The 282,378-nt window shown below is 51.4% G+C and overlaps 8 protein-coding genes, 1 long non-coding RNA gene and 5 other non-coding genes across 26 annotated transcripts; 5 read left to right on the plus strand and 9 right to left on the minus strand.

The window, feature by feature from the left end:
• The first annotated feature begins 749 nt into the window (after window positions 1-749).
• On the plus strand, window positions 750-59,752 carry F8 (coagulation factor VIII). 5 transcript variants are annotated; one of them, XM_075007853.1, is made up of 26 exons: window positions 785-1,245; window positions 7,027-7,151; window positions 9,463-9,585; window positions 10,236-10,448; window positions 15,380-15,451; window positions 16,940-17,035; window positions 17,860-18,081; window positions 23,563-23,821; window positions 26,066-26,240; window positions 27,611-27,704; window positions 32,243-32,448; window positions 33,631-33,781; window positions 34,464-34,673; window positions 37,065-40,392; window positions 41,512-41,665; window positions 43,058-43,270; window positions 44,236-44,464; window positions 44,681-44,863; window positions 46,386-46,502; window positions 48,276-48,347; window positions 50,643-50,728; window positions 54,646-54,801; window positions 55,305-55,449; window positions 56,761-56,909; window positions 57,869-58,045; window positions 59,225-59,752. In XM_075007853.1, exons 1-26 carry the CDS (start codon window positions 1,031-1,033, stop codon window positions 59,408-59,410), a joined length of 7,356 nt encoding a protein of 2,451 aa, XP_074863954.1. In that variant the 5' UTR covers window positions 785-1,030; the 3' UTR covers window positions 59,411-59,752. The 5 variants fall into 5 exon arrangements, 4 of the variants coding, with proteins under 4 accessions (XP_074863954.1, XP_074863955.1, XP_074863956.1 ...); XM_075007854.1 differs by having other exon boundaries at window positions 786-1,516; XM_075007855.1 differs by having other exon boundaries at window positions 786-1,480.
• An 8,394-nt stretch (window positions 59,753-68,146) lies between these two features.
• SMIM9 (small integral membrane protein 9) lies at window positions 68,147-73,823 on the plus strand. The gene is made up of 3 exons (XM_075008177.1): window positions 68,147-68,491; window positions 71,462-71,591; window positions 73,609-73,823. The coding sequence occupies exons 1-3, from the start codon at window positions 68,251-68,253 to the stop codon at window positions 73,622-73,624; spliced, it is 387 nt and encodes a 128-aa protein (XP_074864278.1). The 5' UTR covers window positions 68,147-68,250; the 3' UTR covers window positions 73,625-73,823.
• Window positions 73,824-84,015: 10,192 nt separating this feature from the next.
• On the plus strand, window positions 84,016-125,204 carry MPP1 (MAGUK p55 scaffold protein 1). Its single transcript, XM_075008123.1, has 12 exons — window positions 84,016-84,284; window positions 100,015-100,158; window positions 100,587-100,665; window positions 102,714-102,799; window positions 104,670-104,738; window positions 110,807-111,003; window positions 111,665-111,771; window positions 114,005-114,085; window positions 115,345-115,425; window positions 116,833-117,035; window positions 118,177-118,251; window positions 124,103-125,204. Exons 1-12 carry the CDS (start codon window positions 84,183-84,185, stop codon window positions 124,277-124,279), a joined length of 1,401 nt encoding a protein of 466 aa, XP_074864224.1. The 5' UTR covers window positions 84,016-84,182; the 3' UTR covers window positions 124,280-125,204.
• Window positions 125,205-125,904: 700 nt separating this feature from the next.
• Window positions 125,905-144,423, minus strand: DKC1 (dyskerin pseudouridine synthase 1). Its single transcript, XM_075008122.1, has 15 exons — window positions 144,355-144,423; window positions 143,597-143,661; window positions 141,768-141,854; window positions 141,130-141,221; window positions 140,332-140,516; window positions 139,816-139,880; window positions 138,800-138,926; window positions 138,056-138,186; window positions 134,575-134,718; window positions 134,059-134,179; window positions 132,269-132,387; window positions 130,384-130,487; window positions 129,502-129,559; window positions 127,390-127,551; window positions 125,905-126,898 (listed from the first exon to the last, which is right to left on the minus strand). Exons 1-15 carry the CDS (start codon window positions 144,368-144,370, stop codon window positions 126,827-126,829), a joined length of 1,548 nt encoding a protein of 515 aa, XP_074864223.1. The 5' UTR covers window positions 144,371-144,423; the 3' UTR covers window positions 125,905-126,826.
• LOC142020445 (small nucleolar RNA SNORD83) lies at window positions 131,838-131,913 on the minus strand. Its single transcript, XR_012647410.1, has one exon. It is a non-coding gene; the product is annotated as a small nucleolar RNA SNORD83 (small nucleolar RNA).
• Window positions 133,051-133,299, minus strand: LOC142020438 (small nucleolar RNA SNORD17). Its single transcript, XR_012647406.1, has one exon. It is a non-coding gene; the product is annotated as a small nucleolar RNA SNORD17 (small nucleolar RNA).
• Window positions 137,864-138,000, minus strand: LOC142020436 (small nucleolar RNA SNORA36 family). Its single transcript, XR_012647403.1, has one exon. It is a non-coding gene; the product is annotated as a small nucleolar RNA SNORA36 family (small nucleolar RNA).
• Window positions 138,312-138,387, minus strand: LOC142020444 (small nucleolar RNA SNORD83). Its single transcript, XR_012647409.1, has one exon. It is a non-coding gene; the product is annotated as a small nucleolar RNA SNORD83 (small nucleolar RNA).
• LOC142020439 (small nucleolar RNA SNORD17) lies at window positions 139,192-139,435 on the minus strand. Its single transcript, XR_012647407.1, has one exon. It is a non-coding gene; the product is annotated as a small nucleolar RNA SNORD17 (small nucleolar RNA).
• A 1,522-nt stretch (window positions 144,424-145,945) lies between the features above and the next one.
• Window positions 145,946-147,963, minus strand: LOC142020083 (40-kDa huntingtin-associated protein-like). The gene has a single exon (XM_075007684.1). The coding sequence runs from the start codon at window positions 147,937-147,939 to the stop codon at window positions 146,899-146,901; it is 1,041 nt and encodes a 346-aa protein (XP_074863785.1). The 5' UTR covers window positions 147,940-147,963; the 3' UTR covers window positions 145,946-146,898.
• Window positions 147,964-150,232: 2,269 nt separating this feature from the next.
• Window positions 150,233-211,299, minus strand: TMLHE (trimethyllysine hydroxylase, epsilon). Of its 9 annotated transcripts, none has more exons than XR_012647256.1 (10): window positions 210,070-210,342; window positions 208,940-209,094; window positions 189,592-189,773; window positions 187,258-187,434; window positions 182,469-182,748; window positions 180,901-181,020; window positions 179,553-179,789; window positions 177,565-177,703; window positions 171,671-176,374; window positions 150,233-153,061 (listed from the first exon to the last, which is right to left on the minus strand). XR_012647256.1 is itself a non-coding variant. In XM_075007519.1 (10 exons), exons 4-10 carry the CDS (start codon window positions 189,770-189,772, stop codon window positions 176,243-176,245), a joined length of 1,266 nt encoding a protein of 421 aa, XP_074863620.1. In that variant the 5' UTR covers window position 189,773; window positions 191,229-191,294; window positions 208,940-209,094; window positions 210,070-210,342; the 3' UTR covers window positions 170,105-176,242. The 9 variants fall into 9 exon arrangements, 8 of the variants coding, with proteins under 8 accessions (XP_074863620.1, XP_074863621.1, XP_074863619.1 ...); XM_075007519.1 differs by lacking the exon at window positions 150,233-153,061 and adding an exon at window positions 191,229-191,294 and having other exon boundaries at window positions 170,105-176,374; XM_075007520.1 differs by lacking the exons at window positions 150,233-153,061; window positions 210,070-210,342 and adding an exon at window positions 211,216-211,299 and having other exon boundaries at window positions 170,105-176,374.
• On the plus strand, window positions 162,673-163,695 carry LOC142020326 (putative G-protein coupled receptor 34). The gene has a single exon (XM_075008067.1). It carries the CDS (start codon window positions 162,673-162,675, stop codon window positions 163,693-163,695), a length of 1,023 nt encoding a protein of 340 aa, XP_074864168.1.
• Window positions 211,300-233,848: 22,549 nt separating the features above from the next.
• LOC142020276 (uncharacterized) lies at window positions 233,849-237,537 on the minus strand. Its single transcript, XR_012647341.1, has 3 exons — window positions 237,487-237,537; window positions 236,018-236,114; window positions 233,849-234,184 (listed from the first exon to the last, which is right to left on the minus strand). It is a non-coding gene; the product is annotated as an uncharacterized LOC142020276 (long non-coding RNA).
• A 20,471-nt stretch (window positions 237,538-258,008) lies between these two features.
• On the plus strand, window positions 258,009-271,469 carry SPRY3 (sprouty RTK signaling antagonist 3). The gene is made up of 2 exons (XM_075007879.1): window positions 258,009-258,266; window positions 264,032-271,469. The coding sequence occupies exon 2, from the start codon at window positions 264,109-264,111 to the stop codon at window positions 264,979-264,981; it is 873 nt and encodes a 290-aa protein (XP_074863980.1). The 5' UTR covers window positions 258,009-258,266; window positions 264,032-264,108; the 3' UTR covers window positions 264,982-271,469.
• The last annotated feature ends 10,909 nt before the right edge of the window (window positions 271,470-282,378 follow it).

Here is a 282,378-nt window from a genome sequence, read left to right on the forward strand (position 1 = left end):
ACAGGGCGGGAGAGAAGGAAATGTTGAAAGTGGGTAGATGAAGGCTCGTGTACATGCTGGAGACATTCATGTATGGTTGTGTGGCCCTCTGAAGCACTCCAAAAGAGGACTTCCCTGGAGCCTATAACTGAAGCATCTCGAGGCGTGGATGTGACAGGGATTTTTACCCATATCAGTATGCCCACAGCAGTTCAGACCGTGTAGAACAGGCCATAAGCAGTGGAGTGGGTCTCCATGGCCTGTTCGCTGTTTTGCTTCCCTGCTGGTATGGCAGGTGTTGGGACCAGAGAGCTGCCACTGGTCTGTGAGAGCCACTTGTATTGGGTCCACTCTGTGAGCTTGGCATGGGAGCCTATACTGATCACAACCCTGCTAGTCTGCAAGAAGCCATATGTATCAGTATCATGCAGTCTGATGCTGGGAACACATTGTCCCCTGAATCTGCTTGTCTGGAACTTTCAGACACTTGGCTTTGAGTCCACATTTCCTTCTTGGCCCCTGTATGTGTAATGGGTGGACCCAAAACCTGGATCTGAACAGCGTTCATACCCCCATGCAGCTTAGGCCAGTCTGCATCCTGGCTGCGTATGGAGTAAAGCATCTTGCTTTCCCTGAACTGTGGGAAGCTGAACTTGACCCATGCACTGGTCTTTTTCCTTCATGGCTGAGAGACAGAGAGGGAGGGAGTAGGCAGATCCCAGACCTAAATTCCCCTTGTCACAACCTTTCCCTTCTGCAAATCATTCCAAGAGTTTTGACAAATCAGAATACAAACACATGCCCTGGACCTGGAGTGTTGAAGACCGGGAAAAGTTAAAGCTTTTGTGTGGCCTCCCTTTTCCCTTTGTTTTTTCCTCTCTTCCTGTTGATACCAGCCAGGAGCCAGATCCTGTTGCTTACGCATGTTCCTTTGTGCTGCTCTGGTCACACTGATTTCCTCAACTAGTGGCATCAGAAAACTTTCCAGAAGTCGGACCAAGCCTGTGCTTGCCGGCTTCCCCTCTTTTTTTCCTGGGGATTGAAACACTGGATGGAAGATAAACCTTGTTCTTGTTTTAATCAGAATCTCTTCTGCCTCCGAAGCATGAGGGTCACCAGGCTGGAAGGAGCCCTGTGCTGCTTTCTGCTGGGCTGTCTCTTTCAGGAGAGCTTTGGAATCACCAGGAGATACTACCTTGGCACCATGGAGACAGACTGGGACTATGTGCATAGCAGCCTGCTCTCTGTGCTGCAGGCACCAGCTGGGTAACACCATTTGTGCTGTAAATGTGCCATGTGTGATATAATGTCCTTAGGGAGCTCTCCCCTTGGCTTGGAAGAAGGCAGCAGCTTGCATCATGCTGGGGATGGTGGTCCCAAGAGAAATATGGCAGCTGGAAACACAGAGGCATGCACGCGGGTGGACACAGCCAGAGGCACGCATGGAGCCTGTGGATGTGATTGCCCATGTGCATAGCTGCCTCTGTGCATACGTGAGCTGGTGGGCATCCAATGGTGGGAGTATATTTACTTGAAGGTACAGGAGTGCATCTGTGTGTGTGATTTAGTGAGGGTGCGCGTCTGCGTGGGAGGGCGTTTCTGCATGTACGTGTGAACACGCATAATCTGACTCTCTCAGTGCCTTGCACCTGGTGTCATCACGGCTGTTTGTGCAAAGTGCATCTCGAATGCTCCCAGCAGGACGGGTGAAGGGAGAATTTTGATTCACTTGACTCTCACGCACACTTCGCATTCCATTTGCACAGGTGTAAATACTGCACGTGATTCACATGAACCAAGGCACAGAGAATCAGACCCACAAACTCACTCTTGCACACACTCAGACACACACACGTACACACATTCATCCAGGCACACACACGGGGGGTGTAAAAGACACGGGCTAATTCTGAATTTGCATGTGTAGCTAGCAAGACCCTTTGCTGTGATGCTGGGGTTGTAGGCTGAGCTCATGTAGGGTAATTATTATTAATTCTGACTTGTCCTGTGCATTTTCCTAGTTCATGTATATATGGCTGAGAACTTGCTGGATAAATTAAGAATTGTTTCTCCAGCTAGATACCCGCTTTCCTCGCTCTGCTACTTAAGTGGGGTTCTGATTTGCTTTTTCATATGTTAAAATATGCGTTCCCTGTCCCGCAGGCTACAAGGGGTCTGATCATGATGCTGTTACTTAAGACTGGCCGACACTTCCCATGAGAACTGTTTTTAGTTGCTTATAATTTTGCCAAAATGTAACTGTTTGTGCTGAAGTTTTCCATGCTGGGTGTCTGTCTCAAGTGGAATATTTCAAAGGTTTTAGCAGAAGCAGTTTGGCCATTTCCAAGAATGAGAGTAGAAGGGAAACATGCCCTTTGCCCCTGTGAATAAATTGCTTGCAAGAGCTGGTTTGGGAGCTTCTAGAACTGCGGTACTTTGGAGCAGAAACAGAAGATTTGGAAGAGAGGTTGTGCTGGGCTCTGAGAGGTGCCTTTTGCTTTTTCTGGGAAAATCTGTCCCAACTGGCCAAAACCGAGTCTTTGAACGATTACAGCGTGCGTGTGTTCCGTAGAGAGTTGTTAGCCTTGGACCGCTGCATTCTCCAAAGCTGCCGTCTGCGTTGAGCATGCATTAGCCCTTCACAGCTCCTGTGCGTGACTGGACTGCAGATGCACCACCCCATCTGGAGCAAATGAGTGTGCCCTCGGTGGGCTGCAAGAGTCTCTCTGCCATGGCTGTGCCAGGCTGCCCTGGCACCAGCACCACAGCTGTGAGTCAGGAGGCTATTCCTCCCTCGTGCTCGGTGTTCCCCTGCCGTGCCCAGACAGTATCTTGGAGAGAGTGCCCTCAGCTGGCCTGACTGCAAAGAGCTTAGGAATTGGGGAGGGGGGAATTACAGGAACCAGAGAGTGGGGAGAAGCGGTGGGAGACAGGAAAGGTGGCGGGAGGGGTGTGGCAGCAGGGGAATGGGGTTAGCCAGGAGAAGAGGGCAGGGAGGGGGCTGGGATGTCTGCGAGGAAGCCAGGAAGATGGGAAGGTGTGGAGGGTGGGGAGCAGGAGAGCTGTCCTGACAAGTGGCCAAAGCCATTCTGTGAATAACATTGCAGCTTCTGAGAGTGCTGATGGGCACCAGCTGAAGTTACCCCCTGGCGGCAGGATGACTGGGTGCACTCTCCCATTACAAATGTGGGTTCCATGCCCCACTTAGGGCTGAGCGGTGCCTTAAGATGTTTGTGTGCTGTCTTCTCCTGGCGATGTGCCTAGAGGACTTTGATGGGCGAAACAGCTAAGATACGCTCACCTGCTGCTTTCTAAACTAACCTCCTCAGTGCAGACGTGTGGAAATTCTTATCTGTTGCTGGTGTCCCTTGTTTCTAGCTCCCTTCTTGCCTTCCAAGAGACTATCTCCTGATGAGTGACAGGTGTCCCCTTCACTGGGGTGCGTGGGCCAGGGAACGGGTTCTCTGCACATCCTATCAAAGGTGCGAGTCTCTTCTCTGCCTCCTGGTCTTTTGGCCCAGGAGGACTGGACAGTAACTTTGGACAGTGGCATGCCAACAGTGCAGTGTGTTTACCTTGGCTGCCTCAGAGCTCTGAAGAAATTACTAGATAAGGAAGCCTAAAAATGCTGAGGAATTGTTCCAGGCATGACCTGCCTTCACTTAGTCCGACTCCCACTGTGGTCTGATTGGATAAGCTGTCCTGCCAAAAAGCTTGGCCATCCAAACTCTTACTTTGCCCCTGCTCTAGCGCCAGCCTGACTCCGTTCAGTTCCTGGATTTGCTCCTGTTAATGATGCTTGCAGGGAATGCAAAAGCGGCACTGGTGTTTGTGAAGCAGTGGCATCTCCTTGCAGAACTGACTTTCCCTAGTCACAGTGTTTAAGGACCAGATGCCACGTAATACATACTAGCAGTCTCATGTGTACTATAGGTTAAAGCTCACTAGTCTGACACTCTTTGGACATGACCTGTGCTGAAGGAGACAATTTGCTGGCCCACGGGAGGTCAATATTGTCTAGCACATTACCAACACTTCCACTGCTCACCGGGCTCTGAGAAGACTTTCAGGGGTAAATTACAGCTAAATAACAGCACAGAACACAGAGAGCCAGGACTGGTGGCTGGAAACAAACTTTCTGGGACCCCGGAAAAGTTGGCCATGTTCATGATGAGTGGCTGTCTGGCTAACTGAAATCCTGCCAGACCACGGATGTTGCCAGCTGAGAGAGTGCTGGACTAGAAAGGTTCAACCTGTACGGTAAGCCAGCAGTCCCTCCTTTGGCTAGTGGAGTGACCGTTGACTTACACCAGCACACATGAGATCAGGATCAGGCCTTACAGCTCTGAATTGCTTTTACAACTGCCACCAAACCCAGACTTTCCTGGCAAGAGGATTCAAAGGGTCTGACTCATTTCAGTGCAGTGACCAAAGCCTTTCATCTCTGGGCTGCCAGCTCACATCTGGAGCACATCACCCAGGGAGGGCAACCTGCCAGTATTGTGCCTAACCTGAAATGAGTTTGGTGGCCTGAATTGCCAGTGGCAAGGAGCAACAGAAACCACAGTATAACTGAAACTGACTGGCAGGCTCTGTATCAAGGCCAATGACTGAATAAGCTGTGGAGACAAAATTCATCTCATACTCTCTGAGCCATCCAAACCAAGTTGTAGACGTTCTGGCTGGGTGGCATGGAGAGGTTTTCACTGCAGATTTGGGAACCAGTCACTCAGCAGGGTGTGGGGAAGCTTTTCAGATGTATAATTCATCGAATGTAACTGGAACCTTGGCCCTTCCCAGCCTTCTATGTCACTCAGTCCCCTTCCATTTCCCCTGTAGGAAGCATGAAGCCAGCGAATGCTATTACAAATGAAGGATTAGTCATAAGGGGAGAGGAATCTCTTCCAGCTCTTCGGCCGGGAAAGAGCAGCTGGCTTGTGTTCCAAAGAAAACACTCTGCTGCACTCCGTGAGAGCAGTTGTTACTGGAAATGGTGCCTGGGCTCAGACTGATAAGGCAACCTCTGTAACCCCTGGAGATAGCCAGAGCTTTGTTAGTCAGAGAAACTTACAGCATTTCTTCTGGATAATGAGTTTGTTAAGCAGCTTAGAACAATCAGGAGTCGCTCCAGGGAATGCAGTCAGTGTGTTCAATGCATTACAGCTTCCTTATGCCTCACGATGCCACAGCACCTCATTGCTAAGTGACCAGGGTGCACATCGCAACAGTATGAATTTAGTGAGTGTCTGGCCCTCACTCTGATGCTAAGCAGAATTCTGAAAGCTGTCCTGATCTGGCTGCCAGAGAGGACAAGAGTTGGAGTACTGTCTGCCAAGGCCCTGGGCATAGGGCAGGGCTGTCTGGGGGGTGCCAGGCCTGGCCTTAGGGCAAGGTGTACAAGGGTTAGCCTTCAGCCTTGTGCCTTCAGGGTCCTGCACTCCAACTGACTGTAGCGTCCACCAGCCTGACTCCGCGGTCAGCGTGCCACCTTGGGCTCTGCAAACTCTTTGGTCAGGCCAAGGGTGGCTAAGTGTGCTAGCAATGCACTGTCATGACCTGCATTAACAGACCTTCATAGCTGACTGCTCAGCATCTCACCTCCTGCTCCTGAGCAAGCTCATTGGGATGCGCCACCTCGCTTACCTCCCCAGAAAAGGGCTGGACACTTTGCAGCCGGTAGAGGGCAGAGGCCACAGCATGAAAACATTAATGAAAAATTCGGTATCTGAGGGTTTCTGCTTGCAGATCAACCTGTCTGTGCATAGCTTGGCTTCAGGGGCCACAGCTCCATGTCTTAGCATCTGGGTTGGGTAAGGGCTGACTTATCACTGCGAGACGCTGATCTTTCAAAACATAACTTTGATACAGATCATCAATGTTTGTTGTATGCGCTTTTTTCTATGTTTAGCTAGTTCTGTTTTCAAAGTTGTGCAGCATTATGGGTTTTATGTAACTTTCTATTCTGTGTTTAAATGTTCACAGGAAGCTATGGGGGTAGGGCCTGGCACTCATTATTTAGTGATGGTAGATATTGAGATTAAAACCAGTTAAAGCTCTGTAAGTGTCAGAACACAAACTGTGAACCTCACACCACTCAATATGTAAAGTAAATACCCGTAGATGGAATGCTAATACATTCTCCAGCAGTGTTTATCTTTCTTTACTTATCTGTACATTTTCATTATTATCGATGGAAATATTGTCACTTTTGTTTGTATGAGTACATTGAAATTGACATTAACTGACATTTAATGATACAAGTCTAATCCTTCCAATCCTAATTATAACCCAGTGTAAATTCCCAGTGAGACTCATGGCTCCGTTGTCCATGGCACTGCACAAACACAGGAAAATGAGGGCTCTGCTCCTCTGACTCCAAATCCATGATTTCAGCCCACCTGAACCAGTCAGTCTAAGGTTCTTTTGCTTTGGAAGGACAGGGGCCTTATGAACAGCATTCCACAGCTGAGCGGGGCGGAGCGGGGCGGGGGGGCAGAGCTTTCCTTTAAAGCAGGAGAGTTTGGCTCCCACAGAAAGAGGGTGCTAGACTAGATGTGCCAGGTGCTCTGAGCTGGCGTGGTGTATCAGACGTGCCTGCAGCTTACACTACGCAGACAGAAATGTGTGAGAAAATCTGGCACCCATGCGTCCTTGGATAATGGCTTACGTGTAGCTTATCTTTCTCAGTGACCCTTAACACCTCATACAGAGCAATTCCCACAACAGTCAATCGATCAATCGTACTGATTGGGGCTGGATCGAGTCGGCATGCGTGTATTTTATAAAATGGTAAAACATCTCATTATGATGCATCTTAATCTGAAAATGACTCATTGTCACTGTATTACAGCTAATTTAGTAATAACAGTTTAAAAACTCTTGCAGTGGGGATTAGGGAAATGTCCAGGGTGTAGCAGAGCAGGGGCTGACTAGAACTGACACAAGGGTGTGATCTTTTGGGGAAGAGGGAGGAACAGGGTATTTGCAAACCTTTTATAGATGGATTTGTACAACCAGTGCTAGGTTGTTTTTTTTTCTTTGATGCAGAGCCTCAGGGATGGAAGACCAAAAGTCACCTGTGTCCAGCAGTTCCACACGATACAAGAAGGCGGTGTTTGTGGAATATACTGATTCCTCCTTCACGCAAACCAAACCCAAACCAGCCTGGATGGGTAATGAGAATGGCTGATATCCCTAAGCTAGGGATCTATAGCCTTATGTACAAATAATGATCTTTATTTTACTCGATAGTGTGGTGAGGAGAATGGTAAATGAATCTAGGCAGATGTAGTTTTAACTAGAGATATATACTACCATGATGAAAATAGATATTGATAGTTTGCCTTTCATGCCAAATAATCCCAAATTCTACATAGTGATCACTTCGGCCACCCTCAAAGTGCAGCCACCTCTCATGCAAGACGTGGGAATGACTTGCAGTGCACTGCAACATTAGTTTTTGCAATATATGATGTGGCAATGGTGAACCAAGCTACCATCTGAAAAACAAAAACTTGGTACAAGAAGGAGATGCAGCAGTAGCATCTTCCCAACTTAATTTTCCTTGGTTCACATCAACATTTCCACTGTGCTGTTCCTGCACTATAACATTTTTGAACGTTCACAACTTTCAGTGCCTTAAGGAGAAACAATTCGTTGAAACCTTAAGATGTTTATTTCTTAGTGGAAAAATACATTTTCTTCTCTCCACCTGATATGTGTTTTGTTATCCTTAGCATGATGGACAAGCTTGGCAAGAAATTGATACAAACATCATGTCTCGCAGGCTGAAGTGCTGTTGCAGCTGTTTTGGTCACCTGCCTCGCTGGGGTCTTTTTTTAACACAATACAGGCTGATGTCAGTGACATGTAGCCTCTAAGATTATAAAAGTGCTCAATAAATTAAACCTCTTCAAGCAGATTGCTAAATTATATTCGCTTTACAGCCCTATTGGTACTGATATTTTTGAAACATGTTTTTTCTTTAAAGAAACCCTCCCCTTGCTTATTCTCAGATAATTTTTTTCTAGCTCCAGCAGACAGGTGGGATCTTGTTTCCTTTGGAGTTGGACATTATTGTCCAGGGTTAAAATCTGTTTCCTATGGAGATATACTCATCTCATAGAACTGGAAGGGACCTTCAGATGTTATGGAGTCCAATCCCCTGCTCTCTTGGCAGGACCAAGAGCTGTTCCTGACCCCTCCTTTTTTCATAAAAAAAAAAAAAGTTCATTTGTCCCAGACCCCTAAGTGGCCTCCTCAAGGATTAGGCTCACAACCCTGGGTTTAGCAGGCCAATGCTCAAACCACTGAGCGATCCTTCCCGCCACTCTGGGTGTCTTTGGAGTCAAAGGCCCATCTTCAGAGCCGAGTTCAGCACCTAGGAAGGAGTCTCGGGCCGGTGCACACAGAAATTAGATGTGTAAGAGCAGCGCAGGCAGGCACAACCCAGGTTGCTCCAGTCTAGCTCGCTGTTACACCAGCAACAGTGAAGCTGTAGCAACGTGGGCCGTACAAGCCAGCCTGCAACCCCGAGTATGTGTCAGGTGAGGAGCCATTGCTGCTGCAGTGTTAGGCCCATGCTGGCTGGGCTAGGCTTTCGCATGCTGCAATCACATTTCTGACTGCATCGCAGACAGGCCCGAAGTCCGCCGGAAAGTCGGTGGGACTTGGCTTTGGAAAACATCACTCCGTGTCTAAGCTCTAACGCTGTCAGCCCCTTCTCTGAACCACAGGGATCCCTCTCAACCTTCCTGCCATTCCTCCAGTCTCCATAAACCGCTCGGTGCTGTGGCCTGGGCTCTGTCCCTGGGTAGTTGCACATGGCTTCCTGCCAGCTAGGCCAGCATCCTCCCCCTCATGCACCTTCGTAACCATCTGGGGCGGTACGGCTTTGCTCCAACAGCACGTTGCGATGCTGCAGTAGCATCGCAGAGCCCAGGGTCAGAAGAGACCACCAGATCATCTAGTCTGACCTCCCATTGAGCACAGGCCACCAGCACCACCCAACCCCTGCCCCTGCCCCTGTCCCCCGGGCCCATCTTGACACTGTGCAGAACAGGTGGCGGCAGCCGGTGGGTTCCCTCTGGGCCCCCTAGCAGCCTGCTCACTTCTGCCTGGGGACCTCTGCTGGCTCCAGAGGCCTCTGTGGTTGGGCTACGAGGGGTTGCCTGAGACAGCAGGAGGCTGCACTTGATGTTCAGAGAGGTCCTTTCTCCAGCCCTTTGTTCCTAGGCCTGCCAGCAGGACGCCTGAAGATGGTGATGGCAACAGGAACCACAACATAGGGAGCCTCTGAGTGCCTCTGGCAAAAATGTCTCCCAGCCCCACCACGTCTGTGGTGGCTTCTCCAGTTATTGAGCGCCTCATGCTCCTGGGCCGCTGTCGTGCCCTTCAGCATACACGTTACTCCCCTGGTGTTTTTCGTCTGAGCTCAGTCGGTGGCACATGCAGCACCTGCCCTCAGCGCTCTCCCTCTTCCAGGTCTCCTGGGCCCCACCATCCGAGCCGAGGTCTATGACACGCTGGTTGTTACCTTTAAGAATCTGGCTTCCCGCCCATTCAGCCTCCATGCTGTGGGTGTGACCTACTGGAAAGCCTCAGAGGGTAAGTCTGGTGCTGCCCACGCTGTGCTTGTTTGCAGGAGGGTGTGAGATATGAGAGGCGGGAAGCAGAAGAATACTGTGCTGTGTTCAGAGCTAAGTGGAAAAGCAACCCCTTTGCCTGGGCTTTCCCTCGTTCTCGTGGATGCACTGAAACCAAACAACAGCAGCCCTGTGCCTGACCACCCAGCTGGGTCCCTGGGGGGAGGGAACACAGGGAGAGAGAGAACGAGAGCACTTGTGGTGGGTGTGCAGAGACCATGGTGGTTAGGGCCGTCGGGAGGTGAGTGGCCATATGACTGGTTAAGGGAAATCATAACAGGTTCTCTAGTGCACCACTTTGAACTCAGCACATCATATAGAAAACTGGTATCCAGTTAATTAAGCAACAAGTTGCTTTAAACTAGACAAGTATCAGATAATGAGCTCGCCCATTACGTGGCTGTTGAGCACCGATCTACCCATCCGACAGAGGCATCAGATGACAGGCAAGTGAGTCTGGAGGGAGGCACAGAGAAGGAGATGAGCGAAGGGCTGCCCAGCCGGGTTTTAAGGATGATGACAATAAAACAAAGGGCAGCTCTGTGGTGCCAGTTTTGGGGTACAGTGGAGTTGAGGTCATCAGTGATGAGCAGGCATCTCTTTTGGCTCTAGGGGCAGGGTATAATGATGAGACCAGCCAGGCAGAGAAAGAAGATGACAAGGTGGTTCCTGGTAAGACCCACACGTATGTCTGGGAAATCCTAGAAGGCCAAGGACCAACAGAGTCTGACTCGTCATGTCTGACCTACTCCTACTTCTCTTACACTGACAGCGTGAAGGACATCAACTCTGGCTTGATTGGAGCCCTGCTTGTCTGCAGGCCAGGTGAGGGAACCGGGAACTGGAAAAGTGAGTGGGTGGTTGAATCCAAATCAACTGTTCATTATTTGATCGTGACTGAAAGGAAAACTGGAATCTGCCTTAAACTGATCATCAAATAAAGGCAGAACCAGCATTCCCTGTAAGTGGAGCACTTGGGTGGGTGGCTGCCCAGGAGAAATGCAGGTGCTGCCCAGCTGGGTAGCAGAGCGCCCACAGCCCCTCACAGCCAGCAGCCTGTGTTTCTATGGGGAGTGCACATCCACACCTGCCTTGTGCATATAACAAAATTTATTCTGCACATGGATGGAAATAATTAGAGGGAAGTCTGGACAGGATCCATGGAAGGAATAACATCTGTTGTGACTGACATATTTTCTGGTTGATACATTTTCCAAAGGGTGCCTTCATCCATTCCCAGTCCAGAAAGTTAACACCCTTTGGAGTTGGAAATAACTTGGTTATCTTTTTCCTCAAACAATTCGTAATGTTTGTAATAGGATGGGGTTTCTGGGCACAGCTAGAGAAATCAATCCAGGGTCTCTTTGCTTAAAACCAGACCACTTACAGCCCCAGGCGGGGATTTCCTTCTCACCAAGGCAAATCCAATCAGACACAAAGGTACTTCCGCCAGCATCACTGGCCAGCCAGAAGTCACACAAGCAAACCCACAGACTTCCCAGCTGCTCTACTAGCCCAGAGTAACAGCCTCCAACTAAGGTGAGTGGTTTTTAAAACCCCTTTCACCACACTGCACAGATTCTCCCGAGTCCCCAGCCAATCTACACTTGGATCTTACACAAATCACCATGCAAAAGCCAAATCCTTTAAACTCTCAAATCTAAAGGTTTGTTAACAACAACAACAACAACAAAAGAAAGACCAGGGTTAGAGAGAAAAACGGTTCAAGCAATACTTGACATACACCCATTACAGCTATTGATGTAGCCAGCGATGTTATCTGCTGATTGTTGAAAGCCTCTGAAAGTCCACCCCATGAGTGGTAAGATTCCAGGTTACATAGTCTTAGTTACTGGAGAATTATAGATCCAGCCAGCTGGAGTCAGCATGCTGGGACCTGGATCCTTGGAACAGGAACAGGGACAAAAGACAAAAAACTTTCCTCCAAGATGGATGATGCCAGGCCCGTTCCATTTTGTACCTTTTTCTGTGGTGGGGCTGGGGGGAAACCCTCTCTTGTTCCCATCAGGCCCTTAAAGGTCAATGTCATCTGCCCCAGGTGAGCCGCTCTGGCACAATGCCATTGGTGGCTTTTGTTGCCAGCATGCTCCAGTCATTTACATGCCAGGTGGGATGGAGGTCTGGGTATCTGATTTCAATCCCTTTGCTCAGTCCAGAGTCACCTGATTCAGTGGGCTGCATCCCAGTGACCAGTCCCACATTTCTGAGGTGTGGATTTGACATCTGAGCCTTTGTTTCCATCCCATTGTTTAGCCCAATATCCCAACTGGGGCTGAGTTCACACCTCCTGTTGTGAATCTTATCACTGAAGCATTGCTAGTACAGCTACAGAGCTAAAACCCATAACTCTACCTACCAACATGGCACAGACATGTAAGTAGCATACACTGTTTCAGGGCATCATCAGCTTAGACACCTCACAGGCCCCCCGGCATGCAGTCTGGGGCCAAGAGAACAATGGACACATACAATGGCTTCCATATCCAGTATAAAAATCCAGTCACGTAACAGTGTTTCCTAGAGATTCCAAAGCAAGTACAGAGGCAATGGTATCAGGATGTGGATGTTTGTCCACCTTTTTAGATGCTTTTACTCATGCCAAGTAAGTCTAAATGCTTCTACACAGGTAATTTGATTTCCAAGATGGGGGCCAGGCCAGCAAGGTTTTAAAGATCATGCATGGATGATGTAGGACGTGCAGTGCCGAGCCAAATTTAGGATACTCTTGCCTATTCAAAGCACGATCCTTTTGCCAGCTAAAACTTGGTGCCCAGTTTCAACTCACAAGGCCAAGAATGGACAGGATTATGGGATTTGCTTCAACACAGAGCCTGTTAGGGATGCGATACTCTTTTAAGCTTACCTTCTCCAAGCTACTACACATGCTTCACAAGGAACACATTAGCAAGCAAAGCATGACAGGAACGTATATGACTGGATAAGAGGCACTTTGGCACGCTTATGTCCCTTCTGCCATGGGGAGTTTGAGTCCTGAAGGGCCTCACATCGGGGCTGTGGTGGAAAATGATCCAGCTGGGGGAAAAGGCCTAGGCACCCCCTGAGACTGAGAGTCCCTGGTGAAACTCAGCTAGGGGCAGGACCTTACCGTGACTTTATCCCTTAGCTGTTTACTGGGTGTGTGCGTACTGGCTCAAAGCCACCTATAGTGTTCTCACAGGGCTGAAGCCAAGGTTGCCCTGGTTACGGGTTTCTAGATTCCCACGTTCAAAGGCAGGTGTCAGGGCTGATACGGGTGTCTGGTGTTTATGTCTGCGGGGTTTAAGGTTGTAACAGACTGTAACAAAGGGATGGGAACTTGACTGTATTACAGGAATGGAAGTTCCCACTCCTGCTCTCTGAGGCCTGCTGGCGTGTTACATGACTCTCAGCAGCACCTGAGCTGTGAAGGAGCAAAACGTAATGCCAGCTGTGATGAGCTGCAGTCACAGAAGACCCCCTTGGGATGTTCCCCACTGTACCAATGATGCCACTGACACCCATCTCCTTGCTGTCTGGGTCTCCCCACCATCCTATCCTGCTGAGCCAGATCCTCTGGTCTCCTGCAGCCCAGGCACAGAGTTGGGGTAACCACCCCTTCAGAGCAATGCAGGCACTGTTTAACTGAAGCTCTGAGTGAAAGCAGTTCAAGGGCACAGCATCCAGGGAATCAAACCCCAAAATGGATCAAACCCCCAAATAAATCTGTCTCTCTGTGTGCAAATGATTTGCCCAGGGAGGGCTCATTAGGTAAGCCCCTTTAATCAATGCAAGGGAGATGTGCACACTGGGTTAATAACAATTTACACGGGACAGTAACAGAGAGGTAGCTGTGTTAGTCTATATTCTATCAAAACAAAAAAGCAGGCCAGTAGCACTTTAAAGACTAACAAGATAATTTGTTAGGTGGTGAGCTTCCGTGGGACAGACCCACTTTGTCTATCCCATGGAAGCTCACCACCTAATAAATTATCTTGCTAGTCTTTAAAGTGCTGCTGGACTGCTTTTTTGTTTTAATTTACACCGGGTTTGATTAGAAACATAAGAGTTTTTATTCAGCAAAACAGTAGGATTTAAGCGGTTATCAATGAGAACAAGCAGATCAAAATGAGTTAGAGAACTGAACAAAAGAGAAAATGCATAGCTAGTTCTGTTCCCCTAAAAATCTAGTTACTTGTGAGTTCTTACCCTAAGCAACTGCCCTTATGTCAGGTGAAATGTTCAGGTCATAAATGATCTTATCCTGACCTTGGTCTCCCGAAAAGTTCTCGCTCTTCCTTAGGGTGTGTCAGGCAATTTCCAAAGCAGGTTGAAGACCAATAGTGGAGGAAACCCCAGGGCCCTCTTTATACTTTTGCCTTGTGGAGGGCTCCATTGTTCTTACTGAATAGGAGTGCACTCCAAGATGGAGGCTGTCACATGAGCAGGTCACTTGTCAATCATTTTTAGGAAATCAGCTATTACCTGCCTGCTGGATGGCAGGTTGACCGCCAGGATCCTCAGGTGCAGATTGCCGTCCATTAAAGGCCCTTTGTTGGCTAAGTACTGTTGTTCCCGCACAAACTGTATTTTTGCAATAGGGCAGCCACACCTCCTGCTGAGGTCTTCCCAGAGACAAACATTCGAACACAAATATGGAGACAATTCTTGTAACTCTAACTACAAAAATGACACATGGCACAAAACCAGGAGTTACAGATCCACAGGTTGTATCATTGAAAATGACAGGTCACAAGCACAGTCGTCCAAAGCATTCGGGAGTTATGCATATTTACATTCATAACCCAATTCCCCTAAAGCACGGGGTGGGGGTCAGTCACACCAGCACAGCACAGGTATGGATAAAATGGGCTGTTTCAGGTGGTTAATTAAAGCCCTGCATGGCACAAGAGAGAATCAGGACAATATGTCAAGTGAAATCAATAGGTAGCAGGTGTAAAACAAAAAAAAGAACGCATTTTTTCACATAATGCTCAGTCAACCTGAGGAGCTCCTCACCAGAGGATGTTGGGATGGCCAAGATTATTACAGGCTTCAAAAAAGAACTAGATAAATTCCTGGATGATCGGTCCAGCAATGGCTGTTAGCCAGGATAGACAGGTATGGGGTCCCCAAGCCACCGTTTGTCAAAAGCTGGGAATGAGTGAGAGGGACAGATCGCTTCACAGTTACCTGTTCTGTTCATTCGCTGGAGGTACCTGGAATTGGCTTCTGTCAGAAAACAGGACATTGGCCTAGATGGGCCTTTGGTCTCAGCCACTATGGAGATATACTTACCTATCTCACAGAGCTGGAAGGGACCTCGAGAGGTCACCAAGTCCAATCCCGGCTCTCCCAGCAGGACGAAGCACACTCCCTGACAGATTATTTTTTTTTCAATGTAGTTGCCCCAGAGCCCCAAATGGCCTCCTCAATGACTGAGCTCACAACGCTGTTTAGCAGGCCCACGCACTAACCACCGAGCCATCCCTCTGTCTGTTCTTATGTTCCTAATGGTTCTGCGGGTAAGGGGGCTTCCTTATCACTCCATGAGCTAGACAAAGGCCACGATCAGTGGCAGGCAAGAATCAGGCTTCCTCCCGAGCATCCCTTCCAGACCACCCATGACAGCACAAACCCAGGGGTGGCTTTGCTACTGCCAGAAAGCTGAAGGAAATGTGTCCAGGGGAAGGAGTGAGGTTCAATGCCACTTTTGCTGTTTCTTCAACTGTGGGACCATATTTCTCTCTCTGTTGTAGGAGCCCTGACCAAAGATGGAACCCGGGGCACATTGCAAGAATTTGTGTTGCTTTTCTCGGTGTTTGATGAAGGTGCGTACATGGCATGGGGATATTGGTTCCTGTTTGCTGGCTCAGGGTGATCACATTCTGCAGGCTGGGAAGGTTTGTGCCACACCTGGAATATTACAAACAAAGCCAACATGGCTGGATGTTGCTCAGAGCCTCTGGAGTTAACTGTCTGAGAGCTTTCTTCTTCAATGTATTTATTTGCCTTTAGGGCTGGTGGAAGGTGCTGGATGGGCAGCCCTGGATAGCAAAGTCTATTTTCTTGGTTGGCTGTAGAGCTCCTGAGCTGAGCTGAGTCTGAACACACTGGGTATGTCAGAGGTATAACTGCCGCACATGGGACCAACCAGAACTAGCTGTGATCTGATAAGTTACAAATCTGCAGCTGTGCAGGCATGCTGCTCAGGCACGTACACAGTTCCTGAGTGGGGTTGTATAGCCCAAGCTGCTGCCTTGGTCGTTGTGGATTCAGTACTATCATCACCCAAGCTAGCTAGACCAAGCAGGTGTGTCTGTGTCTCCTGTGTGGCAGTCCTACCTCTGATTGCAGCCGAGCACCAATTACCCATACTGCCAGTTAAAGGGATGAGACACCGGGACCACTATTTGAAATGTAGGATTCTTCACTGTGGCTCTGGAGGGTAATCTTCTCCTGACCACGTGGCTCAGTACACAGGACTATTGGTTATATTCTCAGGGCAGGATCCCCATGGCTCTGAAACACCTGACATTGTCTAGGTGCCAAGAATGTTTGCTGGCCCCTGCAGTCCCTCTAGAATATGGAAAAAAGCCTTCAGACCACAGGGCTGTCAAACCTGGAGAGGAAACCTAGATTGAGCTGAGATTTACCAGTGCTGAGCAACCTCAATTCCTATCGACTTCACTGAGAACAGAGCGTACTCAGCACTTTGCAGTGACAACTGAGCACCTCTCAGTATCTGGCCCTTACTACTCTAAGACACCCTATCTATCTATCTCTCTATCTAGCCAGCTCAGGGAAGTGGATAGCACATATTTTTACAGTCCCCATGTGCTAAGGCCCTGAGCCAGCTAAATACTTGGCACATCCTGAATGATAATTTGTCCCACTGACCTCGCACACATGCATGTCCTGGAGTTGGTCTGCTGGAATGAGGCCTCTCTGAGGAGCCCCAGAACGACGGTGCGGAAGAAGTGCTGTGCCAGTCTCTCCGAAATGCACAAGACAGAACTCTGGAAGGGGCCTGTCCCGCACACACCGAGCCCGGTGCACCCAACCATACAGGCTAAATCAATGGAAATAAAAAGTAGTGTTTGACCAGCAGCCTGACTGTGGCCTGGAAAGGCCTCGCAGCAGGGCGTGTCTGCCTAAGCTCAGGAGAATGGACACTTAGGGGGACCAAGCCCACTGCTGCCCACTCCAGGTTGCAGGGCTCCACACACTGACACCTCAGCTCCCCCAGGGGATCGCGCGGCATGAACTGCACTTTGCTAAAAACTCTCCCAATTGAACTTCTGCCTCTCCCTCTGCAGAGAAGAGCTGGTACCCAGCACCCAACCGCACAGGAGCTCTGCGGCCCTCGGCTCAGCTGCACACGATCAACGGCTACATCAATGGCTCTCTGCCCGGTACTGGGGGCTGGGGAGTGGGGACGAGAAAGTGGGGTCTGGGAGCAGTGCAGCGCATGCTGGTGTAGGAGGGTGACTCAAGGAGGAAGGATATTCAGACTAGAGGCCAGGAGCAGCCCGAGGCTGAGATCTGCTAGGCTGTGGATGAGGCTCCCTAGGGACTGCTGCTCCCTTTCCCCCACCCTGTCAGGTTTATTTTGTCTGCGAGCTCTCCCAGGCAGGGACTGTCTCCTGCTCGATGTGTGCCAGAGCGGAGCCAACTGGGCCCTGCATTCTGTCAGCACTGGGGCTCTCGAGCACAAGGGCTGAGGGTTGAAGGAATAGGGCAGGGGACGATCCTGCATGGCCAGGACTGGAGTAGACAACCCGGCTATGTTATATCTGGATTCCAGTCAGGATCCCATGAACGTCCAGGTGCCTTTACTGGACTGTACCTACGTACAGGAAAAGGGGCAGTGGGGAGTGAAGAGAGTTGGCAAGCGTTTCCAGATGGACAACCCTTTTTCCATCTGTAATTCCTACGAGCCAGGACTTGGAGCCCCTTGTCTAGGCCTGCCCCGACCACCATTGAGAAAACTCCCATTCACTCCAGGATCGATCCCTTTTCTTTTGTGCAGTCCTTGCGCCAATGGGCCAGATCCTAAGTGTTGCTGAGCACCTCTAGTTCCCAGCTCATGTCAGAGATCCTGGCATGACAGATCCCCAGAGCTTAGCACCTGTCCTGGGCAGTCCCTTGGGTCTGCGGGCAGACTGGAGGCAAGACCTGCGTGATTCTCTGAGCTATCCTCTCTCTCATTGGTACCTTTCCCCTCGCTTTCTGGAAGATCTCATGCTGTGCTGGAAAAGACCCGTCTATTGGCACATCATTGGCCTGGGCACTGCCCCGGAAGTGCATTCAATTTTCTTTGAGGGCCACACGTTTCTGGTGAGGAGTCACCGGCAGGCTGCCTTAGACATCGCCCCAGCCACCTTCCTCACGGCTCAGACCATGCCCACCGCCAGTGGCCGGTTCCAGATGTTTTGTCAGATCCCAGCCCACCAGCAAGGTACCGTCCACCCCCGTCAGGCTGGTGAGGTCGGGAGAAGGAGGACGGGCTGGAATCAGAGCTGGGTGAGGTGGCACAGGCTCACCTGGGCCCACTTACACTCCTCTGCTGAACTGCCGGGAGGGCGAAGGTTAATACTGTAACTGGCCCGCAGAGGAGCAGAAAGTGGGGGTGGGGCTGTTTGACTTGTGCCTTCTCGTAGGTGCCAACCCCAGGGGGGCTCTGGACCTAGAGCAACCACAGAATAAACTGTGGGTGCTCAGCACCCACAGCAGCCAGCTCCCCCTTTCCTGCCCTGCTCCCCCCGGCAGCCGAGGAGCAGCTGTCTGGCAACGTGGGGGCGGTGAAGAGAGAGGTCAGGAAGTGGTGGGGTGGAACAGGGAGGGAGCAGGTGGAGTGGGGATGGGGGATGGAGGGGTGGAGTCGGGGCTGGGCTTCGCCCGCCCACACCCAGAACAAGGGAGCTCAGCACCTCTGCACTGGCTTGCCCCTGCCTACTGACTGCTCGCTACTGCCTTCGCTGGCAGCTGGTGGCCGCGGGATGGGCTGTCTTGGCCTCCTCCAGGCCCGGTGGGGTTCCCAGCTTGGTAATATTTCAAAACCAAAGCGGCAGGAGTGCAGCGCTTTAAAGAGCTGATGGGTTCGGCGATGAGCGTCCGTGGGGCTGACCCGCTATTTCCAGATCGGAAGAAGTGGGTCTGCCCCACGGAAGCTCACAAACCAAAGTGCTACATCAAAACAGAAAGCAGTCAAGTAGCACTTTAAAGACTAGCAAAATGGTTCATTAGGTGATGAGCTTTCGTGGGACAGACCCACTTCTTCAGGCCAGAGCCAGACCAGAACAGACTCAATATTTAAGGCACAGAGAACCAAAAACAGTAAGCAAGGAGGACGAATCAGAAAAAGATAATCAAGGTGAGCAAATCAGAGAGTGGAGGGGTGGGGGGGAAGATCAAGAATTAGATTGAGCCAAGTATGCAGACAAGCCCCTATAGTGACTCAGAAAGTTCCCATCACGATTTAAACCATGTGTTAATGTGCCGAATTTGAATATAAAAGTCAGCTCGTCCACTTCTCTCTCTAAAACGGTGCGATAATGTCTCTTCAGTAACACACATACCTCTCTCCGCTGATCCCACTTTGGAATTCCAAAGGAAATTACAACAACTACTGAAGGAACTCCCTGCTGCTACTCGGGACCTCATTAACTCAGACACACCATCTGAGCCACAGCCTGGATTATTCTATTTACTTCCCAAAATCCACAAACCTGGAAACCCTGAACGCCCTATCATTTCAGGTATTGGCACCCTTACCACCGGACTATCCAGTTACATGGACTCCCTCCTCAATCCCTATGCCACCAACGCTCCCAGCTATATCCGAGATACCACTGACTTCCTGAGGAAATTACAAAACATCGGAAAACTTCCTGATAACGCCATCCTTGCCACAATGGATGTAGAGGCTCTGTACACTAATATTCCACATAAAGACGGATTACAAGCAATCAGGAACACCATCCCTGATGCCACCACAGCCAATCTGGTGTCTGACCTCTGTAACATTGTTCTCACACACAATCATTTCCGTTTTGGGGACAATTTATACCTCCAGATTAGTGGAACTGCTATGGGCACCCGCATGGCCCCACAATATGCTAATATATTTATGGCTGACCTGGAACAACGATTCCGCAGCTCTCGTCCCCTATTACCACTCCTCTACTTAAGATACATTGATGACATCTTTATGATTTGGACCCATGGTACAGAGGCTCTAGAGGAATTCCACAGAGACTTTAATAATCTACACCCCACCATCAACTTATGCCTCGATTACAACATGCAAGAGATACATTTCCTGGACACTACAGTACTAATCAAGGATGGCCTGATCCGTACCACACTGTACCGAAAACCTACTGATCGCTATACTTATCGACACCCTTCTAGTTTCCATCCTGCACACGTGACTAGAGCCATTGTTTACAGTCAAGCTCTTAGGTACAATCGCATTTGCTCTGATCCAACTGACAGACACCAAAAACTACAAGAACTTTACCAAATATTCATAAACCTGAACTACCCACCAGGAGAAGTAAAAAAACAAATCGACAGGGCCAGACGCACACCCAGAGACCAGCTACTCCAAGATCGGCCCAAAAAAGCCAAGAACAGAACACCACTGGTCATCACCTACAGCCCCCAACTCAGACCACTGCAACAAATTATTAAAGACCTACAACCTATTCTTAATCAGGATGCTACACTCCAGAAGGCCCTGCGTGACATGCCTGTTCTCTCCTACAGACAACCTCCCAACCTCATGAGGATCCTCACTAACAGCCACAGCCTATACCCCAGGAACACCAGTCCTGGAACCTTTCCCTGCAACAAAGCCCGCTGCCAGCTTCATCCACATATCTTCTCTGGAAATACCATCACTGGACCTAACCAGGTTACTCACAGAATCACGGGCACTTTCTCATGCTCCTCTACTAACACCATATATGCCATCATGTGCCAACAATGCCCAGATGCTTTGTATATTGGACAGACTTCTAACTCCCTTAGACAAAGGGTCAACGGGCACAAAACAGACATCAAAACACTCCAGATCCACAAACCAGTTAGTCAACATTTTAATGGAATGGGGCATTCTGTCAATGACCTCAAGGTATGTGTGTTACTGAAGAGACATTATCGCACCATTTTAGAGAGAGAAGTGGACAAGCTGACTTTTATATTCAAATTCAGCACATTAACACATGGTTTAAATCGTGATGGGAACTTTCTGAGTCACTATAGAGGCTCGTCTGCATACTTGGCTCAATCTAATTCTGGATCTTCCCCCCCACCCCTCCACTCTCTGATTTGCTCACCTTGATTATCTTTTCCTGATTTGTCCTCCTTGCTTACTGTTTTTGGTTCTCTGTGCCTTCAATATTGAGTCTGTTCTGGTCTGGTTCTGGTCTGAAGAAGTGGGTCTGTCCCACGAAAGCTCACCTAATAAACTATTTTGCTAGTCTTTAAAGTGCTACTTGACTGCTTTTTGTTTCGATAGTGTATAGACTAGCACGGCTCCCTCTCTGTTACTATTCAAAGTGCTACATGACTGCATTTTTGTTTTAAGACCATACAGGCAGACATGTCCGCCTCTCTGAGACTATTTAAAACCAGGCACTCCAGCAGGAGTGCTGGAAACTGCCCTGCCTCACCTCTTCTCCCTGAGGGTCTGCCCCTGCCTTGCCTATTGCACCAGGCCCTCCCCAACCCCACCTCCTCCCCTGAGGCCTCACCCCTGCCACTCTTTCCCCTCCCGGATACCGGCCTTCTAATGCACAAACCCAAACACTCTTCCCCAGCTCCCTTCTCTGAGGTCTTCCCCCACTCAGTCCATCCTCCCCCGTCACTCGCTCACTTTCCCTGGGCTGGGGCAAGGCTGGGGGTGCAGGAGGGTGTGAGGTCTCGGGGGGACTGTGGGTTGGGGTCAAAAATAAGGAGTTCAGGGTGTGGGAGAGAGCTCTGGGATGGGGCCAGGGATGAGGCATTTGGGGCTCAGAAGGGGACTCTAGGCTGGGGGTAAAGCTGAGGGGTTCAGAGTGTGGGAGAGGGCTCAAGGCTGAGGCAGGGAGTTGGGGTGGGTGGGATACAAGCTCTGGGCTGGGGGGGCAGGTTCCAGGGCGGGGCCAGAAATAAGGGGTTCAGGGGGCAGGAGGTTTGGGGGCATAGGGGTGCAAGCTCTGGGAGAGAGTTTGGGCATAGGAGGAGACTCAGGAAGGGCTGCCAGGTGGCTGGTTTTCCATAGGAATGCCAGGTCAAGAGGGGACCCAGAGAGCTCGGCTCAGCACTGCTGATGGGGCTGTTAAAGTCTGGTCTGGGGGGCAATAAGCTCCTCGTCTGACTCTACTTGGCTCCCAGAAGTGCTGCCGCACTCCTCCAGCTCTGAGGCACTGGGGTGGCAGTGCCCCCATCCCGTGTGCCACCTCCGCAGCTCCAGGGGCTGTAGGGTGACCATCCGTCCCGTATGGGGCGGGATGGTCCCCTATTTGGGATGCCAAAAAGGCACCTGAACTTATTTTTCAAAAGGGACGATTTGTCCTGTATTTGGGCCCTCCGTCCTCCCCACCTTTTCCACCAGCAGCTGCGCTTGCACAGCTGCTGGTGGGAGTCACTTCCCTGAGTCTCTGGGAAGCATGAGCAGCTGCAGCTTCCCCAGGGCTCTGGGGGATTACTGGCAGCTGCTGCCTCCTTCCCAGTTCCCTGGGGCTTAGAGGAGCCACTCCTCCCCGCCATATCTCCCTGTCCCATATTTGGGACAGGGACATAAGGTCGCCCTTATTGGCTGGGAACTGCAGCCAATGGTAGGTGTAGGGGTGGCCGCAGCAAGTGGAAGCAGCGAGGCAATGCATGCCACGCAGAGCCACCTGGTCACTCCTAGATCTAATAGCCAAGGACAATTCCAGGGAGCCCCTGAGATAAGCCCTGTCTGCAGCCCACTCCCCCACTCCCTGTTGTAGCCTGGAGCCCCTGATTTCTGGCCCCACCCCAGAACCTGCACCCCCAACCCAGAGCCCGTATCCTCTCCCACACTCCAATCCCCTAGCTCAGTTCAGAGACGCCTCCCACACTCTGAACTCCACACCATCTGAAGTCCCCTTCTGCCCCCCTGCAACCCTTCATCCCTGGTTCCACACCAGAGCCTGCACCCCAACCTCCTGCCACAGCCCGTTCCCCTCTCCCACACCCAGAACCCCATGTTCTGGTTGACAACCCAACACCGGCAACCCTAGGCCTGAGGAGCATGCGGAACTTCTGCGCTTTGTGAGCGGGAGTGTGAGTCAGGCAACAAGCACATCTTAGAAAGTCTAAAGCAGGCTTGAGTCTCCTTCTCCTTGCACTCGATACCCCAGAGTAACTCCATGAATGCCGGGGTGCTGCACCAGTATAGACAGCTGCAAGACAGAATTTCTGAGGTTGCTCACCTCTGGATTTGGTGCAGAACCTGTCCCAGATTTGGCTTTTCTGTATTATTTCAAGAAGCAAAAAGAACATACATTTATCCAGCAATTAAGGCTGAATCAATTCATTGGAGGATACCGAGCCCTCAGTGTAGAGTCTGTATCACTCCTGCCCCTTAAATGATCATTGGTATCATTAATTCTTCTGTGCTGAATCAGGGAAGGTACATGCCTCTCCCAGCTGGCTGCTCTGGAATCTGTTGGCTGTACAGTCGTCTTTAGTTATCTGTGGAAATGGACATATAGATCCCTACCCTTTTCTACTCACCTAGCTCATTCCTGTCCTAACTACACCTCAGCTAGCTCTTCCCATCACCCTACTTACCAAAACACACACAGTGTGGCTAGATCGCTGCACGGCCCTCTGGTGCAGAGGGAGGGAAACCAGGGTAACCCGGAGCAGTGAGTGGGACGCACAGACAGACACTGTGGTTTCTGCCTGGTCCATTTGAATCTAGCTGGCATGGAAGCATACATCAGTGTGTCAGTCTGCCCAGAGGAGCCGCAGATGAAGATGAGGTGGGCCCTGGATGCACCAGATGAAGACTATTACAGCGACAGCTATGATGTGGTGATTGCGTTTGATGGAAGTGACCTCTCCCCCTCGCTTGAGGCACGCTCTTTCGCCAAGCAGGAGCCTGTGACCTGGACCCACTACATTGCAGCCGAGGAGGTGGTTTGGGACTATGCCCCAGTAATTCCCACCTCTATAGACAGGTGAGAGTACATCAGCATGGCCCGGGCATGGAGCAGGTTGTGGGTGCAGGAGTGGCCAGCTGCTCCCATTACCCCCTTTGTGTTTTCTTCCTCATCCTCAAACCACCACAAAGCCTCAGCCAGACCTGTCCCGTTAGCAGCTCACTGCTTCTGCCTTACACCAAAGAAGCGGGCTCAGCACAACAAGAGAGCAGGCTAAGTTCTGTTGGGCACACGCTCCCAGCCTCAGGGGAGTGAGCGCTGAGCAGGGCCCACAGATTGCAGCCATATCCCTTGCTGCCAGCAGATGCTCAGCTGAGGAGTGCAAGGCACCAAAGCTTCCTGCCTGTGCTCTGGGGGGAAATGTTCTCATTCAGAATCCAACCCAACAGGGATGGACACTACTGTCCACAGCCTGGGGAACAGGACTACCCCAGAATAAAGGCTGGGTGAGCCGCACACGCAGTACCAGAGCATGAGGCGCCATGTGGTCCCTGGCAGCAGCTGGGAAGGCTGTGGAAATGACACAGCTTCTGGGAGAAAGGGAACTGTCTGATCTGCTGCATCAGCAGTCACTAGCCTGGCCTGTGCTATGGGTAGGTTGCTCATGGAAGAGTTCTGAAGGGAGCTGGGCACTAGTCCTTCTCTGCTGTCCATGCTGAAATCCCAGGGCCCATCCTGTCCTATTGACCGGGATGGGCCGTTTTCTCCTGTGCTGCTGCTCTGCTCATTTTGGGAGATACCCACGGATCCCATTGGCCCGGTATTTTTGCAGCTGAGGGATATGATTCCACTTGCCAGAGAGGACAGGTGTGTGCCAGACACAAGACAAGATGAGCCCCTAATGATGCTCCTCTTCCTTCTGGGCAGTGGTAATCTGAGCATTATGTTGTAGCAGCACTGCCTGGCAGTGACAAATCTCGCCAGTCATCCCAGTAGCTCTGCTCACACAGGTCCCTGTGGGTTTTAAGCAGAACTAGACGGGGCAGACTCACTGGCAAGGCCCCAAGCAAGGTTCTGCTTTCCAAGGGGAGTCTCAGCCCAGCCCCTAAAGGACAAGTGTCCATCTCTTCGAACTCACTGTCCTGGTTAGCAGTGACTGAGCCCCTTCTCAGCGGGGCCTCAATGGGCCAATGGAGGGGGTCCTTCCGGATCCGGATGCTGACTTGGCCAAGCAAAGACCCTACTTGGCCATGGGACCCCAGCACAAGTGGGCAAATGCCAAGCGCACTGCTTTGCTACAGCCACTCACTCCCGCCAGGACAGGGTGTGGATAACAAACCTCTTGTGAAACTGTGTAGTCAGGGGTGTAAACACACTGGTAGGGAATAGACACAAGAGCCTGATAGCCAATATCAGTAAATTGCTGAATGCCAATACTAATATAAGGAAAACAGTTCAATACGATACCCATTTCTGGGAAGCCCTATTGTTGGTAAATTCACCTTATGTAGAATGTGAGCTCCCAGTTGCACATCTATAGGATGGTTTTTGGTAACACAGGCCCCTTCACCAAACCCAGCTGTCAGTGTGTCCCCATTCCTTAACGTATCCTGTACTTATCCTTGTTGTGGATACCAGCATGCCCAGAGGCACCTGTACTGGGGCAGACCATGAATGGATTTTTATCTCTGACACTCTCCCTGTTGTCTAACTCCAAAGCAGACTTTAGTTTTTCAGACTGCTGGTGTACTGTGGGTAAGTGAACAGGGTTATAGAAACACATTGTCAGTTTAGACCATGCAACTGCTAGAAATATTTATACATAACATACTGTTAATTGATATTGTGTGGTTAATGCATATAATAGATGTATGGTGACTAACACATATTGATAATAAAAACAAAAAAGCAGTTTAGCTACTGAACTGCTTTTTCGTTTTGATAGAATATAGACCAACACAGCTCTCTCTCTGTTATGTATTGATAACGTGATGTGTTTTACCCCAACGTGTATTGGCCAGCCTTTTCCTGTCTTCTGCAGAAGTGACAGCTGGCAGTTAACTCTGATCTTAGGGTTGTGGCAAAGTTGTATTTTGTTTCACAGATTTTCAGGGCAAGGGCCTTTTTTTCAGTCTGTTTCTCTACACTGCCAGATCCCCAGTTGAGGCTCAGGCACTACCACCATCCACACCAGCTTTATTATTAGACAGATATTATTCATAAGGAGGATGGCAATAACAGTAAGGAATCAGGTTCTTGTGCCTGTCTCTCTTCTGTTCTGCCTGGGCTCCCTCAGCTCTCCTCTCCCTCTCTGGCCTGTAGGAGTTACGCAAGCCGGTTCCTGGAAGCTGGCCCTCAGCGAATTGGTTCCAAGTACAAGAAGGTGATGTTTGTGGAATATACAGACAGGACCTTTCAGAAGCGCAAGGTGTCAGATCAACGTGACACAGGAATTCTGGGGCCTGTCCTTAAAGGAGAAGTTGGGGATCAGTTTGTGGTAAGAGAAAGACAGAGATGGCTTTTGGGTAGGGGGGTGGGAAGGGGAAACTTTGGAGATTGATTACTGTTCTTCTTCTTGGTTTCCTATTCAGGCCTCTCATCTGGCACAGAGTCTGTACTGAGCCCCTGGTAGTGGCTGGTGTTCACCAGAAAGAACCCTTCTTTCAGCTGCTGCTGAAATCTAGAGATAAAAGCCTCAGTGAGTTCAGTGGAAATATATGAGGGATGCACTTGGCTCAACCCTCTGGGCTTGTCTTTAACGCAATCAGTTGTGCTTAGTAATCTACGAACCTGTACACTGTACATGACTTCCAACATGTTCTTCTGAGACAAATCTGTCCACCTCCTTCCTTGAGCCTTCTCCAGCGATGTGCTGATTGAATGGCTAATTTAGGATGTCCAGTACCTGGCTGCTTTACAGGCACAGCTTATCTCACTGCACTGTTCTCTTTTATTAACCGGCTGCTTGTGATTTCTGGTCTGAGAGCAGGTTGTGATTCAGCAGATTCTAGTGCTAGTGTGTTTGATTTGCTGTGTAGCTGAGAGCAAGGAACTGAGACTACAGGCTTCAAACAGAGGTGGCACTTACCTTCATAATTATTTGAATGAGTGGATGTTCAGAAATGCTATGCACCTACAACTGCCTTTGAAGGAGATGGCAGTTGTGTGAGTCAGGCTGCCTAGTCAAGCCTATTATGGATTCAGTGCCCCATTACGGGCACCCATGTTTTAAAACAATCAATCACTCTGGGCCTCGCTTTTCCTGTCTGTAAAATGGGTCTGCATACTATTTCCCCACTCTCTAATAATTCTGCTATTTACATTTTCTTCCATGGATTGACTGAAACTGGGACCTCAGAAAAAGTCAGGGTCACAGAACTTAAGGCCAGGAGAGACGTACTGGATCACCTAGTCTCACCAGTAGCACCACCCAGCACCCCCAAATTAAACCCAACCACTGAAATGAGACCGAAGTATCACAGCCTACAAGGGATTGAGCTGTTAGGTGCCTCAGGCAGGGAAGAGGAGGGAGGGAGTACACTGGTGCCTGAGGCCCCTTGCAGTAGCAAGGCAAAGTGTGCCTAAAGACCCATCCAGATGAGATGGAGACAATACTGACTGGCAGAGGGAATCATCTGCCAGAGTGTGCTTGCTCCTCGACAGCAGAGCAAAACTCTGATAGGTGCCAGAGTTCAGAGGCTCCCCTTGTGACACCTTAATGGGGCTGGATTTGGAGAGGGTGGGTACTCAGTTGGGCTGGGAGAATGAAGACCTGCAAGGAGTGTGAAGATGAGTGACCACAAAGAAAGCTTTGCAAACACAGGGCTATGGAGCGCTCAGTGCAATTGCTGTTTGTTGTCATTTCAGATTGTGTTCAAGAATCTAGCAAGCCGGCCTTATAACATCTACCCTCATGGGCTCACCAACATAAGTTCCTATCACCCAGTAAAGTCTTCTGAAGGTGAGACTGGCTGGGGAAGGGTTACTGTAATTTAGCCGAGCTGTTGGCAAATGTCACATACTTTGGGACTGGGATGTTTTATGAAGCCTCCAGTAAAGGGCTTGTTTCACCTATTCACAGTACTTGGGTACTGATGTCCTCTGAGGCTGTATCAGCTCTTGGGGAGCCCTCTCTTTGAGGCAGGTTTTGGGGACAATCTGACAGAGGGTGGCTACTCAGGAGAGATTCAGGTACTGCCAAGCCGATTAGCAGAGCTCACACAGCCACCCAAAGCCAGCAGCATGTGTTTCTATGGGTGCCTTGGTGCACAAAACAGAATATATTCCACCCTGGATGGAAAAACTAGTGGGAGCGCTGCGCCACACCCACGTATTTTGGGAATGCCTTCCCATCCGATGCAGTGACCAGCATATGACTGGCATCAATTTCATTTCCCTTCTTTCCCTCTTCATTTCATATGGACCAGCCCTTCCAAAGAGCTGCCCGGAACCAGGCCGTTATAAAATGGTTTTGAAATGATAGTGTAAAGCAAAGTTAACTAAATAAACGTTCATAGTTCTAAAAGCATTTTAAATGATCAGTCAGCATTTAATCACAAAATCCTCTCGCGTGAAAACACTGCTCTGTGCTACAGGACTGAAATGGACAGGGCTGCTTCACAGTAAGGTGCTGTGCAATGGGCTGAAATCTTACCTCCTTTCACAGAAGTCAGTGGAATAACATTATTGTGAAACTAGTGTGAGTGTTACCTAAGGATAGGAAGACCATATTTCCCCATCCCAAAAATGGGACAGGGAGTTATTGGGGGGAGAGGGGTGGCTCCTCCCAGCTCCACCAAGCCCTGGGGAGCTGGGAAGGATGCAGCAGCCACCAGTGCTCCCCAGGAAAGCGGCAGCCCCCAGCCCGCCCTGGGACTCCGGGGAAGCAGAGGCCCCAGCGCTCCCTGAACCCCGGGGAAGCAGCAGGGATGTGGCTGCTGCCCACACTTCCCAAAGGCTCGGGGAATGCTCCCCAGCCAGTGGCTGTGCCTGCACAGCTGCTGGCAGAAAAGGCCAGTGGGGGAAGGGCCCAAATATGGGACATTTGGTCCTTTTTAAAAAATAAGTAGGGATGCCTTTTCGGCATCCCAAATACGGGACCATCCCGCCTAACATGGGATGGATGGTCACCCTACCTAAGGACCATAGTGTTCAAAGGTGGCAAAATTGAGCCCTGTTGGGGCTGCCTCCCCACTCTGACACTCCCAGTGCAGAAAGTGGGGTCCTGCAAAACCTTAAAAATACCTTGCCTCTACAGCTTAAAAAACACTTCCCCAAGGTCAGAGATTCCCTGACCCTGGGTTGGTAGACTGCCATCACCCAAGTGAGAAAAACCCCTTTAGCCCAGGAAGACACACTTGGGATGTCTCCCTGTGGGGCACCCCAAATTCTTAACCTTCCCTCCAGAGAGAGTTTAGAAACAAGGAGCTGCAATCTGACAGCTGACCTTTCAGTCTAAGGTGTAAATGTACACAGACTCTTCTCTAGGACCCAGGGATCAAATCATTGCCCTAAAAAAAGGTAATGTATTCACAAAACAAGAGAAAAGTACTCAGAAAGATTCTGGTTGCCGCACAGAGAATTACTTCCCTGGGATTCAGCTTACAAGTTACAGAGTTCAGGGGGAAGAAATCATTAACTAGAGCAATTCCACACCAAGTCTCAAAGTAACAGATAACCTGATTGTGTCTAATTAAACATTTCTCTTCCACTTACATATCTATGGCTTTTTATGGGACAGCCAGGATGTTTACTGGGTTCATTCCAGCTGCTTAGGATCAATCTTTTCTCTCTGTCCCCTCTGCATCAGCCACACAGACAGACCCATCAGACTGCAATTGTTCTCAGTTCAAAAGAGTTTCTCTTCTTCCCACTGGCTTACCTGACCTGCCAGGGTTAGCCCTTTCCCTGCATTCATTCAGGACAGGCCCATTGTGACATCAGTGAAACAGCTCCTCAGCAGAAGTCCTCCCTCCTGATGCTGCCGGATGGGGGAGCGGGCACATGAGCATGCCCCTGCTCTGCTCTGCAGGTTTGGGGGTTCCCTGTGATTCAGCTTCTCCCCGGTACTGCTTCTTGTGCACCTCTGTGCGGTTGCTAGGTTACCGTCGGGCCTCCCAAGCCCTGATGCCACCTGGTGGGAGTCTTTGGAGGATGTTGTCGCTTAAGAGCCAGGCTGACTCCTGGTTGGTGCAGGTGTAATCCCCGTATTTAGTCAGTGTTTGCATTTTCTCTCACTAGCCACCCTTCCTTTCTCACAGTTACTCTGCAGCTGTTTGTCATTCTGCCCTTCTCTGTCTCATTCTGCACCCCAGCTAATTCTTTGCTGTTTCACCTATAATCCCCACGCAGCACCACACAACCCAGACGACTCTCAGTTCAGATCAAACTCAGCCTGTGATACTCGCAAGTGGTTTCAAAATTGGCGCAGACCTTCCCTTCCATCACAGGCTGTTGAGCTCAGACAAGTACTACCACCTCCCTAGGAGTCTCTAGACTTTCCTCCATACCGTACAGGCCTCTTGGGTTTGCAAATGTGACCCTGATTCAGGAAAGGAACTGAGCATGTGCAGAGCTTTAAGCAGATGTATAAGGCCCAGTGCCCTTCCTTTGATGGCTCATGGCCTTGGGCTGGAAGTGTCATGGGATCATCTCTGATCTGGGTTGGGCCAGCAGCCCCCACAAGAAAAGCCCCAGTCATGGTATACATTCTGTAATGTGATGGGGTTTCTGGGCACAGCTAGAGAAATCAATCCAGGGCACCTTTGCTTAAAATCTGGGCCACTTACAGCCCCAGGCTGAGATTTCCTTCTCGCTAAGGCAAATCCAGCCAGCCTCAACAGCATCTCTGCCGGCTCCACTGGCCAGCCAGAAGCCACACAAGCAAACCCACAGACTTCTCAGCTGCTCTACCAGCCCAGATCAACAACAAATCCCAACTTAAGGTGAGAGGCTCTTAAACCTGTGTCACCCAACACCACACAGATTCTTCCAGACCCCAAAGGGCCCACACCCAGACCCCAGTCAAGATATGCTTGAATCTTACTCAAATCGCCACGCAAAAGCCAGATCCTTAGATCTAATATCTAAGGGTTTATTAATAAAAATGAAAGAACGGGGTTAGAGAGAAGAAGTGTTAAAGCAATACTTTAAAATCATCAGTCATAACTAGTGACACAGGCCAGCGATGTTATTTGCTGATTAAAAATAAAAAATACATGGAGATACACATCTCATAGAGCTGGAAGGGTCCTCATGAGGTCATCTAGTCCAGTCCCCTGCTCTCTTGGCAGAACCATCCCTTTTTTTTTTTTTTAAATTAAATCTATTTGCCCTGGATCCCTAAATGGCCCCCTGAAGGGCTGACTTGACAACCTGGGTTTAGCAGGCTAATGCACACACCACTGAGCTATCCCTCCCCTCTTGAAAGTCTCTGAAAGTTCATTTCAGGTTACATAGATTCAGTCATTGGAGCATCGTAGATCCAGCCTGCTGGGGTCCACATGCTGGGACATGGATCCTTGGAAACTACAAGACAATATACCCAAGATGGACAGTGGCAAAACCACACCATCCCCCTGAGGGATGGGCCCCCAGTCCAGGCAGGCTTAACTCATGAGGACTGAAGAACAAAGAAAGTACCTGCCAGGGCCTGTCTTATAGTTTTTCATATGCGGTGGGAAAATTCCATTCTTCTCCATTGGCCGTGGCTCACCACCTGACCCGTAACAGCAACAAAGGGTCCTGTGGCACCTTATAGACTAACAGAAAAGTTTTGAGCATGGACAAAACTTGAGCATGAGCTTTCGTGAGCACAGACTCACTTCATCAGATGCTGGACTTCTGATGAATCTGATGAAGTGAGTCTGTGCTCACGAAAGCTCATGCTCAAAACTTTTCTGTTAGTCTATAAGGTGCCACAGGACCCTTCGTTGCTGTTACAGATCCAGACTAACACGGCTACCCCTCCAATACTTGACACCTGGTCAGCTGGGTCACTGCTGAGTTTCCATTTGTTGCACATCACAAAATGGGTGTTGGCCGTCTGGTCCTTTGCTCAGTTTATTGTCCTGGCTGGGGTGGAGCCCCACCTCCCTTTGTGAACCTCTGCACTGAAACATTTCACACACAGCTGCAGAGCTCAACATCTGTAACTTTACCTACATAGCAGATACAGATACACCGGTAGCAAACATAGATTCAGGGCATCAGCAGCTTTCATTTGACACCTCACTCACCCCACCCCCAGCACAATATTTGGGGTCAATAGCCACACTAGGCATATAAAATGGTTTCCAGACCCAGTACAAAAATTCAGCCACATGTCACAAGCACTGCCCGTTCTGGACCTACAGACTTCTGCAGACTGTATGATCCTGAATCCTCCTTGTCCCTTTGGAGCCCTTCCTTCCTCCAGACCACTTTATCAGTAGGGTTGCCCCACCACTGAGTGCCCAACCCTGTGAACTGCTCTTGGGGCTTGTCTGTGACCACATACAGGTGTGAAGGACATACCCGTTGAGCCTGGCCAGTCATTCTGGTACAGCTGGAAAGTGACAACTGAGGACGGGCCCACGGACTCAGACCCTCGCTGCCTGACCCGTTTCTACTACAGCTCCATCGACCCGGTCCGAGACACGGCCTCAGGGCTGGTTGGCCCCCTCTTGATCTGCTCTAAAGAGTCGATGGATCAGAGAGGGAAACAGGTGAGCGTTTCCCTTTCAATCTCACCCCCTACCCTTGTGCACTGGGGGTGTGCCTGGAGCATGCAGGAGTCTCATTCCTTTCCTGTCGGAGCTGCAGGACAGCGACTGCAGTGTGAAGCTGTGACACTTCACAGTGTTGCAAGAAAGCATCATTGCTTGCTAAGTTTGCATCCTTAGGGACAGATCCCAAATCCCTTGCATGGGCAAATCTCTCCTGGGTTCACATGAGAGGTTTGTTTGACTAAAGAGCTACAGAATTTGCTCTTTCCATGAAATGACACTACACAGACCTTACAACATCCATGTCTGTCCCCTGGATTTCAGGGCAGGCAGCTGGTTGCCCACCCTGGGCAGCTGGGTCTGATGTTGGGTGCATGGCTACATGGCCAAATTAGGGTAGCATGAGTTATTAAGAGGTGGTCTCATATTTGAGATCAGAGCCGAGGTTACAACGAAATATTATATGAAATGATTTGTACCGCTAGTCATGCTTGGGCTCTCCTGTCATTGAGGGATCTCTGGGACTCTGGTGGGGCTGACTCCATCTCCCCCGAAAGAGGCCATGCACCCTGTTCATGAGATAGGGTGTTTGGCTTTGTTCTGATCCTGCCTCTGTGGCCCTGAGTATGGGCCCAATCCTACAGAGGAGGGAACCCTTCAAAGTCCCCTTAGGACGCTGTAATTAAAATGAATGAGCTCTGACAATGAAATCCACTGATGTTTTCTTAAATCCCCAATATGTATCCAGGCCCACTGATGGGGCGGGGGGAAGGGGCCAATTGCCCCAGGACCCGCGACTCTAAAGGGGTCCAGGGCTCCCTGACGCCACCACCGCTAATGTGTCCGCAACAGTGGTCGGATCTGCAGGCCCTGTGAAGTCCTGCTGGAGCACGGGCTGGCACATACCAGAGCCCCACACCACATGCTCTGGGCAGCTCTGAGAGCCATGGGTTGGGGGCATGGCATGGTCCATCCAGTCAGAGACCAGTAGACTTTAGCTGCTGGTCTGGGGCAGGGATTAAGTGCACCTCTGGGGACAGCAGGGAAGGTGGGAGCGAGCCCACTACCTCAGCCCTGCCCAGCCTTAGCTGTTCATTGGTAGGCCTGGTGTGACCTCTGAGTGTCATTTCCACCCTGCCCAGAGCCAGACTGTGAATAACCCCTTTCCACTGTGATTCCCAGATGATGTCAGATGAGACAAGGTTCGTGCTGTTTTCGGTCTTTGATGAAAACCGCAGCTGGTACCTGGCAGAAAATATACAGCGGTTCTGCACAGAGGCAGCCACCGTCAACCCCCAGGATCCAGAATTCTATGACTCAAATGTTATTCACAGTAAGTCTCCCACGGTGGGAGCTTGAAGTGAAGGACCGTGTCACTAGGAGGGTGGTGAGGCACTGGAATGGATTATCCAGGCAGGTGGTGGAATCTCCATCCCTAGAGGTTTTTAAGGCCAGGCTGGACAAAGCCCTGGCTGGGATGATTTAGCTGGGATTGGTCCTGCTTGGAGCTGCGGTTTGGACTAGATGGCCTCCTGAGGTCTCTTCCAATCCTGGTCTTGTCTGATTCTCTTAGTGAAGTTAAAATCAGGATTGTCCATAAAGAAGAACCTGCCTTACTTATTGTCTCAGCACAAATGAGATCGATCTAGGGGTTAGCTGATATTAGCTAGCAATGAATAACCTGGCATGGGGTCCTTTCCTGAGTGTAAGCTGGTTGTGACTGTCCTGATCAGTGCTCCTTCCAGAGGGAGAATGCAATTAACACCTGCTTGTTGTCCTGTCTTCCAGCAGTGGCCCATGCAGGTGCCCCAGAGGGGATGAACAGAACAGGCAATTGAGTGATCCGTCACCCCATTACCCTCTCCTAGCCTCTGGCAGACAGGCCAGGGATACTATCTCTGCCCATCCGGCCACAGATGGACCTTTCTTCCATGAATGTATCCAGTTCTTGTTCCAATACAAAGGTAGCTGCCCAAAGCACTGACAAAACTTCTCACACTCCGTGCCTGTTGCAGGTATTAATGGCTACGTGTACGACAACCTGCACCTGAAGCTCTGCCTGTACCAAGTGGTCTACTGGCACATCTTAAGCGTTGGTGACCAGGCGGACTTCCTGTCCGTGTTCTTCTCTGGAAACGCCTTCAAACGTCACATGGTCTTTGAGGACACACTCACCCTCTTCCCATTGTCTGGAGAAACTGTCTACATGAGCATGGAAAAGCCAGGTTGGGAACCCTAGTGATTTCATAAATTACGGTGTTTGGCTGCTGTGCAGCGTACTGTAACAGAGGCGGGTCAGCACGTTCCATCAGGAGCATTTTAGGGGCATGAACTGTGGGGGTGAGCTTCAATAATTACCAGCTTTCTTAAGAGAAAGGGATTAACCCATCAGAGCTTGGCTGAAACTGCAGGGGTGAATAAATGGTAATTTCCGGTTCTGCTCTCCATGTCAGAGCTCCCCAGCTAGCTATCAAGTTATGTTATCAGAACAAGCTTATAAGGTGCAGCTACCTTGGAATTTTATCATGTTTGACCTCTGTTGTGAAGGATCAGCCTTGCTGGCCTGATGCTGACCAGAACCTGGTGGCCTGTGTATAGAGAAGGAGAGACCATGTTCGGTATTATATCTGTTATCCGTGGTCTCACTCAGTAGATTATCGCTTGAGAGCCAGACGCCAGCCTCTGAAACCTTTCTTGGTTGTCACATGTTCCAGAGAAATGGCAGAGCTGAGACACGCAGGAGACACAGTCATGTTTTGGCCACTAATGAATGACGTGAAGAGTGCCGAGAGGGGTATAGTTGTTGTGAAGTTAGCCCTATAAGAATGCTCATTTTAAAAAATAATTAAACTTTTAAACTTTTTTCTTTCGAGCAAGGAACTTTGGCAATAATTGCCAGAGTGCTTTATTCAGATGCCAGGAGCAGAAACCTCAAAAGACTTTAGAATGCCACAACCGCTCGTTTGACCACCGTGATTCCCCCTGTATGGAATTAAATGAACACCCTTAACTTGCCATCCCTGCTCCTTGAGCTGCAAAGCTAGACTGGTCTGTCCCTACAGAATCCCATGCGGGATGAGCGATGGGAGGCAGAGCCTTCTGCCTTGAGGGGACTGCTTTGGCAAGGGAAATGCTGTTGTCAGATCCGCTGATGGGGGGAGGTGAGAGGCCATGGGGGCAGATGCCCCAGGCCCAGCATTTTGAAGGGACCCAGAGCTCCTGCCACTGCCATTGCTACTTTGGCTGCAGTGGTGGCTGGAGCTTCGGGCCCTTTGAACTGCTGCTCCATGCAGTTCAGGCGAGAGGGGGCAGCGCCACAATCCTAGCAGTGCAAAGGGATGATGCCCTGGGCCCTGCCCCTTCCACCTCTGGCTCTGCCCCGTCCGGGGCCACAGAGCTGGGTCCCCCTCCCACCTTGCCCCAGGGCCTGGAGTGGCTGTCAGCCCCACTGGCTGTTACCATCTACTGCTGATCTGGTGTGGGGTCCTATGTGAAGCTCCCCGATGGCTTGAGTCCCAGTCCTAGTGGCAATAAAAAGCTACCACCAGCACTGGCCTCCATGGTGTCCCTTTGTCCACAGCAGCGACTGACGTGAGCCTTATGGGAGGGGCTCTGTCCGTGCACAGCCTCTGCAAGGGTGTAAGAATCTGCCCTCCTGGAGCATGGGCCTTTGCCCACCCTGGGGCATAATTGTATTTATGTAACTGAATCTAGAGCAGGTGAAAGGCACTAGCTCACTGGGGGATGGGACCGGCACAGCCCCCAAGCAACAGAAGGCTCTGTGTGCTCTAGTGAGGGAGGGCTAAGGGAACCCAGAACTCAGCAGTTCCTGGGGAGAATTCTCTAGGTCTCAAAGACTCGGATTCTAGCCAGGCGTGGCAGGGCTGAGCTGGGCGGGGGGAATGTGATGGAGGGGCTTTCCTTCTGAACAGGAGAGAAATGGGGGCTGGGATGGGGGAGACCTGCATGTGCCGAAGATATTCTGCCCCGTAGAGGTCCCAAGGCCAGACTGAGTCATCTGCCTTCCTGCGGAGCATAGGCCAGAGATCTGCCTTTTAATACCTTTGCTTGATCGAGAGCAGATCTGTTCGAAACACTGCCGGTCTGGATTTGTGAACTCAGATTCAAAGTGCAGAATGCTACCCCTTGCCCCACAGAGCCAGCATTGTGCATCTGACAGGACCAAGCAAGTCCCTGATAGGTTGAGTCTGGAACTCGCTGGCACCTATGGGTACCATGCATTCCTAGTGGCAGACTTTGTTTTAACCACTTCATAGTTCCTATCCGCTGAAGCCATTGTGGGGACATACCGGGCAAAGGCAATGGGACCAGAGCTGCGTTCAATTCCTTCGGTGCATTAGGGAGCATTAAAACAAATAGAAAGCATCCCCAGGGTCATTTCTAAACACTGCCAGCAATGCTGCAGCACTTGGAGCCACGCGTGACAGGTGACTGCAGTACGTGATAGCTTTCTGTGGAAAGAAGAATGTCACTGGCTCCTGTCAGAAGCACTCTTGAAATACAGAGCTTGCTAACGAGAGAGCCCCAGAAGGGCGATCTCTTTAGATTGCCTGGTGTGTTGGACTAATGCTGTTCTATTGTCCTTCCTGAGACAGGTGTATGGATGCTGGCATGCCTGAATCCTGACTTCAGAGACAGAGGGATGCAGGCTAAGTTTACCGTCTCTAAATGCAGCACTGACCCAGAACTGTATTCCTCTGAGGAGGATTATGAGTTGATATCGGACTACTTGACAAATGAGGGTAACAGCCCTCAGCCTAGGGGCTTCCCAACTAAGAAAGGGCACAAGCGCTATCCGAGAAAGCACTGTAATGACACTTCTTCTGAAAAGGAAACCGAGATGCTCAATCCTCAGCTGGCCCCCTGCTTGAGAAAACCCAGTCAGCCCCTCAAATTCAACAAAAGCCTTCAAAACAGCTGGAATAATTCAGCAGATGCCTCTTCCAGTGGCACATCAGTTCCTTCCGATTTGCCTAGTGATCAAACAGAGACTAACTTTGAGCCAGTGTCTTATGACACCTTCTTAGAAGAGGAAGGGCTGTCAGAAAAGGTCAGCCCTGGCCAAGGATTTGGACACCTTTCTCCTGAAGGAAACTTAACAAGCTTAAGTGAGACAGTCCATCATAACACAAGCTCAGCAGCACCTGCAGTAGCTGGCTCGTATCCAAGGGACACTGTCTTCTTTGGAAGGCACAGACCAATTCGAGCTGTAGAGGCGGCTGAAGAGAACTTAGAGCCACACAAGCCAGTAGAGAACGTGATGTTCCCACCATCTGCCCCACTAGCCAACTCAGAAGAATCTCTTAAAGGAAATGTTACTGTGGCACAACTAAAAGAGTCAGCACATGTGAAGGCCCATCAGCAACTTGACTTTAATGCTAAAGAAACTGGCCTTCCAGGGAATGATACTTCACTGCCAGTAAATGATTCAAAACATGATTTTAGGTTTCAAGAAAGCATTGCAGTGACTGGTGAAGAAATGCCTCTAGAATTGAGTATTTCCTCTGTAAAGCCACACAAACCACTGAATGATACAATGACCTTATTAGCTAATGACAGCCCTTTCTTTAACGGGACTAGTGCTTCAACATCATTAGACCAGTCAGTGGATAACAGAACTATACATGCCGTCACCTATGTGAATAGTGGGAAAGCATTCCTTAAAAGCAATGTTGCAGCCAGGCAACTGTACATTAGGTTAGAAAATGACACCAGGCTCCAAGAAGAGACTTCACTGGGACTTCATGAAACTGCTCAAGAGGCACATGGCATGATGCTGCAAGAGAATGCATCGGCTACAAATGGAGAAGTGTTCTTTGAAAAGACTGCAGAGAAGTCTTCATATGAAACAGATATTCAAGGGATCCCTACACCACATCAGGAAGATCTTTTCCTTGGTAGGGCCAACGTTGTAGCCTCAGATATAGCAGATCTGAGGCTTGCAGAAAACCATCCATTGGACCATGAGACCAGGAGTGTTACGTTGCTAGGACTGGGTAAATTGGTTGTTGCTCAAAGTCTTTCAAATGTAGAACATCCCTTGTCTGCAGAACGTAGCATGAGTCTTGCACCAGAGAAACTTACCAATGGTACAAGCCTTCCAGAAGCAACATTTGTGGGCCATAATGACATTTTTGCCCCCAGCTCTGTTACTGCACAAGAAAGCAAAGAATTAATACTCGAGACAAAGCTGCGAGATGCTACAGAAAGGGAGGAAATATCTGACATGGAGAACATTGACTTACTCAAGCTAAATGTGATGGCCAACAAGAAAGAGCTAGAAAAGACCACTTTACCAAGTAGCAAGGAGACGTTTCTGAAACACGGGGCTCGTGTACTGAATTTAGATGGGCCAACAAATGAAAACAACAACTTACTAGATAATGGGGAAGTTTATCTCAATGGAAAAGTGCTTCCAGCAGAGCTAGTGAAACTGATAAATAGTACAGGTCTCCTGGATGCCAATTCATCAGACAAAGAAGGAACCGTCCACAGAGGTAAGAGAATGGAGCTGGACTCAAGCGGCTGGACTCCTGGAAAGCTAGTGCAAAGTTCATCTTTCAAGTCGTGCGATCCCTACTCTCAGGGATGCAGCACTCATGTGAAAAAGAGGTCCCCAGAATCACACGGCACTTTTCTGGCAAAGGCAGACGCACTGCAAGGAAAGGAGGACAAAGTCAGACCAGTGACGGGAAGGCAGAGCTCTGGCAAACAGACGGGAGGAATCAGAGCTGTGCTCAGAGGCACTATCAAACTAGGCTCCAGTGAGAGAACAAGCCCCTTTTCTGCTGGGCCACCCCTGGGCACAGGAGCAAGAGATCAGGGAACAACTGGCACTGACAAACACCCAGGGTACAGCCGGGATGTGCCAGCTTCTCTTCCATCAGGCCCTAACCAGTCAGATGTACTCTCCTTCCAGGCCAGCAGTCCTGAGCTGCCCATAGCAGAGAGAGCCTATTACCACCCAGGTGAACCGGATACAGCTCAGAGAGGAGGCAGCACCCTTCGGAAGGTGGGCGAGTCAGAGGAGGAGAAAACTAGCATTGCCTCTGCTCACTCACGGGAGAAAGAGGAAGCGGAAGTAGGAACTGAGCCTGGCCCAAAGCCCACTACATTGGCTGGAGAGCAAGCAGTGGGAGTAGTCCCCCTCCCAAGCCAGGTTGTGTGGCAAATGAGTGGCAGTGAGACACCCACAATGCAGCACAAAAGGGGAGCTGGTTGGGGGGCTCAGCCGGGCTTGCAGGCCGAGGGAAATGTGGCAGATGGGGACGTCAACACCTTGGCCCAGCTGGAGCAGAAGGAAAGGTGGGTCCTTGGTAAACTGCAGCAGGAGCTTGAATCTAATGCCCTTACGGACCAAGTATTGGGAGCTGAATCTAAGGCCTTTCCCGCAAGAGAAGAGACCTCAGAGACCCTGACCAAACAGGTCTCCAAAGAAAGCAGCCTACCTCCCCAAGAGGGCCTGGCTCTCACCTCGACCCCTGCAGGGGACCAGTGGGAGCTGAGCCCCAGCCAGCAAGAAGACCAAGTGGTGAGAGAGGAGGGTGTTGTTCCCCTCTCGGGCGCTAAGCTAGAGACACCAGAATGGAAGAGCGAGGTGCAGGGGGTAGGTGGGACACAGGGCAGTAGCCAAGCAAAGAAAAGCAGCTCTGCTCCGGGCTCTGAGGTGCATTTTGAGACTCTTGGTGAGGCCAGGGCCCTAAACAACGTGGCCAAGTCCAACATCTCGGTGCGCCAGAAGGGAAGATCAGACTATGACGAGTACAGCAACCCCGAGAGAGACCCAGAGGAGTTTGACATCTACGGGGAGGAGGAGCAAGGTCCACGCACCTTCACGGGGAGGGTCCAGCAGTATTTCATTGCCGCTGTCGAGGTGCTGTGGGAATACGAGAGCCAGAGACCCCAACACTTCCTGAAAGTGCAGTAAGTTTCACTGCGCGCCTTTCCCCATCCGTCAGTCCTCTCTTCTGCCCCACTGATCGCTGTCCCTCCTCCGGCCCAGAGCCAGGCAGAGGGGACAGACCCCGCCACGAGACAGACATGTAGTTCCAGCCCAGCCTGCCCTGCTCCTGGCTCCCACACCAACAGTCTTGTCTTCCTCCCAAGCGGGGTAGCCCCGCTGGCGGCAGTCAACAGAGCTGTGCTCTGCTACCTGGGCTCTGCACCTGCTTTGGTGAGGAGTGCATGGCCCCAAACACTCCGGCTCTCCTGCAGCCTCCCAGGGTCTGGCATTGTCACTTTGCCTGGCCAGGCGAGAGGCAGGAGCTGGGGCTGCAGATGCAGTCACCAGCTTCCTACAGGCCGGGCAGGAGAGGCTGAAGAGGAGCGACCATCACATTGGTCCCAGGTTAGTCCCCCACGTGACAGTTTGTCCACTCTCTGGGGGGCTGCAGAGGCAGCATCCCCCATGAAGCACTGAGTGTGCTACGGCTGCTGAGCTGGCCACGGCCATGAGTCGGGGAGGGGCCAGTGAACCACCTGCAGGATAATAGGTGGGGGCATCCTCAGCCACCTGCTCGGCCTGCGTGGCCCTCTGCTCAGCCGGCTGTCCTGCCTGGCTATGAGCGCAGAGCACGCAGAACCAGGAGAGGGGCAAAGACAGAGGTGGTGGAGTGCCGGTGAGTGTCGGTCTGCGTCTGGCCAGCCACAGAGGAGCTGTGGCCATGAGAATAGGCGTCCCTGTAGAGCCGGGTGCTGTTACAAAACTTGTGCCCATGTCGGAGCCGCAGAGACGGCTCCCAGACATAACTCAGTTAGCTGCAGATTTGCAGGGCTCTGCTGCCAGGTCCTGTGGGCTATATCGAGCGCTGTCCCAGTCAGCTCACGCTTTGCCCCTTGACGGCCAGGCGCAGTCCTTGAGCAGCCCCGGCTTGGCTCTAGGTCAGACTCTCTGCCTGAGCAGGTGTGGAGCTTGAGAGCAAAGTGCCCATGGAGGTGCTTGTAGGAGCATTAGCAGAGCCCAATGTCCATGTGCCCCAAGCCGCCCGTTCAGCACACCTGGCCAGTGCTGCCCCCAGGGTCTGCTGCTCCTTGATCTTGCAGGGCCCCCAAGAGGCGTTGGCAGAAGTATAAGAAAGTGGTTTTCCGAGGGTATCTGGACAAGTCTTTCACCCAGCCGCTGGTGCGTGGGGAACTGGACGAGCACCTGGGCATCCTGGGGCCCTACATCAGGGCAGAAGTGGATGACGTCATCATGGTGAGTCAGGCTGAGGAGGAAAACCCTCCTGTCCTTAGAAGGAGACAGGACGTTCCCAGGGCACAGCTGTCCCTCTGGAGTTGGGGGTGGGTCTTCCTGCTACCTCCTGCGTCACCACGAGGCCTGGCATGCCCCCCGGGGGGGAGCTGGAAAGGGGCCAGTCCAGGGCTGTGGCTGAGACTTCCCTGCTGTTCCTCGGGTGCACTGACCAGGCAAGGGACTTCTGTCGGGCAGGCTGAGCCCCTCAGAGGCATCAGGCCCCTGTCTCCCATTGATCAGCACGAGGGTATCAGTGAGGGACTGGCTGTGGGACCTGGAGCCCCAGCTGAGGTCAGGGCCCCCTAGTGCAGCACAGACCAGCAGCTGGAGATGGCCCCAGCACCGAAGAGCTCACAACCCACAGAGACAAGTAAAAGCTGGGAAGGGAGGCACAGAGCAGGACAGTGGCTCAGCTGGCATCATTTAGCAGATCTGGGTCACAGAGGAGGGTCTCCTGGTCACAAGAGCCGTCTCTGGAGAACCAGCACATGGCGCTTGGGGGAAAGGCGGAAGCAGCGGGAGGGGAAGAAAGCTGGCTGGCATTCAGGTGTGTGAGTCCCCAGGCGCAGCCAGGCATCCTCCCTGGAGAATGGGAGACCAAACTGAGGAGCCCTGGCTGACAGCAGGCCTTGCCTACATGGACAGTTGCGTCAGTTTGGTAGGTTGCTAACCCTGTCTGTTTGGTGCAGACTCCAGTGTGGACACTCACTTGGCTTGAAGGACCTGTTTCAGTTTAGTGCCAATTTGTCCCCTGGGACTCCAGCTACACCCAAGTAACAGCATCCACAAAAGGGTTTGAAACTGGATCAGCTTCAGTTTACTCTTTTGGCCAAACTGCTGCAAATAGCTCCAGCTGAGCTGGGTGACGGCCTGAGTTTGGCTGGGCAGTGCGCACTATGGGGACCCAAGCTGGGGCCCTTTCTAGCTGACTGGCTGACACCAAGTCCAAAGACACCCGCTAGTCCAGTGTGCCAAGGACCCATATTCGTCATGCGTCAAGGAAGACAAAAATTCTCTGTGTGTGAAAGGGATGGCTCAGCCTGACCTGGGGAGAAATTAAACACAGAGTAGTATCTGGGGCTAGGGAAAAAAGCAGTGGCAATGGCTGGCCTGAGCTCGACTGACACAGCCCATGAACCCCCCAGCCTTTCCCAGCAGGAGATGCACAAGCAGAACCAAGGCTTGGCTCTGGCTCACTGAGCTCCACACAGGAACAACAGCTGGAAGGGTCTAGGCCATAGCCAACGTCCCAGCCGGGGTACAGGTGCAGCCAGGGCCCCAGTCAGGGGAGTGGGTAGGCGGAGTTGCAGCTCCAAGGTTTCCCCAAGGAACGTAACCTTTCTCTTTGCGCAGGTGAGCTTCAAGAACCTAGCTTCCCGGCCTTACTCCTTCCATTCCAACCTCCTGCCCTACCAAGGAGGGCTGGGGGACAACAGCTCACCTGCCCAGGAGGCGGTGCAGCCCGGTGAGCTCCGTGAGTATTCCTGGAAGGTGCTGCCCCAGATGGCGCCCACAGACACAGAGTTTGACTGCAAGGCATGGGCTTACTTCTCGAGCGTTAACCTGGTAGGTGAGAGCCACGGCACGAGACATCTGCTGGGCTCTCCGCTGGCCACCTGTCCCCTCAGCTGCCTCTTGGCCCATCCCAGCTCCCCTGCTCCAGGCGGACACCACTGCGCAGGGTATTTCTGTGACACACGGAGGGGCTTTTGGGAAGGTCCCATTGTCCACAGTGTGTCCGGCAAGGCCCAGTGGGGCTCAGCGACTTGCCTGTGCTCCGGCACTGCTGGAAAGGGACCCAGCGAGTCAGAACTGCCCCCAGAATGAGTCCACGTGTGTCTTCCTCCCACTCCGTCTGGGGGCAGAGAGCAGGGTTCTGTCCTCCGCTGAAACCTGGCCTGCTTCCCCCACTCCCAGCACCTGTCTCCTCTCCATTGCCTGGCCCGCCAGCAGCCAACACCCCTTCATCCTAGGATGACCACATCTCCCTGTCCCCAGCACGGGAGAGGGAGATGTGGGGGTGGGGAGGGGCGGCTCCTCCTGGCTCCACCAAGCCCTGGGGAGCTGCCCCGCTCCCCAGCCCTGGGAAAGTGGCAGCTGCAGAAGCTCCCAGCCGGAGCCCTCGAAAAGCAGCAGCTGCAGGCACTCCTGCCCCTGCCCACAATCCCGAGGGCCTAAATGTGGGACAATTCGTACCTTTTAAAGATAAGTCGGGATGCCTTTTTGGTGTCCCAAATACAGGACTGTCCCGCCCAATATGGGGCGGATGGTCACCCTCCTTCACCGGCCTGTCTAGCCTGAGGCGGCGCATGCTGCTGGAGCTGGCACTCGCAGGGCACTGCCCGGGGAAGCCTGCTGCTGGAGTCTGAGCGGCACAGAGGAGGCTGTCCTGGGACAAAGCACAGGTTACCAGTGTCCTGCCTGAGGCTGGTTAACATTGCTCCGAGCAGCCGTCTGCGGGTATTGGGGAGGGGTTGGAAGCTGGGCACGGCTGCCGCTTTCCCGTTACGCTCTGTTACGTTCCCTGCCAGGAGAAGGATCTGCACTCTGGCCTGGTTGGGCCGCTGCTTATCTGCCGCTCCGGCGTGCTGAGCCCAGCCTTCGGGAGGCAGCTGGCGGTGCAGGAGTTCTCTCTGCTCTTCACCACCTTCAATGAAACCAAAAGCTGGTACCTCGCTGAGAACTTGCAGAGGAACTGCCCTCCCCGCTGCCTGGACCAGCCGGATGATCCGGAGTGGAGGAGGAGCAGCTGCTTCCACGGTAAGCGGCCCGGCAGCTGTCCCTTCCCAGCCAGCCCACGGAGGAGGGAAGCTCTGCAGGGCCTGCAGTTAGAGCAGTGGGTGACTAGCAGAGCTCCAGAGCCCACTTTCTTGCCCACCCTCGGGGTGAAAGCCAGAGGGACCTCCGCCTGCTCCAGCTACAGGCTTTGAACCCTGCCCTGCCACAGCACATCCCTCCTGTGCTCTTATCCCCCAGCTATCAATGGCTACGTGCAGGACACGCTGCCTGGGCTGGTGATGGCTCAGCACCAAAGGGTGCGATGGCACCTGCTCAACATGGGCGGCACTGAGGACATCCACTCGGTCTATTTCCATGGGCAGCTGTTTGCGGCCAGGACAACCCATGAGTATCGAATGGGAGTCTACAACCTCTACCCTGGTGAGAGCTGAGCGCGGGCTGGGAGCTGAGCTGTCTCCAGGGCAGGACTCAGCAGGAGGAGCTGGCAGGCCAGCTGCTGGCTCCAAGGAGCGTCCACCTGTCCTAGAGCAGCCGACTCGCTGTCAGGTCAGGTGTGGCACCAGCCTGGCTTCCCAGGCAGCCGAGTAGGCGAATGCTTCTTGGGCAGGAACCAGCTCGCCTGGATGCTGGGGATCCAGGGGTTGTTGGCTAGTGGCACTGCACTGGCTTTGGAGAGCTGGATTCTGCTGGCCCAGCCCTTGGCACAACAAGCTCCTTGTCCAGGATCAGGGCTTCTAGGCAGAAGAGGTGGAAGTTGCCTAGAAGTGCTGGGGGAAGGACAGGCACCCAAACTATGGCCTCACCCCTGTACTGTGCCACTCTGGGGCCCAGCCCCTGAGCCACCTTTTCCCACCAAAGCCCTCTCCTTGTACCCTAACGTCCCTGAGCCCTGCCCTTGTACCCCCTTCTCCTCAAGCCCAGCCCTTGTACCTCCGTGCCCCATCCCTGATATTGCACCACAGTCCCCCCAAGCCCAGCCCTTGCACCCCCGTGCCCCATCCCTGATATTGCACCACAGTCCCCCCAAGCCCTGCCCTTGCACCCCCACTGCCCCATCCCTGCCCTTGCAACCCCACTGCCCCCAAGCCCAGCCCTTGTACCCCAGTGCCCCCATCCCTGCCCTTGCACCCCAGTGCCCCATCCCTGCCCTTGCACCCCAGTGCCCCCAAGCCCAGCCCTTGTACCCCAGTGCCCCCATCCCTGCCCTTGCACCCCCACTGCCCCCAAGCCCAGCCCTTGCACCCCAGTGCCCCATCCCTGCCCTTGCACCCCACTGCCCCCAAGCCCAGCCCTTGTACCCCAGTGCCCCCATCCCTGCCCTTGCACCCCAGTGCCCCATCCCTGCCCTTGCACCCCAGTGCCCCCAAGCCCAGCCCTTGTACCCCAGTGCCCCCATCCCTGCCCTTGCACCCCAGTGCCCCCATCCCTTCCCTTGCACCCTAGTGGCCCCTAGCCCAGCCCTTGCACCCCAGTGCCCCCATCCCTGCCCTTGCACCCCAGTGCCCCTGAAGCCCGGCTGTCACACCATCCCCTCCCCCAAGACCTGACTCCCCACTATCTCCTCTCCACCCCTGCCCCCACCATCGACCTTGACAGCTGATAAAAAGTGATGGGGCCATGGCCGCTGCCCTGCCCCCCGCCCCCGCCCCCGCCCCTGCTCCTGGGGACACGGGCACACGCGGCGTGTGGCTCCCTTAACTAGCTGCACATTCTGGAGCTTGGACTGTGCCAAATGCGCCCTGGCTCACAGGTGCCCGGGGACCCCTGGGAAGCTGCCCTGCCCCCAGACCCTAGGCAGTCCGTCACTGTGGGGCAGCTGGCCTCAGGGCGGCGTCATCTGCCCCCGGCCGGCGGGAAGCCCCAGTGCAGGCAGGAGTGGTGCAGCCGCCACTGCTGCTGGAAACGACCCTTTTCTCTGCCCTCCCGCCGCCCTCGGAGCCAGGTGTCTTTGGGACGGTGGAGATGCGCCCCTCCCACCCGGGGATCTGGCGGGTGGAGAGCCAGGTCGCGGAGCACCAGCAAGCTGGGATGAGCGCCCTCCTCCTCGTCTACGACCGCCGTGAGTAGCTCTTCTCCTCGTCCCCCGTCCCTCACCGGCGCGTCCGGCGCCTCCCCGGGGCAGGGGTGCTGCTGCAGGCGCTGAAATTCCCGCCCGAGGCGCTCCGGGGAGCAGGGCTGCTACACGCACGTGAACATTTACCCTCCCCGCCCTCAGACGGGCTGCCCCGTTTTTCGCCTTCTGTCAGTTGTGGGGAACATGAACATCACAGCCCCTGAGGCTCTAGCCGCCGGACAGAGCCTGCAGGAGGGACGACAGGGCAGCTGCTACCGGCCACCCTTCAGACCCGCAGTGACTAGGGCCCGTGTGTCTCCAGGTGCAAAACTGGAAGCCAGCTTAAACCACCCTTACAAATTTGCCCCCAGCCCTCGTGTTCAAGCCCTAAGAGGTGATGTCCAGAGATGTGGGTACATCCCTCACTGCAGCTGCGTGCATCAATCCAGCCGGCTCACGCAATAGGGAAATACCCATTTATAGATAGGTAAACTGAGGTGCAAAACTTCACCAGCAGTTGCCGGGTCTCCAAGGCTGGCCACAGGTTGTCATTGTCCGCAATCCTATTTGCCAGGTACAGTGTTGCCCTGCGATGCTTTCAGTACCTGGCCGTGCTGTCGGGTGGATAACAGCTACCACGACCTGGTCAGCACTGGAATAGGGGGAACGTGGCCGTTTGAATTCTCCGGGCTGGCACAAGTCGGTGCCAGTCTTGGTTCATGTGGGTCCCCACCTCCTGAGTTTCTGTTTGGAAGCCAAGGTCCAGTGAATCAGAAGCTCAGTGGTGCTCAGTGGAGCTGACGAGTTGGCCTGGCTCCTGCTTGAAGCAACTGGGGGTTCTCTGATTTTCTCTCCAAATCTTGAAGGGCCCAGTCCTGAGGCCCAGCCATGGTGGGAACCGTGGCCCAAGTTCATGACAAGCTCCCCAGAATATGGTGCTCCTTACCGCGAGCCTGGCCCATGCTTGAGGTTTCTAACCAGCTGAGAAAGCGTATTGTACTGGCGCCTCTTGACCAGCCTTGGCGTCTATGGCAGAGAGGGACTGCTTTAAAATCTGTTGGGGGCTCTCTAGCAGCCCAGCTTTCATAGGCTGCTAACCTATAAGGTGATTTAGTACATTATCTTCCACCTACCCAGGCCACTGCCCAGCCAGCGCCATCCTCTCTTCCAGCCCTGCTGGCACCCCTCTCTGCCCCTTGTCCTGGGCTGCGGCTTGTTCTGAAGGCCCAGCATTAACAGAGCACCCTAAGTGCCCGGGCAGCAATTCTGCACCCCCCACCCCCCCCATGAGCTGCGCCCATGGGGACACCATCCGCCAGACATCCACGCAGCACTGTGCCTGTGCTGGTCCTGTCAGTGCAGGCAGAGCTGCCACACCCTGACCTGGCTGCCTTGGCAGCCGTGGGTACCACCCTGTGTGCACCTAGCAGCCCTGTGGCCCACCTGGCAGATTTAAAAGTGCTCCCAGGCCCCTATAGATCACCTGGGCCATTGCCCTTTGCTCCCCTTTTAGTGGGCCTCAGCACCTCCTGGCCGGCGCAGCAGGTGGTGTCACCTGAGCACAGGCTTGGCTCCAAGATGTGACTCAGGTAAACAGATGGTTTAAAAGACCCGCCAGGCGCCGGGCAAGCAGTGCTGAGTGGGCTCCCCGGCTTCTGTGCCAAGCCAAACTTGGGAACCTAGCTCAGCATCCCAGGCTGAAGCTCACCTGGGCCTCCCTTCAAAGGCCGAATGAAATACCAGCCCCATAACTCTTTCCTCTCCCCTCCTTGGTTGCAGAGTGCCAGATCCCCCTGGGCCTTGCTTCCAGGCACATCGCCGACTCTCAGATCACAGCCTCGGGGCAGTACGGTGAGTGCAGGGCCTTGGGCCTTTCTACAACCAGGGAGAAGGTCCAGGTTAGATCAGGTTTAGCCAGCACACGGGAGCCAGGCCTGACCTCCTCTGCTAGCTTTCCTAGTGCTGAAAGACAACCCCTTTGGGGAGCCGTTCCTTCTGCCCTGCCAGGTACTGCCCCAGCGGCTGTGTCGTGAGCAGCCAGCACCTGGCAAAGACCATCCCTGGCTCTGAAGTCCCAGCTCGAGACCACCTCCTCCCTGGCCCCTCACGCGTGGCTTTCTAACATGTTCCTGACTCCTAGAGCCCTCCGCATGCAGCAGCACTGTGCCCTGGTGGTTTTAGCTACACCTTTGAGGTCCCACTACCAGCACCATTAGAGGAGGCATCCTCAGTAGGCAGGTGCTTTAAAACACTTGGGCTGTTTAGTTCATGACTTTATTTCCAGCCCAGCTCACCCTGCCCATAGTGCCCAGCAAACACTTCCCCTGTCAGCCGGGAGTGACTCCCCCAACTCTGAGGCAGAGCCTGGTAGCCATCCATGCAGCAGAAGTGTGGCCGAGGTGCTTGTTTCTCTGCACAGGAAGATTCAGGCCCTTGCAGCCCTGACAGCACTTGAGCCCCCGTCCCTCACAAGGACAGTGGCCCGAGGGCATGGGGGAGCAGGGTTCCAGTGCACAGAGGACGCCTCAGTGGGAGTTACCCAGTCTGCGTATTGCTCTGTCTTTGTCACCTGAGCCCAGATATTGGCAGCACAGAGCTCTCTCATCCCAGCCCTTCCCATGGGACTGGTGTACCAGGTCTGCACAGAGAGGGGCAGGCAGTTCAGTTCGCACTGTGACAGTGCCATAGCCAGCCTGGCGCTGGTCAGCACTAACCACCCCGGATGCCAAGAAACACCAGATTGACCCATTCGTGCAGAGGGACTTCCCGGCCGGATGTAGTCCCTGGTCCGTTTGGTGCAGTGCCCTGCCTTTAGCAGTGGCCAGTACCAGCTCCTTCAGGGGAAGGTGTAAATCCCCACCCGGACACCTAGGGAATAATCTGGCCGTAAGGGAAAAATCTTCCTGACCTTTGTCAGTTAGGTGCTCACTTGTGCCCTGAAGTCTGCAAGTCGATCTCCTTTTACTGTTTTACTCCAGCTATTCTCCGTATCAATCCACTTTTATCAAACCCTTTTATCCGTCCTACGCTCTTGGACTCCTCATGTCATGTGGCAATGAGTTCAGGGATTAATGAGCTACTCTTTTAAAACACAGCCTTCCCTCTTACCAGTGTTAAATTCATCCCTTGTCAGCTGCACCGAATGCCCGCGTCTATGGCGTGAAACCCCACAACAGCCACTGCCATGTTAAGATACTTTGAACAAAGCAGATAACCTGCGAAGTGCCGGCACAATTGTGTGATCCTTCCTGACAATCCTCACTTAGCGCTAAGACTGTGGCAGGGCCAGGGCGAAGGGCCCCTCAGAGGGAGCCCAAAGAAGCAGAAGGGCCGGCGGAGCACCAGGAGGGCAGTCACAGGCAGCTGGGCGGGAGATGGCTCAGCCTATCTGGGGCCAGCTGACTCCATGACTGCGCTGATAAGAGGCATCTGAAAGCCCTTCACAGGGGAGGAGAGAGTGTGAGAGGTGTGAGGAGATGGGAATAGTGGATGAGAGCAGGTGTGAGTGGTGGCTCAGGAACCGCAGAGGGAGAGTGAGGAGCTGCAGCAGATCGAGAGGGGGACTTGTTACAGCTGCAGCCTGGGGAAGGCACCAGAGGGAGTTGACTGGGGAAGTGGCCCAGGGAGAAGAGCTGCTGTGCCAAGGGCGAAGGGAGTCAGCCCTTCCCGCTAGTAGCCAGATAGGGTCCCTGGGCCAGAACCTGGCATGAATGGGTGGGGGCTGGGTTCCCCCAGACTGCCCCTTGCCCCAGTGAGGGTGACTGGGCCCTTAAGTGGGACCAGTGGACCGAGTGGAGGCCAGAAGCCCAGGTACAAGACTGGCTTTGTTGCAACTCATATTGCGTGCTCCATCCAAAGACCTGAGTGCTTCACAAAGTGTCATTCAACCTTCCAGCAACCCCGGGTGTCATCCCTATTGTATGGAGGGGGAAACTGAGGCACGGAGGGCTGATGTGACTTACCTACAGTAACATGCAGGGTTGGCAGAATGTAGCTCTCCTGTTTTTAAACCCCAAGACCATGTCCCCTCCCCGGGATGCTCAGGGATGTGCTCTGGCTCTACTGACCACCATGTTAGTCTCTTCATGTCAGCGAGTGAACTGGTGGCCAATGGCTTCCCTGATCCCCTGTCTTCTTCCCCTGCAGGGCAATGGGCGCCGAAGCTGGCCCGGTTAGATCAGTCGGGGTCTGTGAATGCTTGGAGCGCTGACAGCGGCAACTCCTGGATTCAGGCAGGTGTCACTTCTGGAGGGAGTGAAATTAACAGCCACCTCCGAGCCCTGCAAGGCGGCCGTTTGCTTGGTGGCGGCAGTGAGCAGCTCCAGCTGGGAAAGCCCCTCTGAGGCTGTGTCTACACTAAGAGATAAAAATTGAATTTATTAATAGTGGCTTTGTAATGCTGGACTTGCCCATCTGCACCTTCCCACGTGCTTCTCACAAAGTCGACTTACTGCTGCCACACTCAGCTGGCAAACACTGACTGTTGCAGCAGTGCATAATGGGAACCTATCCCCCAGTTCCCTTATCCCCATAGCAGCCTGGATGTGCTCGCTGGTCTTTGACATCATCTTCCCACATCGCATTTTCCTCATTCCCGCTTGCTTTAAGCAAACGTGCACCCTTCCCATCGGGAGGAACGAGAAGCAGGGCATCCACAGAGATGGCAAAAAAGTTAATGGAAGCGTCTCTCTTCTGTAACTGAATTCTCAACTGGCCACTCACTGAGTGTCCCCCCTCCCGGGATTGCATCCGATCCCTGAAAATAACACGGGACAGACTGTGTGCTCAAAGTTAGAAGAAAGAGGATAGAAAAGTCCAGGAAAAAAGATCTTTGTCTTCCCTCATCCCTACAAAGCCAGTGCCAACACCGGGGATGGCAGTGAAATCTCACACACTGAACTTACAATGGAAACAGGAATCTCAAGTACCCTCCCCTCTGCGTCTTTGGGGGGGTCAAAGCATGAACACAGATAGGAAATATTAGGAAAAAGAGTTTATAACAGAAATAGCAAAGCAGCAGGTATCTGCAATGGGCGGAGGGAGGCAGGGAGGGCTGTTCTCTGGCTTCAGAGCTAGTTGAAATGTTGAAGTAGTCCCTCTACTATCTTAGCTACCAGGAAAGGCTTCCCCCTGGCAGCAGCAAGCTCCACTGGTCCCTTGCTAGGGGCGTGGGTGGGGGGAGTTCAGTGGAGGTCCAGTTGAATTAGTCCCCCCACCACCAAATATCTTAGCCACAAGGGGAGACTTCTCCCCAATGGCAGCAAGGCCCCAAAAATATTTCCTGCCCTTGGAGTCTTAAACATACACCTGCCAGGACATGGTGCTGCTTGGCAGCATGGTCAGCACCAAACAGCAGCCACACCCTTTTATTGGGCTGGGGATAACCACGTAATGTGGCTGAGCAGGGGAAAGACCCTGGCTGCGTGGGAGGGTGGGGGTTTGTGCACAAATGTAAACTGATGAGAAGAAGGTTCTCGGCCTCTCACACAACCACGACCCCTACAACAGCCTTGCTGCCACGGGCAGTGGCTGGCGCCGGGCAGCGCAGAAAAGATAGCAAGTGTAGAGCCAGAACCATGAACTCCGTGCTGGGGCTGTTTGTAATGGGGCGATGCGCTAACAGCAAAGAGAGAAGGATGTTTCGCAGGCTCTCGTATAAACATGACCCCACAGGCTCCCTGGCCCTGGTTTGAAATTCACCATCTTCCTGTTACCTAATTCCTGTGCACCTGGAGAGCAGCGGCCAGAGGGGAGCAGTGCGGGGCGTTGTGGGTTACACATGGGATACCTCTGGGGGCTAATGAATTCCATTTTAAGAGGTGGCACCTCCACACTTGCTTTTAATTGAACTTCTGAACTTGAGCCTGATGCTGCCCCAGCCAGTACCGACGCTACTGTGCTATCGATATCAGCGCTCCCAGAGTCGAGCTAATGGTAGTCACAGTGAAGACAGTCACGTGGGAATATCGAGCTAACTGCCTCAATTCGAATGTACCTCGTAGTGTAGACACAGCCTGTGTCGCCACCACCACATGTCCAGTGCCCTCAAGCTGACCAAGCCACTGCCAGGCTGGGATGTTTCACACCCCCTTGAAACCTCTCGTCCGTCCACCCTCACACACACCCCCGAACACCACACACCTCTCCAGCCCCCGACACAGCCATGCCTCCATCACACACACACACCCACACTTCCCCGGTGGGTTTATATTACCCTTGTCCCCTCTTGCCAGGCTCCGTGCTCCCACCATGACCTCTGTGTCTGGTGCTGCGTGTTCTGCACCCTCTGCAGCTCACCAGAGTATCCCCAGGCGCACCTGCTGCTGGAATGAGAAGTAGCATGCCAGCCCGGTTTGGCAGAAAGGGTCCCTTCTGCGTGCCTGCCTGCACCTTGTGCCTTGGGTTTCACTGCGCGCTGGTGAAGTCACAGGGACCTGGCTCCCTCCAGTGGAGAAAACAAGACTATTTTATGCTCCTCACGGAGAGAGGAGGACTGGCAGAGAGGGTTCCCACTAATGACCAGAAGAGACGAGCTGCTCTCCGGGGTTATTTTTAATGTGGGCTTTTGCGCATTGATGCGACACATGGAACAGTGGCTAAGTGATGCACTGTAATGTTGCGACTGTCAAAGGGGATTCTCAGCTCACACTGCTGTGTGTGAGGCCGCTACCCCTAAGAACCGGAGCACCCCCCGGCCGTAGCAGTTCACACTGTGACAGTGCCATAGCCAGCCTGGCGCTGGTCAGCACTAACCACCCCGGAGTCCAAGAAACACCAGATTGACCCATTCGTGCAGAGGGACTTCCTGGCCGGATGTAGTCCCTGGTCCGTTTGGTGCAGTGCCCTGCCTTTAGCAGTGGCCAGTACCAGCTCCTTCAGGGGAAGGTGTAAATCCCCTCCCGGACACCTAGGGAATAATCTGGCCGTAAGGGAAAAATCTTCCTGACCTCTGTCAGTTAGGTGCTCACTTGTGCCCTGAAGTCTGCAAGTCGATCTCCTTTTACTGTTTTACTCCAGCTATTCTCCGTATCAATCCACTTTTATCAAACTGTTTTATCTGTCCTACGCTCTTGGACTCCTCATATCATGTGGCAAAGTTCAGGGATTAATGAGCTACTCTTTTAAAACACAGCCTTTCTTTTTACCAGTGTTAAATTCATCCCTTGTCAGTTGCACCGAATGCCCGCGTCTATGGCATGAAACCCCCACAACAGCCACTGCCATGTTAAGATACTTTGAACAAAGCAGATAACCTGCAAAGTGCCGGCACAATGTGTGTGATCCTTCCTGACAATCCTCACTTAGCACTAAGACTCTTAGCGCATGTTCCATCCCAAGACCTCCGAGTGCTTCACAAATTGTCATTCAACCTTCCAGCAACCCCCGGCGTTATCCTTATTGTATGGATGGGGAAACTGAGGCATGGAGGGATGACGTGACTTAGCTACAGTAACATGCAGGGTCGGCAGAATGAATCCTTAGTAGCTCCCCTCTGTTTTTAAACCCCTGTACCCTGTCCCAAGGAGGGTAGTAACCTTTGCCCATTCAGCCTGTCATGCCGGTGAGTGGGTGGGTGGGATTTTCTTGATTCTGGCCAATAGCTGTGGGAGCCCAGAGCCACCAAGGCTGCAGAGTGGGTGCGCAGAGGTGCAGCAGCATCTTTCTTAGGGATGCTCACTGCCATCCGGGCCCACCAAGGAGGAGCTGCGGGTGCAGCAAAGGGGACCCGGCGATACAAAAGGGCCTTGAGTTCCTGGCCACTGCCCCAGCCCTGCATCTTCTGTCAGAGCCTCTCTCTTCTGGGTACAAAGCAGATCCCCGCACCTTGCCTGGGGCTCAGGGAGGCTGTCGTCACACTGGCGACCTCACAGATAGGTGCCTGGGTTTGAACAGGAGAGGGGAAGATGATGAGAAGCTGGACTGAGGTTTCCCAGTGGCCTTTGAAGACACCAGCTGGTGGGATTCCCAGCCTGGTCCTGACAGATTATCCTTGCTCAGGGAGCCCGTGTTCTGCAATGCCGGCCCCACAAGGAGCACGAAGGAAGCTTCTCTCCTGGGCGGAGTCAAGCCTGGTGTGCAAGATGCGCTGTCACTGGCAGCAGGTGCCACTTGACTCTACGGGAACTGATTCTCTGCCTTTCCTTGGCAGGTGGATCTGCTGCATCCCATGATCCTTCATGGCATCAAGACCCAGGGGGCCCGGCAAAAGCTCTCTAGCCTCTACATCTCCCAGTTTGTCATCTGGTACGGCCTTGATGGGGTGAGGTGGAAGAGATACAAGGGGAACGCCACCAGCTCCCAGATGGTGAGTGACAGAAGGAGGGCAGATCTGAACAGGGCACCACATCTCACTGGACCAGGCATCCTGCGACTGGAACTCTCCAATTCATATAACCATACAGTGCTGTCCCGCGGTAAATAGCTTCCTAACCCTAAGCCAGGTGGACAGTTTATGCCTTGAAGCAAGAGGATTCACTTCTTCAGTAGGTGTGTCCTAGTTTGTGTCATGGCAGATGTTTTTGTCTGTATAAATGCGTGATCATTTGCGAACCTACCTGTCAGTGACATCATGTAGCAGTGAGTTCCACAGGTTAACTTTGTGTTGGGTATAATAGTACGTCTTTATGGCCATTTGAACTATTTCATATTAATTTCATTGAGCCCTTATCCTCGTGTTACGAAGCTGGTAAGGTTAATAATTGCCAGACTGGAGAGACCTCCATGCCACTGATTGTGTTACATAGACCTCTGTTCTCTTCCTTGTGCATGCACTGGAAAACCAAGGCCCCATCTCTTCCCTTCCTGCAGGTGTTCTTTGGGAATGTGGATGCAACGGGGGTGAAAGTAAATTATTTCAACCCCCCGGTCGTTGCTCGGTACATCCGCCTCCACCCCACGCACTACAGCATCCGGACCACGCTGCGCATGGAGCTCATCGGCTGTGATCTAAACAGTAAGTCCCTCCTGGCTCCTCCTCTAGCATGGGGGCAAGGGCCTGCACTTGTGAGCTGATTTCAGCAAGAGCTGAGGTTGCCCAGGGCCTGGCAGGGTTAGACCACGTTAAGGCTGGCACCAGACACACTAGGATTAGCTGGGGGTGGGAGGCAGGAGCGGGGAGCGACCACCAGCTGGTAAAATCTCCCTGCTTTGCTTGTGGTGTTTAGTCAGCTGTCGGTTTCAGGGTAGGAGAGCAAAGAGAACATGTGAGCAGACTGAGCTCCCCTTCTCACACATGCTGGAGGCCCACCCAGTGGGGAGGAATTTCCTCGCAAGGGACTCAAGGGCTACGTCTACACGTGAAGCCTACATCGAAGTAGCTTATTTTGATGTAGCGACATCGAAATAGTCTATTTTGATGAATAACGTCTACACGTCCTCCAGGGCTGGCAACGTCGACGTTCAACTTCGACGTTGGGCAGCACCACATCGAAATAGGCGCTGCGAGGGAACGTCTACACACCAAAGTAGCACACATCGAAATAAGGGTGCCAGGCACAGCTGCTGACAGGGTCACAGGGTGGACTCAACAGCCAGCCGCTCCCTTAAAGGGCCCCTCCCAGACACAGTTGCACTAAACAACACAAGATCCACAGAGCCGACAACTGGTTGCAGACCCTGTGCCTGCAGCATGGATCCCCAGCTGCTGCAGCAGCAGCCAGAAGCCCTGGGCTAAGGGCTGCTGCACACGATGACCATAGAGCCCCGCAGGGGCTGGAGAGAGAGCATCTCTCAACCCCTCAGCTGATGGCCGCCATGGCGGACCCCGCTATTTCGATGTTGCGGGACGCAGATCGTCTACACGTGCCCTACTTCGACGTACAACTTCGAAGTAGGGCGCTATTCCCATCCCCTCATGGGGTTACCGACTTCGACGTCTCGCCGCCTAACGTCGATTTCAACTTCGAAATAGCGCCCAACACGTGTAGCCGTGACAGGAGCTATTTCGAAGTTGGCGCCGCTACTTCGAACGTGTAGACATGGCCAAGGAGAACAAGGCACCTCAAGGTCCCCTTCGCCAGGGGCAGGATCTTCTCTGAGCATTAGGAGTGTGTCCCATGCAGAGAGTGCGCTGGAGACAGGAGAGCTGGGCTGGCGGGCAGAGGCTGAGATGCAGCCAGATAAGCTAGGTGCACAGTGGGACTGTGACAGCTGGTCTAGATAACATAACAGACGCTGCCTCCTACATGTTGGCCAGAGGGCCATCAGATCGAGTAATGGGCAGCTAGAAGGCCCCGTGATGCTTATTGCTTCACCTCTCTTCCAGGCTGCTCCATGCCCTTAGGAATGGAGAACAAAAGTATCTCCAACCAGCAGATCTCGGCCTCCTCCTACAGTGAGAACATGTTCTCCAGCTGGGCCCCCTCCCAAGCCCGACTTAACCTGCAGGAGAGGACTAATGCCTGGAAGCCAAAGGTAACCCCCACAGGGCATGCCCTACCTGTCAATGTGGGGTTCCCAGCCCACGGGAGCTCTGGCTCCTGCACTGTCCTGGCAGGAGTCCTGAGGAGAGATGGAAGAGGAGCAGGAGCTGTGGTTCAGTCAGAGCTGCTCCAGCCTGAGCAGCAGTTCCTGTGGGGCAGGCAGTGAGGCAGATCACGGGCAGCTCTGGCCTCTCCCGGCAGGAGGTGCTCCAGAGCTGAGAGCAGGAGCAGTGAGTGCATTTGGCGTGAGCTGTGATCCCTGGCCTGATGCTCAGAAGGGTTGAGAACATCACCTTTCCCTCCCCTGACAGCAGTGGGACCTGAGAGGGGGCAGCCACTCTGGGAGTGTGCCCAGTTGAGTTCAAAGTCTCTTTGGATCCAGCTGCTCCTTGTAGCACATCTAGGTCCCATCCACAACACAAGCAAACTGCGACTGCGACACTTGTCTGCCCTGCTTAAAACACACCACAGAGTTGTGTCCACACAATGGCCTTTTTCACAACACACGTGTGTCTCCATTGGGTTTGTACCTCTGTACCGATCACACGCCCTGCCACGTTGGCATCAGGGTATCTATCCCACAATGCCTCAGCAGAAGCAGTGCATTTTGGGATGCCCTATTGAAAAAAGGCTGGGAAGAGAGCTGGCCAACCTGGTGACACAGATGCCGTCAGGAGATCCTACCCACACAAGGAAATAAATGCCCTCACTCGGGTCCAGGAGCATGGCCATGTGCCAGCCCACAAGGGCAATACCCGGTTACCTTTAGTATCCCGTGTCCAGAGAGGGTTACCAACTGGGGTCAAGATTACAGCCTGGAGAGGGCTCTGGCCTGTCTGCCAGCTGGGGCTGAGAATGTTCCGACACGTTGGAGCTGAGGACATCGTTTTCGCTGAGTCTGGTGGGTATTTCCAAAGGGGACCTGAAGGCAGCTGGTGTGTTGTTCCTCAGGTGGACAGCCCCAGTGAGTGGCTGCAGGTGGACTTTGAGAAGATCATGAGAGTCACTGGAATTGTCACCCAGGGCACCAAAGCCATCTTCAGTAACATGTTTGTGAAGGAGTTTGCTATCTCCAGCAGCCAGGACGGCTCGCACTGGACTCCCGTACTCCTGGATGGCAAGGAGAAGGTAAACAAAGCCAGAGAACCCCTCTGCACTGCTGTTGAAACAGCAGCTGCTCCGGTGCTGTTTGTCAGTGGTGTGCTGCCAGAGGTGTGATGGTGTCTCTTTGCACAGAGCGATTAGCCAGTGGTTGTGGCCTTGCAGAGATTTTTCTTTTAGGATGAGAAGTTGGTGCTAGGACAGGGTGTGTGCGTGTGTGTGCGCGCGTGCGAGAACATACCTCCCCATGTCTAGTCTTCCTCCCTGCTGCGCTGTGCAGGGGGCAGCTGCAGGGCATGATGTCTCCCTGGGAATCTGTCCCACTGTCCTACTGCGCTTACAGTTAGGAAGTTTCTCCTCAGATTTAATCTAAATCTGCTGTGCTGTAATTTGAACCTATCACCTCTTGTCCTGCCCTCTGTGGAAGGAGAGAACAACTTTTCTCCGTCTTTTTAAGAGCAGCTTTCAAGTACTTGATGGCCATCACATCCCCCCCAACCTCCTGCCTCCCAAACTAGACATACCCAGTTCCTGCAGCCTGCCCTCATATGCTTCTTGGGGGAAGGGCAGAATGGGGCAGGGCCCGGGACAGAAGTGGAGAGACGTCCCAGGCCACGCTAGGGATGGCCCTGCTCACCCACCAGCTTTCTTGTCATCTGCACATTTGATCAGGACACTCTCTATTTCCTACAGCCAGCTCATCAATGCAGGATATTAACACCCTATTTTGGATATGGGCTATAACTAAACGGTACAGAATTCCTGTTAGACCAGTTAGCTTCTGCATGAGCCCATGGCAGAACTGGTTCCTCTAGTCTATTCTCCAGATCTTTGTCCTGGTTTCAAAGTCCCAAGTGACGAAAGTTTCTCCTCTTTCCCAGGGGAATCTCCAGAGGAATCTGATGACCATGCTGGCTTGGCCCTTCCTCCACCATTCTCTTCCTTTGCTCTCTTTCTTCCTTCTCCTGCTGGGTATGCCTCTGCTTGCAGCTCCCCCAGTCAGGCAGATTGCAGCAACCTCCCATGCCTTTCAGATGCAGGAGTCCCCTTCCCTAGCATTGACCTACCCCCAGCTGAGTTCCAGGTGGTCCTGGCACCCAGGGGCTGGTTCCTGGGATAAATCTCAGTCTCTCCCCGCACTGGGGGAGTGAGCCGGCCTGACAAGGCAGAGCAGAGAACAAGGCCGTGATTTCTTCCTCCTTGCAGATCTTCAAGGGGAACCAGGATCATTTCAGCACCGTGGTGAACTCCCTGGACCCTCCGCTCTTTGCCCAGTTCCTAAGGATCCATCCCCGCCGGTGGAAGAACCACATTGCCCTAAGGACAGAGTTTTTAGGCTGCGATGCCCAGCAAACATACGGCGGGGCCAACGGCTCTGGATTAAAGGACTAGTCTTGGCTGCACGCTGAACCATCGCCGTGCCTGGAGCCACCCAGGAAGGAAGGTCTTCTGAAGCCTGTATGAGGGGCCGCATTCCCTGCAGGTCTCCAACATCTGTGGAGTTTTTTGCTGTTACCCTAGCCCGGAATGTGGCGCAAGCTTCTCTGGGGGTCAGAAGAAAGGGGCCTGGGCAGGTTAGGGGTCTTGTATCTGACACATCGACTGTGTGCCCTGTAGATGGAGCACAGTACTGAATAGTAATAGTAATTTTCCAGCAAACATCTGCCTCCCCCACTTCTTTGCCAGGCTCAGCCAGCCTGCGGCTCAGAGTCAGTACGAATAACAGCTAATAGTTAATTAGCCGCTGAGTCTGCCTCGTTATTTTTCATAAACTTGCAGTGACCCGGCCCCGGCGGGAATGGTGAAGGGTGCGGTCTGGAGGGAGAGATAAGGCCACCATAGCTTAGGTGCCACGTTTTGCAATGAGCTGGGCTCTGTACACCCTGCAGCCTCTGCCAGAGTCCAGGCCGGGCGAACTTGGCAGAGTGCCCGAAGCCAACAGCCATGCAGCCTCCTCAAGGCTGGGGGACTGGCCGCACGCGCCCTTTTTCTTTCCTTCCTTTGCTGCGTCACGAGTGCTGCTGCACCTTCACAGCCCCCCCGCCACCACTCTGCCCTCAGCAGGGCGCTCTGCTGCTGGCACGGTGCCACAGGAGCTACCCCGTCAAGGGCCTGGCCTCCGCTCTGTGCTCCCGGTAGCCTGCCGCCGGGCTTTGGCCCCCCGTGCTGATACCACGAGGCGTGCGGCCCAGGCAGGCTGGCCATGGGAGGGTTCCACTTTACAGCAAGAGCACGTTGCAGTGGTCCCCTTCATGTTAGGGGAGTGTGGAGTGGGAGCTGGATGGGGCTGTTCAGGCTCCTTTTCTGCTTTGGCTGCCCCGGGGGCTGCTTTCCCGTGGGCTTGAGGTTGGCCTAGACCCACACCAAATGACTTTTAATTTAAGAAAGGGGCGGGGGAGTTACACACTCAGGTTTGCTGAAAAGTTTGCAAACCACTGACATAAAACGTCTCGCTCCTCGTAGTTTAGCAGCAGCAGCAGCAAAGTATAGTCACCGTCTGCTGGGAGTGGAGACCCTGAAGCAGAGCTGCACTCTCCTGAGGATGCTGACTCTGAATTTGCTCCATGGTCGTTGAGTGACTTATCCTAGATGATCCTGTTTCGTTCAGAGCAGGGCTGTGCCTGGGGCTGGCCAGGGCACAGCTCTGCTCCACTCCAGGGGCCACGCAAAGTGCTCAGAAAAGAGGTGGGCGGTGTCTGAAATTTTTCTTTGCAATGTTTTAGATTTTTGTTGGGCGAAAGAGAAACCAGAGCGAGGGAAACAAGTTCGCTTGCAGTAAGGAAAGCCCAACCAGTTTGTGCAAAATGGACTTTCATTTCGGGGGGAGATAGTTGTGTCACTGAGCAGCCGGAAAAGACATCCCTCCCCTTTGAAATACCGTTCAGTGGTGAGCCCGGGATCTGCTGCATGGAGGCCAGTCAGAGCGTGCCGTGTTGGAGAGTCGGGCAGAGGCTGCAGGGCAGAGAACTGGGAACCATCCATCAGTGAGAAGTGATGAGCTAATGTTGAGGCCTTGGGGAGGTAAGCGGGTCTGTCTCTCAGAAAGCTGCAAAGCACCCGGCTCCTTTAAACCAAACCCAGTGATTTAGGGGAGACATCCGGCGGTTCATGAGCTGAGCTTTCCTGGGCTCCCTCCTCTTTGGGGATCACGACTGATTCCGTCTAGCTGCCAAGGATCCCAGGGAAGGGGGTGCAGGGCAGTGTCCCCTGTACAGTATGCACTCATGAGGCCATGCAGGACTGATTCAAATGCCGCCCAGCTGATTAGCAGCGCGCCCCCCAGCTAGGTTTTGGGTTTCTGCTGGGGGTGCACATCCGCACGTGCCTCAGTGCATATAGAAGAATTTATTCTGCACGTGGATGGGAAAGATTCATGGGAACATGGGTGCAGGGGTGAGAGTACATGGCAGCAAGATGGCAGCGGCGCTGCCTCCCCTTCCTTGGCTTGGTAAAGCACACAGCCCCCCTGGCTGTCCCCTTCCTCTCCCTGTTGCACTGGGTCTCTAGCCGGCCCTTTGGGTGGGGTGCGCTGGCACCTGGCTCACCTCCCACATTGTTCGCTGGTGTGGTCCTGAGTTGCTGCATTCTGCTGGTGCCAGGTGGCCAGCCCGCCCCACCCTGCCCAGGGATGGCAAGCAGGCCAGACAACAGAAAACAGTTCCGCGGCTGTGCTGCATGCACGGGGAGGGGAGCAGGGTTTCCAGGCTGCAGGCTCTTGCAGCTCCAGCTCTCCTGGGTGTCTGACCAGGTCTCGGGTGCAAGGACAGCTCAGCCCATCTTCAGGCTCCCAGGGCTCGGGTATGCACATGCCACGCACCAGCTCGTAACCCCGCCGTGCGCTGTCATCCTGCCTTTCACGGGCCTGTGCTTGGGTCTCCCAGCCTCAGAGATGCTTGGCTGGGGGCTGGGCCTTAACCCATCTTGCTGGGGGGTTAAATCCCTCCACCACAGCTGGACAGCGAAGTGAGAGGGCCCCCATTAGCTGCAAACTCCGTTCATGGAGGCAGGTGTTGGGAAGGGAATGGGTGATGTCATAAAAGCAGCAGGTTCCACATGGCAGCTTTAGAACCCAGACTGGGAGCCTCTAAGATCAGATCTGTGCCTGCGTGTCTGCACGCTTGTGTGTGTGTGCCTGTGTGTGCCTGTGTGCGCACACACATCCTCTGGGTCTGGCACACTGCAGTTTACTCCTCATCTGGAACAAGCAGCCCAGGTTTGTTCCTCTGGGGCTTGGCTTCCCTGCCCTGGGGCCACCCCGACAGTGAGTACCTGGCCATTTGCTCTGAACAAAATCTCTTTACGAAGCTGATGACCATGGGGGAGGTGAGGGGAGGGGGCTCAGTCCTTGCTTTGTGATGTGGCACCTCGTGTGGCCCTGGTAATAGGATGAGAAACCCAGCATGGCCATTCAGGAGGTCACTGGCGTTGTCTGCATACACACGTGTGCACATGGTGTGGGGGCAGTGCTTTTCCTGGGAACCACAGCCGCTCTTTGGAGACAAGCAGGTCTGTCTCCCTGGAAGAATGGCTCTCCCTGCCACTGGGTGACTTGGGCTGCAACAGACGGTGATAAACGCTTCCCTACAGGAGTGCCAGCTCCGCCACACAAGGCAGCAGGACGGCCTAACAGTATCTCCAGTGGACCTACAGACCCTAGCAAGGACTAGGCCGGCCACCGGGCAGAAGCACACAGGACAGCTGCGCTCGTTACCCTGCCTCTCTACTCTCATGCGTGGTCAGCTGGGGCTGAAGCACCTGGCTCTCCCTGTGCTGCAGGCGCAGGAGTTCTGTGCATTCAATAGGCGTGACGGCTGGGCCACAGCAGCCCATGCTCGCACTCAGCAGCAGTAGCCAATATCTGACACGTGAGCTGAGGGGCGTGAGGGGCACAGACATTGTGCCCCCCAGCAGGTGCTGCATTGGAGCACCCGGGGGGATCCCTGCCTTGCAGGACCCTGCCAGGACCAGTGCCCAGAGCAGGAGATGCCATTACCCAGCTCAGCCTAACGGCATCATCACCATAACAACCTGCTCAAGGGAACAGCGTGACCCGGCACCTGGTGCTTATCAGGGCAAGGAGCTCCTGCCTATGTGGCTGGTGGTGTGAGTCGGAATAGGGTCACTGCCCTTCCTGGGGGCGGAACCGAGCACACTGCCAGCTCAGGGCTGAACAGCTGAGAAGGACTCCTGGGGCTCGTCGCCCAAGGGCTTGCAAGCTGAGCTTATCTTTTATTTTAGGAACAGCTCAAACTTTGTCCCTTTCCAAGGTGATTGTTCCAGAGCGTCTGCAGGATGCAGACAGGCCAGGCGCTCTTCCCCCTCAGTGTCAGACCACAGCTGGCGTGTGGGGTATCAACAGAGGTTCCATCTTCATCTCCTGTAGAGTCCATCCAATCACACCAGCCTCTGCGCTGCTCAGGGGATCGCTCCATGAGGCCCTTCCACGATGGGCCAGCATCTTTGAAGGACCCAGCCACTCATGAGCTAGTACCAAAGAAACTCGGAGGTTGTCTGCTGTGCCCTGGCTGCAGGGATCCTTCTGGCGCTCGCTGAGAGATGGAGCAGGTGGCCAGGGTCCCCTGGGAGGCGTGATCCGCCATAGCGCAGCAGTGCTAAGCCTGCTTTTGCCAGCTGTGTTCTTGTGTGCTTAGCCTGGAGTCTGGGCTCCTGTTCCACACGGTCACTGAAGCTGCCTTGACATCGTACGATCCGCTGGGAAGGGGCCAGGAGGCCCACATGGTTGGGCTGTCCTGGGAAGGTGGGAGTGGCCAGACTCAGCAGGTAGGGTATCAGGAGGGGCTCCGCCTCCTGCAGCATCCCTTCACTCGCACCAGTCTCCGCCTTTCTCCTGGGGGGCCAGACTCTCTTGGGCTGCCAGGCGTGGGAGGGCTCATCCTGCCCAGAGCCACAGTCACGGCCGCCCCGTTCCACAGCGCTGAGAAAGTGATTGTAAAGAACCCATCGGACAGAAGGTCGACCCAGGAAGTGTCCGGTCTGTGGCACTCTCACGGCCAGACTGCCCACGGGCCTGGCAGCCGGGTCTGAATGGAGAAGCTGCATGAGCCCCTAGCAGTACAAAGTGGGTCACGGCATTGCCCTTCTTTATAGAGGAGCACAGCTGAGAAGCTCTACAGAAGAGCTCAGGATTGCTATGGTTACATTTATCGATCCTGACACAGCCCCATCTGAGCCCCTTCCAAGTATTTAATCTCAGAAAACCTCCGTCAGGTGGGGCAGTGCTATTATTTCCACTTGACAGGTGGAGAATTGTGGCAGAGAGAGACAAAGTGACTATCCGAACACAGCACAGTACTTTAACTACACCATCAGCACTGTCCTTGCATGAGCCGAACCGGGGTTATTAATTACACTGAAGAGGCCCTATGCTGTCTGAATGCATTTAATGCCTCTGTGAGTTTCAGATATCTGAGAAGTCATTGTCCGGTGTATCTTCCATGCAGCATCTGCAGTTTGTGGGAGGATAGGGTGAGGAAGATACACTGATCTTGTCTGGCAGCGTGTGTCTCCCAGCAATATTTATAATGCTCAGATACAGTGTCAGATTAATATCAGATGTGGTCTGTGTTGGGGAACTCCATTGGCCTTTGCAAGGGCACAGAATAGCTGATTCCATCGGTTCTTTTCGATCTGGGCTATGACCCTCAACGGTTGGCCTTGTATTTCAGAGTAATTCTGCTCTTCCCTGCTGTTTGTACAGTGGTTAACTGAAGATCTGCAGTTTGCTCTCTGCATTAAGTGGTTCCCACAGCAGCATTTTCATGGTTAGGAGCCTGTCTTGTGCACTCTTAGGCTAAGGGAAGCATGAACCCAAGCAGCCCTGCTTCCCCTAGGGATGAACAAGGGGGTCTTTGTGATAAGTGCTCGGAACAACACAGTTGCTGGTTATCTCTGCATTCAGTGTGATCCCAGGGATCGTTCTGTAAACATCCGACTCCTGGCTGTTGGCTTGTCCAAACAGTGGAGCTGTTGGAACCTCAGCTTTGTAGCTCAGGCCTGCCTCTGGGTTATAACTTCAGGGTCTTTCAATGGCTTTGTCTACACTACGAGATAATAGTGATTTTAAGTCATTTAGCCACATTTTACCAAGTGCCTGTCTTCACGTAAATTCCATTCACTCGATTTATGGAGCGCTAAAATCGACGCAACGTTGGTATCATAATATCGTAGTCACCTGACCGGTGTAGCGTTCAGTTTGAATTTAAAATTCCAAATGCAGGGTAGTGAGGATGCCACATCTCTTTAAATTGAATTAATTAGCCCTCAGAGATGTCTGGTTTGTGCCCCACGATGCCCCACAGTTCTCCGCTCTGGCCTCCTCATCTCCACTTCTCTCAGGTGCAGAGGAATTAGACAACAGGGATCCCATTTCAGTTCGGCACCTGGAAGCCCATGGCTGTAGGGTCATGAGAGGCTGAAAAATCTTCTTTCTTTGCTGTTGCTCAGCTGCGGGGTCTGTGGTTCTGTGTTCTGCCAGCTGTCTTTTTTTCCTGCCTCCCTGTCTTCCGCTGCAGCGCCCCCCCCACCACGTGGCAGCCAGGCTGTGGGTGGCGGTTGCGCTTGTATGATAGGACCAAAAACTTCTTTTCAGCTGTTTACATTTTGTCCTGCCCCCCCACATCCCCTCCCTTCCCTCCCCCAGAAGTGCCACGCAGTCTGGAACTGTCCCGTGCTCAGACACATCATGTGGCTTGACCCTGAACCGATAAAAGAACATGCTTCGGGCAGCTTGCATGCAAAGGGGGTCCTGGAGCTGCCAGGGGGGGAGTCTCCATCGGCAGCTAAAGATACTTGGAGGCTGGCACCTATTTGGGAGCCTTGTGGCCGCCCAGGAGGTGTCTCCCTCAGCGGCTAAGATATTCGGGGGCTGGCAGCCACATGGGGAAAGTCTCCGGAGGCTGTGATATTTGGGGGCCTTGCAGACACCTGCGGGGAAGCCTCCCTTGGCAGCTAATAGTCGGGGGCTGGCTTAAGAGTATCAAGAACCCAAAGGCAGGGGCTGGGACCAGACTTGCCCTCCAATGGCTCATCATTAAAGGATTTAAACTGTACTCAGTCCAGTGTGGCAGCCGTTTCTCGGGCTCCCTCTCCATAATTAACCCCTGGTTCCCCATTACCCGTAGGCACAGGAAGTGCCATCGAAAGTCGATTGGGTGGACATTCAGCGTAACACCCGTGGGTACTTAGATGCACATTTCTAGATTATGGATGGGGTGCAAGGGCAGAAATTATTGCTCTGAGGACCTTTGCCAGGAGGTCTAAATACAGATCCAACACTTTCCTCTGGGCATGGTGGGCACAGGGGCAGGTGGTGGGTCCTGCCACAAGGTTCCATGGGCTCCCAGCGGCTTTCAGAAGGGCCAGAGGCAGGTACTGTACAGCATTGATTACTGTGGCCAGGGAGTGCCCTGGGGCACCAGGAGGCCTTTTTGATCAACAGAAGAAAAAACTTTGTCACTAGAGTGACTGTCCTTTGAGACCAAAATTTTGTATGGGTCTGATCCACAGGCCATTGAAGGCAATCTGGTAGCTCCACAATAACCACATTTCTCCACGTAGGGCTCGCAGCAACCACCCGAGCCACAATTGGCTTTATGCTGCATTGCATTTTCAGACTGGTGCTCGTGTCTACTACTTACACAGGCAGGCCCAGGTTCTGCAGTGGGCGCCAGGATGAAAATTCTTGTTCTGAGGAACTCTTTTGCCAGGAGGTCTAAACCCAGCTGCAAGCCTGGGCCCAGCTGGTAATAGGGGCAGGTGGTGGGTTCTGCCCCAGAGTGTCGGGCAGCATCCTGGGCCCAGGTGTAGCCCTGCTGGGCCTCCTTCAGCTTCGCCTGGACGTCCTCCAGGCTGCGGCAGCGGGTGGCCTTGTTCTGCCAGGGTCGTGGCCATCTGATGTAGGCTTGGGCATTGCGGTGCTTCACCTTGGGGTCTTGGAGTAGATCCTCCTTGTCCCACAGGTCCAGGTAGGTCTGCACCTTTCACCCAGTCCAGGAGGGAACTGCCTTTTGGTGCCCTGGGCTGGTTCTTGGGACCCCTCTGGATGATTCCTTGAGGGCCCAGGGAGTCTTGGCCGCCTGCCTGGTGTGCCGTGTCTAATGCTGGCTGGAAAGGAGGGCACAAGGGTGTTTGCACAGCAGCTTGTAGCTCTGCTCTTCGGGCACACTCAGAAATTTGTCACTAGAGTGGCTGGCATCTGAGACAAAATTATTGAGCTGAGGGTCTTCTTTGCCAGGAGGTCTAAATCCAGATCCAAGCCTCCAAAGAACCAGTGCTTTTGCATCCCATTTTTTCTAACCTTTCCTAAGCACTTTACTACCCCTCCACTCCCCCCAGTTATTAAAAGCACATCTCTTATGCAGGCAAGCCAGCTCCCGTTGGAAAAAGGGACATTTGTTTAACACGGCAGGGGAAAGAAGGGAATGAAATGTGGAAAGATGTCATCAGATACCCACAGCTGCTTGTGGGGCATTTTTTTTCTCATGCTGCACCAGTGGAAATACCCAGAATGCCATGGGGCTCAGGGAACTGTGGGGTAGGTTACCACAACACACTGCTGCAACAGTCGATTTTGGTGACTTGTGTGCGCAGCAAGAAGTTGATTTTTGTGGCGAGCCTGTGGGACCTTGAGGATGCTCAAAACTGAATTGATAAAACCTGGTATTAACAAATCAACTTTAATAAAGGTGATTTTAGCTTGTAGGGTAGATGCAGCCTTAGTGAGATGCTCTTACTGGCGCGAAACACACTTAAAAGCCCATCTGATTGGCTAGCCAGGGACCAGGGAATCAAGGGGCTGCTTTCAGAGGTGGGCTTCAATTTGCTCTGGCATAACCTGCCTGAGCACAGCCGACCAGGTGTCACAGGTGCAGCTGTGCATTATTTGGGCCTGTCCAAAAGCCACTGAAAATGGTGGAAAGGTGTCATGGACATCTCTGGGCTTTGACCCTGTGTGGGTAGTTCCTCACCAGCATGCTGATCTCAGACCAGTTCTGCTGCCATAATACAGGGAACGGGGTTGGGAAAATTTCCCCTTAGTAACTTGGTGAGTCTTTTCTCAGCTTAACAAAACCCAGCCCGTGTCAACGGTTCAGTCTTCTTCTGGTCAAAGATCCCTAAAGCCCAAGATGAGGGTCAGAGCAAGTGTGTGAGGGGCCCACTGAACCAGGGAGGAGACTCCAGCCCTGAGAGAAGTCCCTGGACAGGAAGAAGCCATGCCACTGCTGTTGCACAAGGTTGTGATTCCTCTGCTGCTCTGTCTGATTGCCGCTGCCTCCTGTGACCAGCCCCCCAGCAAGCGTGAGGTCATCTCCCAGCCATCCAGGCACCTCTTCAGCAGCAGGGAGCAGGGGGCCCAGAAGCCGGTCCCAGGGAGACTTCTGGCTTTGCAAGAGAAGGAGAAAGTTCACCCCTTTGCTGTTGGAGGGAGAGGAGACCCAGGCCACCAAAGTCAAGGTAAGTAGCAGCCACAGCAGCTACACCCACATTACGTAAAGCAGCAGTTCTCAAACTGGGGAGGCTCTCCAGTGGGTCTGTGAGTCACGTCCAGGGCTGCCAGTCCTGCCGGTCAACTCCTCCTCCTCCACCCCCACTCTCTGTGCCTCCTGCAAGCCCGCCACGCCCCACCCCGCCCCAGCTGGTCAGCAGCATGCCGCAGGAGTGGGGACAGGTCCCATGGGAGGGGGTAGAGAGGGGCGCAGGGGCGGCAGGGGCAGGGTCTGGGGGCAGAGATGGGGAGGGGCTGCAGCCCAGGGCTGAGCGGGGTTGAGTGCCACCAGGGAAAACTAGAAGCTGACGTGGGGTCCTCAGGCTGCCCAAGTCGGAGACCTGCTGATGCGGAGACAGGGCCCACCCCTCTAGCTCTGTGGGATGGCTGGGTCCCTCGGTAGTGCTCACAGGTGGCACTTTTAACCCCTGAGGTCAGGGCTCAGCAGGCTGAGGCGGTGGATGGGTGTGCGGCTTGTTCCCTTGGAGTCAGTCCAGTGCTGGAGGAAGGGTCAGGGTTGGCAGCTGTGGAGCTGTACGTTCCCAGTGTCTCCATAACAGCGTCTCTGACATTGGCCCCAGGTCTGTACCCCAGCTTGGACCCAGGGGTAGCCAATTCCAGGCACAAGAGAGGAGCTCCGTTCCCTGCTAAAACAGCTGCCAAGGGGGCAGGTTAGTCCCAGCCAGATGGGGGAGTGGTGATGTCATTAACAAACCTGCCAGAGCTAGCTCCTCCCCTGCCTCCCCCACAGCTCAAGGGGGACGGCCCAGGGAGGTTCCAAGGGGCAGCGTGTAACTGGTTTCCCCACCCGCCAGAGGCCCTGCAGTTCCTCTGTAAGAAGGGCTCAGAGTTCAGGACCGGCTCTTTGATAGACCTGCACAGAAGGAAAAGTAATCTGCATCCAGGGCACTAACGTTAGACGTATCTCCCCACCTTGCACTCTTGTTCCCTATAATGGAAAAGAACAGGTACAAGCTAAGGCGAATGAAAAGGTACAGTGTATTCTTAGTTCTACTAGTTAACAACTATGGGCTGTGAAGGGTCAACCGTGGCAAAAGGAGCAGGGGCTGAATTGCTGTTATTCTACTGTTTGTGCTTCAGAGTAAGTTCCAAACCTTGGTCCTTTGCTAAATCTATGTTTTTGAAAAATCTCACGGAGAGCCTGAAATAACTGCTTAGGTCAGCAATACTGTTCTCAGTGGTGACAGGGGGCAGAACAAGGAGCAATGGTCTGAAGTTACACAGGCAGAGGGGTAGGTTGGATGTTAGGAAAAACTTTTTCCCCAGCAGGGTGGTGAGGCACTGGAATGTGTTGCCTAGAGAGGTGGTGGAATCTCCATCCCTAGAGGTTTTGAAGTCCCGGCTGGACAAGGTCCTGCCTGGGATGATTTAGTTGGGGTTGATCCTGCTTGGGGCAGGGGGCTGGACTGGATGGCTTCCTGAGGTCCCTTCCAACTCTGGGATTCTATGAACACATCCTCTGGGCCTCTGTTTAAAAAATAAACAAACAAAAATGAAACAAAACAAAACCTTCAAGAAGCACCCAGCACGTAACAATTAGTACTGTGTTAGGGTCTGTCTACACGGGAACACTCAGGAAAGTTAATTGGAATTAACTAAAGGTGGAGATTTCAAGAGAACGAGTTAAACTGCCTGAACTCCTGTGTAGACACTCTCATTCAGAATTAAAGTGCCCTTAGTTCTATTTTGCTTAACTTACAGAATAAATTAACCCGAAGCAAGGCCATGTTAATGCTGAACAACAGGGTTTTAATGAGTTTAACTCACCAATGTAAGAGTGAATTTGAATTAACGTAGTCCCTGGGCAGATGAACCTTCAGAGATGTTCTAGGCTTTCGGAAGGCTAGCAAGGCAGTTCCACCTTTCCCCACTCCCGCCTTCCAGGTTCCAGACCCTGGTGAGGCAGAGCCACCTCCTCCCAAATGTCCATGATGGCAAGGTGCTGCTTTTCTCTCATTGGCCTTAGCCACCTCGGCCCTCCCGCTGCTAACGATGGGACCAGGGCACTCAGCCCCACTCCGTCACGGCTTGCCTCCCCCTTCTGGGCACCCTTGGTTGCATTTCCAGGGCTGTCCTAGGGGCTGATCCTCCACCAAACACATGGGAAGCAAAACCCCAGGGGCAGGGCTCTTTTGCTGCCCTTCTCACTGGGGGCAGGTGTGAGCCTGGTGGGTGCCCTGGGGTCTCATCCTCCAGGTGCTCCAGTCTGGCTGTCACCCTATGGGAAGGAGCATGGCCTTTCACCCACACAGGTGTTTCCTTTTTCTCCCTTGCTCTTGGGCTTCCCTCTCCCAGGAGGGCTTTCAAAGGCCCCAGGCAGCCCTTAACTGCATCGAGGTGTCCCTACGTCACCTGAGCAACCCCGTCTCAGCGAGTAGGGAAAAGGGCCTTTAACACTTCCCGGCAAATGCATTGGCCTTCCAGGGTCCAGCCCCCATGGGACTCTGGGACCAAGGAGTCTGCCAAGGAAAGCCACGTGGGCTCTGGAGCTCCATTGCTCACAGGTGTCCAGAGGATGTGTCTCTAGGTGCTGCTGTGTCAAACCCTCCTGTGTTGCCAGCCAGGCAGCTTGTTTCATGTAGGCTGCTAGACACGACCCTGCCTGGTGTACATGGAGACAAGTGACCCAGAGATGCCCTGGGCCCTGTTCTGTTCCCACTGCGTCACGTGGTGCTATATTCCAGCCCCAGTCTTCACCCTCAGGTGGCCGAGAGACACGGTGGGTGAGAAAACCACCTGGGCATGTGGGGCATCAGCAGAGACTCATTGCTCTGGTCCCTCAGTGGCTCGCACGCAGAATGGGCTGGCTACCACACACCTTCTCCCCCTGCAGTGCTTTTGGCCAAGGGCGTTCGTGTAGCAGGTTTTCTTCTTTTCCCCTTGCTCCTTTTGCTGACTGGAGTGTGTCACCTCTGCAGGCATCCGCAGGTCCTGGCTGGCAGCCTACATGGACGATCTCTGGATCCACATCCGAGAGTCCTTCCCCCGGGCAGCTCTGTACGCCTTCCCGCTGGCCCTGGGGATCATGCTCCTTCTCTGCTGCATGACGTAAGTGAGGCACAGCACATGGGGTGCAGCCCCTCTGGCCAGCTGGTGTTTGTGTAAAGCAGGTACCCCTCCCCAGGAACAAGGACGAGCTTCCTCTTGTCCACCACTCTGGGATGAAGACCGTGGTTGGCAGCTTCATTGCTCTTCAGAGCTTCTCAGGCTGGGGGCGTGTGCCCTGGGGGACGTGGAAAGCTTTCGGGGAGCGGCAGCTGGCCTGGTGCCTGGCTCTGAAGGCACTGCGGCCGCCAACAGCAGCGGAGAAGTGAGGGTGGCGATGCCAGACCACAGGGGTGTGCCAAGTGGGGGGGGCGATGTTTTGTAAGGAGGACGAAGCACGATCGGCTCCTCCTCCCCCGTCCCATGGCCTCCACTGCCTCCCCAGACCTTTACTTCTTCCCCCACTGCCGCCGCTGAGGGAACGACACCACCGCCTCCTCCGCTGGGCCAGGAACATGCAGAGGCCCTGAGTCAAGCGGTGGGGTCGACCCGGTGAGCTCCCAGCCTGGTAAGGCATCCGCCTTGGCCCCCGCGGCCCATGGCACGCTGACCCCCGGGCGTCCCCTGAGATGCTGGTGTGCAGTGAGTGCTGCCCGTGGGGATGCAGGGCCACCGCCAGCCTCGTGCCACCACTGCTCAACACAGCACAACCTTGAGCCCCCCAGGTACCCTCCCCAAGCACCCCTCCCACTTCAGGGCCCCCTCAGGAGCCCCCCAGCATCCCACCCCAATCCCTTCCTGGGGTCCTCCCACAGGTTGGGGGCAGCTAATTGCAGGGACAAAACGTGGGACCTGATGTAAAAAGTTTGCTCGTCCCTGCCACCTCCTACCACCCTGGCTCCCCCTCTGCTGCTGGAGCTGTTGCTGCCTTCAAAACTGCCCCCCCCCCGCCATGGGCTTGTGCGATGGGGGGGCAGGGGAGGCATATAAAGCGCTGGAGACACAAGAAAGGGGAGCACAAGCAAATCAGTTGAGAACCACCGTGGAGTGCTCGTCAGCAGCGGTTAAGCTCCCCTGTGCAGGAGACAGCGTCCATGGAGGGCTGGTCTGGGACTGGAACAAATTAGCCTGGGGATGGCTGCAAACCTCCCCCTGCCCATCTGTGACCTGCCTTTCACATACTTTTACCCCCCACCCCATGGCAAGACGCTCTGCTGCACACCTTCTGCAGCTGGCGAGAGGCTGAGAGAGTAAACAGCCGAGCCCAGTGTTAGCCAGGCTGCAGAATGTGGCACTCCGCTCCTGCAGGGACCAGTGTGATGGGGGAACAATTGATTTCCGTTCCTTGAAACACAGCATGTGTGGAGCCAGAGCGCTGGGCGCCGTGTCGTGGAGAATCTGGCTTGCTTTAGTCTATTCACAACAGGCGCCACGGACGGGGAGGCCACGGACTATGCGACTGCCCCCTGCAGCCCAGAAAGAGACTACCCCCTTCACCACAGATCCTGCTTCTCTTTGCCCTCTCCCACCTCTCCCTTGCTCTGGTCCCATCCCCACCTTCCTTCTTCCCCCAGCCTCCTCCCACCGAGCGATGTGACCTGGGGGACTCGTGTGGCAGTGGGGGTCCAGCCCCTGAACTCACATGTGGCAGTGCGGGAAATGGAGCAATGTAGCCCCCAACTCACTCTGCTCCCCCTGTCACTGGCCAGTGAGTGCAGAGGCGGTTCTGGCCTTCCACTGACTAGCCCCTTGCCCCTCCCACCCAGAACATTTTGGGGGCATGTACCTCCTCACCCACCCCAGGCATCACCCTGAGTCAGATGTGTGACCAGTAGCCCCCACCGCAGGTCCTGGCATGTCCTCTGAGAACTGTATGGTCTTAGTAACCCAGAACAAGCCGCCTCATCCTTGTCCCACGCCTACAGCTCACTGGCTTTTCAATGCCGTGGCCAGGAGCATTACTCCATCAGGCAGGGGAAAGTTGTAGACTTTGAGTCTTATTTTCGTTCCTCATCCTCATCTGTGTCTCCCCATTTTTCTTCCCTTTGGGGACTTACGTTCTTCTCCGTTGGTTTCTCAGGGTTCTGTTGGACTGAAAAGACCAGTGGCACTTCCAGGTGTGTCTGTGTTCTCTCAGCTCAGCAACGAGATGCCAGCTGGGCCCTGAGGCACATGGCTCACTGAAGGAACGCCCCCCAGGACGCTCTAGACGTGCACTTCCACAGGCGGCTCAGTCGGTGCGGTCACTTAGGTTCTTGTCACAGTGGTGGTTTTCTTTTAAAGAAAAACATTCTCCCAACACCCAAACTGAATTTCTTATTTCCAGATAACTTAGGGCTTGTCTACATGGAGACACTCAGGAAGGCTAATCTGAGGGTGTATCTGCATTAGTGGGAGTAAACTGTACCTGTGCCAGTGAAACCTCATGGTGCAGTCAGAGCCTACGCTGACAGCAGGGCTTCATCACTCCGCACAAAGGCAGCTGAGGCATTCTCACTGCCTGTACTCTGGGACTGAGAACAGAGTAGCCCTGTCAGTCAAGAACGTGGAGAGCTGTGGTGACATCAGTTGTAAGGGTAGAACAGGCCTGAAATAACTTGAAAGTGGATTAGTTAAATTGCATTAAGTCCCTGTGTGGATGCTTGTACTCAGAATTAAAGTGACCTGAATTAAGTTTAATTCTTAATTGACATTAAGTTTCATTAATTCACTTGGACTACGTCTACACTAGTCCAAAACTTCAAAATGGCCATGCAAATGGCCATTTCGAAGATTACTAATGAAGTGCTGAAATACACATTCAGCGCCTCATTAGCATGTGGGTGGCGGCTCGCTGCTGCGCAGCTCGTTCAGATGGGGGTCCTTTTTGAAAGGACCCCACCAACTTCGAAATCCCCTTATTCCTATCAGCAGATAGGAACTTAAACTTGAAACTTAAAGTCAGCAGATAGGAATAAGGGTATTTCAAAGTTCCTGGGGGATTTCAAAAAGGACCCCTGTCTGGACAAGCCATGCGGCAACGAGCCGCAGCAATTTCAAAGTGCCGCGGCAATTTTGAAGTGCCACGGCCGCCCACATGCTAATGACGCGCTGAATATGTATTTCAGCAATTCATTAGTAATCTTTGAAATGGCCATTTGCATGGTCATTTCCAAGTTTTGGGCTAGTGTAGACATGGTCTTGATGTCAATTAAGTCACTTCAGGAAATTAAACTAAACCAAAAATGATTTTTTAACCTGAGCATCTTTCAACCGGAAGCTCTTGGTAACTTTACTCTGTGCAAGGTGCAGTCAGGCAATAAATCAAAGGGGACACAGCTGTTGGACTCATTGCTGGCTGGCACACACAGGACAACAGAACAGTACTCTCACTGAAAGCTAAGCTTTCCTTAGGATATGTCTATACCAGTGTTTTCCAATTTTATTTGGCAATGGAAAAATCTACCCCGTCAGCCCCCAAACCTGCCCCCCCATCTCCAGGCTTTACCCACCTCAGCCCTCAGTCCCCAAATCTGTGCCCCTATCCCCAAGCATTATCCCCCATCCCACAAACCTGCCACCACATCCCTAGGCCTAACTCCTCTTTAGTACCCCCTTTGAGGATGTTGAAGGCTGCTATCAAATTGCCCCTCAGTCTTCTCTTCCACAAACTAAATAAGCCCAGATCCCTCAGCCTCTCCTCAAAGGTCGTTTGCTTCAACCCCCTAATCATTTTTGTTGCCCTCCACTGAACCTGCTCCAATGCATCCACATCCTTTCTATAACGGAGGCCCCAGAACTGGACTCAAACTCCAGATGTGGCCTCACCAGTGCCAAGTAGAGGGGAACAATAACTTCTCTAGATCTGCTGGAAATGCTTCTCTTAATGCACCCCAATATGCCGTTAGCCTTCTTGGCTACAAGGGCACAGTGTTGACTTGTTTGCAGCCTCTCATCCACAGTAATCTCCAGGTCCTTTTCTGATGCACTGCTACTTTGCCAGTCAGTCCCCAGCCTGTAACAACGCTTGGGATTCTTCCATCCCAAGTGCAGGACTCTGCTCTTCTTGTTAAACTGCGTCAGATTTATTTTGGCCCAATCCTCCTATTTATCTAGTTCACTCTGGATCCTGTCCCTACCCTCCAACCTATCCACCTGACCCCCTAGCTCAGTGTCATCCACAGATTTGCTGAGAGTGCAATCCATCCCCTCATACAGATCATGAATAAAGATGTTGAACGATACTGGCCCTAGAACTGATCCTTGTGGCACTCCACTTGAAACTGACCACCAGCCAGACACTGAGCCATTGATCAGTACCCGTTGGGCCTGGCCATCAAGCCAGCTTTCTATCCATCTTAGAGTCCATGTGTCCAATCCATACTTCCCTAACGTATGGGCAAGAATGTTGTCGGAGACTGTATCAAAAGCTTTGCTGAAGTCAAGGTGTATCACATCCACTGACTTCCCCATGTCTACAGAGCCAGTTACCTCATCATAGGAGCTAATCAGATTGGTCAGGCACAACTTGCCCTTGGTGAATCCATGTTGACTACTCGATCATGTTCCCCTCTTCTAAGTACTCCAGAATAGATTCCTTGAGGATCCCCCTCCATGATTTTTCTGGGGTCTGAGGTCAGGCTGACCAGTCTATAGTTCCCTGGATTGTTCTCCTTTCCCTTTTTAAAGATGGGCTCTACTTTTGCCATTTTCCAATCATCTGGGATCTCTCCTGATTGCCACAAGTTTTCAAAGATAATAGCCAAAGTGTCTGCAATGACATCTTTCAATTTCCTCAACACCCTTGGATGCATTAAATCTGGGCCCATAGATTTGTGTTCTACTAGCTTTTCTAAGTAGCTCTTAACCTGTTCTTTCCCTATCGAGGGCTGCCCACCTGCTTCCCGTACTGCACTGCCTAGTGCTGCAGGTTGGGAACTGATCTTGTCCATGAAGACTGAGGCAGAAGAAGCATTGAGTACTTCAGCCTTCCCCACAACAGCTGTCATTTGGGTACCCCCCTCATCCACAACCTCTCTGATAACCCTCTTATTATTAACCAGTCTGTAGAAACCTTTCTTGTTACTCTTCACATTCCTTGCTAGCTGCAATTCCAGTTGTACTTTCACTTTTCTGGTTACTCCCTGGCATTCTCCAGCCATATATTTATACTCCTCCTTAGTCATCTGTCCACGTTTCCACTTCTTATACGTATCCCTTTTGAATTTGAGCTCCACAAGGATTTCCCTGTTAAACCAAGCTGGTTGCCTACCATGTTTGCTTTTCTTACTGCACATTGGGATGGTTTGTTCCTGTGCCTTCAGTAAGACTTCTTTCAAATACTGCCAGTTCTCCTGAACTCCTTCCCCCTTCATATCCATTTCCCAAAGGATCCGGCCCATCAGTTCTCTTAGGGAGTCAAAGTTTGCTCATTTGAAATCAAGGGTCTGTATTTTACTGCTCACCTTTCTTCCTTTTGTCAGGATTCTGAAATCTACCATCTCATGGTTGCTGCAGTCCAAGTTGCCACCCACTCCTATTTTTCCTAGTAGTTCATCCCTGTTTGCGAGCAGCAGGTCAAGTTGCACATGGCTCCTGGCTGGTTCCATCAGCACTTGTACCAAGAAGTTATTTCCAACATTCTCCAAAAACTTCCTGGATTGTCTATGTGCTGCTGTATTGGTCTCCCAACAAATGTCCAGGTGATTAAAATCTCCCATGAGAAGCAGGGCCTGTGATTTGGAAGCTTCTCTTAGTTGTCTGAAGAAATCATCTACCTGATCTGGCAGTTTATAGCAGAGACCAACCACAACATCACCTCTGTTGCTTTCACCTCTTCTCTAGACATTCTCCAGTTTCTCCACATCTTTCTTGAAATGTGGTGCCCACAACTGAACACAATCCTCAACTGAGGCCCAATGAGCGCTGAGTAGAGAGGAAGAATGACTTTCAGTGTCTTGCTCTCAACAGTCCTATAAAAGCATCCCAGAATCATGTTTGCTTTTTTTTGCAACAGCATCACCCTGTTGACTCATATTTAGCTTGTGGTCCACTATGACCCTCAAATCCCTTTCCACAGTACTCCTTCCTAAACAGTTGCTTCCCATTCTGTATGTAGGAAGCTGATTGTTCCTTCCTAAGTGGAGTACTTTTCATTTGTCCTTATTAAACTTCATCCTGTTTACCTCAGACCATTTCTCCAGTTTGTCCAGATCATTTTGAATTCTGACCCTATCCTCTAGAGCAGCTGCAACCCCTCCCGGCTTGGAATCATCTGCAAACTTAATAAGCGTACTCTGTATGCCAGTATCTAAACCATTGATGAAGATATTGAATAGATCTTGTCCCAAAACAGACACTTGGAGAACCCCATTTATTATGCCCTTCTAGCATGACTGTGAACCATTAATAACTACTCTGAGAACAGTTATCCAGACAGTTATGCACCCACCTTCAAGAAGTCCCATCTAAGTTGTATTTGCCTAGTTTATTGATAAGAAGATGGTGTAATACCATATCAACAGCCTTACTAAAGTCTAGATATACCACAATCAGCGCTTCAACTTTATCCACAAGACTTGTTGTCCTGTTATAGAAAGCCATCACATTGGTCTGGCATGATTTGGTCTTCACAGATCCATGCTGGCTGTTACCTATCACCTTATTTTCTTCCAGATGTTTGCAGGTGAATTCCTTAATTGCTTGTTTCATTATCTTTCCCAGCACAGAAGTTAAACTGACTAGACTGTAGTTTCCTGGGTTGTACTTTTTTCACTTTTAATAGATGGGCACTAGGTTTGCCCTTTTCCAGTCTTCTGGCATCTCTTCTGACTTCCAGGACTTTTCAAATATGATAGCTGAAGTTTCTGATACCTCCTTTATCAGCTGCTTGAGTATTCTAGATACATTTCATCAGGCCCTGATGACTTGATGACATCTAATTTTTCTAAGTAATTTTTAACTTGTTCATTTTTTATTTTATCCTCTAAACCTACTGCCTTCACACTAGCATTCACCATATTAGGCATTTCTGCATTGGCCCTCTTGGTGAAGACTGAAACAAAGAAGTTATTAAGCATCTCTGCCCTTTCCAAGTTTCCTGATTGTTGTTTCTCCCTCTTCACTGAGAAGTGGACCTACCCTGTCCTTGGTCTTCCTTTTGCTTCTAATATGCAGTAGAACCCCGACTTACACAGAGGTTGCACTCTTGTGCAACCCCATGTATAAATCAAATTTTGCATAGCTTGGCGGGGAGCCAGGAAACTGACCAGTACTGCAGCCCTGGTCCTTCTTCTGTCTCTTGTGAGTGTCAGGCAGCTGAGAGCCTGTCTCTGCGCTGCCCACTGGTCACAGGAGTGTGCTGGTCAGTTTCTCCTCTCCTGTCAGTGAGGGCAGCCTGATTCTCCCCTGCCAGGGACCTCGAGAGTCAGGCTGCCACTCCCAACAGGAGTGGTTTCACAGAATCTTCCAGAAGAAGGCACTCTTCCTGATTTGGAAGTGGAGTATGGAATCTGGAAGAGTGACCTTTATGCGTAGACACTCCAAGGATCTTCTGGAAGAGCACCAGCTTCTTCCGGATGAGCTTGTATGTGTAAACACGGCCAGAATGTCTTCTTGTTTCCCTTTATGTCTCTAGCTAGTTTAAGCGTGTTTTGTGCCTTGGCCTTTCTACTCTTGCCCCTGCATACAGGTACTGTTTGCTTATATTCATCCTTTTGTAATAATTTCTCCTAATCCCCACTTTTTATAGGACTCTTTTTTGATTTTGAGGTCATTCAGGATCTCCTAGCTAAGCCAGGGCAGTCTTTTACCATACTTTCTATCCTTCCTACACATCAGTACAGCTTGCTTTTTAATAGTGTCCCTTTGTAAAACTGCCAACTGTCTTCAGCTGTTTATTCTCTTAGTCTCGCTTCCCATGGGACCTTTCCTACCAGCTCTCTGAGTTTATCAAAATCTGCCTTCCTGAACTCCATTGTCTCAGTTTTGCTGGTCTCCCTTTCACCATTTCTTAGAATCATGAACTCTATAATTTCATGGTTGCTTTCTCCCAAGCTGCCTTCCACTTTCAAATTCTCAACCAGTTCCTCCCTATTTGTTAAAATCAAATCTAGACCTGCTTCCCCCGAGTAGCCTTTTCCACATTCTGAAATAAAAAATTGTCATCAGTGCAGCCCAAGAACTTTCTGGATAGTCTGTGCCTCACTTTATGAGTTTCCCAACTTGTCTGGATAGTTGAAGTTACCCATCACCACCAAATCCTGTGTGTTGGATGATTTTCTTAATTGCTTAGAAAAAGCATCATCCACTTCTTCTACCTAGGTAGGTGGGCTGCAGTAGACCCCTAGCATGACATCAGCCTTGGTTTTTATCCCTTTTTAACCTAACCCAGAGACTCTCAATGCATCTGTCTCCTGCATCCATCTCCACCTCAGTCCAGGTGTGCAGATTTTTAATATATATAAGGCAACTCCTCCTATACCTCCTCCCTGTTTACCCAGCGTATCCTTCCTGAGTAAGTGGTACCCTTCTATACCAATATTCTAATCATGTGTATTATCCCACCAAGTCTCTGTGATACCAATTATGTCATCGTTGTATTTATTTATTAGGACTTCAAGTTCTTTCTGCTTAAATGAAACTACGTTCATTTGGTTTAACAGCTGGACCCCTCCTGCCACTCTGCCAGCCATTAAACCAGTTCAGTTTAGTTCTACCGTTTCAGTGGCAGCAGGGCAGGGAGCCACAGAGGAGTCAGCTATTGCCATGGAATTTTCTCACAAAAACCATATTTTCACTTCGCACGACCCCATGGTTCCTGCCGCGGAACACCATTGGGGAAGCACTGGTCCACACAACCAAGTTTTGTTGACAGAATTTATACCGACACCCAAAAGTCGACAAAACAAAGCTCACCAGAGGGTGTTCACACTTACTCCCTCTGTCAGCTGATCACGTCCACAGTGGGGGCACCAGCAGTGACAGTGTGAGCAATGTGCTGTGGGTGCCTCTCCGGCAGTGCAGGGTTGTGAGAAGGCCGAGGTGATACTTCCCAATTCTCCCACAGGATCCTCAGCTGCCAGGAGTGGCATCATGAGTAGCTCTGAGTGCTCTCTGGGCAGAGGAATGTCAGAGCATCGCAGCAGCCTGGCCCACCTCTCCCTGCAGCAGCCCTCCAGCTGCCCATGTGTCCCGAGTGCACGGCAGAACAGGAGCATCCCTAGGGGAGCAGCTCACTCAGCTGTCAGCTGCTTCTGGAAGGGCAGGGGAAGGGGATGGGGCAGGGCATGCCTGCAGGGCAGCAGAGATCAAAACGCTGAGCAGAGGACTCAGTGAGGCATTGTGGGATACTGGTGGAAGCCAGTTCTGTCCACAAACCAACAGCAGGGTCTGCACTGGCTCTTTGGCCACGATAAAAGGAGGGAAAAGAAAAAAGTCCCTTGTAAGGGTGGAAGTTTTATGTCACTGGAACAGGTTGCTTTTTCCCTATACAAGTCGCAATGCAGTGTGAACACTTGCTGTTTTGTGGTGACAAAACTTGGTATCATAGATGTACCCGTAATCTTGGGCAGTTACATGTGTCTGCAGAAACTTCGTGAAACACGCCCCCCCAGCCCTCAGTCATTACTGAAGTTGGGTGCCGCTCTCAAGCAGCATGGCACCAGTCTTCTGTCTGCCAGCGGGGACCACAAGATGTGTCCAGAGAGAGTCCCGGAAAAGCCCCTCTGCCCCAAACTTTGTTCCCTATTTATTAATGAGTATGACAATAACATGTCATGCCCCAGACATGTCTATGTCCAATATAAGAGCTTGCCTCTGATCATCTAGTACAAGATGTGTGGTTTCGGAGGCTGCAGGCCCTGAGGCAGGCACATCCCTGAGAGCACGTAGACCGGCTTCCTGTTTTCTAAATGCACATTGCAGCAGTTTTGACAGAGAACTCATCATCAAAAAGGACGTGGGGTCAGGCTGCCCTTCCAGTGGTATCAAGGCCCCTCCCCTCCTGACTCGGTCACGCTAAGGCTGCTGTGTAAGCCCATTAACTGCCTGCCTGCCTGCTTTAGCATTGAGCAATTGTGGTTCAGGCACTTTCTTGGTTTGCCAAAATCTCCACGTACAATTTAACTGATCCGCTTTCACTTCACCCCTTGAGTTACTTCGGATTAATTTTCCTGGGAGGTGCCTGTATAGATAAATCCACAGAGCTGCAGTTTCTACCTTCTGATGGTCTGTTATTGAAAGGGATCCCAATAAATGAGCAAAGTGCTTTGTCAGTTTACCTTCCTATGGGGCTGTTACCCTGACACAGAGCTTCAAGCCCTGCCCACATCCATGCCCAGGCCCCATTCCTTACTCTGTGTGCTGACATATTTGGCTTTTGGCAATCCGGATGTGACACTGCCATGTAGAGAGGAGGGCTTTTGCCACACTTGGCCCAAAGGCACCGATCATGAGCCTCACAAAACTACACAAAATCTCAGGCCCATTCTTGTTTACAGTGTTTATTTGGAAAGGACGCCATTTTAAGGGGATAAACCATCTGTCCCATTTTCCTGGGACAGTCCATGATTTAAGCTGTCTCACAGGCATTTCACAATGGGCTAATTGTCCCATATTTTGTGGGGCTCCTGTTCCCTGGCACCTGGTGTCTTGAGGCAGCAGCCCACACTGCCAGGGAGCTCCTCTGCTGGGGTGCGCCCCACTGGTGCGCTCTGCCACTGGGCAGCCTCTTCATTGCATGGAGCCCCCATCCCCCTAGGAGCCCTCATCCCTGGTGCCACACTGTGGGGCATCTGCCCCCTTCGCTGAGGAGCCCTGAGATGGGACAGCAGCCTGTCCCCCATCCCTGGAGGCCAGTGTCCCATATTTCCAATAGGGCAACGTGGTCACCCTATTCCTGGCTGCGGTTCCCAGTTGGTGCTTGTCCCTCCCAAGCAGGCGGCACTCTGACGTGAGGGACTTTCAGCAGCTAGAGGGCCCAGCCAGCATCAGGGTCTCCTTGTACTAGACACCATACAAACACTGTCGGCTCTTAAGGGCACCAGCTGTCCTCTACTATCTAAGCACAGTAGTCAAAACAGACAAAGGGTAGGAGGGAGAACGGAGGGATGACCTGCACAAGGTCAGCAGAGGGCTGGGAATAGAAGCTAGGGCTTCTGACTCTCCATCCAACTCCTGCTCCTCAGCACTGGGCAAGGTGACAGATGTGACCCACAAAGAGGCGTGAAAGCCCTATCTGTTTGCAGGGAGATGGTGCAAGCAAAGGCTCGCTGACCTTGCATCCAGAGACGGGTCTGAACCAAAACAACAGATCGGTATACTGCCAGGGAATCTGGGCTTAGGATGCAGACCTCATGGCCGAGTTTCCCTCTTAATTTTTTCCACCCACAAGCAGATTAAATTTTGTTAGGTGCACGAAGGAAAATGTGACTGTGCACCATCAGTAGAAAGGCCCTATGCTGGGGGTGCAGGGCTGTTTGGGGGCGGGGCAGAGAGGACGCTGTTGGAGGTGCAGGGCGGTTGGGGTTGGGGCAGGGGACGAGGCTGGGGGTGCCGGGTGGTTGGGGGGGGGCAGAGGGGGCGGAGCTGGGGGCGCCGGGCCGTTGGGGGCGGGGCAGGGGTGGTGCAGTGTGGTTGGGGGCGGAGCTGTGGGTGCCGGGCGGTTGCGGGCGGGGCAGAGGGGACGCAGCTGGGGGTGCCGGGCCGTTGGGGGCGGGGCAGGGGTGGTGCAGGGAGGTTGGGGGCGGGGCAGGGGGCGGAGCTGGGGGTGCCGGGCTGTTGGGGGCGGGGCAGGGGTGGGGCAGGGAGGTTGGGGGCGGGGCGGGGGGCGGAGCTGGGGGTGCCGGGCGGTTAGGGGCGGGGCAGAGGGGACGCAGCTGGGGGCGCCGGGCCGTTGGGGGCGGGGCAGGGGTGGTGCAGGGAGGTTGGGGGCGGGGCAGGGGGCGGAGCTGGGGGTGCCGGGCTGTTGGGGGCGGGGCAGGGGTGGGGCAGGGAGGTTGGGGGCGGGGCGGGGGGCGGAGCTGGGGGTGCCGGGCGGTTAGGGGCGGGGCAGAGGGGACGCAGCTGGGGGCGCCGGGCCGTTGGGGGCGGGGCAGGGGTGGTGCAGGGAGGTTGGGGGCGGGGCAGGGGGCGGAGCTGGGGGCGCCGGGCTGTTGGGGGCGGAGCTGGGGGTGCAGTGTGGTTGGGGGCGGGGCAGGGTAGTGCAGGGAGGTTGGGGGCGGGGCGGGGCGGGGGGCGGAGCTGGGGGTGCCGGGCAGTTGGGGGCGGGGCAGGGGTGGTGCAGGGAGGTTGGGGGCGGGGCGGGGGGCGGAGCTGGGGGTGCCGGGCCGTTGGGGGCGGGGCAGGGGTGGTGCAGGGAGGTTGGGGGCGGGGCAGGGGGCGGAGCTGGGGGTGCCGGAGCTGGGGGGGGTGCAGTGTGGTTGGGGGCGGGGCAGAGGGGGCGGAGCTGGGGCTGCAGGGGGGTTGGGGGCGGGGCTGGGGGGGTGCAGGGAGGTTGGGGGCGGGGGAAGCTGTGCGCTTTGGCGGCGCCATTCCGCCCCCCGCCTGACCCTCCTCCTGGGGGCGGGACCGGGACCGGGACCGGGGAAGGCGGAGGGAGATCCCGCGCCCGGCGCTTCCTTCCTCTGCGGCGCCCCGAGCGGGAGCGGGGCCGGAGCCCGGAGCCCGGAGCCCGGCATGACGCTCAAGGCCAGCCGCGGCGCCAGCGTGAGCAGCATGCGGACGGCGCTGTCCGACCTGTACCTGGAGCATCTGCTGCAGAGCCGGCCCAAGGCCGAGGTGAGGGGCGCCGCAGGGGCCGCATGGGGGCAGCCGCGGGCTCTGCGCCCCCCCGCGAGGCCTGGGGGGTTGCCGTAAGGCCCCTCCCCCCAGTTCAGCCCCCGGGGCAGTTTGGCGGCGCCCGCAGCCCGCTCTGGGGGCCCTTCCCGGGGTCAGGGACACCCACCCCGCAGCATCGTCCCTGCCCGCTCCGCTGCAGGTGCGGCACCCCCTGCGCCTGGCCTGGGTCTGAGGCCAGCCCTCGCTCCCTGGGGTGGCCCGGCTGCGTTCCCAGGCGCAGGCAGAGGGCTGGGCTTGGGGGTTCCCCGAGCCGCACCAGCCAGGCTTTCCTAGCCTCTCCCCAGCTTTGTCCTCAGGCGACGGTCACCCCGAGCTCCCTGTGGGGCACAGCAGAGACACTGGCAGCTCCCCATGGAGCCAGCCCCTGCTTCCGTTGCCTCCGCTTTGCGCCGGATGCTGGGGCTGCTGCTGCTGCTGCTGCCTGGCTTTTGCAGTGCAGTGGGGACAAGACTGGCTTCTGCAGCACGATGAATGCTGGTATATTTTCACAGTGCCAGCCCAGATGTCCCCACGGCCATGAGCAGCCTGGCCTGAGGTAGGGTGTTTCCAATCAGGTGTGCAAATGGTGCTCTCCCTGCTAACGTCCTCAAGGAGAGACTGAGGTGGCCGAGAAGTTGGCTGTGCGTTTGTGGTACAGCTCCAATCACCCTCCCTCCGGCTGGCAAAGCAGGGACAGTAGAGCGTGGCACTGGGAGCTACGGCCTCTGGGGCTCCTGGCATGAATTGGGACAAGCCTCTGCTGCACTCTTGCTCAGGTTCCCCATCTGTGCAGTGGGGCTGAGGATCCCTCTCGAGATATGCTTCGAGACCCACAGGTGGAAGTTGCAAAGTCTCTCCCTTCTCCTTCACTTCAGCTCTTTGGCCCCTGGAGAGCTCCTTCCCCCATGTGGCTTTTTGTGTCCTCACACACCGAAGGGTAGAGGCTGGCTTCAGCAACTGCTGCTCTGCACAGCACCAAAGAGGTCAGCATTTAGGACTCCAGTTCCTTGCCTCCCACCCCTCTCTGCCCCCCAGGCTGGCAGAGACTATGGCCCTCATCCTGCTCCGGCTCGCTCTGGTGTGAATCCGTGAAACCAGCAGCATTAGCGCTGTGTAACAAGGGCATGAGTGTAATCAGGGTTAGAGCTGGGGGGTGCTGTGGCTGAACATTGCGGAGCAGGGAGGGTGCATTCTGTTACTCTGCTGCTGCCTCCCTGGCTGATACGGAGGTAACGTCAATTGGCTCTGGGCACTCCGGCCAAGGAACAGAGAGGAAACTCTAACCAGAGAGTAGGGAGCGCTGCAGATACAAATCCAGGGCGCAAGGGACGTGTGGGCTGGGCGGGGGGTAGCTGAGGGTCTAGCAGCTGTAGTTGAATCTGTAACAAATTGTCCTGCTTTGTTTTCTTGGCATCCTCACATGACAGCGTTTCAGAGGTGGCTCTCCTCTCTGGGTGGATAAAGGTGGGGTCAGAGGGCGGGGATGGGGTGAGGCATGGCTGCTTGGAGGTGGAGGGGGTTCTGGGGAAGATGTGAAGAGGATTTGCCATTTTGCCCTGGGGTAGGAAACAGGTTATGAGTGGGAGGAAAAAGGCTGCAGCACTAGGCTAAGATGAGGTTCGTTCTTGTTTTTACTGCAAAGTTGTAGCTGGTCTGAACTGGAACTGCCTGTCTGTCACATGAGCTGGTTTAGCAGCTGAGCAACCTCTGGGAAGCAGGTCCATGCATCAGGCTGGAGATGTGGCAATGGTTTTAGTTGTGCGAAACTGGGGTAGGCTTCCTAATTTCTGCTGCTGAATCACTGCTCATGGTGTGACCAGCTTCACGTACAACAGCCCTGGATGAATGGCAGCGGAATAGGTTTAGAAAACATCTGCAGCGTGCCGCCCTGCTTCAGGGCTTCATTCTCAGCTGGCATAAATTGGGGAAACCTCAGTGTAGTCAATGGACCTATGACATTTTACATCAGCTGAGGATCTAGTCAATTGCTCCCAGAAGTGCCCTGGAATCTCAGCACTGTTAGCGTGTGTAGCTTTCAGGCTGCGAAGCTGCGCAGTTGAGCAACGACTGCTTCTCTTTTTAAACCCACAGAAGCAGGGGGGAAATTGGAGATCATACTGAAACTTTATCCTTAACCCACCCTGTTGTGCAATAAAGCACTGGAAAAAAAACACAGCCACTCGTCGTGAGTGAGTTATTTGTGAGCTCTCAGCCAAACTCTGGAATCTCTTGCTTTGTGGTGGCAGAAATCTGGTCCTGCTAGGAAAGCTAGGTGGAAGGTGGGTTTTGGTTCACTCAAGCCAAAGAAACTTTTTTCACATACACACACACACCCCAGCTGCCATCCTGTCATCCCACAGCTGGCTCCGTGGTGGGTGTAAATTATTGTGGCCTCAGAGACTTCAAGTGTCGGTGTGACAGCTTTAATCATGGGTGGGCAGTAACTTTTACAGAGGAACCACTCTGTGAATTTTGGTACTGGTCATGGTCTGGCTCTGGGCAACCCCAGAAGGGGCAGGGCATTGGGCAGAAGGTCTGGGGCTGGCGCTACAGAGAAGGCATGTCTCTGATGGTGCAAAGCTGCATTTATGAAGCTGTTTAGCCCAGATTCTCAAAGTGTTGAGGCACAGTCTGAGCTCTGTGCCAGTGGAGAGAATAGATTGTTTCTCTCTCCCTACATTTGGAGAGGTTATGAAATCTCCTATAGAGCAAGCCTGGCTGCCCTGGAGTCAAGATTTTTTTCTGGGAAAACGGGGACCAGCTTGTTGTACAAATTAGGGCTGTTGATTAATTGCAGTTAACTCATGCAATTACTTAATAAAATGGTGCAATTAATTAACTGTAGTTATAAGCGTACAGTCAAATTAAAGAATACACATTTAAATTTACTAAAAATTTAGGATGTATTCTGTATTTCCAAATATATTGATTTCCATTCCGGCACAGACTGGAAAGGGTACAGTGCTCATTTAAGATTGATTACACATATTTGCACTGCAAAAGTGATAAAAGAAATAGTATTTTAAAGAAGTCTATTGAAGGCACAGGATCAAACCATCCTGATGCGCAGTAAGAAAAGCAAATATGGTAGGCAACCAGCATGGCTTACCAGGGAAATCCTTAGTGAGCTTAAATTCAAGAGGGATGTGTATAAGAAGTGGAAACTTGGACAGATGACTAAGGAGGAGTATAAATATATGGCTGGAGAATGCCAGGGGGCAATCAGAAAGGTGAAAGCACAATGAACGTGAAGGGCAACAAGAAGGGTTTCTACAGGAAAGTGAACAATAAGAGGGTTATCAGGGAGGGTGTGGGGCTGTTACTGTGCATTGTGATGAGGAAGGTAACCTGGTAACAGATGATGTGGGAAAGACTGAAGTACTCAGTGCTTTTTTTGCCCGTCTTTGCCAGACTGCGGCACTAGGCAATGCTGTATGGGAAGGAGGTGGGCAGCCCTCGGTGGGGAAAGAACAGGTTGAGCTACTTAGAAAAGCTAGATGCACACAAATCCATGGGTCCAGATTTAATGCATCCAAGGGTACTGAGGGAATTGTCAGATATCATTGCAGAGCCTTTGGCCGTTATCTTTCAAAACTAATGGAGATCGGGAGAGATCCCGGTTGACTGGGAAAAGGCAAATGTCCTGCCCATCTTTAAAACAGGAAAGGAGGACAATCCAGGGAACTATAGACCAGTCAGCCTCACCTCAGTTCCTGGAAAAATCACAGAGGGGATCCTCAAGGAACCCATTTTGGAGCACTTGGAAGAGGGGAAAGTGACCAAGAGTTGTCAACATGGATTCACCAAGGGCAAGTGGTTCCTGAGCAATCTGATTAGCTTCTGTGATGAGGTAACTGGCTCTATGGACATGGGGAAGTCAATGGATGTGATACACTGACTTCAGGAAAGCTTTTGATATGGTCTCCCCCAACATTCTTGCCCATAAGTTAAGGAAGCATGGATGGGGTACATGGACTGTAAGATGGATAGAAAGCTGGCTAGAGGGTCAGGCCAAACGGGTAGGGATCAATGTCTTTGTCTGGTAGGCAGTTGATTTCAAGTGAAGTGCCCCAAGGATTGGTTCTAGGGCCAGTATCATTCAACATCTTTATTGGTGACATGGATAAGGGAACGGATTGCACCTGCAGCAAGTGTGCTTAGTTAACGGGAGAGGTAAGTATGTTGGAGGGTAGGACTAGGGTCCGGAGTGACCTAGACAAATTGGAGGATTCGGCCAAAAGAAATCTGATTAGGTTCAAAAAGGAGAAGTGCCAAGTCCTCAACTTGGGAGACAGAAGAATCCCAAACGCTGTTACAGGCTGGAGACTGACTGGCTAAGTAGCAGTGCAGCAGAGAAGGACCTGGGGATTACAGCCACTGAGAGGCTGAATATGGGTCAGCAGTGTGTCCTTATACCCAAGAAGGCTAATGGTATATTGGGGTGCATTAGGAGAAGCATTTCCAGCAGATCTAGAGAAGCTGCTATTCCCCTCTACTTGGCACGGGTGAGGGCACACCTGGAGTATTGTGTCCAGTTCTGGGCCCCCGCCCCCATATAGAAAGGATGTGGATGCATTGGAGTGGGTTCAGAAGAGGGCAGCGAAAATGATTAGGGGACTGGCGCACATGACCTATGAGGAGAGGCTGAGGGATTTGGGCTTATTTAGTTTGCAGAAGAGAAGAGTGAGTGGTGATTTGAAAGCAGCCTTCAACTTCCTGAAGGGAGGCTGTAAAAAGAATGGAGAGAGGCTGTTCTCAGTAGAGACGGTGAGCAGAACAAGGAGCAATGGTCTGAAATTACAGAGGGGGACGTGTAGGTTGGATATTAGGAAAATCTATTTCCACAGGAGGGTGGTGAAGCACTGGAATGTATTACGTAGAAGTTTTTAAGTCTTGGGTTTGACAGTCCTGGCTAGGATGATTTTATTGGGGATGATCCTGCTTTAGGCAGGGGATTGGACTAGATGACCTAACATCCCTTCCAGCCCTAGGATACTATGATCTTATTTTTCAGTTCATCTCATGCAAGTACAGGTTTAACCTCTCTATGACTGAACTCTCTCGTCCGGCAACATCCATAATCCAGAATGATTTTCTTTAGCCGTACAACCACTTATCATGGGGATGGTCAGGCTTCTTGTGGTTCCATAAAGTTTGTTTACAACCACCAGTCCTGGCTCTCAATGGTCTGTGCTGCTGTTTAGCTGTGATTTACCCTGAATGTCTTCTAAGACATTCAGTAAGCTCAGTATGTAAGTAAGTAAGTAAGCTCAGTAAGAAGTGGCAGTGTTGATAATGTTGCTAGACAACAACCTCCTGTGGTCTTGCAGATTCCCTCATCTGGCACTGATAAGGTCCCAAGGGTGCCCGATGAGAGAGGTTCAACCTGTACTGTAGTGCAATCTCTTTATTATGGAAGTGCAACTTACACATGTGGGTGTTTTTTGTTACATAGCAGCTTTCACAAATAAAATAATGCAGAACTTCAAGTCCGCTCAAGCGTTCTTGTTCAGCCAATCATGCAAACAAGTTTCTTAATATTTTTGGGCGGTAATGCTGCCCACCTCTTGTTTACAGTGTCATGTGAAACTGATAACAGGCATTCATGTATGTCTTCTGTAGCCAGCACTGCAAGATTTTTGTGGCCAGATGCACTAAAGATTCATATGACCCTTCGCTGTTCAGCCACTATTCCAGAGGGTGTGATGGCCAAAGCACAAAGAGGAATACAAATATTTAGTGCATCTGACAAGTAAATGTCTTCTGATGCAGGCTACAACAGTGCCAGGTGAGTGCCTGCTCCCACTTTCAAGAAGTGGGCAGCGCTCTCTCCTGCAAATGTAAAGAAACTTGTTTGTCTGAGCGATTGACTGAACAGGAAATAGGATTGGATAGATTTATAAGTGCTAAAGTTTTACGCTGTTTTATTTATGAATGCAGCTTTTTGTGTATAATTCTACATTTGCAATTTCAACTTTCATGATCAAGATTGCACTACAGCACTTGTATGAGGTGCATTGAAAAATAAAAGTTTATCTTTACAGTGAAAATACTTGTAATCAAAAATAAAGTGAGTACTGTACCCTTTGTATTCTGTGTGAAGCAGAAAAAATGCTTGAAAATATAGAAGACATTCACAGATATTTAAATAAACGGTATTATTATTTAATAAAACAGTTGCATGATTAATCCTTAATTTTTTTAAATCCCTTGACAGCCATAAAACTCATGCTAAATGCTATTCTGCGTTCCCTCCTCATTCTGGCCCTATCTCTCACGCACTTGTATGTTACCCTAAGTCTCACCAACATCTATCAGGAACTTTTCTTACAGCATTTGAGGATGCAGTGAGAAAATGTTAGTAAATCTTACTAATGATCCAACCTCAAGTACATTCAAGGGTCTCATCCTGCTTCCCTTGAAGATAATGGCAGATAATTTTGAGTTTGTCAGAATGTTTTGTATTCCAAGTTTGTTTTTAACGAATTTTGTATTTTTCCAAGTAAAAGTGAATTGCAATGAAAAAGCACTTTGAGAAATAAAATGCTCTGCTCTCAAGTCATCTCAGGCTGTCTGACCTCATTCCCACGCTCTTTGTAGTGCAGGTGCTTGGAATACTCATTCAGCCACAGGGGGCTGTGCTCTGTATCTCAGGAGTGGGTGGCAGTGGCAAAGAGAGCGGGTCCCTGACCCCTGGTGCACTGTTGTGCCTCTTGCTGAATTGTGCTGGGAGTGCTGGAGAGCAGTGCCAGGTGGACAGCCCAGGGGTCCCTCCTCCTGCAGGGGACCTGAGTGGATCCCAAGGGGGACCATTTGTATCCTGCAGGGGACAGAAGAAGGCCCCTGGAGAGAGACAGGTGGGCACTCCTCATTCACTAGGGAAAGCACAGCAGCCAGGCTTCCCCCACCCACCTTGCTCCGCCAGCGTGCCTTAGGCCTGAGCCCCGGTGGGAGGAGAGTTCTGTCTCTGTTGCCAGTTGGTTCTTTGGCATCTGCTGGGGCTGCTGTGAAGGGGGCATGTGCGGAGGGCAGGCCCCTCTGTGGCTGTTAGCTCAGATGGGCAGGGTGGCAGCCCTGTGCTCTGGAGTCCCGAGCCTCTGCCTGGAGACGAGGGGATGGATCTCTCGCTGGCGGTTGTTGGCAGACAGGACGCCGGGCTGCTCTCACCCAGGACGGCTGTTCTGTTCTCATGGTGGATGTGCCAACAGTGCTGCTGGGTTGGAGATGTGCTTGGCACATGGCCTGTGGTGGGATTTGCCAGGTACCCCGATGGCTGGGTCTGAGCAAGTAAGCGCTGTGTGAAGGGCTCTGTGGCCAGCCCCAAGCAAGCCTGGGCAGTTGAGTCGCCAGCGCCTGTTGGTTCTGTCTGAGAGTGGCAGTGGGGCCGTGCTGAGCGCAGGGAGCAGGCTAGCGCCTCCCATTCACAGCTGACTGCACAGTGGACCTGGCCTGGTTTGTTGCTCACAGCTGTGTGTGGGTTGCTGTGCCAGCCTGGAGCTGGCAGTGGCTCAGCATCACCCTTGGGTTTCTGCGGGCCGCCTTGGCCTCTGGCCCGGCCAGTCAGGGTTTCCCATGGGAGCCCTGGTCTTTCTGCCCAAAGCTCACCTGAGGGAGTGGGTGAGGAGGGGGCAGGGAGTGGAGGCAGATGGCCCCCACTCCCTTACCAGCATGCCAGGGAGCAGGATGTTTCTGGCTGATCTCTGGACAGGGGCGACAACTCTTTGGATGATCTAATTGCTGTGAAGTTAATGTTTGATCACCTTGCGTGGGTTCCCTGCTGCTGCATCAGGGTGGAGCTTGGCTGCCTTTGTACAGCTGGGGCTGCTTGCTGCCTCCACTTCCCCAGGATTGCCTTGGAAATTGCCTGGCGCACCCTCAGAGAGACCGAGAACTGTACTGGAGACCCAGGTCAGGATAAGATCATTTCTGACCTGAAGATTTCACCTGGTATCCAGACAGCTGCTTAGGGTAAGACCCCACAAATAGGCTTAGCTGTGTGCTTTTTCTTGTTTGATTTGGTAACTTACTTTGCTCTGCCTGTGTTCTTAGAACCACTTAAACACTCCTGTTTTGCTTAATGGAATCTGTCCTGTTTACAACCAAGCCCAGTGTACGTTGTTGCTACTGGGGGGACATCTCCTTTGCACTGATTAAGGGCTTTATCTACTGAGCCCTCCCTGGGCAAGTCTTTTGCACAGTAACGGATTTATTAGGGGCTTTGATCCCTTCTGAGGGTTGATTCCTTGAGTGCTGTGCTCGAGAGCTGCTTCCTCCCAGAGCTGTCTGCATTGCTTTGCAGGGAGCGGTAACCCCAGCTCTGCGCTTTGGCTGGGTGTGATCAGAGCATCTGGCTCAGGAGCACTGGAGGATGGGGAGCAAGAATGCAAGTGTCAATGGCACTATCAGCACACTGGAAAACGTCCCGGCGGGCTTTGGCCTTTCCAAGGAGTCTCCCATCTCCAGGCTGGGGTCTGGGTTCAGCTCGTTTTAAAAATGGGGGAGTAGGGGGGCCCATTGCAAAATTCAGGTCTGGATTTCAGATGCTCCAGAGTTTGCTGCCAGGGCCAGCGGACTGACCTGGTAGCTCAGCCGTGCTCTCAGCAGAGCGCTGGGAGGGGGTGGGTTGGTATCTGTGGTGGCTGAGTGGATGCCCTGCCCCCTCCCTTGGAACTCGTGATGCTAGCAGGGCTCTGCCAGAGTGCCTGATGCAGCGTGGCCTGTCTGCACAGCACCACCAAGGCCACTTTGTGCAGAGGAGCAGCTCCTGGGGCCCTCTTCTCTGCCACCCACTACAGGGCTGGTCCATCGACCTTGGGAGCTGTCGCCCAGAGGAACTGAGCCTGAACCTCAGATGTGGCACAGGTGGATCCTGGGCTCTGACTTGCCTGTGGCCTTGTTTTCCAGCGAGGTACGGCAGTGAGACGTCTTATCTCTGCCTGGATTGTGCTGAGCTGGCGTGCCGTCTGTTTTCACTTCAGCTGGCTCCTCACGGTGCTCTCTGTGCTGTGAGCCTCCTGCAGATGTTTCCTCTCCCTCGGTGGGACTGAGAGCCTGCTCCAGCAGCCAGCACTGCCAGACCTTCGTGGCCCGGGCTCTCAAAGGTGCAACAGCTCATACGCCACACAGCCAATGCGGTCAGCTCACACGGAACAGGCTGTGGCACTGTTCCTGGGGTCATGGCTGCTAACCCAGTCAGGCTTGGTAAGACCGTTACAAATGATCCTTTTGTCCTTTTGGTTCGTGACTGGTGCCAACTTGGAATGGAGGCTGATAGTACCCCAACCCCAGCATTCTGGGTCAGACCGAATAAGTGTTGAGACCTTACTCTGCCGAATGAAAATGCTGCTTTTTTTTCTTAATTTAAATGAAACAAGTACAGAAACTGGGTCCCTACCATGTTGTTTTTGGAGTGGTGTATGTTTAATCCAACCTTGTTCTGTCTCTGCTCTTTTGGTCTCTGCTGCTGCCTGATTGCGTTCTTCCCATTCCAAATGAGGGATGTGGTTGGGTGGTCAGGCCATAACTGAGGTGGTCCTACTTTGAGATTCTCCTGTATTGTCGACCCAGGGCACACAAAGTGCATGTCAGGCTGGGAAAAATAGGCTTCAAAGTCAGGACACTTAATAAAACTAACACCATAGCACTCTTTGTACTTGATTGGAGAGGGTCACTTTTTCAAACCACTCGTAGGGACAGCAAGGGCTAGAAATGTACTTAACTGACGTTGTCACCTAATTGTGGGAATCCAGGAGCTGGGACTTCATGAAACACGCTCAGTATTGCACAACGCATGAAAATTTGGTGAGAGTTGGCGACGGAGAGACTGCTTTGCATTCCTGCTCTCTCAGGTACCTCCTAGCTCCGAGTGCTTTTCCCTCTGCAGTTGCCTGGGTGTCCGTGCTGGGAAGCTACAGTTATTTAATGCCAATGCTTAAGGCAGAACAAGTTGGCCGACTGGCTTAGAAGGGTGCTGCTCCCTGTTGAACCCCAGTGTGGCTGGTCCTGGCTGAGGCAGCCCCGTGGAGTGTTTAGGTTGGCACTTCTAAGCGGATGTATCTGGGGTTGTGTTAGTCCGGTGTGCCAGCCGTAGAGCACTGAGCATGCCCCTTTCCTCCTTCCTCTCCATCCCAGTAGGCTGGCCTCGCTTGTAGCTCTTCCTCGATTTGCTGTGGTTTCAAGGCAGCTGGTAGGGCCTACAAAGGGGATGAGAGGTTTGGAACAAGTGTGTCAACCTCCTGAGTGCCTGCAGCTATCCCACCACCAGCTGCCTCTGCCCCTCGCTGCCCACTCCTGTCTCTGCTCCCTCCGTTCATCAATCGCTAACATCCCCAGGGATCTCTTGCCCAGTCCCACCTCTTTCCTCTTTGCAGCCCATTATTCCAGCCCAGCCTTCCTGTGTCCCTCTGTCTCACCACCTCTGTCTCATCTTAGATTGCAGCTGAAATCCCCTTTTTTCTCCACCCTTACTGGTACACTAATGCCAGTCTATGGGTCTGTCACCTTTGGAGCAGGAATGGAGGGAAACGTACAGGCAGCAGCCTAATTCCTCTGAGACAGAACCTACCTTTCCCACGGCACAGCTGCACACCAGTGGTACAAGAGCTGTGACCACTCTGTGGTGTGGTCTCAGTCTCTGTCACTAGTGGGACAGGTGGGAGCCAGGAGGCAGAGGGAGGTGATCCCTGGTCCTGTTGTAATAACGGCTGTGCACTCTCTTCTGCCCTGATATTTCCCCTGTAAAGTCCACTGATGTGCTTCACTTCCCAACTGAAACTACTGTACTGTGCTGTGTTGCTGTGTACTCTGTGAAACAGCTGCTGTGCTCCACCCTAGAGGTGGCTGCTTTTCAGTGGCAGGTGAAAGCTGATCCACTATTTTTGAGAGTCTGTGATGTTTCATCGATTCCAAGGTGAGACGGGTCTGTTATGGTGACCAGCCTGTCCGCCCGTATGAGATGGGCCAGAGAACATCTCCAAAATCACTGCTAGTGCAGATCTTTAAGGGAAAGATCTAGTCTTGATTGGCCAGTGAAGGAGAATCCACCACTGCCCTTGGTCACCTGGTCCCATGGTCAATTACCCTAGTTAGAAACAGACCCATTATTTCCAGCCTGAATGTCTACTTTAGCTCCCAGCCACTGGACCCCTCTTTGTGAGAGTGAAGAGCCCACGGTAAAATATTTGTTCCCCGGGTGGGTGGGTACAGATGGAGTGGGATTAAATCCCTGCCTCACCTTCTAAATTAACTGGATGGAGCTCCGGCATTCACCAGAAGGCTTGATTTCTCGGGCTTTAACCATTCTCTGGCCCCTTTCCAGCCTATCCACAGCTTTCCGGAAAGGTGGGCCCCTGAACTGGACCCAGCATGCCGGCAGTGGTTGCACCAGGACCAGTTACAGAAGTAAAATCACCTCCCACTCCTACTCTGGGTTCCCTGGCTGATGTGTCTCAGGCTGGTATTAACTCTTCTGGCCACCGCGTCCTGTTGGGCGCTCACCTCGGCTGATTTTCCCCAAATCTTTTTCGGGCACTGCTTCCCAGGTGAGAGCCCCCACCCTGCACGTGGGGCCTGTGTGCTTTGTTCATAGGCAGAGATGTTTTTGTTGAGCTGTACTGAAACGCAGGTTGTTGGCGTGTGCCTCGTGCAGTCTGCTGGAGGGCCCGGGTAGTAGGCCCCGTCTAAGTGACAGCCAGTCAGTGACAGGCAGTGACTGGACCGTGCATGCTGCCAGGGCGGCTGTGTCACCACAGGACAAGGCATCGGCCCATCACTCAGCTGAAATCGAAGGCTGGGCCTAGGGAGGGGCAGAGGTTCCTCGGCTGCCCCAGCCTTTATGATGCACCTGAGCCTTGCTGGCTGGAATGTGCCGCTTTGCTGAGCTGGTGCTGGAGGGCTGCAGACGTGCTGGAATTCTGCTGTGTCATGTACTGGCAGGAAGCCAGGAAGAGATAAAAAGGGAAGCCCTGCTGACTCGGCTGCTCTGGAGGCACTTTGAACTCTGGCCAGGGCACCATGAGACTTCCTCCAGCTTTCCAAAGGTCCCCTCCTGCCCTGCAGGAGAAGACAAACAGGGAGCAGCCCATCTGCTTCCTTTCCCCCTTCGCTGTCTAGGGGCTCAGGGTAGTGTCACCCTGTGTCTTGCTGGTTTCCCACCCTCTGGCAGCTCCCTAGATCCACGAGCATCTCTCTGTTTGTCTGTTTCCCCAGCCTGGACTGCAGACCGGGCCCCCTCCCTGACGTTCCAGCTGCTCTCCCTTCCACCGTAAGCCAGCCCTTCCTGGGGCTGGTAACTTGGCAGGACCTGAGCTGAGGCTTGGCTGCAGGATCTGTATTCTGAAGGTGCCAGATTTGGCAGGAGCAGACTGTTTGGCTCTTGTTTCTAGTAGAAGATTTCTGGGGGTTTCAGAGATGGCTTCGTTCTATGAATCTGGTGTCGTCCTCAGCGCTGTTGATGCCCTGCAACCCTGACCACAGCTGTGGGGGGGGGGGACAGACTTGGCATCTGCACAGCTCTGCCAGGCACTGTCGCGACTTACAGCAAGCACAGCCTGCTTGTCCAGTACTGGGTTGTGCCCTGCTTCTGCCAAGGCAGCTCTAAACCCCCTGGGTTCCCATCTAGGGCTCCCTGCATGGCAGCACTGATGCACCATGGACTTCGGTAACTCCACAGGTGCCTGTCAGTCCTGGAGCGTCTCCCCCACACCCAGTCCTCCTGTGCCAGCCGGAGACACTTCACCCCTGCAGCATGGTCAGAACCCCGAGTCAGCCTGCCTCCCTTCCACCAGGTGTTTAAAAACAACAAATCTGGTTTGGGTTCCTTTTCTTATGTTTCGTTTCGGAGCCTTAGGGTGTGTTTGGATTCCACTTCCAAGCTCTTCTCTTGGACTGAGGGAGCTAGGAATGTGTGTGCTGTGTAACACGAGAGCTGATTCCTGCTGGAGCAGGGCTCACCAGGCACTGGGACTTGGACCAAGACCTTCGGTATCGCCAGGCTCACGGTCAAATCACGAGTTTGCAGCTTCGCAACAGACCTCAAACCTGACCCACAGATGTTCCCTCCTGCCCCTCCCCCGCGTCCCCAATATTCCACTCCTGGCACCCAACACAGTTCTGCCAACCCCTCTCAAACCTGACCTGCTGCCTCCAGCTCCCACTAGAGCTCTGGGCTCCCTGCACAGATGTGCCAGTGCACCTTAGGGTGACTGTTCCCCCCCCCACACTCCAGTTATTGCAGCCCCAGTACCTGGCACATCCTGCATTGCATTGTGGATTTGCAGTGCAGATGAATGTGAAGTGAGTGTATGATGGGGGAAGAGAGGTTGTTATAGCCCCACATGTGCGCTTGAAGGTGGGAAGTTGCACCCAGCTGATTCTGCATGCTCTGGGTACAAGATTGATTGCAAAACAGGCCCTGTCTATGATCCATGCTGGTGCCAGTACAGCAGTGCTGGTTTGAGTGTGATTTATAATTCTATCTGGCAGAAGTCAAATGTGTAGGTACGTTAAAAATGCTTGTGCTGGGGGTATCGCACGTTTCATTCACCAACCATTAGTGATACTAGCATCTGCACTTTGGCACTGGCATAACCTGCATGCATCCGCTCTGAATCTGCAACCCTTTTCCATGTCCTTAGTGTTTGCCCCAAAGGGGAAAGGAGGGGAGGTGTCAGATACGCTGCAGAAGAATCCAAAGTCAGTTTAAATTCAACAAAAGAAACAAAAATCAAGGAAACTAGTGAAAAATAGTGTCTCCCCTGCATCTGAACCTGTGTTTTCGGAACATGCTTTTCAGGCAGAGTACCAGGGGCAGCTGTGAGTCATGACTGAGGCACATTGACAGGGTGAGTGAGGCCAGGACTGGGACCAAGAGGGGGCTGAAATGTGGTGCTCCTGGCCCCCGGCATTTGCAAGATGCATTGAGTGAAATCCTGTGTGCCAGGCTTATTTCTCAGCATCCTTCGCCACGTTGGCCAGGAGCCTCAGTGGTGACATTGCATCAGCTGTGGTGGAATTGGGCCCACTTTGTCTTTTAGCAGAATGCGGCCCTCTGTTATACAATTGTAACCTCCTCCAGCCCAAGGGCTGACCGACTCTCCTTCACAGGACTGGAGACCTGGCTTTGCCATGGCTCCGCTGACGGGGAAGCAGATGGGAAGAGGAAAGCATCCTTGTACAGGGCCCAGGTTGGCCACAGGGTTGAGAATTTTCCCACGTTTCCTCCAATTTCCTGCTGCAGGTACTCCCCCTACCCCCGCCCTGGTGGCGTCTCTCGGCCGCTATCAGCCAGCTCATTTGTAACCCTTATCGCATTGGGGAAATGAGTGTTCCTGACTGGTGTGGGGGATGTTGGGGAGTTTGAGCCCTCTTGCCTGTACTGCCTGGACAAGACCTGTCTCTGTCCCACCTCTGCTGTATCCAAGGTGCTGTTCACAACTTTCAGCACCTGCAATCCCGGCATCCCTGGATTGTGGTCAGGACGATATCGGGAGTCCTGGCACTATGGGAGGCCATCAGGGATCCTGATGAGCAACCTCAAAAGACCGTGGTTAGGCAGGTCTGGTCCTTCCGTGAAGCTGGACCCAGGTGGGGATACATATGCAGAAGCTGGCCTGGTGGGAACTAGTTCAGGCAGTTCCCATGATTCCTGCTGACCAAGGTATCGGTTCTTTAATCATGTATGTGCTGCCGCGTACTGCCCAAGAAGTGTCCTCCCTGTAGCCCTGTTAATGTGTGATACGGAGGGTTGTACACACCTCCTGGCTGGCATGCTGTCAAGGCAGGACTGCAGGAGCGACTTGTAATGTGGGTGAATAACTCTGGGTTGATGGAGCAGGTTTTGGCAGGCATCTGTTAGATAGAGTAGCTGCATCTGTGGGCACTATGAGAAGCTGAGTCTGCAGATGGCTGCGTTGCTTGGACCGGAGGTGAGAGCTGGTTCAAGCTCCTGGGAAGCAAGGTCCAGGTTCTGCTGCTGGTTGGTTGTGTGGATTCAGTCACTCTGCATATTTTAATGACATTACTGGAGTGACATTTGTGGGGGAAGAAAAGTAACATTGAACTCTGGGTGCGTGAGCTGCTGCTGTGCCATCTTGTTAACCTTTGGAACTCCTTGCAGCAGGGCCTGGCACCAGGGAACCCTGCAGCTCCCATGACCATTTTGTTGTTCCTTTCTCAATGCTGTTTGCAGGCTGGACACTTGGGTCAGGCTCATCCCTCTCTCTGGCTGAAATCCTCTGCTTCCTTTTCTTTCTTTTCACACTCCTATCTCTCTTGAGCCCAGGCCCTGCGCACACCCCCCCCGCTCCCCGCCGCCTACTGTCGGGGCTAGGCTGAGCTTCACTAATATTACTCCTGAGCTGGCCAGCAGGAATCGCTGTGGAGCGACACCAAGCTCAGTTTCCTCCAGAGGGCTGGGCATACTCCTTTCGCAAGGGCAGTGCTGTTCACCAGTCCTGGCTTGCCGCTGGCTTCCTGATCCCAGGAGAAGCCACAGTAGTGAAGGCAGAAAATGCAGCTGGAGGCCGATGGGCTCAGCAGAACACAGCAGCAGCACCAGGATGGTGCTGGGCGTGTAGGGGATCATCCTGGATCCACTAGGGATTTCCAGCCACACTCGTCTGCCACAGCTGTGCCTATTGCAGCAAGGCCTCCAGTGTTGTGCCTAACCATGGTGTGTGCGTTGCCCTGACAGGCCGTTGCGTATCCATCGAACGTGGTCACCGAGGACATCTACACCAACGGCTTGGCTATGCCTGGCAGTCCAGCGCACGTGAATGGCCGGGAGGTGCTCAAGGTCCGCATGATCCAGTTTGAGAAGGTCTCCGAGGAGCCCATGGTGAGCTGGCAAGAGCTTGTAACCCCTCAGGCCCCAGGGACAGGGTGAGCCCTGCTGCTGCATTGTCACGCACAGGGGAGCGACAGGCCGCTCCAGTTCCCATGTCAGTGGATGGGGGGATGAACATGAATTTTACAGACTTCAGCCAGACCGCTGTCTGCCCCACTGGGTGCTGCTTTGGCCTCTGCCTGCCCCACGAGGAGCCCAAGGGCAGTTGCACAGGCTGTAGTGGGATCGGGAGGAAGCCACATCCACCACTGATTCGTTCCACCAAGAGGAAGTTAACCTGGCTGGACCTGAGACAGGACAGGACTCTGAAAGTGAGGCAGTGCAGGTTTGGACCATGGCCAGACGAGGACTTCACCTGGAGAACAGGGGCTGTCACCCTCGATATGTCACAGCCAGTCACAGATTTTCCTCTTTTCCAGGGAATCACACTGAAGCTGAATGAGAAACAGAGCTGCATGGTGGCCAGGATTCTCCATGGAGGCATGATCCATAGGCAAGGTAATGGCAAATGGTAGGAATCTGAAGTCCTCCTTGACAGACCTAGAGACAAAAGGCTTCTGTTTACTCAGGGACTTGAGCTGTTTCCTTCCAGCCTGGTGCTGGGTACAGCACGTCAGTTTCATCCCTGGGGCTGGGTAATTTCGGGGCAAAGGGATGTTCTGTGGTGTCGGACCTCCATGCCCCGCCTCCACCTCTTACGTTTGCTCTATCTGCTCTTTACTTGGAGCTGCTGTACTCAAGCCTGCGGCTTTCAGGGCATTCTTTGCTGGGAACAGCAGGAGAGGGTGTGGGACAGGAGCAGTCACGAAGATGCTACCTGCAAACAGACCCAGAAACAATGTGTTCCTCTTGCTGATGGATTCATTGTAACACCATGTGGATCAGGTCCCCCCAGGCTTTGAAGGACATTTGTTTCTGTTGCTAAAATGCACAAAAAAAGCAGAATTTCTGTGCCAATGTCCTGCAAACACAAAGAAGTTGCCAAAGTAAATGAACTTGCCTGCTCTCCTTTTTTATTGTGGCACCTGCAATCAGCATTGTGCCTGCATGCAAAATTGGTGTCCTGTACATGCAAAAGGCCTGCCCTTTGCCAGCCGTGGAGCCACTCCCTTTATACAGTTAACTCCCTCTTATCCAGCATTCTTTCAACTAGAATTCTCAAATAATTGGCACCGTCCCCTGCCAGCTCCATCCCCAGGCCCTCCTGGCTGGGGCTGCCCCTGGGCTGAGGCTGGGGCTGCCAGCTGTCAGCCCGTGGGCTGCCGGGGGTTCTCCAGGGCTGGAGCTGCTGGCAGAGCGCCACCTCCTGGAGGCAGCCTCGGTTCTGCCGGCCCCAGGGCTGCCAGGGTTAACCTGTCCAGGTCCCCAGGGCTGGAGCTGCCAGGGTGCCCCTGGCCCTGTTGGGGCTGGGGCTGTCAGAGGAGCTCCCTCCCCGCCAACATTCCCATGTGCCCCTGCCAGCTCCAAGCCTGGGCCCGCTGGTGTTGCTCTGTGCCCCGGGCCTGCCGGTGTTTCCCCTGTCCTGGCCAGCTCCTAGTCCCATGCCCCAGGCCTGTCAGTGTTCCCCTGGGCCCACTGGCATTCTCCCATCCCAGCCCTGCGCCTTGATTCCACTGGCAGAGCCAGGCACCCCAGGGCCACCCACAGAGCCCTATGCCCCTTGGCCACCGGAGTTCCCCTGGCTCCCAGCCCCAGGGCTGCTGGCAGAGGTCCATGCCCTGGCCGAGTTCCCTCACCTCCAGAGCTGCTGAGAGTTCCCTGAACCCCATGTCCTGGCCAGCTCCCAGGGCTGGAGCTTCTGGTGGGGCTCTGCACTGCAGCCAGCTCCCAGCTGCAGGGCTTGCGGGGTCCCCTGCCCTCCTGCCTGGGATCCCACAGCTGCCTACTGTATATCCACATAGAAAGCAAGAATCTGATCATGGTGGTATTCTCCCACCAGAATACATAAAGACCAACTCCACTGATGACATTGGAGTGGTGGCTTATACCTGTGCATCTGAGAGCAGAAATACATACATATCTTATAGAACTGGAAGGGGCCTTGAGTCCAGTCCCCGGCCCTCTTGGCAGGACCAATCACTCAGCTTCGGTATCTGTACAGACATCTCAAATAAAAGCACTTAGAATATTTATATACTCAGCCCTGCAATGAGGTTCCCATTCAACTTTAAGTATTGGTTAACATTGCGGATAGCGCTAAAATGGAATGTTTTTCTTCCGAGCTGAGCTACCAAGCGATTAGAACTCGGAGGCTGTATGAATGGCTTTAGTTGTTGATAATGTTTAAAACATAGAATAGAGGGAGCAAAGCTGTGTTCCCCTCATGTATGTCTTACACATGTTTGCATGCTTGTGCCCAGACACAATGACTCCCTGATAGAAACATGCTAAATGAGCCAGTCTGGATGTAAAGTGACGAGCAATGGTTTCAGCTGCCAGACAATGATGCCTATGCATTGTGAATCCAAAATTTCTTAGAGATTTTGGGGGCTTGTATTTTGCCTGCTTGTAGCATTTCATGAGCTTATTTCTCCCATTGCTGGTAGGCTCCCTTTGTGTGGGTGATGAGATCCTAGAAATCAATGGGCAAAGTGTGAGCAACCACTCGGTCGAGCAGCTGCAAAAGACGTTGGTAGGTATTTTGGGAGACTGTTCCCATGGAATAACTTCTTTGCCCACAGAACGTGCATCTTGCCTGATTTGACTGGATTCATTCTTGGGGCGTTACAGCACTTCCTGCACAAGCTGGGCACGTTCCCCTTTTTACTGGAGCCTCAGCACAAGCCAGGGTGCTTCTCTTTTCAGGGAGCTGGGCGGGGCAGGGCGGTGTGTTCAGGCCGCTCCATCAGGGCTCACCTTCAACGTAAAACTGTCCCTGGGCAAGTCAGGCCAAGCCAGGGCTGGTGCTCAGTCAGGCTCCGATCTCTAGTGGCTGTGGCCATGGTGGTCCTCTTGCGCCATTCGGTAGATGGCTGCCAAGCTTCAGCGTGCTCACCTCCATCCCATCAGACCTGTCAGAGGTGCCAAGGACTCGCTTGTCCCCTTCCTGGAAGAAGCAAGGAAGGGCTGCCTGGAGTTTGTGGATTATTCTAACCCCACAGGTGTCCCTGAGCCCCAGTCCCTCCTTCCTGCTCTCCTGAACTGGTTCATAAAGCAGCAGCAATATGGAGGCTGGGTGGGTCTCGAGGATTGGACACAAATTAGTTCCGATTGCCCCCATCTCCCCAGACTGGTCTGTCAGTGCCCCATAGTCCCAAACCCTCTCTATGGCTAGAGAGAGGGGGGAGTTTAATTCTCCCTCTGAGTTCAGTCTGGGGATCCCTTTAAGGCTACATGAGGATCAAAACCCTGCTCTGTGAGGCCGTCCAGATGCAGGTCTAGGACTCACTTTGTCAAGTTAGCCGCTGTGGCTTAAACCATGCAAAAACCACTAAGCACAATGATTCTGGCTGTGCTTAGCTGCAAGCTGCTCTTTACTCAGTAAATAAGGGAATTCTGCAACAAAAAACGGAACATTCTGCACACATTATTCTCAAATTCTGCAAAGTTCTGCAGATTTTATTTGTAAAAATGGCCCAATATACACACCAGTTGCAGTTACATTTGGTCATTTATTACAGGTGTACTCGTGGACAGGTATTTTCAAACAATACAGAAAACAAAAGGCCTCCAGAAAATGTGTGTTTGCCCAATGGATTCCTTACTTTGCATATTAATACAGCACTCTGAGTAATAATTCATTTAAACTACCATAAGAGTCGTATTTCCCCCGGCCCCCCCTCCGAGCAGCGCGAAACCTGAGGGGAGTCAATGGTAACTGAGGAGCTGAGGGTGAGAGCAGTAGGTGCTGGGCAGAGGCCTCGGTGAGGCCTGGTAGGGTTGGGGATGTGGGTGGGAAACGTATGGAAGGTGTTTTTGGGGGAAAGTGAGCAGGGCTGTTAGGGGGCTTTCCCAGGCAGACCCCACCTGACCTCTAACCTCGCCCATTGTCAGGTATGTGTCCCCCACCACTTACCTCTCCTCTGTGACTGTGCCCATGTACCACTTCCCCGTCACCCGGTGGTCCTGCACCCCTGTTCTGTCCTCCCACAACACTGACAAGCCACTGCCTGAGCCCTCCTCCAGGAGCCCTCCGCTGTCTCCGGATGTGACGCAATGGGAGGCGCTGCAGGGTCTCTGCCTTCCCTTGCTGCCTGGCAGTGTCTGCTGGTCCTACCGCCACAGCTCCCGCTAGTGTGCAACAGGCACAAGTGCCTCATCTTTTCAGCAGAGGCTTCGTTGTGGGGGTGGGATGCTCAGCTCATCAATTACGCGCATGTGCAGTGATGCAGCCTTCCCCCCAGGAAGGCCTCTTATTTAGCGCTCCCGTGGGTGCAGCTTGCCAGCCCTCTGGGGGTTTCCTGGAGCCGGTGGAGTGTGCCTGGCTGGGGGCCTTGGTTTCTGGGTTAATTTAGAAACCACATCCTCCAACTCTTCTCTCTTCCCTTTGCTTTGTCCGTCAGAGAGAAGCCAAGGGGACGGTCTCAATAAAAGTCATCCCCAACCAACAAAGCCGCCTCCCAGCACTACAGGTAGGTGCAGCTGCATCCTCCCAGCCGCACAGGCCTTGGAGCTGGGGAGACGTCTCCAGGGTATTGCTCTGTCCTGTTCCGAACAGGCTGGGGGGCTGGCAGGAGGTGGGCTGGGGCGCAGGTTCGGTGGGCTGCACTGCTTTGCAGCAGTGATGTGAGCCCCCAAGAGGGTGAGCAGGGTTGCCCCAGTCTTTGGGTTTGTCTGCCCTGCCTCTACAGTGAGGGTAGCACAGGGCAGACCTGTGGGAGCTGGACTCAGGCTCACGTAGACATGGTGACACAGACGTCAGCCCCGCAACCTGAGACAAGATGGACAGGGCGTGGGTTTGGACGTAGCCCTCACTGAGCCTGGTGCGGGCATGGGCCCTTTATGGTGGGCCCCAGGGAGTGAGATTAGCGCGAAGCTGTGCTAGCAGCGAGACTCCACTTGCAGCGTTCTTTTTGGCGGTCACTCGATAACAGGTAGGACGTCTTGTCTCACCCTCCGATTTGTGAGTCCGTTGATGGCTGATCAGCCCAATTCGGGAGCCACAGACCTTGCCGCAGAAGGGACGGGTTGGCAGCTGTGGGAGGGGCGTGGGGCAGGTTTTGATGCTCTTTTCTTCTCCTCCACCTCTCCTTGTCTGCACTGTGGCAGGGCCTCTCATATTGCACCAGCCCCTCATGGATTACTGTTCCCCTCTGGAGACGGCTTTGGGCAAGGTCCTCCCCAGTGGCGACACCGATGCTGCACTATTTCCTTCAGCATGTGCTTATATGGCTTCCTCTGGCCCCCAGCGCTCCTCTGTCCTTCCTCCAACTCAGAAACAGAATCTGTTCTGGGAGGCGCTGATCAGACATCTGACCTGTGTGACCAGTCCAGAGAAGCTGTTGATGAATGATAATGGCTTCAATGCTGGTCACGTTCGACTCTTCCAGGATGCTAGTGTTTGTGCATCTGTCCTCCCAACAGATGTTTAGAATTCTCCAGAGGCAGCATTGATGATATTGTTCAAGTGCCTTCAAACGATGCTTGTATGTTGTCCAGGTTGCACATGCATATAGTAGAATTGGAACAACCACTGCATGGTATACAAGGAGCTTTGTCTTGGGATAGATGTCCAGGTTCTGGAAGACCATTTGTCTCAGGCAGGTGAAAGCTGAGCTTGCGCAGCTCAAACGCTGCTGCATTTCCGCCTAAGTGTTGACTTTAGCAGAAAGATAACTTGCAAGGTGTGGGAAGTGCTACACATTTTCCAGTAGTTCTCCACTGACTTCAATAGAAGGGGCATGAGACTGTCCCATCTGCGAAGGTTGGTGGAGCATCTTGGTCTTTTTGATGTTCAGTGTGAGGCTGAGATTCTCGTATGCTTTAGCAAAGGCACTTACGATGGTCTGAAGGGCTGTAGGAGGAAGAGCAATTACCATATTGTCATCCATATACTGGAGCTCCATGATCAAGGTTGTGGAGGTCTTTTAGCCTTCAGTCTGCTGAGATTGAAAATCTTCTCGCTCATTCGATAGACAATCGTCACGCCATCCGGAAGCTTGCCATCAATGACGTGAAGGGATGTTGGCGAGGAAGATGCAGAACAGTGATGGGGCAATGACGCAGCCTTGCTTGACTCCTGTTTTGACCTCAGAGGGGTGGCTTTGGAATCGGCTGTTGCTCAGCTTTGTGGCAGTCATGTCGTGAAGCAGTGTTAAAGTGCTAATGAATTTTTTTGGGGCAGATAATCTGTGAGAGGAGGGTCCGCAGGGTGCTATGACTGACTGAGTCAAAGGCTTTAGTCAGGTCGATGAAACTTACAGGTAAGACTCGGGAGGTAGAGCTGTGTGGAGCTCTGTCCCTCAGCCCGGTGCCTCATTCCTCTCATCTCTGAAACGGGCAGTGAGGTTTAGCCTGTGTGAACTGCTTTGAAAGGGGCCGAGGGCTGGACCCCACTCCCTGTTCTGTGGGATTGAGTGATTCCCATTGGCCTCACTGGTGTTGGGGTTAGACTGCAGAGACCTGGCAAGAGTTAACGTGACACATTCTGTCTTGGAGAACTGGAACTAGCAACATGAGCCCCATGGGCTGACTGTGTCACCATCTGTCCAGAGCCAAATATGCTGTTCGGGCAACTTCTTCTTCTGCGAAAGGGTGACTGAGTGAAGTTATTTTATAAGTGAACGTGCATGGCCCAGGGCCATTCTGCCATCTCTTCCTGTTTGTCATCTGCATTCTGCCTTGGTCACACCTCTCCCTCGGCAGTCTGCCTGTCCAGCAGTGAGGTGACAGGTGACTATCTCCTCCTAAGCTCTCCCCTTTGTCTCTGCTCCTGCTAGGATGAGCTCCATTCTCTTTTCTTTCTCTAGCTAGAGTTGAGCTTGTCAGAACCAGCTGCCATCATCGTCGTCATCATCAATAACCAGGGGCTCAGCGCCCGTTGGTGTCCGATGCCTCCCTCGCTATTTCCTTCCATCCTTCCCTGCCCAGTGCAGAGTGGCTGAGTTTCTGTAGGCTAGCTCCGCACCAATACACTACATCATCCATCCGTTCCCAGTGGGGTCTGCTTCTCCCAGTCGAACTGTCCATTATGCCGAATGACGGGGTTTTGACTTTTCACTCATCGTTCATTCTGCCGCTATGCCCGAAGACCTGTAACTTCTATTGTATAATCATCTGCAGGAGGTTCTCTTTTGTCCGCATCTTCCTATATGATTGCTTGTTGGTGACCTTCTGTGTCCCTCCTGTTCTCAGGATCTTTCCATAACAACTCCTCTTGAATGCCAATATCCTTGTCTTCAAATCTCTCATTATCACCCATGTCTCGCATCCCTGCAACATGCTGCTGAACACACATGTTCTCAAGATGCTCAGCTTCATTCCTAAGCTAACCACTTTGCTCTTCCAGATCTTATCCATCGCCTTCAAAGTGGCTGTGGCTTTCCCTATTCTAGTCGCTATTTCCTTCTTACAGTGCAGATCACACGTCTTGCTGCTCCCCAGATACGTGAACTTCTCCACGTTCTCTAGTTCGATCCCGTCTACGCTGATTTTCCTATTTCCTGATCTCCTGCAGTGCCTCTGACTTACCAGCAGGTACATGCAGGCCCCCCCTGCTGGAAGGGGACACCATGGTAGTGCCTGGCCCATACTGGCCAGTGGCAGGGGAACAAACCATCCTCTCTCAGATGTTGTTTGCCAGAAGACTGATGGTTTCTCCCCTCTGGGGAAGATGGACAGTTTGTCTTTCACCAGCCAGGGGGTCAGAGAAGTTCTTCCCTTCTTCGTCCCCTGCGCCTGTCTCGTTTCTCCCTCCTGTCACTCTGGCTGTGGTTGTGGATCACTCTGGGCCCGTGAGTGGCCACGTGCAGAGGCTCTTGCTGCTTTCTCTTGTGACGCTTCAGTGCTAGGAAGCCCCAGTGACTTCAGTTTCAGCTTCCCGCTGCGACCGGTCTGTCCTCACGGTTGCTGTCATGTCACAGAAGGACTGATGGGGTTCCACAGTACAAAGCAAATTTTGCTGCATGGTCTGTGCCTAAACCGTCTCTTCCTGGCTCCTGCCACGCTCCTTCCCCATATCTTGTAAGCAGCCAACCCCAAGAAGAGCCATTAGTCTGCACCGATCAGATTGCTGTGTAGCGATGGGGTGAGTGGTTCCGTTCTGAACTGCACCAGCATGAATGATCTGAATGAGAGGAGACGAGTAAACAGGTCTCTCCTGTTACCTCATCATCGGAGCAGCAGACAGGCGCTGCAGGTCAGAGTAGGCCTTGGTTTCCAGCTCCGCTGAGGCTGGAGGTGTTCCGAATCTGGGATTTGGGTTCCCCAGTTCCGACATGCAGTTCAAATCTGGATTTCCCTTCCTAAGTTCCAAGGATGGAAGAGACACTGTGACCATCTGCTCTGAGCTATGCAGGCCAGCACACTGCACAGAAACCATTCGTGTTTGAGCAAGGCCCCAGGTAGTGCTGAGCTGGTTACATCCCATGTTCTGATCTGGGCCCACATTGTAATTAAGATGAGGACTCTGGTGGCATCTAAAAGACAAACATTTGTTTTGGCATAAGCTTTCATGGGTATGCAAGCAGCTGACGAAGTGGGTTTTACCCGTGAAAGCTCATCAGCTAATAAATTAACTCATTAGTCTTTAAAGTGCTACAGGACTGCTTGCTTGCTTTATGAAGATACAGACTAACATGGCCACCTCTCTGTAAACCTGTTGGTCTCTAAGGTGCCAGAGGACTCCTTGTTGTTCTGGCAAATACAGACTAACAGAGGCCCCTCTGAGATTTTCAGTTGTTTTCAAAAGCAGAATTGTGTATGTTTACGGGAACACACACACATACATAGACAAGGGGTGGGGTGGGGGTACAAGCTGGGAGCTTCAGCCCTATGAGACATTCTCCAGGGTATAATCTGTACTCCTGACCTGACTTGCTGTCCCCTTAACTCTGGCCTGCGATGCTGAACATCCATTCCTGGCCTGCTCATGCACAGCCACTGACGAGTAGAATGCCTCCCAGATGTATACGTGAATCCCGTCTCGGGGATACTGCTGTAGCCCTAGAAATGTGCATCTTTTGCTGCTCAGTCATCCCCTGGACCGACGTTCCTTCAAAGGAATGAAGGTAAATTTGGTTTCAAAGGTTAAATGTTGGGTCCCTTGGACAGTAGAGGCATGTGGCTTTGCTGCTCAGGGAGGAGCATCTCTGTGCCAATCGCATACCTCCGGTCTTCTATCAGTCGTGGACTTAGCTGCTCCCGCCCTCAGCATGGTGACCAAATGTCTGGTGTCTGCAAAGCTGCCTCTGGCCTGCAAAATCCCAACCCCGTCCTCTCACAGCTGGAAACCTCTGTGGGTGGAGCTTATCCAGGGGGATGGTAACGGCAAACTTCCTGTCCTGCGGTGTTCTCACGCCCCGCCACCGCTTGGCAGCGCACGCAGGTGATGTGCAGGGAGCTGGTACGGGCAGCGACTACAGGGTTGGTTTCACACACGGAGAGTCTCTGCTGCCTCAGGGCTGGAAGGGAGAAGATGTCTGGTCTTGAGGGTTCAAGACATCCCCTTCCCTGAAATTCTCTCCTCCAGACCCCAGTCCCCAAATCCAACCGCATGGATTTGTGCACAGAGATACTCCCTCTCTGTCCTGTGGCTGCTGGCACCTCTCCCGTGCTATGGGATCCTGGCTGCTGGCAGCCCCAGTACTGGCCCCCGGTTTCAGAGAGCTGAGTCCTTTCCTGCGCTGTGTGGAGGAACTCTGGTCCCTCTGGGGCTGTTGTCACCAACTGGTGGGGTTCTGCCCTGTGTCTCAGTGGCTCCAGGCCAGGCCCTACTCCCCAGACCCTGCTCCCTGAGATGCCCGCGTAGGGTTGGGAGGCACTCTTGTTGCTAGTGGGTGTCAGGGCTGAGACCCAGGGAGATACCAACTGTGCATGGCCTGACCAGTGGCAGGGTGAGAACCTGAGATGCTTGGACTGCAAGGTCCCGATGTGCTCTGGTTTGGCCCATGTGGGAGGCACTAGACCTGGGCGGGCGAATCAGTCCTGTTTTGGAGCAGTGGTTCAAGTTGAGCCCCAGGCGCTCTCTTCCCCCTGCCCTGTGCAACCAGCCTTTCACTGCCTGTTCACCCCGCTTTCCCTGTTGTGCCCTGACCCTGGCAGCGCTCGACTCGCGCTTGTCTCTGGGCCCTGGCTTTCCCTGCGGGCAATGCCATACGTGATTCCCCAAGGCACGGACAGGCGCTGTGCTGGGCTGCAGTTCCATTCTGGGTGAACGTTCATGCAGAAGTCAAGCCAGCTGCCCTGACTATTGGGATGGGAGGAGTGTGTAAATCACCTGACTCTTGGCATCTCTGAGTGCAGGGCCCCCTCTGACCTGGGTTGTGGCATCTCTTCTAGCTCCTGAGGGCCGCAAGGGCGCCCAGGATAGAGGAGACTGGCTGCGGATGCGCCCTGAACTTGGCGGTCAGGTTTGGGACAGTTAATCTCTTACCCCATCGTGGACGGCCACTGCTGGGGGACGTGACAGGAGCCACCTAGCAGGAACGGTGGAACCGAAAATCCGTGGCATTGGCTAGCTGACCTCTGTCCTCTTCCCCAGATGTTCATGAGGGCCCAGTTTGACTATGACCCCAAGGCAGACAGCCTGATCCCCTGCAAGGAAGTGGGGCTGAAGTTCAAGACTGGGGACATCATCCAGATCATCAACAAGGATGACAGCAACTGGTGGCAGGGCCGAGTGGAAGGGTCCTCCATGGAGTCGGCAGGACTGATCCCCTCCCCTGAACTGCAAGAATGGTACGTTCGAGCGCGGCTGGGGAAAGCAGCTAGGTGAGCCAGGAGGCTGGGGAACTCCCAGCTGTAGGCTCTGTGCTCCAGCTCGGGAGCTGCCCCTGGGTGGGTGGCTCGGAACCCGTCCGTGAGGGATGTGCTTTGGAGACGAGCGTGGTGCAGATGCTGCTCCTTGGAGAAGCCAGGCCGAGCTGCTCAGTGTCGCGAGCTAGGTAGATGGTGTATTTTGGGATGGGCTGTTGGTTCCCTCTGACCTTGGCCACGGGGACCCATGGGTTTAGCCCGCTGCTGCCCTGATCCCCAGGGTGAGGACACTAGGGCTACGTCTACACGTGCACGCTACATAGAAATAGCTTATCCCATCCCCTCGTGGGGTTAGCGGCTTCGACGTCTCGCCGCCTAACGTCGATGTTAACATCGAAATAGCGCCCGACGCGTGTAGCCGTGACGGGCGCTATTTCGAAGTTGGTGCCGCTGCTCCGAAGTAGCCGGCATGTGTAGACGCGGCTTAGGTCTGGCAGAGATTCCTTCTGAGCCCGTCGGTACAAGCGCTCTTTCCTTGCTCCTGTGCAGTGGGGAACTCCTGCTGCTTCTGGGAGTGGCTAGGTTTGGAGCAAAGCCCTCCCCAGTCTGACTGCTTCCGTCTCTTGTGTTCCCCCCTGTGCAGGCGTGTGGCAAGTACAAACCAGTCCAGTCAGAGGGAGGCCCAAAGCTGCAGCCCCTTTGGGAAAAAGAAGAAGTGCAAAGACAAATACCTGGCCAAGCACAGCTCAAGTAAGTGGTCCCCGGGCTGTGCTGTTTAGGGAGAGCCCCAGCAGCTCTGTGGCTGCAATGCACCTTCCCATCAGGTGGCAGGACAGGGCGATCGCAGAACCCTGGTGCTCAGACCACGCACTGGGCTCTGCAAGCTCGTTTTGCCCACAGGGCAGAGCACGCAGGACGGTAGGGCCTGGGCACCAGGCTGTGTTCCACACCCTCTGCAGTAGGCTCCCCAGTCCTGTGAAAACCAACTGCCCTGGGATCTCTTCGTTTCCCCCGTGGGGAGCGGGGCAACCTAAGCTGCCCAACATGGCAGTGCACTGTTAGCTGTCTCCTTGCTGGAGGTTACTGCACTTACCCTGGGGAGCCTGGGGGCAGGTGTCTGTCTTACCTAGTGCCTGGGGTTGGCTTCCCAGGAAGAGCCCCTGTGGGTGCAAATCAGTCACATGACTCCCTTATTTTCCCCTGGGGACAGGTCTCTCTTGTCTCGTGCACAGGAGCCTGCAGGAGTCCCCAGACTGCTGGCTTTGTTCACATGCTGCTGCTGAGTCACCAAGCGTGACCTGGGAGTGTGCAGAGGGAGGGAAGGGATGTTACCTTGGTTTGGGCACTTGGTGTTCCCAACCAGCAGAGCAAGAAGTTGCTACCTAGGAAAAGCTGTGCCCTCAGCTGGCACCAGCGGGGGTGGGGTGCTGCCATCCAGCCTTTGCAGAGAGCGATCTGTGCTTTTATACCGCTGTTCCAGGCCAGTGTGCTAGCGGGAGATGGGTGCAAGGTTAAATCCCAACTCGAAGGGATGGGCAGGGACCCATAAGTAAGGATCAGGGGAAGCCTCTTGTTCTCTCAGAGGGGTGGTCGCCAGACTCCTGCAGGCTCTCTCCTGGGACGATGCTCTCTGAGGTGTGCAGCTCCCTGCTCTGCACTGGGAGTTTTGGGGCCGGTTCTCCCCTGCGCTGTGTCGCCAATGACCGCTGAGCATTGCCGTGGGACCCCGCAGAGGCATTACACCCCTGCTGCACAAGGCACCAGGAAGCAGCTCTCTGGCTCGAATGCTTGGAGTGGTCTTAGCACCCACAGCCAGAGTTTGGCACTGTGGGTACTTGATGGGAGCTGAGCTCCTTTAAGAGCCTGGTCCTTTTTTGGTACTGGAATGGGTGCTGAGCTTCCTTGACCTTGGGAATCTGGCCCTCCTTATCAGCTGCAGCCGGAAGGGCGCACCCCCTCCAGTCAGGTCCTGGGCAGGCCAAGCTTTTCAGTTCACCCCCTCTCTTTAAACTCTGTACCAGTGCAAACGTCTCGTCCTCAGCCAGGGAGAATCCTCCCTGTTCACCCCCTTCATGCAGGAGCCACATCCAGCCCAACCCAGCCGGCTAAGTGATTGTTGTACCAGTGAGGTTTTAATGCACCAGGACCTGAAACTGACTGTTAATGGTGCCCCAGAGAACTGAGTGAACCTCAAGGGCGGGAGAGTCATTTGCCCAGAGCCTGGGGACATGCTAGTGCCTGGCCTGGCCTGCAGGCGGGCCCCTGGTGATGACAAATGGGGCAGTAAATCAAGGGGATAAATAAAGATTCTCACAACTACTTTGTGGGAATAAACTAAAGTCTCTGTTACTCTTTCAGCTCAGAGCTAGACTGCAGCTTCTAGTCTGGCCCCTTTGGGGAGGGGAGAGGAGAGGATTGGCCACAGATTTCACACCTTGTCACAACAGCTGTCTCCATGTTACTGCCCAGAGTAACAGCTGGTCTTGGGTGATTTCTCTCTACGCTGAGTTTGTAAGGGGGCAGTGCAACCTGGGGCAGAGCCTTGGGAGCAGAGCCCAGTTCATTCGGGGGTTTCTTTGGTGCGTGAGCCAAATGAGGAAAAAACCAACAGATGACGCTTTTCTTTTTTTCTTCATCAAAACAAAAATGGAAGACATCATTTTGGGCTTCTTGGCTTGGAGTGTTTCATTCTCACTCGCTCACTTTCTTTTGTTTGGTTGATTGAAATGAGATGCCGTATTGACAGGAAGAGTCAAAGCATTTAATTAGGCAGGAATAGCTGGTTGCCCTACAAAAGGCAGCTCATACCCTGACCCTGTGCCTCATTTTCCCCACAATTAAAATGGGGCAAATGATACTGTAAAGTGGTGTGAGGCCGAGTGGTGACAAGTGAGAGTTACGTGGTCCCAGCAGCCCTGTGCAGGGATGTGCCTGGCTCTTGCATCTGGACTGAACTGGGGCTTTCTTGGTTCTCTCCCCACAGTTTTTGACCAGTTGGATGTGATTTCGTACGAGGAAGTGGTGAGGCTGCCAGCTTTCAAGAGGAAGACCCTGGTGCTGATAGGTACGGCCCTGCCCTGCTTTACACGTCCTGCTAGTCGCCCTGACCCTGACAGCCGACTGGACAGAATGGAGCCCGACAGAGCATTTCCACTGAGGACCCTGCGGGCTGAGAGTTAGAGCAGTTATTTCCTTTCACTTTTCAAGTATCTGAAAGGGTGTTACAAGGAGGTGGGAGAAAAAATATTCTCCTTTATTCTCTGAAAAAGGACCAAGGAGCAGTGGGCTTAAACGGCAGCAAGGGAGGTTCAGGTTGGACATTAGGAAGAACTTCCTGTCAGGATGGTTAGGCACTGGAATAAATTGCCCAGGGTGGAGTGTAGAATCTCCTTCACTAGAGATATTTGAGAACCAGCAGGATAAATGTCTAACAGGGATGATCTAGATGGATCTTGGTCCTGCCACGAGGGCAGGGAACTGGACTTGGTGACCTCTTGAGGTCCCTCCCAATTCTGGTGTCCTATGATTTGCACATGTTGGATCTCACGGCAATCGGGTATTTCCATTAACTAAAGTAGACTTTGGATCAAACCCTTGACCCTTAAAACAACTTCTTGGGGGAGTCAGCCCCTGTCCTGAGCCTTGCACAGCACCGAGCTCTAGGTTACGTCCCCAAGACTCGAGGCACGTGTACATCAGCACGCTCAGGAGAGTTATTTTAAGTAGTTTTTAAAGTGGGTGGATTAAACTGCATCCAGCCTGTGTGTGGATGCTGTCTTTCAGAACTAAAGTGGCCTTAGTTTGATTCACTCTAAGTAAAACTGAATGGAGACCACTCTACTGGGGAATGAAGTTCCCCAGGGGGTTGGAGGTGATCGCCAAATTAATTCAATGTTGACGAATGTTGCTGGGTGCTGCTGGGCAGAGACTAAGGGTCAGACCCCAAAGTGCGGTGAGGTCCTCAACTCCGCCCAGTTTCACTGGAATGCCCAGATCTAAGTCAGTGGTGCTGAGGCTGTGCCTGGGGTCCCAGGCTGTGGAGCAGCCCAGGGTGGCTCTGGGACTGGAAGTACATTGTCCTGTGTTACAGCCATGTGGAAGAGAGCAGGGTCTGGCCGGGTCCCAAGGGGCAAAGAGCTCAGCTCTCCGGCCTGGGCAGCCATTACACTATTCCTTCTGGGGGTCGGACCGGCCTGTTCCATCACCACTGCTCTCTGCCTGAGTGCCTGCCTCGCAGTTGGGGTGGTTCGTTCTCCTGCCTCCAGCACTGGCAACCCTCTCTTGTGGGGCACTGGCCTCCACCCCTCTCCTCCTCTTGCGCAGGTGCCAGCGGGGTCGGTCGCAGCCACATTAAGAATGCCCTGCTCAGCAAGCACCCAGACAAGTTTGGCTATCCGGCACCATGTAAGTAATGACGTGCAGTGGGTTGTCACCCCCAGCTCAGCAGCCAGAAATAGCCATTTTAGAGCCCTGGGAGGGCTTCCCAGTGCATGCTCCTAGCCTGGCCCGGGTCTGAGCTGGCAGACTTCTAGAGCTTGGGGGCAGGTGCAGAAACACTGCTTCAGAGACTCCCCCAGCTGCTCCCGAGCCCGGCCCAGCCATGGTCACTGGCTCAGCCATGGTCACTGAGCTACTGGTTCTGCTGGGGGAGGCTCCAAACCCAGTCCCTGTGAAAGAGAGAGGGGGCTGCTCCCCACTGTTCCTCGGCCGATTGTCTCGCCCATCCGCGGTGTGGGCGGAGCAGCTGGGGGTGAGTGAGGAGGGAGAGGTGGTTGGTGCACCAGGGGAGTGGCTCAGAGTAATGGAACCCCCCAGATACTGGCCAGAGTGTGGCAGCACTGCATGTTCCTCCACGCAGAGGAGCAGCTCAGTCAGGCTGAAGCCGCCCTGAGCACCTGGTGCCGGAGAGCTCAGTGACCCAGTGCCGGGCACGTTTCCGCTGCCCTGTTTTGCTGGTGTGGCTCATGCTCTGGAGGTCACCGGTGGCCGTGTTTGGGAGGGAATGGAGGCCCACGTGCTGCAGGCTGAATAGCGCCTGCCTCCGCCATGGAGGCAGCTGGTCTCTCTCTGGGGTGAGCCAGAAGGGTTCTTTCCTTGCCATAGGGGAAGGCCACTGGCCTCCAATGTTCCTGCCATCGCTCCTGAGCAGCGTGGGTTTTTGTAAATGAGGCAAGGTCCCCTTCGGCGAGGTCTGTGCTGGCAGTGGCCCAGAGGCGGGAGGAGGTTGTGTTCTCAGGTTATTCCCGGCCTTTGGAGTCTCCGGCCCGCAGCGGAGAAATGGAAGGAGCAGTGCCAGGAGCCTGGCCCCACAGCTGGTGGGTCAGTGTTGTCCCCTGGCTTTCAAGGACATCATCAGCATGAAACCTGCTGCATTTCAAAGCCAGTCTCATGGGTCCTGCTGCACCTCCAGCACCTGCCTGGCCCAAAGAGGGAACCCACCCAGCCAGGTTCTGATAGGAGCCTCCATCCCCAAGCGAGGCTGCTCACACTGGCCTTGGCTGGGCACCAGCTGTGCAGTACTGATTGCTTGGAGCAGGGCTGGGGGACCCCTGCCGTAGGCCTGGGGTTTGAGAGGCAGGAGTGCTCCAGGCCCTGTCCCCGAGCAGAAGACATAAGAGGCACCAAGTCCCCTCTCTGGCCAGCCTCCTTCCAGGCAGCAAAGGGTTAAGCTGGTGGAGGCCTCTCCTCTCACTCTGCTGCCCAGGTGGACCCTGCTTCCTGGGGCATGAGGCTGCCCAGGTGCACTGCAGCCGCTGTCTTCCAGGCTGTGGGGGGCGTCACAGGCCAGTCACCCACTCTCCTGCCCGCCAGACACAACGCGCCCCCAGAAGAAGAGCGAGGTGGAAGGGAAGGACTACCACTTCGTCTCCACGGAGGAGATGACCAGGGACATTGCTGCCAACGAGTTCCTGGAGTTCGGGAGCTACCAGGGGAACATCTTTGGCACCAAGTTCGAGACGGTGCACCAGATCCACCAGCAGGACAAAGTCGCCATCCTGGACATCGAGCCGCAGGTGAGGGGCGGACAGCTGTGCTCCTGTGTAAAAGCACGTGCCGGCTGACCTCCCGAGCAGGCGGAGCGGTGGGGCATTAGTGGCTGGGTGTGTCCCTGCATGGTAAGCCGTGGCAGGGTGGGGTGCAAAGGGGTGGCTGTTCGGTGAGGGGAGTGGGGCTCTGCAGGGGTCACTGGACCTGGGCTGAGCTCTGCACCTGCCAGCAGTGGGGAAGGGACTGGAGGGCGGAAAACAACCACCCAGATAAAACCCACTGCCCGTGCACTGGGCAGGTACCTTGGGCGCTGCCATCACTGATGGGTCCACACCAGGTATTGCGAGAGCCCCGTCCCCTAGAAGGGGACCATGGAAGCCAATGGAAAAGATGCCCCAGGGCTGGCATACCCCTCTCCAGGGCACTGTGCAAAGGGCTGGGGTCTGCATCTCAGCTAAGGATAGTGAGACCTGGAGGCAAAGCTCTGCCTGTCCCAGTCCTTAATGACAAAGGCAGTTCTGTGGGTCCTTGAGAACTTCCCTAGGGGATGAGAGGGGGTTACTGTGGCTGTGGAGACCCAGTAGCCTTTGGGGCTGCTGTTCGAGAGTCAGCCCCACGCATTGACTCCAACCACCCCCTCCTCGGGTTAGAGTTGGGAATTGCCAAACTTGAGTAGATATGAGCAAGCATCAGAGAAAAAAGGTTACTCACCTCTGAAACAGGAAGAAGGAACTGCGGGGTGCCGGGTCAGCTGAGTCGCATATCGGCTTCGCACAGGTGCCATTCCAGGGGACTCCCGGAAGTAGCTCCCACAAGCTCTGCCCCGCCCTGCCCTGCCCTGCCCCACAGCATCACTAGTTCAGACCCAAACAGTCTGAACAGAACAGGAGTGGCTCCCGCGGCTCCTGCAAGGTGCACTCAGCAACCTTTGCTGCATCCCGAGCACAGGATTTTTTTGGAGTGAATTTACACTTACTTGATGTGCCAGGCTGGAGGCCAAGGGGTCCGGCACCACAGTGAGCTGCTCCCAGCCCCGCGGGGCCAGTCTGTGACCACACAGGGGCCCTGGCTGACGCTCGGGGTGTGATGTTCAAGGGTCCCAGCCTGCAACCCTGCCCTGCCCGGGAGCCAATGTGCACTGTTTGCCCCTTGTCTCTCCATCTGCAGACCCTGAAGATCGTTCGCACTGCAGAGCTGTCCCCGTTCATTGTCTTCGTGGCACCGACGGACCAGGCCAATCAGGTGGGTTCTGTGGCCCGGCAGGGCAGCAGCTGCACAGGTGAGACACTGGCCATTGTCTCCAGCCCAGTCAGCCCCCCACACTCCCGCCTTGGTGCACACCTACCACTGAGGCTTTGGCTGGGGGATGAAGGGACCGTTCCTCGCAGCAGTGGGGCTCACGGTGGTGCTTAGGTGCCTGACTCCCAGTGGCATCCGTGGTGAGGCCCTTACGTGCCTTTGGAAGCCTCGTCCCAAGCCATTGCCTTGCTCCCTTCCCACCCGCGAGGCTTGTTCTCAGGTGCTGGCTCTTGCCCTTTCCCTGGCGGGGCTCTGGGCTCATCGGAAGTCCCGCCCCTCCTGGAGATGAAGCACAGAGTGCCAGGATGTGCAGGGCAGCGGCTCCAAGGCTGTGTGGGTGTACTTCTCCCCTGTCCGCCTCCCAGCTGGGGGCACTGTTGTTTCCAGGAGCCTGGGTGCTGGCGGGCCTGGAACAGGGGACTTGGGCACAGCTTCCTTCCCAATTGCCAGTCACCAGCACCCCCCACCCAGTGCCCAGCAGGGCCCAACCCTCTCCTCCCCCTTTGCAAAAGGAATCCCTAGGGAGGTGAGATGAGGCAAACCTGCCCCTCCCTCAGGCCTGCTTCCCCTGCCCCTTGGAAGGAGTGTGGTGGCTGCAGGAGCGCCTGTTCCTCCAGCTCCCTCCACTAGCACCGTTGCCCTCAGCCTGTAGGAACAGTGAAAGCAGCATGGCCCCAGCCAGCAGCACAGCTGAGGAGGGCCCTGCTGCTTCATCCACCCGCCCCCACGCCTGGGCAGCCTCAGGGCTAGACTTAAGAGGAGGGAGCCAGCCCCGACCCCTGTTCACACTGGCAACCTCAGCGACTGCAGGGGCTGGGACTCCGACATGAAGTGAGGCTAAGCTAGTGTTGCTCCAGCCTGTCTCCAGCTGTAGCAGCAGGCCTGGGGGCGGGAAGCAGGCACGACATTGCTCCTGCCTTTGCAGGTCACGGACAGGTTTCGAAAGAGCCCGAACGTAACCTCCAGCGGCTCTGAGAGCCAGGATGGCTTTTCCTTCCCACTCTGCTGGGGCTGCTGCCTGCCACCCGGAGCAGGGGGGCGAGGCTGCAGCAATTCACTCTGACCCAAGCCTGAGCTCACACGGCTGGTAACCAGAGGAGCCCCGGTCAGCTCAAGTGGCTGAGGGGCAGAGCTGAAGAACCCATACTACACACAGGCAGATTTATGGGCGTGCTGCTCGGTGCTGGAGCAGTTCTTCCGAGGGTCTTCGGGAGCTAGGTTTGCTGCATGGGGCCATGTGGCACCTCCACTGTCCCCCGGTGCTAGGAGAATAGGGCAAAGCAGCCTGCTGGGGCTGAGCTGTGAACTAAGGTGTGCATCCCACCTGCTGCCTGAATAAACCACAAGGAAGGGAAGTGATTTCCCTGAGCTTAGGCTGCTGGCTGGCAGCTAGCATGGGAACAGAACTCTTGTCCAGAGGCTGCCGACACCCTCACCCCTCAACCACGCTGTCTTGGCATATGGGGCTCTGCGCCAGAGGGTGGGGGAGGAAAAGGAAGAGTTTGTCTCCCCAGAGAAATTTACCAGCAGAGCTGTATGGGTCTCACCTCACTGCTGAGGGACAGCAGCATTCAGGAAGGGATGCTGACTTCTGCTGTAGCTGATAGCATGAAGTGTCCCAGGAAAGAGGCACTGTAATTCCAAAGTGTCTGCCTAGAGAGAGAGCCCAGCATAAGGCTGCTGGGAAAGGGCTCTAGGGTAGCCCAGCCCAGCCCGAAGGGAACAAACCGGCGGTCCTGTAGCACTTTAAAGACTAGCAAAATAATTTATTAGGTGATGAGCTTTGGTGGGGCCAGACCCACTTCCTCAGCCCTGGAGATTGTGGTGGAGACAGCCTGGCAGTTTTGTAACAGGTGCACCGAGGGCCTCGTGGAGTGAAGCATCATGTTCCCGAATAGGTTGTAAGGTTTTGATGATGTGCTGCAGGGGTTTGAGCTGGGGGCCACAGGTAATGACAACAGTTGTTCTGGTATTGACCTTGGGCCTATCTTGAAGTAGCTGGTTTCTGGCTATTCATCTGGTCCTGTCAATCTAAGGGCTTGACTATAAATGATGAATCGTGTGGTGTATGCGGGATGGAAGCTGGAGGCATGTAGGTAAGTGTAGCAGTCAGTGGGTTTCCAATAGAGAGTGATGTCGATGTGGCCATCAGCGATTTGCACTGTGGTGTCCAGGAAATGTTTCTCTCGTGTGGAATGGTCAAGGCTGAGACTGATGGTGGGGTGCAAATTGTTAAAATCTCTGTGGAATTCTTCCAGAGTCCCTTTACCATGGGTCCAAGTGATGATGATGTCATTGATGTAGCATAAGTGAAGGAGGGGTAACAGGAGACAAGAGCTAAGGAATCATTGTTCTAAGTCAGCTATAAAAACGTTACCATACTGTGGGGCCATGCGAGTGCCCATAGCAGTGCTGCTAATCTGGAGGTGTAAGTTGTCCCCAAATGGGAAATAATTGTGCGTGAGGACAAAGTTACACAGCGCAGCCACCAGATTTGCTGTGGTAACATCAGGGATGATATTTCTGATTGCTTGTAGTCCATCTTCATGTGGAATATTAGTGTACAGAGCCTCTACATCTATGGTGGCACGGATGGTGTTGTCAGGAAGGTTTCCGATGTTTTGTAATTTCCTCAGCAAGTCAGTGGTATCTCAGAGATGGCTGGGAGTGCTGGTTGCATAGGGTTTGAGGAGGGAGTCTACACAGCTGGATAGTCCGATTGTAAGGGTGCCAATGCTAGGAATGATAGCGCGTCTGGGATTTTCTGCTTTATGGATTTTTGGGAAGCAAACAGAATAGTCCTTGTCGGGCCTCAGATGATAGGTCTGTGTGAATCTGGGCTCGAGTAAAGGCAGGGAGTTCTTTAAGTAGCTGCTGCAGTTTCTTTTGGAATTCTAAAGTGGGATCAGAGGAAAGAGGTCTGTAAAATGTGGTGTTGGAGAGTTGTCTGGCTGCATCCTGTTCATAGTCCAACTTATTCATGATGACGACAGCTCCCCCCTTTATCAGCTGGCTTGATTATAATGTCAGAGTTATTTTTGAGACTCGGGACAGCATAGCGTTCAGCATGGCTGAGATTGTGTATCATTTGGTGGTGGTTGTGCACAATGTCAGTCTGTGCACAGTTGTGGAAGCATTGAATACAGAAATCCAGACTGTCACTATGACCATTGGTGGGGAGTCCACATAGAATTCTTTACTTATGCTACATCAATGGCATCTTTATCATTTGGACGCCTGGTAAAGAGACCCTGAAACCTACTGCCTCAAGCTAGGGCAAAGAAGGCCACTAACAGAACACCACGTCATTACCTACAGCACCCCCGTTTAAATCCCTGCAGTGCATAATCTACAAGCTACACTTGAACATGCTATAGTCCAAGAGGCCCTAGGTGAGAGGCCTGTTCTCTCCTACAGCCAACCTCCTAACTTCAGGAAAATTCTCACTAGCAACCACAGGCCAAACACAGTAATACTAATCCTGGAACTTTTTCCCTGCAACAAACTCTGTTGCTAACTTTGTCCACATATTTATTGTGGAGACCCCATCATTGGACCTAACCACATCAATTAAGGGATTAGGGGCTCATACTCCTGTACCTCAACCAATGGTGTATATGCCATCATGTGCCAGCAATGCCCTTCTCTGTGTATTGGACAGACTGGACAATCACTTTGCCAAAGAATGAATGGACACAAAGTGGACATTAGTAATCTGAATACACACAAACCTGTCAGTGATCATTTCAATAGAGTGAGCCATTCTGTTAAAGACCTGAGAATATGCATTTTACAACAGATTAGAAAGGGCAATGTGAACGGCAATTCATGCTCAAATTCCATACATTGGTGGTTGGCCTTAATAGAGAGAGCAGTTACCTTAAGCATAACACAGACAGCTTCCCCCTCTTTGATACTCATAGTGATCTCAGGCAAGACACATAGTAATTCTCTCTCCTCCACCCCCACCCCTGTCCTATGTATCTGATTTATCAGTTTTATTTTGATTTTTTGTTTAATCTGTGTTATAAAACTGCCAGGCCACTTCCAGGACAGCGCTGTCTCCAGAGCTGAGAAAGTTGATCTGCCCCACGAAAGCTCATCACCGAATACATTATTGTTAGAAGTGCTACATGACTGCCTTGTTTGTTTTGTTAGGGTACAGATTAATTTGGCTGCCTCCCTGTTACTGTTCAGCTCTAAGGGGTGTCATTTTGCAGAGATACTGTTAATGGTAGAAAGACACTGCATGGTTGTAGGGTAGGATAGAAAGCTGGCTTGATGGTTGGGCCCAACAGGTAGTGGTCAATGGCTCAATATCTGGATGGTGGTCTGTTTCAAGCGGAGTGCCGCAAGGCTCGGTTCTGGGGCCGGTGTTGTTCAGCATCTTTATTAACGACCTGGATGAGGGGCTGGATTGCACCCTCAGCAAGTTTGCAGATGACACAAAACTAGGGGGAGAGGTAGATTTGTTGGAGGGTAGAGAGAGAATGCAGAGGGACCTGGATAAATTGGAGGACTGGGCCAAAAGAAATCTGATGTGGTTCAATAAGGAGAAGTGTAGAGTCCTGCACCTGGGACAGAAGAATCCCAAGTGTTGTTACAGGCTGGGGACCGACTGGCTCAGCAGCAGTACGATGGAAAGGGGCCTAGGGGTTATGGTGGATGAGAGGCTGGATATGAGTAAACAGTGTGCCCTTGTAGCCAAGAAAGCTAATGGCATACTGGGGTGCATTGGGAGGAGCATTTTGAGCAGATCTAGAGAAGTTGTTATTCCTCTTTATTCGGCACTGGTGAGGCCACATCTGGAATATTGTGTCCAGTTTTGGGCCCCCCCCCCCAGTGTAAAAAGGATGTGGATTTGCTGGAGCAGGTTCAGCGAAGGGCAACAAAAATGGTTAAGGGGCTGGAGCACAAGACCTATGAGGAGAGGCTGAGGGATTTGGGCTTGTTTAGTTTACAGAAGAGAAGACTTAGAGGTGATTTAATAGCAGCCTTCAACTTCCGGAAGGGGAGCTCTAAAGAGGAGGGTGAGAAACTGTTCTCAGTGGTGTCAGATGGCAGAACAAGGAGTAATGGTCAGAAGTTGAAGAGGGAGAGGGGTAGGTTAGATATTAGGAAAAACTACTTCACCAGTTGGCGGGTGGTGAAGCACTGGAATGCGTTGCCTAGAGAGGTGGTGGATTCTCCATCCCTTGAGGTTTTTAAGTCCCAGCTGGACAAGGTCCTGGCTGGGATGACTTAGCTGGGTTTGATCCTGCTTAAAGCAGGGGGCTGGACTAGATGACCTCCTGAGGTCCCTTCCAGGCCTGGGATTGTGAAAGGCTCCTTCTAGCACTAGGACCCTGCAACAAGCTGGCCCTGTGCAGTGCTGTGACTGCCCAGAGCCACTTGCCTAGGAAAGGCCAGACTGGTTTTACTTGGGACTGATGCTGCAGGCACAGGCCCTGCTGCTGCTCTGAGCTGGCAGCTGCTGCTCTGAGCTGGCAGCTGCTGGAGCTTTAGGAAGCACCTGCCAGGCTCTCAGCTACTATAGTGGTAGTCCCCCTGGGCACTGTACAGCACCACTGTAACGACCATTATGGGAACTTGCGCTAGGAGCAAGGGGGCATTGCTACAGCTCTGAGATGTGGCTGTAATGATCTACTGGGGCCAGAGCCTGACCCCCGCCCCCCCCCCCCCCCCCGCTTCCCTCAGCACATGCTGTGCTTCCTCAACCTCCTGGGCATGGTGGTTCTGCTCAGATACACCTCCCTGCCCCCAGCACCCACTTAGCTGCTCTCTTCTCTTGCAGGTGGAAGCCTTGCAGCAGCTACACAAGGAGTCGGAGAGCATTCGCAGCCGCTATGCACACTACTTTGACCTCTCACTGATCAACAATGGTGTGGATGAGAGCCTCAAGCTGCTTCAGGAAGCCTTTGAGCAGGCCTGCAGCTTACCCCAGTGGGTGCCTGTGTCCTGGGTCTACTGAGCAGGTGTCCAATCCTGGCAGCATCCCCATATCCCCATCCTGCAGCAGGGTAGGGCATGACCCTCTGCTCACCACGGCTCAACACCTGCCCCCTCCCTTGCCTTTTCATGGTCTCTGAGTAGTCTCTTATGCACAGGGTAAAAATGCAGGGACCCCTGCCCCAGCCACAACTCCTGCATCAGCACTACTCTAAAGCAGAACCTTCTCCTGGGTGTGTCACTGGGCGGGGGGCGGGGGGGTACATGGTTGGGGCCATATATTACTCCCTCCACACAGCTGTCTGCCTACTGGTCACACAGGGAGGCATTCTGCAAGACTGTGGTAGAAATAGAGGGGCCTGCTGTAGCACCTACCCTGCTGAGGAGCAATTTTGCACTGTGATTTCTTTACAAGGGGCAAGAGCAGATGCAGGCACCTCTGAGTCCATGAAAACTCAGCCATATTGTAAGTTGCGAGGGCAGAATGCACCCTTTGGAAACTGCAGTTTTGAGGCTTCAGAGGCAACACACTTAAGCCAAGGGGGCAGTTCAGCTCACACATGACTGTTCAGGCCAAGCCAGTGCTGCCCCACCTTGTAGCCCAAGGATTTTTGCCATAATGAGAGGGTTAATTACTTTCAACTGCATGAGGGAGATGGTCACTTCCAGGACTCCTGGGCTGGTGCAGTTTTTCACCTACAACTCAACTGATGGCAATGCTTAGGCTGGCTGTCCTCAAGCCCCTGGAGGACAGGGCTAGGGGCTTTTCTTCAACCCATAATCAGCATCTTGCTCTGCATGTATTATTGACAAGGAAAGGGGGTTAATGTCTGAAATTCTGTGCAATTCTTAAGGATGCCAAAAGCCCTGGTGATGTAGCAATAGGGACCTTTCTTGCTAGTCCACTGCAGGGAAATGACATAGCAATAAAAGTACATTGAAACATGGCTGTGCTTCTGTGACTTAGGAGCCCCTTGATTGGACTGTCCCCTCACAAGCTGGCTGATCCACCCCCTTTAAGACCAGAGAACCTGCAGGACTACCCTCCCTGGTCTCAACAGGGAAGGAATCCCCACTTTGGTTACTTTTCTGTACAGGCCTTGTATGAGCTGGAGGTACTCCCCCAGTCAGCATTACTGTGAAGGAAGTTGAGTGAAACCCACAGTATTTTCACAGCAGACACACATGTTTACACACTGGAGCCCAGGGCACTTGTAAGGAACCAGGGTCTTCCACAAACCAGCCAGTTTCAAGCTTGCAAAGGCAGGGGCCCAACCATCCATCAATTTTGTCTATGCCTATTAGAAGAATCCACAGCAGCACCATTTGTTCCCATGCAGCTCCTTCACCATGGGAAAAGCAGCACAAACAGGGCTGGTGGGGACAGGCCCATGCAGCAGTAGCCCTGTCCAATGCACAGGAACACTGCCTCCTGGCCAGCTCAAACAGCAACAAGTCACCCCTTGAAAAAGTTTTTTTTTCTTTTCTTTTATTACAAAAAGTAAATAAAAATCACCTTTTCCCTCAAAAGCCCCAGCAGTGCTCAACATGTGAATCTCCCTTGTGGTCAGGGGCACAGAGCAACACAATGTTGGGCAACTTTATGCCTTTGCTACTCATGGTATTTACACAATGCACAGAACCCTGGACCCTCCCTCCAGGGGTTACAATATTGTAGGGACAAGTCCTGTTACCCAGCATCAGGGATGCACCCCCTTCCCCCCCACAGAGAGCTCAGGTGCTTTGCTTAGCAGGTACCCATCTGTACTAAAGGCCTTTCTCAATATGCATCACCAGCACATGCCTTCAGGCCCTGACTTAGTCTTTGTGCCCCAACATCTGTCTCCATTCCAGCCCCCAGCATGGATTAGATGCCCACCCTGGGAAGAGAGGCCTGAAGCAGTAGTGGACAGGGCTCCAATAACATGGAAACAGGTTTGGTGAACAGCAAATGAGGCTTCCCCTAGCACTGGGAAACAGGAGAAACCTGGAGCACAGGTTCTAAGCCTATGCAATGCACTGAAAATACATGCCTAACACCCCTACCCTCATGGGTGAGATACCAGGACATGGCAGCCCCATCTCAGGGCAAGTTTAAAACAAAAAGCACTTCACACAGCCGATGTGCTGATTCAGACCCCAAATGAGGGCAAGTGGCTCAGGATAATCCTTTGAGTTGTACAACCCTTCTGTGACTGTCAGGATAAGGCTCCTGGACCCAGGAACACAAGGAAATGCGGCCAACACTGGGGATTAGGAGGGCGCATTAGTAGCAAAAGCTGCTGGTACCCTGAGCACTCAGGCAGCCAACTTAGCAGTGCACAGTCCAGTGCAGCAAGTTCTGCACTCCCCCTCCTGGCCACCCTTAAAACAGGGTGAGGAGGGCTTATGGTGAGCCAGTTGAGCCACACTTCCATGCATGTAAGCAGGAGATCTGGAGTCTTGTCATCCCATTGCAGCCCAGTGTTTCTGCACTGCTGGGGAACAGCTGCTTGGTCTTCTTCTGTTAAGGACACTCCTGCTTCCACCTGAAGCAGGCAGCCTAATCTGGCTGGGAGGGATCAGCTGCTTACTCTGAGCTCTCTTCAGCTTCCTTCTGTTTCTTCTTCTTCTTCTTCTTCTTGATGCTGGTGTCACTGATCTGCAGAGAAGCGAACTCAGCGTGAGTGCGTGGGAAAGCATCACTGCTGATGGGTGACACCTTTCAGCCAGGACTATCAAGTAGGCACAAAAGGATGCATCTGAACTATCCCGCGGGCTCTCACTCCACCAGGGAAGTGCGAATCACCATGCTGCCCCCTTCCCTACCTGAGGCTCCCCAAAAGAAAAATCTGCCTGGCTGGGTAATTCCAAGGCCAGGCACCACACCCAGCAGCACATCAGAGCAACAGGCAGCCTCCAGCTGCACCAGAGGAAGGTGTACCACCCACTGCTAGAGCTGGGGCTATCCTGAGGGCAGATTCTCTCTCACCAGTTAGCAAGGGCACTCAGAGCCCCCCACTCCACCACAGTCTAACGTGCTCAGCCTGGGTGGGGGGAGGCAGCAACCTACATGAACCGAACAGGTGTCTGGCAATTTGTAAGTGCCACAGTACCCAGCATGCCGCACACCTGCCCCATCCAACCACCTACCACTTCCATTAGCTCCCCGCTGTTTTCAGCCGCTTCTTTGGCCTTTTTCTCCTTTTTCTTCTTTTTCTTTTCCTTTCTGCTTTGCTCCACTGACTGCAGACCAGCTGGGGAGGACGGAGCCAATGCTGTCTCCTCGCTTTCACTCTCTGTCTCCCGCTTCCTCTGGTGAAGAGCAAAGCTAGCATCAGCTATGGCTCAGTGAGCTGAGAAGTGCCCAGAAGAGGCCTGCCTTGAGTACAGAAGCATAAAGATGGCACAGAGCCCAACTCTGTAATTTGCCTGCCCAGCTGAGCCCTCTGCCCCCTCAGGAGCAGCCAAAGAATGGGCCTTATTCCTGGTGATGCCAACAAGTTCAGCACTGCTTGCCTGAAGGAGGAGATTACAGATCCTCTGGAACGGGTTGGCAGCCTGTGGCTCCAGAGCTGCATGCAACTCTTTTAGGAGCCACTTGCAGGTCTGGGCGCTGCTGCTGCTCACTCATGCAGCTCCCTGCACTGCCCCCGCTATAATAATGGAACTAAATATAACTGGTTTAACACAGGCTGTTAATTCAATTTAGTTCCATTATTTCAGCAGGGGCAGCACAGGGAGATGTCTATGCGGCACGTGGGGTGAGCAGGAAGAGGGGAGGCCACGCCTGCCCCTGCTGGAGCTGCCCAGCTGCACTATGGAGGAAGACGTGGGGAGGGCTGCGTAGGGAGAGGCCTCCTGCAAGCACAGCTTCCCTCCCCACAGGGTGAGCACCTGCTCCTGGGCAGCGCGGTGCCCCCCAGCTCCTCCTTGCTCCGCAGCAGCTGCCAGAGCCTGGAGCTGTGTCCAGCAGCAGCAAGGTCAGCTTTACCAGGACCCAGCCCACCTCCCCGCCTGACCCCCCGAGTCCAGCGTTGCTGGGTGGGGAGTGGCTGGGAAAGTTGCAGGCACTTTCTGGCCTGCGAAGTCTGGGGTGGACTCAAAGCACAAGGAAGGTGGGCGTGGGCATGGCATGGACCCACAATGCATGTCGGGGAAGAGCAGTTGGTGGACAAATAAGATCTGGGTTCAGTGGGCATGCTGGGGGCAGGGTGGTGAGATGGGTTAAACCTGGGGATGGTGGTAGGGAGGGGATTTGGCACTGAGGATGGGGGAGGAAGAACTCAGGGATGGGGGCAGATTTGGGGGCTGAGGCGGGTAAAGCCTGGAGACGGGGGTAACAACTTTCTAACAGGGAGGGATAGCTTGGGGATTTGAGCACTGGCCTGCTAAACCCAGGGTTGTGAGCTTAATCCGGGAGGGGCCATTTATGGATCTGGGGCAAACAGAAAAAAAAAACCTGTCAGGGATGGTGATAGGTCCTGCTATGACTGCAGGGGGCTAGACTGGATAACCTCTGAAGGTCCCTCCCAGTTCTATGAGATGGGTATTATCTCCATATATTTATTGTCTGTGCGCACTATTCTTATAACAGTGGTTACGAAAAGTGCAGTGTGACATTATTTATTAAGGACTTCATGTGCACTGCAGCCCTTGAAGTATTGGTTTTGTAACTGAATTTGAAAAAACAGCTCCTTTTGCTATTTTGGTTGCAGATCCCTGCTCTGGAATTTGCCTAGACGCGCCTCTCCCGCACCCTTCATTCTTCCCATGACATTTTCCATCCCCATCTTAGGGCTCCAATCTCTGCTGTACCAAGACTGTGCACAAAGAGAGCCCAAAAATCAGGCCTGAAGTTAGCTCCCAGGAAAACCTGCTCTCACTAGTAACGCACACATGCCAGCTAGGCTGGAATGCACTGATCAAAGTGGAGGCTGGCACCCGAGGCCTCTGGAATCCCATCAGCACAGCTCTCATTTCAGTTCAGGGCCACAGCTATAAGCCCTCTTCAGGGCTTATTCCCGGACCTCGTCCCTCAGCATATTCAAAACCAAGCAATGTAACACTAACCAGAGGCGAATGCAAGTCCACTCTTCTAGACAAATCAAAGGAGATGCCACATGTTAACACTGCCTCCCTCCAAAGCAGCAACACAGAAAAACCAAAGCATACTTCACAGGCTCACTCTGCCAAGGCAGAGATTTCACCTGACAATAGGCTCTGTGCAACAGATCTCACACAAAAGGAACCTATGGTACTTACTTTTGGTGTCCTCTCGGCCACTGCTTCTGGGGCTTCCACCTCTTTCTTTACAGCAACACTGAAAGAATAAAAATGCTTAAACTGAACTTGTGTGCACAGCCCATCAATCCTGTACGTTAGATTTATTCCCCCCGCCCAACGCTTGCTGCAAACCAAACTACATCCCTCAACCTCCTCCTCCTCCCATGCAGGAGACACTACACAAGACAGTTCCTTCTACTAGTGCCTCTCTTATACAGGACCAGGGGGTGTATGGAAAGCCTGCAGCAGCAGCTAACTGTGCTGGACAAAGGCAGGGTCTCCCGTTTAATCTGGCAGACTGACTCCCTCTACAGCCACAGGTATCAGGCTACAAAGGGATAACTGTCTGCGGATGAGGCTTGTCTGGAAGAGCAAACCCTGCTACTGCTCCAGGGCTATGCTCCCTCGGGATGGGGATAACCCCACCGTAAAAGACATGACACTTGAACCCCTTCAATCCAGCAACCTAGGGAACCGGGTATGCCAGGTTAAAGAATCTGCCAGCTAGGGAAGGCACCATGGGTTCTGTGCACTAACCTGGCACCCTGTTCCCAGGCATGCTCAGCCTCAGGGGAAGCAAACTGGTGCACTGCCATTCCCCCACCTGGCGGGCAGGGGCCAAGTGGCAGAAGTAGAGCTGTTTACATTGTACTCCAGATGGTCCCAGATTAGGGACACCCAGCACACAGAGGTTCAAGTGCACAGTGCCCAACAGGGTTTTTAGCATGCTACGTTCAACCCTGGTGACTTTTGCGCATGAAAATTACTTTTTAGTCAGAAACACCCCACAAGAAAGTGGCATCCTAAGACAGCAGAGACTGAGCAGATGCAATTCACCCGCTGTCCTGCCCTGCCCCTTACCTGTAGTCCACATACTCCTTCTTCCAGGACTCTGGCGTGCTGTCATTGGGCTTGCCATGCTTGCTCAACAGGCCCTGTTTGATCATCATCTTCTTTTGACTTGCCTGGTGTGAAAAGAGAGAGAAAAGGCCACATTCAGACCCATCCTGAAGAGGGTGCGGAGCCCGGGGCACTCCCCACCCACATGCCAAGCAAGGCCCTGCAACAACTCTTCCCCAAGCCCTGCCCTGGTACCCCTCTCCCAAATCACACTGAATGAGGGATTATGGGGCCTGGTGCAGTGGCAGGGGTCACCTCTCCTCTCTCTACATTCCCCATGTGGGCCACAGGTGTCAGAACAGCACAGCTCCCCGCTCTGCCCCACTACTCTCCTAGTCCACCACACAGCAAGCCAGGAGGGTAACAGGGTGGAGAAGGCCACCGTGCTGCTCTGGCTCCTACCACCCATGTGGTGAGTGAGTGAGTGAGCGAGTGTGCGTGTAAGCGGGGAACCCTTGTTGCTGCTGCCACTGTAAAAGACCCCCATAATCCCCTGGTCCCTCCCATCCATAGGGCAGCCACCAAAGGGCCCCAAAATATGGGGCCTGGGGCAGCCACCCCGATTCATCCTATGAATGGGGTGGCTCTGGCCACATTCTAACTTCAGAACCACAATCTCTTCTAGTTGAAGAAGTCACAAGGCATGACATGAAATGCAGTGGGGGAGAAGCAAGTACGCAATAAAACAATAACCAGGAGAGAGAGAGAGAGAGAGAGAGAGAGAGAGGTCTTCAAGCCCCGATGCTCATGGCAAATTATAATTGCTGCTCAGTTTATTCCTTGGCCAATGTCACTCTTCTACTCACAACGTTTTTTAAGTAAAGTAGGAGTATTGCAGAAACCATTATTTTACCCTCCCACTTTGTCTGAGTTCCAGTGCAGGAGAAGCAACTGCAAGAAAATTGGAGCAAGTGTCTTGGGGTGTGTCTACGCTAGGAACTAACTGTGAAGTTAGGCACTACTTCGAAGTAGCCAGCAGTCTCTACACACGTTCCCTTACTTTGAAGTTGGGATCCCTACTTCAAAGTTAACTTCAAAGTCCTTCCTCCATTCCCAGAAATAGAGTAGCGTCCTACTTCGAAGTTTAACTCTTAAGTAGGTTTGTGCAGATGCTCATCTTCAAAGTTGTACTTTGAAGTAAGCAACTTCCAAGTTACTTTTGTAGCGCAGACACAGCCTTACTGTTACAGACACAGCTAGACAGAAATGTTAGTTTCCCCTCTTGCCTTATGCACATGAAATTGACTAACTGAAGAGATGGGAAGTGATATTACTGCTGCCCTGAGCCCCTGTTGCAGGTTTTAGGACTGCCACATGGCCACAATACACTGTTTCCAGTGCAAAGGGAGCATTCTTACAGACATGACTTCAGCCTCTCAACAGTGAAGCATTGAGCATCTTCTATTCCTTCCAGAAGCCATCAGTATTGGGTGATAGATGTAAGTCATCTTTGCACATGGTACTAATGTCATCTATTTTACATCATTTGGCTTCCTCTAGAAGGGTCCTCAGCACAAACTGTTATTGGTCTGATCCTAGCGTAGCCGTGTCAAGATCCAGTCTGCACATCATCTGGACCCAGACTTTAAATCAGCTGGGGGATGGCCCAGTCCTCAGACAAAGCTATGGCAGTGCAGACACTGCCAAAAGAGCCCAACAGTCTCCGCAGCAGGAGGAAAGCAGATCAGGACTTTTCCACTGGCTCAACTCCACAGGGACAAACTGCAGTGGAAATGGTGGTGACAAACTGGAAGCCTTTAGCTTTAGAAGAGGCTGCTCCAAACCTAGTTTCTTAATAGCTGAATGCCATTTCCAACATCACACAACCTCCCACCTACAATCTGACCTTAGGACCAAGACCCCACTTGCGGGGGTATGTGTCTCTTTCCATGATCACCCTCTTGATCTTTGCCACAATACCATGGTCACAGGTGGAAATCACAGCGGTGGTCATCAAGGCAATAGCTGCATTAGAGGAAATTAAGAGAATGGACATTTCAGCACAAAAGAGTCACACTGGCCAGCTACTGGGTTCTGTCTCCTCAGCCCCAGCGTTATAGCTGTGCAGGGATTGGCCTCAAAGACGATACTCCCAAGACTGACATCCAAAGGGAGATTTTCATCCACCTCCCACAAACTGCCCGAGAGGACCCCCAAGCTGAAACCAAGCACAGGTTCCCACTTGTCACACAGTCCCCATCTGGTTCATCACCAGCGAAGTGCAAACCAGAGTTCTCTAGATCTAAAAGCATGAACTTCTACTGTCTCTGCCCTCGTAGCCAAGGCTGTAGGAGGCTTCTCAGCTGCTATGTGGCTCGAGCCCCACCACAGCACTGCATACATTTTCACAGGGTAGCCAGAAGTGAACTGTTAGCTACTCAGTGGTGTCCTGTATTGGACAGGGGGCATAAGCACAATACAAACACACACAGCACTGCTCACTACCAGATGTGCTCCCATTGAGGATGGCACCTCAGTCCCTATAACCTATGTAATGCTTTGCTGTCAGTTTGTGGTAATGAAAAGGCATTTATACAGAACAGTACACACCCATTCTGCCACCATCCAAGATGCATCATTTCTTTCCCCTAGATCTGTTAGGAAAGAGGAGTTTACAGGCAGTAGTATGTGATCAGAGATTGTCATTCGTCTTGGTTGAGATGGAGCCCGCATGGAGGGGGTCTCCAGCCCTGCTGGCTCTGTCCTACTCCTGCAGGCAGCCAGCCAGACCCTCCAGCAACAGCCAGTAGAACACTGACAGGCTGGAGGGTATTTGGAGGCTGCACAGCACAAAGACCCCAAAACAGGAATCGAGGTGCTGCAGGGAAGGCAGTGCAGCGGCACTCAGAGAATGGATAAACTTCATCATCACTTCACATACCGTGTGTGCCTGAAAGCCTGGCATACGGAAATGGGGTGAATGGAAGTCAACCAAAAACCTCAGTATGTTCTCCAGGTTTTTTGTTTTAATGAAGGGATATAGCTGGGCTTGGAAAGATTAGACTTTTACTACTGACATGTGTCAATTTCACTGTAGACAAACTGATGACAAAATATTTCCAGTGATTTCTCTCTTTGCTGGGGAACTTTGTAACAGACTGTATTTTAACAACTGCAATGCTTTCAGTTTTTGACTCAGTGTCTGCTGTCATTAAATAATTGTGTGCCCTTGCGTAATCTTCTACAATGGTGAACTTTTAAATTGATAAAACACAGGAACACGCACTTAAAATAAGATATGTCAAAATTACCAAGAGATCAAACATCAAATTCTGCCAAGCCTAGCTATACCTCCAGTTACCAAGAAGAGCAAAAGTAATATACTTCTTACGATCACATTACAGAGCCAAAGATATAAGAAGGCCATTGTTTCTCAGCTGGTGTCACTGATCTTTCTCAGCCATGCTGTTCTCATGTTTCCACAGGGAGCAAGTCACTGTCCTTTAGAGACAGCAGCATCCCAGGTTTTCCCACCAGCAGAGATGCTTGAAGGACTGTGACCAGGGCAAGTGCCACCCCCTCCCAACCAAAAAACGCTCAAGCTGCCCATGTCCATTACAAGTTTCTGAAGCTGCGATGTTATGCTCTGGCTTTATTGCAAAGCAGATGGCTGGAGGAAGGACTTCGCCCTCTTACCCATGCAGATGGCCTCCCCTTTTGTGGTGATGACAACAATCTCCTGATTAATCTCAATGCCATCTTCATACCTCAGAACACCAGGGAGCATGATCTTGGCACCGTAGCAGATGGCATTAACCTGGAATGGTGAAAGAAGAGGGCTGAAAAATCTGGTTGCAAATGTAAAGTTACTTGTGTAAACCAACACACAACATTAACACCACAAATTTATTCAGCCACTTTAAATACCAGATGGTGCTGCCCCAGTAATAAAATATTTTTTCATGAATTATTTAAGAGCATCCTACACACCAGGACTGGGCCACTGCGTCATAATGCGATTTGCAGCACCACCTGTTATGCAAACCTGCATGCTGCCTCCTGACAAAGTGGCTGCGGGTTGTTTATGAGAACCTGGATCATGAACAAGTTGTTACGCGCTGTTGAAGCCAGAAGTCAAACTAGAGTGAAAAGCTTTAGAATCACCCCTCTCCCCCACCATCTGCTGTTTCCCAAGGTCACTTGTGAACTTACCGCACTGTCCTTCATAACCAGCCGTTTGTGAGAAGTCAGCAGCTTCTCCAATGGGAAGATAACCCTCCTAAGGTAACTCTCATCTTTGTTGTTGTCATACTGCCACTGGGCATCCAGTACGTCGTGCATTGTCACCATATGGTCCTGCAGAGAGTCATGCCCACTATCTTAACCGTTGGCCCAGCCACCCTCTAAAGTCAGACAAAAGATGGCTGAAACAATGGTGAGCAGCACACTGGAGGAAAAAAGACTGATGAATTCTGGGGTTCCCAAAAGGGGCTGAAGATAAAACTGGCAAGAGCCATGGACATGGCAGGTAAGTGCAATGCAAACAACTCCCATATCATTCTGCTAGCACCACTCTGCTCTTCTCTCTCCTCTCCCTGTCATAGATCCTAGATCTGGAAGGGACCAAAGGAGGTCATCTAGTCCAGCCCTCCCCATCTGAAGCAGAATCAACCCCAACTAAATCATCCCAGCCAGGACTTTGTCAAGATGGAACTTAAAAACCTCTAGGGATTCCACCACCTCTCTAGATAATGCATTCCAGTGCTTCACCACTCTCCTGGTGAAACAATTTTTCCATATATCCAACCTACAACTCTCCTGCTGTAACTTCGGACCATTGCCCCTTGCTCTGCCATCTGTCACCACTGAGAACAGCCTCTTCCCAACCTCTTTAGAGCCCCCTTCAGGGAAGTTGAAGGCTGCTATTAAATCACCCCTCAGTCTTCTCTTCTGCAAATTAAATAAGCCCAAATCCCTCAGCCTCTCTCTCCACTGGACCCACTCCTGCAGATGTGTAAGCACCAGTACCAAGTAGAGAAGAATAACTTTTCAAGATCTGCTGGACATGTTTCCGCTAATGCACCCCAATATGCCGTTAACCTTCTTGGCTACAAAGGCATACTGCTGACTCATATCCAGCCTCTCATCCACAATAATATCCACATCCTCTTCTGCTGCACTGCTACTTAGCCAGTTGGCACCTAGCCTGTAACAAATTCTTGGGATTCTTCTGTCTCAAGTGCAGGATTCTGCACTTTTTGTTGAACCTCAAAGTCCTTTTGGCCCAAACCTCCGATTTACCTAGGTCACTCTGGATCCTGTCCCTACCCTCCAAACTACCTACCTCTCCCCCTAGCTTAGTTTCATCCACAAGTTTGCTGAGGGTGCAATCCATCCCTCATCCATGTCATTAATAAAGATGTTGAACAATACTGGCCCTAGAACCAAACCTTGGAGCACTCCACTTGAAACTGACCGCCAACCACCCATTGAGCCATCGATCACTACCCACTGGGCCTGACCATCTAGCCAGCTTTCTCTCCATCTTAAAGTCCATGTATCCAATCCATACTTCCTTAACTTATGGGCAAGAATGTTGTAGGAGACTGTATCAAAAGCTTTGCTAAAATCAAAGTCCATCCCATCCATTGACTTCCCCCATGTCCACAGAGTCAATAACCTCATCATAGAAGCTAATCAGTTTGGTCAGGCACAACTTGCCGTTGGTGAATTCATGCTGACTACTCTCGATCACCTTCCCCTCTTTCAAGTGCTTCAAAGTAAAGTCCTTGAGGGTCCCCTCTATGATTTTTCCAGGTACTGAGGTAAAGCTCACTTGGTCTATAGTTCCCTGGATTATCCTGCTTTCAAGATGGGCACTATATTTGCCTTTTTCCAATCATCTGGGATCTCTCCCAGTCTCCATCAGTTTTCAAAGATAATGACCAAAGGCTCTGCAATGATATCTGCCAATTCCCTCAGTACCCTTGGATGCATTAAATCCAGACGTACAGTTTTATGTGCTTCTAGCTTTTCTAAAAAGCTCTTAATCTGTTCTTTACCCACAGAGGGCTGCCCACCTACTTCCCATATTGCACTGCCTAGTGCTGTAGTCTGGGAGCTTTGTCCGTGAAGCCTGAGAAATATGTCTGTCACCAGGTTACCTCCCTCTTCCAGTAATGGCCCAACTCCCTGCCTGATAATCCTCTAATTGTTAACCAGCCTGCAGAAGCCTTTCTTACTGCCCTTCACATTCCTTGCTAGCCGCAGTTCCAGCTGTATTTTCACTTTCCTGATTACGCCCTGGCATTCTCCAGCCATATATTTATACTCATCCTCAGTCCTCTGTCCAAGTTTCCACTTCTTATATGCGTCCTTTTGGCATTTAAGCTCATCAAGGATTTTCATTGTAAGCCAAACTGGTTTCCTACCATATTTGCTTGTCTTACTGCGCATCGGGATGGTTTGTTCCAGTGCCTTCAATAAGACTTCTTTAAAATACTGGCAGTTCTCCTTAACTCCTTTTCCTTTCTCATTAGATCCCCAGGTGATTCGGCCCGCCAGTTCTAATCACAGGCCTGTGTGTTACTGCTCACCTTTCTTCCTTTTGTCAGAATCCTGAAATCAACCACCTCATGATTGCTGCAGCCAAGGTTACCACTCACTTCTATTTCTCCTACTAGTTCTTCCCCATTTGTGAGCAGCAGGTCAAGCTACACACAAGCCCTGGTTAATTCCTTCAGCACATATACCTGGAAGTTATCCTCAACTACTTCCTGGATTGCCTGTGTGCTGCTGTATTGGTCTCCCAACAAATGTCTGGGTGATTGAAGTCTCCCGTGAAAACCAGGGTCTGCGATCTGGAAGCTTCTCTTATTTGTCTGAAGAAATCCTTGTCTACCTTGTGGTAGTCTATAGCAGACACCAACCATGTCATCTCTGTTGCTTCCACTTCTAAGCTTAACCAAAAGACACTCAACTGGCTTTAATCCCTCCACAACTGAACTACCTCGTGCCCCAAATCACACATGCAATACAACACGGTATGCAGTGGCAGCAAGCACCATATCAGAAACCTCAGTACTCGGGATGCAGTACAATAGGCACTAAAATCACTGGCTCTTGGGAAAACTGGCTGCATCACAAGTCTTCCTGCCACAGAGAAGAGAACAAGCTCCATAAATGAAGTCTCAGAGGGTAACCGTGTTTGTCTGTAACATCAACAACAAGCAGTCCTGTGGCACATTACAAACTAACGGTATTAGGTCATGAGTTTTGGAGGTTAGCGTTAATAGCCTAATAAATGTGTTGGTCTCTAAGATGCCACAGGACTGCTTACTGTTCACAAAGGAAGTGTTTCTCTAAACACCAGGTTCATCTGTGTCCATATCAAAGGTCCACCCCAACTATTGTACCACTCCCAGCACAGCAACATCCAAGGACCTTACAAATAGATATCCATTTCTTACATTAAATGCTGACAGCTCACAATATGTAGGTGTTTTGTGGGCTGAGTGACAAAAGTAGTGGAAAGCAAAGCTTCCCATCACCCTAACATGACTCCCAGCCACTTGCTGTCCCAAAGTTTAATTACCAGAACAGGGGCAGCAGCCCTGAACTGAACTCAACACTCTGGGTAAAGACAACTTACAGCAAGGACCTTTTTAAAAACCAGCCAGCTGCACCCTCTAACCTTCTCTCCCATGATTCCTGAGCGCACTCGCCGGAGCTCTTGCATCTGGCCTCCAACCCCCAGTAGCAGGCCCAGGTGGACACACAGCGTCCGGATGTATGTGCCAGCTTCGCAACTCACCCAGAAGATACCTAGAATGCAGTACAAGGGAGAAGAGAGAAGAGATATGAGCTATCCAGAGGTACACTAACTTAACACACTTACCCACGGGAATTAATGAGCCCTGTGATTGACTCCATGTTCAGTGCCTCCAATGAGCCATCAGTACTGGGTGATAGATGTAAGTCATCTTTGCACAGAGTGCTAATGTCATCTACTTTGCATCATTTGGCTCCTCACAGAAGAACTCAGAAACTTCTATCACAGGGGAGAAATGCAAGACAATGTTGGCTCTTGCTGACAGTAGTCAGGACATCCCCCTGGACTGGGAAGAAGCTCATCCCACATGGAAGCAGGCAACTGGTATAATGATATCAGCAGCAGACATCAGCATAATGAGTCATATCACATTGCCCCAGGAACATCCTTAGATAGCTATAGCGCAGTGCATCCCATTTGGGGGTCAGCCAGAACACTTTAAGCCTGCTTCAATTAACAAATAAAGCCTGCGTTTTAAAATGGAACCACCTGTCTGTGCACCATTACGCCTGGCAGAGGAACAGCAAGTCACTTTTAGTGCTGTGTTCATTTAAAGCCGCACAGGGAGGCAATACCAGAGGTGCAACTAAAGAATTTTTGTTTTACCTAATCTCCTCTCAGGGTCATATTCTACCAGTTTGCTCTCGTAGATGGTTCGGACTCTCAGCTGCCTCTTGACAGCTGCAATGAGGGGAGGTCGCTGAAAGAGGGCACCCGTCAGAGTTTCTATTGCCTACAAAGAGAAACAGAAGAACTGGCAGCCTTTATGTTTACACAGCCCACACCATCTCACCAGCACATCTAGACACAAGAGCCTGCCTCTATTTAGGCAACAGAAATAATTTCCTTGTTGCATATCCCATGTTGCCATCTGATCATACTCTGTGAAAGCAAATCCATCTGAGCCACTTACACACAGCTCCAGATGGTAGCAAGGGTAACTGCTCCTAAGGGAGAAGAGAAGAGGTATAGTGGGCTACTTCACCAGGCAGCAGCATCTGATCAGACCATATCATTCGTCTTGATTATGACACAGCCCCCATGAAGCAGAGTTGCCACCCTGCTGGCTCTGCCCTGCTCCCACACCCAGTTGCCCAGACACACCAGCAGCTCCCAACAGAACACTTGCGGGTTGGCAGGTATTTGGAGGCTGTACAGTATGGGGACCCTAGAACAGGAATTGACATGCTGCAGGGAGAGCAGTGTAACATCACATTGAGAATGGATTCATCATCACTTCACTCCCATGACATGTCCTCCAAGGGGAGAATTGAGGTGTTGGGGTTTTCTAAAATGCGCAGTCATAGCCCTTGTGAAACAGCAAAGATGTTTTAACATCTGAAGGACTGAGGTCCATGTTCTCAAGGGAGAATCAGTTGTTGTGGACAATACTACTATGCACAGACATCAAATATACACCGAACCAACATGAATTATACATGTGATTAAGTAACGTCATGCAGCAGAATTTTAATTAGAAGGGGCTTGTTGCTCTTTTACCTCTACTGCATCAAAATGCCCTCAGTGGGGCTCTAGGAAATGCTCCTCCTCAACTCTCCAGTGTACACTGATAAGACAACACAGCAGAAAGCTAATTTGGGCTCAAGTACACAGAGACTTACCCTGGAAAGCTGAACCTCGCTTTCAATAGCATTGTGCAGCCGAACGATTCCCACATACTCTTTGCCTGAAAGGACGACAGAGAGTAGTCAGGAGTGGCCACTTGCATTTTACTGTTCACCACCATGTTGGTGACATTACATTCCAAACACCTGTAGAGGTCAGCCTGCATAACACTCAACTTTTCTAAAAGGTTTCAACACAAGCAGTTCTAACTCCTTCATTCTATCAAGAAAGAAACCCAAGCTGCTGGTTTATTTATGGAACTTTCATTCTATAGCACAGCACAACTCTGAATAAAAGCAAAGGTAACTACTTATGTGCAAATTAAAATTTGCTATGTTGAGACCTGATCCCAGAAATGGCAATAACACAAAGATCAGGAAAATAGCAATTTGTGTATAGGCACGAGGATTGCAATGAGAATCCTCTGCTCATCATTAAAATGCCGTCAGTTTTTTATCTAGCCACTTAAAAGAACTAGCAAATAAACAATCCCAATGCAGTAAAGGACATGCCTGCACTCTGCTGAGACTTCACCAGCCGTGTTGCTCGTTCGATGCACACAATCAGACACCCAGTCACCTTGGGGTCAAGCGTCCCACTGTGCCCAGTCTTCTCAACCCGGAGAATGCGTCGGACCCAAGCAACCACCTCATGGGAGGAAGGGTTGGATGGCTTGTCAAGGTTAATGAAACCTGTCCTGGAACACAGTACACAGACACTTGGAACCTCAAATGCCATTTGATATCCTGGTTGTATTATTTTACAAAGGGCATTTGACTTCTAAAGTGAAAGATATTTTGCAGCCAACAAAAACATATAAAATTTTCAAAAGCAGGACTCCTCATAACATGGAGCGTGTTCAAAAGCACTGAGCAACCAATAGCTCTTTCGTTTAGCAACCTATGTTAAACCCCTGATTGAAAATCTTAGCCTTACTGCACCAAATACTGCAAGAGAAAACCCCCTCAGCCTGGCAAAACATCTCCACTAAAACTTTCACACTGGGCATATACTTACCTGTGTCTCTTTAGCAATAACCACTACACAATGACAGGAAGTGAAGCATGCCAAGGAAGGCAAGTTACACAGCTTGCAGATGACCATAAAATTATTTTTCACGTATAAAACTACCCCCAAAAGAATCTAACTTGAAAAAATTCAAGCATATGAGTCTAACTAACCAAATTTAAAGAGGAATTTTGAATAGCCAGCAACACTAAAGAAAAAGTAACTGTTTCCAGACCTATTTAAGATCACCAAACCCTTGGAGGTCAAACAATGACAGAAATTACAGTTCTCCACAAACATACCTAACATACTCAGCGATGTCTCTTTTCAAGGGATTGCAGCCAGAGGGAAGGGGTGTGTAGTGTGCTGTCCTCACATTTAACTTGTCAAAGTTCTACAAAAGCCAAAAAAAAAAAAAGTACAGTAAACAAAAATACGTCAAATCTTTAGAAACAAATCCCCATTTTACCATAGAAATCTGCATCTAGATAATGTGGTCTAGTTTAAATTCCAACTAACTAAAAATGCCTCTCCCAAACAGGTAGAGTTCTAGAAACAGACTTTTAGTAGCCACAAGAATATTTTTCACAGCAAGAAAAAGGCAACCGTGTGCAAACGTTAAAAGCTCTGCAGAATGGAGTTTTACAAAATTGAGCAAATTCAGTGGGCCTGCGTACCACACCAGAGTTATGCAAAAATTCCTGTTCAAAAAGAAGGGATGGAGGAGGATTATTGTTAAGGTAGGCGTGTACATGCAATGTGGCAGATCTGGCACACAGTGAGCAAAAACACTCTTCAATATTTGGGTCATGAAGCCTGGAGTTAGAGCAGCCTGCTTACACAGAAACCTACAGCAGAGGGCAGCTAAGGGACACGTGAAACAAGGACTCATGTTTTTATATCTGCACATACACACAAACAGATCCTATAATAATCTTACCTTCAGCAGCAAGGGCCACTGAGACGTGTCCAGCTGAGCCACCCGGGATTCGGGTTTGATGAAAAATTCTTCTGTGTGCTGTATGTCCTAGAGAGAAATGACATACCAGAGAAATGGAGATGATATACAACGCAGCTTTTAACTCTTTCTTACGACCAAGTTTTGCATTCTGTAGACAACATTCACAAGTTATTGCTAGCAAATTTTACACAATACCCTTCGATGACAGCTACAACAAAGCAACACAGCCACAGCACCACCAATTGACAGCAAAATAATCACTATCTAGAGATTATGGCTGCAACATCCGGAAAACTGGACTGGTGGATCCGAAACAATGGAACATGGTGTGAAGAAAATCCTCCGAACTCCAGGTGTTCTGCTCCCCTTACTCACTAAAACACTAGAGACCAGCAGTTATACAACACCTGAAAGGCTAACAAAATAATTTATAGGTGATGAGTTTTCATGGGGCAGACTGTCCCCTACCCCTGGGATGATGGGATCATCATCACAGAAAGAAAGCTATTTTCCAAAAGACCACGAGAGCAGAACCTCTCTCTGACATGTCACAAAACAGCAAGAGCTAAACTAAGACTATGTCAGAGATGTAAAAGAAACCATATCCAGACCCGCATAAATTTCACCGGTGGAAACGCTCATGTGGCCAGCTCTGTGTTGGCATGAGCCTCCCCACCCCTTATCAACCTAACTACTGCTGCTCACTAGCGGGTGTCTTAATCATATCAATGGAAGAGCTCACTCCCACCGGCATAAAGCCACTGCACGGAAGACCTTACACAAGCACAGCTGCAGTGGGATGGCCATGCCACCGTAAAATCTGAAGTATAGACATAACCTTACTTAGTTAACTTCTCCAACAAAAAACACATTGACTAATCACATTTGTCTTAATGCACAATTTGAAAGGAAAAAATGCCAATCCACATCTGAGGAACTTGAAGGTAAACCTGCAGTCCAGCAGGTAGGCAATGGCTGATTACCTAAAAAGGACATGGACAGGTGACAGATTACATGACAGGCTCCATCTCAGACATGCTTTCACACAGCAAGAACAATGTAATTTCCTCCACAGGCCTCGAAACCTCCGTTTGGTCTTCTCTCAAGCTCATCACTTCAGAAGCATCTTTGCTATGAACTTAGGCCTGGAAAGACTGCTGATCAATCCTGACAAAGGATGTATTCCAGAGGGTTTTAAGATAATAGTCTACCTCTGCAGTAAGCCTGGATCAAGAACTTTGTGACTGGTATTTGTAATTTGATTGTTTTAACGATTTTACTCTCAAACTACCCTCTTATTAATAAACCTTTAGACTCTAAATGATTGGCACAGCATGCTCTTTTGGACAAGATTTGAAGCTTACATTGACCTGGGAACATGGCTGGTTCCCTGGGATCAGAAAAACGTGTTCCCATCTGGTGAGACTGGTTTTCACAACCTCTTGTCTGTGTAAGGAGGGATACTGGCTGTGGCACAGGAGTAGCTGAAGACTAGAAAGGAATTTCCCATGTGACTTCTTGCGAGCCAGCATGGCAGCAAAAGTGCTCTTTGTGACTGATGTGGTGTGCCTTATAAGAGGACCCCCAGTTTTGGGCTGCAAGTAGCTCTGTTTTATGCAATTTGTCCTGATTTGGCCTTCTCAGGTGTGCCTAGGAAAACGTCACATATTACAAGGTTGAAGCAGGTTCCAAGATCTTTCACAAGCAAGAGGTTTGGCTCAACCTGAAATCAAGCGAAGGCACCAAGCTAGGCTGCAGGCAAACTCAGCCATACAAGAAGGGTTTTTAAAAAAGAGAATTTCACTTACAGCAACATCTGCATCCGGTAGGGACGACTTATCCCTTTTCTTCTTGTGCTTCTTAGATACACAAGCTGCGTTGGGGGCAGGGTGGGAGGGAAGCAAACTACACTTAGTATTTATTTGTCACACCACAACTCATCCAACGGCAACACAACCACCACCACCTCCCGCAGCGAGAACACGGGAAACAAACACCAAAACAGAGGAGCAACACTTATGCTCAGGGGTGTAGATTCTGCAGCTCGGGATGAGGCTCGGAAATAGCTTGTTCGGTGCTCGGCCGCACTGGCTACCAGAGGCCCCGTACGAGACACGGCTACGCTCCTCAGGGTCCCTCACCCCAACGAGGTAACCTCGTTACCGCCATGAATCACCTCCTAAGCCTTCCGGGACTGGTTCCAACGGGGCCGGGAGGCTCCAGGCCAGTCCTGGAGGGCTGGCAACGGCACCCCCCGCCCCCGGGGCCGCCACCCGGCCATCCCCGCTGCGGCCGAAGCGGGCCGGGCGCACCACCCAGAGGCCCGCGCCCCGGCTGTGCCGCACGGGCCCGGCCCGCCTCAGCCCAGGCCTGGGGGCGCCGCCCGCCCACGAGCTGTCCGGCTGCCGGGCCGCGTACGCCGAGCGGCCCCAGCGGGGCCCCGAGCACGTTCCCGGGCCCGGAGAGCCCCGAAGCGGGGGTGGTGGGGGAGAGAGGGGACGCGCTTCCCGCCAGAACGCCCCGGACGGGGGTGAGGGGACGCGCTTCCCGCCAGAACACCCCTCACCTTCCCCCTCCGCCATCTTCGCCGCGTGCCGCCGCCGCGCGCCCAGAGAGGGAGAGAGAGAGAGAGAGGGGCGGCCCCGTCCCGACGTGCACCGCGCGCGAGACCGCCCCCGTCACGTGCTCGAGGACGCGAGCGGAAGGGGCGGGGCTCCCTGCCCGTCACGTGATAGTCGGCGGGGCCCGGCCGAGTCGGTGCCGGTGTCCCCCGGAGCAAGGCAGAGGGGCACGAGTAGCTGCCCCCCGCCCACCAGGCCCATAAACGGCCTCTGACCACGCGGCTCTTTCCCCGCGAGCGCCGGTGCTCCAGCATGGGCCCGTCCCCGCAAGGTGTTTTCCCAGCAACCCCCCTGTGCGGCGCGGCGCGGCCCGCAGCAGCGGTGCCCCAGGCAGCCCCCCTCGAGCGCGCACTGTGCTCAAACCACGGGAGCGAAACGCACATGTCGAACTCACGTTAATTTTATACGCAAACATCAGTACGCGACTGCACGTAGAGCAGCGCCTACGCCGCACACCAGCCCCGCCCTGCTGTGCACTGCAAGCGTGTTCTGTCCCCACGAACCCCAGCAGCGGCTTGGATTATTTTTAAGCAGCTGTCACAACAGACTGTGTTATACAGGAACATTATGGAGCTCGAGGTCCAGGAGGTTCCAGTCGTGTATAATCCATTGTGCTAAAAGTACATAGCATTGTATTTATGCATCCTACAGAAACAAAGGCAGCCCACCTCCAGAAGTCACAACTCAAGCTGATGCTCTACCAAAAACATTCTTTCCAGAAACTGGCTAACATCATCCTCTTCCCAGGGAAGTCATCAGAACTAGTGTACATTTTTCAGCACCTGAGAAATACCATACAAACATTCAACTTACACCAGAGATTTGTAAAATTTGAATGCAAATTCTAGTAGGAAAACAGGCCCACAAGAGATTAAATTATTTGTCCAGTACTACAGCATCACAGTGCAGAACCAGTTCAGAACTTTAGCTTTCAGGCTCAGGTGTAGTTCATTAGACCACAGACAGGGTCCATCGTCCAATTTTTAATTCTCTCCATTAAAGTAGAAAAACTAAATGTTTTTAAAAAAATAAAGCTTTACAGGGATACATCAAGGCTCAATTTTGCCCCCCACATTGAATGCATAACTGTACACCTTAAGTGCTGCAAAAACATATCTGTAACTTAGGCTGTAACTAATCTCATATGTTGTAAAATACTACCTGTAGGAAATGCCAAAATTAAACACTTTACATACACATTCCCCTTTATCTGCTTGTTGAATGACACCAAAAAGTACTGAGGCTAAGGAGCTAACTCATTGTAGTTACTCCTCCCAATTTCCTAGGTCGTAGGTATTTGCATTGACCTGAAAGCAGTTTTAAAAGTCTACAGTATTTACTGAAGTACATCTTCAAGAACTACAAAGCTTCAGAATATAATTGGTGCATCCAGAGTACTTTCCACAGTATTATATGACCAGAGCCAGATCGTTAGAAAGTACAGTTCTCAGGCAAGAGAAACTGGGGATGGGACAAAATAAAACTTTAGCTTCCAATTCAGCTTTTAAAATGGAAAAAGTTGAGAGTTTAAGTTAGTATGTTAAACAGAAAGCGTTTTACTAGCTTGCTCACATGTATAACAGTAATGCAAAACCAGTCTCATTTTGAAACAGATACAGAAAAAAATACACTAATCATTGAACATCTACAAGTGAGAATTGTAAATTAAAACATTGAATCCTGGCATTTACAGACTTTGGAAAAGAAGCGCCATTTGCAGTCTTTCCCTAAAAAATGGTAAGAGTCCTGCCTCTTGCTACCTCAACTGTGATAGCACACAGTTTCTCATGGATCTGTTCATCTCCTGGCAATAAGAGGCATCTCAAATCTGTCAGTGACAGGAGGATGGTAGAAGAGACCACACTGGAGCTGACAAAGGAAACATCTCTATAACCAGCAGCAGTAAATAGTATGTAGGCTCATATTCCTCGCAGCCCCCAGGCAAATAGTCTCTAGCGACACCACAAAGTTCTTCCCTATATGTAGGTGGTAGCAGCAAGATGAAGCAAGGCCGTTCAATGGTGATGGGTCAAAATAGAACCCTCTGCATGGCTACTGTGGGGAAACAGAACACCATGTTTGGGGGAAAAGTGGGTGGGGATACTGAGTAGGAATTAGACTCCCTGGCTGACACCAGAAAGAGAAGGACATTCCCCGCAGGAAGCAGATGGGCTCATCTCCTCTCCGAATGGTTACCGTAGGTGTAGGAGGTTAATTTATCTTTTGATGCTATGTGACAGTTTCAGGCTGCACTAGGGAAATAGCAACAGACCAGTGAAGGCGCAGTTAGTCTTTGTGGAGACAGCAGATGGTGCAGAGATGCTGTAGCAATGGCAACTGAAGGTGGGCCAGGCCCATCTCCCTGGTGATGCAGGATGTGTGCTCAGAGTCCAACTGAGGCAACAGCGGGTGGCATGGCAAGCCTGCCTTTCAGATGGGAGACTTAGGCTCCCCTGTGGAGGTGAGAGCAGGCAACTGAAGCCGGTGACTCAGGACCCCTGCCCAGAGGGGCTGATCATCTCTTGCAGCACTAGGTGGAGCAGGTGGTTCTGCTCTGGGCTGAGCAGTGGCCAGAGCTCAGCCTGCAGCACCTTGAGCGCCTCCAGGTCCTTCTCCTGCCAGGCCATGACAGCAGACTGCAGCAGGAGGAAAAGGCCCGGGGGCAGGTACCCTGCTGGGGGCAGCTGGCCGGCCCCCGGCCCGCTCTCGAAGGCCTCCCAGCAGTACTTTTCCAGGGTCTGGGCGTGCTCGGGCAGCAGCTTGGAGAGCGGCGGCTGCAGCAGCAGCAGCAGCAACACCCGCGACACCTCGCAGCGCACCAGCACCTCCAGGAAGGCGCCGCTGGGCGGGCTGGGCCCGGCCTGCGCCAGGAGCTGCGCCTGGGTCAGCACGGCCAGGGCCCCTTCGTAGTCGCGGCCGAGCAGCAGGCAGGAGGCCAGCTCGCCCAGGCAGCGCAGCGCCTCCAGGGGCAGCTGGGCGGCCGCCAGCAGCTCGGCGGCGCGCTGGAAGTGGGGGGCGGCCTGGCCGGGCTGCTCCATGTCCCGCAGCGCCGCGCCCAGCTCCAGGCAGAGCCCGGCCGCCAGCGCCGGCTGCCCCAGCTCCAGGTGCAGGCGGGCGGCGAAGGCGAAGCAGCTCTGCGCCGCCTGCAGGTGCTCGGCGAAGCCGCCGCTCAGGCCCAGCCGCTGCCGCCCGTCGCGCTCCTGGCGCAGGAAGAGGCGCGCGGCCTCGGTCAGGGCCTGCGCCTCGCCGGGCCCGTGGAAGAGGCTCTGGGCGCAGCGCGCCACGGCCAGCTGGCACCAGGCGGCGTAGGGGAGACTCTCCTGCGCGCGCAGCTCGCGGGCCAGCGCCGCGAACTGCTCCGCCGCCTCCGACACGTTGGGCTTGCGCAGGAAGCGCTTCCGCAGCTTGGCCGACACCAGCCGGTAGCGCGCCAGGAAGTCCCCGTCCCAGCCGGGGCCGCCCGCCGCCAGCCCCCCGCCGGCCGGGCCCGAGCCCGAGCCCGAGCCCGAGCCGCCCGCCGCCGCCGCCATCCGCACCCCGGCAGCCGCGCGGAAGTGACGCCGCCGCCCGCGGGCCAATGGGCCGCGCCGGAGCGGAGGGGCGGGGCTAGCGGGGGGTGGGGGCTGCGCCCTGGAGCCGTAGGGGGCGCCAGAGGGCCGGCGGCGGCGGCGCGGCGCGGCGCGGGGAGGAGGCTGCGTCCCGGCCCGCTGCCCTGCGCTTGCAGCGGAGCCCGCCGGGAGTAGCGCCGGGGTCCCCGCTGCTGCAGCAGCCTCGGAACGACGCTCTCTGCCGGGCCGCTGCCGCCTGAGCGGGGCGGCGGGGCGGCTCTCAGCCCGCAGAGCAGCAGGCGCACGGCGCTGTCGGTGCCCCGAGCCCTGCGGCGGGCGGCGCGGCCTGTCGCACCCAGAGCGGCCCCGTGGTGGGGGCTTTCTTCTACCCCCGCGTGCACGTCGGCATCCTGCTCCCCAGCCCGGGCCGCTGCCTGGAGATCATTTGGCCGCTCCAGCAGTTTAAAATGCGCACCCGGCCTGGCAGCGCAGCGGCCGCCGGGGCGCTTTGGCTGGCGGGTGCCGCCGGGGCGCTTTGGCTGGCGGGTTGCCGCCCGGGCGGTTTGGCTGGCGGGTGCCGCCGGGGCGCTTTGGCTGGCCGGTGCCGCCGGGGTGGTTTGGCTGGCCGGTGCCGCCGGGGCGCTGCCTGTCTTTTCGAGAGGAGGGAGGAAGTGCCTGGCGGTGCTCCTGTGATGTGGCTGGCCTGTTGTACGCCACTCGTGACACCGTGGGAGGGTGTAGGGGCATCCCTGTATGGCCATCAGAACAGAGGTTCATCGGGGGCGGGGAGAGACATCTCTGGGCATAGGCACCTGAAAACGTGAAATCTGCTGTCAGCTTTCAGGTGCCATGACTCAGGAGAGGTGGCTGAAGTGTGGGGAGAAAACTAGATTTCACCATAGGAGGACAGACCAAAAGGTCTACCTAGTCCAGAAGCCTGTGTCCAACAGTGGCCAGTGGTAGATGCCCCTCGGGAAGGCATACACCCCTTCTGCCCCGTGCATTCATTGTACAATATTGGACCATGGAGGGAAAATTCTTCTCAACCTCACCTGCCAGATCAGCTTCTACTCTGAAGCATGAGGGATGAAAGGCTCTGTCGTTTGTATCCTAGAGCTATTGTCATTGAAGGTGTTCTTTTCTTGCTCAGATAAACATTGGATCCTTTTTGGAAGCAATTTGCCTTAACAAAACCTTGTGGCTGCAGGAATCCTTAAAACCATGACTGATGTGGAAAAAGCGAATAAGGAAAAGTTATTGACTTGTTCCCACAATATAACAACTAGGAGTCACCAAATGAAATTAAGGGGTAGGAGGTTTAAAACGAACAAAAGGAAGTTTTTCTTCATGCAGCTCACAGTCAACCTGTGGAGCCCCTTGCTAGAGGATGTTGTGAAATCAGAACTTTAACATGGTTCAAAAAACAACTAGATAAATTCGTGAAGGCTTGATCAATTGATACTTATTAACCAGGATGGTTAGGAATGGTGTTCGTAGCCTCTATTTGTCAGAGGCTGAAAGTAGATGGCAGGAGAGGGATCAGTGAGTGATTACCTGTTCTGTTCACTTGCTCTGGGGCATCTGGCATTGGCCACTGTCGGCAGACAGGATGCTGGGCTAGATGGACCTTTGGTCTGAGCCAGTATGGCCGTTCTTAAATCACTCAGGCCCCTGCCCCAAATGGCCTACCCACTCCCACCCCAACAAGGAGGGTAATAAACAGCAGCATAGAAGGGAGCAGAGCAAAGGGGACGCCACCACCTGGTCTCTCGTTACTGCATGCTGCATCTTGGGCTCTGCTGTACAGAGTGACGGTTTGCTAGAACCAACCTCTTATCTTTAGCACTTCTGTAGAATTAACAGGAGCACCATGTGGTGCTCTCTCCTTCCGGTGACTGTAGGGCTCAGCCTACTCAGACCCAGCTATGGCAATTCACGAAACATTAAAGATGCTGTAGCACAAGAATGTGAAACTGGTGCAGGGTGAACTTCTCTAACAAAATGTTATTGTCAGAAATGCTGATTTCATGATTCAGCCCTTTTGCAATAACAAATAACAAGTGCCAAATTTTCCTGATGGCTAGCAAAGCAAAAGTGCATTTGTAAACTAATCCCACCTCCTACACAAACTACCAGATCACAAAAATAAGATAAGCTTAGATCACCCTGTGGCTTACTCAGCTAGCTAGCAGCATTGCACCTCTGTAACAGCATAAAATATGTTATCCACACAGTCACTGTACCATAAATCAAACATTCATAGGGGCATAAACTTTACTGGTCTGTAATCCACTCCAGCAGATGTGTGAAGTGGAAACAAGTTTGGCAGGTATGTATACAAAGATTGGAGTGGTACGTTAGTCTGTGGAGAAACAGTGCTAAGGAAGTCAGTTCCATCAGGGTGGATGTTGGTTTTTCCTCTTTTGGTATTCACACTGTCTCCTCATCTGTTGGGAATGGCTCACAGCCACCCTGACTATTACAATATTCTGGGCCTGGCTACTTGTGATTATTCTGGAAAAGACAATTACTAACCTTTCTGTATCAGAGAGGTAGCCGAGTTAGTCTGTAGCTTCAAAAACAACAAGTCCTGTGGCACCTTATGGACTAAGAGGTATTTTCTATAAGGTCCCATGGGACTTCTTAACCTTTCTGTAACTGTCATTCTTTGACATACATTGCTCATGCCCATTTCGGTAGAGCTGTGCATGCATTGTCACCAATTATTTTCCCTTACTGGCATCCACTGGGTCAACTCCAGTGCCGTGTGGAGTTGTACTGTGCCTTTATGGTGTAGTACACATATACATGCTGAGCTGCTGCCTCCCCAGTGCCTTCTTGCCAGCAACTCTCGCAGGGGGTCAGGTTGTGGAATGGGCATGAGATTGAAGAACACATCTCGAAGAGCAACAATAATGGGAAAGTTAGTGGTCACCTTTTTGTCTTCAAGTGCTTGCTTGTGTCCACTCCAGTCAAGCTGATCTGCAAGTGCTCAGTGATGTGCTGAGATCAGAGTTTGTCTGAGATACGAACCACAGGACTTTGCTACACCTAAAAACTAGCTCAATCTAGCTGCTTCATCCATCATAAGTTGCCTTCTGTACAATGTCGTTAGGTCTCCCCCGCTCCCACTGAGGAAGCAGTGAGGTCGAGGGAAGGGGTTTTCCGCCTCTTGGGGAGTTGCTGGATCCATGTCCCCTGGCAATGCTGGCCACTGTAAGCAGGCTGTCCACAGGTGATGCTGAGCGAAGTTCTCGGGAGTGGGGTCTGCTGTTCAGCTGGGGATAAGGAGCAGCCGTCTCTTCACAGTGAGCAGCACAAGGCTGGCTGGGTTTGCTGCTCTAGGACGGGAGTTTCGACAGGCATTATGGCTGAGGGCAGGAGGCACTGTTCCCTCTAATTTTTCCTACCCCCCGAGTGGAATGAATTTTGTTACATGCACCAGTCTGAAGGGGACGTGCGACAGGGAGGTGATGTGCCACTCATCACCTTCTCATTGGTGCACATAAAATTCACGTGGGGTGCAGGGGGGTGTGAAGGAATTCTGACTGAGGGAAAAGGGTCAGGGAACACAGGAGTGTGAGGACTCCAGCTGGCATGGGCAGGGATGAGCAGCTTAAGGCTGGGACAGAGGGTTGGGGTTAAAGGGATCTGGCTGGGAGGTGCTGGCTGAGGGATTTGGAGTGAAGGCGTGTGCTCCAGGGCTAGTATCAGGAGAGAGGACTTGCCCCATCTCTCTCTCCTTGCAGCACCATCTGGGCTGGGAGGGAAAATCTCTCTCTGCCCTGGCAGCTTCAGGGCTGGGGCTGCAGGACAGGTACCCTCCCCCAGCAGGGTGGTGCCAGGTTCAGGCTGGCTGTCCCCTGACCAGGGCAAAATGGAGGTCAGGCTGGGTTGGGGATGGAGCCTCCCTTCTCTAGCTGCCAGGTGCCCCCTTGGGCAGGTTTCTTGAGCCCCTGTGCAGCACTCACTGGGAGCTGCACAGCCACACAACTTCCAAGGGAGAGTTGTTCGGGATGATCTCTGGAGCCTGGCTAGACACTAACCTGCAACAGAAACAAGGTGGGCGCTTTGGTGACATTTAGCATGCTCACTGGAGAGACTGGGGCTGACATACTCCAAGAGGTGGCTGCCTGCCCACAGACTTCTTCAGCTTGTCTATCCACATGCTAGAAGTGCTGCTATGAACAAATGTGGTTTCCACACTGGCCATGACAGGCGCTAACCTGACCTAGTTTTGAGGGATATGAAAACAGAGCTAAAAGACAGTAAATGTGAGAGAAGGGATGTGGGAGCGATCAAACCATTAAAACCCAATTGTACAAATTGCACACACACACATTTCAGGGCATGCACCGCATTGGGCACCCAGCCAACTGGGGTGGCTTCTGGGTAGCTCCAGCACACCCAGATTTCAGCTCTGTGAAGGGCTGAATAATGCATTTCTGTGTGGAGTTCCCTCCACAGTCAGTGCACAGATCTGGCTTCGCTCCTGCGGAGACTTTCTCTGAGGGTTCTCCGTAAGGTTTTTGGATCTCAGTGGGGTTTTATTTTGATCTGAAGAGCAGCAGCCAGAGCTGCTATTGACCAGTGAAGACTGGCCTGCAGTTTGCAGAATGAGTGGGGACAACATCCTTGCATCACAGAGAGGCAGGTCATGAGAGGGGCAAGGGTGGGGAACCTATTGCAGACAGTGAGACATCCCAGAGACAGCTCAGCATTCAACTCCAGCACCACGCAGTACGGACAGGCAAGACAGGGCACACAGCACGGTTAGCCATACACCCAGACAGCAATGGGCAGTGGTGGCAGCAGGACGCCACTGGGGAGTCTGTCCCCAAGTGTCAGGCTCAGGGTAGACATGAAGGACCCAAATGCAACATGGAGCTTGTAGACTTGTAGTGTTGCTGACACCTGGTCTGTCCTCTCAGTTCATTGCCTTGAGCTCCATTCTCAAGAGCAGCTCAATCCGGCACTCATGACCTTTGCCACCACCAGAGATCTCATAGTAACCAGCAAGGGGCTAAAACCAGGCTCTGCAACCTGTGGCCCCAGAGCCACACACATCTCTTGAAGGACTTCTTTGTGGCTCCTGACACTATAACTGCAAAGTAAAAAAAAAAAAAAAAAAAGATTATTTTTGCTGAACAGTGAATGTCCAAAAGCCCAAAAATGAGCCCAGCTCATAACTAAATAATACTCAGCATGTGATGTCAAAACACTGAGTAACCCCCCTTTAATGTGTGCAGTGCATTGTGGATATGAAAACTGTAGCTGTATTTTGATCGTGTTGCTAATAAAGTCTTGATTTTGAAAAGGAAAAAGATGCCTGCAGCATTTCTGCTGTGAAGGGCAACGCGCATTTTAAGAAAGAAAACAAATTAAATATGAAGTAAAATTGGCATCATAAAGTGGGTTTGGGAGTGAAAGTCAGAAACAGTTATACAAACACATACGTCAAGTGTGAGGAAACAGAATATGTAAAAAGTTTATTAACATCCTGCAGTAAACACATAGCACATCACAAATCATTGTGCGCGCACTGTTCTTCAACTAGAGGTTACAAAAAGGACGGTGTGATGTTACTTATTAAGTTACTTACTACGGACCAGCTCATAGTCACATGCATTGTGGCTCTTGAATTGGAGAGAGTTCTTTTTTTTTTTTCCCAAATCAAATTTGAAAAAAAATGGCTCTTCTTGCTGTTTTGGTTCGCCAGCCCCTGGGTTCAGAGCAGAGGGAGTTTGTCCATTTCAGAGCATGCAAAGCGCCCTGAGCTGGCAGTGCTGCTGGGGTTTCCTACAGGTGCTGCAGGAGGTCGGGCTGACTCACTTTTCAGAGCTCCAGTCCCCCGGCTGCCTCTGCCTGATGCTTCCTGCCCCTGCCAACCTCATGTGCACACACCACAGCTCTGACAGTGATGCATCAGTTCTCTGAAACGTCAGGGGTGGGCTAGAAAGGGGGCCAATGGGGCCATCAGATGTTACAGACAAGGCCTGCTGGGAAAGAGGAGGGAGGGGGAATCATCCAAGCAGCACAAGAGGGATGCAGTGTGAGCCTGGACTTTGTGCCCACAGCAGAGGGGACCTAGAGTGCAGGCTGATCTTGCTCAGCCTAATGGCAGGTGGGAAAAGGCAGCTGAAACAGTGCTGGTATTAGCCCATTGGAGACCCCCAGTGAGAATATTTGGGAGAATCCCCCAATACATACTAGTAATTAGCAGGGCCTTAAGCTGCTTTGGGCCTTAATCAGTTGCTAAATCTGCTTACGACCAGCGTGGGCTGTTGGTCCACCGCTGTAGCAGCTGTGTGGCTGGCCTCACTATTGATCTTACTCATTTTAACCGGTGTTTGCTCTCAGGGGTGACCGTCTGTGCAAATGATTTCATTTGAAAACAGAGGGCAAGAGCTGCAGCCGCTGCCTCTCTCCCCTGCTCCCCCGGCAGTCAGAGACACCTCACACCTGCTTTGTCTGGTGCTGGTGCACATTGTTAAGGCAAGACATACAGCGGGTCTTGTGAGAGCACAGTTTTCTGCATGAGCAATGGGAGGCTGTGAGTCCAGTAGTTAAGGGAGGCACCCGAAATTTGAGAAACTCTAGACTCAGTTCTCATTGCAGGAATGGAAGGAGACTTTGGGGAGGTTTCATCGTTGCTGTCCCCAGCGTGCTTGAAGTTGTTTCTGTGGCGGGTGAGAGCAGCAGGCCCTGGAAAGCTCATTGTTCATCTCTACCTCTGACCCTGCTTTTGCTTCCCTTCTCGGTACAGCGATTAGCATCTGTGTAGGTGAATGCGGCTTTCACTTGTGAGTGAGAACCTGGCAGAGTGGAAATTGTATGACGGGGAATTTGCTTATTGTCGTATTGAATTTCCTCCTGTGTCTAGAGGATTCCGGAGCATCATCAGCTCTGGAGGCCAGGTGGGACCTAGAGCTTCCCTACAGCAGACCCTATGTCCTGGCACCTGGACCCCTTAAAAACAGGCACTGAGGCTTGATAAGGATGAAGTTAATCGAGGTGCTTTGTTGATCACCTGAGTGTTGACTAACTGTCCCCCAATAAGAGCCTGCCCCCGTAAGCCGGGGGCTAAGTACAAAACAAAGCACAGGTTCTCTGAGATGCTGCAGTGCTGGGCTTCAAAGTAGCACCTTGGAATTCACCACTGCCATAGAGTTAGGATATGCTCGGTTCAAAGTGTGCCATTGGAGGTATCGTTTTAAAAGGCCTGATCTGCTGCCTATTCATAGCCCGTTGGAGTGTGTGTGTGCTCTCATTGAACATGCAGTTTTGCTGTGTGTATGTGACTGAAATATACTGCAAGGTTGGGAACAAATGCCCCCCACCAGCCTTTCAGCTGCAGCAATGGAAGAGCCAGATGTGCCGATGGCCCAGTAAAGAAATGGGCTACCCCAAAAACCACGTGCAAAGGAGAATTCTCAAAGACAGCTAGCAGAGCAGGCGTAGCCATAGGGTTTGTCCCAGGAATTGACATTAGAGAGGTTTTTCAAATATACAGGGTGGGGGCCAAAGAGGGATGAGACTGTGAGGGTGACCAGGGGTGGTGTGGTGCCATAATAAACATTGAAAAATGTTTCACAATCATCTTATTAAAATAACTAATGTTTTAAAAGAAATCACAAAAATCAGCGGGGCTGACAGCCACTGCGGGTCCCGGGGCGAGCGAGAGAGAGAGAGAGAGTGTGTGTGTCACGCACGCGCACACACACACACATATGGGGGAGCAGGCTCTGTGCCTCCTGAAGGAATGGGGACTTAGATGGAAGGGGCAGTGCCTTCAGCAGTCAGTCCGTACAGCCACCCAGGAGGGAGTGCACCCCTGCCCAGTCCTCAGAGCCATGCAATGACTGGGAGCTTCAGGCTCCTTTGAATCTCCAGGCCCTGGTGCAAATGCCCCTTTCTTCCCTCCCTCCCCCCACTGGCAGGCCTGACAGAAATTAACAGTGGCTGCTCAAGCCTTCTGTGAAAGCTCTACATCAACAGCTTTCTTGTTTCCTTTAATTTTGCACAACTCTGCTAATGCATTTCCTGAACGCAGTATATTCTTCTTTGAAGGTTTCTCATGTGTCTGGTGCTTCCAGTCCTTCATGCTATGCCCCATCAGGCAGAAGGTCACTTCTTTCAGAACACAGAATTCTCTTCCATGAGGAAAAAGAACGTCCATGTGCAGCTCTTGTGACTGGGAGCAGCAAGCAACGAATTCCTACTTCATTCATCCTGGGAAACAGCAGAGAGGTTGCGTCAGACCACTAGTGCTGATGAAGCGGAAGTCAAATCTTCACTTGTTTGCCATGTGATATTCCATTCTGTGTTCAAAGTCCATGTTCTCTTCTGGTCACGCAGCAGCCCCATTGCTGGTGATGCCTCTCTCAACTCAACTGTCAGTGTGCTATAAGCTACAGTGAGGTGGAGCAGAATCCAGACTCATATCTGTGCACTTTACTTTTCCAGTGGGTTTGACAAACACTCGTCTCTTCACTTCATGATTCAGTATAAGCATCTTCATTCGTCAGCTCCTGCAATGAGGTCTTTGTTTTAGTACATTTTCAATGATTATCTTTCTGATTGATCCAAGTACAGCTTCTGTTGCTGGACAAAGACCTACAACTGTTGTAGCAGATGCCTAAACGCCACTGCTCAATGACCCAAGGGCTTTCAAGAGTAGCCTTACAAGAAAGACAATGGTGATAGTCTTCCCTGACAAAGTGAGTAACAAAAAGCTGTCCAGCAGCCTCACAACTTAGGTCCATCCCATCTCCAGAGATGCCTTCCAAAGCCAGTAGTTACAGCCAAGGATCGATTTTCCCCAGTTGGACTAACTTGACTGGACCGGGCTGTGACAAGGGTGCCCACAGGGGATGGTACAACAGGCTGCCCCACAGTGGCACCGGCACTAAAAAGGGCCCAATCTCAAAGTGCTGTGCACCTTTTGCCAGGTTCTTGGGGTCCTCAATTCCTTTTGGTATCAATGTAACTCAAAATAGCTACTCAGCACCCAGCCAGATGGGACCCTACAAGCCAGTGAGTAGCTGCTACTCTCTGTATGCTCCAGCGCCATTAGATTAGGGTTTTTTTTCCTATGGGCCTGACCCACAGCTGGCTTAAATCCGGTTAGCAGATGTGAGCTGGCCCTTTAATTCTGAGCACTAGACAGTGCCACTGGTGCTATTAAAGATGATACACAGCCCGCTCCAGGCACTTGTTTTCAGTCTTGTCAGCTTCTCTCTCAAAAACCAAAATACCTTATCTGCGTGCACAGCAGGCCACCTCCCCCACAGCAATCATCAAGAGGCAGGTTACGTTTTGGGTCTACGAAGCCACATCCCATTGCTAAAACCCCAAAGCGGCAACCAGTACAGGTATGAGAGAGAAGGGCAGGCCAAGCACCACTGTCAGGAACTTCTACCTCAAGGAAACATTTAAAGTGGATGACCCAAGAGCTGAAACCCCTGTCACAGCAAGCAGGGGACCAGAGAAGACCCACTGAGGTAGGTGAAGATGTCCTGTCTTTTTCTGCTTCATGGTGACTCTTGGGGGCAGCCGAGTCATTTTAGGGTTTCTGTCAAGGGCTGGGCTCTCTGAGGCAGGTTAATGGGCACAGATGGTCTTCTCCCCTGTAATTCATTGACACCAAATTTTCTCAGGAAGGTAGGGAGAAAAGTGCACTAGTTTCATAGAAACATCTGGGGACAGCTCATAAAGCTGGTATACGAGCCCACTTACAAAAAGTCAGTTGATACTATGCACTCAGAATGGTGCACACAGTCTCACTAGGCAATGTGCACTTGTTGGGTTACTCACATCCATGTACACACACAATCCTGGGACTGGAAAGGACCTCAGGGGTCTAGTCCAGTCCCCTGCACTCTTGACAGGACTTAGTATTATCTAGATGATGGGAGGGAGGCAAACTATGGCCTACAGGCCACATTTGGCATGTCCAGCCCCCGAGGAGCCAGCCCCACTCCCAGGCAGAGCAGTGAGCAGGGGCAGGTAGCCCCCTTCCCCACAGCCTCAGCACTCTCAGGGGTGAGGGACAGGACATGTCTGGCTGTTTAGGGAGGCACAGCCTCCCCAACTCAACCCTCCATACAATTTCCATACCTGATGTAGCCTTCAGGCCAAAAGCTTGGCCACCTGATCTAGACCATGCTGACAATTGTTTTTCTGAGCTGCTTTTAAAAAGTCACCAAAGACAGAGATTCCACAATCTCTCTGGGAAATTTATTCCAGAACTTAATTAGCCTGACCAGAAGTTTTTGCTAATGTCCAACCTAAACCCCCCTTGCTGCAATTCAAGCTCATTGCTGCTTTTCGTATCCCAAGAGGTTAAATGAGAACAATTTACCTCCTTCCTCCTTGCAACAATGTTTTATGTACTTGAAAACTGTCATGTTCCTTCCCAGTCTTCTCCAGACTAAACAAACCCACATTTTCCAGTCTTCTCTCATAGGTCTTGTTTTGTATAACACTAAGCATTTTTATTGTTTTTCTTTGAACTTCCTTCAATTTGTTCACAGCTTTCCTAAAACGTGGCACCCAGAGCCACACACAATACACCAAGAGAGGTGTAATTAGTGCAGAATAGAGCAAAGGAATTCATTCTTGTCTAGCTTGCAATGCTCCTGCTAATACAAAATTTCATTTTTCCCCCCCTCAAGTGTTGTGCTGTTGAGTCATATTGAGCTTGTGGTCCACGTCCACCTCCCTTTCCCCAGAACTCCTTGCTGAGCAGTCATTTCCCGTTCTGTATGTGTGCAAATGATTGTTCCCACACAATGCAGATTCCTAGTGATTTGCACACCCTGGCCTACCTGCTACATCAGGACAGTAAGGGCACAAGATTGAATTCGGCCATGTGCTCTACCCATGACCCCAAGAATAAGATTCAATACATTGCACTGGGTTCTCCTTCCGTACCCTGCTTTTGCTACACACACTTACCCATGAGCAGGAAATCATATCCCTGACAAAAGTAACAAAGCTGCAGAGCACAGATATTGTGTGTGATCAGCATGCACACCTTGCACGCACTCTTCCTTTAAATGTGCATCAATTCCCATTTTGCCAGAGGCTGCTTGACCCCCCTGCCTGGACTCATCCCTGCCTCCTCCTCGAAGTGCACCCAGTCCCTACTCCTTCCCCCTCCCAGGGCTGAATGCTGTAAGACAGACAGACAGAGGGGGGCACAGCGCATGAGAATGGTGAGGGGCAGAGCAGGGTGGCACGGGGCAGCCAGGGAACACAATGAGAACCACATGTGGCCAGCGGGCTACAGGTTGCTAGTGGGTTGGCTGCCTGACTGCAGGCTCTGGGAGATGGTGGTTTGCAGCTTGTTCCTGTTTTGAATGTTTCCCTCCTAACCCTAAGGGTCAGGGTAGCCACTGCTAACTCGTATCCAGCCTCTCATCCACTGTAATCCCCAGGTCCTTTTCTGCTGCACTGCTGCTTAGCCAGGTGGCCCCCAGCCTGTACCACTGCTTGGGATTCTTCCGTCCCAAATACAGGACTCTGCACTTGTCCTTGTTGAATGTCGTCAGATTTCTTTTGGCCCAATCCTCCAATTTGTCTAGGTTACTCTGGGCCCTATCCTGACCCTCCAACGCATCTACCTGTGGCTCTTCAGAAAGTGCTGGAGTGTGGGGAAGGAGTAAGTAGCGCAGGGCTCAGTGCCCGAAAGGCACATGGAAGTGGGGGGGCGGGGGCAGGGGCAGCGCAGGCCACCCACCAAAGGAGGCTAATGATACTGAGCTGTGGTTTCCAAGGCAAGGCGATGAGAATGGGCTGCAGCACAGCAGCAGGGGGACCGTGGCAGTGTTAAACTACAGGTTTGGACCCCCGCTCCCTCCGCGAGACAGCCTCAGTCTTTGGCATGAATTCACAGGCAGTGAGCTGGGGCGGGCTGTAGAGGTGGGGGGACCTGTAGAGACTTCATGGGGAGTGAGCTGGGGGGGGCGTGTAGAGCTGGGGGGGCGCTGTAGAGAATTCATAGGCAGTGAGCTGGGGGGGTGTTGAGGTGGGGGGGGCTGTAGAGAATTCATAGGCAGTGAGCTGGGGGGGCGTGTAGAGCTGGGGGGGCGCTGTAGAGAATTCATAGGCAGTGAGCTGGGGGGGGCGTGTAGAGCTGGGGGGCTGTAGAGAATTCATAGGCAGTGAGCTGGGGGGGCGTGTTGAGGTGGGGGGGCTGTAGAGAATTCATAGGCAGTGAGCTGGGGGGGCGTGTAGAGCTGGGGGGGCTGTAGAGAATTCATAGGCAGTGAGCTGGGGGGGTGTTGAGGTGGGGGGGCTGAAGAGAATTCATAGGCAGTGAGCTGGGGGGGTGTTGAGGTGGGGGGGCTGTAGAGAATTCATAGGCAGTGAGCTGGGGGGGCGTGTTGAGGTGGGGGGGCTGTAGAGAATTCATAGGCAGTGAGCTGGGGGGGCGTGTTGAGGTGGGGGGGCTGTAGAGAATTCATAGGCAGTGAGCTGGGGGGGCGTGTAGAGCTGGGGGGGCTGAAGAGAATTCATAGGCAGTGAGCTGGGGGGGTGTTGAGGTGGGGGGGCTGTAGAGAATTCATAGGCAGTGAGCTGGGGGGGCGTGTAGAGCTGGGGGGGCTGAAGAGAATTCATAGGCAGTGAGCTGGGGGGGTGTTGAGGTGGGGGGGCTGTAGAGAATTCATAGGCAGTGAGCTGGGGGGGCGTGTTGAGGTGGGGGGCTGTAGAGAATTCATAGGCAGTGAGCTGTGGGGGCGTGTAGAGCTGGGGGGGGCTGAAGAGAATTCATAGGCAGTGAGCTGGGGGGGCGTGTAGAGCTGGGGGGGGCTGAAGAGAATTCATAGGCAGTGAGCTGGGGGGGCGTGTATAGCTGGGGGGGCTGTAGAGAATTCATAGGCAGTGAGCTGGGGGGGCGTGTTGAGGTGGGGGGGCTGTAGAGAATTCATAGGCAGTGAGCTGTGGGGGCGTGTAGAGCTGGGGGGGGCTGAAGAGAATTCATAGGCAGTGAGCTGGGGGGGTGTTGAGGTGGGGGGGCTGTAGAGAATTCATAGGCAGTGAGCTGTGGGGGCGTGTTGAGGTGGGGGGCTGTAGAGAATTCATAGGCAGTGAGCTGGGGGGGCGTTGAGGTGGGGGGGCTGTAGAGAATTCATAGGCAGTGAGCTGTGGGGGCGTGTTGAGGTGGGGGGCTGTAGAGAATTCATAGGCAGTGAGCTGGGGGGGCGTGTTGAGGTGCGGGGGCTGTAGAGAATTCATAGGCAGTGAGCTGTGGGGGAGTGTAGAGCTGTGGGGGGCTGTAGAGAATTCATAGGCAGTGAGCTGGGGGGGTGTGTTGAGGTGGGGGGGCTGAAGAGAATTCATAGGCAGTGAGCTGTGGGGGCATGTTGAGGTGGGGGGGCTGTAGAGAATTCATAGGCAGTGAGCTGGGGGGGGCTGAAGAGAATTCATAGGCAGTGAGCTGGGGGGGCGTGTAGAGCTGGGGGGGGCTGAAGAGAATTCATAGGCAGTGAGCTGGGGGGGCGTGTATAGCTGGGGGGGCTGTAGAGAATTCATAGGCAGTGAGCTGTGGGGGCGTGTAGAGCTGGGGGGGCTGTAGAGAATTCATAGGCAGTGAGCTGTGGGGGGCTGAAGAGAATTCATAGGCAGTGAGCTGGGGGGGCGTGTATAGCTGGGGGGGCTGTAGAGAATTCATAGGCAGTGAGCTGGGGGGGCGTGTAGAGCTGGGGGGGCTGTAGAGAATTCATAGGCAGTGAGCTGTGGGGGCATGTTGAGGTGGGGGGGCTGAAGAGAATTCATAGGCAGTGAGCTGGGGGGGTGTTGAGGTGGGGGGGCTGTAGAGAATTCATAGGCAGTGAGCTGTGGGGGCGTGTAGAGCTGTGGGGGGCTGAAGAGAATTCATAGGCAGTGAGCTGGGGGGCGTGTAGAGCTGTGGGGGGCTGAAGAGAATTCATAGGCAGTGAGCTGGGGGGGTGTTGAGGTGGGGGGCTGTAGAGAATTCATAGGCAGTGAGCTGAGGGGCTGTAGAGAATTCATAGGCAGTGAGCTGGGGGGGCGTGTAGAGCTGGGGGGGCTGTAGAGAATTCATAGGCAGTGAGCTGGGGGGGCGTGTAGAGCTGGGGGGGGCTGAAGAGAATTCATAGGCAGTGAGCTGTGGGGGGCTGTAGAGAATTCATAGGCAGTGAGCTGTGGGGGGCATGTGGGTGACCACCATGAGGGGGGCTGTCCCCAGTTTATGAGCCTCAGAACGACGCCCTGTCCTGGCCCCTCTTGCCTGAGCAGTGCAGCAGGCACCACTTCTGCTCCATCACGCTCTCTCCAGAAGAAGAAAGGAGCCGCCGCAGTGGATCAGGCCTCTGAGCCAGGTATCCCAGCTGCCACCGCGGCCTGCACCCCGGAACAGGAGCAAAAGGGGTCCCTCAGAAGCAGGACTCAGGCTGCCCAGAAGGGGCCAAGCTGCTGCGGGGGACAGGGTGTTCCTCCGCAGGCCCAGCGGTGTCAGTGCCCTGAGCAGTGCGGCGGGTGGCTGGCGCAGGGACAGAGGGCGTTTGTCACAGCAGCTGCTGGCTCTGACAATGGCATTCAGTGTCTAATGCCCCAGTGATGGGCACGTGAGTGTGGGGAAGGGGTAACTATGCCCCCGCCCCCGCCCCGACCACGAATGAAACCAATACATGGAGCCAGACAACTGCACCGTGCTTTGTCTTCCCAGACCCGGCGGCCGCGCACAGGATGGGCACCTGGAGCACTTCCGTTCCTGCCCCCGAGTTCACACAGCCGCAGTCAAACAGCTCCAGTTGTGAGATCCAAGATGGCTTCCTTGCAGCGACCCTCCCTGCGATGTACTCCCTCATCTTCATCAGCAGCCTGCTCAGCAACACGCTGGCCCTCTGGGTGTTCTGGCACCACACGCAGCCCAACACCTCCATCACCGTGTACATGAAGAACCTGGCTGTGTCAGATCTCCTGCTCTCCCTCTGCCTGCCCTTCCGCACAGCCTACCAAAACCAGAGCGGCCCCTTGGTCCTCTGCACCATGGTTGGTGCCTTCTTCTACCTCAACATGTACGTCAGTATCCTATTCCTCAGCCTGATTAGCCTGGACCGCTACCTGAAGATCATTTGGCCCCTCCAGCAGTTTAAAATCCACACCTTGCCTTGCAGCACAGCTGCCGCCAGGGTGGTTTGGCTGGCCTGTGCCATTGGCACGCTGCCTTTCTTTTTCGAGAGGAGAGAAGAAGTGCCTTGTGCCAACAAGTGCTTCCACTTCAGGAGCAAACGCCCGCTGGGGGCAGCCCTCAACATGGTCGTTGTGGCCGCCTTCTTCCTTCACCTGCTCCTCTTCCTCTATTTCTACGGCAAGATATCAGCCACGCTCCACAAAGCACCCTTGGGGAAAGTGCAGCAGCAGAGTCAAAGGACGAGGAGCAAGGCCATCACAAACATCTTAGTGGTCCTGATCATCTTCACCGTGTGCTTCGCCCCCTATCACTCCGTCCGTGTGCCGTACATCCTGGCCCAGGTGGATGTCATCTCCAGCACACAGTGGAAGCAGGCGCTCCATCTGGCCAATGAGCTCGTTCTCTGCATCTCAGCGCTCAACAGCTGCCTGGACCCCGTGATTTTCTTCTTCTTGTCCAGCAGCTTCCGGAAAGCTGTGCTATGCACCATCCAAGGCAAGCTGAAGAGAGCTCTTCTGAGGAACCAGGGGGCCCCACACCACAGTAAATCCATCACAGAACTAGGGCTGGATTAAAAAGTTTTGGGGCCCTGGGCACCAGGAAGCCTGGCCTGCCCATGTGCCCTGCAGCCTGTAAACACAGGAACATTATCATTACTTACAATGCTCTCCTCCCTCTCCCAAGCATAGCTCAGCCAGCCCACATCCGCCATTTACACATCCATGGGGACTTGCTCCTTAAGGGCTGGAGGAATGGGGCCAGCCGGCCCCGAGTACGGAAAGAACTACTCCTGCCCACTGATGCCTCATTCATAGCCTGGATGAGACCTGCTGCAGGACAGTGGGAAGCTGTAGAAATGGAGAAGTCCAGGGGCTGTGGCAGAGGTGCCAGGGAAAACCCTGAGACCAGGAGGTGGTAAAGCCTTGATGTGTCTGGTACCTGGCTCCTGAAAAGAGGGGTGGGCACTTCCTACCCAAGGCGACAAAGACATGGCATGGGAGTTGAGGTGCTGCAGCTTTGAATTGTGCCTCAGCTCCGAGGATTCCCTACGCAGGGTCAGGGAAAGAAGAACCTGGCACTGGCATCTGGACAATCAGTGTGTGCAAAGACAGAATAAATGGGATCCAAGAAGGGGGAGTCTTTTAATCACCTGGTGGACTGGAACGGTGGCGTAACAGAACTACAAGGGGCAGTAGAGGCATGACGACGCTGAGTAGCCTCTGGTCACAAGGGGTGCCCAGAGGTGGGTGCTCTGCTACAGTGGTTATGGCAGACATCCCAGGGCACGAGGGACGGGAGTTTGGAGGAGTTTAACTGCCAGGCCAGCGCCTCAGTACCACCCACTCCCATTTGGCCTGGCTGTTCCCTGATATGCTGGAGGGGTGCCTGAGCCAAACCTGGGTGAGCAGTGCTGTGCCCTGGTGTTTGCTTCCCTGCCCCTGGCTCTGGACAGGGGTGGAGGCTGTTGACTGGAGCTGGCTGAGGTAAGATTTAGGTTGCTTGAGTATTTTCCCCAAGCCCTAGCACACTATAGGGTCGACCTGATCTCTGGGGCAGACACACACCTGTAGCTCAATGGAGAGTTAACTACAGCCATGGAAACAGGCTTCCTGTGGATGTAGGATGTGCTGATGCTACAGCAGCAGAGCCGTATCTGTGTGTAGACAGGGCTGAGATTTACCGAGAAAGAAACTGTTAATGCGTCACCGCTTCTTCCGCTACAACTCCAGGCTGCAGCTGTTCTGGGAGACAATCGCAAGAGAGGAGCAAGTCCTCTTGATGTGGGGTGTGGGGAAAAGAGAACAGGGCTGCAGCTCTTGCTGAATCCTGCTAGGTTTGTGAGCATCTTGCTCAGTGTGTCAAAGGACTACAGACATTTGAAAAGAGCTCACTGGTGTGGGCCGTCCTTCCTCTGACTCCCCCGCTACCAGGCTCTGAGAAGAGGGAGAGGATGCGACTTCTAGGCTGCTGCGTATCGGGAGAAAATAGATGGGACAGTGACCTGATCGGTATCACATCCCACTCAAATGGAAATCCACCAAGAGTGAGAGGTGTAGCTGGAACTGAGTGACACTCAGACTGTGGATGAACACATGCAGTGCATTGAGGGGAGGTGGGGCGACTGGCAGGCCAGGCTGCAAATGCTGCAAGTTGAAGTAAAGACAAGTTAATCCTTTTCTCTGTGGGGCTGGTGTCTGTCACATCAGGTTGGTTCCTCTCCCCTTTGTGAACAGCTCCTGCCAAGGACTAAAGCAGGTGGCCACAAAACGCTTGCAATTTTTAGTATCAGTTGCATGCACCGATTCCATTGCTTGCCCAGGTACCCAGGGTTAGCAGCTCACACCCAGCATATGAGCAGACATGATCCGGCAATGACAAGTATGGGCTTAAAGTTTGTGGTTTAAGTTCTCAAACCCCAGACAGCTACAGATTCTGATATCCATCAGCCCCAGGCACTATTTACATTGACATTTAAAGGTGACCTGCAAAGGAAAAGCAAAATCAGGTTCTCTTCCTTTGTTGGCTTCTTTATAACACGTAGGAATGCCCCAGGTTCTCTCACCCTTTTTCTCTTTTTAAAAACGTTAGAAACACAAGTCGAGTCTATGCTGTTTTCCCTAAAAGCCTCTACCCCGTGACCTAGGCCCACGGAGCCCCACCTTTCCTCTCACAGTCCCAAGACAAGAGGGAGTGCTGTCTAGCAGTGAAAGTGAGAGACTAATTCCTACAGTGGAGGGATGTCGGGGTCTTAGTGTATTTATTGATGCAGCACCAGGTAAGAATGCCATGTTGGGTTATGCCAACAACCCAGGATGCTGGGTCCAGGATCAGTTTTGAAGGGACATGCAAGAAACACAATACTCAGCCTGGATTTCTGTGTCACCGTCAAATGGACTCCTACCTAGATTAACTGTACTTACTTGAAAACCCATGTGAACACTGGGGTGGAAGGACCAGTGTGTACCCATTGCAGGGGATGGGTCAGCCTACAGGTGCTCCCTAAACCAAGAAGAGGAACCCCTTAACCTAGGCAACCATTCAATTCTGGGGGACAACCACAGAAAAACAAGGGATAGAAGCTAAAACCCATTGAACCAACCAAGGAAAAACAATCCGAGAACCCCCAACAGCACCCAGCCCTCCTCACAAGCAGCTATGGAGTCAACAAAACTCTGCTCTGAGGTGCAATTTGATGGGGGACCAGAAAAAGGCCCCCAGTCAGAGAGCACCCCGATCCTGCTGCTTTCCGCTGGAGCCATGGTTGGCTGGGAGGGAGCTCAGTTTGAAGAAGCTGCCCCACACCATTTCCTATTTCCTTTACTATAAACACACGAAGCAGTGGTGCAACTTCACCACAGAGCTTGCCTGCAGCTTGGTCCTCAGACGCCACCTTCTCTGTGTCAGTGTCGTCACCTTCATCCAGAGAGGGCTCTGTAGCAGCTGGGTCAGCTTCCTGCCCACAGAAATGGGCTGGACTTTCCCAGAACTGAAGCATTACAAGTGCTTCACCGGTGCTACTGTGGTCATGATGGCTGGATACGACCACCTAGAATCATGCGCAGAGCAGAGACAGAAAAAGGCCAGGCACTAGTCTACCCCTGAGTTCCCCTGGTGTGACGAGAACAGCAGCAGAGTTTCTGGTAAGTCTCTGTACACGCACAGCCCAAAACCAGATGGAATGGGAGTTGGGTGGGGACCACCGTGGAAATACTAGGGAGTCCAACACATGGCTCTTCCCTGCCCCCTATATCAGAGATGAGTGGGGCCAGCTCTGCTTCAATCCCCAGGTGCATGCAAGGAAGCGAGAGGAGGACGCAGGGAAAAAGACCGGAGCAGCCACCACACACATGGGATGGGCAAGTCACCAAAGTAACCGATAATAGCACTGCTCCCAACTGCTGCACATCCTACATTGCACGTACACCAGCCACTGGGGCAGGAGGACCAGCACCTTGGCAGGGCGTAGAGTGGCCTTGGGGCACAGGCCCACAGCTGCCAAGTAACTGCCCAATTACCTCTTCCCAGCCTGGAGTCAGCTCTCCTTCAACCCTTCCAGCCTGCGCTCGAGACTCAGCTGCCACGTGTAGCCACAGAATAGGCCCAGATAAGCCCCTTCCCCACTCTCCTGGCTTTGTAGCTTCACACCCACAACCAGTGCCAGTAAGACAGTGAATCAAGCAGACACTGCATCTGGTAGGTAATCGCTCTGCAGACAGTTCTAGAACTGAACGTATCCCCCTGCTAACCCCCTTTTCCAACTAGGAATTCAATTAAGAGACCCACAAGATAAGAGAGGATTTGATCACAGCCTACAGCTACTGACACAGGGCAGAGACTTCCAACAGCAGACCACTCTACTCTAGGAGAAAAGGGCAAATTCTGAACAGAAATTAGGTGTAAACATGTAGCAGGGATGGTAACTGATAGACAAATTCCCTTGTGACACAGTGGATTCTCCATTACTGGAGGCTTTCTGAAAGATTTCTTCCAGCTCTGTCAGGGCTGATCCCCAGTCTGACACTCCCAAGTGCAGAAAGTGGTGGCCTGAAAAAAACCTTAAAAATACCATGGCCTTTACAACTCTGCTTAAAAGGCTCCACAAGGTCACAGAGTTCCTGACCATGGCGGGGGGGGGGGGTGTAACTGCCACCATCACCAAGTGAAAAAGCCCCCCTTAAAACCCAGGAAAACACACTTGGATATATCCCTGTGTGTAACCTGCAGCTTCCCCCTTCCTTAGGGGAGAGTTGGAAACAGAGATAAGAAATTAAGCTGTAATCTGATATCTGACCCTTTGAGCTAGGCAGACATTCACACAGATACTCCTTCTGAACATAGGAATTAAACTGTTGCCTTACAAAAAGGTAGTTTATTAACAAGACAAAAGATGAAAAATATCAAAAAGTAATTAAGCATACCTGATTGCTTGGTGTAAATAAAAGCAAATGAAAACCATCAAGGTTAGAACACAGAATTATTTCCCGGCAATTCATCTTAGAGGTTCCAGAGTGCAGGGGAAAAATACATCAACCAGCCTAAAGTCCTACACCAAATCCAAAATTAAAAAAAACAAACAAAAAACCTTAACCTGATTGTGTCTAACTAATCATTTCCTTTCTACTTGCACATCTATGTGCTGGTTATGACGTGGCCAGGATATGGAGATATGCATCTTGTAGAGCTAGAAGGGATCTTGGGAGGTCATTGAGTCCAGTCCCTTGCCCGCTTAGCAGGGCCAAGCACCACCTCTGATAGACTTAAAAAAAAACAAAACAAAACAAAACTATTTGCCCCACACCTGTAAACAGCTGCCTCAAGGATTGAGCTCACAACCCTAGGTTTAGCACACCAATGCTCAAACCACTAAGCTATCCCTCCCACCATAAGCCAGTTTGGTCCGTCTCTCTGCATCAGCCAGCCAGCCAAAGACAAAGACAACAACCCTTTCCCAGTCGGAATGTGTTTGAATTCAAAAGAATCCCTCTTTCTCCCACTTGGCTCACCTGGCTGTTTCTCAGAGAGAGCCTGCTCTCCCTGGGGCTCACCCTTTACAGTCATTCATTCACAAGTTCAAACAGAGGGTATGAGCTTGATGCAGGAGTTCTGGCTCAAGTCAGACCTGACCATACTGGTCCTACCTCCCTGCACAGCAGCTGAGCAGAGAAAGAACCCCACCAGGACAAAGGGCTGGTTTGCCATTCAGGCCATGGGATTCCATGCACTGCCACTTCACTGTGACAAGTGTGTCCAGAGAGTGGACACTCAGGAAACCTGTTTGGCACAGTCTGCACCCAAGAGCTTTATGGTGTCAGCTACGGCATCAAAACTCTTCTAGTACAGATGCAACTAACACCAACACAGAAGCGCTGGCGCTGGCACAGGCACAGGCTAGAGTAGTTTGGTGAATGAAAAAAGGGGCATCAGCAAAAGCACTTTTTATTCTATGTCACTGCATCTAGGCTAGGACTTTAATCAGCACAGGAGCCTTGCCAAAAAACAAGATCACACTGTTTGCTGACATTGCTATATTGGCAAGGCTCTAGTGGATGGCTGACCTTGCAAAGTGAGGTTGCTGCTGCTTCAGTTAACAGAGAAGGGAGAAGTATTACAGGAATCCCTGATAGTTAGGTTCTTTCAAGCAAATCCAACAGTGGAGAAAATGGGCCCACTTCTACTGACAATTGTGGAGTGGTGCTAGTTCATACCTGTTTAAATTTAGTCCTTTAGATTTTAAAGCTTCCCCTGCAGTTCTGCCTCCAATATACAGGGTGTAACCTCACTGTTAACAGAAGAGACACAAAGGAACCCCACCCCTCCGGAACAGTTAGAATTGTTCCAGAAAGTGAGGAATGGAGGAAGACATGCAGGTACTCTGATGGCCCTGTTAGGAATATCCAAATGAACAGATGGAAAAAATAACCCAAATTACACGTACTACATGATGGGGTCAAATTTAGCTACGACAGATCAGGAAAGGGATCTTGAAGTTATAGTGGGTAGTTCTCTGAAGACATCCACGCAGTGTGCAGCGGCAGTTAGTAAAGCAAATAGGATGTTAGGAATTATTAAAAAAGGGATCGATAATAAGACAAAAGATATCATACTTCCCCTATATAAAACTATGGTACGCCCACATCTTGACTACTGCGTGCAGATGTGGTCTCCTCACCTCAAAAAAGATATATTGGCATTAGAAAAGGTTCAGAAAAGGGCGACTAAGATGATTAGGGGCTTGGAACGGGTCCCATATGGGGAGAGGCTAGAGAGACTGGGACTTTTCAGTTTGGAAAAGAGGCGATTGAGGGGCGATATGATAGAGGTATATAAAATCATGAATGGTGTGGAGAAAGCGAATATAGAAAAATTATTTACCTTTTCCCATAATACAAGAACTAGGGGACACCAAATGAAATTGATGGGTAGTAGGTTCAAAACTAATAAAAGGAAATTTTTCTTCACACAGCGCACAGTCAACCTGTGGAACTCCTTGCCCGAGGAGGCTGTGAAGGCCAGGACTCTATTAGGGTTTAAAAAAGAGCTCGATAAATTTTTGCAGGTTAGGTCCATAAATGGCTATTAGCCAGGGATAAAGTATGGTGCCCTGGCCTTCAGAACAAGGGCAGGAGATGGATGGCAGGAGATAAATCACTTGATCATTGTCTTCTGTTCTCCTTCTCTGGGGCACCTGGCATTGGCCACCGTCGGCAGATGGGATGCTGGGCTGGATGGACCTTTGGTTTGACCCAGTATGGCCATTCTTATGTTCTTATGACTCTTGTGAGCCTGGGGGACAGGGGAGAGTCAGGTCACCTCTATGCTGCTCCTGGCTCTGCTGCAGGTCCTTGAGAGGAGACCCTGACTCCTGGCCTCTCATGCTCCTCACCAAGCTTCTGACCTAACTGAAGTGAAAGATCCCCCAGTATTAGGGCAGAATAGGCAGCCCAGACCTGAGAGATAATGAAACAGGGTCTCCGTATATCTTGGGGGTGGGGGCAAACTACAGCCCATGGGCCACATCAGGCCCATCAGCTGTTTGAATCTGGCCCTTGCACTCCCCACAGGTAGTGGGATCTGGGGCTTATAGCTGAGTGGTTTGAGCATTGCCTTGTAAACCCATGTTTGTGAATTCAGTCCTTGAGGAGGCCACTTAGGGGTCTGGGGCAAATAGTTTAAAAAAATCTGGCAGGGATAGTGCTTGGTCCTGCCAAGGCAGCAGGGGACTGGACTTGATGACCTCCCGAGGTCCCTTCCTGCTCCATGAGATGTGCATGTATGTATAGGCTCTGGCACTTCAGCTGTGGAGTGGGAGAGGAATGTGGGTCTTGCTCTGCCCACACATACGTGGCTCCCACTTGCAACCGTTTGTTCCCAGTCCATCTCATGTGTCGGGCAGTCAGGAGGCTCTGTGCTTTGCCACTGCCCCAAGCACTGTCCCCATAGCTCCCACTTTTTGGGATGGGAACCACAGCCAATGGGAGCTGCAGGGGTGGTGCCTGCAGATGGGGAAGCACACAGAGCCACTTGGCTGTGCCTCTGTATAGAAGTCAAAGGGCAAAACACACTGCTGCTTCTGGCAACTGCTTGAGACAAGAACCAACAAGATCCTGCACCTCTGAGACTCCTTCTGCACACCGAACCTCTGCCCCAGACCCGGTTCCCTTCCCACTCTCCAAACCCCTTGGGCCCAGACCAGAGCCCCCTTCACCCACAACCCACAAGTCTTTCAAGCATCCATACAGCATCCAGCCCCTGCTCCTCTGGATTCACTCAGTTATCAAATCTGCTGTTCCCTGAGGAACTATATGCCACAGCTTACTAACTACACCCTACAACACTTCCAGTTCAGCATGCAGCACTTAGATATATTTACCGCAAACCTACGTTTATTTAACAAACCAGCAAGGCCCTTGAAGTGCTTTCTAGGGCCTAAAACTTAACTAACAAATTCTCCTCTAGTCTAAAACAAAATCCCACACAAAGTTTTGCTGATGTTTTCAGTCAAGCCTGGTGTAGATTTCTTTTCATGAAGCAAACACAATGACTGCTTACCTTCTCCCCACTGGTGGCCAGCAGAGTCCCAACAGTTCTTTGTCTTTGCTTGTAAAAGGATGCCCCTGCTGGTTTGGTTTCTTCTCAATCTCTCCCTGACCAGTCCCGATGAGCAATTTTTTCACATTACCAGTGAGCGCCAACTGCGAACCATTTGATACTCCTGCTGCAACCTGCCCAAGAGAGACGCTTCCCTTGCCCCCTGCTGGGCAGGAGCACGTAGGTCACCTTTTGATGATCCTGCATTAGTAGTGCTCAAACCTAGCAACCATCATCAGCACAGATATGTAACTCCTCCCAAATTTCCCATCCATCCCCTGGGGATCCCTGTAGCATTTATGTGCCCTGTGACACAGGGATGGCCAGCTAACAACGAAATGTCCTGATCACAAGCTCCTGCTATTTTCAGCATGTGAAGGCAGAGACATATGGGACTTTGGCCAACTCCACAGCTAATCCTCTTGCAGAGTCAGACTGTGATCACCACTCTCACACTGGATAGTACCTATGTCACAGTCTCCTACGACACTGCACCTCACACCCTTTCAGGGACTGCTGGAGAGCACCTCAGGCCTCCAGGCATCCCCTTTCTTGTGGTGGTGTCTCACAGTTCTCTCCCGCCAGACGAGGAGATTTTGGCTGCAGAGTCTTACAAGTCATTGTTAGGCTTGCAACATGTCAGACTTCAGATCAGCTCCTGCCATTCTGTTTTCACAGGGAGGCGGCAGGTTAACCAGTGACCAGCCAGCTATGCAAAGTACTGTGTGTTCAGAGCAAAAGCACTACAAAGAAATAACATAAATAACAAAAACAATAACTTATGTGGAGGATTAGCTTACCAGGCAGTCATCCATCCTCCACATGGCGACCCAGAAAGACCTCCAGTACCTTTCTCTCTGTCAGTTTCACGTCAGGTCTTGGACTGAATTGGGAGTGACTCTTCTCTTTGTTTGGGGTTGATATTTTTGAACAATTTCTGCATCAATCTGCATGCTGTTTTCCCCAGGGGTGCATTTAACTAGCTGCAGTTGAATTATTTCAGTACTGAGATTTGCATTATAACTCCCCAGTGACTCCAATTCCTGCAATCACTAGTCAGTCCATAAGTATACCCAGTAATCATATCAATTTGATACAACAATCTGACTATTCCACGCTTCCATAGCATATCACATCTCAAGGCATAATCTATGACTGCTATATTGTTACCAAAGTACTGCATATGTCATACCTCACATTTGTTTTAAAGGGACTACTTGTGGAGTAGGTACTGCTCAACAAAAAGATAATCACAACTGTGTGTGTCAGGCAGAGACAGGAAAATTTACACACAAACGCAGGTCAAAGTTTTTCCAAGACCTGAATCATGCACAGATTTAATATCTCTGGGAGAAGGAAAACTCTGAAGAAGTTTGGGCTAAGTATGTAAAATATTGAATGACTAAGCACTAGTGTTACCATTCACTCATGCTACCTACTAACCCTCTGCCAGGGATGGCCAGCACTGCCTCCGCCCCCTCCCTTTAATTGGTTAACTAGTTAATCATTTAAACTATTAACATTGTATTGTTTAACATTTTAAATGACATTTAGATCTGTAGTTTGGACTGAGGACTGGCTTGATGCAACAGAGTACATGTAATGTCAGGACCAGTGCGACACAGGTGAAGGATAAGTCCCGTTATCATTCAGACCTGAGCCTTCAACTCACTGTGATTAAAAAAAGCAATTCCTACTTTATTAGCCAAAAATGAATCTGTAAATCTCGAGTACAAAGACTGACTGAAGAACATCATCATGAATGCAGAATGTTCCAGACACAGCGTCGAGACAAATGCATAGATTTGACAGACTGCCAATGTGCAACCCTATGCAATACTATTCCCCCAAATAATACCTGACTCCACCAAGTTGCTCAGAAGAAATTCCCAATCCCTAAGATCCAGAAAGGGCACTGATGAAGATTAAACTGAATTCTTGCCCTGCCATCTTTGGTGCTGGGAAGGGAGGTTCAGAGCAACTGAAAAGGACATACATGAAAAAATGTATTTCAGAAGCTTATACATTCCTAGTAGACTTCTCTACCAGGTGCTTTCAAGGGGAAAACAAGCCATCCCCATGTCATCATAATGGGAAATATATAACCACTTTCAGCGACTTAGGGAGTAAGGTTCAGTTTCCAGCATTCATTCCTGGACAGACTGGGGTGTCCGGTGTATTCTGTCCGCTGGGTCCAGAAGAGCTTATGCCTAACCACATTCCTGTCTCCTATCAAAAAGGCACAGGTTCCAATCCAGTCTCCCTTCAATTACCTTCAGATAATTTCTCCTTTGCTGTCATCTGAGAACGGGGTGTTGGAGCTTCCTGAAGCAGCTGAGCCTTGCCTAGTAACACATGCTGCTTCATACTCTGAAAATCTGGTAGTGCTTTGTTGTGTGCAAACATTACTCCTTTCACAGGCAGCAGAAGCGGGTGTTTGCTGGGAGTTTGTTGGAATGGAATTCATGAACCCCACTTCCTCTCAAATGCAAAGCTGTCAGTGAGCTTCAAGCCTAACATTCTGATGACAAATTCCTTCCCCAGGGCCCACAGTTTCAAAACACCCAATACAAACAATGTTTTACCCCCATTTCTATATCTAAGCTGTTCCTGAAATCACCTGCCACCAAGTGCAGTGTTTGGAACCCAAGACATCTTTGCAGTGAAAGTATCAAAGGCCAGAATGTGGCCCTGCGCTAGTGACATCTTTCTCTGATGCGCAAAAAGTGCCAAGAGATTGATTTGTAACTTTTTCGCTTATTTTTTACATGTTAAAGGCTTTCAAAAGATGGGCTGTGCTGGCAGCCCCCGTGTGCACCAAATACAAGCATTCTTAAATAATTCTCTTCTGATTAATGAAAAGGGCCGAATGAGGCAGTTTTCATTCCTTCTGTGATTTAAAAAAAAACCTGACAGCTTCTTCCTACAGCAGAAACTATCAGCACCAGAGCAGCCTCTAGTCCATGGTCCTAGAAGAGACAACTGGCAAATACGACTTCACACCACACTTGCAGACACAAATTCACAGCTATCAGAGCCCTTTTGCACATATTCCCTGCTAGCAGATTACACTGGGTGCTGCAGTTACTCTCTGATAAACCCCAACAACTGAAGTGAAGCCTTGTTGTCTATGGGAATAAGTGCCTTAAACGGACACCGCCTAATTGCTTCACCCATGTAGATTTTGAAGAATTACGAACTCAAGTACGAGGAGACACTTATCTGTATGTAAACTAAATGAAGACCACTGTCTTTATAAGAAAACATCCCCATTCTGTGTTTACAACACTACCAGTTCAGGAAAATCAGACAGACAGTGAGACTGAACAATAAACCATAAAATGGGGTTTTGAGAATTCTCTGGGCTCTCATGAGCAGCTGTCATTGCTAACAGCAAAGAACCTGCTTTTAAAGAGGATTTCTACCTTGACAGTGTCCCTGTAAAATACCAGACACGCCTATGCAATTTATGTCTTGCTGGGCCTGAAAGGCATCTTGCTAGCTACCTTTGATAGGAAAACATGGTGTAAAACCCGAAGCTGCTCCCAGCAGCAAGTTGTCAGCTTCTCAGCACAAAGCCTGGAGCCCTTTAGAGAACAGAAAGGAGCAAGTCTGCAAGAAACACTGCAGCAGCTGTGCCTTTACTATGTAGAGAAGCTTTGACCTCATTATTACAACAGGCTGTGGGAACACTGGTGATAAGCCTGTTGCTGCTCAAGCCAGAGAAGTTATGGAAGTACCACACCCTTGCTCTTGGCCTTGCGCTGCTGTGATGATTTGCATCTTGCTGTCTTCCAGATCTTTCTCATGTCTCCCACTTCCTCACAGATCTCCCTAGAGAGATACCATACTGCATGGCCCACGTGGATGAGGCAAATAGTCAACACAGCCTGCATTCAATCACTGGAGAAGGCCACTCCTCTTCCCCTGGAAATACAGGCACATGGGTTGGGCCAGGAAAGACATTTCAGGAGCAGGAAAAAGTTCCTTAAAATTTATCACCTCATGCTGGAGTAACCTGGTGTTTGCATTACTTCACGCAGGACCAAAGAAGTCCTCTTTGTTGTCTCTCAAGCTGCAACAGGACTGGCTCAGAGTCAAAACTAGGCAAACAGCTACTCTGGCCTCCTGCAAACAATGGATCATGGAAGGCAACTGACACACCTAAGGGAACACGAGTCTATTGCCACCACATTTAACACCCAGAAGGCACTGAGCTGGAACTTTGCATCTGCTGGCATTTGTGAACATTTCCAGTAGCAACTTGGCTCCTTCCTTCTCAAGCTGAGTCAGACAGTGTTGAAAAGCCATGGGGACAGGGAGCAAGAGAGGTCTCTCCTTCTGCCACATAGCTGACAATCAAGTAAAGCTCTGGTGACCTCTAATTCCCATCCACTCCCCAAGCACTGAGAACTGTTTGGTTGGGTGGGAATCTTTGAGGTATTTAAAACAAGTTCATTCTGGTGATGCCTGGTTCCAGCAGCACTGTGGTTGATGGAGGTGCTGCTGCCCCTCTCCTGCAGACAGTTTACATTATGCTTGCAGCCCCAGAAAGCGTGCAGTGTTTAACACATCATCTCTTGTCAGGTAGCATCCACACAGCTGGCGGTATCCTGTGAATGATTCCCGCCCATGCAAGACGCGCCAGTTATCCACAAACAGCGCCTACGGGAGAGGAGAAAAGCACTTAGAATACAAAGTGGAGTGACGTCTACATGAACAGAGGTCTTACTGGAGCAGAATATGGCCTAAGTGGCACACTTACACATTAGATGTGGCCCTCGCACTGCTCAGTATATAGAAATTATAATGAAGCATTAATTACTATTTACAATGCTATTGCTCAGCCCCAGTCATGGAACAAAAGGCACCTCTGTGCTAGGTAGTGTACAAACTCAGAACAAAGTGCCATGCCCTGCCCCAAAGAGCTTCCAGTTGAAAACAAGAGACAACAGATAACACAGAAACACTGTGGAGTACAAAGAAACAAGACATTCGCTGGTGCCTCTCTGGTAGTGGTCTGCTGACCGAGTTCACCGGCAGTATAAACCTTGCATCGCTTGCCCTTCTCCTGCCATGACTGGGAGATGGTGTGTACGGCAGAAGTTCTGGCTCCCATGGGGCTGCCCTACTCCTCTCTTCACGCTGCATATTCTCCTTTCAGCCATGGAGGAGCAGAGGGAGGATGAAGCAGCTTTCGGACACTGATCTCCCCTGACTTATATAAAACCCTCTCAGTAGGCTTGGATGGAGGTATCCACTGGACCACAACATGCCTAGGGTCTGCACACCTGTAACATGGTCTGGATCCGCATGTTGTAACTGTAACGCTAAACAATGGAATGAAGCACATCACATCCATGGCACTGTAAACTCAAGACTGGAGCTACCTCGTGTGCTTCGATGGCTTGTGCACCATGACTTCCATCACAGCTGGGGTAGGGGCTCATTTGATTTTATGGACTGCTTTGCAGTGCAAGACTGAAAGCAGCCCAAGAGGACAGAGCTTGATTGGCTCTGCTTCACACTTCAGATCTACTTCCCCAACTGCAGCGCTTTTGGGTAAATTCCCAATATTTTTGCTTTGTTTTGCAACCACAACTTCCCTTCGCCCCTTCCCCCAACCCCGTGTTCTGGTGATAAGAATGTAGACAAAGGCAACTTGTGTGCTGCCAACGTAACGCACCTAACCCAGAGTTGTGAGCAGGTAACTGAGGCATGGGGAACTTGTCCAAGGTATTACACCAAGTCAGAGGCACAGGCAGCTATCGTGATTGCCAGTTCCCTGCTATAACATGTGTGTTCTGCCTCCCTCAGTGCACCGAGCTCACGTGTCCCCCCACCTGTGACTTTACCTTGCCTGGTTTCAGTTTGACCCAGAGTTCATTTTCCGGTCTCCGCAGTTCTGCGGTGAGTGTGCGATGTGCAGCGTACCAGCGATGTACAACATCATAAGGCACTGTGTTGATGACCGCTCGGTCATAGTTGTTATACCTAGGTCAGGACAAAAACAGAATGGACAGCCAACATGGATCTATGAGCAAAGCAGAGCCAGATGTTTCCACAGGAAACCGCTAAAGTACAATGCACAACGGACATCTTTCAGATGGCCACGAACTACGCCTTAGGGATTGCTGTGTGTTTATGTAGAAACTGTGTTAGCGGGGAGAGGTGGAAGGAGTGAGGATATAGTAAGGAACAAATTTAAATCCAAACCAAACTATCCTCATTGATTTATTTTTTCAAAACAAACACCCCATTTCTGTTAATATTTTGTTTTGGATTTTCTTGTAAGCCTGTTAGCCTCAAACAACCTCATCATGCCCATCTCCTATAGAAACTTCTTTTTAACTATAATTGCCAATTTATGCTGTGCAGAGAGAAATCAGAGCACTGCAGTACAGACGGAGGCAGCAGCAGCAGAGTGACTCTGAAACATTCATCTGCCAGCTTGGAATGTCGAGAGGGTGACATTCACCCAGTGCAGAGAGCTGGCAAAAGGCCCACATGTCAGAGTGAGTATTTCTTCATGGCTGGTAAGAAGGAACAAAATCAAAAGCCTTGCCTGGTTATTAACTGGCATGTCAAGGGATAGAGTGGTATAAACTCTTAAGCAGCAGATCAACCCTGATGCATCGTGGAGAAACTTAAAACTTCTTCCACCATAATAAAAGGAGACCGTGCAAGAAGTGCATGTGCAGTTTACTGTCTTAGTCTCCAATCAGTGACTAGGTCAATACTATTTTGGGAATACCAGCGCTTGAACAAACTGACCAATAACCATCCTCAGTGGGACACAATCTGTGGAACCCTGCCTCAGTGCTATATACGTTTAATGAAACAGAGGTACAAGGAGCAGGGCTGAATGTTTGTGGACCATCTTAGGTGCTTTTCTGAAGTAGAAAAAGCAGCATACACAATTGATCACTCAAATTAAAGAACACAACCTGGACCGTTTGGATTCGAACCACAATCAAAAGACACAAGACTGGGGCTAAGTTTTATACTCTACCTCACTGCAGAGTAGATGGATATACAGAAAGACCTACAGATAAAAGGCCTGATCCCACAGGCACTGACGTCAATGGCATGGCTCTCATTGACCTACACCATGCAGGGTCTAGTAAAAAGGGAAGACTACTTGCACCCCCATGCCAAAAGGCGACTGGGCCAGGCAATGGGTAGCTGCCCTGGGGTTAGCAGCTAGTTGTAATCTGAAATTTAAGTGTTGGAGTTCTCAGTGGAAATGTATACAGCATGTGAACTTGTGGGTACTTGTCCAGGAGATAATGCCCTGAAAATTCCCCGGACACCTCTCCATGCACAGTTTGGAAATTTGGCAGGCACAGAACTGCCACGTGATTCCTTTAGACAGTTAGAATGACTGGCATAGTTAACCATTTAAAATAAGGTGTGTGTTGTGAGAGTGAGTGACAATTACATAAAATGCTAAAATTAGAATAGTGGCTCCCACCCTTTTCAGACAACTCATTCAGATGAAAACCTGACCAGACAGGGCCTGTCCCCTCCCCTTCAGTCGAGCCCAATGTAACCCACAGTAGAAAGGCTGTTTCAAACCCAGTCCTGCAACTTTTCCGTTGCAGGGCACAGCTTGGAAATGACCAAGAAGAAGTGCCCTGCCAGCAAGAAAGGTGCATAAAGAGCCTAACGTGCCAGTTGGAAGAGCTTGCAGTCCCAGCACTGGTACGTGGACTTCTTTTGTGAAGGAGAGTGATTCTTTCAGTCTACTCTGTACAAAAGGACCAGCATGTGGAATAACCACACCTGCTTTTAATGGCTGCTCCCCTTCCCCCAAACAATGGTTTGACCCATTACTTCTCACCTGATCAAATAAAGCTCATTGTTCCAGGGGTAGATATTCAAAACTGGCCCAACCCCAATCATGTGGTTGTGACAGCCCCCAACATTCTCAATGTACTCATGCTTCAGCGGCACCTTGGTGAGGAGCTCAAATTCTTCAGGAGCTTTCTTGAGAACCTGCTCTGCTGCGTAGAAGCCATCCACCAGCAGCGTCCTGCCACCTGTCCCTTCGTGCTTAAGGCAGTGGAACACCTGGATACTGCAAGGGGGCATAGAACACACACCACAACAGAAAATCCAGTCAGTCAATCTGTCACATGTAGAGAACCAAGTCGTGTTATAGGAAGATAACTAACACTGGGGAATGAATCTGAACATAAGAATGGCCAAACTAGGTCAGACCAAAGGCCCATCTAGCCCAGTATCCTGTCTTTCAACAGTGGCCAACACTGGATGCCCTAGAGCAGCAGTTCTCAACCTGTTTGAGATGTGGCTTGGAGCCGCCCAGCTGGCGACCTTTACAAAAATCTAATGGTGACCCATGTTTGGGTCCCAACCCATAGGTTGGGAATCCCTACCCTAGAAGAAGTGAACAGAACAGGTAATCACAAAAACAATCCCTCTGCTGACATCCACTTCCAATCACCGACAAGCAGAAGCTATGGACACCACTCATACCTATTCTGACGAATCTATTGATGGATCTCACCTTTATGAATTTTAGTTCTTTTTTGAACCCTGTTCAAGTCTTTGTTTTCACAGCCTCCTCTGGTGAGGCGTTCCACAGGCCTACTCTGCGCTGTGTGAAGAAGAACTTCGTTTTGTTAGTTTTAAACCTGCTACCCATTAATTTCATTTGGTGACCCCTAATTATTTTGTTATTGGAACAACAAAATAACTTTTCCTTATTCACTTTTTCCACACCAGTCTTGATTTTATATCCCTCTATTGTAACCCGCCTTAGGCTCCTTTTTTCTAAGATGAAAAATCCCTGTCTTTTTAATCTGTCTTCATATGGCACCTGTTCCAAGCCCCTCATCGTATTTGTTGGATTTTCTGAACCTTTTCCAATACCAAGATATCTTTTTGAGATGAGACGACCACATCCATATGCAATATTCAGGATGTGGGGGTACCACGGATTTATGGAGAGGCAATAAGATATTTTCTGTCTTATTCTCTATCCATTTTTTAGTGATCCCTAGAATTCTGTTTGCCTTTTTGACTGCTGCAGCACATTGAGTGGAAGTTTTCAGAGAACAATCCACAATGACTCCCACCTGTTGAAAATTCTGCCATTAGAAATTTCACTCTTATAAATTACTCTTGCCTTTGGATCTGCATCTTGGGGAACCAGCGAAAGCACATACCCACAAGGCTCCTGGAAGTAGGTGGTGTCAGTGTGACGATCCAGAGCCAGTTTTGTGTATGCTGTATCTCCCCGGGAAAAGTCAGAGGTGAAATACCACATTCTACCATATATGGTCTCCCTGGAAGGGAAAAGGGAAGGTCTGATGAGGTGTACATCACATAGAAGGGCCAGTAAACACAACTTGTGTGGTACAGATTGCTTTAGGAACCATCCAAGCTGTTTTCTTTAGTGTAGCCTCACCATTGCCCAAAACGCAAAAGTAAGAAAGTAATAATATTATAATATATTGCCTATTTATAATACATATTAAGTGACTTTAATTACTAACATCAAGTGAAAGGGCTTCTACTACTTTAAGTGGTCAGTTCCTCTCCCTTATAAAAGCACCTCTCCCCTGTGTAATCCTCACAGCCTTTCCAGTCTCATGACCAATGTCCTTCAAGCTGATGAATGGCTCTTGTCTTCCAGCTGAACACCATTCTTATAAAATCAACAACAGCACCATTCCCGAGTCATGGGGAGCATTCCCACTCCTAGGCTGAAGACGCTGCCTTCACACAGCACATCCTGCCTTCCATCCACCTCCTCTGGGATTGCACAAAAACCCTGCTCAAGTCTGAAGGTTCCCAAGTCCTCCCCTGGCTCCTGGACACCAGTTCTCCAAGCCCTGAACTGTGGGGAAGGAAGATGAGCAGCAGAGGAGGAAGCAGGCTGAAGATAAGCAAATTGTAGGGGCAGAAAGCTGAAAAGCCTTTGGCCCTAGATTCTCAAAGGTCTGTAGGTACCTAACTCCCAGGGAAATAAAACAGAATTAGGCACCTACCTATCTCTGATGATCTGAGTCTTGGGTGCCACAGTGATAAGGCCTATAAGTAGCCAGGTGCATAAGATATACGGGATGCCCTGGGAACTAGATATGTCACTCCTTAACCAGCATGAACGAGAGTGGCAATTCCAAGAAGTAGCTCTCTGCATTCCCTTTGTAGCACATAAGCTGCTTCTACAGCACTCAGTCTGGAGACAGGCTGAAATTCAAACCCGGGCTCGACCAGTGGGAATTTTGCTTTACTGTACACTTAAAATAGCTTTCCCACACTTCTCTTTCTGGCCCAACTACAAGTCTTCTTTGATCTTTCCAGCTCCCAGGCTCCAGGCTGCCCTCTCAACCTTTGAATCAAAAAACAGGAAATCTTGCTCCCAGTGAAGCTCAAAATCTTCTCAGTCCACCACTCACTCCCTGATATGAACTTTATCCACTAGCACACCAGTGGTCAGATGTTGCCTCTGCATTTTCACAATGCCCTAACCCTTGCTTTCATAAGGAGATGGGGCCTGTGGACTTGCCAGGTTCTACAATGCAATGTTCCATCTTAAATCAAATGGCTTGGCCACACAGCCTGCGGGTTAATATTTCGCCTTGACTGGAGTTTTATTCTTGGATCTATGGTAAGTGAGGACTCCACCTTCATATTAAAAAGGGAGGCTACAATCTCATCCTGGTTATTTGTGTGGCTCTTGCAGCTCTCAGAAAGTTGCACGTGGCCTCCTTAGGAGACTTCAAGTTACCTGATCAAGCTGATTCTCTCTGCTAAGATTTCTGTGTCCTCTTTGGTTGGGGGAACGTTTTCTACAAAAGCAATGCCGTACAGCAGGAAGTTTTGCAGGAATTCTTTCAGTCCCTCATTTGTCTCCAGGAAGCTCTTGCAGTCAACAGAGGGCACTTGGGCTTGGTGATAGATCTCAGCATTCCAGAGAATTCGAGGATGCATGATCTCCCGCTTTTGACCCTCGTAACTGTTCTTCACCAGCCAGTCTAACCCATATTTGGTTACATGACCATCTGGCCCTGTGATAAAATACAAAGTGTTATTGCCACTGGAGCTTTGGGGTAATCAGCAAGCTATAATACATCTCATCCTACAATTCTGTTTAGCACCCACTCTTTACTGCAGTTTGATTTTCCTTAGACAAGGTATATAAAGTTATCTTTCAGATTACAGTGGGAAAGTGAGCATTTGATACACCATATTATTTCATATTTCAGTGCGCCTGATGGCTCCTTTACTTGCATTGTGAGGTCTAGCTCCCAGCTAAATTACTTTTATCTTAGCCAGAGTATGGAACCCTTTGACTATCTCCCTAGTATGATGGGGGTACCTTATTCAAAATTCAGAACAGAAGGCATCAGTTTTACAGTCCTATAACCTGAAATCAAATCCATAACCCCTTGCCCCCAGAAAGTACTGAGGAAAGTACAGAGAGCTCATTCAAGGAGGGGGTCAGGCACTGATACAACAGGAACGGCCTGAAGAGACTGCTGAGTTTTAACATGACAAATCTACAATCACTTCTCAGAGCAGTAGAAAAAGTGACAAGCTGTGGAGCAGACAAAAAGGATAGAGGATGAAATAGGAGGCAAGAGTTCTGACCAGACCTTCACATTAAAGTGAAAAATGTAAAAGAAAGGAAGCAGTCCATCTTCTAACACATTCTTTGATTGAGGAAGAGAAAATGAAGATAAACAAAACCTTTAAAAAATTGCAGACAGCTACTTATATTTGGGGGAAAAAAAGAAAACAGCTTTAAACTTTGAGACAATGTTTACAACTAGAGAGCAGGCCAGATCTACCCTCTGTTCTCAAGTTATCTGTTCACAGCTAGGTCTCTTCCCAAAACACCAATGGTCTGGTGATAAGCCTGGACTTCCCTAGGATAAAAATGTAAACCCTTTACTGGGATCCATCTTTGCCACAGCAAGAATGCCTAACCGTCAACCTAAGAATGTAAGCTAAAAGTATCCACAGGACAGTGGGAACTCTTCACTAAATGCCTATATGGAGTTCTTATGTTAACTTGGACATTTTTGGGTGCGGGGGGTGGGCAGGGGAGGTGCAGAAGGGTACCAATTTCATCACATCACTAATGGTTTGATTTTGTTCTATTGAAAGATATGCATTAAAAAGTTACCAAGGCACCTCTTTGAATTTTACATTTTTTACTTGTTAAAAGAGAACATCCAAGAGAAGAAAATAATCATTTTTAACTTTGCGCAGTCACTGCACAACGTTCAGAGCTGTTAAGCTGAAATGCTTCCCCATTTGTGAGAGTCTTTTTACACAACCAGAGGAAAGCGACAGTACGTAGTAGAAAAATGTGCTTCTCAACCACAGGAACACAAACCAACTAGGGGTCATGTTCCTCTTGAAAAACAGGGATGAAATGGTAGGGGAAGTATTCGTAGGCAGCTGCCTGAGCAGCGGTGATCATGAGATGGTTGAGTTCACTCTCCTGACCAAAGGAAGAAAGGAGAGCTGCAGAATATGGACCCTAGACTTCATAAAAGAAGACTGATTTCCTCAGGGAACCGATGGGCAGGATCTCCTGGGAAGCTAACACAAACCGGAAAGGGGTCAAGGAGAACTGGCTGTATTCTAATGAAGCCTTATTGTGGGTGCAGGAATAAACCATCCCAAATTGCAGAAAATAGTCAATATGACAGGAGATGAGTTTGGCTTAATACCAAAAGCTTCAGTGAGCTTGAAACACAAAAAGAAAGCTTACTAGAAATGGAAACCTGGACAGATGACAAGGAAGCAGTATAAAAATACTGTTCAGGCACGCGGGGCTGTGATCAGTAAGGCCAAAGCACAACAGGAGTTACGGCTACCAAGGGATGCAAAGGATAACAAAAAAAAGGGCTTCTCCAGGCGTGTAAGCAACCAGGTGGTGGTCAGGGAAAGCATGGGATCCCTACTGAATGGGGAAAGCCACCTAGTAACAGATGATGTGACAAAAGCTTAAGTACTTAATGTTCTTTTGCCTCAGTCTTCACAGACAATGTCAGCTCCCAGACTGCTGCACTAGGCAGCATGATAGGGGGGAGGAGGTGAGCAGCACTCAGTGGTGAGAGCAGGAGAGCAGGTTAAGGACTATTTAGAAAAGCTGGACATGCACAACTTCACAAGGCCAGATCTAATGCATCCAAGGCCACGTCTACACGTGCACGCTACTTCGAAGTAGCGGCGCCAACTTCGAAATAGCGCCCGTCACGGCTACACGTGTTGGGCGCTATTTCGAAGTTGATATCGACGTTAGGCGGTGAGACGTCGAAGTCACTAACCCCATGAGGGGATGGGAATAGCGCCCTACTTCGAAGCTGAACGTCGAAGTAGGGCACGTGTAGCTGATCCGCGTCCCGCAACATCGAAATAGCGGGGTCCACCATGGCGGCCATCACCTGAGGGGTTGAGAGACGCTCTCTCTCCAGCCCGTGCGGGGCTCTATGGTCACCGTGTGCAGCAGCCCTTAGCCCAGGGCTTCTGGCTGCTGCTGCAGCAGCTGGGGATCCATGCTGCATGCACAGGGTCTGCAACCAGTTGTCGGCTCTGTGGATCTTGTGTTGTTTAGTGCAACTGTGTCTGGGAGGGGCCCTTTAAGGGAGCGGCTTGCTGTTGAGTCCACCCTGTGACCCTGTCTGCAGCTGTTCCTGGCACCCTTATTTCGATGTGTGCTACTTTGGTGTGTAGACGTTCCCTCGCAGCGCCTATTTCGATGTGGTGCTGCCCAGTGTCGAAGATGAACGTCGAAGTTGCCAGCCCTGGAGGATGTGTAGACGTTATTCATCAAAATATCTTATTTCGATGTCGCTACATCGAAATAAGCTATTTCGATGTAGCATGCACGTGTAGACGTAGCCCAAGTGTCCTGAGAGAGTTGGCTGATGTGATTGCAAAGCCAATGGCCATTATATTTGAAAACTGGTAGTGACTGGGGGAAGTCACAGATGACTGGACAATGGCAAATGCAGTGCCCATTTTTTATTTTCTCAAAAAGGGGAAGAAAGAATCTGGGGAACTGCAGACCAGTCAACCTCATCTCGGTCCCTGGAAAAAATCATGGAGGTCGTCGTCAAGGAATCCATTCCAAACCACTTGGAGGAAAGAAGGGCAATCAGGAACGGTCAACATGGATTCCCCAAAGGCAAATCACACCTGACCAATCTGATTGCCTTCCATGATGAGATAACTGGCTCTCTGGGTATGAGGAAACCAGTGATATATCTTGACTTAAGCAAAGCTTTTGATATTGGCTTTTCCAGTATTCTTACCAGAAAGTTATAGTAGTATGGCTTAGATGAATGGACTAGAAGGTGGACAGAAAGCTGGCTAGATCGGGCTCAAATGGTAGTGACCAATGAATGGCTTGATGTTTAATTGATGACCTGTATGAAGCAGAGTGACCCAGGGGTCAGTCCTGGAACCAGTTTTGCTCAACACCTTCATTAATGATCTGGGTAATAGGGAACATTACGCTGGTAGGAGAAGCAGATATTCTGGAGGGTAGGGATAGGGTCCACAGTAACCTAGACCCATTTGAGAACTGGTCCAAAAGAAATCTGATGAGATTCAACAAGGACAAGTGCAGAGTCCTGCATTTAGCAAGGAAAATCCCATATACTACTACAGGCTGGAGACCAGACAGCTAAGGGCAGTTATGAAGAAAAGGACCTGGGGTTTAAGTGGACAGGAAGCTGGATGAGTCAGTCAACAGTGAGCCTTTGCTGCCACGAAAGCTAATGGCATATTGGGCTGCATTCGTAGGAATGTTGCCAGGGAACAGAGGGAAGTGATTATTCCCCTCTATTCAGCGCTGCTGAGGCCACATCTGGAGTACTGAGTCCAGTTTTGTCCCCCTCCCCGCCAACAGAAAGGATGTGGACTCACTGGAGAGAGTCCAGAGGAGGGCAACAAAAATGATGGGGGTGGGGGGTGGGGCTGGGGCACACGGAACAGGGAACTGGGCAATTTAGCCTGCAGAAGAGATGAGTGAGCAGGGATTTAATAACCTTCAACTACCTGAAGGGGGTTCCAGAGAGGATAGAGTAAAGCTGTTCTTAGTGGTGGCAGATGACAGAACAAGTAGTCTCAAGTTGCAATGGGGGAGGTTCAGTTTAGAAACTATTAGGAAAAACTATGTCATTGGGAGAGTGGTGATGCACTTGGAATGCGTTGCCTAGGGAGGTGGTGGAATCTCCATCTCTAGAGGTTTCTTAAGCTTGACAAAGCGCTAGCTGGAATGATTTAGTTGGACTTGGTCCTGTTCTGAGTAGGCAGTTGGAGTATATCAGCTCCTCAAGTCTCTTCCAACCCTAATCTATGAATGGGCAGAAGAGTCAGAATACATGGCGCTGAAGCTACTTTGAAATGTTTCTGAAATAGACCAAAAGCAACCAAACCCCGGAAGCACTTTAAGGCAAGGGCTGATTGCAGAAAGCACTGACGGACATTTGACGGAATGTTTACTTGGGCTTAGCTGGGTTCCTTCATAATGTGTAGTGCAGAATCCCTTGACTTACATGTTAGAAAGAGTGTAGTCTCATCCACTCGGACAGCCTTTGGTTTGATGCACAGGTCCACACTAGCTGTGTCGAGGCTGCGCTGGTTAGTCTTGGAGTTGTAGCAGGATGCTGAGCGGCAGTGATCACGCAGCCACACATAATCAAAGCGCATCAGAGTGTCTGCATATCTGAGCTCTGGGGAAGCAGATAAAAGACTCCTTGGTCAAACAAGTTAAAAGCAAAGGCCTTTCTATACTACAGCTGGGAGGTGTGGTCCCCACATAGGCAGACATACATGTAAGCGCTGTGCAAGCTAGCACACAAAACTAGCAGCATGGCACCATGGCTGCAGTGACACATGCTAACCACCTGCATACACAGCCCACAGACTTGGGCAGCCAGCCTGAGCCCTTGTGGTGGTGGTGCTAATTTTTGCAAACTAGCTTGCACAGAGCTAGCACATTTATGTCTAGCTGAACTGGTATAGTAAACCCTCGATTAAATGGACTAATGGGGGGGAAGGGTGTCCATTAATCCTGAAAGTCCATTAAATCTGAGGGTTTACTATATGATGGCGTATTGACCTTCCTAGCTTCTCCAGGCTCTGAGCTGCCCGGGCTCAGGGCAGAGCATGGCCGGGGACCCAGCTGCAGCACTGCTATCCATGGCGGCAGAGGGGAACGCATCCACGAGGGCTCCTCTGGCTCTGACAGCTCTTCCAGCCATGGCAGTGGTCCCATCCATGGTGGGGGACCCATCTGTGGCTGCGGTCCCTTCTGCAGAAGGGCCTCTGTCTACAGCAGCTCTTCCAGCCATGATGGTAGTCCCATTTATGGTGAGGACCAGCGGCAGTGGCAGCTCTGGTAAGCCACTGGCATTTATAGTGCTGTACTTTTCTTTCTGGGCAGGGGGGTGGAGACTGGCTGGCAGACGTCTGCTCCTGACATCTGCTGAACTCGGGTCTGCTACATTCAGGGTTTAATGTAATTACACCTTCAAGAAGATGTGCAGATGCATCCCAAAAGGCTAAGAAGCCCCCCTACACCAACTATGAATTCTGCTGGCATTTATCCCTCTCCACCCCACCCCCACGCCCCTCTCCCTCTCCCTCCCCCTCATGGGTGTTCTGACTATCAGGCCAGAGTTATTTTAACTAGGGCCTAGTGTTCCACAGATTGATCTCACCGAGCCCACAGCAGTGATGCTACTCTGAAGGAAGATTGCAGCCTTACCTATGCTGGCCATGTACACCGGCAGTTACTTTTTTTTTCCTCCCAATTCTCTGACAAATCAGACTATTCTGTTCCCCTTGCAGAAGGGCCATATTGCTAATTGGCAACTCAGCAGAAACAGGAAGAGGCCCCACCAAACAGAATAGGTAGAAATCAATAAACTCATCTGAATACAGTGGAAACCATTGTTGCACTGGCATTAACCCTGACACTGAAATATTCCTTGGACCCACAGCATGGCAGGGCGCTTTTGCCATGTTTCCATCCACAGACATCTTAAAACTGTCTCCACCAGCTCTGACATTTCTCGGAACATCATTGGGTGGAGAGGAGAGTGCTTCCCTCTCAAATCCAGCATGATTTTTGAAAACCTAACCAGATCCACATACAATTATACATCACATTGTCCTTTGGACCAAATACTAGACACTTTCCTTTAAGGACACACTTACAAGAGATGCTTCAAATCTTAAAGTCCCCTAACTAGCCTCACTTAATATGTACAAAATACATCTTCATATAGTGACTGTGTCCCAAATGAGCTGCGCTGACAGTGACACATCAATTATGAATTGCCTTCAGGTAATTCATAAAACTGAAATTATCTAAGAAGTATCAGGCATCACTTAAACACTGGAGCTATTAGGGGGTTAATAATTGGTCTGTCATCTACCTTGACAGTCTGACAAAAGGGTGAAGTGACTTGTTCTAAGCCACTCAGCAAGTCAAGGCTGAGATGGGATTAGACCTGCTTCAAACTCTCTCTTAGCCTCCTAAACTGGGCTGCTTCAAAATTATTAAAACCCTGAAGATTTGGGTCCCATCTGCCCCTGAAAACACCAAACCAAACCTCTAACCCATAGAGTAAGAGGGCAGTGACCTGACTCTATGCTCACATTAGTGGACATTGAGAGTGACTTCACTGAAGGAGCAACGAAGGGTCCTGTGGCACCTTATAGACTAACAGAAAAGTTTTGAGCATGAGCTTTCGTGAACACAGTAATACCACTGTAACACATTATCAAAAAAGGATACCTTCCACCCCACAAATGCTGAGAGATGGACATATGCTTGGGCACACACGAACACACATACAGGTGTACACATACTGTCCCCTTACCTAAATGATCACCATGTAATTGCCAGGCACAGTTGAGAGATGCTGGGGCCATATGGTGCCAACGGGATATTGCAGGGAGACTCTTTCTAGAACAGGGCTTCCATGATCTCTGGCGTCCAATGCCTCTATTCAGCAGGCACCGAGTGCTGGAGAACAGATGTGTCAACCTGCGGCACCACATACTACAGAAATTCAACAGGAAGGAGACAGACAAACATTACCATGGCTGGTTCTTTGTGAACATTTCTCTACATTACAGAGGCAGGTAATGAGGGACTAGTGCCCCGATGCTACACACTTACAGTGAAAAGGTAGAGCCAAACCAAAATAATTTACAGTCTATGTTACTCTCAGGATATCACAGCTAGATGAAAGACAAGTGTGGGGAGGTGAAAGTAACAGTAAAGGAAGCAAATTAAGCTGAAACCTGGCAGTGTGCACTGAGTTGTTTCATGTTACATAGAATCTACCATGCTCTCCAGCTCAAACAGCCAGTGACGCATCCCAACTATCTAGCCATCATTGACTGGAAAGTGAAAATAATTTAATACAAGTCAAGCTTTTTTCTTTTCTTTCTTTTTTTTTTTTTTTAAAACTAGGGAGCTTAATTGCTTACAGTAGTCCTTGACTTTTGGTCTAACAATGAACAACACTTACGACATTTCTAGTTTGATAGCCTGATTCAACTTATGATGTGGGTTTTGACTTTACAATGCTCAGTCCTGCAATGGAGTGGACTGAAATTCTGAGTTACAACGTTTTGACTTGTGATGCACATTTCAGGAACCAATTGGCTGTGTCTACACGACCTCCCTACTTCACAGGGAGGAGGGTAAGTAGGGTGTTGGGAGTTTATTAATGAAGTGCTGCGGTACATATGAGGCAGTTCGTTAAGCAAATTCCCCCCCGTGGCGACTTCGAAGTGCCATCTCACGTCTAGCCATGGCTCACCCGCCGGTACTTCGAAGTCCCTTTACTCCTCAACATTTTGAGTAGTAAAGGGACTTTGAAGTTGCCCCAGCACTTTGAAGTACCAGCAGGTGAGCAGCGGCTAGACGCAAGCCGGAACTTCGAAGTTTAAAACTGTGAAGTCGCTGCAGGGGGGGAATTTGCTTAATGAAGTGCTGCAGCTGTACCGCAGCACTTCATTAATAAACTCCCAACACCCTACTTACCATCCTCTCTTCGAAGTAGAAAGGTAGTCTAGACAAGCCCAACTGTGTTGTAAATTTGAGGAGTGCTTGTACTACCTCAATATTCTCTCATTTACTTTACAGCCAAAAAGATTTCTAAAGCTTAAATCAGAACCCACCCTCCCTGTTTTGTGACAGCTGGAATCCCCATTTGTTTTTATAGCACAGACAGGGCTCCCAATCACCCTGATATCTGGGTGCGTTTTATCCTGCTTTCAATCAACAGCTGTAGATCAACAACACTAAACATAGAAACGTTCGGAATAACATAACTGCATTAAGCAGGAGAGGGAGAATACAGAAAGTGGTCTTTTTTTCTATTTCATTTTTATTCTCATTTTGGGTGTTTCCTTCATCATTCAAAAAAATGTGGTTTTCCCTAACTCTGATTCACTATATCTTTCTAGTCTTCTGGACACCAAACCTGAGTTCTTTGCCACTTACAGCTCTACTTGTTCTCAGATATTCCAGGCGCTGGTATGAGCAGCAGCAGCAGCAGCAATACAGCATCTGTACATTTTAAAAACTATTTAATTTTCATTGGAGTTAGATGCCTAAATAACCTCTGAAGACCTCAGGCCAGGACGCCATCTGTTAAGCAGAGGAAATAACTAGGTTGCCCCTCCCTGAATAACACCTATCAGCCTTTATAGCAAATAGAGGGGCCTTTATAAAATGGAACTTGACTGATATTTAAACATAACAAAATTCTAAGGTTACCACACATCAATAAAATGATTAACTGAACACAGTACATAAAACATTCACACACAATAGGAAACAACAATCTGGAGACTGCTAAATCTGATGGTCACTAAAACCTAATAATCCCTCTTTAGAAAAAAGCAGATTGATTCTAAGATGAAAGCAGATTACTAAAACAAAGTGTTCAGCTGAATGCATTTGGGAGGGTGGGGCAGAAGGGAAGCCACAGAAAATGGGGAAAAAAAAATGTACATTGCTGCCTTTCAGACCAGTGGTGTGAGACAAAAGGTTAGAACCACTGAATATCATCTTAAGTGCCCAAGCATGAAAGACATTGAAAACTTACATGCACCACCATTCCTTGTACCAAAGTTACCTCTCACATAATTCTTGTATTAGGCAACATTACGGTTCAGAAATCGCAGCAGACTGGCCAACTTTAAGTTTTTAAATGGTGTCTCACATGCACCAGTTTTAAAAAGGGTCTAACAGCACGTTGCTCCTGATCTAGGGATCACCAAGCACTTTGCAAACAATGGCTAACTATATTCCCTCTGCCTCTGAGAAGTTGCACATATTCCCATTTTACAGTTGGAGAAATGAAAGTACAAGTAGGCCACTAATGAAGCAGAAACTACAACCCAGGAGCCCTTTGAATCGAACTCCCCTGCTCTGACCATCTGACAATGCTCCCCCCTACATGAAGTTGTGAATCAGACATGATCAAAACAAGCAAGTACCTAACACTCCCAAGCATCTGGTGCCACCAGAAGCACTTAAATGCTAGTTACACCTAAAAGAACATTATGTTTGTGGCAAGCCTGAGTGCAAATCTAGCCTGCAGTATGAGGTCATGCACAAGGCACTCACATGGAACCTGCACCAACAGTTTTGTTACGCTGGTTTGGCTGTGGTCTGAAGAAGTGGGTCTGTCCCACGAAAGCTCATCACCTAATAAATTATTCTGTCAGTCTTTAAAGTGCTACTGGACTGCTTTTTTGTTTTGACAGTATATAGACAAGCAGTAAAGAGGAGACTGGGGGGGACACGATAGAGGTATATAAAATAAGGAGAAGTTATTTTCTTGTGCCCATAATACAAGAACTAGAGGACACCAAATGAAATTAATGGGTGGCAGGTTTAAAACTAATAAAAGAAAGTTCTTCTTCACTCAACACATAGTTGACCTGTGGAACTCCTTGCCAGAGGAGACTGTGAAGGCTAGGACTATAACAGAATTTAAGAAAGAGCCAGATAAATTCATGGAGGTTAGGTCCATAAAAGGCTATTAGCCAAGGGTAGGAATGGTATCCCTGGCCTCTAATTATCACAGGCTGGAGATGGATGTCAGGAGACAAATCTCTTGATCATTGTCTTCGGTCCATCCCCTCTGAGGTACCTGGCACTGGCCACTGTCAGCAGACAGGCTACTGGACTGGGTGGACCTTTGGTCTGACCCAGCGTGGCTGTTCTTATCTCTCTGTTACTATTTAACAGTTTTGTAGTGCACTTTAACTTTCCCTGTTGAGACATGGGAGTACGTTATTAAGTACTAGGACTCTTTTAGTGAGCGGCAGCTGAGTTCATATGCATACAGTAAACTTTCATATCCAGCAGTCCTGGGACCAGGAGGTTGCTGGATATCCAAATATTCTGGGTAATAGAGAGATAACACAGAGCAATGCATAAAGCATCAGACGTAAAAAAAATCCAAAAACGTACGCAGAGTACTTTATTTAACAACAGTAGCATTGCACGCTGTAAACTTGCACTATATTTACTGTATTTATATTTACTTTCATGATACTGTAATTATGGAAAACTTAACTAAAACTTATACTTAAAATGCCAGTTATTTGACTGTTCCAGATAATAGAATGCCAGCTATGAAAGAATTTACTGTACCTAGGGCATGGCAGGCTACTGCTGGGTAGACTGACATCCCAGATTGCTGAAACAACAGTCTGCTTAAACAAACAATAAGACAGCGCAATGGGTACACAGGGAAATGAGTTAGCTAGGTTTCCTTTTAGTCCCTAAAAATTCACTTCACAAAGTCACATGATTTCCTGTCTATGCTCAAGAGAAACTGGAGCCAGAAAGGCAAGCCACAGTACTGAAGCCAAGGAATAAACTGTCCTGGCAGAGCTGGCTGAGGAAAGACAACGCCTGCTTTCCCCTATGCCTCGCTCTAGCCAGCAACAGACAATCGTTTTTGTGGATGAACTTTGCACTTCTAATATCAGCAATTCCAAAAACAGAATTAGTCAAATCTGGTGAAAAACCTCTACAATAGCAAACAAGTTTTCCAAAGGTACTACCATGAGTCAATATTAAATCAGCAGTTGATACTGAATTTACAGTTTACAAATCCAAACTGTATTACATACTATTGCACACATTGAACCAGAGACTATATCCTTGTGATTCTCACATTGGCTTTAAAAAATAATCAAAAGAGTTCTGTTCCGTATACCTGTTTTGCATCAAACAGGATTTAAAGGAACAGCTTGAACTAAGAATTTGATTGTTTCAGATTACAAATAAACTGACAATTAATACAGAAACTTCTGTACTAATTGTCAGTTTATTGAAATAACCAAATTCTTGGTTCAAGTTGTTCCTGGAAATCCTGTTTGATGCAAAACAGATATAAGGAGCAGAACTCTTTAGAGTTCGCTTATCTAAAGAGCACAGTAAACCCTCAAAATGCACAATTTCAAGTTCTGCTTAAATCGCATTAAGGCGAGTTAAGGACAACTCAAAATCTGACTCCCCCTGGCCCCAGTGCAACGTCTCCACCCCCCTCATCACCCATGCACAGCTCCAGCTCCCACCCCCTCGCCCAGCTCGAGTTCCATCCCCACCACCCCAGCCCCAGTTCAACCCCCTGCGCATGGCTCCAGCTCACCCCTCCCCCACCCCTGGTTTAAACCCCCTGCAGCCTGGCTCACCACCCAAGCACGGCTCTAGCTCACCATTCCTGCATGTGGCTCTGGCTTAACCTCCACCCTGGTTCAACCGCCCCCTGCCCCTTGTGTGGCTCCAGCTCAACTCCACACCCTGCCCCTCCAACCACCCCCCCGCAAGCTTAACCCCTCTGGCCCCCTTCCCATGGCCCAAACACCACCAGGCTTAGCCCTCCCCAACTGCCCCTTCCCCTTCCCCTTCCCCGCCAGACTCACCTCGCAAAAGGAGCTCCAGGTGCTTGTGCTACTTCCCCGGCTGCAGAACAAGCGTTCTACTGGGGTAAAAAGCCACACCCCAACTTAAGCAAAAATTAAGTTACACAAGGGTGCATGGAACCAGAAACGTCGCGTAAATCGAGGCACCACTGTAGTTAAGCTATTGCAGAAGGAAGACAAAAAACTACCTAGCTAAAGTAAGGATTAAGTATCTCTTGCTTTGATATCAAAATGTTAAGGAAATAAGATCAAATGTATTCAGTAATGAAACACTCTGCAAGAAGATTACAACTCATCAAAATGAAAGTTCATAAACTACAGACTGCTGGTCCAAAGGTTAGACTTTACCTAATGACTTCACTGAAATTCAACTAGCAGGTTACACAAAAGCCCAGTCTAGCCTATCTCCATGCAGCCAGTATTGCATGACACCCTCTCCTTTCATTCTCTACATTAAAGACCACAATGGTTCATTTCACCTTTTGGAACATCCACAAGTTTAGCTGAAAGAAAACCATAGAGTCTATACACATAGATTGCTGTATACAGAACACAAAATTTAAAGCTTGCTGCTACAAACTAGAAACTATTGCTGCTAGAAAAAAGCCTCTGCAAGCTTGAACTACAGTTCTCTGCTTCCTCCTTCAATATCAAAGGTTTTCAGAGAATAAAAGCTTCCTGGGTAAATGATCTGCTTAGCTAATCCAATCAGAATTATACTATGTTTCTGCTCTGCTGGCAGGAGTCAGTCATGGCAATAAGTGCATTCTGTGTATTTCATTCAAGTCTCAGTTATGGATATAAAACCACAAGAACTTGAGAAGATGAAACTAAAATCCATATACTAGAGAGCATTTACATTTACTTTGGGTACCAGTTAAATGAATCCTGACTGAAAGTAAGAAGTTAAACCAGTCCTGACTAAAATCAGATAATTAGACAGCCACATTTTTCTGTGTTCTTCTTACCTTTACACTATTGACCTTTCAGTCCTCTGAATCACAGAAAGATCTAGTTAGCAATGCAGAGAAGTGCAAAGGCTTGAGGTTGCAAAGTCCCATAAGACTCAGTAACAAGTGAAAAAGTGTAAGAACCAGCTAAACCATCTCAGCATGAATCCAAATGAGCAGAAGAATGTGATATGGCAGAGCTGTACTGGATCATCAAGCAAGCCCATCCCTCTACTGGAGAAGTACAGAGTTGCCACAATATACTAAAGATGTTTTATACTCTTTATTCAAAAGGCCACAAATAAGAGAAGTGAGAAAGATAGAAACATGTCAACAGAACCTTAATTCAAGAAAAAGGGTCTGGGGTGGGAGGTAGAATACTGAAGGAGGAAATACAAAAGGGTAGAAAAATTAAACATACTGTAAATGTTGCTTAGTCAGGTTTTTAAAACAACACGGCTTTCTGCAGAAAAAGAAAAGAAAGAAGTTTGTCATAGGAGGCATCAGGACAACAGTTGCAAGTAACAAAATTGCATCTCTCTGAAGAAGATACAAAAGGCACTTAGAGAGGGTGAAATCAGATGGCCTTTCAATTCATTTATTAAAGTACAGTACTTTCAGTTCCCAGTTCAAGGAAAGAAAAACGTTGAGCAAAGGAAGCTAGTTAGGATCCAAGTATTTTGATCAATACAATGATTTTGTTTAGTAGAGTATTAAAAGAATCTGTGGTTACCATTCACTGCCAGCAGTAAATGAAAGGGTTATTAAAACTATATTAAACACTCAAAGTCCAATCATAAACCAATTGAAATAATCAGCAGGTACACAAAACCCAATGATTACAGGTGTTTGAAATTACATGGATGCTCATAATGTGGTCCCTACAGTAATGTATCAGCAGTTTTATGCCTTAAGGCAGAACATGTTACACTGCACAAGTACAGATAGTCCCTGACTTACAAACAGGTTACAATCCGAACACCTGGTCATAACTCAATTTGGTCGTAAGTCAGAAATACCCTTATACTGTAATCCCTCGAGGTATGCGAGAGTTGCGTTCCCAGGCCCACATGTGCGTGGGATGTGGTAGTGGTTGCGGAACGGGGGTTGGAGCCGGGTCCAAGGGGGTTGGAGGGGAGGCCCAGGCATGCGGCTGGAGCTCCCCACTGGGGGAGATGATCTGGGGCACGTGCGGGGGAGGGGGGGTGAGCTGGAGGTTGGTCATAAGTACGGATGGTCGTAAGTCGATCTGTTCATAAGTAGGGGGCCACCTGTACCGATTACAATTTGCTACCCAAAGCCAGGATGTAGATCACACTCTTGTATCTCTGCCAAGAAGCAATATTCTGGATTTGCTGCACTACACCATACCAGCAGACAGTTTTTCACATTGGATCTCTGCTGGGACAATCCCCCACTTCTCTTCTCCCCACAATTATGATTACGCCACTAGTTAAGCAACCAGTACAAACACTGAGACAATATAACATGGTTTTTATTTTTGCTGAGTCTGTATTCCGACACTAATAAAACCTGGGTTAAATACAGGAAGACCAGCTATCAACAGGGTAAAGGTGTGCTGCCACCTGCCGGAGAAGAGGGGAAATAATTCCATCCTCCCTCCTCAATGAGGTTCCACCTCCTCCTCATCATTTTTAAACTGCAAGATTAATTTTTTTAATCTCCTGACAGCTATAGTTTAAACAATTACAATTATATTGCGTAATTATGCCAGCAAGCCTGCGCAGCTGGAGTTAATGGTTGGAGCGGGTTAACGGGAGGACTAATACTTACCACTAGTAGTTAATTATTTATATCCCTAATGTACAAAAAGTGAACGAAGAGGAATTAAGGTGCGTAATTTTTCTGAGATGGCTGTGGACTCTATGGGAACACACTGAAAAATGAGAAGAAGGGCAAATATCTAAATCCTGAAGGGGATTTTGCACCATGCCAGGGACTAGAGAATGTTGCAGAAAATTAAAATCCTACTTTTCTCTCTCTCTCTCTCTCATTAATGAGGAAGTGATAGCTCGTTTGGATTCGGAGCACATTTGGTTTACTGTAAATGTTTTCTCCCTCCCAACGATGCAGAATGAAGTCTATCAAGGGGCACTTTTTCCTTCCTTGCCACAAAGTCCTGGCCAATAAGTACTACTCACACTATCAGAAATCAGATGCATAAGTGGGGGAGAGGGATAGTTCAGTGGTTTGAGCACTGGCCTGCTAAACCCAGGGTTGTGAGTTCAATCATTAAGGGATCTGGGGCAAATAAGAAAGAGGGGGCAGAGGGGGATGGTGCCTGGTCCTGCCAAGAGGGCAGGGGATTGGACTCAATGACCTCCTAAGGTCCCTTACAGTTCTAGGAGATGTGTATCTCCATGGCTACGTCTACACGTGCACCCAACTTCGAAATAGCTTATTTCGATGTTGCGACATCGAAATAGGCTATTTCGATGAATAACGTCTACACGTCCTCCAGGGCTGGCAACGTCGATGTTCAACTTCGACGTTGCTCAGCCCAACATCGAAATAGGCACAGCGAGGGAACGTCTACACGGCAAAGTAGCACACATCGAAATAAGGGAGCCAGGCACAGCTGCAGACAGGGTCACGGGGCGGACTCAACAGCAAGTCGCTCCCTTAAAGGGCCCCTCCCAGACACACTTTCATTAAACAGTGCAAGATACACAGAGCCAACAACTAGTTGCAGACCCTGTATATGCAGCACGGACCCCCAGCTGCAGCAGCAGCAGCCAGAAGCCCTGGGCTAAGGGCTGCTGCCCACGGTGACCACAGAGCCCCGCAAGGGCTGGAGAGAGAGTATCTCTCAACCCCCCAGCTGATGGCCGCCATGGAGGACCCCGCTATTTCGATGTTGCGGGACGCGGATCGTCTACACGTCCCTACTTCGATGTTGAACGTCGAAGTAGGGCGCTATTCCCATCCGCTCATGGGGTTAGCGACTTCGACGTCTCGCCGCCTAACGTCGATTTCAACTTCGAAATAGCGCCCAACACGTGTAGACGTGACGGGCGCTATTTCGAAGTTGGTGCCGCTACTTCGAAGTAGCGTGCACGTGTAGACGCAGCCCATATGTCCATGATCTCATTTGCTGCCTCAGTTAAAATCTGGTGCTTTGCAATAATTCTGAAAACAGATACTTTTCTGGTCCATATTAATAATATGCACTTTTGTTTACAAACTCAGAAGTTACTCTTCATATTCAAAACAACAAATACTCCTTTTGCTTGTGCAGATGCATGTTAATCCATCCTTCACCACCATCATCTCTTTTCCTCCCCCCACCAGACCTTCAATGTTAATTCCTTCCAATATTTGGGGGAAAATGCTGCCAGCTAATAATACAGACATTTTATGCCCACTTTTTTTATCTAGCAATTACCTTCATCATTTGTACAGTCAGAAAGTCAGATATGGTAGTAAGTCAAGCTAGTTGCCAAGGGAAACCCTTGGAAAACAAACTCAAAAAAGGATGCATATAAGAAGTGGAACCTTGGACAGATGACTAAGGAGGAGTATAAATATGTGGTTGGAGAATGCCGGGGTAGTGAGGGAAGGTATTCAGGAAAGCAAAAGCACAATTCGAATTGCAGCTAGCAAAGAATGCGAAAGGCAACAAGAAGGGTTTCTACTGGAATGTTAAAAATCAGAGGGTAATCGGGGAGGCTGTGGGGCTGTTACAGGATGAGAGAGGTAACCTGGTGACAGATGTGGGAAATGCTGAAGTGCTCAATGCTATCTTGTCTCAGTCTTCACGGACAAGGTCAGCTCCCAGACTATGGCACTAGGCAATGAAGTATGGGAAGGGGGTGAGCAGCCCTTGGCGGGGAAAGAACACGTTAAGAGCTATTTAGAAAAGCTAGATGCACACAAATCCATGGGTCTGGATTTAATGCATCCAAGGGTACTGAGGGAATTGGGAGATGTCATTGCAGAGCCTTTGGCCATTATCTTTGAAAACTGATGGAGAACAGGAGAGATCGTGGATGACTGGGAAAAGGAAAATGTAATGCCCATCTTTAAAGAAGGAAAGAAGGATAATCCAGGGAACTATAGACCAGAGAGCCTTACCTCAGTCCCTGGAAAGATCATGGAGGGGATCCTCAGGGAATCTATTCTGAAGCATTTAGAAGAGGGCAAAGTGATCAAGAGTAGTCGGCATGGATTCACCAAGGGCAAGTCGCGCCTGATCCATTTGATTAGCTTCTATGATGAGTTAGCTGGCTCTGTGGACATGGTGAAGTCATTGGATGGGATATACCCTTGACTTCAGCAAAGCTTTTCATCGTCTCCCACAACATTCTTGACCATTAGTTAAGAAAGTATGAATTGGAAACATGGGCTGTAAGATGGATAGAAAGCTGGCTAGATGGTCGGGCCCAAAGGATAACGATCAATGGCTCAGAGTCTGGTTGGCGGTCGGTTTCAAGTAGAGTGCCTCAAGGATTGGTTCTAGGGCCAGTACTGTTCAACATCTTTATTAAATGACCTAGGTGAGGGGATGGATTGCACCTTCAGCAAATTTGCAGATGACACTAAGCTAGCGAGAGGGGTAGATAAATCGGAGGGTAGGGATAGGGTTCAGAATGACCTAGCTAACTGGAGGATTGGGCCAAAAGAAATCTGATGAGGTTCAGTAAGTGCAGAGTCCTGTGCTTGGGATGGAAGAATCCCAAGCACTGTTACAGGCTGGGTGCTGACTGGCTAAGCCTCAGTGCAGCAGAAAAGGACCTGTGGATTACAGTGGATAAGAGGCTGGGTATGAGTCAGTGTGCCCTTGTAGCCAAGAAGGCTACTGGCATATTGAGGTGCATTAGGAGAAGCCTTTCCAGAAGATCTAGAGACATTATTATTCCCCTCTACTCAGCCTCATCTGGAGTATTGCATCCAGTTCTGAGCCCCCCAGTATAGATAGGATGTTGATGTATTGGAACGGGTCCAGGGGAGGGCAATGAAAATGATTAGGGGGCTGCAGCACATAACCTATAAGGAGAGGCTGAGAGATTTGGGCTTATTTGACCTGCAGAAGTGAAGACTGAGGGGCAATTTGATAGCCGCCTTCAACTTCCTCAAGGGGGGGCTCTAAAGGGGATGGAGAGAGACTGTTCTCAGCAGTGACATATGGCAGAACAAGGAGCAATGGTCTGAAGTTAGTGGGAGAGGTTTAGGTTGGATATAAGGAAAAACTATTTCACCAGGACAGTGGTGAAGTTCTGGAATGCTTTACCCAGAGAGGTGGTGGAACCTCCCTCTCTAAAGGTTTTTAAGTTCCTGCTTGACAAAGTCCTGGCTGGCATAATTTAGTTAGAGTTGACCCTGCTTCAGGCAGGGGACTGGGCTAGATGATCTCCTGAGGTCCCCCCTTCCAGCCTTAATATTCTACGATTTATGAGAGAGGGACACACCTAGAGTATTTAGAAAAGCCTCAATACTTGTGCTTGTCCATTATTTAACAGTATACTTACTCTGAAATACCACATATGGGACATCTAACACAATTCACTCAGTGCTATTCCACCAAGTTACATATAGAAGGATTTACAAACATAAGAATGCAACCAACCTAACTTTGTTAATTTATCAGGGAGGGATGGTGAATGAAACCGACAGCAAAGAAATGTAGGCCTAATCTACAATAGGAGACATTTGTCAGCATAACTTTACTGAAAAACCCGCTTAGCATAGATGCAACTTTTGCTGGAATAGCTTGCATTGGTTCCTCCAACAAAATATGCTACACCATCAAGAACAGTTTTTGTCAGCATAACTGTGCCTACACCAGGGCTTTTGTCAGTTGAGAAACACTGTGAAAAACCCGCTAAGACAGAACTGAGTGCAATTCACAATTCAATGACCAAAAGGCACCCAAGTTCAAGTGATGGGCACACGAATCTCACGTGTGCTATTAAAATAACTCCTTTGAACCATATGCTTCCCCCAGGACAGAAGTCTACTGAGGTTCGTGCATGAAATAATGATAAAGAAAGAGTAGATTTTTATTGCTTTCAAGAGAAAAAACATTGCCAACATGCAAGATAAGGAAGTGGTGGTGGCCTGAGGGATTTTGATTGCTACAGCCAGAGCTTGCAAACCCACTTTTACGCACTTAATAGGAGGACATCTACGAGACAAATAAAGACAACAGGCAAGAGGTCTGGATTCCATCATAGCTATGCAGTTGGACATTTAATATTTGAAAACAGCTTGCACAGACAGATAAATTGCATTTAACTACTCAGAAGCTAAGCAGCTCTAGTCTTTATCTGTAACTGTATTACTCAGCTAATTTTTAATACATTTATATGGCTCTTACTATACACCAAAAACTCCAGACTTGTCTGAGATTGCTCCTATGATTATTCTAAGACATAAAAATTGTAACCATTAAAAAAGGAAGGAAGGGTCCTGAATTTATGGGGGACTGACCAGATAATATATGCAAAAAATCTGATTTCTGAAACATACACATAGAATCCCAGAATACTAAAAATGAAAGGGACATCAAGAGGTCATCAAGTCCAGTCCTCTGCCTTGTGGCAGCACCAAGCACCATCTATATCATCCCTGTTAGATACATATCCAACCTGTCCTTAAATATCTCCATTGATGGAGATTCTACATCCTTCCCTAGGCAATTTATTTCAGTACCATCTATAGCAGTAGTTCTTATTCTTTACCACAACCTGAACCCCTTTGGTTCTCAAAATACGTTCTTGCACCCCTCATCAAAAATAAAAATGGAGATGGGGGGGTCCTATACAATTTTAAATGCATATTAAATACATGTAAAATAGTTTTACGGTATTGCTCACCACAAATAGTACAATATGCATATAAAAATATGCAAGTACTACCCAGAGATGTTGCACAGTTCTGCTGTGGAAGTAAACTGTAACCAACACGCTAACAGTTAGTGGCTAACTGAATTGAAACAAAACCGCTGCACTGCCGAATCATAGAACACTACGACCGGAAGGGGCCTCGAGAGGCCATCGAGTCCAGTCCCCTGCCCCGAAGGCAGGACCGACCACTATCTGCACCATCCCTGACAGACATCTATCTAATCTGTTCTTAAATATCTCCAGCGAGGGAGATTCCACAACCTCCCTTGGCAACTTATTCCAGTACTTGACCACCCTGACAGTTAGGAACTTTTTCCTAATGTCCAACCTAAACTTCCCTTGCTGCAGCTTAAGTCCATTGCCTCTTGTTCTCTCCTCAGAGGCCAAGAAGAACAAGTTTTCTCCCTCCTCCTTATGACACCCTTTAAGATATCTGAAAACCGCTATCATGTCCCCCCTCAATCTTCTTTTTTCCAAGCTAAACAAGCCCAATTCTTTCAGCCTTTCTTCATAAGTCATGTTCTCCAGACCTTTTATCATTCTAGTTGCTCTTCTCTGGACCTTCTCTAATTTCTCCACATCTTTCTTGAATTGGGGTGCCCAGAACTGGACACAATATTCCAGCTGAGGCCTAACCAGCACAGAGTAGAGCGGAAGAATGATTTCTCGTGTCTTGTTCACAACACACCTGCTAATGCATCCCAGAATCATGTTTGCTTTTTTTGCAACAGCATCACACTGTTGACTCATATTTAACTTGTGATCTACTAGAACCCCTAGATCCCTTTCTGCTGTACTCCTTCCTAGACAGTCTTTTCCCATTCTGTATGTGTGAAACAGATTATTCCTTCCTAAGTGCAACACCTTACATTTATCTTTATTAAACTTCATCCTGTTTACTTCAGACCATTTCTCCAATTTATCTAGATCATTCTGAATTATGACCCTATCCTCCAAGGTAGTTGCAACCCCTCCCAGCTTGGTATCATCTGCAAACTTAATAAGCATAGTTTCTATGCCAATATCCAAATCATTAATGAAGATATTGAACAGAACTGGTCCCAAAACAGACCCCTGCGGAACCCCACTTGTTATGCTTTTCCAGCAGGATTGAGCACCATTAACTACTACTCTCTGGGTACGATTAGCCAGCCAGTTATGCACCCACCTTATTGCAGCCCCATTTAAGTTGGACTTGCCTAGTTTGTCGACAAGAATATTATGCGAGACCATATCAAATGCTTTACTAAAGTCTAGGTATACCACATCCACTGCTTCTCTCTTATCTACGAGTCTCGTTATGTCAAAAAAAGCTATCAGGTTGGTTTGACATGATTTGTTTTTTACAAAACCATGCTGGCTGTTCCCTATCACTTTACTACCTTCCAAGTGCTTGCAGATGACTTCCTTAACTACCTGCTCCATTACCTTTCCTGGCACAGAAGTTAAGCTGACTGGACTGTAATTTCCTGGGTTGTTCTTGTTCCCCTTTTTGTAGATGGGCACTATATTTGCCCTCTTCCAGTCTTCTGGAATCTCTCCTGTCTCCCATGACTTTACAAAAATGAGAGCTAACGGCTCAGCTACCTCTTCTATCAGCTCCTTGAGGATTCTAGGATGCATTTCATCAGGCCCTGGTGACTTGCAGACATCTAATTTTTCCAAATGGTTTTTAACTTGTTCTTTTTTTTATTTCAAAAACTAACTCTACCCCTTTTCCACCAGCATTCACTATGTCAGGCATTCCTTCAGACTTCTCTGTGAAGACCGAAACAAAGAAGTCATTAAGCATCTCTGCCATTTCCAAGTTCCCCATTACTGTTTCTCCCTCCTCACTGAGCAATGGCCCTACCCTGTCCTTGGTCTTCCTCTTGTTTCTAATATATTTGTAAAAGGCCTTCTTGTTACCCTTTATGCCTGTAGCTAGTTGGAGCTCATTTTGTGCCTTAGCCTTTCTAATTTTACTCCTGCATTCCTGTGTTATTTGCCTATGTTCATTCTTTGTAATTTGTCCTAGTTTCCATGTTTTATAGGATTCCTTTTTTAGTTTGAGATCATGCAGGATCTCCTTGTTAAGCCAAGGGGGTCTTTGCCCATATTTACTATCTTTCCTACATAGGGGAATAGCTTGGTTTTGGGCCCTTAATAATGTCTCTTTGAAAAACTGCCAACTCTCCTCAGTTGTTTTTCCCCCTCAGTTTTTCCTCCCATGGGATCTTACCTACCAGCTCTCTGAGTTTACCAAAATCTGCCTTCCTGAAATCCATCATCTCTATTTTGCTGTTTTCCCTCCTACCAGTCCTTAGAATTGTGAATTCTATGATTTCATGATCACTTGCACCCAAGCAGCCTCCCACATTCAAATTCTCAACCAAGTCTTCCTTATTTGTTAAAATCAAATCCAGAACAGTTTCTCCCCTGGTGGCTTTTTCAACTTTTTGGAATAAAAAATTGTCTCCAATGCAGTCTAAGAACTTATTGGATAGTCTGTGCCCTGCTGTATTAGTGTCCCAGCATATATCTGGATAGTTAAAGTCCCCCATCACCACCAAATCCTGGGCTCTGGATGATTTTGTTAGTTGTTTAAAAAAAGCATCATCCACCTCTTCCACCTGGTTAGGTGGCCTGTAGTAGACTCCTAACAGGACATCACCCTTGTTTTTTACTGCTCTTAAACTAACCCACAGACTCTCAACACGTCCATCTCCTATGTCCATCTCCACCTCAGTCCAAGTGTGTACATTTTTTATATATAAGGCAACACCTCCCCCCTCTTTTCCCTGTCTATCTTTCCTAACCAGGCTGTAGCCTTCAATACCAACATTCCAATCATGTGCATTACCCCACCAAGTTTCTGTGATGCCAATGATATCATAGTTGTATTTATTAGCACTTCCAGTTCTTCCTGCTTATTACCCATACTTCTTGCATTGGTATATAGGCATCTTAGATATTGATTTGAACTTTCCCCCCAGTTTTTTCCTGGCCCTCTTTTTACTCTGACATTGTTGCCCATGCTCCCTCCTACTTCCGACCCATCTCCCAGGTTTCCATGTTCTCCACTTACCTGCGGGCTTTGCTCCCCTGTCCCCGGCAAACCTAGTTTAAAGCCCTCCTCACCAGGTTAGCAAGTCTGTGTCCGAATATGGTCTTTCCCCTCCTCAAAAGGTGAACGCCATCTCTGCCTAGCAGTCCTTCCTGAAATAGCATCCCGTGGTCGAAGAAACCGAAGCCTTCCCGGCGACACCATCCGCGCAGCCAGGCATTCACCTCTAGGATGCACCTGTCTCTGCCTGGGCCCCTACCCGCAACAGGAAGGACTGAAGAGAACACCACCTGCGCCCCAAACCCCTTCACCCATGCCGCCAGAGTCCTGTAGTCACTCTTGACCTGCTCAGCATTACACCTCACAGTATCATTAGTGCCCACATGGATGAGAAGCATGGGATAGTAGTCTCAGGGTCGGACAATCCTCGACAACGCCTCTGTAACATCTCGGATATGGGCCCCAGGCAGGCAGCATACCTCCCGAGCCGAAATGTCAGGGCGACAGATGGGTGCCTCCATCCCCCTCAAAAGAGAGCCTCCGACCAACACTACTCTGCGTTTCCTTCTTGCAGTGGTGGTAGGAGACTTCTCAGCCTCGGGGGTATGAGGCTTCTCCTCTTCTGCACTGGGCGACTCATCTCCTGTAGCAAGTACAGCATAACGGTTTTCCAGTACCACAGTGGGAGGGTTCTGTGCAGGGGTGGAACACTGCCTGCTGCCAGAAGTAACCAGCTGCCAGTGCCCACCCTGGTCTACCTCTTTCTCCACCAGTGGTTTATCAGCATTCCTGTACACTGGGACAGTCACCTCAGCAGACCCCAGATGAATACTGTCTAGGAACTGCTCATGGATTCGGATACTCCTCAACCTGGACACCTCCTCCTGTAACTCTCCCACCTGCTGCCTGAGAGATTCCACCAGCAGGCACCTATCACACTGAACGGTCCCCCCAGCCTGGAAATCTGTAACTGGGACTTGCAAGGCACAGGACTTGCAAGGGACTTGGTAGAGGCATCCATGGTAAGGCAGTCTGTCTGGCTACAGGCACAGGTGGAGGAGACAGCAGTAGTGGTGGCACAGGTGTTGTGGGTCTTCCTGACCATCGTAGGCCTCCCTTCTACCAAACTCCCTCTGTCAACATGCACATGTGTCAAGAAATACCCTGCAACATGGTGGTACACTGTATTTTGTAGCAAGATAACTTCACTTCAATTAACTTAAAAACTTGAAAATTTTTTTTGTTTGTAGATTACAGTAATCACTAAAAAAGCATTATGTTAAATATATAGGTTTGATGAAATGAACTAGTTGTACTTGCGTGCCTGTGCTTAATTTGTGTTATTTATGATTTACCTTCTAAAAAAATATCTGGCATGTCTCGTGCCCCTAGAAAGGGCATCATGAATGCGCAGGTGGGGGCAGGGTGCCCCCAGGTTAAGAACCACTGATCTATATTATCCCAGTTAGATATATAGTCAACCTGTTCTTAAATATCTCCAGTGATAGAGATTCTACAACCTTCTCTAGGCAATTTATTCCAGTACTTAACCATCCTGACACTAAGGTTATTTTTCCTAATATCCAAGCTGAACTTCCCTTACTGAAATTTAAGCCCATTTCTTCTTAAAAACACCCTAACTGTAACACTACTGAAGGAGGAAGAATGGAAACTAAGATTTAGTAGCAGCAGATTTCTTCATCTGACAATTCAATCTTATCCTAGAATACTGGTAAGATGGTAAGCAGTAAGGAATGAGACAGATGCTTTTGGGGAATTAGACTCATCTCAACAAATGCTCAACTATTGTTACATACTTGGAAATTAAGTCTAAGGTGTGCTACAGACTGAGTCTTCTCCTAAGCAATTAGGCAGCAGAAGCAATTTATGCATTCTCTATGAACTGGTAGTCAGGTAATCATACAATCAAATAGGACTTGATTAATGAGAGGAGGGAAACCAACTAATAAAAAAGTACCTAAGTGAGGCATTAGCAAGGTTGGAATAAATTGAAGAGAAAGCTTTCTAATAGTTAAAGATAAAAACACCACAAGATGCTGACCCTTTTACACAACTTATTTTAAACTTCACTAAGGACTTGTCTTCACAGGGAAATTGACCAGCATAACTACTATGCGGTAAATGTTTATCAGGTCTAATACAAAACCTATCCAAGACAAATGCCTCTGTTTTTAAAGAGCTATGTCTGGATCTTACTTTGGGTTGTGGGCTGAAATTGTTTCTTTATAGCTTTCCACATGACACTTGTTATGTCCTGCTAATATAACCAACTGGCCCTATGGAGGATGTCTTTCTAACTCTTACCAGCAGGACACACAAAAGCTTTTCCCATTACTTTGCAGAAAACGTGAAACAGTTGAAGTGACCTAGTTATAACACCTTCCAAAGGACTGTCAATGATGCAAGTATTATTTTAGTTATTTTTCCAAAGCAAAACGTACTCTAGATATTGACACTCTTACACTTCCACCCAATTCTACCACAGACAAGACTTTCTGAATGAGAAGGACACAGCTCAGGCCACTGTAAGAAAGAATTTCCTTTTAAAACAAAAAGTTTAAGACTGTACTTTGGAAAAAACGTTTAAATGCATCTTGTATGCATTGTGAGGAACTACTACCACCTTCTAGATCAGTAGTCCACACACAGAATCAGAAATGTAGTACTGGAAGGACCTTGAGAGTCATCAAATGCAGTCCCCTGCACTGAGGCAGGATAAACCTAAATCACTCTACCAGATGACTGTCCAACTTGCCCTTAAAAACCTGCAAAGACAGGGAATCCACAGTCTCTGTTGAATGCCTATTTCAGAGCCTACCCTCATAGTTAGAAAGTATTTCTCAATATCAAACCTATATCTCCCCTAGTGCAGATTAAGCCAATTGTTTCTTGCCCTACCTACAGTGAACAGGAAGAATACTTGATAATTGCCCTTTTTTATAACTACATTCTTTGCATTAACTGGAAAGACTTAAGTCACAAATGAGGAGCTTTGGAACATACCAGGACAAGAACCAACTGACACTGCAATCAAGAGAAGAAAGTGGGGATGGCTAGGACACACACTCAGAATACCATCATCCAGCACAGTCCATCAAGCTCTCACCTGGAACCCGCAAAAGCAAAAGAGGAAGACCTCAGACAATATGGAGAAGGTCTACTGAGACTGAAGGACAACAACTTGGGTACTCCTGGAGCCAGCTAGAAGTTTTGTCCCAAAACAGAGTGAAGAGGAGGAGATATGTAGATGACTTATGCTCCATTCAGAGTACAAGGGTTAAGTAGTAGTATTAACATACCTGAAGAATATCAGTCTTTTTTTTCAAGGCACAATATGCCCAGTTTTTTTAAAGACTTTTCTCATAGTTCTGATTTTCTATACCTGTTATTTTTGTTGTTCTTCTCTGGATTCTCTCAAATTTGTCCACCTTCTTCCTACAGTGTGGTACCCAGAGCTTGACACAGTACTCCCAGTGAAGCTTCACCAGCGCTGAGCAGAGCAGGACAATTACTGCCTGTGTCTTACATATGACATTCCTGTTAATTCACCCCAGAATGATATTAATTATTCTTGCAGTTGCATCACATTGTTGATTCATATTGAATTTGTGATCCCCTATACTTGTCAGCAACTATTCCACATTCTTGAATAGTAACAGAGAGGAAGCCATTCTAGTCTATACACTATCAAAACAAAAAGCAGTCAAGTAGCACTTTAAAGACTAGCAAAATAGTTCATTAGGTGAGCTTTCGTGGGACAGACTCACTTCTTCAGAACAGGAAGATGGTCTGAAGAAGAGGGTCTGTCCCACGAAAGCTCACCTAATAAACTATTTTGTTAGTCTTTAAAGTGCTACTTGACTGCTTTTTGTTTTGATATTCCACATTGTGTATTTGATGTTTTTCCCCGCAGGAAACTAATCTGCATTTGTCTTTATCGACCTTTATCATATTACCAGTCCAATTCTCTACTTTGTCAGGGTTGTTCTGAATTATAAACCTGCTCTCCAATATTCTTGCATCCATTCCCAGTTTGTTGCCATCTATGACTTTCATAAGCACACAGCAACACTGCATGTCTGTCTTTCTGAGGAAAGGCAACCCAGCTACCTCCTGTTTGGCAGCCCCATGTCCACTGATTATAGACAGCCAGCCCCCACTTCAAAGAACATAAGCTGAGAAAACTGGAACTGATGCAAAATGCAGCAGCACACTTCTTCAGCAATACGTGTTACCCAAGGGAATTACCCCCGTGCCTATTTGGGGGCAGGGGGGGGAAGCTTCCCACTGAACACATTTTTAAGCTTATGGTATTTGTCCTGATTTTCAAAGTGCTACATGATGTCAGCCTCAGGTTCTTAAGGATGTCCACCATTCTGCTAAGTTTGCTTCTTAGGAATGGGAGAGTTGTCTAGCACTAGGCTGAATCTTGCTGGAGGAAACCAGGCTTTGCTGGAGACTGATCCTGGATTGTGGAGCTCACTGCTGTGGAAATAGAGAGCTACCACAAACCTCAGTGAACACTTGGAGACTAGCTTTTTTCAACTGTCATACAGGAACCCATTCTTCTATTGCTCTGTTCAGCTCAGAGAGAACATACACTCCTCAGCTTGCCTTCCCCAGACAACAGCACAGGCTCTTACACCCATACTCAAGTCCCTATGGGAGACTCACTGGGAATGGCCACAAAGCCCAAGGAACTGACTAGTCTCCCTGCTTCGTGCCCACTCTGGCAAGTGCTCAAGTACACCAGTGACAAGAAGCGGCACAGAGCAGAAACTCCTTTAATTAGCTACCACCACCCTACCCACCTCCTGGCTCCCCCCAAAGATACGCAGCCCCCCACCTCACTATCCACCCCCATACACTTCCCCCCGCTCCTCACACGGTCCCCGCCCCTCTCCCCCCATACACTTCCCCCCCCCTCCTCACACGGTCCCCGCCCCTCTCCCCCCATACACTTCCCCCCGCTCCTCACACGGTCCCCGCCCCTCTCCCCCCATACACTTCCCCCCGCTCCTCACACGGTCCCCGCCCCTCTCCCCCCATACACTTCCCCCCCTTCTCACACGGTCCCCCGCCTCCCCCCATACACTTCCCCCCGCTCCTCACACGGTCCCCGCCCCTCTCCCCCCATACACTTCCCCCCGCTCCTCACACGGTCCCCGCCCCTCTCCCCCCATACACTTCCCCCCGCTCCTCACACGGTCCCCGCCCCTCTCCCCCCATACACTTCCCCCCGCTCCTCACACGGTCCCCGCCCCTCTCCCCCCATACACTTCCCCCCGCTCCTCACACGGTCCCCGCCCCTCTCCCCCCATACACTTCCCCCCGCTCCTCACACGGTCCCCGCCCCTCTCCCCCCATACACTTCCCCCCGCTCCTCACACGGTCCCCGCCCCTCTCCCCCCATACACTTCCCCCCGCTCCTCACACGGTCCCCGCCCCTCTCCCCCCATACACTTCCCCCCCCTCCTCACACGGTCCCCGCCCCTCTCCCCCCATACACTTCCCCCCGCTCCTCACACGGTCCCCCGCCTCCCCCCATACACTTCCCCCCCGCTCCTCACACGGTCCCCCGCCTCCCCCCATACACTTCCCTCCGCCCCTCTCCCCGCTCCCCTCACGGCCCTCCCCTTCCGGCCGCCCCGCTCTCACCTGCCAGGCAGTCCCGAGGCCTGTCGGGACCCACCCGCGGGAGCCCGCCGAGCCACCCACCCACCATCGAGAGGTGGGGGCAGAGCGGTACCGGAAGCGGAAAGGAAGTCTGCTAACCATAGAGCGCAGAGGTGCGGCAGAGCGGCGCCGAGTGGGCGCTGGGCGGAGTCTTGACTCCAGAGGACGAGTCGTCCCAGGCGGAGCGGCGCTGCGTGCGCGGAGCGGGGAGGGGAGCGGGGGGCCATCTCCCCGCCAAGGGCTGCCCGGCCGGGGCCGCCCGCCCGTGTCGGTGTTTCCGTGCCCTGGCACTGATGGCGCGTGGGCCGGGCCGGGCCTGACAGCGGCACGAGCCGGCGCCGCGTCCCTTCCCCACGGGGACTGTCCCCTGCACAGGCCACAGCGCTGACACACCCGTCCCGGAGCGTCCCCTGCAGCAGCAGCGCTGTGCGCCTCGCGGCGCCGAGACACCATCGCGGGGCCGCAGCGGGTCAGTCGCTGCCCTGGTGCGCCCGCAGCGCCCCGACACGCGCGTCGCCAAGGCGCGAGCGGGCGCAGGTGGGAGCCCGGGAACGGGAATACGCGTAACCCTGAAGAGGTGGGTCGGTCCCACGCAAGCTCCGCTCATAGATCGTTGCGCTCGTCTGTAACGCGCCGCTGCGCTGCGTTTTGTTCGGGGAGACCTGCCGGTGAGCAGTGCCGCGGAGCGGAGCAGGCGCTGGAGAGCGGACGCTCTGGAAGCTGAACAAAGAGGCTGACTCCAGACTACAAAGGGGGACATCGAGCGTGAGAACAAACTCCAGTTCAGATGCCTTGTGCTTAGGTCTCCATAGAGATAGCAATTACCTCACACGTTACAGGGACAGTTCCCCGTCTTTGATATTCAAGTGACTGGCCTGAGATCCCTCTAACACACCTGAATAAAGTTCTCTTCTTCCCCCTCCTCCCCACCGTTCCCCCACCACCTTCTCCTGTCCATGTGGCGGATTTGTCAGTTTTAAATTCATTTTTTTCCTTTCTGTCTTTCTTTTAAATTCTTGTTGTGCCAGTTTACTTTCATCAGAATGTCCAGAGCTGAAGAAGTGGCTCTGTCCCACCAAAGCTCATTACTCAATAAATTATTTTGTTAGTCTTTAAAATGCTACATGACTGCTTTTTTGTTTTCCTCACTGGTGCCATACCCCATGTGGGTTACATGACTGTGCTGTGTCCATTGGTGTCCAATGACATCACTACGTGTATCTCGTGAGTGTGGTGTGGCCTTCTGTGTCCCGTGACATCACCACACTTGTCATATACCACAGCCCAATGTTGCTCTTATAACGGAGCAAGTATTTATCAGTTTGCTAACATTAGAAGATAATGCATAAGTAACAGTCAATATGAGTTGTTGAGAACAACTAGTGTAACAATCTAACAGCATCTCTGACAGGGCACTAAGCTTCGTGGGCAGTGGGGAAGTGGTAGATGTGGTCTGGCTTGGCTCCCATGACCTTTTTATACACAAAGAAGGGAAATTCAGCCTAGATGGAGCTACATGGGTGCATCGGTGGTTATTGACATTCAATACGTTCCCAGAGAGGAGTTATCAATGGTTCACAGTCATACTGGAAGGATACATCAAGTGGGGTTTCATAAGAATTAGTTCTGGGTCTTGTCCTGTTCAATATCTTCTGCAATAATTTAGAGAATGGCAAACTTTGTAAGTGTACGATCTATGTGGACAATACCAAGCTGGGAGGAGTTCTAAGAGTTAGGAGGATTGGATGAAAATTCAAAATGGTTTAGGTTAAATGGTGTGAGGTAAACAGGTACCTCGCAGATGGCTAATAACAGTGATGAATCAGTTGGTTCCACTATCACAATTCTTGTGGGAGGAACTTTCTCAGTATGTTGTGTAAAGTTCTATCAAGATCAACGAATCCATCTACTTGCAGATACGTGGATGTCTGCAGCTTCTTAACGACCAGCTGGCACACATGTGCGGGAGCAGCTTGGAAGTGAAACTGGTTCCGTGATCTGCAAGGACCTCCCTGGGGAGCCCCCTGAGGGCAAAGATCTTCACCAGTCCTGCTGCAATGATGAGGGTGCAGGTATTTGGGATGATATAGTGCAGCGTTTCCCAAATGGTGTTCTACAGAACCCTGGGGCTCCACAAAGTGAAAATAAGGTTTCTGTGAAAAAGTTATATTACAATAACATTTTTGATTTAAAATATTTAAGCATTTATGAGTTTTATTAAAAAACGAGCAGCAACGAAGGGTCCTGTGGCACCTTATAGACTAACAGAAAAGCATCTGAAGAAGTGAGTTAACTCACGAAAGCTCATGCTCTAAACTTTTCTGTTAGTCTATAAGGTGCCCCAGGACCCTTCGTTGCTGCTACAGATCCAGACTACCACAGCTACCCCTCTGATAATTAAAAAACAAGTTTCATTTGTGTTTGCCCCAGTAAGTGTCCCTGTGTAATGGCAGCTTACTCAGAGAGCGGGGACAGCGATGTCACTACTCAGCGCTGTGAGCACAGTCAGTGGTGCAATTGCCTGCTATATACCACCATAAATCTGTCTATTCACTCTCAGGGAGTGTGGATCACTGAAGACAACTATAGTATAGTCATGTGATTTCTTGTATTTAAAAATTTAACCATGACAAATACAAATTGACTTTGATCAGGAGTCAGCAACCTGCAGCTCTTTCAGGCGTCGTTTGTGGCTCTGAACTCTGCCACCTCTGCAGTCGCTGAAATAGGAGGACTTAATTTACTTGTTTTAACAGCTGGCAGGGCAATGGGAGGTATCCAGCCAGTAAACCAACTGAATTTAATTCCATTATGTCAGCTGGGACAGGGCAGGGAGCTGCAGAGAGCCCCTCTCTTGCTAAGTAGTCAGCACACGCACAATGGGGGTTGGGCAAGGAGAGCCCATGGCCATCCAGAAGGGGAGCCAGATGGGCCCTGCGGCTCCTGTGTTGTCCTTTGCTTTTCATTGCCTGCGACTGGCCTCTCATATTGCCATAGGGAGGCCAATGAATTGGGCCCTCGAAACTAGAATCAGAGGAGCAGTGGTGGCTAAGGTGGGTTTGTCCACCATGTTGGGTGAGGTAACAAGAGGTGCTACCTTGGCTGGAGTTTGTTCAGGGAGGATTAGCCTGGTGACTTCTTGGGTGGATGGGCTAGTCCCAGGGGCCAGTCTGGGGCTGAGGCAGGTTAATTCTGGGGATGGGGAGTGGGTTTGGGACTGAGAGGGAATGTAAGCGAGTTGCCTCAGGGAGCAGACATACTTACTCCCTACACAATTGAGTCCTGGGGCTGAGTCCTGTGTTCAGGCCTCAGTGGGCCAACATCTGGCTCCTTGGGCAAGCACCATGATTAGCCTTAGTCCCAAAGTCAAACAGTCCAAGCCTGAGGGCAGGACAGGCCAACCAACCCCTTCAAAGTCCGAAATCTGTGCCCAGGCCCTGGTGCAAGGCGGGCGGTTGAACAAGAGAATAGGAAAGCCCAGGCCCTGGTGCAGGGTGGGGCAGTGAACCAACGGTCAAGGTAGAAAGCAGGCCCAGAGTGAGGCCACCCAGCTGTGCCTGGACTAGTGAGAGGGGGAGAATGGCACCCACAGGTTAGGGGTGGCAGGTGGGTGCAGGCCCATCCACTCCACTGCATCCCAGCCCAGGGCCCTGCTGGCAGCAGGGCTCTGCCGCCAGGGTCAGCAGGACTCCTGATGGAAACACGCTGACCCCTGTTAACCCTTGGCCACTGCCATATCTCCCCCTCCTGGTGTAAAGCCGGTTGGCTTCTCTAGGTCAGACGAGGTACCGTGGTGAGCGGTTCCTTCAGGTCTCCTGGCAGGGGACCCAGGGGCCCTCCCGGTCAGAGGCCAATTGGGCTCCTCTGGGTTTGGCGGTGCCCTAGGTCTTCTGGCCTGGGTCCCGGCGTTCCAGGCCTCAGCTTCACAGCGTGAGGGAGCCTCCTCCCAGCCCAAGGACTCAGAGCTTCAGTCTGGCCTCTCTGGTGGCTGTGCCCCTCCTGAGTGCTGGGCTGGGATTCTTAGGCTGGTAGCCCCAACCCTTGCCTTTCCTGGCAGTTAAGGCAGCATGGCTAAATTCCGTTCCCCAGGGGGCAGGGAGGGATTCTTCCTTTCTGCCCCTGGGAGCGGCCACACCTGCTCCCTAAAGGGGTTGAGTGGATTGTCGTCTGCCTTGTTTGATATTTGTTTTATCCTTACCTATTTGTGGTCTACTTTTTCAGCTCCATATTTAAGACTGTTACTAGGGGTTTCACAAAATTATTTCAAGCTTAAAAGGGTTCCATGGCCAAATAAAATCAGGAAACACTGATATAGCAGATCCCAGCATTACTCTTTTGGGAGGGGGCCAAACATGTCCACTGCAATTCACTGGAAGGGGACCATTGCCTCAGACAAGGGGACCCAGCGTGCCTTCCTCACCCTGGACCAGCAGCCAGCTGGCGCTTGGGGCGTGAGTTGCGGTAGTCTTTTACTTTCCAATGGTCTCCCGTACAGAAAAAGTGGGATAGGACGTGGGTCAGGGTCTTCTGTAGCACCAAAGGGCTGGCTACAGGGTTGTGATGGACGAGCTTCAGAATGATCCTCTGGTGACACTGGGGAACTACCAACTGGGTCCAGATCTCTAGCAGTCCCCTATCTGGTAGAGGCCATCCACTGCGAGCTCAAATCAGGGCCATTGTGCCATTCTCGGGGGTTCTGTCTCAGATCTTTTGATACAAATCATTTGGTCACAAGCATGACTGAGTGTGGGATCATCTCTCTGCCCAGGACAGAAGTCAGGAAGATCTGCCTGAATCTGCAATCTGTCTGGGGCAAGCCCATTCTAAGAGCCCAACCGTGACCACAGGAAAAGCAGGGTCCCACTCTGGACGTCCTAGTTGAGGCATCACTTCTGTAGGGGAGCTTTGGCTATAGTCCTGACCCTTTTTGTCAGGGCCATTGGAGGACTGTGAAACATGGACCCTGATGGCCATAGGGGTGCCAGGAGAACCACCATCATAGGTGAGAGCCTCAGGTCATTTTTCCGTTTTGAGGTCAGGTTTCCTTGGCAGCACTGGGAGTGCCAGTCTGGATGTTGGGGCAGTGACTTGGTCCTCCATCAAAGCGACAGCAGCACTAAGTTGTTGGGCGGTGCCAGAGTATCCAAGCCCTACCCTGGAAGGTGGAAGAAAATGGGTGGAACTCTTCTAGGGGATGACATGCATTGTGACCTCACTTGCTGAGTGCTGCTTCAGGGACTAGCCATTGCCAGCAGAGGTCTGGGCAGCAAGGTTGAGAACTGCTGGAGGCACTGTTGCTGTTGCTACTGGTATTGGGCTTCAAGCTCCTGAAGCAGATGCTATCACAATACCAGCTGCTGCTGGCAGACTTTATGCCAGATATTTAATGAATTTGTCAAACTCTACTTTTACAGCAGGGTTGTCTATGGCAGGCTCGTACAGAACCCCTGACCGCAGGGCATGGGTCATTGCCCGCATTCTACGCCAAGTGTAGTGGGTTGGTGGGGTGGTTCCTCCCACTGTGGGATGCCACCCCACATCACTTATTCTCTATGTGTAGCCTGTTGTGGGAATTAGCAAGATGACAAGGCAAGGATGGTCCCTCCCACTCAGGCCTCTGTTCAGGCTGAGAAGCAAATACAGATAGAGATCCCAGGCTCTTTGTCAGGCTGGGACAATCAGAGTCTATAGCTTGTGCCTGTGCTTAGGTTGAGCAGTAAAGAGAGCCAAACATCCTAACTTCTGTTGATATGACTGACAAATGGAGGCTTCTTGGCCTAGAGACAGGGAGAATATCACCCCAGGATTGGCAGGTTTTGGGGGTGACACTGGCTCAACCACTCCACTGTGTCCCAGCTCAATGCCCTAAGAATGGCAGAGTAGCTTGCTACTGGGTTAGAGGGGATCCTGACTGCAATATGCTGACCTAACCTCAGGCAGTGCTGCAATCAGAGTAGCGTCAGCTGCCCCAGGCCATTTCTTTACTTTCCCTTGGGGTGTACCTGGGTCTGTAGAGGGTCCTGCAGACTATCAAGGTAGAAAGCCTGTGGTAGTCCTGGCATCTCTTCCATGGTCTGGTCAGTATAGGGCTCTGGTGGCCTGGCCTGTCCTCACCTGCACCGGTGCCTAGTGCAGCAGTCTCACAGCTTGGGAGCAGGTGGGAGGTGTCTCGCTCCTCCAGTGTCTGATGTTCAGCTGAGTTCGCAGGCCTGCCTTTTATATTTTCTTTCCTGCCCACTGGCTTCTGGCAGGACCCAGCAGGGCTCAGTGATGGGTTCTTCCCCCTCTGCATCCATGGGAGGCCACTTTGCCTCACTACAAGGACACATCCCTTACATTTTTAAATGGTCTATGTGCAGCAATTCCTCACATTTCTCAACATACTGCAGCGTGAATAAGAATACTGGCACTGGCCCAGCCCCTAGTATACCTGCTCATTGGGCATACAGACAGTTTTAGTCTCTAGGGCTGTGAATCTGGCACTAAATTCAGGTAGAAAAAGAAAGAAGGGAATCAGTTTGCTTGGACATATATACAGGGTGCTTTGCTCTCTCAGACTGTTGAATTTATGAGCTAATCAGAATGCAAGAAATTTAGGACAAAAACTCTTGGGCACTGGAACAAAGGATGGATAGTATAACACACCGGTAAGTCAATATTTTGGATTCAGAAAGATGAAACAAATCAAGATGCGTTTTCCCCAATGTTTGCGCTCAATACAAAGAACATGTGGCAGGTTTCTGTTTGCCCACTAGAGGGCCTCATTGTCAAACAATTTTTAGACCTGAACTCTCGTCTATTCAAAAATTCATCCCATACAAATGAACGTGTATGGGGGCTGAGTATTACAGTAAGATAAAATCACTCACTTGCTGATTGGGATGGTCCCCTCCTTTGTGGTGAAAACATGGAGGCAAAAGTGATGTCCTTTCTGCCTAGGTTCTAGCCAACTGTGTTCACTGAGGTTCTGGGGAGAATCACACTGCCAGTTATGATCTGAAGCAATATTCTTCTTGGCTGGCATGGGCCAGCAGCAACCCGTTGTGTCTGTTACTGGTGGCTATTGGTTTTACTGCCCTATGGGAAGGCAGGTCTTCACGAGTGATTGTAAGCCTTACGCTGAAGAAACCAACATGCCTCCCTCTAACACCCTATTTCTAGCCTTTCTTCTATAGTACAGAACACAGAGAAGGATTCAATGAGGTGTCTCTGGTAGCACCTGGAGGTCTCAGAGATTCTTAACCTTTGTGATATCATATCTATGTGTATAGCAAAGAAGTAATGTTGGTCTTATTGGCCAGTGGTGGCAAAGGACAAGTAGATATGTTGATTCCTCTAGGGTTGTTGTTGCCAACGTATCTGCAGTCATCAGCAGGGGTAGAAGCAGTCACCCTGAATTGGGTCCATTCGTATATCTTGGAAAATATGCAGGCAGACGTAATGTTCTTTTTTCCTGTGGGCTGCCCTCTCATAGGTGTGGCAGAGTTCTGTTCTATCACCCCTCCGCTCTGTGTGCATGTGGGGATGCAAAAGCCTAGAGGGCGGTTGGAGTGCAGTATAATCAATATTCTGCTAGTACTGAGCCAGGCACCTTTATTTCGTGAGTCTGGACAGTTTAATTGCTTATCTTTCCTTGTATTTATCCTAGAGGTAGGTTGGGATGAGAACAGGCTGGAGGAAGCTCACCCCAGCTGGGACAATGAAAGGCTGGGGGAAGGAGACCAAAGCAAGGAGATGGATGGAAGCAATATTGGCTGAGCGATATCTCTGCCTGGTTTACTAAAACCTGGTCCACACACAAAGTTGCACTGGGTCCACAAAAGGAGTGGTTTAAAGTGTACGGCAGTAAAGTGGCACAATGTATGTGTAGAAATGGGGCCTAAGATTCACAGCCTAGAAATCCTGTTACATCTCACAGAATCACAGAATCATAGGGTTGGAAGGGACCTCAGGAGGTCATGGAGTCCAGCCCCCTGCTTCAAGCAGGATCAACCCCTACTAAGTCATCCCAGCCAGGACCTTGTCCAGCCGGGACTTAAAAACCTCAAGGGATGGAGAATCCACCACCTCTCTAGGCAACGCATTCCAATGCTTCACCACCCGACTGGTGAAGTAGTTTTTCCTAATATCTAACCTACACCTTTCCCTCTTCAGCTTCTGACCATTAGTCCTGGTTCTGCCATCTGACACCACTGAGAACAGTTTCTCACCCTCCTCTTTAGAGCTCCCCTTCAGGAAGTTGAAGGCTGCTATTAAGTCAACTCTAAGTCTTCTCTTCTGTAAACTAAACAAGCCCAAATCCCTCAACGTGTCCTCATAGGTCTTGTGCTCCAGACCCTTAATCATTTTGGTTGCCCTTGGCTGAACCTGCTCCAGCAAATCCACATCCTTTTTATACTGTGGGGCCCAAAACTGGACACAGTATTCCAGATGTGGCCTCACCAGTGCCGAATAAAGAGGAATAACTACTTCTCTAGATCTGCTGGAAATGCTCCTCCCAACGCACCCCAGTATGCCGTTAGCTTTTTTGGCTACAAGGGCACACTGTTTACTCATATCCAGCCTTTCATCCACCATAACCCCTAGGTCCCTCTCCATCGTACTGCTGCTGAGCCAGTCAGTCCCCAGCCTGTAACAATGTCTGGAAGCCTGTGGAATTCAAGGTACTGGCTTTGATCTATGACAGTCTCAATGGGTTAGGGCCAGAGTATCTGACACTCCTGTTTCTCTCCTCAGAGCATAGTATGACAGTGTGGCCAGGTCCCCCAGGCAGTGGGGCAGCCTAGTGGTTAGGTCAAAGGGTTACAAAGGAGCCTAGGGTGTGGGACTTCCAAGTGCTTGCCAGAGTCTGCTCCTTCAGTTTGGTGCGTGGCCCCAAGAATCCAATCTCCCCACCTCAGTGGAGCTTTCCTTCTGGCCCAGTCGCTTTGCCCCTGGGGGAGGGTTCCAGGGTTGCCAACCACCAGTAAATTTTCACACAGTGTGTAAAAAATTAGCCAAAATTGGGCGTGTCCGTAAAATCTGTAAAAAAATGTAGGTGCCTGCAAATTTTGTAAGAGTGCAATAAAATTTCAACACACAGCGATTATTCTATAGCAATTCATTTTTTTCTGTGCTGCTTCAGCCATTTTACTGCGGAACAGCAGAAAATTGGACACTTTCGTTGTTCATTTAGCTCAACGGTTGAGATGATGTAACAGGAATCACGTGATTCACGTGATGTTATCATCTACATTATCCCGCCGAGCTAGCACATTGGCAACACGACTAACTAAATGAAAGTGATTTAAATAGCATATTGTTCTTGTGATGTATGAACAACAGTGATTACTTTTCACTTTTGGCCATTTATGGCATCTTAATATACTGATAGCTCCAAGTATATTTGTACACCTGAGGCTCATGGCATGGTTGTATAGTTGATGCCTAGCACCCTTGTGTGTGTGTGTGTGTGTGTGTGTGTGTGTGTGTGTGTGTGTGTGTGTGTGTGTGTGTGTGTGTGTTATTTTAATCATCAGTTTTTGTGGCACTGTTATGAAATAAAGCTGGTGACTTGAAAAATCAGAATTGTTAGTCTGATTTGGAAGTGTGACTCATAGGGTACATTTTCAGCGCCTTGCATGTAGATACAGAAGATATAAGGATGAGAAATAGCTCTGAAAGCTGCTGAGAATCTGACTCTTTCCAGTACAAAACTGAACAGTCACAAAACCTCGTATGTTTTGGATCTAGGGACTAGAAGCTGTATGTGGTCTCCCTTATGCTCAGGCAGAACATTGCCGTTAACTTGATCCCTCTATGAGTAACTCTCTGCCAAATATGCAATTACTTTACCAAGAAATAAAAGTAAAAATGCATACGGACTGATTGTCAGAAACGCATGCAGTTACACAAACAAAAAAAGCACTTGTGCACCTAAACAGAAACACCAGTCAGTATACACCTTCAGACGAGGCATTTCTTTGCACAAATGGCCATTTATATACACAACTAACCTTTTGCACTCACCAGTACCTGTTTTGTGTATGCAACAGCAGTAACTCTTACACGTTAAGGTCTGAATTTCAGGTCTTTGAATTTTACAAAAACCCTCTGATTTCCCTGACATCTGTCATTTGTTCTGAGTCTTTGAACTATTTCTACTGCTAATCCAGCAGGATGTAGTAAAGTAACAGAGCGATTAGCAATGAGTTACTTTTAGGAGAAAAAGCATGGTGATGTGTCACTGTGCTTTGTATTTTTAGCGTCTGTTCTTTGGGGGAAGGGGATGTAACTGGAACGTAGAGAGAAGCTGGCTGAGATCTAATGCTTCCCAAATGCTTGATTACAGCAGAGCAGCTCCCACAGGAGATAAACAAGTTAGTCACTGGGAGTGAGCTCAGAGCCGAGGTATTTCAGCGTTCATGAGAATTTGTTGCAGCCCCTTCCTGGGATTCCAGAGGGAGAGTGTGTGTCCATGTGAATGCGTGTGTAGAAGAGATCTACCAAACAGCCTGTGGACAACAACAAATCCTGTGCTCCTAGCATCAATTCTTTTTTTCCCCAACTGCTGTCCATTGTCTAGCCCAACCACCTGCTCCTTTTCCCACTTGTCATATGTTTGGCCAACAGCCCAGCCCTCGTGCTCTTGCGCCAGCATTTGTTGCAGTTGTACTGCAGAATGTTCAGGCTGAAAGTGGGTGTCTTGAGAAAACAGACCTACACTCCTTCACCTTCCCCAAGGTGGCAGAGGCTTCCCCTTGCCACAGCACATGCTTGCACTGTGGCACAATGCTAAAAGGTTGCCATATGAGGGCTTTGCCCTGAGGCGTAGCATCATGGAGGGAAGAGGCCATGCTACCCCGTCCCATGATGACATCCCACTGGCCCCACAGGGCCAGAAGGAGAGAATGCCAGCTTTGCACCACTGGTGTGAGACTCAATGAGTGGGACTCAGGACATGAATCTTCTTAACAGATCCCTGCTTTTCCCTGTTGGCTCCCTCATCCACAGCTGTCACAGCTGCCTGCGATGCTCACATGTTAGCTGAGCCCTAGCAGCCACTCTGCCAAAGCCCAGTGGCATTTGACACTCCTTCCAGAGACCAACATTGTCACCAGAGACAGCTGCAGAGAGAGACTGGCGCAGAGTCACAGATACTCGCTGATTAGGAAGTTTTGCCACTGGAAGCTTCTTTGGACAAGGACTGACTTTTTCCATGTGTTTACACATTACTAGCAGGAGAACATCCCGGTCAATGACTGGGGCTCATAAAGAAGAATATCAGATATCCAGTGAAGGTACAATGAAAATGCAGCAGTGGGTGTGACACATTCATTACATAGTGACAGTGTGCGGTCGTTGTGGTTATGCAGGAGATGGTTTCTCTGGTACTTACCCATTTACAATCAGAGGTATGGCTAGACGTCAGGCTTCTGTACAAGTTTGGCTGACAGACCACACATGCCAAAGGCAGATCTCTCGGAAGAGATCTGCTGATCGGGAGTGTTCCGTTTACAACCCTGTACACCTCTTTCCAAGAGGATGACGGGATGTCTCGGCACAGGGTTTTTTTTTCCAACATTTGGCCCCATGTGGATGGGCCAAATCTCGGAAAAGCCTTGCTTGACAGAACGGTGGCAAAAGATATCTTTTGCTGACAGTTCCCCTCCGCCTATATAAAAATCCAAAAATATCATTTTCCATTAAAATTCCATATATTTGCTCGTAACCTTCCCTCCCCACTCCTTGTTTGTCACTTATCTGCTCAGACTGTAACCTTTGTCTTTTCACGTGTTTGTACAGCTCCTGGCACGTATCTCGACTGGTATACTAGCAAATAGCAGAACTACTAGAACCATCATGTGAGTACCATTGAATAGTTAGTATCAGGGAACAGCTACTAGCTAGAACTTCTGCAGGAATCTTACATACTAGGTAGAGAATTTAAGAATTCTGGTCCTCTCCATGGCACTGAACTCATCTGTCTGAGGTGGTCAGTGAGCCGTTCCAGCTGGCTGGGCGTAAGAACAAGAGTGTCCCAGCACCCTGACCAGAGCTTGTCTGGGAAGCTCAGCCTGGCCCTCAACACCACATGTCTGTGTGTGTGTCTTTGAAGGTTTGTAGGTATCTCTCCATCATGGATTTTAAATCACTCTTTTGTTTCTGGGGCAGGTGATTTTCAGCCTCCAGCCATGCTGGGAGGCCACTCTCGAAGCTGAGAAGGGAGCCTGACGTGTCTCGAGAGCCTCCATTGATAATCAGAGAGAGGTCTGGTGGCTTCTAGGTGCAATTGACACAGCAATCAAAGGCCTGCAGCGGGCCCAGCTCAGCTGACTAAGATACATGGGGCTATAAAATTGGAATGCGGACATTTGGGCTTAGACTAGAATGCAGGCTCTGGGTCCCTGCAATGGGCAAGCACCATAGAGCCCAGGCTGCAGCCCAAACATCTACATAGCTATTTTTAGCTTTGCAGCCCAAGCCAGCTGAGCTGGGCTTGTTTCATCACACTGTATATGTACCTAGGGATGCTTTAGGCACAAAACCCTGCTGTGGATTCCCCAGGGAAGCTAAGCACTGGGAACTTACTTTCTCCCCCACCCCATAAATTAGTCTAATTTAGATGTGACTACGTGGGTCACAAGTTGTTTTAAAAAAGCAATTGCCCTTACAGTGCTTCTCTTCCCTCCCCTGGGCTGAGAAGCAAGGACGGGATGTTACATCCGGCCCCTAGGACACAGAATTAGCCTCCTGCCTGGGAAAGGCTTGGATAGCGCTGCCTCCAGATCCATCACTCCTGAGTTCTGAGGTCAGTGGCGCGTCACTTCATTGGTAGGAAAGAAATTCCATATCTTACAGATGCCTCCTCTCCTAAGCTTACCCCCCGCCTCCACCCCATCTTCAGGCTGTGTGAAAGACACTTGCCATTTTGTTTTATTTCTTCTATTCATTTGAAGCCTGGATGGTCATATGAGCAAGTCTGCTGGCAAATGGAGGCATCAGTTTATTTGGCAGTGTAAGGAACTTCCTGATGCCCCAGGCTGTTTAGGAAAGGGGCCCAGGGAGCAAGTTTGGAAGCTCAGTCCATGCTTGGTCAGGGTATGCTTCCAGGGTGGAAGCACTGGGTGGTGGTTGCAACAAGACTCCTATATTTGTACCCCTGACTGGGCTGCTTCACTCTGGGCACCTGTCTCCTCCGTCTGTAAAACGGGGATCAGAGCAGAGCCCTTCCGATAGCAGGATCGCCATTCAGCATGCCAGGGAACAAAAGTCTGACATTTCAACATTTTCCACAGAACACAAATGCCAGCAAGTTTCATTTCAGGGCAATCAGAACGTTTCTTTGTCTAATCATGTCAAATTGTTTTGTTACAATACAGTAAAACCATTTGGCTTTGATATTGTCCAAACAAAATGTAAAACAAATCAGTAATTATATACAGTGTAAATATACTCCACACTCCAGAAGGCCCTAGGTGACAGGCCTGTTCTCTCCTACAGACAACCTCCCGACCTTATGAGGATTCTCACTGACAGCCACAGTCTATACCACAGGAACACCAGTCCTGGGACTTTTCCTTGCAACAAGGCCCATTGCCAACTTTGTCCACATATCTATTCTGGAGATACCATCACTGGACCTAACCAGGTTATTCACAGAAACACAGGCACATTCTCACGTTCCTCAACTAACATCATATACGCCATCATGTGCCAACAATGCCCAGATGCTTTGTGTATTGGACAGAGTTCAAACTCTCTTAAATAAAGCGTTAATGGGCACAAAACAGACATAAAAACACTCCTGACCCACAAACCAGTCAGCCAACGTTTTAATGGAGTGGCCCATTATATTAATGACTTAAAAGTCTGCATCTTTCTGAAGAGGAATTTTCACAACAGTCTTGAAAGAGAGGCTGCTGAACTCTCTTTTATATTCAAATTCGACACATTAACACATGGGTTGAACTGCGATGCAAATTTTCTGGGTCGTTATAGAGGCTCTTTTGCATACTTGGCTTAATCTAATTCTTGCCTCTCCCCCACCTCCCCCCAGCCCCTCTACTCTCTAATTTGCTCACCTTGATAATTTTTTTTTCTGATTTGTCAACCTTGATTACTATTTTTGGATCTCTGTGGCTTAAATATTGAGTCTGTTCTGGTCTGGCTATGGTCTGAAGAAATGGGTCTGTCCCACGAAAGCTCACCTAATAAATTATTTTGTTAGTCTTTAAAGTGCTACTTTACTGCTTTTTGTTTTGAGTGTAAATATATGTTCTTTTAATATACAATGTAAAATTGAACTAGATTACTCAAAATGATAAAGACAAAATGAAACATTTTTGCCTTATTGAACTGAGATATTTTGACATTATCAAAACAAAACGAGAATATCAAAAGGATGCCTTTTGACCGTTTCAGGATTGACATATTCCCACAAAGTATTTAGCTTTTTGATGAAAGTATGTCTTCCAATAGAAAACTACTCCTTTGAACTTTTTCCACCACCTCTGTGTAATACACGTTGTCACCGTTGCTGTGTAGCTTAGGTGAAAGGTATTCCTTAGACTCGTAAGCTGCATCTACACTAGCGAGTACTTTTGAAATTACAGGCCCTCTTTGAAAGAGAGCACGGAGCACCTGCACATGCTGCAAGCTCTTTCGAAAGGAAAATCGAAGGAATGTGCCCCAGCTTTCAAAATCGCTCTTCCTAGCTGGAAGTAGGAAAAGCCCCCCCACAACTTTTGGAAGGCTCTTTCAAAAGAAAACGTGGGCAGACGTTCTGTGACCTGCTCTTTCAAAAGAGCGGGTCTGCCACGGCACTGGCCAGCTGGGACTCTATGATCCGTGTGTGCAGCAGCCCTGAAAGCCACACAGACCCAGAAACCCCTGCTGAGAGAGTGCAGACAGCAGCCATGTACATACTGCCCTAGCACACCCCCCCGAGACACCCCAGCAGCTCCTGGAGCAGCCAGGCACATGAGGAGCCCCAAGGCCTCTCCTCTGACTGTGCCCAGGGCTCGCAGGGGTCCATCCAGGCAGGGAAAAAGCAATCCCCCTCCTGGACTAAGCGTGAGCTCAGGGACCTCCTGGGCCTCTGGCAGGAGGAGGAGGAGGTCCTCCAGGAGATGGGCACAAAGCGGAGGAACGTGGCCGCTTGGGCCCAGCTGGCCACGGGCATGTCCTCCTGGAGTCACCCTGTCCGCACTCCTGACCAGGTCAGGAGTAAAGTCGAGGAGCTGTGGCAGGGCTATGCCCGGGCTAGGGACTCGGCCAGCCAGTCGGGGCAGTGCCCACATCCTGCCCTTTATAAGGAGCTGCGGCTCCTTCTTGGGCCAAGGGACACCACCTGCCCACCTCCTGTCCTGGAACCATCACCGAGGAGCCCCACCACACCAGGACCAGAGCCAGCTCCAGAGTGGTCGAGTGATGAAGGGGACCTAGTCATCGACCCCCCCAATTCCTCCAGCCATGCCTCTGCCGGCCGGGCATCCCCTGACCTTGGCGGTTGACCCTCTGGTAAGTACCGGTTAGGGCACAAACCCCAGATCACAGGGCAGAGGCTCCATAGCTGCCAGAAAGCCCCCCACACCCACTGTGGACCCTGGCCTGCCACAGGATGGTGTCGCAGCTGCCAGTGGTCTTCAGCACCTGCTCCCCAGGGGAGGGGGTAGGCAGGGCCAGACCTCACAAGGGGGCCACCTCCAGGGGGCTGAGGACCCCTTCTGCCTCCTTGATCCCCCCAGGCCACCAGGGGGATGGGATGGGGGATGGGAACCTGCTGCCCATGGGGGGATGGGGCCTGTGGCCCACAGGGCAGGGGTTTGGGACTCACAGTCTGTCCCTCTCTTCACTTCCATTCCTGCAGCTACACCATCAGAGGGCCAGGAGAGCCTCACACCCTCCGTGGTCCCAGATAGCCCCTGGGAGGCGAGAGATGGGGACTGGCCAGCCCCACCAGCAGCACCAGGGTATCCAGGCCAGGAGGGGCCAGAGGCAGGGCACTGAGGACATCCATCTCTCTGCCTCTGTCCAGTGCCCAGTGGAGTTGGCAGAGTGACGCCCCCACCTGGATGAGGCCATGGCAACCTGCTAGCAGGTGGCCTGGGGGAGCTCATGGGGACCCTCCAGGATGTGGCGGGTACCTTCTGGGAGCTTGTGGCCTGGCTGCCCCCTCCTATAGCCTCCCATGCTGTGGCTCCTCCTGCCAGCCCCCCTGAAGAGGCCCCCATTGTGACCGATCCCCCTGCTGAGTTGGACCCCCCCAGCCCTACCTCCCCACCCTCCCTGCCCCATCCCAGCCCCGCCAGGAACACTGAACCAGGGAGGTGACGGATCCTGGGGATGGCGTGCCTTGAGGTCCTCCACCCATTCCCTGCAATAAGGCCCCCACATGAGGTGCACCCATGTCCCCTGCCCTAATGTAAATAGTTTGCTCCCCTTCCCCTGTGTATATAGTTGTATGGTTCTGTTTTATCTGACGTTAATAACTGCACAGTTTTGTTCATCAGAATATATTTTATTTTCTCCACATCCCTGTGTGCTGTGTGGGCGGGGTGGTGGTGGCGGCAGCGGTGGAGGGGAGTGTGTAAGAGTGGTGATGGGGAGGGAAGGGAAGTGTGAGGGGGGACCTGCTGGGGATGGCTGGGGCGGTGATCAGTGGGGTCCCTGAGCAAAGTGCTCATGCAGGGCTTCCCGTATGTGGACCCGGTGGATCTGGAGGCTAGGCCCAGCAGCCAGCTGTGGCTAGCCTGGGTTGGACTCAGCCGTCCACCCCTGCATGAATGCTTCCTCCCCTTACTCCCCACAATATTATGGAGGGTGCAGCAGGCACCCACCACCTGGAGGACATTCAGGATGCCCACCTCCAGGCGTGCCAGGAGACAGCCACCCGAAGGTGCACTCCACCACGTTTCAGGTGTGGTTTAGCTGGGTGTTGAAGCACTCCTGGCTGGGATTGGGGTGGCCCATATAGGGCATCATGAGCCGGGCATGGAGGGGATAGGCGGTATCTGCTCCCCATGTACAGGGCACTGTGGTGTCCCTGAGCAGGACCTTCCCCTGCAGGATGTAGGTCCCTGCCCCCATGTGGTGGCACAGCTCAGAGTTTCTCAACTCCCACACATCATGGGTGCAGCCAGGCCAGTCCACATAAACGTCCTGGAATCGGTGTCTGCTGTCCACCAGGGCCTGGAGCAGCACAGAGAGGTACCTCTTCCTGTTTACATATTGGCTCCCACTGTGTTCTGGGGCGCAGATTGGGATGTGGGTCCCACCGAGGGTGATGAAACCCTTTTGGAATCTGAGCGCTGCAAAGCCAGTGATGGCTGCATCCAGGTCCCCCACACAGCTCAGCCTTTGCCAGAGCATGGCGTTCAATGCCTGACCCACCTACATGAGATGGAGGACATATGCACCCATGAGGGCTTGTGGGGAGTGCCAGGCCCCCCAGGTCTCCCTGCCTCCCTGGCCCCCTCAAACGCAGGCCCTCCTCGCCCCCACCCACCTGGGATCCTCCTTCCCTGGTGGGCATGTGGCCCGAGCTTGCCTTACCTCCATGACGACGACCCCGACTGTGGCCTTGCCCATGCCAAACTGGCGGCCCATGGAGTGGTAGGTGTCTGGAGTGGCTAGTTTCCAGACAGCTGTTGCGACCCTCTTCGCTGCTGGTCCATGTTTTGCCCTATGAGCATTGGTGTCTGCTGGGCTTGTGGCAGATCCATGGGCCTCGTCATGTGCAGGGCGAGGGTGTTGGGGAGGGGACCTTAAAGGGGACGACTGGCTGCAGCCCTGGAAGGGCTTGTCTGCCCTGAGAGCCCACCCATGGCATTTCCTGGCCCTTTCTTTCAAAGAGGCGCTTGGGGCAGTGTAGCTGCTCTCTTTCGAAAGGGCAGATTGGAAATGCCAGCCTCTGCTTTGGTGTGGATGCTGTGTTTTGAAAGGGCATCTTTTGGTCCATCATTTTTGATAGGGAGGCTTTCGAAATCATGCTCTGTTGTAGACGTAGCTGTAGTGTATCATACCATTATGGAGCCTGGCTTGCTCTCACAGTCGGAGGAGGAAGGGGACATGGCACTGGGGGATTTAAGTGGGGACCAGGGTTGCCAACCCACAGAAATTTTACTTATGGACAAAATGGGAAAAATTTACGGACAGACAATATTTTTTACAGACATAATATTTGTACTATATTAAGACGACATAAATGGCCAAAAATGGAAAGTGGTCATCGTCATTCACACAGCACAAGAACAACGCGCTAGTTAACTCACTTCGTGTAGTTAGTCATGTTGCCCGTGCATTGATGCTAAGTCGGCGGGATAACGTGGATGATGACATCACGTGGCTCACATGAGTCACATAACGTCACCTCAACCATTGAGCTAAATAAACAACTAAAACGTCCAGTTTCTGCTGCTCCGCAGTAAAATGGCTGAAGCGGCACCGAAGACATTTGCTTGCTAGGGAACAACTGCTGGTTTTTGAAATGTTATTGCACTTTTACAAAATTTTCCAGCACCTCCATTTTTTCACGGATTTTATGGACACGTTCAATTTTGGCTAATTTTTTACAGACTGTCCATAAACTTGCTGAGGGCTGACAACCCTGGCGGGGGCTGGGGAGACTAGAGCAGTGTACCCTGGCTTCTAGCGCTGCTGGACTCAGTGCGACTGGAGGACATGGCCCTGTATGTATTTATATATAGCAAACACTCTCCTCAGCACCCCCCGCCCCAGTAGCAGAGCGGCTGGAGAGGGGACCTGCATCTAAAGCTGAGCTTTCCAGCTTCAATGTGAGTACTCCATTTGACACATCACCATCCTGTGCCAAAGGGCTTCTTTGGTTGGAAAGCTCCTCACCAACGCACAATAAAGATCAGCCATTGTCTACCATCAGCTAATTACAGAGGTGTGGTCAGACACAGCATGGCAACTAATGGTCTCACCTGCGCGTGTTTGCTCATGGAGCCTGTATTTTGACCTCTGTGACTCTGAAAATGTCTTGTTGTTTCCAGACAGAAATTAAACACTTGTTAATAACATCCAGGTGTGACGGGTGTGAATCTTTCATGTTCTGAGGTGAGGGGAGAGGCCCACTGTGCAGCTAATACTTGACAAAGTCTTGCCAAGTTCAGCTGATTAAGGACAAGTAATTGTTCTGAATTATCCATTAGTTAGCCTGTCATCTGGCTACCTCAGCGCCCAGCAGGCAAAAAGATTTGATACGTGGGCTGGTACGTTTTCGGGGCACTTTTTCAAGGAACATAAAAGAAAAATCAATACAAAGGTCATCCCTAGCTGCAGCAGTTGTGTAGCGACAAAAACAGCATTCAAGCCAAATCCCACAGGAGAACGGAGAAGCTTTATCGGCTATGTGGTCGTCAGGCATCTAGGACATCTCCAGGGCAGGCCAGAGGCTCTAAGGGAATGTATACACACGGATAAACCACACGCAGCTGGCTCGTGCCCACCGACACCCAGGTTTGTTCGAAGGGTGGGGAGAAAAGGTCCCTCAGTGTCTACACTGCCATTCAGCAGCCCATTAGCTTGAGCTGCACACACCTCTGGCAACTGACAAGGGGTCAGCCATGGCTGTCTAATTGCCGTGTGGACTGAATACTACCCCGCCTGCTTTCTCAGAGACACCAGGGCCTCACCCTCCACAAGGATTCCTCTAGATGTGCCTTTCTGAATGTAGCCTGCCCCCTGCCCCAGAATGCATCGTGTCCCCATAGGGACCCTATTGCTTATTTATTTGTGTTCATTTCTGACATTTAATTTCATTTTGCTCCCCCTTTTTTTGTTACTCAAAGGAAGGAAGGAAGCCCAGGCTCGGATGTTTATTCATTCTGTCCTGGCTGATGGTCTCTTGGTCTCGCTCCAGTGGCCGATAAACTGGCAGGGAGCTGGAGCGTGGAGCACAGCAGAGCCTGGGAAAGGTCGGCACCTCGCTCTCCCCCATCCTTGCGTCACGGCTTCTCTATGACTAGCTCAGCCTGCGGGGCGGAGGGTTGTGCTCTCCCAGTCCCGCTCACACTGGACACTTTCCCAATGTGGCATTCCTGGGGGGGTTGATAACGAAAGGAACCCTGGCATCTGGGGGATGAGCAGAGAGCTCAGAGTATCAGAGGCCATGGAAATGTCTTCCAGAATAGGCTGTTGCACTGCAGAAGCCTGGAGGATGCCAGCTAGCCTCATGGAGAATGTCTGGACTGGGGGCTGGTCCATAGCAGAGAGGCTTGGGAGGCAGGACACCCAGGTTCCACAATCAGCCCTGACACTTGGTCACCTGGGCATGAGCAAACAAACAAGGTGAGCTTCATACAGCTCCTGGTGAGCAGGCACAGCTAGGAGCACAGAATGCTGGCCCCCTCACCTGGGTGGGGATGCTGTTGTGGAAGCAGGCGCACTGAAAAAGATCTGGAAATCCTGGTGGCTGTGCAGCTGAGCGTGAGCTCCCAGCATCATGCCAGAAGAGCTAATGTAACCATGGGATGTATAAATAGGGAGCCCTGGATTAGGAGCAGAGAGATAATTCTACCTCCACATTTGGCACTGGTGTGATCGCTGCTGGAATCCTGGAGCCAGTTCTGGTGCCCACAATTCAAGAAGGATCAGAAAAGAGACACAAATATAACAAAAAAAATCCCAGACCTGCCCCCTAGTAATTAAATAACCAGGCTGAGCTCCTTGAGTGTAAGAAAGAAAGGGTGAAGGTGTGATCATGGTCTAAGTATATATGTGGGGAACAGATCTTTGATAATGGGGTGTTCAATTCAGCACAGAAAGGTCTAACACAATCCAGTGGCTGCAAAGGGAAGATAGATGATTTAAGACTAGAAATAATGTATACATTTTCAACAGAGAGGGTAATCAACCACTGGAAAATTTTACCAAGGGTCATAAAAATAATGAGGAGTCCCCTGGCACCTTAAAGACTCACGCTGATTTGGGCATAAGCTTTCATGAGCAAAAAGCCTGCCTCATCAGGTGCATGGAGTGGAAATTACAGAGGCAGGTATAAATATACCTAATTTCCATTCCATGCATCTGACAAAATGAATTTTTGCCCACAAAAGTTTACGCCCAAAGAAATCTGTTAGGTTACGGTGCCACAGGGTTCCTTGTAATTTTTGCAAATATGTACTATCACGGCTTCCACGCTGATCAAAGGATCATAGTGGAGTCCCTGTTCCTCACCATTTTAAAATCAAGATTAGCTCATCTCAAAAAATATCCTCTCTAGGAATCAGAGTGGGGAAGTTGTCTGGCCTGTGCTACGCAGGAGGTCAGGTGGGATGGATAACCCTAGTGGTCCCCTCTGTGGCTCTAAGAGCTCACCAGCTGTGTGTGATTTCACATTACTTACTCTTTCTGGTCACCTTTGCCTCAGTTTTAAGGGCCAGCACTACTTAGGACCCACTGTACCTTATGTTGACTCATTGTGCAAGGGATGAATTTCACCTTTAATGTCTCAAGCTCCCCATTTATAAAAAGAGGGTGATGATACCTGCCTCTTTTGTAAAGTGCCTTGAGACTGAGGCGAATCTTGTGACAGTTCATTATTCAGCCAGGTCTTCTCCTCAAGGGACAGTGTTCCCAAGCAGGAAGCATGATAACGCAGGCAGAAAAGGAAACAGCCTCTCCAAGCCAGGGAGCTGACTGTCTCCAGAGCATAACCTTCCCAAAGCCCCTCCCTTTTCTCTGCTTCCTCAGCAGCCCTGCATAGCTCTTGCCCCAGCACCCAGGCAAAGGGAGAGGAAGCTGCATGGAGAATGACCCCGGGTTCCCCAGGAGGGAAGGAGTGTTTCTGCAGTATCTCAGGGCTGTGAAACACATACCACTGTGAATATCTGAAAATACGTTGCAGCACATGAGCTGCAGGGACAGATGTTTCCTTTTCAAATACTCATTCTTGAGCATGGATGCAGTACAGCTGCCTGCAGGGGTAGTTAGCTGAAGAGCATCCTGGTGACCATGGAGGACTTTAACACGCACAGGCTATTAAAAGCCATTTGGAGGCGTAGCTCTGTGCAGGCCTGGAAACCTGTCAGTAACTCATTTTGCAGCTCTCGACTTGAGCCATTAGGTTGTAAACTCCCCGTTTCCTACAAGGTATGATATACGTTTGACATGGCTCATAATGGGCAAATATTTATGGGGTATTGAATATATGCCATGTATGAATGGATGAGTGGAGCGTAACTCACTCGCTGAGCTGGAAGGGCCTTTCAGTTCCTGGGCACTGTCCAGTTGCTGAGACTATTCCAAGAGAAATGGAAGCTGCCACACTAGCTCATTCCGTTCATTGACATCCTGCTAGAAAGCCCTCGTGCTGCAGGGCCAAGACAGGGAGTCAGCTCTCGCAGCAATGGAAGGACAAAAGGCAGAACTCATTGTTATAGCGGTTAATTGCACGCTAGGGCTGAAGGGTTAATGCTAGATCAGGTGGTCTCAGGCAGCCAGCTTGTTTTCTATGTTGCTGTTCTCTGGAAGTTCAGCCTAACTCAACTCCCATGACTCCTGTTGTCAGCTGTGTGTGCCAGGCTTCACACACAGCTGACAATAGGAATTATGGGAGCTGTAGGGGAACCCTCTCCTGCTACCAGAGTGGCTACTGGCTTCCCTCTGGCACCAGGCCCAAGGGCAGGTACACCTAGCCTCCCTCCTCTCAGACAGGGAGAGCTCCTCCTTTGGCCAGTTGTTAACGCCCCCCCACATGTGATGACGAATTTCACTCTGTGCCTCAGTGGTTCAGCAAACTTCACCCAAGAGCCCGGCGTCCCATTGACCGTGAAAGGCAATTGCCCAGCAGGAGAACTCCTCTGTCCTGCTATGCTCCCAGCATGCAGCAAAGAGCCCTAGAGGCAGCAATGGCCTGACCAACGCCCTGCCGCTCACCAGGCACCTTTTTGGGCTGCTGATGTCAAGGCTTGTCTATTGGCTCTTCTCGGCTATTAGCAGAGCTCTGACAAGAGAAAAAGGAGGGTGCAGTAGTTAGGGCACCAGCCTACTCCTTGGGAGACCTGGGTTCAAGGCCCTGTCGTCTGTAACCTTGGTCAAGTCTCTGAGCACACTCACTCAGATTCCTCACTGATGCTGAAGCTATGGATTGGGGGTGTGAGCATTTTAGAGTTCTCCATGGCCTGGGCCTTGTGTATCTAGCAGACCAGTTTGAGCTCCAAGGTGAAGACTGTGGTCAACAGTGTCACTCCCTGGCCTCCAGGTGACAACTCTAAAAGTTGAGCTGTGGGACAGCAAACTGTTTCTGGGCTAAGCAGCAAAACGAACTCCCCCACAGGTACCCGGCTGGGGTTCCCTGCAGCTGGGACACTCAGGTGACATTTTCCTTTACTTTGGAATCAGTTCTCATGCGAGATTCTCTGAGCAGCTTATACCCCTGGGTGGCTGACACCTCCCACTCTCTGGGTGGTAGGTCTGTCTTACTCTCTCCACTCTACAGCCGTGGAAACAGAGATAGAGGGATTAAAGGCCAAAATCTCTATTAGCAGGTGTAACTCCAGAGCAACTCTGACAAAGCCAATGTATTACCCCAGCTTTACACCAGGGATCAATCTTTGGCACTCAGGGACTTGTCCAGTGTTACCCAGCACAGAGCACAGCACAGAACCCAGAGCCCAGACTGCCAGTCACATGCTGTCATCACTAAACCATGGTGACATTGTGTTGTGAATTCTAGGGGCCGTGTTGCAGATGGGGATCCCAGTATCTCTTCTTTGCTCAGTCTGCTTGTGCCCACTCGACTCCAATAGGCTGTCCCTTCCTTAGCCTTATGGGGTGGGGAGAGCTGCGTGGCTGGGGCTGCCCTGGACACCTTACAATCGCTGTGCCTCTGTAAGCCTAGGTCATGTCCAGCACACTGGGTAGCAGCTGCCACTTTGGCTGGCTGCCCGCTGGCCTGTGCAGTAATTCCACAGGATAAAATATGGCTGTGATGCTGCTAATGAGAGCTCCTTCCCCACACTTCCTCCTTTCAATCTTCCCCCGCCCTCGGCTCTACAGGGTCAATAAGTGACTTGCATTAAGGCAGAGTCTCCATCGGTCCTGTGTGTCTAAAGCAGCCAAGCCTCTTGCAGGGCCTCTGATTAGGCTGTGTTGGGACTGGGGGCTCTGCAGGGAGGGTGGCTCCTCAGTACAGTTTGTGGGATGGAGAGGAACCCCAGCAGCTTCCCCCCCAGAGACTGCAGACCACCTTCGCTCCTGCCCCCCAAGCAGCTCCCCTCTCCCCAAGCTGGCTGCTGGTCCCCCAGACTGTCTGTGCCCTTGCCCTCCCCCCTTTCGCTGTCTCACTCACTCTGTCCATCAGCAGACAGCCGCTATCGATCTGCCTGATCAGCAAACCCGGCTGTTAGCAGCGGCCACTCCCTCCCTTTGTTTGGAGCCCCGAGAGCGACGCACACCCTCCTACCCTTAGCTGCCCCAGCCCTGCCCATCAAGCCAGGACGCTGAGGCCAGGGTGGCATGTAAAAATGCAGCGGTGCCACCTCGGCAAGCATGCCCACAAAGCTGGGCAGTGAGAGCGGCCATGGGGCGAACGCTTCTGCCCTCCTGGACGGAGTTCCACGGTGGCTGCCTGCAGAGGCCTCTCCTTTGCATTCCACCTTGGCCGTTAGTACTCTGAATGGGCTCAGCCGTCTCCGCCTGCCGTGCTGAGGTAGGCCTTCTGGAGGTCTGCTCCCAGATTTGCCTTTGGCAGCTCTGGGAGAATTGCCTCCCCTGTCCGCCCACCCCCTCATGCCTCATCACCCGCACCCTCACTAATTGGATGCCTCTGACTCACCCGGGTTGGTGTCTTTCAAAGCCAGCCCAGGAGGGAACACAGCTGGGTTCGATCATGCTGAATGAACAGGCAACTGCTTCCTCTCCAGCTGAGCTTCCTGGTGAGGGAGCAAGGACCAGAATGATTCATTCAGAGGTTTAGACATTAGGAGAAAGAGAGGAAGTACAAGGACCAGGACTAGACTGTCACTCATCCTGCAGGCGACTGGGAGGCAAAGGCATTCCCCTAAGACTCACTGGAGGGCAGGCAGACGGGAACGCTGGAAGTTCTCACCATTGAACCCAAGGGTGTGGAAGCCAGAGAGGAGTCCGGGGCTCCACCATAGTCTTTGTCAGACATCAAGGCTCCCATACCCTCCTCATAGTATCCCAGGGATTCCATGAACTCTCCATGGTGGGTTTCAGGACTCCTCATAGTGGTGGGAATTCCATTAACTCTTTGGATGAACTGCGGTGAAGCCATAAACTCTTCATCCAGGAAATCTGTAAATCCCTTAAACTCTTTCCCCAGGGAAGTCCTACAAACTCTCCTCTAGACTCCTGTTCTAGCCTCAGTGGCGGGGAAGACGTGGCTGAGGCAATGCACGAGAACATAGATAATTGAGTCTAACCCCCAGGCAACCCTCACATAGAATCCCGTTCTACGTGGAATACTGAGGTGTGCTGCCTCCATCAGAGTTTCCAGAATCTCCAGACCTGTGTTCTGAGGGCGCCTGAGAGCCCCCTCCTGGTGTAACAGGAGGGAGGGAGAACATTGCCCACACAGATGGTAGATTTCGTGGAGATTTACATCAGACTGGGCAGCCAGGAGGATTAGTCTCAGGTTCCCCTTACAGACACAAAGCAGCCAGGAGGAGCAAAGCTGGGTCCAAGCCTCAGTCACCAACCACCTCATGAAGTATTTTGTGTACACAGGGCTGGACAACCAGAGTGCAAAATGCCTATGCTGCCCTCAGCCCAAGCCAGGCAAAGGCCACTGCAGCTCAGGCGGCCTTTCGAGGACACTTGTCTCCCTGCTTGAAAGAAGTCTGCTCTTACCCTGCCGGTTTGGAACACGCCGCCGGTTTAAAGAGGCAAACACCGACATGGCTGGCACAGCAGCCCTTTGGGCAGAGACAATCTCCTCCTTGTAGGGATGTACTGTGCTCAGCGCCACAGGGCACTGGTTCTCACCCGAGCCTCTTCCTGCTACCGTCAGCAGGAAAAAGCCGCCCTGAATGTCGTTTGTACTACCATGCAGCGCGGCTGATTAGGACAGTGCTGGAGTTCTCTTCCTAGCTCTGCCAGGTGATGTGGGGCAAGTCTCACTCCTGTGCCCCCTCACAATCCTCCTCACACCCCACCGCCACTGCCCTCTGTCTTTGCAAGCTGGTGTGGGGTCTGCTACGCAGAGGCTCCCTGTGGCCCAGAGTGAGATGCATGCGGACTGCCAGCCCGCCAGGTGGGGACTGCACCAATGTGCCAGCTTACTTTTTCCATCCGTGTGCGGAACACAGTTTTCTGTGCACTGAGGCATGTCCCAAATCGACCACCTGTGGAGACACAACGTCAATTGTGAGTGCTCTGCTAATCAACTGGGTGACATCTGAGTCTCTCCTGAGTGGCTGCACAAACACCCCGCTTACAAGGAACGCTGGAGTGGTCCCCAGTGAGAATTTACCAGTTGCCCAGGGGATGCAGGATTCTGCCCTCAGGGCCCTTGCTTCACATCCGTTCCCTCGTCCATTCCCACTGAAGTCTGAGCCCAGAGGTCACTGTCCTAGCTGCAAAGCCATTTCCCCTCCCCCATCCTTCCACCACAGCCTTCTCACTGTCACCGCCGCTGTGCCAGGCCCACATTTTTCCCAGCTCCATGTGGGGCTGGCTCAGCGCAGAAGAATGCAGCTCTGCCCAGCTGAGCCGGGACCCTGCTCAGCTCAGAAGCTGAGAGTACCCTGCACGGAGCAGTCCCCAAAGACTCTGCCAGCTGCTCTCATGGGGACCTGGCATGTCATTAACTCACCTTGGCTCTCCCTGCAGTTGTCTCAGCCGAGCTCCCTGCTGGGGGTGAGGGGGGAGTCACAGTGCTGATGGGTGCCAAGGACGTCTAGCTTACAGGGGTGGGGGGCTCCTTCACAGAGAGCCAGATGCTTGTTTTAACCCAATTCTCAACTTTCCTGCTGCTTGTTGTCAGACAGACCTTCTGACTGACGCTTCCCCCTGCTCATTGCCCCCTCTCCCATGAGTGATTCTTATCCTCCAGCCCCCACCCCCGCAAGAAACCAGGCCGCCTCCATACTTCAGCCACGTGTCCCAGGCAGCTGGCTGAGCAGCACACCCAGCATGTGGAGTATTTCTCCAATACACGTACAACATGATGGGGTCAAATTTAGCTATGACAGATCAGGAAAGGGATCTTGGAGTTATAGTGGATAGTTCTCTGAAGACATCCACGCAGTGTGCAGCGGCAGTCAGTAAAGCAAATAGGATGTTAGGAATTATTAAAAAAGGGATAGATAATAAGACAAAAGATATCATACTTCCCCTATATAAAACTATGGTACGCCCACATCTTGAGTACTGCGTGCAGATGTGGTCTTCTCACCTCGAAAAAGATATATTGGCATTAGAAAAGGTTCAGAAAAGGGCAACTAAGATGATTAGGGGTTTGGAACGGGTCCCATATGGGGAGAGGCTAGAGAGACTGGGACTTTTCAGTCTGGAAAAGAGGCGATTGAGGGGCGATATGATAGAGGTATATAAAATCATGAATGGTGTGGAGAAAGTGAATATAGAAAAATTATTTACCTTTTCCCATAATACAAGAACTAGGGGACACCAAATGAAATTGATGGGTAGTAGGTTCAAAACTAGTAAAAGGAAATTTTTCTTCACACAGCGCACAGTCAACCTGTGGAACTCCTTGCCGGAGGAGGCTGTGAAGGCCAGGACTCTATTAGGGTTTAAAAAAGAGCTTGATAAATTTTTGCAGGTTAGGTCCATAGATGGCTATTAGCCAGGGGTAAAGTATGGTGCCCTAGCCTTCATAACAAGGGCAGGAGATGGATGGCAGGAGATAAATCACTTGATCATTGTCTTCTGTTCTCCTTCTCTGGGGCACCTGGCATTGGCCACTGTCGGCAGACGGGATGCTGGGCTGGATGGACCTTTGGTCTGACCCAGTATGGCCATTCTTATGTTCTTATAGCCCTGGGATCTGGCAGTATATGGGACTGGAATATCTGCTACAGCCTCATGGAAGAGCAGGCTTAGCGTGAGTACCCCTCATGGCTAGGCACCAAAGAGCAGATCTGTCCTTATCCAGTACCCCTGCCCACCACCACTCCGGCCTGTGCTGGGCTACCTCTTGTCAGGTTCAGCTGGTCAGCCAGGCCATGTTCAAGTCTCTTCCCTTCCAGGGTGTCATGTCCTAAACAGCCAGCATCCCATGCCCCTCCAGGGCCTCTGCCAGCCCACACCTCTGTCAGCACTCACCCCAGGTCATCAAACCTCAACAGAAATAACTTCTGCCTCCTGCCTGAGTCCCTCGCGGCTTCCTGTTCCTCTGAAGAAAGCTGCTCACCAGGGGTTTCCTCCCTAGAGTCCTGCCTTCGCTCTGGGTGCTCTGCTCCCAACCACCCCAAGGCCACCTCTTTGTGGGGTGGCTCCTCTCAGGCCCACTGCAAGAACCCCTTTTGTCTCAGTGCCCTCCCTGCCCAGGGCCGAGTGAGTGGAACGGGGCCTCAGAGAAGGGCTACGGTAGGTTCTGCTTTGGGCAAGTAGACAGCCAGCAACTTTAGCTTTAGTAGAACACAGGCTACTGGGCTCAATGCCGGTTGAGTGGGTGATAGTCTGGCCTGCGTAATGCAGGTGGTCAGATGAGTTGATTTTTGTAGTCTCTTCGAGCCATAGTTTCCAGGAATGAACCCTTGAGCCACCACTTGGCACGTCGGGGGCTCCTTTACACTGGTGAAAAGCCAGGGGGCATGTGCTGCACTCACACCTCCCTAAGGCTTCGCCCAGGCGCAGGTGACAGAACAGGTAAGGCAATGGCAATCCAGGCCAGTTGTGCTCGACACCGTAAGGCTGTGCCGAGATCAGCTCCCTCCCCTCCTGCACAGGCGCAAACACAAACAGGCCCATGGCCTCCACAGCGCTACGCAGTGATGGGATATCACAGAGAGCAAGCAGGTACAGACCGTCGATAACTATCACTGTTGGACTACACGTCTCGTTTCCTGCAGGCACAATTCTCAGCCGGCTGCTTGCCGGGTGTAACTTTAGCTCTCTCCCTGCCCCCTCCAAGCCGGGGGTGCTGACTCAGGTGCTGCTAATTGAAACAGCACAGCAGTGAGATTGGCAGGGAAACAGCAAATGGCCTGATGGGAACTAAATGTGCTGTTAAAACTCAATTGAATTAAGATATTTCCTCTCTGTGCTTGCCTCTCCCAGAGAGCTCAGCTCCTGCTAACAGCCAGGGCTGCGGCTGCCACCTGGTCTCTTTCACAACTGCTCTGTTTTCCTCTTGCTCTTCAGGGGGCATGAGGTTTGGGTGGGGAACGGGTGTATCTGAGGTCTGACATCCAGCAGACGGCTCAGCACGCTTTGGCATAGGGCCGGTCCCCTGCTGCTTTGCAGGAAGGTAACATCTTTGAATGGCTCTAGCTCCGTCTGGCACTGCGAGGAAACTGCTCAGGGTTACTGCTGAGAAAGGTGTGGGGACCGTGAGGACCTGAGCCAGGCCGTGTCTGGGCAGGTTGCTCAGTGACTGTCTCCTCTGTCAGGTGCAAGGCAGTGGCCACTGTGAATCCCTTCTAGGGGGGTTGTAGTTACGTCCTCTCATCTCAGTACAGGAGCTAGCTACGGGGCCTCATATCAAGGTCACTGTTCATCTTTGCGGAAGCAGGCCCTCGTGTGTGCAGATTCTGTGGTGTACTCCCACGCTAGGGTCAGCCCCAGCGTGTTTGGGAGAGCCATGGGATTCAAGGGTCTACCTGTAGAACCCATACAATCACTGACTTCAGTGAGAGGTCTCCACACAGCACCTTTTGTCCTCGCGTCGGTGGAGGAGTGGAACTGGGAATGATTTGATCAGGCAGGGAGAGCTGCTTGCTGTTTAACTCAGAAAAATCCATAAAACTAAGTGTTGTGTCCTGTGAGAGGACCCGTAGGTGAGCACACAGACGTGCAGGTTTATTACATCCTGTCATTCCTCCAAAGTACCCCTCAGTATCATAAAACCCTTTCAGCGCCTGATTCAATCAGCTGGAAGAACCCAGTGCTGGCACCATTTAATCCTTCTTACCTGTCCTAGGCTAAAAAGAGAACATGGTCATTAATTAGGGCTGTTGTAATACGTAGGAACAAAAACCACTACCTCACAGCACACCAAGTCCTGTAGAGATGCAGTGATGTTTAGCAGAATTCAAAAGACTGGTTTTTCTGCCACTGGCGGACCTCAGGCAAGTGTTTTCATTTGGCTGAGCCTCAGTTTCCCAATCTGTAAAGTGGGGGTAATGAGACTGACCTGCTTGGTAAAGCAGTTGGACAGCTATGAAAAGTGCCATGTAAGAGAAGGCTTTTATGATTAGTGCTCCATTCCCAATTCCCCACAACCACTCAAGCCTACATACACAGAGCATCTCAGCAACGTACAGCACGCCAGCACAGAGTGAGCCAGCCGCGCAGCCTGTCTGAGTGCAGAGGGTGGGGCCAGTCCAGCTGCATTGCTGCTGCACTCTGGACTAAAACCATTGCCTTTGCTTTTATACAGGGCATGCAACGTGAGAGGCAGGTCTTACTCGCGCTCTGTCAGTTGCCGAGAGCTAACAAACTTGCTTTCAATCTTCTGAATGGGCACCCCTTGAGCACCTGCGCCTGCGGAGCAGAGAACCAGATCTGTGTCCCTGGGCTTATGCTGTTGAGTTCCCACCTTCCTGGAAGCAGTGGGCTCAGGCCTTGGACTTCAGCCCTGCGCTGGCAGAGGCACAGGCTCTGGCTGCAGAGCTTCGGGCTTCAGCTTCAGGCACCGGCTGTGCAGCGTTAGGCTCTGTCCGCCAGCCTCGAAGCTTCAGCCCCCTTCTGCCTCCCTCCTCCCATTCCCCACATTCAGACTGTAGTTTGTCCCCACACTTGCCAGGGCTGAGCAAGTCTGCTGTGAACAGCATTACTTGTAGGCTTGTTAGTATCACTGTCCAACTGGCTTCTTAGCTAGCAATAAATAAATGAAAATAGTCTGGACACGTGTTTGTGCATTTTCCCCTAAAGCTAACTAGGTATTCCTGACTCAGAGGGGTAGCCACGTTAGTCTGTTGTGTCACTAAAACTGCAAGCAGCCCTGCAGCACTTCTGAAGAAATGGGTCTTGCGCACGAAAGCTCATTACCTAATAAATAAAAGTGTTCGTCTTTAAGGTGCTACAGGACTGCTTGTTTTGAATATTGTAGGTAAAGTGTGAGAGTGGCCACCAGCAAGACTTGGTGGCTGCACTCGGAGGCCACCAAAAAGTCTGTCCTGAGCAGAACCCCTGACCTAGAGGGTAAAGGGTGCAGCGGGGGTGGGGAACACTGACATTTTGGCCAGGCTCTATTTTACAGTGGGGAGAAGAGACGGGGGAGGGTTAGAAAAGTTCCTGCCTGGCATAAAATTGCTTAGACAGAAGGTCCGAGACTCTGGATAAACCAATGGCGTTTAATTTATTTTTTCAAAATAAAAAACGGAAGGAAGTTAATAAATAATGTAAGCGGGAGAATGCATTAATGAAAGAGAGTGAGAGGGAGGGACAGCAAGGAAGGGCCAGAGAGGAGAAAGAGGGAAGCGAGATTCCTGCCTTTATTGATTGTATATGATTACATTAGGCCTATCAAATATTAATACTACATCCCACAAGAGGTCCTGGTGTGTGCTTTTCCCAGTGCGCCTCGCCTCGGCAATGAAAGCCAACTCCAAGTGAGCAAAGGCTACCTCAGTTCGAGCTTCCTTCCCTCTGTCTCCAGCTGGCAGAAAGCATAGAGAGCACTACTGTCAGCCCTGAGGCCGAGCAGTCTGCACGGGCAGGTGGGTCTGGGGTGCAGATGCAGCACAGGGCTGAGAGGCCAAATCTCCTTTAATTTCTCTGCATTGCTGCACTGTCAGACCCATCTGCCCATTGAGACAGGCACACCCGGAGGCAGGGCTGGTTGCAGACTTCGGATTTGGCCTGTTTTAGGCAGATGGTAATAGGTCAAAGTACTCCACATAAGACAATTATTGCAAACACCACACTCAGCTGGGGAAGTGGTGCTAGAGCTATTGCCATTTGGCGCCAAGCACACAAGCCTGCGCTGCTTGGACTCACAACGTACAACAACAGGACTAGACCCTGTATTTCACCCGTGGGCCAGGTCTCTAGAAGGTGCTGTCACTCACTCAGAGCAAGCAAGTTACAACGGAAGCCCGCCATGGCGTTTGGCTTTGGACAGCGACGTGAAGGTGAACTCTGCTCTGAAAGAACTCAGGAGTTAGTCCAGACTCAAGTCTGCCTCCCACATCTATGGCACAAGAGCAGAGAGAGGGTGGCCTGACACCTTGGGCTGCCCGAAGACAGCTGCATATTCTAGGACCTGTCTAGTGCTAGGCAAGACATGGGTGTGGGGAAGCATGGACTGTGATGGCACATGCTGAGCTGAGCCAGGATAACCAACGTCAGAAGCTGGCCTTCACGGTATAGCACGTAACATGCCCTGAGCCAGATCCTCAGCTAATGCAGCTCTATCGACTTCAGTGAAGCTCCACCGCTGAGGACCTATCTCTGTTTCCTATTGTAGCCCTTTGGCTGCTCCTCCTTCACCAATGTGGCTCTGTCACAGGTTTCTGAACAGTCCTTCCCCTGTTTAAGTGAGCTCTGGGATTATAGAGGGTGCTACAAACCGGGCTTAGCCTGGTGCTTGTGCCAAGGCATTGCACCAGGGAGAGCACTGGGCCCCTGCGCTCCGGGGCCAAATACCGTGTAGGAGAGGCACAGCCTCAGTCCAAACTCTAGCTCTCTGTGAGACAAGCCCCACCTCTTCTCTGTGGCCCAGTCCCCCCAGTGTAGACAGGAGCTGGGAACAGAGGAATTTGGGGCCCTAATACCTCATGTTTGCCCCTCTGTTCTCAGACCTTTGGTGGCCTCCCCGTCAGGCTGGCTGCTGGCCAGTCTCACACAGCAGCGGTGCTGAGGGCAGCGGAGCACTCTGGGGATCGTGGCAGCTGGGCTGTTTCCATATTCACGTTCAAATCGCAGGCCTGGCTTCAAATTGCAGAGATGCCAGTGCAGGCTACGTCTCAGTGACTGACATACCTGAGTGCCCCTCCCCCTCACACAGGGACTTGAACGCAACAGACTGGAAGAGAGGGCAGCATCACCTGCCCCCCCTCGAGACAGGGAACCGAGGCCCAGGCACCAGCATCGAGTACATGGCCTACCCATAGCCACCAAGGCTCTGGCTGGACCAGGAATTGAATCCAAACCACGTAGGGCCCAAGGCAGAGCCCCGGAGAAGCCAGCACCTCCACTGCCAGTCGTCTCTGGGGAGCCTTCTCTAGCCAGGGAGGGCTGGCAGACTCGCAGGCTCCCTTTCTCCTGCCTCACTCAGGCAGCCTCCCCAGTGACCTGGCTGGTAGCAGCTGGGCTTACCCAGCAAGGGCAGCCACCTGCCGGGTGAGCTCTGAGCTGTGAGTGGCACACACGGCATTGGAGCTCTGGAACTCCTGCCCCTTCATGGGAATGATGCAGAAGCAGGTGAGATTCAGCTGCTGTGATGGAGTGAATCTGGTCCAAGCCCCTCCTGGTCTCTGAGCAGGCTGGAGATGCAGAGGCGGCGTCCATGCAGGAGTGCACTGGGGTGCCTTGAGGGATCGTATATGAACCAGATCCACCCAGCTGTCTGCCCAAGTCACAAGCTTCTCCTCTGACTTACCCTGATTCCTGCCTGCCCACCATTGCCCTCTCTCTGTGCCAGCCTCACGCAGGGCAGGAGGAATGCAGACCTCCTCACTCCAAAGCCTGAGGCGCCAGTCAGCCAGGTCTTTCCAGTCCCTCTCTGGGCTTGTGCCAAGGTCCCTGGGCCACCTCTGTCTGCTGCACACCTTGTAGTAGTAGCAGTAGGCATCCTTCAGTCTGCATAGACTATGGATCGCGCCCTTTATAGTTTCAGAGGAATTCATTTACAGCGTCTATTGTGACTATGAAGACCCACACGAGAGTGACAGTCCTTGCTGCATCTCTTGCAGATGTGGTGGGTGTCTGGCAAGTCCTTAGTGTGCTTTCTGTGTGCTCGCTTCTCCTCTGCTAGCTGTCTGATCCTCATCTCGCCCTTCTGAAGGCCCTTGTGTAACCCCTGCCTCCATCTGCCGTGGTCGTCTGCTAGTTCTTCCCAGTTGTCCAGCTCGATGTCTACCTCTCTGAGGTCTCTCTTGCAGACATCTCTGTAGCGCAACTGGGGGCATCCGGGAGGTCTTTTGGCTTCTGTCGAAATACACCTGATTTGTTCAGGGGTTCTCATTCCCCTCCTTGATGCTTTGGGAGTATCGAGGCCTGGGCCTGATTCTGGCCTTGTAGGCTACTTCAGTGCACACCACTTGTATCCTGCATCAGGAGTCTTGTTTCTATTCCAGACTCTGCCACTGGGCGAGCCCCTTCCCCTCTCCGTGCTTCTGTTCCCCCACTTGTGAAATGAGGATGCTGCTGCTGAGCTGTCTTTGCAAAGCTTGTGGCTAAGGGCTCCAGGTGGTTATTTTCTCTGCATGTCTTTCTCCTGCTTAAACTGGAACTTTTGAATCAGCTTCTGCATGCCGCAGACTGGAAAGCTTTCCTGCCCTGTTAGCAGCCGGCACTAAATTATTCATGACCGACAATGAGGAGCTTCAGCCCAATCTATCTTCCCCCGGTAGAATGGGCCGTGATTAGCAAAACAACCAGACTAATAACATTTAAATAAGGAAAATTGCTCCCCCTGCCCCTTCCTGTGGAGTAAGTGAGACAGACACAGGAGATTCACCCTCTGCCTGGCAGAACTACTGCCGAGTTTGTTAATACACTAAACCTGTGTTAAAGCCAAGTCATGGGAGGGAGAAAGGCAGGAGATGAGAGAGAGCATTTTAGCTCAGCTGCTCTGTCCCACCCCAGAGGATACTGCATGGCAGCAGTGTGACGGCCTGCAGAGCGGAGGGTGCTGTGGATAAGTGGAAGACCCTGTGCCAGAGGTGTCTGAAACACATCACACCCCATCGGCATTCCTTCTCCTCATCCTCACAACGCCCTCTAAAGTGGCCGTGCTTCCCAGACGTTCGTAAGTGCTGGGTTCTCCCATCTTTGCTCTTTGATGGTGGTAGCAGGGTGGTATGTGACCTGCCCATCTAGTGGAGGCCTTTTCTGGGGGAAGTTGTGTGTAAGGTCTCCACAGGGCTTTGCACCTGGCTAGAACTAGCCAAAGGCTGACTATTGAAAAAGAAAGAAAATCACCCTGCATTTTTGCTGTTCTGTTCAGGCCATTTCACATGTCCATCCCCTGCTATCTCAGCGCCCGGGGAAGTCACACTCTGGATCCGTATCTGCATCCCAGTTTTACCCCAGCTCGTGCGTTAATTCTCAGCCAATGTAACCGATCCCCAACAGAACCACCTGCCTCCTGCACACTCACAACTGCATTCCAGCCAGGGGTCTAACCACAGCCTCTAGCAGCTCCCAAACGTGAGACATCACTGCAGCATCTTTGCCCACCCACCACATGCGGTGCCCAGGAACTGCCAGCACTGAGACGCTGCTGTATCCCCTCTGGCATATCACTGCACACAGTGCCCAGAACCTCTGGCATCCAGACCTCATTGCATCGCTTCTGCCGGAGCACCACGCAGAACTACCAGTACATCACCCCTACAGCCTCACAGCTCTGGAATCCCCAGTACTGGGACATGACTGCTCTGTCTACCCTTCTGGAAGGACACCACATAGGGGACACTCCAGCAGTGCGTTGCATGTGGTCCGCGTTATCTCGGTGCCATCCCAAACCCGTAGCCTAATGCGCCTTCCAACCCTGGCCGCCCAGTGCCGCAAAAGTCGGTGCAGCTCGAGCCAGCAATGCATTCTCCTGTTACATTAATGAGCATTGTACAGCATGGTGGCAGGAAATGCATTTTCAGTTCATCTGCTACAGCTATTAGCTTACCAGGAAATGGCTGTCTGGCAGGCAGCCAGGGCCTCCTACTCAAAGGGCAGCACACAGCCAGAGGAAGACGGAGAACAAGAGAGCCGCACTGGCCTAATGGACACATTGCTGAGCCACAGTAAATACCTACAGCTGCCCTCGGAGCAGGGGCGGGGGCGCACTGCTGGACAGTTGACTGCAGATGTAAAGGCACACGCAGCAGAGGCCAAGGGACAGCTCCCAGGCTGGCAGTGGAGAGGGGCGCATGGGAGGGGAACGGCAGGTCTGGCTTGTTTCATGGACTCATGGTGAGGGGCAGCCAGGTGTTATGAAGACATCTCACTGAGAACCAGGCACTGAAGAGGAGGAGATCAGAAAACCTCCTCCCACAGCTCAGCAGGTGCTCCTCACCCCATGCCAGTGCAGCTCAATCTGCCATTCAGCTCCTGCTCTTCCAGTCCCAGCCCTGTAGACAACTCTGCCAATGCACCACCCCGGAAGCCCACAGGCAAGGAGCCAGCACTAAGCCCTGCGTGCTGGCGCCAGAGACCCCGCGAGCCCACAGGGATGGAGACGGTCACGGCAGGCTCCGCTACTTACGCACCATCTTAGTGAAGGATGTTGCAGCCAAATGTTACCTTGACCAGACAGAGCTGGCCAGTGGCAAGCAGCACTGGCAGGGCTATTCCAGGCCAGATACTGGCACTACGAGGGATTCTCACCCCACTGCCAGTTATCCTTACAGCACTGGCTGAGCCTGGGACATCTCATTAGTCCCATTTCGCAGACAGGGAGACCAAGGCCCACGGGGGCAAAGCATCCTGTCCAAGCTCAGCTATGACAGGGCTGAGGCTTGAATCCTGGGTCCCCATCAAGCACCCAGAGCATTCTTCCTCCTTGCTAAGGGACCAGCATGTCTGTGACAGGCCAGCCCCCAGCCTCCACTGTTCTGCAGGGCTAGCAAGGTATGGGCCTTTCTCTGGGTCAGTAAAATCAGAAGACACACAAAGAGGCAGCTGTGACAGGTACAGTCACTTGTCATTAGCAGTGGCCAGGCAGTGCCCCGGCACCCTCCACTCAGAGGCACTTCTTTGTGTCTTGCCCTTTGGCCAGGTGACCCCATGTTTCCCCTTCTGGGGAGTGAGGTAATGAAGTTGTTCCAGAACAATCCAAGCAATCTGCTGTCCTCTGGTTGGGCAGTGCCACATCCCCAGGGGGTGGCAGGGAGACCAAGGTCCCAAGGGCTGTCTAAGCAGCACCCAAGGTCTGTGCTCCTATTGCTGCCTGCTTTTCCTCTGAGCCTTCTCTGACTGTTCTTGCTTCCTCCCCTCCTAGCATTTGCCAGCCTACAACTTCCTCCTCCCAGGCACTAACGAGGCACTGACACCTCCCCAGGCCCCCAGCACAGCTTTCTCTAACCAAGGAAGGCCTCCCTCCCCGAGGCCCTTCCCGCTCATGGCCTCTGGACTACATACGGCCCCTTCTGCCCAGCAGAGCCTCATCTAATGAACCCTGCCCCAGCTCCTCCTCCAGGGCAGCCTGGGGAGTTAGCTGGCCCACAGGGTCACTTCACCCTTTCAAGCCTGGCAGGGGGGTGGATACCCCATCACCACGGGGTGAGATTTTTTCCTAGACTAGTTAGCTGAGTACACCTCACCTCTGTGCTAGTCATCAGTCCATATCATAGTGTCTTACGAAGCCGATCACTATCCTCGTTCCTGTGTCACAGGTGGAGAAACTGAGGCACAAGATGGTGAAGAGACTTGCCCCATGATTACCCCGCAGGTTACTTTAATTCCCCTCGCCCCGGCGCTGCCCTCCGCACCGCTGCCTCCCACCTGGCAGCCTGGCGTACCAGCTTGCGCATTGTGCTGGGCCTCCCCAGTCTGCACGGGGGAGACAGGACCAGCGGCCTGAGGTAAGAGCAATGGAATGAGTTAAATTTCTGTCCTTTAGAGAAACAAAAGCTGGAGGTGGGGACAGGCGCGTGGTCTATAAACACCTCCACGGCCCCATGTTAATGAAGGGAGGGAGTTGCACACAGCCCCTGGAGATAGCTAGGCAAAGGCAAGGACAGGTTTGTAGGAGCGGTAGGAGAAAGTGCTTAAGTGACCACATCTGTGTGCTGAATGCCTCGGGTGGAGGTGCTATTCCAAACATCCCGCCGGCTTCCCCAGGAGCCAGGCCAGCCCCCCGGCTCTGCTCAGCTGGGATGTTCCCAGAAGGCATCACTGTCTGCCGCCCAGGGCTGAACGCAGGGAGGAGATGCCTCAGCCGGAGTGTTCCACCCTTTTCCGTCCGCATCTGTCTAGTCTTGGGCAGGGCCCATCCACGACCCTGTGTCTGTGCAGGGCCAGGTTCTGAAAGGGATTTTGGTATGTGAGGCTAACCAGTCCTGCTATGTTAGATACATATTTCCTAGAGCTGGAAGGGACCTCGGGAGGTCATCTAGTCCAGTCCCCTGCCTGCTTGGCAGGACCAAGCACCATCCCTGACATCTATTGGCCCCAGTCCCTAAATGGCCTCCTCAAGGATTGAGCTCACACCACCATGTTTAGCAGGCCAATGCACAAACCACTGAGCGATCCCTCCCCCCTAAAACAAACAAAGGTGTCTGTACTCACCCCTGGCTGGGGCTGGGAACCGCTCAGCCCAATGGCTGGGAGCTGGCTGGGGCGTGGGGTAAACATTGAGGCAGAGGTGCCAGGATATGGTAGTGGCACGTACCACCAGAAGAAACAGTCCTGCTGCCAACTGAACTCAGTGCTTAAGTCCCTGAGGATCGGGGCCACAGGACTGAGCTGGAATCACACAACATACCCCAGGAATGTTGTAAGTGAGTGCCTGATATGAGCCTGCAGTGCTGAGCTTCCTGAGATCCTCCAGGGGCTGACCCTTGTTTTCCCAGGGGCACAGCATTTGTATTGTGTCCCCCTTTCCTCCTGGGATCTTGGGGCTGGGTCTTCCTCACCCTTTGCCCCAGCAGGCAGCCTGCTCATTTGCTCCCGGGGGGAGGCACAGGGCTTCACCTTTAGCAAGGTGTGTGGTTGCACTGCTCTGCTCTCTGCTGGGTGTCATCTTGTGGGCAGTGAGCTCCGGGGAAGTGGGACCATGTCTCTTTTCTTGGGCCCAGTGCCGAGCCCCCAAGCCTGGCTACCAGTAGGACAGCTGAGGATAATAGGAAATAGCTGTGCTTGGAATTTAAATGCAATTCAAAAGCAAGTGTCTCACCCAGCCTCCAGAGCTAGGCAATGTCAACTGTGCCACATTTCAGCCTGTCCTCAGGTAGGCAGGGCCCAACGTGCACCGTGGGAATCTCCTGCACAGCTGATCTAGCAAACAACCCTTCACCTTCCCCCCAGCCAGGAGCCTCCATTGGCTGCAACTGGCCTTCCTGGGGCTCACTCATGTCTTGCAAAGGGGGCCGCAACAAGGGGGTTCTGGGGAAGAGAAGACAGACATGAAGGTGCAAGCTAGCTGGGGGAGAAGAGCAAGGCAAGGCCTGGGATCCTTCAGGGAGAGGTTATTAAAGTTTAACAGAATAGAAACCCCAGTTCGAGAGGAGGGGACCATCTATATTTAGGGCCGGGTAGGATGTCAGCTCTGAAAATAGCCTGCTAACGAACTCCTCTCTCCCTCTGTCACACAGGGCGAGCGGGCGGGGAAGAGGCTGGAACTCTCTCACACCAGCAGCTGAGGAGCTCCTGACATTCACAATGACTCGTCCTTTTTCATGTTCCGGTTTCTCCTATTCTTAACTCCTTCTGCCTCACGTTAAGCAGAGCAGTTGCACTGGCCAAAAAAGTGAATGTGGGGGCGGAACTGCTTAGCTGCTGCCAGCTCCCCAGCACCACGTGACCAGACTGGCAATTTAATGCCAACTCTCTCTCGCACCCGCTGAAGTTAGAGTCACATTGAGGCTGGAACTTGGCGTGCTGGAAGCCAGGAAACCCACGCCAGCCTAAGGGACAGACAGCATCAGTCACCCCTGGCTTTTGGGGAAGTGCTCTGCATGACTGGGGCAGTGGGGGTGGCAGGGGGCAAGAGGCAGAGGGAAAGTGCCTGTCACCTGGAGCTGAAGGCAGAACAAGGAGCAGGGAGGCAGGTTGCCCTGGGAGGATATTCTGTGGGAACCAAAGAGGGATCCAGCCCGGGGAAGTTAGCTCAGCAGATCTCATGCCCATAGGAGTTACGGGTGGAAGCAGCAGCAGGAAGGCAGAGCATGCAGGAGGAGGAAGCTATGGGAGGCAGGTGAGGGCAGGGAAGGAGGAAGCCGTTTGCATGGGAAGCCCATGTCTTCTGGATTCACGGGTGGGACTGGCAGCTGGAGAGGGGGCAGCTTGGGCAGTTCATGCCCAGCTATTCCCAGGTACGGCTGGCTGTTTGCAGCGCACATCCCTGGCACATGTGGGTAGAACAGTAGTTGGGAGTCCAGCCACGTGTAGTCAGGGAGGGAGCCAAATGGCAGAGAGGCAGGCTGCTGGGGAAGAGGCATGCACAGAAACCAGCAGGCAAGCCTAGGCAGTACAGAAGGGAACTGGGTCACTTGAAGGGGTGCAGGCTAGGCACTGGGGACTGCCATGAACAATGCTCTCCAGTCACACTCCCCATGGCCCATGCTGTGAAACTCTCAGGCCTGCTGGGTCCCACCCCGCTACGGAACAGCCCAGCACCTCTTGAGAAACCCAGCCAGGTATGCTGCATGGATACAGCATCTTCTGTCCCTCTCCCTCCACCTTTCGCTTCCCGTCCAGGACAGGTGTGGTCCATTTTCTAGTGGAAAGAACCTTCCCCAGGAGGAAAGTACCACAAGCGCTGGCAGGCTGACTGGACAGGCCAAGAACTGAGGGCAGCATGGACATGCTAGTCCCTTCTCCACAGCAAAGGTGGCCTCCCCAGGTCAGGGCTGGGCATATTAGCAGGACAACATGGGCAGCTTGCCTGGCAGCCCACCTGCCTGGTGCAGAGCCAGAGTCCTTCAGTCTGCAGGGGCAGGCAGCCTGGGAGCCTTCCCTAACACTGTGTGAGAGGAGGGCACGAAGAGAAGGCCATGCAATGAGTCTGTCACAGATGACTAATTGGTAGAGCCAGCTGCACAAGGTGTGCTGTGAAAGAGCTGCTGCTTTATGCTGTGCCCAACCTGGAAATGCAGTTCTGACACCTCCCAGTATCGACACGTTTCTACAGAACCCCTGACAGGCACCACACCATGTGCGCCCATTGCATTACTGCCCGGTTAGTCCTGTAAAGGGCCACTCCACGCCACAGAAGCAAGTCAGCTCACAGGACTGTGCCCTGGGAAATCTCTGCTTCATCGCACAGCTTCTCAGCAAAACAGGTGTGGGAGGGAACCACAGCCTGACTCACCAGCGGGTCAGGGAGTGTTGGCACTGGGTTCCATCCCATCCTAACCCAGCCAGGACCCCCTTCCTACCACTGGGGAGACTCAGCAAGAGCCAGCCCAGCAGGTATTCAGGCAGAAGCATGTCTGGGCCTAAGTGGGGACTCAGCCTGCATTGGCTGGGTTCCTTGTCAGGGTCTCCATAGACTCATGGTGTGACCTTGTGCAGGTCATGACCTATCTCTGCATCTCACCTGTCCCCTGCAGTGCTAACGTTAACTTACTGCCTATGGTCATTGTGAGGCTAGACTCGCTCATGTGCGACACACGCTGCGAGAGCCTCAGAGGAGGGGAGCCACACCTATGCAAAGCGTCACAACACCAACAAGATCACAAGCAGAGCCCTCTGAAAAAAGTGACCGGCAGGGGACCACAGGGACTTTGGGCTTTGATTCTCCAGGTTCTCTGAAAGCGGCAAGTAAGCTGTCAAATACCCATGACGACACAGGGAAAGCACAGTGACTACAGCAGCAGCTGGGTGTGTCTGTGCTAATCCAGATGCTGTGGCACATCGAATTCACCTAGCCTAGAACCGTAGCCAACGTGCTCTGTAGAATACAAACTCCCCCCGCCGCGGCTTTATCAGGAAAGCAACAAGATACATCTCAGCTCATACTTATTCCCTAGTCTTGGGTGCTCCTCTCTCAGGCAACACCCTGGATCTTCCTTTCCCAGAGAGCCCCTCCCACCTCCCTTATCTCCCAAGTAGGAATTTGAGCCACCTGCCTCAGTAGGTCAGCAGAGCCCATTTAAGCCTTTCCCAACAGAAGCCACAGTGAGATGCCAATGGGATAGGCTGTTCCAGACAAGCCTTTTCTCTCTGTCCATCCCGGGTCATGCTGAGGGCCTTGCTTAAGAGTTTGTTCAGCCCAGCTACGTATTCAGGGCAATGCCCCCGCTGCAGCCAGTGACTAAACCGCATTGCATGCTGCAAGGGGAGCAAGGAACTCAGACTGTGGCACTACGGGAGGGCCAAGGCTGCTCTCAGACAGGCCTAACTGCATGAACTCTCCCAGGATGAATGTAGTTTGGAGCAGTCAGGAGTGCAGTTGGGACTCAACTGGATGCACAGGAGTTTCTTTTGTAGGCGGCTGTGCTGGTCTCAGAGGGAAAACACTGTGGAAAGTAACGCCACCTTTCCTGCTGGCTCTTTACTGTCCTGTGTCAAATGACATACTTGATTTTAATCCTCCCTCCTATCCTCTTCTCAGTTCAGCTTGTGCCTGAGGCCTGGGCTTTCCTGATTGTCACCTCCTTGGTGATTTTGTTAATTGGGATGGGAGGAGTCTGCTGTGTTCCCATCATTCAATGTGTGGTCTTTTCACCGCAACCCAGCACTGGGCTGTAGTTTCTAGACCCATGTGGTTACAACACGGAGGGGAGAGCAGAGTAGACCAGACAATTATTGTCCCTGCTGGCTTTAAAATCGGTAAACTTGGTAAAATTGGTAAAAGGGAGGGTAGAGCAGCACCCACTCAGAAGAGTGATGGGTTTTTCAAAACCTGCCCTACCATTTCACTGAAAGCCAAACCCTGCGTGTGGATGGTAGCATCTGCAGGGAACAGACATCTTTTGCTTCGGTATTAGATGTTCTTCCCCATCTACCTGCTCTTTGGAGCTTCTGGGCTGATTCACAGTGGTTAATTATTAGGCTGTCTGGAAAGGCAAAATCAAAGTTAGATAGACTGGGAGGTGGATGGACAACATGTCTAGAAAATAAGTCCAAGCTCTGCCATAGCCTTACTATGTTGAAAGGGAAACTCACAGCTGAGTACTTTAGGACTAAATTTAACTATTTTGTTTTAATATTTTAATGGAATTTTTTAAAAAATAAGTGAAGATATTTTTCTGGAAAGGGGGACTTAATCTACCCCTGAACCACTGGAAACCCAAACACAGGAAGTAGATAACAACCTGAAAGTGAAGGTGATTAGAAACTGAAAGGGAAACTCACTGATCTAATTTCCTTGACCCATGGGAGTGTCTCAGCTACAGGTGAAAGAAAGTAACTAAGACTTCAGGCTTGTGGGAGTGTTGCAGATCTCAGGGCTTATTAACACTGGGAAACACATAAACACATGCAAACATCTTGGGCCCAGACCCTCAGATGATATGTCTGTATGATGGGTGGAATGATAAAGGGTATAACACATGAACTGCGTGAAGACAGTAGACTGAGAAAGAGACAGATAAGGAAACTACAAAGTGGCAAATTGAAAACTGAATACAGGAAATCCTTTTCCACATAACGCACAATTAGGCTGTGGAACTCCCTGTGACAGGAAGCTGTTGAGGCCAAGAACTGAGCAAGATAAAAAAAGGATTGGCCATCTCTAAGGATAACAAGAAATTCAGAGACATAGCAGTTAAGTCAAGCAATGTGTGGAAGGGATATTAAACCTCACGCTTCAGGTTTAAATAAATCTCTGTCTAGGAAGGATCAGGATGAGATCTAATGCAGGGGACAGATACTCCCACATCTGTCTACCTTCCTTTAAAGCATTGGGTCCTGGCCGCTGTTGGTGACAGGTTACTGAAGTCCATGGGTCTGGCAGTGCCTTTGTTCTATCACCATGGAAGCCCACAGATCTCTCTGGGTTTGTGTTACTCAGGATCTGTCCCTAGATTTCCATTTCGACAGCCTCTCTCAACTTTCTTGCTTTGTAAATTCATCTCTGATTCCCAGCCTTGCTTCTCAGAGAGAGATGTGCTGTAACTCACCAGGAGGCTGCTATCCTCCCTCCTATTCCCAGCCCTCCTACATGTGTTAATGTCACGAGATTCATCTCCTGGCCCTCCCTCCCTAGCACAGGAGGAATCAGAGATCTCTTGCTGAGCACGAAGTACGGTGTAATAGGGATGCTGACAGCCACGAGATATAAACCTGTGTGGCCAGAATCCCACCGCAGGAGTGACCAGGTTCAGCTGTGGCTTGCAAAGTCATGTTGGGACATTAGATGCCCAATGATTTGGGCACTTAGCCCTCTTTGAAAATCCCATCTTAGTTTGATTTGCACGTACGTGTGTGTGTCTGGGGGAGGGGAGAATTTTGAATGATGCTTGTGGGGGTAAGTCCCAGAGGAACAGGGTTCTCACTGGTGCAAGGCTCCTGGGGCTGGGAAAAATATGTGTGAGGGGGGCGGGCGGTGGGGGGGTGGATCTAATGCAGCCCCAGGAGGGTCAGGGCCAGCCTGGGCAGACCTGACCCTGATTCAGTGCCTCTGTTGTGCAGACTCCACCTGGGGAGAAACTGAAGCTGATTCTACTCCTTTGGCAGAATCTCTGAGCGATGGTGGTGGTGGTTCTGGGAGTGATTTGCTTAGCCATGCAACCTGGGGGTAAAGCTGGACATACAGGCCAGACCCTTGGTTGGTATAAATTGGTGCAGCTCCATTGGAGTCGGAGGGGTTACACCAGTTTACAGCAGCCAACTGAGAATCTGGTCTTGTGTTTACAAGTTAATCTCTGCACCCTTGTGCAGACTCCAAGGGTTCTCTGACCAGCTGGTCACTTTCATTGCCCCTGCTTTCCTTACTCATCCAGGAGACGTGTGTTCTGCACTCTCCTGCAGGACTCAGTGGCAAGCAATGAGCACACAAATGTCCACCCCAGGTCCAGATCAGGATGGCTCAGGGACTGACAAGGACACACAGACATCTACAGATACCTGCAGACCTACCTGCATCAGTGGCTCACACTCAGCCCAGGTGGCATGACTGCTCCTGGTTACCCTTGGATGGGACTGCTATGAGCACTATGGCATAAGTCCAGTTCCTAGAAGACATTAACCAGCTCCCCAAGCCACGGACAGGACTGATGTCTTTAGCAGCAGGACCTGGCGGGGGTGTGCAACCAGCCCCCTAAGGGCACTCCAGTTCAAACAGGGGTGAAGTGGGTGGACAGTTCACATGGCATCTCTTGGGTAGGCTGCAGATTCTCAGGCTGAAGTTGGTACTGCTTTGTGTCAGGGAAGCAGCCCTCCCCGGTCAGGCCCTTGTCTTTGTGGGTGCTAAATGTGCACACATCACGAGCTGTGACCAGCAGAAGAAAAGGGAGATCGTCATCCCCATTTCACATACGAGGAACTGGCATTGAGGGGACTGAGTGATTGGCCGAAGGTCATACAGCCGGTCCTCAGCAGAGTTGAGACTAGCTGCCAGTAAAGATCCACTCAGGTCTAGTTTTTAGGCTCAGCCCAGATGGGGTTGAGTCATTTTACAACCTAGCCCCCCTCCCGCCCCCGCCCCTGACTCAGCATTGCCATTTCCTGCCCAGGGGCTTCTCTCTCCTCCTCCTGAGGCTGTCAGGGCTGGCATGGGCAGCTGTGTGCATCGCTCCTGCCAGCTGCAGCCCCTGCTGAGGAGGACGTGCTGTGCAATGGATCTCGGCAGACACCCACTCTGGAGCACAGAACAGTGAGGTGCCTGCTGTGGGGCACACAGACACATGGCTGAGAACCGCTCTGAGCTCCAGGGGGACCCAGTGGTTCTGCACCTGAACCCTGTGGGAAGATTCTGTCAGGCTGGGGGCAGGTTGCAGGCTCTAGAACCCAGCTCATCTGAGCATGTGACCCCTGTGGTGACCTCCCAAGCGCCCCTCCCAAGCCCTCCTGCACTGGCATCCCACTTCCCTGGCTCTGACTCAGAAGCAATTCTGCCGAAGTCGCTGGGGCAAGCAGGCTGGTGATCAGCCCCTGGACTGTGCCTGCCGATCCTGAGTGTGCCAAGGGGGCTCAGGCACAGAGCAAGAAAACCAGGTGCCAGTGTTTGAAAGCTTGGCCCTGAGTCACTAGGTCTAAGGCCTGGCCAGGGTCGACACCTCTGCGCTGTTCGGAGGCGAGAGCAAGGGAAGAACGGTTTAAAAAGGCGCAGAGAAGGGCCAGATGGGAACCCACTTGCAGAGAACAGACTCAGAGAGCCCGGCTTGTTCAGCAGACGCAGCCTGGGGGGCACCACTGCTCTCCAGAGGCACAGCAGGGGCTGAGCACCAGGCAGGGAGAGGAGCTCTGGGTGGTCAGCACCAGTGCAGACACAGGGCCCCGTGGCCAGAAACACGCTCAGGCTGGGGGTGTGGGAAGATTTCTGAACAGGGGGAGTGAGAGTGGTCACAGCCATGGGGCAGAACCCCACCAGGCCTGGTCAGTGTCTGCAGGGGCCCGGGCCGGGGCAGCCTGAGAGCAGGCCCGAGGCCCGGTGCGATGGCACTGCCCAGGAGCGCACAGGGCCCATGGGCGACTGCCGGTAGCACCCCGCCCCCCAGCTGCTGGGCAGCGCCCAGCTCCCGGGGTCTGGCTGGCCAGGCTGCGCAGCGGCAGGTGGCCGGGCCGGGCCGGGCCGGGGCGGGGACGCTCTGCAGACGGAAGCCCCGGGCTGGAGCCGCCCGAGCAGGGCGAGCGCCGCTTCGCAGCGCGCTGCAGTCATTACCCGGAGCGGATGCGCGGGGCCTGTGGGGAGTTCTAATGGGCCGATTCAATTTCACGGGATGACGCCACTTGACCAAGGCATTAAGAGCTGCAGCTCCGGGAAGGCGCACGGCAGAGCGAGCCCGAGCGGCGCAGCGCGGCGCGGCAAACCAGACCCCGCCCTCGCCCCATTCACAAATCGCCTGCCCGGCCGCTGCGCAGGGGCTCCGGGCGAGGCGCAGGAGCGGGGCTCGCTCGCACCTTCTCCGGCGGAGGCTCCGGCCGGGACCCGCGCTGGCCTCGAGGTAAGCGCCTCGCCCAGCGCTCCGGCCCGGCTGGGGCGCGCACGGGAGCGCAGAGCCGGCGGGCTGCGAGCTCCTGGGCTCGCCTCGCCCGGGGTCCGTCCCGCGGCAGCAGCAGGTGACCCGGGGTCCGGCGGGTCCTGGCCTCGGGCCGGCTGCCCGGCGCGACCTGGCGTCGGAGCCAGGCTGGTCCCGCTCGCGGGGTGGTGGGCGCGGGCGGTGCCGCCTGGCCCGGCCCGGCCCGGCCCAGCCCCAGGAGGCCAGCGGCCCCTGCCAGGACCCCCGGCCGCTGGGCGCCTCTCCCGCCTGCGAGTCGTTCGCCTTTGGGCGCTCGCCCCGTGCGTGGCCCGTTACCGCCTCGGCTGCGCAGGGCTCGGGCCGCCGGGGCTGGGGCTGGGGGTGGCGGGCAGCCCGGGGCGAGGGGCTCCTGGCTGGACGTGTCTCGCTAGCGGGCAGCGGCTGGTCCCCGCCTGTCGGCCGGGCCTGGCTCTCCGCTGCGGGGTCGCTGCTCGGTCCTGCGGTGTGAATGGGGATCCGGGGTTGCCGTGGGGATGGCGCGGGCCCGGCTCCGGGGGATGCGGGGCTGGGCCCGCAGGAGGCGTCCAGCTTGCCTGGGTCTGGCCAGCTCAGCAGCAAGGTGAAGGGCGAGCGGCGGAAGCGGCGCAGGTGGGCCTGGGGAGCTCCCTCCTTCCAGGCCAGGGCCTCTCCCTCCTCTGCGGGGACGGGCTGCACTAGGAGGAGGGCAACAGGTCTCCATGGCCTCGGCTGCGGAGGTGCCCTGGAGCGCAAGGGCGGGCTGGAGAGGAGACCCGGCGAGTGAAGTTACTGTGGCACCGGAGAGCACGTGCTGTTTGCGGGGGGAGTGTGACTCTGGGGCCCCTCGGGCTCTGCCCGGGCTGCGGTGACGGGTACCCCAGAAATTCGGGTGGGTGGGGGGGTGGCAGATCTCAGTTTTTCGTCCCTGGGCAGAATAAATTTTATGCTCACCAAAGCATGTGCGGGTGCGCACCACATTAGAGACCCAGGCTGCCGGCTGTGGGCGCTGCCAGTGCCCTGCTAATCAGCTGGGCGGCACCTGCGTCTCTCCTGGGCAGCGGCCCAATGGCTCAGCTTCCAGGGAGCGCTCTCTGCCTCTCTCGGGTGGGGATGGACAGAGGGAAGTGTGCGCAAGGACAACGAGTGACGCGTGTGGGGCCAGACGCGCGCACACACCTGTGAAAGAATGGGCCTGGGACAGACAAACCGAGGGATGAAGAAGGACCCAAATCGTGGGGTGTGGAGGGGAAGATGGACAGACGGCGGTGGGGGGTTGGTACAGGGAAGACAGACTCCTGGGGCGTTGTGGGCGAAGGCAGGCAGAAAGACAGACCGAGAGCTCGCTAGCGCTCCTAGAAAGGTGCATGGACTTTGCTCACATGTTCTAGTCCAAGTCCAAGACTAGAAAAGTTCAGCAGGCAATGACCCTTCCCCGCAGCCAGGGGGAATGTGGTGTGGCCAGGCACTTGCAACTTCAGCCCTGGGCCAAATCCCAAGTTGGGCTGCTCGCCTGCAGCTGCCTGTCAACCCGCTGGGAGTTGCAGATGCCCCAGCCCCTTGCAGGGCACTAGCTCAGATTCTTGTAGGGCCAGACCTAAATGTGGCACCCTGAGGCATGACGTGGTTTCCATCACGTACAGGAGTTAGATCGGGGTTTGGTGGCTCTCAGCACCCCTCACACACAGAGTTCTGGTACCCTGGGTCCAGAGGCAAGCAGGCCACAGTGGCATTGAAATACACAGTGTTGGGACCACCTCCTCAGCTGGCGTCAATCAGGGCAGCTCCAGGGCAGTGGCTGAGCTCTGTCAGCTCAGACGGCAGAGGCACTGGGCCATGAATCTCTTGCCATGCTGACCTGGGGTGGCCAGGTGTGGTGAGGTGGAGACTTGTGAGAGTCTGGAACTGGTCCCATCCTGGTCAGGTTCCCAGCTCCTGCTGCAGCTGCCTGCTGAGTGAGCTGTTCTCTTGATCTGAAACAGGCGGTGGTAGTTTTTTCTCTCAGTGGCTGCCAGTTCCCTGCCTATTCATCCATGACTTTTCCCTTTACCTTCGCCTGCAGTATCTATTTCGGTCCATCCTGCTGGCCGGGTTGGATTCATCACATCCGGAATGGCAAACAACTTATTGTCATTCAATCCTTTTTTTATCCTGTTGGGCACTGGAAGCACTGCTGGGTCCTAGTGCCCATCTGGTCCAGAATCGTATCTTCTGAGCCCAGCCCCCACCATGCCTGCAATCACATCCTGTGGGCCCTGACAGCCACCAGGTTTGACTACTGAATGCTAGATTCTAACAGGTCCAGAATCAACTCTACTGAGGCTGAGTCAGCAAGGAGCTCTGGAATTGTACTGTGGTTACCGGGTCCTTGCCCACATTAGGACTGGAATCCTCTCTGTTAAAGCTCATGTCCAGGGATATGAAGTCAGCTGCAGTGTGTCTCCAGGTCCTGAATCCTATCGGTCAGAGCCCAATGCATCCTGAAACCTGCTGGAGTCTCCATCTCACCAGTTCACTGAAGTCCTGTCCCTGAGATCCTAGTGCCCACTGAGCCCTAGAACCCAGCCATCAGGCCCCAGTGGCTATGCCCTGCAGGTCCCATTGCCTTCCAAGTCCCTTTTTCTGGTCCTGCTGGTCCCAGTGTTCTCCAGTTTCCTTGGGTTATAGTATCCTTCGAGTTCTGTGTGCTAGTGTCTAGTCGTACTGCCCTCAAACTGCTGTATTCTATTGTCCTCTCATCCTTCACATCTGACCTGTTGGGTCTTGGTTGAAAAGCCTGTGTATGGACTCCTGTTCCTCTCCAGCTAGCTCATATTACCTTCCTGGATCTACTGTCCTACAGGACCCAGATACTACCCCTGTTGCTTCTCCAGATCCTGAATGTGGACCACTGGGCCAGGTCCTATGCTGATGCACAGCCATGGTGTTAGTAGTACTGCTCATGTGCCCTGGACAAAGTTCCATCTCATTCAGCCTGCTCTCCAGGCTCCTGTGCTCTCCAAGTTCGCTCTGTGCGGCTCCACATACCACACTACCCATGCATCTGGCTGTTTGTAGCCCTTGGTCTCAAGGGCTCCAGCTGTCCTGCCTACATAGCAGCAGTGCAGTGTGGCAGTCCTATGAGCCCATGTCTCTTACCGATTCAGCTTTCTCCAGACATCCAGGACTATCTCTTGGGTTCTTTGGGGCCAGCTGTTTGCTCCCATCCACAGGGTTTGGAGTCACACACAACCCCTGGGATTAGTCATCTCAGGTTCAGCATCCTCATGCCTCACAAGCTCAGCCTCCCATTTACACCCAATGACTCCATACCTTTCTGAACTCATTCAGCCAATTATTTACCCTACTGGGGAGCGGTTCATTCAGACTGTGCTTTACACCGTGGAGGTGGTGAGCACATCGTGTGAGTCCAGTGTATTTCATGGCCATTCTGTATTCATCCCGGACTTTGCTGGAGCTTCCTACCCTTCCCCCAACCTCATCCCCCACTTAAGATAGTTTCTTCTGGTCTTCATCCTGGCTGCCCATCTGACTGACAACCACCTGTCTGAGAACCCCACATCTGCTGTCAGTGCTACCTCATCCGGCTCATTGGCCAGAATTGCCAATGGTGGGAGGGTGGCTGGAGAGAAGAACCTGCTTGTCCAGCTTGCACTGAGACACACGGAAAAGCCACTCTTTGGCAAAGGCCCTTCTGGTTGATCTTTGAAGTCTCTTAAGAAGCTGACCCTTAGGTCCTGCTCTGGAGAGCTTAGCAGAACAATACAATGCAGTTAATGAAAAGGAGCCAATCTGATTGAACTTCCAGGGACTGGGGACCAGGGACAGATGTCGCTTTAACAATCTAAGTAAGTTGCCTTTAATTTGGTCTGTTGTTTCAAGGTCAGCCTAGCTAATGAAAATCAATCTTCTCTCTACATCTGTGTGGTGCACGGGTAGTATTCTCCCCACCTCTCCTCTGCCACCATCAGACTGGTTTGCTCAACTTATCCATAGCCAGGGATGAGGGTCAGTATTTAAATAGCTTCCTTCCTTCTGCAGAACTGTGGGCTGTGAAAAGAGCCATACAGCTTATGATTGCTGGTAGAACTTGCACAATGAGCACAGATTGGCCTAAGAAAGCCAGAAAATACTTCAGAGAAGCACAGCTGTCAGTGGCAAAGGCGTGCCCTCGATAGGTACAGTAAAGGATCATGACAAAATGATTTGCAACCCAGGCTGGGTTTATGTTCAGCGTCCGACGTGGAACAATTGCCTTTCCTTCCTTACGTGTTGTTGGCTCACTCCCTGCTTGCCAGTTTGTGCACAGCAGTGCTATGAGAACTTTCTAGCTTTGGTTCCCCTGCCTAGAGGCTGTAACCAAAATCCATAGGTAGCAAATCCCATTCACATTTTATTTCCTCTCTTCCCACTCCCCAGAACTACTTATATCCTGGGGTCTCAGGTATTTTGCTCAGGTTATTATTCTTCCTACAGGCCATAGCCAGGTCCTGAAATGTTGTCCTCATGAGAGAGCATTTATCCCTGAAGCTGAGCCGGCTGGCAAATACCTTCCGTCCCTAGATCTTTCCCAGAATGTTGGTTTCACCTTGACTCCCCCCTAAAGAGCATGGTGGGAGGCCATTCAAAGCCAGAATGTGTTTCCTGTTCTGCAAGGCAAATCAGGAAGTGCTGCTTCCTGAAAGCAAATCCCTGGCAGCCTCTCTGCAGGTAGCATCTACTCTGGCAAACCCTGCTTGCCTGGAGCAGAGCTGCTTCTCATGAACCTTTTGTCATCGATGGGGAAAACATTTTTTCGGAGTCCTGGTGAAGGAGATAAGCATGATCTTAACGTGTCTTGGGGTATGATTGGAAATATTCGCAGGAAAAACCACTGGGAAGCTAAAGTCTGAATCCAAGACCTCAGAGGTTGAGGCATTGGTTCACCTGGCTCCTCCCTGGCCAGTGCAAGGGTTGAGCTTTACAGTAGATATTCAGCATTTTGTGTCCATCAGAGAAGGGTGGGGTGGGCTGGAACCCCCAGCAGAGAGCTGCGTTCTCTCCCCAGCTCTGTCTCAGGCTCTCTGTGCGGCTTCAGAGAAGTTGCTTCATATCTCAGCATCTCAGTTACCACCTCCATGAGACGAGGACTTAAAGTACTTTGCAAATGCTGACGTGCTGAGCTCCACAGCTTGGAGGTGCTACCAGAGATCATAGGTGCGGGAAGTAGGGAGGTGGGGGATTCTGCAGCACCCCTCAGATTTTGTGCCACGTGCCAGCATCCTGGTTGCCAGGGGCTCCCAGCTGATGGCCCTGAAGGCTCCACTGTTGTCTCTGGGGTCCTGGCAGCTCTGCTGCAGGCCACAGTCATCCGCCCGAAGCCCAGGGCTCCGCAGCTGGCCCCACCTATGGCCCCAGTCTGGGCTAGTGAGGGACACGGACGGGGGAAGGCAGGAGGGCACAGCTCTGCATTTCCAGCACCACTGGCAAAGATCAAAGTACCTCTGATTGAATGGCTCAGTGACAGGGTGTAGACCACTTGCCTTGGGTGAGTCTGAAAAAGCTTGTCATTGAGGACGAAGTCTCCCTGTCCTCAGACTCAGCCCGGTCCTCCTAGCGATGCCCAATGCAACAATTCCTCTCCCTCCCTGGTGCACGTGTGAGCCTCTGTGGGAGCTTCCTGATTTGTTTCAGTGCTGGGGTTACAGTTGTAATTCAGGTGTCTTCTCTGTCCTCTGCTCTCCCCTCTTCTCCAGGATTCTCTGATGTGCCCTGATGCTGCAGGCTCTCTCTGCTCTCCTCTGGACTGGCTGAACTCAACAGTGCCGAGACGATGGATCCACCGGTTGAGGACTTCCAACAAGTCCTCTCCATTGACCAGATCCGATCCATCCGTGCTAACAATGACTATGTGGAGAGACCCACTGTGTCCTTCAAGCAAGTTCAGTCCAGCCCATCCCTCTCCCAGCAGGGGCACAAGCAAGAGTGGTCCCAGGACTGCCTGGTGTCCTCCGCCTTCCCAGACCTGCACCGCAGCCAGAGCCAACACCACCAGATGTCGGCCCTGCAGCAGAACCTGAATCATTCCAGCACCGCCAGCTCTCTGTCCCACAGCACCACTGCCTCGGACCAGCGCCTGCTGAGCGGGCTCACGCCCTCGCAGTCCAGACACTCCCTCATCCGGACGCAGCCCATAGCAGGTGACCTGAAGCCTGAGGAGCCACTAAAAGGGGTGGTGGAGAAGGCCACTCTCCACTCTGGACACCGCTTTATCTGTGAGGAGTGTGGGCGCTGTAAGTGTGCCCATTGCACAGCTGCCCGCAGCCTGCCTTCCTGCTGGCTCTGCAACCAGCGCTGCCTCTGCTCAGCAGAAAGTCTCATCGACTATGGGACTTGCCTGTGCTGTGTCAAGGGCATCTTCTACCACTGCTCCACTGATGACGAGGACACCTGTGCCGATGATCCCTGCTCGTGCGGCCCTGGGTCCTGCTGCGCCCGCTGGGTTGCTATGAGCATCCTCTCTCTCTTCATGCCCTGCCTCTGCTGCTACTTCCCCACCCTGGGGTGCCTCAAACTTTGCCAGCGGGGCTATGACAGTCTGAAACGTCCTGGCTGCCGCTGCCAGACCCACACCAACACTGTCTGCCGGAAGATCTCGTCCTCCAGCGGCACACCTTTCCCTAAGACTCTGGACAAGCCAGTATGACCTCTCTGGGGAGGGGAACTGGCTCCTTCTTTTCCTTCCGCTCCCTTCATTCGCACCCCTTCGGGCACTCAGCAAACAGAGGAGCAAACCGCCAGCCGCCACACCCCACACAGGGAGTGTGAGGCATGTCTCTGAGACACAGGAATTGTGCTTCTGTGGCCAAGCCCAGCGTGACAGGTTTTGCACACTTTGGCAAAGTACCAGGACAGAGGGAATCGGATGTTGGCACGCGCACTAGTGACAAAGGGAGGGCTCTCAGCATGGAACCTGGCTCAGGACTCTGACCTCACGATGCCTTAGCAGTGGTTTTTCTGTGGTGGGTTTCAGGAGGGGGGCAGGTCCAAGCACGAGAATCCTCTGGGGACCAGAGCACAGAACCCACGTCTCTTTCATCCTTTGTCCGTCTGCCGTGGACCTCACCGCCCTCTCCACGGGCTTCTGCTTGGTCTCCAAGGCTGCTGTGCATGAGGTCGATCCCTGCAAAGGGAGATGTCGCTGCAGTGTCCCAACCAAGGGCAGGACTTTACTTCCCTCCTCTGAGCAGAACCAGAGAAAAAGCTCTTGATATTTTCCTTTTCGTCTTGAAGTTGTGAGCCCAAGTATCCAGTTGTCAGGGGATCTCTGCTCAGGGGAAACTGGCCATGGATAGATTAAGAATCCTGCTGGCAGCGAAAGGGGGCGGTGATGCAGAAGGAGCCCCACTCCCATGTTGGCACATCAGTAGGTCATCAGCCACTGTCATTATTGACATGCCAAAGTAGGATTGGCTAAGAGGACGAAGCCAGTTAAAGCTCCATCCCGGGCTGAGAGGCAGGGGGACTGGGCACCCAAGGCAGCAGTAAAGTTCTGCTTGCAGAGCCCCACTCTGCGACTGACAGGTGTTTAGTGCCGGTGGTTTCACTCCGTCCATTGGTGGGAAGCTCCAGCACCAGTGATACTCCTGTTGGCAGGCTCAGGGTAGAGACCAAGAACTGGGAGCGCTACAGAGCCTGGCCTCCCTTCTTACTGCTGAACGTTAGAGAGAGGTACTTGACTGGGGCAATATGTGGGAAGCTTGCCCTTCTGCCCTGCCCAGAGATCAACAGAGACCTTCAGTCTCTGGTGCTGCCGATCTGGTACCTTTCACCAGCACTGAATTCACTTTAAGAAAAAAGGAAAGATGAACCTTAGTAACAATTAAGAACCCCAACTTCCCTCCTTGTGCTGATGCTGTAAAACGATCGTGTTCTTGCTTGGGCCTGAAAATGGTGCTTAGCTGAGGCTTTAGCTTTGGGCTGGTGGGGAAAGGGAGATCTGGGTGTTAGAAAGCAGAGGGGCATGGATGGTGTGTGTGTACCCAGATTTCCCTTGCCAGCCAAAGTGCCTCAGCATCTTCACTCATCCCCCACATCTTAGAGGATGAGCTACACAAAAGCGGATTGGCTGTGCAGCTAGGCAGCCCCAAGGCAAGCCTGGTGTTGACACAGGCATTCTGAGACAGGAGACGTCTTCTGCAAACTAGAGATGGGTCTGAACCAGATCTACAGGTCTGGACGTTTTCAGACCATGGAAGGTATGGATCTGGGCCATGGTTCGTGATCAACAGTAACACCTCTAATAAGCCAAGCCAAGGCCCTGTGCCTGAACATTCCTGGTTCTTGAGGAAGTTCAGACCCAGACTATAATCCAGAATTTGTGGCTCAGACCCATCTCTGCTGTAAAAGCGTGGTGCCAAACTCTCAGATACAATCCCAATGACTTAAAAAAGTTGGCCTGGAATGAAAGCCATGTTGTTGGCCCTTCAGTGCTATGTCCCACCACCACCTGCATCCTTGGAGGAACATGGATGTGGGTCTGAAGAGAAGAAGGCATAATAACCTTCCTGTTCCCATGGAGTAGAGGTTCAGGAGTGCTACAGGACATGTGAGAGCTGGAGAAACACATGCAATGAATTCTACAGCTATCACAAAGCTTCCTCCATGGCACTCTGATCGTTAGGGCCCAGAGATCCACACACTTACCCACTGACCTCTCTTCCTTTAGAATTCCTTTGATCTATTTTTGTATATATAAGTATAATGTTACAATGGCTAGGACTATTATAATAATAATAATGATATTGCTGTGAATGGTGCCATATGCAAGGTTTGGCTTCCTGGTACACTTACAACCGCCAAAGGAATATCTCAACTCCATTGTGCTGATCCTAGCTCTTTGTTTAGAAGTACTCTGGGGCATTCTGCAGGCTCTCCCAGTGGGCCTCTGTACTGAGTGGGCTGGTGAACGGGAAGGGTAGGCTTAGAAGTAAGGAGTTTCACCCCTGGGTGGCAGTTTGTTCATTGGTGAGAGTCCTCCATATCACCTGAGGCCACAACCGTGTTGTGGGTGTTGGCTTGTCCTACTGAATGCTGGGAAGCACATTTTCATAGGCCGTGGCCTCCATAAGATACACACAGTCTAACTCTGTTATGGTGCGATTCAACTTCTAGTAGGAGTAGAGCCATGAGTTAATTGCTTTACTGCTGCAGAATGGTCAATTCCAAGACAGCAGTGCTCTTCAGACTGTGTGGAAAAACACCCACTCGTCCCTGGGAAAGTGCCACTGCAGGTTTGTGGCTCTCTCTGTGTGTAGAAGGTCACTCCCCAGATCCCTCCCCTACCTAACAGAATGTATTGCAAATTTATAGTTTATGTATGTGACATAATCAGTCAGATTTATCATTCCACTTTCTGCTGGCATATAGAGCAAGAAGTTAAAAGTAACATGTATATTGGAGGGACTTCCAGAGCAAGACACACCTGTCTTCTTAGCTAGCCCCATTCACTTCTCACTACAGTTAGACAATTTTGGGTTGTAACCATTTTTGAAAATGGAAAATATTTTCTTCCACAAAATGAAATGGTTTGGGTAAAATGCCCGCCTTCCTGGGGGAAAAAAATGTGTTGTGTTCTTTTAATAAGAACCCAAAACATTTAGAAAAGGTTTATTTGGTGGGGGGGAAAACATGTAACTTTCATGGGTGAAAAAACAACCCTCTCCTCCCCTCCCCAACTTCTCGCTCAGCTTTGTTCTTTGTGCTTTTCTTCAAAGGGCTGGGCATGTCAATTCAATATATGCCTTTCCTCCTTCACGGTCCAGCTTTTCTTCTCACTTGCTCCTGGAGGTGACTTCCTGAATGTTTCCATAGAGAAGAGTCATGATGTCATGAAAAGGCAATGGTGATCTCATCAGAGTGTTGGAAAACTTGCTTGGTGAGAGGAAGGGTTTGATGCGAGCATGTCTAGGCAGTAAGTTGATAAGCATCATGCTTGGCATATGGAACTCAGGACTGGATGCCAGGCTCCATTCCACTGTAGCTACATCCCATAATTGGCAAAAGATCCCTGGCAGGTCCTGGTGATTTATGTTTATGTGGTTTTCCTTCTCTGCCAGTGTGAAAGCTCCCCCCTTGACAGCATATTGTGCCATATCAGGGGTGCTCTGGAGCAGGAGAGCTGGCCTATTTATTTTTAGAAATATTTTGTAAGTTGCCAGTGTTCTATCAATGCAGCCTATAAAACATGGGACACTTGAGAGGGTACTAGACTTCGGACTAGCCACAAAACATCAGGTCCCAGGGGTCTTCTGGGCCAGGGCTTTGGTGGAGCCAATCTAAGTATCAATTGTGAAAGTCAGAACTAGGTTGAGAGTCTGAGCTGTGCCCCCTTCAAAGTTCAGATTTACGCGTAACCAGGTTTTTTAAACGAGACTCATTTCACCTCCATTGCAAACTACCCATTTCTTCTTCCAGTGGAGACAGCAGGAAGCTCTCCTAATTAGCTAAGGGAAGAAAACACCAGACCAGGTTTTACCAAAATTTGCCTGCAGGAGCCAGTGTGGGCCAACTGGTTAATAATAACAAACAGCCCATCTTCAACCTATGTCTTCCGGCGAGTTTCTCAGGGTCTTCGGCTTGGCTGAGCTTACTTCTCTTTTTGGCCAAAACGTGCAGTTTAACTTCGAAGATGGCTCACGTGCGGGCAGGGAGCACCAGGGGGTGGGAGGGGGAGGCATGAGATAGTCTCCAAATGTGTGTGCAGCAGGTTGCTTTGGTGTTTTAACCCCATATTTGATTCACTTCTGTGTCCAAACATAAGTTCCAATTGCCCTTAGCCAGGGCGTAAGAGCTTTGACTAAAGCCCCTCAGATTTTTGTGTGCCCTTGGGCTTTCACTGTGGCTTATTCCCAGAGTCTGAGTGTTAGACAGTTCGTAAAGGGAGATCTGTGCTCAGTGCAAGTGGCGTTCTGTATCTGATCTCACACAGAAAATACAGGGTGGAAAGGGGGGTGTTTTCCAGGAGAAAGTAGAACACATGTAGTGCATTATGGCTTATTTAACTGGGATGGGGGGTGGGGGGACTTATGTCAAAGGATCCTGGCAGAGCTTCAAGCCGCTGAAAGTGGGAGAGGTGGTTGGAGCTTCCTCCAAGACAGATCCCTCTGTTTGGAGCAGGGGAAGGAACTCTGGCTGTGGGTTCTTGCTTCCTCATTGGATCCCACAGCCCAAAAAGGTGGCCTGGGAGGTGCTGCAGAACTTGCATAGTACCAAAGGGCCCTAGGCCAGCCAGGCCTCTACTCGCCTCTTGCTTGGCTGGTGCCAAAGCTTCTCTAATGCCCAACCATCTCTCCATCTTTAGATGAGCTCCAACTTCCACTCCAAGCATGCACCTTGCAGTTCTCCCCTCTTTTGCACAGGAAAGCAAGGTGCTGCCCCCCTCCTCCTACATTCTTGCAGGAGCCAGAGGAAGGCACTGCAGAGTGACATGAGGTGCCCCTCCCATCCCATTGCTATGAGGCCTCAATGGGCTAAGAAAGTACCATGTTCCTTGTCTCCACCTGGCCCAGTCCTTGAAACATGTTCAGTCTCATTCCAGAGGCATGGCCCCTCTGAGCAGAGGACGTCCAAGGACGTTTCAAGCTGAGGGCTAGTCTCAGATTCACTCATTCCCCTCTCTTTGCCCTAAGCTCTCTGGTCTGGTCTCTTCCAATTCCCAGTGGTAGCCAAAAGCACAAAAGAGTAACTTCAGAACAACTGCATGAGTGCAATAAATACCCCAGAGTTTGCATGGTTAGGTTGGCCTGAGGATAGGCAGGTGGCATATCTGTAATGTTCTCTCCCCAGTCCCAGGGCCCACCTTGGGACAGATCTTTGTAGCTGCCTCTTGCAGTTGTTGCATTTCCAGTGTGACAGAACCTGCAGTAGGCAGGGCAGCGACAGTTCTGACTTTTACCACTCCACGTGTGGGAAAAGGGAGACAGGGCATGTCCAATATCCCATTCCAAGCAAATCTAGTTCAGGATCTTCTTCAAGAAGTATCCACAATCCATTGCTGCAGGATGCTGACATGCAGCTGAAGTGCAGTTCCCACCATCTCTTCCAGGTGGCAGCTGCCACCTCCTTCCAGCCTGCTTAGGGGTCCTGATTAGGGCCGAGCCTATGAGTGAATGCTCTCTGTCATTGACAGCCGGTGAGCAAACACAGCCTGCGTTTCTGACCCCACGGGAAATGGATTCCTTCTTCCACCCCTTGCCAGCTGCTTTCGAAGATGCCCAATGGGCAGGTGTCTAGAACGATGATGATGGGGAGAGGGCCTATCGGGTGGAGCACAGGCAGGAGAGACTTTGGACAGAGAGGAGCCAAATCGAACCGAGTCTCTTTCAGTCCGTCCCTTGCTGGAGCCCTTACCTGTTGCAGACCATTGAATGTATCGGTGTTCCCTGAAAGAGAATCAAGCTTTGCCCATGGTGCTGGGGAGGCTCAGAGAAAGACCCGCTGTCCCCGAGTCAGCACCCAGATGCACGCTGACTTCACCAGGAGTGGGCTGGAGCCCATCAACAGCAAACTCAGGGATCTGGGGTGAACGCAGCTTTTGGTTCCCACCTGGCACCAGGGCAGTGTTCCTATGCACAGGGGAGACCTAAGCTGCGCTGAGTATTGTCACTTTCCCATTCTGCTCCCCCGTGCTGCTGCTCCAGTCCTGCCCGCCCCTCTCCCCAGTACGCAGCCCTTGAGCAGAGGCTCACTCACACGCGCTGCTGCCTCCTTTGCACCCTGGCTGGCTGTAGCACAAACTCCTCGTGAGACTCAGTCAAGCTTGATTTCAACAGGGAGCTCAGCACCAAGGACTGAAGCATCTACCTGTGTAGTTGGTACAAAAGGCCTCCTGTACAGCACATAAAGGGAGCTCCTCCTCCACCTCCTATGTGGGACTCTTTCCCCTTTCTAGGCAGTCCCATGCCAGGCCAGGCCCCCGTGACTGGGCTTGACAATACTCCTCTACCAGTTATGGAAAAATAAAGTATTTATTTGAAAAGTTTATTTTGATGATAAAAAATTATGTATTTATTTTAAAGCACCCTCTTCTGTTTTGGTTTCCTTCTCTTGCAAGCTAACTGTTACTGAACCACTGCTGAAATAAAAGAAGCAATTCTATGGGTGGCTTTCCAGGCCGCTTAAAGCGACTATTCAATAAAAATATATTAATTTTGAAGCCTCTGTTCTTCTTGTCTTGGGGGTGGGGGAGAGAGACATAGCATGACTCAGTCTGCTGCCTCAAATCGAGTTTCAAAGCCTGTGCTTGAGTGTTCACGCTGCAATGGGAGCCACTTCGCACCCAGGTGCAGACCCAAGTGGGAACTTCTTCTGCAGGGGACCTGCGCAATCCTAGGCTGCGCTGACTGTTGGGGCTGCTGGTGGCATTCTCAGAAGGGAAAAAGGGTGCTTTCAAAAAAGGCGTTTACTTTCAAGGCTATGTCTACACTAGCCCCAAACTTCGAAATGGCCATGGAAATGGCCATTTCGAAGTTTACTAATGAAGCACTGAAATGGATATTCAGCGCTTCATTAGCATGCGGGCGGCTGCAGCACTTCGAAATTGACACGGCTCGCCGTCGCGCGGCTCGTCCTGACGGGGCTCCTTTTTGAAAGGACCCCGCCTACTTCGAAGTCCCCTTATTCCCATGAGCAGATAGGAAAAAGGGGACTTCGAAGTCGGTGGGGTCCTTTTGAAAAGGAGCCCCGTCAGGACGAGACGTGCAGCGGCAAGCTGCGTCAATTTCGAAGTGCCGCGGCCGCCCGCATGCTAATGAAGGGCTGAATATACATTTCAGCGCTTCATTAGTAAACTTCGAAATGGCCATTTGCGTGGCCATTTCAAAGTTTGGGGCTAGTGTAGACGTAGCCATGATGTGGAAAAGGCTGAAGTACTCAATGCTTTTTTTGCTTCAGTCTTCATGGACAAGGTCAGATCCCAAACTAGGGCACTAGGCAATGCAGTGTGGGAAGGAGGTGGGCAGCCCTCAATAAGTAAAGAACAGGTTGAGGGCTATTTAGTAGAGCTAGACATACACAAATCCATAGGCTCTGATTTAATGCATCCAAAGGTACTGAGGAAATTGACACGTCATTGCAGAAACTTTGCCCATTATCTTTGAAAACTTGTGGAAATGGGGGGAGGCCCCAGATGACTGGGGAAAAGCAAATATAGTGCCCATATTTAAAAAAGTAAAGAAAGACAATCTAGGGAACTACACACCAGTCAGCCCCTTACCTCAGTCCCTGGGAAAATCAAGGAATCCATTATGAAGCCCTTGGAAGAGGGCAAAGTGATCAAGAGTAGTCAATATAGATTCACCAAGGGCAAGTCATGCCTGACCCATCTAATTAGCTTCTATGATGAGGTAACTGGCTCTGTGGACATGGGGAAGTCAATGGATGTGATATACCTTGACTTTAGCAAAGCTTTTGATACAGTTTCCCACAAGATTCTTACCCATATGTGAAGGAAGTATGGATTGGATACATGGACTGTAAGGTGGGTAGAAAGTTGGCTAGATGGTTGGGCCCCATGGTTAGCGATCAATGTCTCTATGTCTGGTTGGCAGTCGGTTTCAAGTGGGGTGCCCCAGTTCTGGGGCTGGTACTATTCAACATGTTTATTAATGACCTGGATGAGGAGATGGATTGCACCCTCAGCAAATTCGCGGATGACACTAAGCTAGGGGAACAGATGGATACATTGGAGGGTAGGGATAGGGTCCACAGTGACCTAGATAAATTGAAGGATTGGGCCAAAAGTAATCTGATGAAGTTCAACAAGGATAAGTACAGAGTCCTGCACTTGGGACGGAAGAATCCCAAGCACTGTTACAGGCTGGAGACTGACTGGCTAAGTAGCAGCGCAGCAGAAAAGGACCTGGGGATTACAGTGAATGAGAGGCTGGTTTTGAGTCAGCAGTGTGCTCTTGTAGCCAAGAAGGCTAATAGCATATTGAGGTGCATTAGGAGGAGCATTTCCTGCATACCTAGAGAAGTTATTCCCTTCTATTTGACACTGGTGAGGCCACATCTGGAGTACTGCATCCAGTTCTGGGCCCCCCCAGTATAGAAAGGATGTAGATGCATTGGATTAGGGGCTGGAGCACATGACTTATGAGGAGAGGCTGAGGGACCTAAGCTTTTTTAGTTTGCAGAAGAGAAGACTGAGATATGATTTGATAGCAGCCTTCACCTGAAGGGGGGCTCTAAAGAGGATGGCGAGAGACTGTTCTCAGTAGTGACAGATGGCAGAATAAGGCGCAATGGTCTCAAGTTGCACTGGGAGAGGTGTAGGTTGGAAATTAGAAAAAACTATTTCACCAGGAGACTGGTGAAGCACTGGAATGCGTTACCGAGAGAAGTGGCAGAATCTCCATCCCTAGAGATTTTTAAATCCCAGCTTGACGTCGTCCTGGCTGGGATGATTTCATTGGGATTGGTCCTGCTTTAGGCAGGTGGCTGGACTCGATGACTTCCTGAGGTCCCTTCCAGCCCTAGCATTCTAGGTGCCACCAGAGTTGTAGCTGAGCCAGGGTCTGAACCCAAGCACACTGTTCTCTGAGACTAAGATTCCAAACTTAACATCTTAGTTGTGCTGGTTCCTCACCTACCCTTGGTCTTGTTTACTTCACCTATAAATGTGTTAGGACAGCATCACTTTGCATATATATGTGTGTATAGATAGATAGATAGATATATGTGTTGAATAGTAACAAAGAGGAAGCTGTGCTAGTCTATACACTATCAAAACAAAAAGCAGTCAAGTAGCACTTTAAAGACTAGCAAAATGGTTTATTAGGTGATGAGCTTTCGTGGGTCTATCCCACGAAAGCTCACCTAATAAACCATTTTGCTAGTCTTTAAAGTGCTACTTGACTGCTTTTTGTTTAGATATATGTGTGTGTGTGTGTGTGTGTGTGTGTGTGTGTATATCTGAGCACCACCTGGCTGTGGACCCCTGCTCCCAACTTGGATCTCTCGGGGCTACCGCAGCAGGTATGAAGAGCAGTCAGACTTATTAGCCAATTGTTCTGAACAGCTACACACACACGTTCTTTGCTGCTGCTGGGGGAAATCCATCTGCACATTTCCTTTGCAAGTATTACTCCAGTCTGGTGAATGCTCTTGTGGCAGCATCTCTCTCCAGAGGCATCTGTCACTGCTGGGGATTAGGGATGACAACATGTCTTTTGGGTGTGTTCAAAGTACTGCTGTTTGCCCAGATTAAAGCCACAGCCTGATGCTCACATGGGCTTCTTCAAGGCAATCTACTTCCTGCCATTCGCTTCCCTCCTGGGCTGGTGCTGGGATGAAGGACTTTGCATAAGGCAGCAGGATATTGGGCTCTTGATGTGCAATTATCAGTTGAAAAAATGATGCTAAAATTTAAGAAGTGTTGTGGGGGTTGTTTCTATTTACATCTCTCACTGAAACCAGAACAAATTGCCCCTTTCACAAGCAAAATAATTTTTCAGGCGAGCAGCGTGACAACCTTCACCAAAAACCTGAAAACAGACATGCTAGTTTTTGCCTCTGATGTAGTCGCTGGCAGTGACAGATACCGCCCCCCCACACCTGCATACAGCTGGCAGCTCTGTTGATTGTAACCCCGGCAGACTCACAGCCCAAATTCCCACCTGTAGATGTTCTCACGGGAGTCAGAATTTCTTTCATCCACCCTGGATCAGACACACAGGGAGTTGATCGGTTGGGTTTTGAATGCTTGTGTGAACATAAACGTACTTTAACTATTGTGCTGCTGGCTAATCATGAGAGGTTTTTGCTGGAGACAGACTCTAGTCCCAAATCTGAGCCCATGGGACTTTGGGGATCTTTAAACCATCCGCTGTGAGGCCTGCCTCTCTCTGCAGCGGCACAGCTTCAGACAATTGTAGGTCTGGAAGGAACCTCACAAGGTGATCTGATCCAGTCCCCTGCTTTCGTGACAGGCCTAAATGTTATCTAGACTGTAATCTGCTCTTAAAATCTCTAAAGGCAGAGATTCCACAAGTGTCATAGGCAATTTATTCCAGGGCTTAACCACCCTAGCTGTCCAACCTAAACCTCCTGTTGCTGCTTCTCCTTCCCTCAGAGGCTAAGAACATTTTTCCTCCCTCCTCTTTGTAATTTAATGTACTTGAAATCAACTACCATGCCACAGAATCATAGAATATTACTCAGCAAGTCATCTAATCCAACCTCCTGCTCCAGGACAACCGGTGCCTGCCAGAGGGAGGACCATCCAGACAGGCAAGGGGGACATCAGAGCAAATGCCATTTAGCAATTAAACATTTGGCAGGGTTCTAAGGGGCAGTGCCCCCTCTCTTAGCTTGGCCTTGTCCACAAAGTTTATTGCCCCAGCTGACTTGTCTTTTTGCCTTCCCTCATCTCTCTCTGTTGTCAGTCCTGCACACTGCTGCATCCTAGGCAGCAGGCTGCCACAGCCAGAGACAACATAATCTTGGAGTAAAGAGAAAAGCAATCCAGCAGCATTTTAAAGACTAACAAAATAATTTATTAGGCGATTAGCTTTCATGGGACAGACCCACTTCCTCAGCTCATTCAGGTCTGTCCCACAAAAAGCTCATCACCTAATCAATTATTTAGTTAGTCTTTAAAGTGCTACTTGACTGGTTTTTTGTTTTGATAGAATACAGACCAACACAGCTACGTCTGTCACTGTCGGAGTAAAAAGCAACCTCTGGGCTGAGATACTGCCTTACAGGGAAGATTGTATCAGAGGAGTAGCCGTGTTAGTCCGGATCCGTAACAGCAACGAAGGGTCCTGTGACACCTCATAGACTAACAGAAAAGTTTTGAGCATGAGCTTTCGTGAGCAAAGACTCACTTCTTCAGATGCTGGTCTCCAGCTATGCAGCAGCATCCAGACCTGTGCCAACTTTGGTAATCTCAGAGGACTGTACGAGGGTATGAGGAAGGCATTAGGACCCACCCAGAACAAGATGGAACCTCTGAAATCCAAATCGGGCGAAGTCATTGCTGACAAAGCCAAACAGATGGAGCGCTGGGTTGAGCACTACTCCGAGCTGTACTCACGCGAGAACGTTGTGGTTGACGCAGCCCTCGATGCCGTCGAGGTCCTACCAGTAATGGACGAACTGGATCAAGAACCGACTGTGGATGAACTGAAGAGAGCCATCGACAGCATTGCAGCAGGAAAGGCCCCTGGTCAGGATGGTAAACCACCAGAGGTAATCAAGTGTGCCGCGGACACACTCCTGGAACCCCTACATGAGCTACTGTGCCTGTGCTGGAAAGTGGGTGAGGTTCCACAGGATATGCGCTACGCTAACACTGTAACGTTGTATAAGAACAAAGGAGACAGAAGCGACTGCAACAACTACCGTGGAATCTCCCTCCTAAGCGTCACTGGTAAACTGTTCGCTCACGTCATCCTTGGCAGACTCCAGAAGATTGCTGAGAGGGTGTACCCCGAATTGCAGTGTGGCTTCCGCGCAGAGAGGTCTACCGTTGATATGGCCTTCTCTGTAAGGCAGCTGCAGGAGAAGTGCAGGGAGCAGAGGAAGCCACTCTACATAGCCTTCATCGACCTGACCAAGGCTTTTGACTTGGTCAGCAGGGATGGACTGTTCAAACTGCTCCACAAGATAGGCTGTCCTCCACGGTTACTCAAGATGATCCAGTCGTTCCACGAAGACATGAGAGGAACCATCCAATATGACGGTGCATTATCGGATGCTTTCAGAATCAGGAGCTGCGTCAAACAAGGATGCGTGCTTGCTCCGACATTGTTCGGGATCTTCTTCGCACTCCTCCTGAAGCATGCCTTTGGATCTTCAACAGAGGGCATCTTGCTGCACACAAGATCTGATGGGAAACTGTTTAACCTTGCAAGGCTGAAAGCTAAGTCTAAGGTACGAGAAGTCCTCATCAGAGACATGCTGTTCGCAGATGCTGCTGCTGTAGTGTCTCACACAGAAGACCAGCTTCAAAAACTGCTGGATCGGTTCTCCAAAGCGTGCAAGGACTTTGGGCTTACCATCAGCCTAAAGAAGACAATCGTACTCCATCAGGATGTTGCTGAATCCCCATCAATCAGCATTGACAACTATACGTTAGAGGTCGTCCATGAGTTCGTTTACCTCGGGTCCACCATCACTGACACCCTGTCATTGGACACTGAGCTAAATAGGAGGATCGGAAAAGCGGCCGCAACTCTGTCCAGACTCAGCAAGAGAGTGTGGAATAACAACAAGCTGTACACTCACACCAAAATGCAAGTCTACAGAGCCTGCATCCTCAGCACCCTCCTTTATGGCAGCGAGACTTGGACCCTGTATGCCTGCCAGGAAAAGAGGCTGAACGTCTTCCACTTGCGCTGCCTCAGGCGCGTCCTTGGAATATCATGGAAGGACAGAGTGACCAACACCACCGTCCTTGAGCAAGCTGGAATCCCAACCATGCACACCCTCCTCAGGCAGCATCGACTCTGCTGGCTTGGCCACGTCCACAGGATGAATGATGGAAGGATTCCAAAAGACATCCTGTATGGTGAGCTAGCCTCTGGCAAAAGACCTCCTGGATGCCCCCAGTTGCGCTACAAAGATGTCTGCAAGAGAGACCTCAGAGAGGTAGACATCGAGCTGGACAACTGGGAAGAACTAGCAGACGTCCACAGCAGATGGAGGCAGGGGTTACACAAGGGCCTTCAGAAGGGCGAGATGAGGATCAGACAGCTAGCAGAGGAGAAGCGAGCGCACAGAAAGCACAATAAGGACTTGCCAGACACCCACTATATCTGCAAGAGATGCAGCAAGGACTGTCACTCTCGTGTGGGTCTTCACAGTCACAATAGACGCTGTAAATAAAGTCCTCAATTGAAACTTTAAAGGGCACAATCCATAGTCTATGCAGACTGAAGGATGCCTACTACTGGTCATGGAAATCTGCAGGGCCAGTTGGGAGCTTCCATTTAGCACAGATGGAGAAGCTGGCATCACTGGGAAGGAACAAGGAAGCAAAAAATGTCCTGGTAGTGGGGAGAGAGGTGGAGCTGAATTTTCTCCTGCCTGTCCTTCAGCTGACAGCTCCAAGGAGAGAGATGCTTTTCCTCACTCCTCTGCAGGGCTGACCCTACCACCTTGGCTTTGCAGGCTTTGGGAACATTACCCCAGCAAGGAAATCTTGCTGCTGATTTGGGCTCCAGAGATCTAGGTTTTGCCCCAGGCTCAAAATGGGCAGCTTACCAAGTCCTGTGCCTTGGTATCCCCCAAATACAGAATGCAGCTAATATATTTAATTACCCAAGTAGCCTTTTGTCCTTATTTACCATATATATATATATATATATATATATATATATATATAGTGTGTATGGTAGCATCCAAAGGCCCCCCCAGGAGTGAGCTCCATGTGCCCTAGGTACCTCATGTTGGGATGAGCTAAATAGCAGGTTGTTTAAACTACCACCCAGCTGAAGGAGATGCTTTTTTATCTTGTGAAGTAGAAGCTTATGCATGTAGCTCCAGTGAGCCAGAGTTCAGATCCCATAGCTGAGACCAAACTCCAGCTGGATTCTATTACAGTAGGACTGCTGCTTCATCAGTGTTTGCAAACAGCTTTGAGATCATCAGCTGGAAAGAGCTTCTCCTACCGCTGCTTGTGTTGTAATTGTCCCCACCAACATGCTATTGCACTGGTTAGAGAAAACAAAGTTTGGACAGAGCCCAAAGCCTGAAGAAAGAGCCCACATGAAAGCGGGGGAAAAATGGTTTGTCCCATTTGTACCCTGAGAATAGACCACACTCCTCTGCAGAGTTGCCTTCTGTGCCTCAGACTCAGGGTGACCAAATGAATTGACACCAGGCAATTCTCACAGGAGATAACTATACAAACTAATTGAAAATAAATTGAGGAGCATGACACCTTGCTTGCAGATCAGATATCTATAGCATTCCCTTCCCAAAATAACTGCCTCCTGTACGTCATATGGCAAGGTGACACCAGAGATATATGCATAAAATAGGCCATTCCAGCAGGGAACACAAAGTCCCTTTATTCCTAGCTGAAGACACTCCAAGGGTTAATTAGAAATGTCCACAACCCTGCCTGCTGCGTGCAGCACGAGATCTCATTGACATAGTGGAGAATCATGCATATGTATTAAGGGGGTTGGATGGCCCAATATATTGTGCTTTGGACCTTACCCAAGTACTTAGGTTTTCTGTGTAGCAAAGATAATGCTCTCTCTCTGATCCCTAGCTCTGCCAGCCTTGTGGCTAATGACTAGACACCTCTCCAAAAGGAGAGCTGTGTTGCTCTCACTCCAATACACAACAGGTTAACCAAAGTGATACATATGCATCTTAACAAGTCTGCAACCTTCCTGACCACTTTGGTATGGGTGGTGGCTCTGTCAGTTCCTCTGGTCTCAGTAATCATTTCAAGGGGAGCTTTAAAGAGCTAGGCTGCTTTGCTTTAGTTAGCACATTTCAAGCCAACCATTCAAACTGGACATGACTGTTTGTGGCAACCCACAGCAGATTATAGCAGGCCCTGGCTACAAGAGCCTCCCTCCAAGGGGGTGGGAGCCTCTAAAAGCACAGACCCCAAATGATTTCAGGGGACAACTAAGAAGAAAAACAGGGGCTGGTGTAGGGGTCATAGGGCCAAAACGAGGGAACCAGAAGGGGACACTGAGCAGAGAGCCCTGGGACAGTGCCCACTGCTCCCCTAATGCATCAAGGCAGTCAATGGATGCTACCCAGAGGAACTCCATCTGGATGCATGAATAGACCAAGAAGCAAAAGTAGGTCCCAAAGGCACAGTTCTGCCCCTCCCCGCTCTTGTAAATTGTCACCTTGGCTCTGGCCAGGAGGAGGCTGATGAGGAGGTGGGACCATGGATGGGGTGTGGTAGGATCAGGAGGTGTGGGGGAGAGGTGCAGCCAGAATGTGAACAGGAGGTTCTGGAGGAGTCAGAAGAGGGGCTCTAACCTGGCACACTCAAGGTAGATGTGCTCCAGGGGCTCCCTCATGCCACAGAAGGAGCTAGTGTTGGCACAGTTCATTCCATCCCCAAGGGCATGCCCGTGCTCAGCACCCCATAGAGAACCCTCTAGCTGATGTCCCCAGCTGACTGTGGGACCAGGGTGGAGTATCAACTGGCCCCCTAGGGCTCCTCATCTCCTGCTGGTGGCAAGAAATCCCACCACTTGGTGTCAGGTGGGACAGGAGCGTGGGGAAGTGGAACATATGAAGCACACATGTGTACAGGTGACATCTCAGTGCTGTTTGGAAGGGGACTGGCAGCAGCATGTGCAGATGGCTCAGGTGATGAAGGGGAGGTGGTCGGACAGGCACACAGGGCTGAGGGCCCACAGAGAGATTTGTAGGGCCAGGGTGCTCCCTCTCGCAGGACCTGGCTGAGGCAGACTCAAGCAGTGGGAGATAAGGCAGCCCTCACCTCTTGGGGCACACACATAGGAGTGCGGTGGCTGGAGAGTCCCCATGGTGACCCCCAAAAGCAGCAACCAGGTCTGGAAGAGGTCCTGGCAGCAGAGCAGCAGCTGCCAGAGGTCTCAAGGGGCTATAGCGGAGCTGCCAGTCTTTGGAGCCCTCCGAAGTGGCAGAGAAAAGTGTGCGCCCATGTGCTGCACACCAGATTATCTGCACTGCTGAGAAGTCCTGGCAGGGGAAATGGACTTGGGTCCAAACACATCAGGCCCTGCCCTCCCTGCTCCAGGAGGGAATGGAGAACCCCTGCAGGGATCCAGGACAGTCCTGGCCAAAAGAACTCCAGAGCCAGCTGGGGGGTGGGTAAAGAACACTGTTAATGGAGGAAAAGGGAAAAACCAGAAGAAAAGCCACAACTCCCAGCACAGGATGGAGAGACCAGCTCCTGCCACTGCACTGGGGAGATGAGGGGGACTAAAGAAATACATGAGGAAGTGACGTGGGCAGGGAGGCAGCTAAGAAAGAGAGGGGCTCTGGCACCAAAACAAAGCAAAAATGGGGCTAGGGTGGTGGGAACATGGGAGCAGGCAGCAAGGCCCAGATTGCAGCAAGGGAAAAAGGCAGGGGGCAGCCAGATGCTGCAAGGGGACAGGTGGGCCACAGGCACCCAGGAAGCAGGCACACAGCAGCTGCTGCAGAGCAGAGACCAGAGGACAAGCGGTGGGGCTGGGATGGAAAGGCCCCAGCAGCAGCTAAGGCTCAGGAGAGAGGGGCAATGGAAGGGCAAGACCACACCCCAGCACCCAACCTCAACTGCACCAGCCGCTGCCCAGGTAGAAGATGACTCCACACACACACACACACACACACACCACAGCAGGCTGTGGAGGGAAGCCCAGCCACTGCCTTGAAGCAGCTCCCTATCTCCTCTGCAATAATGGGAAGCAGCAACCACAAAGATGGAAGACCAGTCCTGAAGCAAAGATGAAGGGGGCCAACAGACCCCCTCTCCCCAAGAAGATGGAAGGGGGGTGTAACCCCCACATGCCATTGCTGCTGCTGCCACCACCTGCCCTGCCCAAGGGTAGGTCAGCAAATATCCTACCACCACCCAAACAGCAGCACCAGGAGCTAGCTAGAGAAATCAGACAGAGGAGAAAGCAGCCGGTAAAACAGCAGAAAAGAAGAAGACATTAGCCAGGGACATGTGAGAGCAGTTGGGTCAGTGCCTTTATGTTCCCCAGGGACTGAGGCTTGTTAAGGATCAGCCTGTAGCAGCAGCAAGCTAATCCAGCACCTGTGGCTAATTCAACACCTGCAGCCAATCAAGGCCTGGGGATCCCTTTAAAAGGCTTCACCTCTGTTAAGCAGGAGAAGAAGAGGGGATGGATTTGGGAGAAGGGGGTACTGTAAAAGCAACCTGGAGAAGGCTCTGGGGGAAGTGGGCTAGAGAGAAAGCTGCTGTGTCTGGGGCCATGGGAGACAGTCCCTCAGGCAGCTGAACATAGGGTCTCTGGGCTGGAATGGGTGGGAGGAGATTGGGTTCTCCCCCAGCAGTCCCACACACTCTGAAGGTACTAGTGAAGGCCTGCCATCTGAGTGGGAGGCTGCCCTGTTTTGGACC

This window comes from Carettochelys insculpta, chromosome 13 (assembly GCF_033958435.1).
Source record: "Carettochelys insculpta isolate YL-2023 chromosome 13, ASM3395843v1, whole genome shotgun sequence".
Lineage (NCBI taxonomy): Eukaryota > Metazoa > Chordata > Testudines > Carettochelyidae > Carettochelys > Carettochelys insculpta.

Bases quoted from the DNA above. Each gene is read 5' to 3' on its own strand.
- TMLHE (XM_075007520.1), bottom strand. From the start codon at position 189,772: ATGTGGTGCCGCAGGTTGACACATCTGTTCTCCAGCACTCGGTGCCTG. The intron at 179,790-180,900 runs GTATGTGCTTTC...GCCCCCTTGCAG, and splicing joins TACTTCCAGGAGCCTTGTGG to TATCCAGGTGTTCCACTGCC. The intron at 176,375-177,564 runs GTAAAGTCACAG...CCTCTCCCGTAG, and splicing joins TCAAACTGAAACCAGGCAAG to GCGCTGTTTGTGGATAACTG.
- SPRY3 (XM_075007879.1), top strand. From the start codon at position 264,109: ATGGATCCACCGGTTGAGGACTTCCAACAAGTCCTCTCCATTGACCAG.
- MPP1 (XM_075008123.1), top strand. From the start codon at position 84,183: ATGACGCTCAAGGCCAGCCGCGGCGCCAGCGTGAGCAGCATGCGGACG. The intron at 100,666-102,713 runs GTAATGGCAAAT...CATTGCTGGTAG, and splicing joins AGGCATGATCCATAGGCAAG to GCTCCCTTTGTGTGGGTGAT. The intron at 104,739-110,806 runs GTAGGTGCAGCT...CCTCTTCCCCAG, and splicing joins GCCGCCTCCCAGCACTACAG to ATGTTCATGAGGGCCCAGTT.
- DKC1 (XM_075008122.1), bottom strand. The intron at 134,719-138,055 runs GTTAGAGGGTGC...GACTCTCTGCAG, and splicing joins CAGGAATCATGGGAGAGAAG to GACCATATGGTGACAATGCA. The intron at 134,180-134,574 runs GTAAGTTCACAA...TCACCATTCCAG, and splicing joins TGGTTATGAAGGACAGTGCG to GTTAATGCCATCTGCTACGG.
- SMIM9 (XM_075008177.1), top strand. From the start codon at position 68,251: ATGCCACTGCTGTTGCACAAGGTTGTGATTCCTCTGCTGCTCTGTCTG. The intron at 68,492-71,461 runs GTAAGTAGCAGC...TCACCTCTGCAG, and splicing joins CCCAGGCCACCAAAGTCAAG to GCATCCGCAGGTCCTGGCTG.
- F8 (XM_075007853.1), top strand. From the start codon at position 1,031: ATGGAAGATAAACCTTGTTCTTGTTTTAATCAGAATCTCTTCTGCCTC. The intron at 40,393-41,511 runs GTAAGTTTCACT...TTGATCTTGCAG, and splicing joins CAACACTTCCTGAAAGTGCA to GGCCCCCAAGAGGCGTTGGC. The intron at 48,348-50,642 runs GTGAGTGCAGGG...CTTCCCCTGCAG, and splicing joins CACAGCCTCGGGGCAGTACG to GGCAATGGGCGCCGAAGCTG.
- LOC142020083 (XM_075007684.1), bottom strand. From the start codon at position 147,939: ATGGCGGCGGCGGCGGGCGGCTCGGGCTCGGGCTCGGGCTCGGGCCCG.
- LOC142020326 (XM_075008067.1), top strand. From the start codon at position 162,673: ATGGGCACCTGGAGCACTTCCGTTCCTGCCCCCGAGTTCACACAGCCG.